At 43.1% G+C, this 288,358-nt stretch overlaps 1 protein-coding gene across 7 annotated transcripts; it reads right to left on the minus strand.

Annotated features, from left to right (window-relative positions):
• Positions 1-31,114: 31,114 nt before the first annotated feature.
• On the minus strand, positions 31,115-207,537 carry LOC124043777 (double-stranded RNA-specific editase 1-like). Of its 7 annotated transcripts, none has more exons than XM_046362726.1 (13): positions 207,329-207,537; positions 161,178-161,253; positions 132,865-132,919; positions 89,918-89,979; positions 69,011-69,079; positions 65,040-65,965; positions 62,268-62,382; positions 55,073-55,241; positions 54,592-54,743; positions 43,464-43,632; positions 41,145-41,326; positions 31,876-32,054; positions 31,115-31,707 (listed from the first exon to the last, which is right to left on the minus strand). In XM_046362726.1, exons 5-13 carry the CDS (start codon positions 69,036-69,038, stop codon positions 31,531-31,533), a joined length of 2,097 nt encoding a protein of 698 aa, XP_046218682.1. In that variant the 5' UTR covers positions 69,039-69,079; positions 89,918-89,979; positions 132,865-132,919; positions 161,178-161,253; positions 207,329-207,537; the 3' UTR covers positions 31,115-31,530. The 7 variants fall into 7 exon arrangements, with proteins under 7 accessions (XP_046218682.1, XP_046218683.1, XP_046218685.1 ...); XM_046362727.1 differs by lacking the exon at positions 207,329-207,537 and adding an exon at positions 163,378-163,507; XM_046362729.1 differs by lacking the exon at positions 161,178-161,253.
• Positions 207,538-288,358: the final 80,821 nt, after the last annotated feature.

Genomic DNA, 288,358 nt, shown 5'->3' on the forward strand with positions numbered 1-288,358 from the left:
TTGGATGCAACTCAGCTTTCTTTGTCCTCCAAACACGACGAGTTTAGTTTTTACCAAAAAGTTATATTTTGGTTTCATTTGACCATATGACATTCTCCCAATCTTATTCTGGATCATCCAAATGCTCTCTAGCAAACTTTATTCTAAACCATCTCAATTTGGTTGAGGTAGATGATGCAGCACTCCATCACTCTCCTTCTTGGTAAAACAGCCCTTACACAGCCTGGAGGTGTGTTGGGTCATTGTCCCGTTGAAAACAAATGATAGTCCCATTAAGCGCAAACCAGATGGGATGGTGTATCGCTGCAGAATGCTGTGGTAGCCATGCTGGTTATGTGTGCCTTGAATTCCACTGGCACAGCACCCCCACACTATAACACCTCATCCTCCATGCTTTACGGTGGGAAATACACATACAGAGATCATCTGTTCACCCACAACGCATCTCACCTAGACATGGTAGTGGGAACCAAATATCTCCAATTTGGACTCCAGACCAAAGGACACATTTCCACCGGTCTAATGTCCATTGCTCATATTTCTCTTTTCTTATTGGTGTCCTTTAGTACTGGTTTCTTTGCAGCAATTCGACCATGAAGGCCTGATTCACAAAGTCTCCTCAGTTGATGTTGAGATGTGTCTGTTTCTTTAACTCTGTGAAGAATTTATTGGGGCAGCAATTTCTGAGGCTGGTAACTAATAAACGTATCCTCTGCAGCAGAGATAATTCTGGGTCTTCCATTCCTGTCCTTATGAGAGCCAGTTTCATCAAAGCGTTTGATGGTTTTTGCGACTGCAAGAAACTTTCAAAGTCCTTGAAATTGTCCATATTGACTGACCTTCATGTCTTAAAGTAATGATGAACTGTCATTTCTCTTTGCTTATTTGAGCTGTTCTTGCCATAATATGAGTCACGCCCTGACCTACTCTACCATAGAAAATAATGGCTTTCTATGGTCAGGACGTGACATAAATAGATTTGAATTGAACATTGAGCTTCAGTCAATGCCTACCCATAGTAATGTATGAGTGCCTTTTAATCATGTGTGCTGTGTGTAGTTTACAACGATTTCCTTTCATTTAACTCCTTACATTCTCACGAGTGAATTCGAATTGAAACGCATGGACTATTTTCCATGCTTGTATGGTGTGCTGTGATTCCACAGATTGGCATAGACTAAAGTGACGTTTAGACAACTATTGAGAATTCCCTATTACCTCTTCCTTCTCCAAACTAATTGCTAAACACGCCCAAGAACTAGTCTAGAGTATAAAAGACCTGGAATTTACCTTCAGGGTGACTACATACAAAGGGGACCCGCATGACTAAGCTGTGAGAGGCTACACCCAACGCTACAACCCAGCAGGCCCAATGCATTGCAAGAGACATCCCAGCAAGCTGCCATCGACAACCAAGCCATGCTACCAAGAGCTCAACTCATACTACGCTATCTATATCTATAACTCCAATGAGTGTGACTCCAATTGTTGGCCAGTACATCAAATCAAATCTAACTTTGTCACATGCGCTAAATACATGTGTAGACCTTACCTTGAAATGCTTAGTCACAAGCCCTTAAACCAACAGTGCACTTCCAGAAAGAGTTAAGAAAATATTTACCAAATAAACTAAAGTAAAAAAATATAAAAAATAACAATGAAATAACAATAACGAGGTTATATACAGGGGGAACCAGTACTGAGTCAATATGCGATTGTACAGGTTAGACCAGGTAATTTGTACATGTAGGTAGGGGTGAAGTGACTATGCATGAATAATAAACAGCGTAGCAGCAGTGTAACAAACAAATGAGGGAAAGGGGGGGGTGTCAATGTAAATAGTAAGGTGGCCATTTGATTCATTGTTCAGTAGTCTTATGGCTTGGGGGTAGAAGCTGTTATTAAGGAGCCTTTTGATCCTAGACTTGGCGCTCCGGTACCACTTGCCGTGCGGTAGCAGAGAAAACATTCCATGACTTGGGCGACTTTTTAAACTCTGTTTTAAAGCCACCATTGTTTAAAGCCACCGTGGTGAACTCCCTGAGAGGATTCCTTCCTCTCCGGCAACTGAGTTAGGAAGGACGCCTGTATCTTTATAGTGATTGGGTGTATTGATACACCATCCAAAGTGTAATTAATAACTTCACCATGATGAAAGGGATATTCAGTTTCTGCTTTTTTATCTTTACCCATGTACCAATAGTTGCATTTCTTTGCAAAGCATTGGAAAACCTCCCTGGTCTTTGTGGTTGAGTCTGTGTTTGAAATTCACTGCTCGGCTGAAGGACTTTACAGAGAATTGTATGTGTGGGGTACAGAGATGAGGTAGCCAGTGACACAACCTCAATTTAATCAATTTGATACTTTCTGAAGGCACTTTAACTGCAGGATCTGTTTTGTTTGTGTTTGGTTGCCAGGTCACGGGCGGTGTGACTGCAACTGCTGTGCTTTTGAGGAGGGGTTTATGGGTACTGAATGCGAATGCTCTTCAGAGATGGACCGTTGCCGGGATCTAACCGGAAACCTCGGTAACCATGGAAACTGCCTGTGTGACGGGGGGCGCGAGTGTGAGGAGATGTACTCCGGACTTTTGTGTGAGCGAAGTGCCATGGCCGAGGGTTAATCCCAACATCAACATGAAGAAAAATGCAGTGCTTCCCTATAAGAATCACGTTTCTAGGATTTGATACTTAGAACCAATTGATTCAAAATACAGTGCAAGTCTAAGAATATACCTGTCCAAAAGGTTTTTGACCACTCTAACATCTGTGATTCTCAGAAATGTAATGACCTGTACATTTCAACCAATAAACGCTGATGTTCAGTGGGTTGGGATGGTTAAAGATTGAATACCCAGTGGAGGAAAGCGCCACTGTCCGCCCCATCGCTGTTGATGAATTGTTTTGACAAAGGGGGAGCTAAGGAGCATCACAATGTGGTCAAATAAAATAGCAGTGCATATTCAAATCAAAGTTTGTTGGTCGCGTACACAGTTTAGCAGATCTTATAGTAGGTGCAGTGAAATGCTTATGTTACTAACTCCTAACAATGCATTAGAAATGTCAAACAAGTACACAACAGGCCTCCCAAGTGGTCTAAGGCACTGCATCGCCGTGCCACTAGACATCCTGGTTCGAGTCCAGGCTCTGTTGCAGGCGGCCTCAACCGGGAGACCCCATGGTGCGTCGTCCAGGTTAGGGAAGGGTTTGGAAGGCAGGGTTGCCCTTGTCCCATCGCGCTCTAGCAACTCCTGTGGCGGGACATGGTCGCCAGGTGTACGGTGTTTCCTCCGACACATTGGTGCGGCTGGCTTCCGGGTTAAGTGAGCATTGTGTCAAGAAATATTGCGGCTTTGCTGGGTTGTGTTTCAGTGGACGCACGTCTCTCCCGAGTCCGTATGGGAGTTACAGCAATGGGACAAGACTGTAATGACCAATTGGGGAGAAAAAAATAAACATTTAATAAAAGTTAACACATCTTAAAACAGAAATCATCATTGTCCAGACGAAATGCAATGTAGTCGTAGAGATTAGATATTATAATGAGCTTTGTGAATACAGTATGTGAACTGTGTTCATTGTTTGCGATAACTCTTTGTTGTTGTAATATTGCAAACGGATGTGATAGTTTTCACCATTAACGATTCAAGTTTTAATCTCATACAAAACCTCGTTCGATGTAATTATCTGTTTTATCCGCTAGATGGCAATGTGATACAAAAGAAGAGGCTCAAGTGATAGTACTCTCCACGGCTACTTTTATTGTTGCGGTTGAATTAGGTGTATTCACATAGATACCTCAGTATATGGGGATTATTTGCAAGATATATCATATTGAAAAATAATATAATGCACTTTGAAATTATTATTTTACCATTTAAAGTGGTATCTTACTTTTGTAAACCCTTAAGGACTTTAATGTTACACTAAGCACTCTTCTGCCTTTTGTGAAAACTGTTTGTAGTACATGTATCGCTCTCCCTAACCACAGTATTGTAACACAGTACATATACTATACCATACAAGACTCAGCCTTGTCACAAATTCTAATTTACAGATCTACAAATATATTATATATATATATATATATCTACAAGTAAATTAGCTATATTTGATTAACATAACCACTTAATCTTCTGCACATCTACCATTCCAGTGTTTAATTGCTATATTGTAATTACTTCGCCACCATGGTCTATTTATTGTCTTAACTCCCTTATCTTACCTCAACTGCACTCACTGTATATAGACTTTTTGTTTTCTTTTTTCTACTGTATTATTGACTATGTTTTGTTTATTCCATGTGTAACTGTCATGTTTTGTCTTATATTGTCTTGTCATTTTGCTTTCCCTTCTGTTCGTTTTCCCCCTGCTGGTCTTTTTAGGTTCGTTCCCTTTTTTCTCTCTCCCTCCCTCTCTCTCTTCTCTCTATCGTTCCGTTCCTGCTCCCAGCTGTTCCTATTCCCCTAATCAATCATTTAGTCTTTCCACACCTGTTCCCTATCTTTTCCTCTGATTAGAGTCCCTATTTCTCCCCTTGTTTTCCGTTTCTGTCCTGTCGGATCCTTGTATATTGTTCACCGTGCTGTGTCTTTGTCTCGCCCTGTCGTGTCGTGTTTCCCTCAGATGCTGCGTGGTGAGCAGGTGTCTGAGTCTGCTACGGTCTGTGCCTTCCCGAGGCAACCTACAGTTTATGGTCGAGTCTCCAGTCTGTCCTCGTCATTACGAGTGGAATTGTTTTTTATGCTTTGTTTACCGCTCCGATTTGTCTAGGAGTATTGCATATTTCCTTTACTGGAATAAAGACTCTGTTTTCGCCAAGTCGCTTTTGGGTCCTCATTCACCTGCATAACAGTAACTCTGTGTTGTTGTATGTGTCAAATTGCTATGCTTTATCTTGGCCAGGTCACAGTTGCAAATGAGAACTTGTTCTCAACTAGCCTACCTGGTTAAATAAAGGTGAAATAAAAAATAAAAAATAAATGTAGAAAACCACTAAAGGTAGCCAAAAAATGTGTTTAATAAGGAAATGTGCCTTCCAGATCACGTTCATTTGGTGGGTCTCCCTGGAATAGGAAAATAACATTTCATACTGTGGAGATCCCCCCCCCAAAATGTACCATCAATGACATTGATTGAATTATTAAGTCTCTCCATCTCTCTAGCTCTGCTTTTAAGTCCTTTGCTTTCCCTACCTTATCGCTCATTTTCTTTCTCGCCTTTGAGCTGGGCAGAGTTGCACTCAATGCTTCTAGTGTTGTTCCCAAGATGTTTATATAATCTTTATTTTATCCGTTGTACAGGTTCACTCTCTGCTGCAACTAGCAGATTGCTATTGTTACAAAATGTTCTTCCTGGTAACCAGATAGACATATTACTTAGCATCCTGTTATAGATTCAGACAGACATATGTAACATGTGCAAACAAATGAAAAGAAACTCTGTAGACCACCTTTACGCCACACAGAGACATGTACCAAGCTCTCTCCCGCCCTCCATTTGGCAAATCTGACCATAATTCTATCTTCCTGATTCCGGCTTACAAGAAAAAACTAAAGCAGGATGTACCAGTGACTCACACAATACGGAAGTGGTCAGATGACCCGGATGCTACAGAATTGTTTTGCTAACACAGACTGGAATATTCCGGAATTCATCCAATGGCATTGAGAAGTATAGTCACCGGATTTATCAATAAGTGCATTGACGACGTTGTCCCCACATTGACCATACGTACATATCCCAACCAGAAGCCATGGATTACAGGCAACATCCACACAGAGCTAAAGGCTAGAGCTGCCGCTTTCAAGGAGCGGGACACTAATCCAGAAGCTTATAAGAAATCTTGCTATGCCCTCAGACAAACCATCAAAGAGGAAAAGCGTCAATACAGGACTAAGAATGAATCCTACTTCACCGGCTCGGATGCTCGTCGGATGTGGCAGTTGCTTGCAAACTATTATGGACTACAAAGGGAAACCCAGCTGCGAGTTGCCCAGTGACGCAAGCCTACCAGATGGGCTAAATGCCTTTAATGCTCACTTTGAGGCAAGCAACACTGAAGCATGCATGAGAGAATCAGCTGTTCCAGACCACTGTGTGATCACACACTACATAGCAGATGTGAGCAAGACCAACGTTTTTATTTCACCAGGTTGGCCAGTTGGGAACAAGTTCTCATTTACAACTGCGACCTGGCCAAGATAGAGCAAAGCAGTGCGACAAAAACAACAGAGTTACACATGGGATAAACAACCGTACAGTGAATAACACAATACATTTTTTTACAGTGTGTGCAAATGAAGTAAGGAGGTAAGGCAATAAATAGGCCAATAGTGATGAAGTAATTACAATTTAGCAATTTAGCCTGGAGTGATATATATGCAGATGAGGATGTGCAAGTACAAATACTGGTGTGCAAAAGAGCAGAAAAACAAAAACAAATATGGAGATGAGGTAGGTAGTTGGTTGGATGGGCTATTTATTGATGGGCTGCAGCGATCGGAAAGCTGCTCTGACAGTTGAAGCTGAAGGGTAGTGAGGAAGATATGTCTCCAACTTCAGCGATTTTTGCAGTTCGTTCCAGTCATTGGCAGCAGAGAACTAGAAGGAAAGGCAGCCAAGGCAGGTGTTGGCTTTGGGGATGACTAGTGAAAAATACCTGCTGGAGCGCGTGCTATGGGTGGGTGTTCCGATGGTGACCAGTGAGCTGAGATAAGGCGGGGCATTACCTAGCAAAGACTTGTAGATTATCTGGAGCCAGTGGGTTTGGCGACGAATATGTAGCGAGGACCAGCCAACGAGAGCATACAGGTCGCAGTGGTGGGTAGTATATTGGGCATTGGTGACAAAACAGAGGGCACTGTGATAGACTGCATCCAATTTGCTGAGTAGAATGTTGGAGGCTATTTTGTAAATGACATCGCCAAGTAAAGGATCGGTAGGATGGTCAGTTTTACAAGGGTATATTTGGGAGCATGAAGGAGGCTTTGTGGAGATGCTTAATGTGAGTCTGGAAGGAGAGTTTACAGTCTAACCTGACACCTAGGTATTTGTAGTAGTCCACATATTCTAAGTCAGAACCGTCCAGAGTAGTGATGCTAGTCGGGCTGGAGGGTGTGGGCAGCAATCGGTTGAAGAGCAAGCATTTAGTTTTATTAGCATTTAAGAGCAGTTGGAGGCCACAGAAGGAGTATTGTATGGCGTTGAAGCTTGTTTGGAGGTTTGTTAACATAGTGTCCAAAAAGGGCAAGATGTATACAGAATGGTGTTGTCTGCGTAGAGGTGGACCAAAGAATCACCCACAGCAAGAGTGACATCACTGATATATACAGAGAAAAGAGTCGACCCGAGAATTGAACCCTGTGGCACCCCCATAGAGACTGCCAGAGGTCCTGACAACAGGCCCACCGATTTGACACACTGAACTCTAGCTGATGAGTAGTTTGGGAACCAGGCAAGGCAGTCATTAGAGAACCCAAGGCTGTTGAGTCTTCCGATAAGAATATGCTGATTGACAGAGTCAAAAGCCTTGGCCAGGTCGATGAAAACGGCTGCACAGTACAGTGTTTTATCGATGGTGGTTATGATATCGTTTAGGACCTTGAGCGTAGAGGAGGTGCACCCATGATCAGCTCAGAAACCAGATTGCATAGTGGAGAAGGTACGGTGTGATTCAAAATGGTCGGTGATCTGTTTGTTCACTTGGCTTTCAAAGAGTTTAGAAAGGCAGGGCAGGATGGATATAGGTCTGTAACAATTTGGGTCTAAAGGGTCTCCCTCTTTGAAGAGGAGGATTACCGCTGATGCTTTCCAATCTTAAGGAATCTCAGACGATATGAAAGAGAGTTTGAACAGACTAGTAATAGGGGTTGCAACAATTTTGGCGGACCATTTTAGGAAGATTCTCTAGTCCAGCGGATGTGTAGGGATTCAGATTTTGCAGCTCTCTCAGAACATCAGCTGTCTGGACTTGGGTGAAGGAGAATCGGGGGGGGGGCTTGGGCCAGTTGCTGCGGGGGGTGCAGAGCTGTTGGCCAGGGTTGGGGTAGCAAGTTGGAAAGCATGGCCATTCGTAGTTCGTAGAAAAATGCTTTTTGAAATGACCGATTATTGTAGATTTATCGGTGATGACAGTGTTTGCTATCCTCAGTGCAGTGGGCAGCTGGGAGGAGGTTATTTTATTCTCCATGAACTTTACAGTGTCCCAGACCCTTTTGGAATTAGTGCTACAGGAAGCACATTTCTGTTTGAAAAAGCTAGCCTTAGCTTTCCTAACTGACTGAGTATATTGGTTCCTGACTTCCCTGAAAAGTTGCATATCGTGGGGACTATTCAATGCTAGTGCAGTACGCCACAGGGTGTTTTTGTGCTGGTCGAGGGCAGAACCAAGGGCTATATCTGTTCTTAGTTCTACATTTTTTGAACGGGGCATGCTTATTTAAGATGGAGAGGAAAACACTTTTAAAGAACAACCAGTTATCCTCTACTGACGGGATGAGGTCAATATCCTTCCATGATACCCAGGCCAGTTCGATTAGAAAGGACTGCTCGCAGAAATGTTTTAGGGAGCATTTGACAGTGATGAGTGGTGGTCGTTTGACCACGGACCCATAACGGATGCAGGCAATGAGGCAGTGATCACTGAGATCCTGGTTGAAAACAGCAGAGGTGTATTTAGAGGGCAAGTTGGTCAGGATGATATCTATGAGGGGGCCCATGTTTTTACGGATTTGGGTTGTACCTGGTAGGTTCTTTGATAACTTGTGTGAGATTGAGGACATCTAGTTTAGATTGTAAGATATATATAATATAAATATAATAATAATATAATAATATATGCCATTTCTTTGACTTACAGTCATGTGTGTGAGATTGAGGACATCTAGTTTACCAACTGAGCTACAGAAGGACCACAAGATGGCCAGGGTGTTAAGCAAATCCCAATTTTGGTCACCTAGCAGTATGAACTCTGATAGATGGGGGGCGATCAATTCACATATGGTGTCCACGACACAGCTGGGAGCTGAGGGTGGTCTATAACAAGCGGCAACAGTGAGGGACTTATTTCTGGAGAGATGGATCTTTAAAAGTAGAAGCTTGAACTGTTTGGGCATAGACCTGGATAGTATGACATAACTCTGCAGTCTATCTCTACAGTAGATTGTAATTCCGCCCCCTTTAGCAGTTCTGTCTTGACGGAAATTTCAGAATTTTTGGTGGCCTTCCTAAGCCAGGATTCAGATACAGCTAGGACATCAGGGTTGGCGGGGTGTGCTAAAGCAGTGAATAAAGCAAACTTAGGGATGAGGCTGCTGATGTTAACATGCATGAACCCAAGGCTTTTACAGTTGCAGAAGTCAACAAATGAGAGGGCCTAGGGACACACAGGGCCTGGGTTAAACTCTACATCACCAGAGGAACAAAGGAGGAGTAGGATGAGGGTGCGGCTATAGGAACTAGTCGTCTAGTGCTTTGGGAACAGAGAATAACAGGAGCAGATTTCTGGGCATGGTAGGATAGATTCAGGGCATAGTGTACAGACAAGGGTATGGTAGGGTACAAGTACAGTGGGGGTAAACCTAGGCGTTGAGTGACAATGAGAGAGTTTGTAGCTCTGGAGGCGATAGTTAAGATAGGTGCGGTCTCCGCGTGTATATGGGGTGGGACAAGGGGGCTATCTGAGGCATGTTAAGCAGGGCTAGGAGCTCCACAGTTAAATAAAACAATGAGAGCTGCCCTAAACAACAGTATACAAGGCATATTGACATTTGAGAGAGGCATAAAACAATCACAGGTGTGGATTGGGAGAGCTAAGACAACAACGGGTGAGACAACAATGGGTAAACAGCTAGGACAACAACAACAACGGGTAAATGGCGATAAATGGCCAGAGAGAGTCAGTTAGCTACACACAGTTCGAGGCTAGCTCGAGGCTAACTAGTCCATGCTTCTGGACAAGGGTGTTAGCCACAATAGTCACTCAGTAGCAGCTAGGTAGATACGGTGTAATGATCCAGAGCTTGTGGCAGGAATCCGGTGATGTAGTGGAAAAAAGAAGCAGTCCGATATGCTCAGGGCAGATATCATGCTGTGCCGACTGACAGGTATTATCAGGGCTATCCAGGCTAAAGCGGCTGGTGTCCGTGCTAAAGTTAAATACCGCTAGCAGTGGCTAACAATGACTAAATAGCTAGTAGCTAATTAGCTGGCTAGATACTGATGGCTAGCTCCTGATGGAGGTTCCAGTTATAAGGTCTTAACAATTGCAGAACCGTACCACATTGGGTTAAGCGGGTTGCAGGAAGGTATATTTAATTCGAAAATTCGAAAAAGAGATTGAAATATAATGAAATGTATACAAAGAAAATGAAAACACAATATTTACATGGGACAAAAACAAAATATGTCTTACTGCTGCGCCATCTTGGGAAAAAAAAGCTGATCCTCAACACAGGAGCCCCTCAGGGGTGCGTGCTTAGTCCGCTTCTATACATTCTGGTCATCGACGACTGCGTGGCCAAGCACTACTCAAACACCATCATTAAGTTTGCTGACGACACAATGGTGGAAGGCCTGATCACAGGCAACAGTAAGACAGCCTGTAGGGAGGAGGTCAGACACCTGGCAGTGTGGTGCCAGGACAATAACCTCTCCCTCAATGTGAGAAAGACAAAGGTGATGATCGCGTACTACAGGAAAAGGTGGGCCGAATGCCCCCATTCACATGAATGGGGCTGTCGTGGAGCGGGTTGAGAGTTTCAATTCCTTGGTGTCCACATCACCAACAAACTATCATGGTCCAAACACATCAAGAAAGTTGGGAAGAGGGCATAACAAAACCTGCTCCCCCTCAGGAGATGGAAAAGATTTGTCATGGGGCCCCAGATCCTCAAAAAGTAATATAGCTGCACCATCGAGAGCAGCCTGACCGGTTGCATCACCATCTGGTATGGCAATTGCTCAGCATCCGACCGTAAGGAGCTACAGAGGGTAGTGTGTACGGCCCAGTACATCACTGGGGCCAAGCATCCTGCCATCCAGAACCTATATATTAGGCGGTGACAGAGGAATGCCCCAAAAATGTGTTAAAGACTACGGTCACCCAAGTCAAAGACTGTTTTCTCTGCTACTGCATGGCAAGCGGTACTGGAACCCCAAGTCTAGGTCCAAAAGGCTCCTTAACAGCTTTTACCCACAAGCCATAAGACTGCTGAACAATTAATCAAATTGGTCATCTGACCACTTCCGTATTGAGAGTGTTACTGGTACTGCCTGATTTAGTTTTTGCTTGTAAGCAGGAATCAGGAAGATAGAATTATGGTCATATTTGCCAAATGGAGGGCGGGAGAGAGCTTTGTATGGATATCTGTGTGTGGAGTAAAGGAGATCCAGAGCTTTTTTTCCTCTGGTTGCACGTGAAATGCTGGTAAAAATTTGGTAAATCTGATTTAATTTGCTTGCATTAATGTCCCCGGCCACTTGGAGCGCCACTTCTGGATGAGCATTTTCTTGTTTGCTTATGGCCTTTTCGAGTTTGTTGAGTGCGGTCGTAGTGCCAGCATTGGTCTGTGGTGGTAAATAGACGGCTCCGAATAATATAGATGAGAACTCCCTTGGTAGATAGTATGGTTTACAGCTTATCATAAGGTACTCTACCTCAGGCGATCTATACCTCAAGACTTCTTAAATATTAAGTTCCCATTTGTAGGATAATAGTAATCGTAGGTCAATTTTATTTTCCCATGCTTTTCCAATTGCATGTTCACAAGTAGAAATGATGTCAGTGGGAGTTTACTCACCCTCCTATGGATTCTCAAAAGGCAGCCCGATCTGCATCCTCCGTCTTTTCTTCACTCTAATGACGGCCATCCGGGCCTGTTCCCGGGAGAGCAGTTTATCATTCTCGTCGGACTCGTTAAATGAAAAAGCTTCTTCCAGTTTGTGGTGAGTAATCCCAGGTCTGATGTCCAGAAATTATTTTCTGTCATAACAGACAATAGCAGCAACATGTTATACAAAATAAGTTATAAACAACACAATTTGTTTTTTACAAAATAGCACAATTGGTTAACATGTAAAATTGGTTCAGCGCCAGGGCATGACAAATACAATTTGAAACATTCAGCTCATCTTTGCCCTTCAGCGCCATCTGTACTTGGCGCACCTATATTTGGGGAGTTTCTCCTATTCTTCGCTGCAGATCTTCTCAAGCTCTGTCAGGTTGGATGGGGAGCGTTGCTGCACAGCTATTTTCAGGTCTCCAGAGATGTTTGATCGGGTTAAAATCCGGGCTCTGACTGAGCCACAGAAGGACATTCAGAGACTTGTCCCGAAGCCACTACTGTATTGTCTTGGCTGTGTGTTTAGGGTCGTTGTCCTGTCGGAAGGTGAACCCTTGCCCCAGTCTGAGGTCCTTAGTGCTCTGGAGCAGGTTTTCATCAAGGATCTCTCTGTACTTTGCTCCTTTCATCTTTCCCTCAATCCTGACCAGTCTCCCAGTCTCTGCCGTTGAAAACACACCCATAGCATGATGCTACCACCACCATGCTTCACTGTAGGGATGGTGCCAGGTTTCCTCCAGAAAACACACCCATAGCATGATGCTACCACCACCATGCTTCACTGTAGGGATGGTGCCAGGTTTCCTCCAGACGTGACACTTTGGAATTCAGGCCAAAGAGTTCAATCTTAATTTCATCATGCCATAGAATCTTGTTTCTCATGGTCTGAGAGTCTTTAGGTGCCCTTTGGCAAACTCCAAGCGGGCTGTCATGTGCCTTTTACTGAGGAGTGGCTTCCGTCTGGCCACTCTACCATAAAGTCCTAATTGGTGGAGTGCTGCAGAGATTGTTGTCCTTCTGAAAGGTACTCCCATCTCCAATGATGAACTCTGGAGCTCTGTCAGAGTGACTATCGGGTTCTTGGTTAGCTCCCTGACCAAGGCCCTTCTCCCCCGATTGTTCAGCTTGTCCGAGCGGCCAGGTTTAGGAAGAGTCTTGGTGGGTCCAAACTTCTATCCATTTAAGAATAATGGAGGCCACTGTGTTCTTGGGGGCCTTCAATGCTGCAGACATTTTTTAGAACCCTTCCCCAGATCTGTACCTCGAAACAATCCTGTCTTGGGCTTGGTTTTTGTTATGTAGATACGATTTCTGTTTTACATTTTTTTAAATAAATTGGCAAACATTTCTAAAAACGTGTTTTCGCCTTGTTATTATGGGGTATCGTTTGTAGATTGATGAGGATTTTTTATATTTGATCAATTTTATAATAAGGCTGTAAACATAACAAAATATGGAAAAGGTGAAGGGGTCAGAATACTTTCCGAATGCACCTTTACATTTATACCACACTGTTCATGGCATTCCTTGTGGCTTTTCAATATTCTGACTTAAGCTCAGTTGCGAAGCACAAAATTACGTTGTGAGAGGACAGAGCACACCCTTAAATCCCTCAAGTCAATATGTTGTCTTAACAAATCTCTTTTTGGAAATGCAATCACTCTGAAGGACAACGGGGTGAAGTCACGGAGGAGAGTTGGAGAGTTATATTGTCTCACAAGAGAGACATTTTGTAAAGTGCTGCCTGTTAATCGCAAAAATGTCAGAGACGGTGTCGAAAAGGAGAGAGACAGTGAGGGGAAGACATGTACCATGTGATCCACAGGAGGGAATGTTCACGTCCAGATCGATCCAGGTTGCAGACACCAGGAATGGGCAACTCCTGTCCAGTGTCCAGAGACCTTCTCAATTGAAGACCAAGACTAGATGACTGTTATTACCAGGTGTGTTAGTGCTGTGCTAGAACAAAAGCTTGCACACATTGCAGCACTATACTGTTGGACCAGGGTTGCCTTCCCCGGCTGCACATAGCTCTGCATAGAACTAGAAGGTCCAATGAACAGAGGATAATCAGTCACCAACAAGCAATTCCTTTACTTCATGATGCCAACACACAGCACATTCAGAATACAGAGACCGGAAATGGGCAAATCTCTATCAATCTACAACCACACAATTTGGCTCCCTGTTGAACTGTGTCTTGCCCCGACAATAGCTGACTGTGCCCCAGATCTTCAGTTTGACTTTGACAGTGGGCCATCAGTGACAAGGACACAGGACCATTAGCCCTCGTTTCTGCAGCGCTTGGACAATTTAGCTATTCAAATCGCCCTACGCTCCAAGGAAACTGTTTGTAATGAAGAGATGAATGGGTAATATGCCATTAATCTTCTGTCACAGACACCCCACACACACACACCTGTGCCACCTTGATGTCCTGGAGTGGCCTGGAGGAATAAAAGGACAGCCATTCTCGCGTATCAATTAAATATCAGCTCTTTCGATCCCTTCATCAACCTTCCCCTCACCCCACCTACCTCACAGATAGAAAAGAAAGGGTTGACATTTTAATTATTGTGTCAGGTTGAAAGAATCCTCGACTGAGCGGTGCTGAGCCATAAGATAAACGATATCAGGGTTATTTCTTCACACAACAGTCCCTCTAATCTTCCTACTCTTCTCTCCCTTTCTGCCACTTCCCTCCAACTCAATACAGTACCGGTAAAAAGTTTTATTTGACTCATTCAAGGGATTTTCTTTATTTTTACTATTTTCTACATTGTAGAATAATAGTGAAGACATAAAAACTATTAAATAACACATATGGAATCATGTAGTAACCAAAAAAATTGTTTAATCAAAATATATTTTATATTTGAGATTCAAAAAGCCACCCTTTGCCTTGATGACAGCTTTGCACGCTCTTGGCATTCTCTTAACCAGGTTCACCTGGAATGCTTTTCCAACAGTCTTGGAGGAGTTCCCACATATGCTCAGCACTTGTTGGCTGCATTTCCTTCAATCTGCGGTCCAACTCATCCCAAACCATCTCAATTTAGTTGAGGTCAGGTGATTGTGGAGGCTAGGTCATCTGATACAGCACTCCATCACTCTCCTTCTTGGTAAAATAGCCCTTACAAAGCCTGGAGTCGTGTTGGGTCATTGTCCTGTTGAAAACAAATGATAGTCCCACTAAGCGCAAACCAGATGGGATGGCGTATTGTTGCAGAATGCTGTGGTAGCCATGCTGTTTAAGTGTGCCTTTAATTTGAAATAAATCACAGACAGTGACAAATTTCCACCAGCCTAATGTCCATTGCTCGGGTTTCTTGGCCCAAGCAAGTCTCTTCTTATTGGTGTCCTTTAATAGTGGTTTCTTTGCAGCAATTCGACCATGAAGGCCTTATTCACGCAGTCTCCTCTGAATGCTGAGATGTGTCTGTTACTTGAACTCTGTGAAGCATTTATTTGGGCTGCAATTTCTGAGGCTGGTAACTATATTGAACTTCTCCTCTGCAGCAGAGGTAACTCTGGGTCTTTCATTCCTTTTTGGTCCTCATGAAAGACAGTGTCATCATAGCGCTTGATGGTTTTTGCGACTGCACCTGAAAAAACTTTGAAATCTTCCACATTGACTGACCTTGTCGTATTAAAGTAACGATGGACTATCATTTCTCTTTGCTTATTTGAGCTGTTCTTGCCATAATATGGACTTGGTCTTTAACCAAATAGGGCTATTTTGTGTACACCCCCTACTTTGTCACAACACAGCTGAATGGCTGAAACACATTGAGGAAAGAAATTCCACAAATTAACTTTTAACAAGGCACACCAGGTGACTACCTCATGAAGCTGGTTGAGAGAATGCCAAGAGTGTGCAAAGCTGTCATCAAGGCTAAGGTTGCCTACTTTGAATCTCAAATTTAAAATATATTTGGATTTCTTTAACACTTTTTTTGGTTACTACATGATTCCATATATGTTATTTCATAGTTTTGATGTCTTAACTATTATTCTACAATGTATAAAATAATTAAAAGAAAGAAAAACATTTCCAATGTTTATATTTCTGTGTCCACTTTTCGCCCATGGGAATCTATCACTCCCTTTAAACAAGTGTTCTACTAAGATCGCTATAGTTCTAATCGTTCATGCTTTTATACTTTGGTCTTCCTCTGGTTGTCCACCAGTTTCCCACCTTAAACCAGCTTTCTAAAACCCCATTACCAGTCCTCCATCGAGACAATGGTGGAGCAGTATAACAGCTTCATTTGACTTTTAAAAAGTCAACAACATCACATCTCCAGCTCTACTACTCTGAACTCTGAATCCTCCCATCCTAGACACTCTGCCAATGCCACCTCAGCCTCTCTCCTGTTTCCTAGAAGTTACCCAGTGAGGTATTGAGGAAACCATGTCTGAAACCAGGTGCCCTGGATCCTGTTCCAACTGCCCTGGTCAAATCATCCACCAGGCACTCACAAAACACAGGTTGTAAACCACTCCCTTCAAAGCACTCCCTTCAAACCACTCCTTGGCAGTGTCCCACCCACACTAAAGAAAGCTATCATCCCCCTTCTTAACCTTTCTGTGAAGGGGGGTTCCGCTAGCGGAGCACCTGGCCTACAGCCAGTGAAATTGCAGGGCGCCAAATTCAAACAACAGAAATCTCATAATTAAAATTACTCAAACATATACACCATTTTAAAGATAAACTTCTTGTTAATCCAACCACAGTGTCCGATTTCAAAAAGGCTTTACGGCGAAAGCACACCATGCGATTATGTTAGGAATTGGAGCATTGTGTTCAGTAAATGCATTGTCTCAAACAAACATCCAGTGAAATTGCAGAGAGCCAAATTCAATTATAGAAATACTCATCATAAACATTGATGAAAGATACAAGTGTTATACATAGGCATAAAGATAAACTTGTTAATCCAGCTGCTGTGTCAGATTTCAAAAAGGCTTTATGGTGAAAGCACACCATGCGATTATGTTAAGACAGCGCCTAGCCACACAGACATTTTCCAGCCAAGGAGAGGTGTCAGAAAAGAGTTAAAAAGAGTTAAATATATGCCAATTATGTGATGATCCGACCGCATTCTGTCCCCTACCAACACTAACTTTTGGTGCCAGAGAGAGTGGCATAAGAAAGTAGTCAACACGACGAGCTTGATTAAGCCTCCGCCATGTATATATCACTAGGTCAGGGTATTTAAGTCTCCATATATCCACTCATTCCAATATATCCATGACATTCATGATTTCCTTAAGTGCCTGAGGGTGATAGTTTGTAGTGTGATTTCCTTTTTCCGGACCATATTAAAATCTCCCACCATAATAATAGAGTCTAGTGTTGCTTGTAGAGTTGATAAATTCTTATATATATTTTCAAAGAAGCTTGGATCAGCATTATGTGGACCGTATAGGTTAATAAGCCATATCTGTTTATTGTCCAATAACATATTTTAAATAATCCATCTACCTTGATGATCTGTTTGGACAATTTTCACATTTGAATCAAAATGACTGTTAATTAAAACCATCCTCCCTTTTGAATTTCTTTGCCCATGTATCTAATTAGCTGGCAAGCTTCTGAACGGGGTTCGGGTTCAAAAGTGTAAAAATAGCAGATCCATACCACATTGGGTGAGGCGGGTTGCAGGATACTATGTCCGGGATACTATACTTCAGTCCGTAGATGGAAAATGAGACTAAAAAATATATACAAATATATTCTAAATATATACGAAGAAAAAACAATATATACAAGGGACAAGACAATCAATACAGACGTCCCCACTGCTACGCCATCTTGGAAGTGTCAGGTTAGCAGAATCCAATTAGCTTTTGGAGAAGTCATTAGCCTAGGGGTTCACATATATTTTCCAACATACACTGTGAATGTTTAAATGATTGAATATAGACAAGAAGAATTCAATATAAACATTGAGAGAGCAAACCACACACAAGTCAGAGTTATATTATAAAGTCCATCTTTAATCATAAGAGCTTCACCATAGCCCTGTGACTCTCAGATCAATTCAGTGTCTATAAATGAATTCTCTGAGAGTGCTTACAAAACAATTCAACACACCCCTATCAACTCACATGACGAATAACAGATCTTAGGAACATTACAAAGGAAGACTTTTAATTGAGAGAGGAGTATCCCATAGCCAGACAGCATTAGCTATACATTTTCGTTCAGTTTGCTCTCTTAGACAAGATTCTACTTCTCGATCTTGGTACTTCATATTACCAAACCATTACCGCATCCAATAGCATATATCAATTGTCAATTCTAGATACTCCCATCTCAAATACAACTCTTCCTGGACAAGCTCACGGACACAGTGAGCCTCTTAGGTCATATACTAGGTCAAGATAAGGGCAACCTCAGAGGGGACATACAATAGTTACAGACACATTCCCATAAGAAGACAAGCCTCCATTTTGTCCTCCTCCCTTTCTGATATTCTTCATATTCTTCATAGCATCACATGGTTTAAAAGATACATTGACATATGAATACAAGCCTGACCTCTCCCCTCTCTGGGCCCCAAGTGACTAAGCCCTAGCCGAGAAGGGATAACTGCAACTGCCAACAGCATAGTCCAAGAATAAGATAAAACATCTTATTTATCTATGTTACCTAATTCTGATTCAGCCACGACAGCACGCTGTGTTTGTCTGTTGTTGTGACTTAGATGAAGATCAGATAAAAACATTTGACCAATTTATATAGAAATCCAGGTAATTCCAAAGGGTTCACATACTTTTTCTTGCCACTGTAGGTCTCAACAGTACCGTCCTAAACTAGTTCACTTCATACCTTTCAAACCACAGGAAATGTCAAGTCAGAACCCACCACGATCACCTGCGGTGTCCCACAAAGCTCTGTCTCAGGACCCATCCCATTCATAATCAACATGCTCCCCCTTGATCTACTAATCAGGAAACACGGCATCCAATTCCACTGCTACGCTGACGACACAGAGAACTACATACAGTAAAAACAAACCCAGACTCCCTCTCTTCCGATGAGATCAATGCCAGGATGTCAAACTACCTCCTAAATTTCTACAATACTAAAACAGAACAAATCCTCATCGGCACTCCCCATTACACCAAAACCAGTCCCATCACCATACTTAACCTTGGCAGCCAATCCATCCCACTATCTTCCTCGGTCTCCAATCTTGGAGTGTTACTGGACCCCTCCCTCACTTTCACCGACCACATAAATCATGTTTCAAAAACTCGCCCTGCTTCGTCCTGTTCTCTCCAAACCTGATCTGGAAAAACTGGTCAACTCCCTCGTCACCTTCCGGCTTGATTAGTGCAATGCCCTCCTTGGTGGTCTCCTCTCAAAAACCAGCCACAGGTTGCAGCTTGTGCAGAACAGTGCAGGCTAGGGTCCTCATAGGAACCTGGAGCTCTGCCCACAACACCTGCATTCTAGCCTCTCTCCCACTGGCTACCCATCCAATTCAGAATCAACTTCAAAATAATCCTGTTAGTCTTGAAAACCCTCAATGCCTCTGGTCCCCAATACCTCCAGTGAACTCCTCAGCTCCAAAAAAAGACTTTACGGACACTCCGGTCAAATGATCAAAGTCTCCTTGCAGTCCCAAAGACAAGCTTAAAAACAATGGTGACCGAGCATTCGGTTGTCTCGGCCCCCAGCTCTGGAACAAGCTCCCCTCCCACCTCCACATGCCCCAGAACACCACTGACTAAGTCTGAGCTCAATAATCACTTCTTCAAACTGTCTTTCAATTAATTTGATCTGTTGTCTGTCTCATGCATTATTTTCGAGTTCTATTGGTCTGTCCTTGTTACCTCCTGTATAATGTTGTATAGTATCTTGTATAGTACTAGACCGCTAGCTATCTTTTAATGTCTTAAGCTTTTTTATTTTAAATGGTTTCTCTCAATGTAAACAGCTTTGTGATTTACATCTAAATTAAAAGTGCTCTATGAATGTACCTTATTATTATTATAGCTGTGTTCATTGTTGTACTTGTCGTGTCAGCTGTGTTTTTTTGTGAGGGGCCTTGTCTAGATGTCTCGTTATTTTGTCGATTTTTGAACCACTCACTGTAGCACTTTAGGCTCGTTCACACTGCACCTTAGCCCAGGGTTAAGAGTCTCCTTAGCCCTGGGCTAAGGGAGTGGTCACAGTTGCACATTCTAAAGTAGGCTAGCATCAACCTTAGCCCAGGACTAGTTGCTCCAGAGCAGGGTTAGCACCGACTTTTTGGGGTTAGCCGCAAAAACAAGGTGCCAAAATAGCCAGCATGAAATGTGGTTAAGAATAACACCTAGATTGCTCACTGTCCAATCACAAAAGCAGCAATGTCACTTAATTTACATATACTGGTGACTCCTGTAATAAGTTCTGCGTGTTATTTTGATAAGTAAATTCATAATGTCCTTCCATCTGAGGAAAAAACCCAAGATGCTTTCATGCAAAAACATTGGTTGCTATGCATAACAAAAATGATTGCTATGGAAGCTGGCTAACGGCTTCTCACTTTAAAGGATCATAGCTTTCACCTGAATTCACCTGGTCAGTCTATATCCTGAAAGATGTTTTGTACACTCAGTGTAATGCACTGAGTCTCAGGAAAGACTGTCTGGGTTGGCAATACTCGGTATAGAGAACAGTTGGGCCCACAACCTGGACCTACAGGCCGTGGTGAAAACATTTGCACCCAAAAAAAGGACTTCAGGAGAGTCTCTCAAGTTGGATTTAATTTACCTTGAAAATTGCAGCCCATTTGTGTAGGCTATTAGCCAGACAAAACCCGCTGAGTTCAAAATTAAAATTAAATTTATCCTCAAGCCAACTTTTCCTCATTGTAAAGCTATTTGATGTGTAATTTTTTTATTGAAAAGTTTATAAACCAGCAGCTAAATACGGTATATGGCTATAGATTGTACACTGCATAATGAAACAATCCTTAGTACGTTAGTGTTTTGAGGGTGAACTGTCTGTCTTATTTGGCATTACTGGTTTTACGCACAACTTTCTGTCCAAGTTTGGAGAGAGTGCGAGGACAGCTCCTGTTATGCAGGTTCAGAGACAACTGTACAGGACAGTTGTCTATTCCTATCGGAAGCTGATTCTATCGGTAGCTGATTAATATGACGTTGTATTTGTAACTTTATTTATTTTTACAATTTGCAACGTTTGAATATCCAACTTAAATGACTGAACACAAAAATGACATTGCCGCCAGCCAGCAGTCTAAAAATGGCAGCAACGTGGATAGCTTCATGAAATGTTAGGCTTAACATGAGAAAATGACAACCAAATAGGCCTACAAATAAACATTTAGCCATTAGCTAAGGCAAAGCGATACATGCCCTGGAACCGCAGAAAGCCTTTTATCGAGGCGATAGGCATGCATCCACATAGATGTAGCAATTTCAGCTCCATGGACAGAGATCAGTTGTCTACACTTTGTGAGCGGCTGACACATTCCATTTTTTTTATTATTAGGGGAGGGGCTCCGACCTCGCAGGGGTCCAGAGAAACTGCATTATGCCAGCAAAAGCATACCCGGAGCTAAACCATTTAACCTTTCTTACACCTAGCTTATGCATTTCCCACCGTCTCCTGTTGGTGGAATTATGCAGAAGAAATTACGGCTCTCTCGTGTTGACAAGACAATTCTACAAGGTAAGATGTGTCAATGACAGGACTACACACGTGAATGTCGTCCCTCATACAGTTCAGGAAGGGTTTATTAAACTAACAACTTTCCAACAACAAAACAAACATGTAAACGTAAAAATCTATTTGTGAACTATCATGTTATAAACGCAAGCATAAGTAGTCAACTTCAATGTTATCAAAGGAAGCATAGGGTTTAGGTGAACCTAAATCAGCTCCTAGCTAATGCTACGTTGGAAAGAGTAAAAACGACTCGGCCTTCAGTCCTAAATAACGGAGGACAGTAGGAAAGTGTTTCCTCAAGGTTCCGTTTTAGGACCACTATTGTTTTCACTATATATTTTACCTCTTGGGGATGTCAATCGAAAAACATAATGTCAACTTTCACTGCTATGCGGATGACACACAGCTGTACATTTCAATGAAACATGGTGAAGCCCCAAAATTGCCCTCGCTAGAAGCCTGTGTTTCAGACATAAGAAAGTGGATGGCTGTAAACTTTCTACTTTTAAACTCGGACAAAACAGAGATGCTTGTTCTAGGTCCCAAGAAACAAAGAGATCTTCTGTTGAATCTGACAATTAATCTTGATTGTTGTACAGTCGTTAAAGTAAAACTGTGACGGACCTCGGCGTTACTCTGGATCCTGATCTCTCTTTTGACGAACATATCAAGACTGTTTCAAGGACAGCTTGTTTCCATCTACATAACATTGCAAAAATCTAAAACTTTCTGTACAAAAATAATGCAGAAAAATGTCATCCATGCTTTTGCAACTTCTAGGTTAGACTACTGCAATGCTCTACTTTCTGGCTACCCGGATAAAGCACGAAGTAAACTTCAGTTAGTGCTAAATAACGGCTGCTAGAATCCTGACTAGAACAAAAAAATGTGATCATATTACTCCAGTGCTAGCCTCCCTACACTGGATTCCTGTTAAGGCAAGGGCTTATTTCAAGGTTTTACTGCTAACCTACAAAGCATTACATGGGCTTGCTCCTACCCATCTCTCGGATTTGGTCCTGCCATACATACCTACTCATACGCTACAGTCACAAGACGCAGGCCTCCTAATTGTCCCTAGAATTTCTAAGCAAACAGCTGGAGGCAGGGCTTTCTCCTATAGAGCTCAATTTTTATGGAATGGTCTGCCTACCCATGTGAGAGACGCAGACTCGGTCTCAACCTTTAAGTCTTTACTGAAGACTCATCTGGTCAGGATTTGGCCACGGTTGTTCCGGTTTTTGGTCACTAGATGCCCCCATTGTGCCTTTTGACCTTTTGTTTTCCCTTGATCCCCATTATTATTTGCACCTGTGTCTCGTTTCCCCTGATTGTATTTAAACCCTTTGTTTTCCTCTGTTCTTTGCTCTGTGTTTGTATGTTAGCACCCAGCCTTAGTACTCTGAGAACTCTTGTTGATCCCGGTGGACTCTCTTGTGGAATTCTGTTTTTGTTCTTGTTTGTTTGTTTTTTTGAGTATCTTTTGAGGCTTTACCTTCCACCTTGTGGATTTACCTTTTTTGTCTTGGAGGATTACCTTTGTTCTTGTAGGATTCCTTTTGAGGTTGTGGAGTTACATGTTTTCCTGAAGAACTTCATTTTTTACTTCATTAAATACACAGTCTCAAGTACTGCTGTGTCTGCCTCATCTTCTGGGTTCTGCTGACTATTCGTGGCTCAGTTGGTTAAGTGACTGTTTCTCACTCCGGAGACCCGGGTTTGTAACCGGGTCCTGACACATCTCTTCAGTGGGTCATATGATTGAGTGTAGTCTGGCCCAGGAGTGTGAAGGTGAATGGAAAGGCTCTGGAGCAACAAACCGCCCTTGCTGTCTCTGCCTGGCTGGTTCCCCGCTCTCCACTGAGGTTCTCTGCCTCTAACCCTATTACAGGGGCTGAGTCACTGGCTTACTGGTGCTCTTTCATGCTGTCCCTAGGAGGGGTGGTTCACTTGAGTGGGTTGAGTCACTGACGTGATCTTCCTGTCTGGGTTGGCGCCCCCCCTTGGGTTGTGCCGTGGCGGAGATCTTTGTGGGCTATACTCGGGCTTGTCTCAGGATGGTAAGTTGGTGGTTGGGGGCTGTGCTTTGGCAAAGTGGGTGGGGTTATATACTTCCTGTTTGGCCCTGTCCGGGGGTACCATCGGATGGGGCCAGAGTGTCTCCTGACCCCTCCTGTCTCAGCCTCCAGTATTTATGCTGCAGTAGTTTGTGTCGGGGGGCTAGGGTCAGTTTGTTATATCTGGAGTACTTCTCCTGTCTTATCCGGTGTCCTGTGTGAATTTAAGTATGCTCTCTCTAATTCTCTCTCTCTCAGAGGACCTGAGCCCTAGGACCATGCCTCAGGACTACCTGGCATGAAGACTCCTTGTTGTCTCCAGTCCACCTGGCTGTGCTGCTGCTCCAGTTTCAACTGTTCTGCCTGCAGCTATGGAACCCTGAGCTGTTCACCGGACGTGCTACCTGTCCCAGACCTGCTGTTTTCAACTCTCTAGAGACAGCAGCAGCGGTAGAGATACTCTTAATGATCGGCTATGAAAAGCCAACTGACATTTACTCCTGAGGTGCTGACTTGCTGCACCCTCGACAACTACTGTGAATATTATTATTTGACCATGCTGGTCATTTTATGAACATTTGAACATCTTGGCCATGTTCTGTATAATCTCCACCCGGCACAGCCAGAAGAGGACTGGCCACCCCTCATAGCCTGGTTCCTCTCTAGGTTTCTTCCTAGGTTTTGGCCTATCTAAGGATTTTCTTCCCTAGCCACGGTGATTCGACACCTGCATTGCTTGCAGTTTGGGGTTTTAGGCTGGGTTTCTGAGAGAGACACACACACAGAGAACTGTCACAGCATCACCTTTTGATGGTCTTACCTGATCTCCATGGCTATTTGGAGATAAAACATGTGGAAGGAATGCCCTTGTCCACTAATCATGCTTCACTTTGATTGACTCAGGCTTGACTGACTGACTACAGAGTAACTATTTCAATGTTCTCTTAAGAAATATAGCACTTCTATGTTCCATGAACAAAAAATATAAACGCAACATGTAAAGTGTTGGTCCCATGTCTCATGAGCTGAAATAAAAGATCACAGAAATGTTCCACATGCACAAAAAGCTTATTTCGCACAATCCCTGTTAGTGAGCATTTCTCCTTTGACAAGATAATCCATCCACCTGACAGGTGTGGCATATCAAGAAGCTGATTCAACCACACAATCATTACACAGGTGCACCTTGTGCTGGGGACAATAAAAGGCCACTCTAAAATGTGCAGTTGTGTCACACAACACAATGCCACAGACGTCTCAAGTTTTGAGGTAGTGTGGAATTGGCATGCTGACTGCAGGAATGTCCACCAGAGTTATTGCCAGAGAATGTAACATACATTTCTCTACCATAAGCTGCCTCCAATGTCATTTTAGAGAATTTGGCAATACATCCAACCGGCCTCACAACCGCAGACCCCGTGTATAGCGTTGTGTGGGCAAGTGTGGTTTGCATTGTGAACAAAGTGCCCCATGGTGGCGGTGGGGTTATCATATGCTTATGGAATAAGCTACGGACAACGAACACAAATGCATTTTATCGTTGGCAATTTGAATGCACAGAAATACCGTTATGAGATCCTGAGGCGAATATCTTTTAACCTCTTGCTCCTACCTGACACGCAGGCGTCCCATCTAGACATCTGGAAATGCAAATGCGTCCCAGTTGCTAATATATGCATATTATTATTAGTATTGGATAGAAAACACTCAAGTTTCTAAAACTGTTTGAATGATGTCTGTGAGTATAACATAACTCATATGGCAGGCAAAAACCTGAGAAGAAATCCAAACAGGAAGTGGGAAATTTGAGGTTGGTCAATTTTCAACCCAGCCCCTATTGAATACACAGTGGGATATTGATATGTTGCACTTCTTAACCTCTTGCTCCTACCTGGCACGCAGGCGTCCCATCTAGAGCTCTGGAAATGCAAATGTGCTACGCTAAATGCTAATAGTATTAGTTAAAACGTTCATTAAAATACACATGCAGGGTATTGAACTAAAGCTACACTCGTTGTGCTTTCGGCGAAAGCATGAGAAGCTATTATCTGATAGCATGTAACACCCCAAAAGACCCGCAGGGGACGTAAACAAAATCATTAGCATAGTCGTCGCTACACAAACCGCAAAAATAAAATATATAACATTCATTACCTTTGACCATCTTCTTTGTTGGCACTCCTAGATGTCCCATAATCACTATTGGGTCTTTTTTCGATTAAATCGGTCCATATATAGCCTAGATATCGATCTATGAAGACTGTGTGATAAACGAAAAAAATAGCATCTTATAACGTAACGTCATTTTTTTAAATTAAAAAAGTCGACGATAAACTTTCACAAAACACTTCGAATACTTTTGTAATGCAACTTTAGGTATTAGTACACGTTAATAAGCGATCAAATTGATCACGAGGCGATGTATATTCTATATGGGGTACGTCTGGAAATAATGTCCGGGTAAATCTCAACCAAAATATCAGGTCGGAGACCTGAACAATTGGCTTGTCTCTTCTTCGTTTGACCAAGAAACAAAGCGTAGGCAAATGGCAAGACTGTTGACATCGTGTGGAAGCTGTAGGTATTGCAACCTCAGCCCCATTTAATGTGGTTTGCCTTTATCAATGGGTTGAAGTGGCGGATGGATATATTTTTAAATTTTCAGTGATCAGATTTTCCTGCGCTTTTCGATGAAACGCACGTTCTGTTATAGTCACAGCCGTGATTTAACCAGTTTTATAAACGTCTGAGTGTTTTCTATCCACACATACTAATCATATGCATATACTATATTCCTGGCATGAGCAGCAGGGCGCTGAAATGTTGCGCGATTTTTAACAGAATGTTCGAAAAAGTAGGGGGTAGGAGTAACAGGTTTTAAGGTAACAGTGACCATACATTAGGGCCTAATGAATTTATTTAAATTGACTGATTTCCTCATGAACTGTAACTCAGTCAAATCTTTGAAATTGTTGCATGTTGCGTTAATTTTTTTGGTTCATTATATATATCACTTTAATTTAGATCTGGTGTAGTTTCAACTCTGTGGGCTGGTGGAGAAAGTTTAAGGTTAGATGAGATGCTGCTTGCTGATAAGGATTCTGTGTGTTTCATGTGCTCAATACTTTTTGCACAACAACAGTAATACAACTTTACACACTTTACACACACACACAAAGAATGACAACCTCTGCAAAAGTAAACTAAGGTCTCCTTTATTATTATTTTTCTTCATTTTATATATCTATTTATCAGGGTTTCTTTCTACATAAGAGTACTTTAAAAGTATGTCTTCATGCTTTAGGTGCAGCTTCAGTGTGGGAGCACATGCAAGATGGTGGTCCAGGTGGAGATTGCACAGCGGATGTGGGGTGAGAGGAGAGTAGAGGAGTCCTCTGACCACCCCGAGTTGACCACACCGGGACCACTGAACAGTCACCAAATCACCACAAGGCGGTCAGGACGGCCGACCGAACGGGGATTATAGACCGCTGGGAGCACTCGGTCATTGGGAAGCAGTTCAGTTTCTTGCAAATAGTTCCGACCTGTCCATTTTGGGGGACGGTTTGTGTCATGACATCATCAATTGACATCTTTAGTGCAGTCCAAAAAATAAGAACCATACTATGGAGAAGCAGGCAGGCTTTAAAAAAAGAAGTTTCAAACAGTCAGTTTTAAAAGAGAGCACGACGAAGGGGGGAACAGAGGGGGAGGGGAACCATTCTTTCTGGTCCCGTTCCTCCTGGGGCCTCATTAAAGGGGGCGTTGGGGGACATATTGCTCATGACCTGGATCTTTTCGGGGGGGGGGGGGTGTCACAATGTGACTGCAGAGGTATGAGGTAAAGAGGCCTTTCAGAGACAATTCAAAACATACGTGTATCACAAGGACACAGCGACACAGGACATTTGCTCAACAATTAGTAGCACATCTCTGGCCGCTGCAGTGAAGGAACAGGAACTAGCTTTTTTTTTAAAGGCCCAGTACAGTCAAAAACAAGATTTTCTGTGTTTTATATATATATTTCCACACCGAGGTTGGAATAATACTGTGAAATTGTGAAAATGCTGATAATGCCCTTTAAGTATTAGAGCGGTTTAATTGATTAAATTAATTCAAAAGACTCCCTACAATGTCTGCCTGTTTTGGTGCGATGGAGTTTTGGCCTGCCTGGTGATGTCAACGGGCGGCAAGTTAGTTAATAGACCAATAAGAGTTCCAAACCCCTCTGCCAATAACAGCGAGTTTTCCCCGCACCACTCAGACCACTCCCAGACAGTCCTAGCAAGATTCTTGCTTAAAAAAAAACCTCTTTTGCAAATACTCTATTTTTGTTTATTTTTTGAAAACTAGCTGGTGGTTGAAAAATAACCACAAAAAGGTACTTAAATTGTTACCCAGAAATTATTTGATTTTGAGATAAAAAAAGGCTGCATTGGCCCTTTAAGAGTTCAAATGAAAGACTAAAAACAAATCAAATACATCCCAGCAGTTTCATGGAGGGAGAACAAGAACTAGACAGTGAAGGAAGAAGAGTTGCACAGGCATCACATTTTTAACCAGTATATCGCATCATTTCCATAGCAATAGAACAGAGGTTCACAATAATAACACCTTGAAAATCGACAGCTACAGAAATACCAAAAGAGCCCGACAAGAAAGATTCCACAACAAAGCTGGAATACATTGATAAAATGAAAGTACAAAAACATTGCAATATTATACCCAGCAATTGGTGTGTGCGAAACACGTTAAAAAAAATGTTTCCCCCTTTTCCTTTGTTGTTGCTCAAAGACATTTGTGAGAAAAACACACAAGGACATCATCTTTGGTGCAGATTCCACAGCAATCTCATTTATGACATTTATCGAGCAGTGTCACACAATCTCCTTACTCTAGACATCCACTATATACACACAAAAGTATGTGAACATCACTTCAAATTAGTGGATTCGGGCTATTTCAGCCAAACCAGTTCCATACAGGCATATAAAATCGAACACACAGCCATGCATTCTCAATAGACAAAATCATTGACAGTAGAATGGCCTTACTCGAGAGCTCAGTGACTTTCAACGTGGCACCGTCATAGCATGCCACCTTTCAAACATGTCAGTACGTCAAATTTCTTCCCTGCTAGAGCTTCCCCGGTCAACTGTAAGTGCTGTCATTGTGAAGTGGGAATATCTGAGCAACAACAACTGCGAACACAAGCTCACAGAACGGGACTGTCCTCGGTTACAACACTCACTACCACGTTCCAAACTGCCCCGAGAAGCAACGTCAACACAATAACTTTGTTGGGGGGTTTCCATGGCCGAGCAGCCGCATACAAGACTAACATCACCATGCGCAACACCAAGCGTCAGATGGAGTGGAGTAACGCTCGCCGCCATTGGACTGGAGCAGTGGAAACTCGTTCTCTGGAGTGATGAATCACGATTCACCATCTGCCAGTCCAATGAACAAATCTGGGTATGGTGGATGCCAGGAGTACGCTACCTGCCCCAATGCATAGTGCCAACTGTAAAGTTTGATGGAGGAGGAATAATGGTCTGGGGCTGTTTTTCATGGTTCAAGCTAGGTCCCTTAGTTCCAGACTTCCAGTGAAGGGAAATCTTCACTACAGCATACAATGACAATATAGACCAGTCTGTGTTTCCAACTTTGTGGCAACAGTTTGAGGAAGGACCTTTCATGTTTCAGCATCACCATACCCCCATGCACAAAGCGAGGTCCATACAGAAATGGTTTGAAGAGATCGGTATGGAAGAACTTGACCGGCCTGCACAGATCCTTGACCTCAACCTCATCAAACACCTTTGGGCTGAATTGGAATGCCGACTGCGAGCCAGGCCTAATCGCCCAACATCAGTGCCCAACCTCACTAATGCTCTTGTGGCTGAATGCAGCAATGTTCCAACATCTAGTTGAAAGCCTTCCCAAAAGAGTGGAGACTGTTATAGCAGCAAAGGGGGGACCAACTCCATATTAATGCCCATGATTTTGAAATGAGATGTTCGCTGAGCAGTTGTCCACATACTTTTGGCCATGTAGTGTACATACAACACACACACTGCTGGGACTCCAAGCACCTTCCCCTGCTGTTTTGAACCAAATATATCAGATATAAAAATACACCAACTTAAAGAATACCTCATAATAATCATTCCTTTGCAGTGTGTCCGTTTACATTGTGGTTTGTCACTGGCCATGTACAATGCTGATATTAGAGGTATATGACCAGCCTATAAGGGAGAGCACACAGATAATACATTAGAAAGTTGTCATTACTGGAATCCAGAGTTTATCATGTTGTAGAAATAGTTGAAATAGAAAAGATGAACACATGGGAGAGGGTGGGGAAGAGGGCTTACAGAACACCCAGGGAATCGGACCAATAGGACTTGGATTGAGAAAACACGGATTGGTCATTGAGTGGGTGGGTGGTACCAAACTCAACTTTGTAAAATCTCTCATGCGTTTCTTTGTGTTCCCTTGGAAGTTTACTCACACAATGAGCAATCAACAATAGTGTTGCTTACAAGAGTTGTTTAAATGACAACATAAGCTCTTGGAGACATGCATTTCCCAGCTCTCTATGAATTACATGACATATGGCCTACTTTACACCTTCATAACAACCCCAGATTGACATAAATGTGTTATGTCACCAGACTTGTATTGTGTGGCATGACCATGACCTATCGATCCGAGGTTGTTGACATAAGCATTTATAAATGCCCAGGGCATGGATGCATAATGTCCATGAGGATCATGCTTATTAAGGAGGTGTAATGTAGCCCCTATGCAGTGTCATTGATAGAAATAGTGAATTCCTGTCATTATTCAGTTGCAGTATAATCCATCTCTCAAACACAAAAAAGTCCAAAGTTGCAATACTAAAAAAAACAAGCCCCCTCCAGGAAACAAAACAAACACATTAAAGAGAGAAACATGATTCAAAGCTCCATGTGCAAGGGGGAAGAAAAAACGAAATCGCTCGAGCAGATCCCTGGTGGTTCTCTACCGAATCAACTCGCCGAACTCTGACACCATTCCCATGCAAAGCCATGGCTTACTTCAACAAGACAAAACGTGCAGCACATCCACAACTCTCCTCAACCCCCCCCCAGGTCAAAGGACTCGAGGGGAATCGTCGACAGCCTCCGCCAGGGCCCAATGTTCGAGTACGGAATGAGAATGTAATTGAATGACCAAAAATGCCAACAAATAAATAAACAAGATGTAACGGGACCAAAAGGAGAGATTTCAAATGAATAATGATTGAATGACTGTAACCAACATTTTGGATTTGCATTTAGCATAATATCATACGTGCTTATAATAAAGGGTCTATATTGTAATGAAATAAGACATTAAAAAGATAAAATTCTACAATAGGTTAAAAAGTCACATGGCATTTGGGTTTATACTAGTGTAATTACATTTAACTGAATAGTAGAAATAGAATCGTTGTACATTCTACATTCTGGTTACAGACATAAGTATATAGTAACTACATGGTGTTTGGACAACTTCATGTAAAGTCTTGCAAATAAAACAACAATGACTAAAAACGATTCCAGTTAAAAATGGCAAGACTTCGTGATTAGAAGGGCAGATTGAACATCGAGTACCATCGAAAAAAAAAAAAAAAAAGAACAGAGTGATGACATCACAGCCATGAGGAACGAGAGCAGAGTGATTGGGATGGAGGGAGGTGGCCAGAACCACATGCGTTATTTCTCACAAACACTCAAGACAGACATACACACACACACACACGCATGCACGAGGTACACACGCACGCAGACACACACACACACGCACGCAGACAAAGTCTCAGTGGCTGGTAATTTTGAAGAGCCTCTTTCTCAGGCCTAGAGAGGGCGTTGGGGTGCAGTGGGTTGGGTTATGAGGTTCCCCTAACCCCCTAATCAGGAGTTGAGGGAGAACTGGTCCTGCTCGATGGGCTTCTTCACCCAGGCCCCCAGGCCCGACTTGTGGAAGACCTTGATGAGAGTCTGCTTGGCGTTGTGGTACTCCACCGCCGCCTGCTTGGCGTCGTGGTACGAGCTGGGCTTGGACACCTTGATCCTCAGTGTGGATGACAGCTGGGGTGGGGAAGGGAAGCAAACAGATTTTGAGATAAGAATACTACTTTGAATCAAATATTGAGGAGTGACTTGATCTGTGTTTCAGCTGGTGTTAATGTGTTGTGCTGCTCACACAGTCTGTGTGCAGTGCTGATGTGATGTGGTGTGTGTCGGACCGTTCTGTACCTTGGAATGCAGGCGAACCCAGCGGCTGTAGAGGGCGTGCTTGCAGAGGCGCGAGGCGCGCCCCATGTCGTCTTTCCCCGTGGTAGCATTGATGACCTCCAGCGCCAGGTCGCCCACCGCCCAGTTCACGCTGAAATTGGGTGCCTTGCCCGGCTGCCTCGCCTCCGCGTTGCTGATGCCTGGAATCACAAATAGAACCATAGAGTGAGTGGCCAATTCCACTTTATAACAGTAAAGCATACGAGTCGGAGCCACTGGGAATTGAATACAGGACATGATGAGCTGTGAAAGCGGTAGCTAATTCCCTTTCTAAAGACAAGCAGGTCTGACCAAGTGGGAATCATACATAGGACTGGACATGCGACTCATGCCCATGTTATCCCTCTGATCTCAAGCTTTAGGCATTAGCGCTAAAGGAAACATGAGTCTTCAGGTTTCAGTGAAAGCTTCTCATCATGTGAGTGTGGTGAACTCAAGCATTTACTACACAAGCGAGGGCATGAAGGGTCAGAGACGTATACATCTTTGCCCTAGCAGCATCTGTCAGAGATGGTAGTCAAAAAACAGGATGAAGCTTCTTCAACTCTACCACAGGACATGTGCTTCTCCAAGCAGGGGCCTAGATGGATGGGAGGCATAAATACGTATTCCAGTGGACCTCTAGTAACTCCCCATCCCAGGTGCGGGAGCGTAATCATCGACTGACACTAATTAGCATAACGCAACGGACATAAATATTCCTAGAACATATTCCTATTTATGAAAATCACAAGTGAAATATATTGAGACACAGCTTAGCCTTTTGTTAATCACCCTGTCATCTCATATTTTCAAAATATGCTTTACAGCCAATGCTAGACAAGCATTTGTGTAAGTTTATCGATAGCCTAGCATAGCATTTTGTCCAGCTAGCAACAGGTAACTTGGTCACGGAAATCAGAAAAGCAATCAAATTAAATTGTTAACCTTTGATGAGCTTTGGATATTTTCACTCACGAGACTCCCAGTTAGATAGCCAATGTTCCTTTTCTCCCAAAATATTATTTTTGTAGGCAAAATCGCTCCGCTAGTTCTTCACGTTTGGCTGAAAAATCACCCGGAAATTGCAGTCACGAAAACGCCGAAAAATATTCCCGAATTAGCTCCATAATATCGACAGAAACATGGCAAACGTTGTTTATAATCAATCCTCAAGGTGTTTTTCAAATATCTATTCGATAATATATCCACCGGGACAATTGGTTTTTCAGTAGGACCGATTGGAATAATGGCTACCTCTGTATTTTACGTGAGAATCACTCTGGGAGCCATCAGGTGACCAGTTGCGCAATGTAGCCGCTTACGGGTATTCTTCAACATAAATGCGTAAAACTACGTCACAATGCTGTAGACACCTTGGGGAATACGGAGAAGAAGTAATCTGGTTGATAGCCCATTTACTGCTCAATAGGGATAGGGATAAAATAAAGTGGTGATCTTAACTGACCTAAGACAGGGAATTTTTACTTGGATTTTTTTACTTGGATCAAATGTCAGGAATTGTGAAAAACTGAGTTGAAATGTATTTGGCTAAAGTGTATGTAAACTTCCGACTTCAACTGTATCTATTGATTAGATAATCTCCTACATGTAATTTATCTTTCTCTACTGGGTCTGCATTGGTTCTTATGGGCAAATCAGTTATAATTACACATACCCGAGACTAGCGGCGTAGCCACTGATCTCAGGCCTACCCAATAATTGTCCCAGAAATTATTCAATACAAATTGTTTTATTTTATTAAATTTTTAAAAGAAAAGCATGTGAGATTTATTTTCTATGGATAATTTTATAATGTAACAAAGAAATAGTCCGCGACAATCAAGTTGGCTTCCGACTGTTGGTCACATGTTTTTTTCCCATACCGTGGTTTACTTCAACAACCTGGCAATGTCAAATCAAATCAAATCTAATTTTATTTGTCACATACACATGGTTAGCAGATGTTAATGCGAGTGTAGCGAAATGCTTGTGCTTCTAGTTCCGACAATGCAGTGATAACCAACAAGTAATCTAACTAACAATTCCAAAACTACAGTCTTATACACAGTGTAAGGGGATAAGGAACATGTACATAAGGATATATGAATGAGTGATGGTACAGAGCAGCATACAGTAGATGGTATTGAGTACAGTATTACATATGAGATGAGTGTGTAGACAAAGTAAACAAAGTGGCATAGTTAAAGTGGCTAGTGATACATGTGTTACATAAGGATGCAGTCAAAGATGTTGCAAGAGTACAGTATATACATATGTATATGAGATGAATAATGTAGGGTAAGTAACATTATATAAGGTAGCATTGTTTAAAGTGGCTAGTGATATATTTACATCATTTCCCATCAATTCCCATTATTAAAATGGCTGGAGTTGGGTCAGTGTCAATGACAGTGTGTTGGCAGCAGCCACTCAATGTTAGTGGTGGCTATTTAACAGTCTGATGGCCTTGAGATAGAAGCTGTTTTTCAGTCTCTCGGTCCCAGCTTTGATGCACCTGTACTGACCTCGCCTTCTGGATGATAGCGTTGCAACCCCTGGGTGAACAGGCAGTGGTTGGAGTTGGATCCCACTCAGTGTGGTGGTTGATGTCCTTGATGATCTTTATGGCCTTCCTGTAACAACGGGTGGTGTAGGTGTCCTGGAGGGCAGGTAGTTTGCAACCCCGGTGATGGTTGTGCAGTCCTCACTACCCTCTGGAGAGCATTTTACGGTTGAGAGGCGGAGCAGTGGACAAACCAGGCGGTGATACAGCCCAGCCAGGATGCTCTCGATTCCTGTTTGCATCTGTAGAAGTTTGTAGTGCTTTTGGTGACAAGGAATTTCTTCAGCCTCCTGAGGTTGAATCAGGCTTTTCTGCTGAGATAGCTTGAGAACTTTTCAAAATCTCGCTGTCAGTGTGAGTGGACCAATTCAGTTTGTCTGTGATGTGTATCACGAGGAACTTAAAACTAGCTACCCTCTCCACTACTGTTCCATCGATGTGGATAGGGGGGTGTTCCCTCTGCTGTGTCATATGGCTAAACGTTGTAACGCTAGCCTACTCAAATTGACCCACCAGCTAAGGTAATTTAGTTGTTCTAGCAATGGCGCACCAAATGTCGATTGCTACTGTAGTTTTTGTTTTTAATGTCTGGAGGAATAGGAGTGTGTGCCATAAAATAATTTGGATCAATCCACCGATAGCATCCAGAATGAGACAGTAACAGGTGGTGTCACGATAGAAACAACTGCAATCGCCATCACAACTGCCAATGCCACGTTGAGCCAGGCATGCTTGCCTACCCCACTGTCTCCTATCGTTCTTGATGCTGCGGGCGGGGGTGAACCTGCAGTCGGTCCAACGACAGTTTTGTCTGCCGTTGATGAACCAGCCTGTCAACCTGGGGCAAATGTTGAATTCAGATTCATACAAGATGGATTTAAAAACTGGAAACTCACAAGAAATGCTTGCTGGAATCACGAGACTAGCAAATGACATGCTAGAGCCCTTGCAAAAAATTTGAATCCTACAAAGCATGGTGATGCAAACATAGATTTTATAGAAAGAAACCGTGCACGTGTTACAGCAGGATATTCCACTCAGAGAGCATAGAGAAACCGAAGAGACAATCAACAAAGGTAACTTGTTTGAATTTCATCTCAAAGTATGACTCAGAAATACAAAAACAGGCTTAAATGAGCTACCGCGCAATGCCACGCTTATTAGCCCCGAAATTCCGAACGAGTTGCTGGAGTGTGCAGCATCGTTGTTCACCTTGGAGGATAAACGATTAAGTTCATTCTGTGCCTTCCACGTATTTTGCCATACGAGCAGATGAATATAAAGATCAATCTAAATGAGAACTTATTCCTGTGCGAATCCGATACAATCATGCTGGATTGATTAAAGAAATAGATGTTGGGTTTATGGAAACCGCTGATTTGTTTGCACAAGGAGTTTCTCGGAAAATACTTGGAAGTGTTGCAACCCCTGGAGTTGGATCCCACTCAGTGTGAGGGTTTTTGTTTCGATGGCGCTTCAGTCATGTCACGGAAACAAGGAGGCGTACATGTCCTACTAAAGCAAACATTTAAGCAATCGGTATGTGCGCATTGCAACTCCGACCGTCCCGTTTGGTTCTGTGCACCGCGGCAAAAGTGTCGGGACTGCTAGATGTCATTTTAGAGGTTCTTGCAGAGTTTTCAGATACTTGTGGACAAACCAAATTAGAAGTCGATGCCCTCTTACAACAAATCCAGAACAATACGTTTTTATTCCTGTTTGTCACGTTTAGTAAATAGTTTGACACCTAGTGGTTTTGCTACGAAGGGATTACAAAGCTCTCTACGTTATCTGTGAAGGACTGTATTGTTTTTTTTTTAAATCAGCTTTTCTACATTCAGAGATAGCTTGAGAACTTTATCAAAATCTCCCCGTGTTAACTGAAGAGATGACGGTTAAGCATGATATTAGTAATTGGGATGTGAGCGCATCACAGCAGCGAAAACTGCCTGTATAATTGGCAGCCAGTGTAGTCACAACTTCATTAGGGAAAACATCCAGCATCAAGAGGGACAGTGACCTGCGGCAACTTTGGAACAATATTCTAGACAGACAGATTACGGAGTTGAACTCAAGATTTCAAGAAGACACATACGGGACCCTGCAAGCGGCAGCCTCCTTTTCCAAAGAATCCCAAACCTGCGTCCTTAAAGAGCAGCTGAAGACCACATGCGATCATTATGCAAAATCAATTGAGGATGCTGAATCCACTGTTTTAATTCGGCAGTTGATGTCGCAAAATGAATGTGGGAAAGAGAGACTTTTCCTCCATAATGAGTGTACTTGACAGCTGCCCTGATGATATTTTCCTTAATATACCATCTCGGTTAAGGATCATTGTCACACTTCCAATGGCATCATGCAGTGTGGAGAGACTTTTCTCAACAACAACTAGCATAAAGAAATTGTCTTCGCACATCAATGACAAGTGCCCGGCTGAACCACTTCAGTTTGCTGTCTTTTGAGCGTGAATTGACAGATACATTGGATTATAATGAAATCATCACCATATTCAACTCAAAGCCTCGCCGTCTGCGACTTGGGATATAGGTCACGCCTTATGATACGTCTACTAAAGGTAAGGTACCATGTTATAGTACTACTGCCCGCCGTGGTAGAAACTGTAACATCAAATATAGGCTTGTTTGCCCATCGAGATTAAAGTACGTCTGAGGATGAGGGTTATGCTGGCAAGTTGGCAACTGGTCTAAAGTTACTGTCTTATTTTAATATGCTGGGATAGGTAATTATTTGTATATGTAATGAGGTTGCTCCAAGTACAATGTACTAGTATAAAATGATTGTATTACGAAATAATATGTGGTGCATGTCGCAAAATAAATTAAGTAGAAAAAATGCCTATCCAAATTTGTCTAGGCCTATCCCCCCCCAAAAATACTGGCTACGTCCCTGCCCGAGACCATCATATCAGATACAATTTTTTTTCCTAAACTTTTTTCAGGGCAGTCTTCATGCTTCCGAGTTAAGCGAGCAGTTTGTCAAGAAGCAATTGTTTTTTTCTCCCCAATTTCGTGATATCCAATTGGTAGTTAGTCTTTGTCCATCGTCTTTGTCCATCGCTGCAACTCCCATACGGAGAGAGCCATCCGTACGGAGAGAGCCATTCTTGACACACTGCTCGCTTAACCCGGAAACAAGCCGCACCCAATGTGTCAGAGTACAACTGTACAACTGCCGATCAAACTCAGCGTGCATGCGCCTTGCCCGCCACAAGGAGTCGCTTGAGCGCGATGGGACAAGGACATGCCACCCAAACCCTCCCCTAACCTGGCCGACACTGGGCCAATTGTGCGCAACCTCATGGGTCTCCCGGACATTGCCCCGATCCCTCCCACTAATTGGGCAGCTTTTGCAAATTTGCTGTTGTCCGAGTGAGGGAAATGCTGTAAATTAAGAGGACTATGTATTTTGAAATATGAGACATTGAGCATTATACTAAATACCGCTGATGTCATACAAGCAAGCCAAACAATGTGCACTTCACATTTCCACATCATAAAACTCATGTCATATACAGTGTCCAAGTTTATGATCACTATGTTTGATGTATAGTTACAAGATGACATGTAGTCATACCCCGGGTTGTTCTGAACAGAATGAGCCTGTCACCTGAATGCACTCATGACAGCATTCTATGTGCACCAAAATTATACAAAACAAAAATATAAAAGCAACATGTAAAGTGTTGGTCCCATGTTTCATGAGCTGAAATAAAAGATCCCAGAAATGCTTCAAATGCACAAAAAGAGTATTTCTCTCAAATGTTTTGCACAAATGTGTTTACAACTCTGTTAGTGAACATTTGTCCTTTGCCAAGATAATCCATCTACTTGACAGGTGTGGCATATCAAGAAGCTGATTATTACACAGGTGCACCTTGTGTTCGGGACAATAAAAGACCACTCTGTGCAGTTTTGTCACACAGCACAATGTCACAGATGTCTCAAGTTGAGGGAGCGTGCAATTGGCATGCTGACTGCAGGAATGTCCACCAGAGCAGTTTCCAGATAATTTAATGTTAATTTCTCTACCATAAGCCGCCTCCAATGTCGTTTTACAGAATTTGACAGTACGCCCAACCGGCCTCACAACCGCAGACCAGATGTAACCACACCAGCCCAGAACCTCCACATCCAGCAGATGAAGAAGCCGGATCATCTGAGATCAGCCACCCAGACAGCTGATGAAACTGGAGGAGTATTTTTGTCTGTAATAAAGTCCTTTTGTGGGGAAAAACTCATTCTGATTGGCTAGGCCTTGCTCGACACTAGGTGGGCCAGTCTCCCAAGTGGGTGGGCATATGCCCACCAATGCCTGCGCCCCTGCCAAGTCATGTGAAATCCATAGATTAGGGCCTAATGAACAAAAATATATATGCAATGTGCAACAATTTAAACTATTTTACTGTGTTACCGTTCATATAAGGAAATATAAGGCCTTGCTCGACACTGGGTGGGCCTGTCCCCCAAGTGGGTGGTCATATGCCCACCTAATATTCATTAGGCCCTAATCTATGGATTTCTCATGACTTGGCAGGGGCGCAGGCATTGGTGGGCATATGCCCACCCACTTGGGAGACAAGCCCACCCAGTGTCGAGCAAGGCCTTATATTTCCTTATATATATTTATGTTCAATATGTGATCGACATTCCTGAATTGCATTGTGAAAGCTAACACTGTAATATCGTATTTTATAACTTAGCTGATCATGTTGGCAATTGAAGAAGCTGTCAAATGATGCCCACCTGACCCAGATTGTGATTTCTAATTTATACTGGGTAAACAACAACAGTACGTGTGTTATGGCGGGGATGCAGGGTCTTGTTTAAATAAATTATAATACACATCTACTTACTCCATTTCCTCAACGAGAGCAAGTACCTTATAGTTGGAAGACTGTCCTTTGAGTCAAGAAGTCATTCAAATAACTTCGGAACTACACACACTTTTGAGAAGTGTGTGGCTATTTGGAGACACCAGTTTGTCCTTCACTCAAACCCTTGTCATTTTAATGTAATATGTTGCAACTACCGCAGATTCTCCCGGAATATTCCTATCATGTTACTGAATGTATCCAGAGTGTTTTCAGATTTCGTTATCAACAAATGTGGCAAAAAGTACAGTAAATTTAAAATGCACATAAAATTAACAGAGTAATGTTTTGATTCAGTCTTCTGTCAGATAGACTGTTGTTCTCACCTTTGGTCTAATTTTTATTTATTTATCTTTTTTTTTTACCAGGTAAGTTGACTGAGAACACGTTCTCATTTACAGCAACGACCTGGGGAATAGTTACAGGGGAGAGGATGGGATGAATGAGCCAATTGTAAACTGGATATTATTAGGTGACCGTGATGGTTTGAGGGCCAGATTGGGAATTTAGCCAATTTAGACACCGGGGTTAACACCCCTACTCTTATGATAAGTGCCATGGGATTTTTAATGACCTCAGAGAGTCAGGACACCCGTTTAACGTCCCATCCGAAAGACGGCACCCTACACAAGGCAGTGCCCAATCACTGCCCTGGGGCATTGGGATATTTTTTAGACCAGAGGAAAGAGTGCCTCCTACTGGCCCTCCAACACCACTTCCAGCAGCATCTGGTCTCCCATCCAGGGACTGACCAGGACCAACCCTGCTTAGCTTCAGAAGCAAGCCAGCAGTGATATAATAATTTCCCCATCGTCTCCAAACTGTTCCCTTTCAATTGCTACCATGGTTATGCACACGCCTAACGGAAACATTTCCATTTAGCCCTATCCATGTAGGCCAATTCCCATGAGTGTAAAGGGTTAACTAGTCGACCTAAAAGATGTCAAGAGTCTTGTTAAATTAAATAGCAATGAGCTTCAAAACAGAACATTTCCTATTTCCCTTAATTTGAACAAAATCAAGCTGGTGGGGTATTTAATATAGGCTCTCTCAATATGGAAGCTCTGAGGAAAAAAGGTTGGGAACCTCTAATCATATCTGATTACCCATGGTCCTGCTGGGTCGAAACGTTGGAAATAAATATCACCTGGGAGCATGAACAGTAGTGTGCGGCATTTTCCATTCTGTTTTCCTGCTGGGTATTTTCCATAGACATTTATACATAATTGGTGTTTACCCTTGTGCCTACTGTGTGGCTAGCACACAGAGTCACAGTGTCCGGTTTTATTAGGATTCACAGGGAAAGTGTGAGGGAAAAAGACAGAGGACAGAGGACAGAGGACAACTAGTCTGCTCCAAGCCACCTAAAAACAGTGTTGAAAGTATTGGAGTGTTTGAAGGTGTTTGCATGCGGTGCCACATGAGTTGGTGTAGTGTGTGTGTGTGTGTGTGTGTGTGTGTGTGTGTGTGTGTGTGTGTGTGTGTGTGTGTGTGTGTGTGTGTGTGTGTGTGTGTGTGTGTGTGTGTGTGTGTGTGTGTGTGTGTGTTCCTTGGCACGAGAGTCCACGCACATGTCGTGTTCATTCGACCCCGAAGAGATGAAAACAGGGGGGGAGACTGAAACAGGGAGCGACTACCTGGACAAAATGTTGTTTTCTGTTGCAAAATGTGTTTTTCTTTTTTAATTCCTTTGTGTGCCCCGTATTAACAATGTCCTGAGTGTAAGAGAGTCTAGACATTACAGTATTAGGGGTGCAAAAGAGTCCAGGTGTAAAGGTGAAGGGTACTGACCGCTCAGTAGAGGCCTGTTGAGGCTGAACTGTTGGGGCAGGTCCTCGATGTCGGCTATGCGCTGGTACATAGCCCGGGAGAGGTGGTCGGCGTGGTACAGGCTGCCCAAGATGATGCTGGAGAAGTAGATGGGCTCCGTGAAGTAGCTCATCAGAGAGCCCTGGATGCCCACCACGTTCCACCTGCAACAGAGGAGCGCACATGTTTAGTATACACATTTCCACAAACATGCATGCATACAAGTGCACACACACACACACGCACAAAGACACAGAAACACACAAATTCGTGCACACGTGCAAATGCATGCACACAACTTAGGAATGGGCACTGACTCTGAAATATCCAATTTGATTTATTTCACTCTACATTCGCTGTTGTTACATTAGCAGTGCAGTCTTTCCCATCAATTTCCTTCCACACTCTATAAAGTGTTTATGCCAATTGCCTTGGAGAGAGACGACTTCAAAAAGGACACACAGGCAGACGGGAGTAAAAATACCATTACCAGACGTCAGAAACGAGACTCTGACAAACAGCTCTGATAACTGCTGCTCCGGTCTCCTCCTGACCCGAGGCAGTGTGTGTGAGAGTGTGTGAAATTAAGACACAGACTGGAGTCGCAGTCAGACAACGCTAGGAGACCTTCAGTTTTCCATTAGCCCGCAGCAGGGACATCTTCCATATGCAATGGGGGTTGATTGTTGGACTGTATCATTGCTGTTGTTCAGTCCTTCCTCCCACCCACCTTACTTGTTGAACGTGATTTAACCCTTTATGGATAGTAGCTAGCGCCAGTGGCCACGGAGGTTCTGGGGTGCACAATCAAAGAACCTAATCAGACAAAAATAGTGCTCTGCTCTTTGCACACACACACACACACACACACACACACACACACACACACACACACACACACACACACACACACACACACACACACACACACACACACACACACACACACACACACACACACACACACACACACACACACACACACACACACACACACACACACACACACACTTGAGCTTGATCACTACTCTCCCTTAGCACACTGAAGTGATTGGGGCTTTGAAGGCCTTCAGTTGCTTTTTGAAATAAAAAAAATAATTTGGAGAGTAGCACTTCTAATGAGGCCCTTTAACTAGCCGGGAAAAGGAAGAACTAGGCCTCCATATTGTGCATTAGTGCCGCGGGCAGGCCATGTAATCAGAGGAGAATGGTGTATAAAAAAAACCACAAACCACAGGGAAAGAACACTGAGGGCTAGGTGAAACAACGCTAGTTCATTTAGCTAAATGGCCATTGCCAAGTCATTAATCATTAGTTTCCGGAAGAAATAGTAGGAAGTGCATTTTTTTAACCTTTTTGTTGCCATGGTCATGTTGGGAGAGAACGTGTTGTGTAGAGAACTGGAGGGTAGTCTGTTCTGTAAAGTGGTGACACTTTCTATGCCTTGCTCTAAATCACGCTATAAGCTAGGCTAGCTTAGTGCACATGCTATTTGTCATCGTGTTCTGTTTTGACTTAGATTTTTGAGTTACATAGTAAAATAGCAGAGCCATTATTGCATGCTCAAAATCATTAGGTGTGTGAATCTCCTGTTGGCATTGCCTTGACTGTGGACAGTAAGCAGGGCTGTGTGGGGTGTCTGCGAAAATACCTGGGCTGGACCCATCGATGCAGCTGTCCCTGACATTGCCTGAATCAAATGAGACTGGGCTTGACTGAAGTGGAATATACAGCATAACGCCTAGCAACTAAGTGCTATCACATATAAAGCAAAGACTAACTGCTCTAGAAAACCAGCCCACTAGGGAACATTGCAATCCTCCATTATTTTCATTTTAACAAGATTATTTTTGTTCTTATTTATTGGATTAAATTTCTGCATTGTATCATAGGCCAATCTAAACAGAATTAGCCCAAAACACATCAAATAATTGCAAGTCAAGACCAAACCTGTATTAATCATGGATGAATCTATTCCTATGCATTAAAGGCAACGCAGAATCTGCTAAATGGGTGTAACGGACACCTTTACACAGATACTAGTAACCTAACAGGCGGGCCATAAAATAAAGCTGTATCGACCATAAGAGCAGCTTACTGACTAAGGATTAAGTAAGTAATGGGCAAGAATTGGAGTCAAATTCATATCCACTCTGTTTAATGTCCAATTCAATTCCTAAATTGAAACAACCTGGACCATACCACTTACCAATGCCACATGGTGTCTCACAATCTTGTTGACTTTGGGACAGAATATGTGGTGAAAGAGATCGCAAAAGGGACCCACGACGGCCAGGTTACCTTGCGATCTTGTCACTGCAGGACATGGTCAGCAGCCTTTCTCCCTGCAGCACCCCGTCCCATGTCTGGATGGTGTTGCTGGTCCTCACGGGAATGGTCCCCTCCCCAGACTCTATTTTAGTCCTCAGCTGGCCCCGCGCCTTCCGGTTAGGGTGTCGGTCTCCTTGGTCTGTGGGAGGGGGGGGGGGGACAAGGACAAAACCGAAAGATGAATCCTTCACCTGCGGCTGTGCAGAGAATCTCCAGTTTTCTAACAGTATTATTCTAACTGTTTTATCACGCCCAACACAGCTCTGAGAGGCTACATAGAACGCTAAGTGTGTAGCAAGGAACAGCTGACAACCGACCCAAACATCACCCCCCCCCTGCGCTTCTCTTTCGCTCTTCACATTCAACGGGACAGACAACACAGTTGCGGGGGGCTGGTGAGGGTGTCCGAGGCCATAGAGGGAGCATCTAAGTATCCGGGGGGGGTCAAAACTGATTTGAATCTACTGGGGGGACTTGCGTGCTAAATGTATAAAATGGGGAAAGGTCCGATGGATACCTTCATTTGTGAAAAATGTAGAGAACTTGATGCAGCTAAAGAAATTATTTATTACTCTTCGTGAAGACATTTTTGTTTTTCTTCGCCAAGCTGCTTGAACTGAATAAGGATTCTATGAGGCTATCGCATCTTTATATGCTTCCTATCAAAACATCCAAGAGGATCATTTGTGTTTTCCTGGGGCAAAAGTTCAGGATATCACCAGGTTGCTTCCCGAGGCTGTGAGTCAGTCACCGGGGGCTTGTATTGTCATGGTTCATGTGGGGTCAAATTACATTATGAAGGGCAGCTCAGAACGTCTCAAGTTGGATTTGAAGAACTGATTGGGTCTCTACTTGACACCAACAAACGCCCCATAATATCTGGCCCTCTGCCCTCCCTAAATCATGGCATTGAACAGCTCAGCAGACTTTCAGCCCTCCATAACTGGCTACGAGACTATTGCAGCTGGGTGGGTGTAACATTTATTGACAATTTTGATACCTTCCAGAAACAAAGCTCGTATTTACAAGGATGATGAAATCCACCCAAATCATTTCGGTTACTGGATCCTTTTACAGCATTATAAGGCTGTGTTAAGACAATTCCAGCGCGTTTAATCCTCCTCATTGGGTTGCTGAGTTGTCACAATGCTTCAGCAAATCTACATTATCCCAGGGGCATTGGAAGTCACAATGTAAGTAACCTAATTTATATCCCTCTTACTGCCCTGAATGCCTCTGTTCATCCCACAGGTATTGTATGCAGTAATCATATGCCTATGAACCAGAGTAATACTGTTAGCACTGAGGTGGTGTGCCCTAGTCGGAAGTCCACTGTGTGCAGCTCATCCTGCACTAATAAAAATAACCCAAGCATGGTCTACCTCTGCTAAGCTTCCCAGTAAAGCAATCAAGCATCCCAGAAAAGAGAAAATTATCCTACGTTAACATATGTAGCTTAAGAAACAAGGTTCAGGAAATCAATAATTAGCAAGTAACAGATTACATTTATATTCTGGCAATCTCTGAAACTCACTTAGATAATACCTTTGATGATAGTGGTGACAATACATGGTTATAAGATCTACATAAAATACAAATGCCAATGGTGGAGGTGTGGCTGTTAATATTCAGAACCACATTCCTGTAAAGCTTAGAGAGGATCTCGTTAAATACTGTTGAAGTAATATGGCTACAGGTTCATCTGCCTCACCTGAAGCCCATTCTGGTGGGAAGCTGCTATAGACCAAGTGAAAACAGTCAGTATCAGGATAACATGTGTGAAATGCTTGATAATGTATGTAATATCAATAGAGGTATACTTTCTGGGTGATTTAAATATTGACTGGCTTTCCTCAGGCTGCCCACTCAAGAGAAAGCTTCAAACTGTAACTAGTGCCTGCAACCTGGTTCAGGTTATCAATCAACCTACCAGGGTAGTTACAAACAGTACAGGAATGAAATCATCAACATGTACTGATCATATCTTTACTAATTTTGCAGAAATGAGTTTGAAAGCAGAATCCAAATTCATCGGATGTAGTGATCACAATATAGTAGCCATATCTAGGAAAACCAAAGTACCAAATGCTGGGCCTACTATTGTGTATAAGAGGTCATACAATAAGTTATGTAGTGATTGCTATGTTGATGTGAAGAATATTGGTTGGACCGTGGTGTGTAATGGCGAGCAACCAGACGCTGCACATCCCAATGCACCCATTAAGAAAATGACTGCAAAAACTGTCAAATCCCGGAGAATTGATGAGGAATTGAAAAATTGTATGTTTGAGAGGGATGAGCCAAAAGATATGGCAAATAGGTCTGGCTGTACAATCGATTGGCAAAGGTACTGCAACTTGAGAAATAATGTGACTAAACTGAATAAAAAGAAGAAACTACACTATGAAACAAAGAATGATCAAATAAAAAGCTTGGGATCACCTTCATTAAAATACATTTTGGGCAAAAAGGCAAACGCCGCGCCATCATTCATTGGATCAGATGGCTCATTCATCACAAAACCCACTGATATTGCAAACTACATTAATTATTTTTTTAATTGGCAAGATCAGCAAACGGGTATGACATGGCAGCAACAAATACTGACACTACATATCTGACCAAATTATGAAAGACAAGCATTGTAATTTTCAATTCCGTAAAGTAAGTGTGGAAGAGGTGAAAAAAATAATTGTCTATCAACAATGACAAGCCACCAGAGTCTGACAACTTGAATGGAAAATCACTGAGGATAATAGCGGACGATATCACCACTCCTATTTGCCATATCTTCAAATTTAAGCCTACTAAAAACCGTGCCCTCAGCCCTGGAGGGAAGCAAATGTTATTCCCCTACCTAACAAAAGTAAAGCCCCATTAACTGGCCAAATAGCCGACCAATCAGCCTGTAAACAACCCTTAGAATACTTTCAGAAAAAAATGGTGTTTGACCATATAGAAAGCTACAGTAAACAAATTGACAGACTTTCAGCACGCTTGTAGCGTAGGACATTCAACAAGGACAGCACTTACACAAATGACTGATTGGCTGAGAGAAATTAATGATAAAAAGATTGTGGGGGCTGTTTTGTTAAGACTTCAGTGCGGCTTTTGACATTATCGATCATAGTTTGTTGCTGGAAAAACTTGTTATGGCTTTACACCCGCTGCTATATTGTGGATAAAGAGTTACCACTCTAACAGAACACAAGAGGGTGTTCTTTAATGGAAGCCTATCCAACAAAATCCAGGTAAAATCATGCAATTCCCCAGGGCAGCTGTCTATGCCCCGATTCTTTTTTCAATCTTAACTAACGGCATGCCTCTGGCTTTGAGTAAAACCAGTTTATCTATGTCTGCGGATGACTCAACACTATACACATCAGTTACCACAGCAACACTTAAAGAGCTGCAGTTAGTTTCAGAATGGGTGGCAAGGAATATGTTAGTCCGGAATATTTCAAAAACTAAAAGCATTGTATTTTTATCACTAAACCCTAAACCTAAGTAAATATTGTAATGAATAATGTGGAAATTGAGCAAGTTGAGGAGACTAAACTGCTTGTAGTAACTCTGGATTGTAAACTGTCATGGTCAAAACATATTGATACAATAACTAGGTTGGGGAGAAGTCTGTCCATCATAAAGCACTGCTCTGCATTCTCAACAGCACTATCAACGAGGCAGGTCCTACAGGCCCTAGTTTTGTTGTACCTGGACTACTGTTCAGTCTTACGGTTAGGTGCCACAAAGAGGGACTTAGGAAAATTGCAATTGGCTCAGAACAGGGAAGCATGGCTGGCCCTTGGATGTACAAAGAAAGCTAACAATACCAGTCTCTCCTGGCTCAAAGTGGAAGAGAGATCGACTTCATAACTACTTGTTTTTTTTGAGAGGTAATGACATGTTGAATGCGCCGAGCTGCAGCGTAGCCTAGTGGTTAGAGTGTTGGACTAGTAACCGGAAGGTTACGAGTTCAAACCCCCGAGCTGACAAGGTACAAATCTGTCATTCTGCCCCTGAACAGGCAGTTAACCCACTGTTCCCAGGCCGTAATTGAAAATAAGAATGTGTTCTTAACTGACTTGCCTGGTTAAATAAAGGTAAAAAAAATAATAATAATAAATAAATACCCCACAAGACCAGAACAGACTATGGGAGGCGCACAGTGCTACATAGAGCCATGACTACATGGAACTCTATTCCACATCAAGTAACTCATGCCAGCATTAAAATTAGATAAAGAAAACAGATTTAAAAAAATAAACCTTATGGAACAGCGGGAACTGTGAAGCAACACAAACATACATATGCATACAAACATATGATAACGTGCACTATACACGCACGTACACATGGATTTTGTGTTATAGATATGTGGTAGTAGACTAGAGGCCTGAGGGCACACACTAAATATGTTGCGAAATATGTTATGAATGTATTGTAATGTTTTTTAAATGTATAACTGCCTTAATTTTGCTGGACCCAGGACGAGTAGCTGCTTTCTTGGTAGAAGCTAATGGGGATCCATAATAAAATACAAATAAGCTTCTTTCAGACCATGAATTAATGTATCTGATGTATTAATGTAGCCGATTTTGTCACTCAAAAACTAAATTGTATTGGTGCAGTCAATAAGCCATTAAGGGTCTGTACCACCAATATCTAAGCAATCCTGGCCACCTGTACAATTACACAGTAGATTTGATAATTGAAAATATATGTTACACCAGGCAACAGATACAACTGTCGAGGATACATACACAAAAAAAGAGAGAGACTTGTTTCTATTGTGGTCCTCTAGGGCATGACACCAAATCACCTCAACAGTGAAAAGGATACGAAAGACAACTTTAAATACAACTTCATTGTATTAATCACAACATTTCTAGATGTTGGAATCTAATTCAAAAGGCCAACGGGCCTAATCAATTCACTGACTAATTGTACAAGGATATTTCCTTTTTGTCTTTCTCTGTATGTAGGCAAACAATGACAAAATCATGTATATGTGACATATAAAGAGGGTGAGTAATCAGACAAAAGGGTAGAAGTAGAGAGAGATGAGAGTGAGAGAAAGGAGAGAGCGCGAAAAATATTGAGAAAGGAGAGCGAGACAAAGGAGAGCGAGAGAAAGAAACGAGAGAAAGGAACGAGAGAGTGCGAGAGAGAGATGCAAAGAGAAAAAGGGGGAGAAGAAGACTCACTAATTAAGAGACTTGTTGAAATGTGTTTATTGCACATTTGGACATCCAAAGTGAAATTATAATTCAACGAAACCAAGCATAAAAAGGAAAACATACAAAAGTTAATAGAACAAAATAAAAAAGCTCTGATATTGAATTCTCAACAAGTGTAAAATTCAATTTAAAAAGGTGTCAGCCAGCTAAGTGAGGGGAATGGAGACTGACCCGAAGCTGGGGTTGATTGACTGTGGCTGTCAAAGGTCACTAAAGATGTGATGTCACCAAAGTGGACAGCCATATATGTGCAGTACTAGTCAAAAGTTTGGGCACACCTACTCATTCAAGGCTTTTGTTTTGATTTTTTAATACTATTTTCTACATTGTAGAATACTAGTGAAGACATCAAAACTATTAAATAATACACATGGAATCATAAACTAACCAAAAAAGTGTTAAACAAATCAATATATATATTTGACTCGTCAAAGGAGCTAAACCTTGCATTCTCTCAACCAGCTTCACCTGGAATGTTTTTCCAACAGTATTGAAGTAGTTCCCACATATGCTGAGCACTTGTTAGCTGCTTTTTCTTCACTCTGCGGTCCAACTACTCCCAAACCATATACATTAAGTTGAGGTTGGTTGACTGTGGAGGCCAGGTCATCTGGTGCAGAACTCCATCACTCCCCTTCTTGATCAAATAGCCCTTACACAGCCTGGAGGTGTGTTTTGGGTCAATGTCCTGTTGAAAAACAAATGATAGTCCCACTAAGCGCAAACCAGATGTGATGGCATATCACTGCAGAGCGTGGTGGTAGCCATGCTGGTTATGCATGCCTTGAATTCTAAATAAATAATTGACAGTGTAACCAGCAAAGCACCCCCATACCATCACACCTCTTCCTCCATGCTTCATGGTGGGAACCACACATGCGGAGATCATCTGTTCACCTATTTTGCATCTCACAAAGACACTGCAGTTGGAACCAAAAATAAAAAAAATAAAGGACAGATTTCCACCGGTCTAATGTCCATTGCTCATGTTTCTTGGCCCAAGCAAGTCTCTTCTTATTGGTGTCCTTTAGTAGTGATTTATCTGCAGCAATTCAACCATGAAGGCTTGATTCATGCAGTCTCCTCTGAACAGTTGATGTTGAGATGTGTCTATTAATTGAACTCTGAAGCATATATTTTGGCAGCAATGGCTGAGTCTAGTAACTCCAATGAACTTATCCTCTGCAGCAGAGGTACAGTTGAAGTCGGAAGTTTACATACACTTAGGTTGGAGTCATTGAAACTTGTTTTCAACCACTCCACAAATTTCTTGAAAACAAACTATAGTTTTGGTAAGTCGGTTAGGACATCTACATTGTGCATGACACAAGTCATTTTTCCAACAATTGTTTACAGACAGATTATTTCAAGTATAACTCACTGTATCATAATTCCAGTGGGTCAGAAGTTTACATACACTAAGTTGACTGTGCCTTTAAACAGCTTGGAAAATTCCCCCAAATTATGTCACGGCTTTAGAAGCTTTTGATAGGCTAATTGACATAATTTGAGTCAATTGGAGGTGTACCTGTGGATGTATTTCAAGGTCTACCTTCAAACTCAGTGGGAAAATTGAAAAATCTAAAGAATTCAGCCAAGACCTCATCCTTGGGAGCAATTTCCAATCACCTGAATGTACCACGTTCATATGTACAAACAATAGTACGCAAGTATAAACACCATTGGACCAAGCAGCCGTCATACTGCTCAGGAGGAGACGTGTTCTGCCTCCTAGAGATGAACGTACTTTGGTGCCAAAAATGCAAATCAATCCCAGTACAACAGCAAAGGACCTTGTGAAGATGCTTTAGGAAACAGATACAAAAGTATCTATATCCACAGTAAAACAAGTCCTATATTGACATAACCTGAAAGGCAACTCAGCAAGGGAGAAGCCACTGCTCCAAAACCGCCATAAAAAAACAGACTACGGTTTGCAACTGCATATAGGGACGAAGATCGCACTTTTTGGAGAAATATCCTCTGGTCTGATGACCAGAGGATATTAGAACTGTCTGGCCATGATGACCATCGTTATGTTTGGAGGAAAAATGGGGAAGCTTGCAAGCCGAAGAAACACCATCCCAACCGTGAAGCAAGGGGGTGGCAGCATCATGTTGTTGGGGTGCTTTGCTGCAGGAGGGACTGGTGCACTTCACAAATAGATGGCATCATGAGGGAAGGAAAATTAGGTGGATATACTGAAGCAACATCTCAAGACATCAGTCAGAAAGTTAAAACTTGGTCGCAAATGTGTCTTCCAAATGGACAATGACCCCAAGCATACTTCCAAAGTTGTGGCAAAATGGCTTAAGAACAAAAAAGTCAAGGTATTGGAGTGGCCATCACAAAGCACTGACCTCAATCCCATAGAAAAGTTGTGGGCAGAACTGAAAAAAGCGTGCGCGAGCAAGGAGGCCTACAAACCTGACTCAGTTACACCAGCTCTGTTAGGAGGAATGGGCCAACATTCACCCAACTTATTGTGGAAAGCTTGTGGAAGGCTACCCGAAACATTTGACCCAAGTTAAACAATTTAAAAGGCAATGCTACCAAATACTATTTGAGTGTATGTAAACTTCTGGCCCACTGGGAATGTGATGAAAGAAATAAAAGCTGAAATAAATCATTCTCTCTACTATTATTCTGACATTTCACATTCTTAAAATAAAGTGATGATCCTAACTGACCTAAAACAGGAAATTTGTATTCAGATTAAATGTCAGGAATTGTGAAAAACTGAGTTTATATGTATTTGGCGAAGGTGTATGTAAACTTCTGAGATCAACTGCAACTCTGGGACTTCCTTTCCTGTGGTTGTCCTCATGAGAGCCAGTTCCACCATAGCACTTGGTTTTATTGAGTGCACTTGAAGTAACTTTTTCCGGATTGACTGACCTTCATGTATTAAAGTAATGATGGATTGTCATTTCTCTTTGCCTATTTGAGCTGTTCTTGTCATAATATGGACTTGGTATTTTACCAAATATATCTATCTTCTTTATACCACCCCTACCTTGTCACAACACAACCGATTGGTTCAAACGCTTTGAGGAAAGACATTCCACAAATCATCTTTTAACAAAGAATACCTGTTAATTTAAATGCATTCCAGGTGACTACCTCATGAAGCTGGTTGAGAGAATGCCAAGAGTGTGCAAAGTTTCCATCAAGGCAAAGGGTGGCTACTTGAAAGAATCTCAAATATAAAATATATACACTTTCGGTGACTACATGATTCCATGTGTTATTTCATAGTTTTGGATGTCTTTACTATTATTCTACAATGTAGAAAATAGTAGAAATGAAGAAAAACCCTTGAATGAGCAGGTGTGTCCAAACTTTTGACGGGGCACTGTATATGTTGTGGTATCCCGGGAGGTCTACCCTGGGTGTTGGTGATGGAGGGGAGGTCGTTGTCGCGACGTTGGTTCCCTCTGCTGGGAGGACCCGGACTGGGCACCCCGAAGCTCGTGACACCAATTAGGGGTAATTAGGGGAGAGTGCCAACCAGCTGTGCAGACCACAAATGGAGCACCGTGGCACACCGCGGGAGAGTAAAAGGGAGAGGCAAGGAGTGTACTGACAGAGGGGAACGAAGCTCCCGGAGACTAATGAGAAGGACCAAGCCATCCAAGTTATTTTGTTACGTTTATTATTTTTTGCTTAGTAAGTCGCGTTTTCTGACTTGAACCACCCTGTCTCTGTGTCCATCCCTGTGCGCTCAACCCAACGGTTTACCACAATATATGAAACATTTTCCTTCATAGAAAATACATTAGTGCAACACATTCGGCAGAAAATAACTTAATTTTCATTAGATGAAAATGTGCAACACACAGAAGTGAAACTATTTGACTGGCAGCCACACTTACAATGAAAAAGCAAGGTATTTTTTTGTAAATATGAACCATGGCTATCATATCTCTAATGTTTAGGCCTATCATAGAAAGAATGGAGCCAGCTACATTTCCTAATATTTTGCTTAAAGGTAATCTTGGACTTCATGAAGAAAAATAGGCTGGCTACACGGAGAAATGTACCGGAGAAAAGTAGCTACTTGTTCGTAAATTCTCATCCGAGTTTAGAAGTGCAACTTGAAGCACAAAATGAGTCTGATGCAGAGCAGAAGTTACAATAAGAAGCATTTTAGATCGGCGTTTATAAAACGTGCCTCGATATTTCTTACGCGTTCTTTTTTCCCCCGCATGCAAAATTCTGCGTTAGCAAGTTCATTTATCCCCGGGACCATCCATACGTAGAATGTATGCACACATGACTGTAAGTCGCTTTGGATAAAAGCGTCTGCTAAATGGCATATATTATTTAGGGGTCGTGTTATCTAAGTGGATGAATTAATAAGGTAACGAGGCATCATATTGTGTTAGCTTCCTTCCGTGTTTGAGAAGTCAAAAGTCCTTTGGATAAGTTATTTGTACAGCTGTCCCCCCTCCCCAACCGGCAGGCCCGTTGCTAGAGCCTCCAGAAAGGCCTACCCACACATGTATAACTTCATGAGCTGGATTGACTGTTTTTGCAATTAGTTTATTTTCATTTGCACTCATTAGCATATTTAGCTAGCACCTTCCATGGAAATTCACTTTTACTTGAGCCAATTTTGTTAGCATTCTGGTAATAGACCTTCAAAGGGATTTTGTTTTATTGGGGGCACCCCCTTGTGTATCCCGGGGTGAGAGAAGGATGGTATGATGAAATGAAAATCTGGATACCGCCCAACCCTATAACGCATTGTAACTCTGGATCAAACATATTGATCATAAATGTTGATACTGTAAATGACAAGATTTTTTAAATATGGAAATGTGTAGTGCACATTTGGACTCACGGCTGTGTCGTTTGCTTGTATGACATCAAAGCAGTATTTTTTAAATAATCCTTAACATCTCATCATTCAGAACATCTCATCTTTCAACTCCTCTCGATTTGCAGCTTCCCCCTCACAGACAACAACAAATGCTGAAAAGTAGCCCATTGAACGGGACAGATGGGGGTATCTTCTTGTCGCGCGCAGTCCTGAAGTTTGGAACGGCTGTCAGTCAAAACCCAATCAGTACTGTGAAGTGGAGAACTTGGAGGTCTGACGTCATGTATAGCATATTACTGTACAGCCACCGCGTTCCAAGTTAGGTGCTTGTCAATGGCCAAATCTGACATTTGACGATTTATTTTTTTATTTATTTTACCTTTATTTAACTAGGCAAGTCAGTTAACAACAAATTCTTACTTTCAATGACTGCCTAGGAACAGTGGGTTAACTGCCTCTTCAGGGGCAGTTAACCCACTGTTCCTAGGCTGTCATTGTACCATTTTCAGCTCGGGGATTAGTCGGTTACTAGTCGGTTACTAGTCCAACGCTCTAACCACTAGGCTACCCTGCCGCCCCGATTTGCGGGCAATCGGTTCAGAAAAACAAATCACAAATGTATATATATATATATATTTTTTTTAAAGCAAACCGGCACCTCTTTCGGAGCCTAACACCAATTGGTGGTTGTCTTTTTCACTTGCATTAAAGGGATAGTTCAGTGAATTGCATTAGGTTAAAAACAATACGTTTATGATCGGAAATGCTCTTCTAGGTTTATATGACGGAGCGTCACACATTAACAGTCTGACTAGTAACCAAGAACTAGGCTTCATATAAACTTAAGGGCAGAACGCATTCACAGCCTGATTCACATCTAAAAGCATTACGCAGGTGGTGGATAGCCAGACATATGCATCTGATGAAAAAGACAGGTATCATGCCACCGTGGTACATGGTGGCACAGAAGGGTCAGCAAGCGGTTTGGTCACATCTCTTACTGTCATATGGTAAGGAGTGGGGTGCCTCATACCTTCCATGCCGGCCTCATGCGGTGAGAAGATGCGTGCGTCTCCACAGGGCGAGGTGCTGATGTAGAGGTGGAACAGAACGTTGTCCCTTAGCCGGTAGCCACGCTTGTCACAGCGCGTGAATATGGACTTCTGCTGCTCCTCCTTGTTGCTGCTAATTACAGAGGGTGGAAAAAGGGGGACAGTGTGGTCAAAGGGACCTAATTTCATATCAACAAAAATGACTAAAAGAATCAGCTGAAGCAAGAGCAAAAAGGAATGCCATGTTGCAATTGAAGAAACAATTTGCAACAATTGCTGCATTTAGAAAAAGATAACTTATGCAACAGTCGACTTGATTTTACAACTAAATACAAATCAAGGACGATGACTTCATGACCCACGAAAGGTAAGCTACAACCAAACAAACTCCAATCAAAATGAGAGTCATTGTTTGTATTTTCAAATGGCTTCTGCCATTGCTTCCACCCCTTGACTTCTCACCTTAGGAAGTGCTCCAGCTGGGCGTAGAGGTACCGGATGAGCGAGCGGCGGGCGATAATCTCTGCATGGCAGTCGTTGAGCGCCAAGCCGCGGTCACTCATGTACTCGCCGTTGATGCACTTGGTGCCCGTGGAGACACAGATCACCTGGGCCTCTTTCACGTCCGTGCCTGGGGGTAGGGAACAGACAGGCTCAAAATTCACCTTTACATTCAATAAAAGCATTCGTGTTTATGGTTTTTACTTTTCTATTATTCCATTTCATTTACATTTTATTGTATTTTAGATGTACAGTGCGCCTTCATAAAGTATTCATACCCATTGACTTAATTCACATTTGGTTGCGTTTCAGCCTGAATTCAAAATGGATGAAATAGATTTCTCTCACCCATCTACACACAATAATCCATAATGACAAAGTGAAAACATCTTTTTAGAAATTTCTGCAAATTTATTGAAAATGTAATACAGAAATCTAATTTACTTAGTGGTTCTTCCTTTAAAAAGTTGCGTCATACTGCAGCACACCGTGCGGGCTGCCACTGCAACGAGTGCGCTGAGAGTCGGGAAGCAAGTACAGAGAGTGAGTGTTTTATAAATAAACAAAACATTAAACACGAAACACAAACAATGCACCGACATGAAACAAAGTCAATAACACCTGAGGAAAGAACCAAGGGGAGTGACAGATATAGAGAAGATAATCAAGGAGGTGATGGATTCCAGGTGAGTGTCATGAGGCGCTGGTGCACTTGACGATGGTGACAGGTGTGCGGGATAATGAGCAACCTGATGACCTAGAGACCGGAGAGGGAGTATACTTAACAGCCACAGAATTCTATGGCACATTATTTAAGTGTCAGCCATTGTTGTCATTAATGCTAGTTAGTGCTAGTTTGACCACCAGAGGGCATCTTTGAGAAGCATTTGACAGTTTTTAATATTGGCTGTACTAGAGAATTTAAAACCTTTTTTTGTAAGAACATAGTATATGGGATTAATTTTAAGAAATTAAGAAATGTATCTTAATACATTTGATTAATATTATGGTGTTTCTATTCCAAGAAATAGAAAACTCTCAGGGTTTCCGTCGGGAAAATATGGCGCTGTACAATGTGACCGGTCGAGAGTAGGCGCAATATAGGAGCAAAATAATTCTAACATTTCCACAACCTAATTGTAGGCTAACCAATACCGAAACGGAGATAAAGTACAAATAAAAATCTCATTGATTTATCAAGACCAGTCACCATGCTTGTTTCAGAGCAGCGCGAAATGACTTTGGGTGTAATTCATTTTTCTTTAACGAGTCCAACAGGAAGGATGTACTGCTCTCCCGGAAACAGTCCCAAATCCCCGTCATTTGCGTGAAGAAAAGAGAGAAGAAGGGGAAGAAGAGAAGAAGGGGGCAGAGGTCAGGCTGCCTTCAAGAATTCGTAGGCGAATTCTCCATCTGTTCTATTGGCCAACTTGCAATCATTGGAAAATGAAATCGATGACCTAAGATCAAGATTATCCTACCAACGGGACATTAAAAACTGTAATATCTTATCTTTCACCGTTGTGGCTGAACGACAACACAGATAATATAGAGCTGGTGGGATTTTCCATGCACCGGCAGAACAGAGAAGCTGCGAGGGGTGAGTGTGAGTCTATTTGTCAATAACAGCTGGTGCGCGATGTCGAATATTAAAGAAGTCTCGAGGCATTGTTTGCCTGAAGTAGACTACCGTACGATAAGCTGTTGACCACACTATCTACCAAGAGAGTTCTCATCTATATTATTCTTAGCCATCTATTTACCACCACAGACCGATGCTGGCACTAAGACCACACTCAGCCAACCCTATAAGGCCATAAGCAAACAGGAAAATGCTCAGAACCCAGAAGCGGCGCTCCTCGTGGCCGGGGACTTTAATCCATTTTACTTCATTTCTACCAGCATTTCACATATGCAACCATAGGGAAAAAACTCCTCACACTGAGATGCATACAAAGCACCCCCACATTCCATTTGGCAAATCCATAATTCTATCCTCCTGATTCCTGCTTACAAGCAAAAACTAAAGCAGGAAGTACCAGTGACTCGCTCAAGACGGAAGTGGTCAAATAACGTGGATGCTACACTACAGGACTGTTTTGCTAGCACAGACTGGAATATGTTCCGGGATTCATCCAAAAGCATTGAGGAGTATACACCTCAGTCATCGGCTTCATCATTAAGTGCATTGATGACATCTTCCCCACAGTGTACATATCCCAACCAGAAGTCATGAATTACAGGCAACATCCGCATCGAGCTAAAGGCTAGAGCTGCCGCTTTCAAGGAGCAGGACACTAATCTGGACGCTTAAAAGAAATCCCGCTATGCCCGCAGACAAACCATCAAACAAGCAAAGCGTCAATACAGGATTAAGACTGAATCCTACTTACCGGCTCTGACGCTCGTCGGATGTGGCAGGGATTGAAAACTTTTACGGACTACAAAGGGAAACCCAGACGCGAGCTGACCAGTGACACAAGCCTACCAGACGAGCTAAATCCCTTTTATGCTCGCTTCGTTAGATATTCTCACAGACCAGATTTGCCCTAACGGGCTTTTATATAATTATAATGCAGGGTTAATAATAATAATAATAATAATAATAGCTCTGTAAATAAGGATGCATTATGAATGTAAAATGACATGCGCAAGAGACGGTGGTACATATTCTTTATCACAATTGTCTTTGACCAATTTTGGTCTTTAATGCAGGGCCAACAGACAAGTTCCTTACTTTTATAACAACAAAAAATTGTAACTGAAATTGCAACCAAATTTCTATGGCTTGTTTAAAAAATAATAATATTTTAGAGATTTAGTTTCAAATAACCAAAAGTGAGCGATTGTAATCTGAAAAGTGAAAAAGGCCATTTTTGAACATGGGGTGAGAAAAGCCAAAAGCCCACCATGCCTATTTAAAAAAAATCGTCAGTCCACATGTCAAGTGAAATTCCCCCTTTGTATTTACCCAAGTTCTCTCTTAACTTCAGAACCACCGACAGTTTGTTGTTGTTGCCTAATGCCTGATGCAGCCTGATGCAGCACTAGTGCCAGAGGAGAGACGCCTCCATTAAGTGCCACAGTTTAGACTACCGATAGATCAGCGTTTTAACTCCCCCTGGTGATAGTGTGGTGCAATGACAGAATGCCACCATCTACCACAAACGGTCGCGGCATAAGCTCATCACTTTTAAAGGAAGAACCACTAAGTATTTACCAGTGCTTAATTTGAACAGGATCTGGCACCTCTCAGATTTGACTTTCTTTTGTTCCGGCATCAATCCTATAATAGTATAATAGCGTGGTGATCCTTCTGTGTAATCATCCTATCCTGCCACACTGATTCCAGTCCTGCTCTTTATTTGTACTTAGAGGTTATGGGGAGGGCCTGTTTTGTAAGGAACTGATCTTGACACAGGTCTAGGTAGAAGTGGTCAGCTCGTGAAGAGGTCGTCCTTACGTTATCACGTCACGTGTCGTCATCCTACTGAATTTTAATTGTGGGGAAAGTCAAATAAAAAATGTATAAGAAAAGGCAATTAAATTAGATTTTTGAAGTCCAAAAACCCTGAGAAAGATGGCGAATTGAACGAGCCAGAGAACTGTCATTGCCGGAGGAGAGAAGTGATGGGCAAACTGTTGGCGATGCCTTAGCTGGCAGTGCTGCTAATCCCACCAGTTCAGCATTACCACCGGCAACTCCACTATCTAGTAAGCCTTCTAGCGAGTCAGACTCGGCGGGAGACGGGGAGCTGGTGGGGGAGGGGGGCAGTGCATTCACCGATGAAGTGCTCGGAGCAGGTGCAATTTGCAGTACAAGAACAAGCAAACGTATAAGCCCTGGCTTGTCATGCAGAATTTAAAGTTGGGCTGTACAACACGCAAAAAGGTAGGGGGCTTGGGTCTAGAAACGACTGGAGGGATTAAACTAGCATAAGAGTGGGTGGAATGTACAGTAAATTAACATCCTATGACTCAGATGTAAAAAAAACCCCCAGAAGAATAGAGAACCCCCAGAAAAACGGTTTTTGAACATGCCCGAACCAAGGCGCATTTGGTGGCAGAAAGCCTTGTAGACAAGGTTAGAGAGGACACCCAGGTTATAGTTAACACTCAAAATGAAAAAATACGCCACAGCTAGAGTGTTCAGAACAGACTTAGGAAGCTAAATTTCACAGCCCCAGGACTCTCAGAGAGTTAAATGGACTTGACATGGGGAGAGTCATTGTGGGAGGTTTCGAAAACTAGGGTAGGACTGTTTTTCCTCTTTACCTTCACAGTACATAAGAAGTTTGTAACATTGGGTGCTCTTCCAGCCTACCATACATTGATTTATTTTATTTTAAGTTATATTCCAATATTGTGACATTTGTTCTACTGCTAAATGTCTTGAAAATGATATGAAATTCGGGTCTTATAAGCCCCCCAGCTGAGAATTTACAATACCAAATACCAAAGGTTGACACACAAACACATTCAAGGTTTTTTTATTTTTTTATTTTTAAACTATTTTCTACATTGTAGAATAATAGTGAAGACATCAAAATAATGAAGTAACACATGGAATCATGTAGTAACCAAAAAAGTGTTAGGTCAAAATATATTCTATATTTGAGATTCTTCAAAGTAGCCACCCTTTGCCTTGACAGCTTTGCACACTCTTGGAATTCTCTCAACCAAATTCATGACATAGTAGTACCTGCAATGAATTTCAATTAACAGGTGTGCCTTGTTAAAAGTTCATTTGTGGAATTTCTTTCCTTCTTAATGCGTTTGAGCCAATCAGTTGTGTTGTGACAAGGTAGGGGTCGTATACAGAAGATCGCCCTATTTGGCAAAAGACCAAGTCCATATTATGGCAAGAACAGCTCAAATAAGCAAAGGGAAACGACAGTCCATCATTACTTTAAGACATGAAGGTCAGGCAATCCGCAAAATGTCAACGCTGAAAGTTTCTTCAAGCGCACTTGCAAAAACCAAGCGCTATGATGAAACTGGCTGTCATGAGGACTGCCAAAGGAAAATAAATCCCACAGTCATTAGAGTTAACTGAACCTCAGATTGCAGCCTAAATAAATGCTTCACAGAGTTCAAGTAACAGACATCTCAACATCAACTGTTCAGAGGAGACTGTGTGAATCAGGCCTTCATGGTCGAATTGCTGCAAAGAAACCACTACCAATAAGAAGAAGAGACTTGCTTTGGCCAAGAAACATGAGCAATGGACATTAGACCTTTGGTCTGATGAGTCCCAATTAGAGATTTTTGGTTCCAACTGCCATGTAGGTGAACGGATGATGTCCGCATGTGTGGTTCCCACCGTGAAGCATGGAGGAGGTGGTGTGATGGTGCTTTGCTGGTGACACAGTCTGTGATTTATTTAGAATTAAGACACACTTAACCAGCATGGCTACTGTAGCATTCTGCCACGATACGCCATCCCATCTGGTTTTTGCACTGACTGGGACTATCAGGACAATGACCTAAAACACATCTCCAGGCTGTGTAAGGGCTATTTAACCAAGGAGAGTGATGGAGTATCTGGATTTGTGGATTTTCTTCCATTCTTCTTTGCAGATTTTCTCAACCTCTTAAATTAGATGTCAAGCGGCGGTAATCCGCAATCTTCAAGTTTTTTTTAATGGGATTCAAGTCTGGGGTTTGGGCTGGGCCACTCAAGGACTTTCACATTTTTGTTCTGAAACCATTCCAGCATTGCTTTGGTTGTATGTTTGGGGTCTTTGTCCTGTTGGAATGGAAATCTTCGCCCTCAGTTTAAGGTCGTTTGCACTCTGAAGCAGGTTCTCATCAAGGATTTGCCTGTATTTGGCTTCATTCATTGTTCCCTCTTTCCTTACCAGTCCCACAGCATCCCAATAGCATGATGCTGCCACCACCATGCTTCACTTTAGGAATGGTGTTAAGACGGGTGATGAGCTGTGCCTGGTTTTCTCCAGACAGCGCTTTGCATTCAGGCCAAAGAGTTTCATTTTTGTCTCATCAGATGACAGAATCGTTTGCCTTAGGCTATCAGTCTTCCACGTGCCTTTTTGCAAACTCCAGGTGTGCTGTCATGTGGCTTTTTCTCAGGAGTGGCTTCCGTCTGGCCACTTTCCCATAAAGTCCAGATTAGTGAAGTGCTGTAGAGACTGTTATCCTTCTGGCAGGTTCTTCCATCTCAGCCAAGGAACTGTGCAGTTCTGTCAGAGTGGGCATTGGGTTCTTGGTCACCTCCATGACCAATGTCCTTCTTGCCCGGTTGCTCAATTGGTCTGGTAGTTCCAAATTTGTATTTATTTTTTATTTCCCAATAATGGAGATCACAGTGCTCTTGGAAAGGTTCAACATGCTAGAAATGGTTTAATATCCTTCTCCAAATATATGCCTCATCATAATTATTTTTGGGAGATCTATGGACAGTTCCTTGGACTTCATGGTAAAGTCTCTGCTCTGACATGCACTGTCAACTGTGGGACATTATATAGACAACTGTGTTTCTTTCTAAATCATGTCCAGGTAGACTTCAAATCAAGTTGTCGTGACATCAAGGATTATCAAAGGAAATGAGATGCACCTGAGCTCCTAGGCGTGTGAATACTTATATATGAATGCATTTCATTATAAATACGACTTTTTAAAATGTTATACTAAAAACATGTTCTCACTTTGTCATTATGGGGTATTGTGTGTAAATGGGTAAGAACAAAATGTATTAAATCTTTTCAATTCAGGATGTAACAACAAAATGTGGATTAAGTCAAGGGTTATGAATACTTTCTGAAGACACTGTAGTTTCTTATGTAGGCATACAAATATGCGCATGTGTATTTTTGTAAAAAAAAAAAAAATATGAATAGGAAAAGAGGCTTACAAAGCCAATGATGAACAGCAACATCGTGCACTATCAATCATGGACCCACGAACTCAAACGGAAAACTGATGTGCACATTGATTGAGAGGTGGTGCTAATCCCACCCATCATGTGGTTAAGGAAGCTTAATTTCCTCCCATCTATACACGTCAGCCACTTGCAGACAGTATGGCTGTGTTTTTATGGTCTGTACAAATCTAGTGGTGTACCGTTTGGCAGCGGTATTGCTCCCGAGAGTGGAGAACGCAGTGTTTTCCCATTAGGCCTAGTAACAAAGCGTACCTGTTGTCATGACGACGCCTGCCAGGACTTTCCGCCGCGCGTGGGGGGAGGTGAAGTTGTCCGTCAGCTCGCTGAACTTGTCCACAACCAGGCGAGAGACCGCGTCGGCGAGGACCTGGGACCGCACACAGACAGGCAGAGATGTGACACGCAACACAACAACCACAGGCTTCAGGTAGTAGGTTGCCTGTTTCGGATGAGTTTATCCTGCTCATTTCATCCTGCTCAATCAAGTGGGGGAGCAGATGACATCACGGATCAACAGTAAAAGTAAAAAACATTTTTGCTGGAGGACGATTTGAAGCGTTCCACCCTCAAGAAAAGAGGGAGAAGACAACTAGAGCACAGCCTTTGCAACGCAAGCAAGGAACCAACAGAAGAGCAACAAGCATAAGGACACCAACTCAGGACCAAAGGAGCAACCTGAAGGAGGAACCCCAAATTAATCATAAAGTACTCACAGCCATCTCCTCCTCCATGCGGCCTGAACAATCAAAAAGCCACAACAGACTTTGATCACAGACGGAGTACCACATCACTTAATGTTCAGGATCTCCAGGTCTTCACTTCTTGTCTTACATTCTATGTCCTACCTAAGCATGATCATTTTCATTATGTTTGCAAATATTTTGATGTGTTATTGAATGCTGTGCTGATTGCATAAAGAAACTGGGTGTCTATTCTGGTAAAGAACCCTGTGTAAATATTTCGATTCGTGTTCTTAAATGCTGAAAATGATTACAACCAAGGAGAGGCGACAGCTGGATGGGCACAAATGAACGAGATTAGTTCAAATATCACTTCCCCCTGATACTTCAGAGTCATTTCATTTGACTTTGGAATTCTGCAGGTTGGTTGCGGGTTGGTTGCAGGCAGTGCAGAAACGTGTGGACTCTCTGTCTCTGTTAACCTCCGGGGGAACAAAGCAGCCTGCCAAAAAAAAAAGTCAGGCAATTCCAGTCTGGCAATAACTAACAGGGCATTCTATCACTCATGTTCTCCTGACTTTCCTAATTAGCCCCGTCCATATGGAGCGCTCGGTTGATGGTACATTTAATAAATATTAACCGACAGAGAATTAATAGACCAATTAGCAGGTGCAGAATCATTGACACGAGCTGCCTGTTTTGAAGGAACCAGACCGATGACAAGTGGAGGAGAGAGTAAAGAAAGAAAGAAAGAGAAAACAAGCGGGAAATGTTCCTGGGGAGAAAAGACAATTGAAGCCATTGACAGTTTAGCCCCACTAGCTGCTTACTCGTGCAGACTGCACTCTCTCTGCACACACCGGCAGGACTGACAGTCACTTCTGTGATGACCCAATTCTTATCAAAACAAACCCAGCTATATTGAGTCTTCGAAAAGAGCAGGCTTTAGAAAGGGGATACCTTCTTTGAGCACCTGCAATGCTGGGTTTACACTCCGAGCATTCCCAGTAGCATTCCCAGTAGCATTCCCAGTAGCAAAACGTATGTATGTGGTAAAGTCACAAAGCAGTTACGGAGCACGAGTAGTGGAGTGCAAATCCAGAGATGAAGTCGAGCTAGATACAGTCTGACTCCCAGCTACAACACCCCAGTAAACGTTTACTAAAACCTAGCCCTAACCACAACCACGGACTCAAGCTCTAGACACAACTCTGTCCCACGACAATGTGTGAGCAGCACTGTACCATCGTATTACATTTGAAGAAAAATCACATTCAATTTTGAAGGTGTTTAAAAACAACATCTTAACAAAGGGTGATTTTATTCAGGCTAACAAGTGAAGTAAACAAGACTTAAGTAAAATAATTGCATTTCAGATTTCCTACAAAATTAACCCAAACTCTAAACCCCTTTGAGTGCCTCAATTGAATAGGTCTCAGATCTAGGTAGGAAAGAGCCTGGACAGTCAATTGTGGTTGTTTCAACAAGACTAAAAAAAGGAGGCATGCTATTTCCTGGTGTTCTCAGCTGGCGATTAGGGGAGCCTGATTGGGAGATGTGTAAATAGATGTCTCGCATGCATACACATCATCTCGGTACTAAAGCACCTTACATTTTCAACTCCTGTCTCATCTTCTATCATCCTTCGGGCTTGATCATTTCATCTTCAATTAATGTCTCAAACCCAGCGATGATTGGCAAGAGCACCCAATGTTCCCGTTGGGAACTTTCATAAAGAAAATACTTTAAAATATGAGGTAGTAGAGGCATGTGACAGACACTAAAGCTCTTTAGATAAGCTCAAAGACATTATGATTAAGAGGGGGGAGATTTAGCTAATTCCAGTTGTGAAAATACCTTTGTGTCCTAAGCTTTAAAACCCACATCAGCCAATAGAAAGTTTCCAATATAACAAAGACCTATTCTCAAACTCTCATTCTCAGCAGATGGGTTTCTTTGACCAAAACATCCGGATATTTATAAATAGTTAATGCACTCCTGTATTAATAATTTAAAAAATCACAACAGTTTGAGAAAGCCTTGCACAAGTGTTTTGGCTACCCATAATACTTTCTGGGGAAGCTCTGTTTTGGACTCTAGGGTGTTAGACCTTTGTGCTTGAGGGCATAAGTGCCGTGATTCCTTTGTTCAGCGCCTGAAAACATTACATGTAGAGTATAAACCGTGTTACTCATCCCCATTAAAAAAAAACATTTCACCCTGTTTTTTTCCCCCACAGTCAGTGAGTGCAGATACAATATTGGTGCTATGACCTGTTCTAAAAAAGGGTCTTGACTGGGGACAGAGTGGGATAGTTCAGAGGGATCTAGGTTTGGGCTCTTACCTGGGGTAGGTGGAGCTGCAGTCCCTCTCTGGGGATGGGCTGTCGGGAGGGCGTCTGGTCCAGCTGCATGTTGAAGAGGGCTGAGAGGGCTGCCTGGGCGGCACGGGCCTTGGCCAGCTTCTTGTTTCGGCCAGAGCCCTCGAACTGCTGTGAGTCCACCGATACCTGCATGACAAAGTTCTTTGCATGGCTCTCGCCGCTCTCGGACAAAAAGTCATACTTGAGGCCCGGCCTTAGCTCATTGAGGATCATGACAGGGTTCTTGCCGCTCGAGGGCGAGGTGAAGGATGAGGGAGGGGGAAACAGGGCCTGTGCTAAGTTAGCACCTGGGGTGGAAGGCATGGAGTACTCTCCCAGCGAGTTTAAGCAGCCGCTGCCATTGGAGCCCAGGTAAAAGGAGTCCTCGGGCGGTGCGGGCGTCTCAAACCCGTTGAAGAGCATGTCTGGGAAGTCGGCCTGGTCGGATGTGAAGTCTGTATTGACTGTCAGTGTCCGGCCCATAGCCAGGTGCGCTTCGGAGGCGTTGGGGAACTGGACAAAGGAGCGCAGTGCCTTCTCTGCTGCATTCAGCTTGGCCTTCTTCTTGGTGGGACCTGAGCCCTCGAACAGCTGCCCATTGACCTCGACGGTCATGACAAACACGGGAGCGTGGACCGGACCCGTTTGAGATAGCAGCTTATACAGCAGCCCCGGCTTAATTTCATTCAGCTGCATAAGGGCATTCTTGGGTAGAACCGGGCCTGGCGTTTTCTTACGCTTCTTGGCCCGGAACTTGGAGTGCGTGTGGCCATTGTTTCCCTCCTCTAAGGGGCGCTTCCTGCTGCCCCCGCCACTGCCGTTGGGGAGCTGCTCAGCTACAGCCTCCCCCTCTTTGGAGGAGACGTTGTCCAGGTTACGGTTTTCCTTTACGTCGGTGCTGCTCGAACCTGCGGTGCCCAGAAAGAGTAACTTACAACGCCTTCGTTGCAGGATCTTGTAAATGTAAAATTTATAGATTCCTATATCACTCTTTGGAACTGAACTGGTGATGTGTGCTATGTTTATTTGTTAGAGAGGCTTAACTGATATTACATTGACCCTGTCTATCAAACATACATCTCAAGAGGAAAATCCATTTAGCAATTAAGTTTTGGCAAAATAGACAATAATTGTCATAATGATAGGACTGTACTTTCTTGGATATTCAAGGGAATTTGGATTCTATGGCATTGCAAGAAGGATTGAATCTATACAATAACTATGTAAATGGGGAAATAAGTGATAGGAAAATCAGGCCAGCACAACAAAATAAATAGAGTTCCTCCCTCCCTGACCACGGCATTTGCTAGCCGTGGTCAGGCAGGTTTCTGTTGATACGTTAGTTTAGGGAGGGGTCAGGGGGGAAAATATGTGGAGGAGTTGGGGTACGCACACACACGCATACAAACAAACAGATCTTTACTTTACAGGCAGATTTGATCACCTGTTCCTCACCCCACAAGTATCGATACTCTAATCTGTTGTCTTTTTAAATGATAGTTTGGCGTTAGAGTGCTGAGCGAGCCCTCATAACAGTGGAATTGCAGCTCTAGAATATTGCAAGGAGCACACATCACCAGGTCCTGTTGGCAAAGCGGATGGAATGTTGGCAAAATTTTCATTTATAACATCCTCCAGCAAAGGCTTGATAGGTTACTCCTTTCGGTACTCAGGGGAGAGAGAACCCGGCAGTGCAAATTACAGGGTTTATTGGGGAAGATGGGAGGGTGCAGGGAAGAGTGCGAGGAAGAGCAAGGGGAAGAGGACACATTCCGCAAGACCAACAAAGTCTGACAAGGATGAAAGGGTCCAACCTGAGAAATCCTCCGAGACGTTTTTAGATCTTTAGACAAACTAATCGATTTACTTTCTGCTAACGCAGAGCTCTACTTTATAAAAGAAACATATCACACTATGCATTTTCAAACTCGATGAGATCAGAGCTCTTCAGAGGCTCTGTTGGGGGTTTCCAGCGACTTCTGAACACAGAATCCGTAGCTTCAGACAGGCGCCGATGTTCGTAGAGTTTCTGCATACTAAAATAGAGGGCACATCCCACAAGCCAGACAAACAAAAATAATCCTGCTCTCACGTCTTTCCAAATTCTCTTATATACCCAGACTAATATGAAGCCCTACCCCTCCTTATAATGTGCCCATGCCTTTTTTTTTTTTTTTTTTTTTTTTTTAACTAGGCAAGTCAGTGAATAACAAATTCTTATTCACAATGACGGCCTAGGAACAGTGGGTTAAACTGCCTTGTTCAAGGATGTTCTTTAATAGCCTTAAAGGATGTTCCACTCAAACGATAATGTACATGATTTCATTTACTTTGGATGTAGTTTATTCCAAGTGTTCAGATATGTATTTGCCTCGTGTCATCTAAGGTACAGTATGTATACGTTACGCAGCATGGAAGTGTGTGAGTGCTTTTCGGAGGAGGTCTTGAAGTGGGGAGTATCACTGACACATTGAGAATAGGCTGGTGGACTCTGGGGAAGCCATGCACAAGCCAGGCAAGAAGGAGTCTTAACAAGGGGAAGTATGGGAAATAACTACAAAGGAGAAAAACCAAAGGCATGAATACTGTAACAATAAGTGGCTTTTGCCATTATAGACAGTGTAGAACACCTGCTCTTTCCATGATAGACTGACCAGGTGAATCCAGGTGAAAGCTATGATCCCTTATTGATGCCACTTGTTAAATCCACTTCAAATCAGTGTAGATGAAGGGGAGGAGACGTTAAAGAAGGATTTTTAAGCCTTGAGACATGGATTGTAGATGTGTGCCATTCAGATGGTGAATGGGCAAGATAAAAGATTTAAGTGCCTTTGAACGAGGTATGGTAGTAGGTGCCAGGTGCACCGGTTTGTGTCAAGAACTGAAATGCTGCTGGGTTTCTCCACGCTCAACAGTTTCCCGTGTGTTTCAAGAATTGAGGCTGTTTTGAGGGCAAAGGGACACTCAATATCAGGAAGGTGTTCTTAATGTTTCGTATGCTCAGTGACAGTTGAATTTTGATGAGCCAATTAATACTTAGGCCAAATTACATTCATTTCAGTACAGCTACAGAACATGTAAATGTCCCGGCGATTTCAGTGGAGCTTAATATTATTGAGGCTATTGCGTATTTTGAATGTCAGTGAGCATATCAGTGGGTATGTTCCCGAACACTGTTTTTCAAACTGGAATCCAGCTGGTATGAATGTGAGCATATCAGTGGGTATGTTCCCGAACACTGTTTTTCAAACTGGAATCCAGCTGGTATGAATGTGAGCATACTTGAGGAACAAACAAATATGATGAACTCCTCCTGGTGTTCAAGTAAATGGCACATTTCCATTGCTCGGAGTAATATGTTTTGTAGCCATCTTTACAGTGGCTAACTAACCTGGAGATAAATGATAACAGTAGTCCCAGTATCAAAACTACATGAAATGTCCCCCTCTGTTTTGAGCCAGTTGCTGGCGTTTTTGAAAAAATGTACAGAAATCGGCCAATTGTAATGAAGGTGACATTGTCAGCAGGCCCTCAGCGTGAAACCGGGATATGAAACTACAATGACAACCATCCATTTCATCCTGGGATAGACCAGGCAGCCATTTCTTCTGTCTGTTCAGAGAGGTGGGGATCTAGAGCAGAGACTCATTCACAGGCACGGCTGGTTGGAGCTCAGGGCTCAGATTCCTCCCAAAATGTCCAATTAAATTTGAATGTGTGATTGAGGATGACATTTCTTTTTTAAAGGGTGTGCATAGAGCAATATAAGTTGAATCCAAGGAATTTATGGAGTTTTGCAGTGAGGTTTCTGTATGTGCGGTGCTTGTAGTTTGTGTATGTCCTTTGTGTATGTGTGTGTGTGCGTGTGTGTGTCTAAGCAGTGGATCCGGTAAGGGAACAAATGGACACAGGCAGACAGACAATTGGACAAAGGGAGAGACGGACACACTCACTCATGTTCTCCTCTTCATCCACGTCCATGGTGAAGAGCTTCTGCCGGGGCTGCCGAGCTCCGGCTCCACCTGAGAACAACACGAGAGGAAGGGATGGTCAAACGCAACCTAGATGTCTCTACTTCAAATAACACACTTGCCCATGTGAAGACACAACCACGTACAACTCTAAGAGGGGACCAAGTGGGTGTGTGATTTTTTTTTCAAATTCTCTCAAAATATTCATATGTACACACACCCATACCCACAACCAGTGCAGTGAGATGAAAATGACACAGCCAGGTTAAGCCTACGGTGAGTGTATAAATATTCAGAGGGGAATACTAATCTGGGCGAGAGAGGAGAGGGGGCCCGGTGCTGACAGGCCGTAATAGTCGGAAGCAGTGTATTGTGACTTTAATATCCGTCCGATTAGACCTCATTTCCAGCTGCCTGCCGGGAGATATACAGCCATTGACATGGACATGCCTTTTAGCCGGGCATGACACAGACAGCCATTTACCTGGCGGTAGAAAATGCACTACAGTGCACGAACAGTTGTACCGTACAGCAAAGCCGATGGATTTCTAGGTGAGCAGATTTGACTCTCTGCAGGTGAATGTGGTGTCTGGCCTGGAATCTAATCCTGAGATTTCTACCGCAATCATACTTGACATTTAAGTCATACATCAAGAACACACAGTTGTACTGGAGGATTGCCTGTGAGCCCTAACTATCTCAAGAGGGAAAGGATCTACTGTTAAAGCACTCAATATGCATTACTCTGGAGACATTGAACAAATATATTGACAGTACCAGTCAAAAGTGTGGTCACACCTACTCATTCAAGGGTTTTTATTTATTTGTTTTACTATTTTATGCATTGTAGAATAGTTTAGGGAACTATAAAATAACACATATGGAATCATGCAGTAACCACAAAAAAAGTGTTAAACAAATTGAAATATATTTTCGATTCTTCACAGTAGTCACCCTTTGCCTTGATGACAGCTTTGCACACTCTTGGCATTCTCCAAAACAGCCTCATGAGGAATGCTTTTCCAACAGTCTTGAAGGAGTTTCCACATATGCTGACCATTTGATGGCTGCTTTTCCTTCACTCTGTGGTCCAACTCATGCCAAACCATCTCAATTGGGTTGAGGTGATTGTGGAGGCCAGATCATCTGATGCAGCACTCCGTCACTATCCTTCTTGGTCAAATAGCCCTTACACAGCCTGGGGATGTGTTTTGGGTCATTGCCCTGTTGAAAAACAAATGACAGTCCAACTAAACAGATGGGATGGAGTATAGCTGTAGAATTCTGTGGTAGCCGCAGCAGAGGTAACTCTGGGTCTTCCTTTCCTGTGGCGGTCCTCATGAGAGCCAGTTTCATAAAAGCGTTTGGTTTTTGCGACTACACTTGAAGAAACTTTCAAAGTTCTTGAAATGTTCTGTATTGACTGACCTTCATGTATTAAAGTAATGATGGACTGGCATTTCTCTTTTCTTATTTGAGCTGTTCTTGCCATATGAACTTGGTCTTCTACCAAATAGGGATATCTTCTGTATACCACCCCTACCAACACAACTGATTGGCTCAAATGCATTTAGGAAATAAATTCCACAACTTCAATTAACAGGCACACCTGTTAATTGAAATGCATTCCAGGTGACTACCTCATGAAGCTGGTTGAGAGAATGCCAAGAGTGTGCAAAGCTGTCATCAAGGCAAAGGGTGGCTACTTTGAAAAATCTAAATATCTCAAATATATTTTGATTTGTTTAACACTTTTTTGGTTGTTACATGATTACATACATGTTATTTCATAGTTTTGACATCTCCACTACTATTTTGCAATGTAGAAAATAGTTTTTATTTAAAGAAGAAAGATACCCTTGAATGAGTAGGTGTCCAAACTTTTAACTGGTACTGTGTGTTTTCAGAACCGGTTACATTTATGTCAAATTTTATATAAGGTTGTTACCAAATGTGATGAATTATTTTAATCTTTTACCAAGAAGTAACAAATAATTCTACTACATATATCAACTTTCCAATTCCAGTCTTAAATAGCAGTGTTGATCATGTTCGTATTGAACATAGCAAAGATCCAGGCCCAGACATGGACGCCCAAGGGAGTGCGTAGTTTGTTTCTGGCCTAGAAAGAAATGCTCTTTGCTAATAATCACATTCTCTTATGGGAATATATTTTCTGTTTTCCCCAGTCTGCACTGGTCTTCATTCGCAGCTGTAGTATGTAACATAAGTAGAAGCTACGATGGCCATGTGTACAATAGTCGCCCTTCCATGAAACCACATAAACTAGAAATTCGACAACTAGAAAAAATCATTGCATAGAACATTTTAGAGAAGTAAGTCGATGAGAATTTCTCTTTTAAAATAAAATCCTAGTAGTCAAGAGATGAATGGAACAGGAGACACACGCAACACACACACACACACACACACACACACACACACACACACACACACACACACACACACACACACACACACACACACACACACACACACACACACACACACACACACACAGGTCTAACAGCTTGGTCCCCCTGCAACTACAGCACATGTGAAGCAGGAGTGCCGAAATCATGATGAATCCAATGAGAGAGAGAGAGAGAGTGGTTATGACGGGGAGCAGATTGTGCTGATTCCAGCTCTCTGCCTTGTTCCCATGCACCATTCCTCATGACCGACACTTTAAGCTAAATTAAATGGCCTAATTAATCTTGGCTAATGGTGGGTGACAGCAAATATGCTAGCAAAATTACGACCCTATTAAAAGACTAATATTCAGTCCTATGATTGAAAATGAAAAGGGGCGGTTGTGAGGGGGCTAGTTGGGTGGGGGTAGGAGGGATTATGTGTTTTAGGTAGCCAAGTCAAACTCCAGCCAGGTGTCCTTCCTTCGTCCAATGATTCCCCACCCCCCCCACCCTGCACCTCCCCACCTTGTACCCTATTTCACCCGTAGGCTTGAACGCTAAATGCCTCTTTGGCGATTAGAGGTTTCGAGATTCGCCCATTTAGGCTGGCTCGTGCGCCCGTCGCTTTCTATTATGAGGTCTCAGAGCCGTTTCACCGCTTCGCTCACGAGCCGCTCATGAATCAGTAAGCAGCCATGAGATCTGTTCCAATCTAAGGCCCGTGCATCTACAGCATTCATAAAAACTAAACTGCAAGGACAAATACAATCCAGTGGTGAGTTAGGGCCAAGGACACAACAAAGGCAGAACCAGAGACCTGTCTGGTCATTCAGCGCAACTAACTAATAAGTTGTCTGTCGATGATCTGAGGGAGAAGTCTTGTTAGGGTATTAGTGGCATCACTTCATGCCTCAGTAGCCAGATGACGGGTGCCAGGCCGGGGTACCAGAGTGCTGGATGGACAGCTCAGCCCTGCTTAGACACAGTGTTAGCACAGCTGCATCTGTTTGGCCTTAGTGTTTGCCCACAGTCAGTCCACAGAGGCCGCATTTAACCGGCTGCTTTTTTTTGCTCCACATGGGTCAGTGGCTGTAAAAAAAGTAATCGATGTAGAGAGGAGCATCCTGACCAGTGGTGTAAAGTACTGAAGTAAAAATACTTTAAAGTACTACTTAAGTAATACCCCCAAAAAACAACTCAACTTTTTTATATTTTTCGACAACTTTTACTCCACTACATTCCTGAAGATAATATGTTCCTTTTACTCCATACATTTCTCACTGGCACCCAAAAGTAGTTGTTACATTTTGAATGCTCAGGCAGTACAGCAATATGGTCCAATTCACGTACCTATTCATATAAAGTGTTGTCATACCTAGTGCCTCTGATCTGGAGGACAAATACTGTGTTTGTAAATAATGTCTGACTGTGTCCCTGGCTGTCCGTACATTTTAAAAACAAGAACATCAAGGGCCCTCCCGAGTTGCGCAACGGTCTTAGGCACCACATTGCAGTGCTAGCTGCGTTACTACAGATCCTGGTTCAATACAGCCGGCTGCGACCGGGAGGCCCCTTGATGTTCTTGTTTTTCAAATATACGGACAGCCAGGGACACACTCAGATATGATGCTAAGCACAATTGGCCCAGCGTCGTCCAGGTTACGGGAGGGGTTGGCCGGCCGGGATGTCCTTGTCCCATCGCGTTCTAGTGACTCCTGTGGCGGGCCGGGCGCATGCACGCTGACATGGTCGTCAGGTGTACGACGTTTCCTCCGACACATTGGCGCGGCTGGCTTCCGGGTTAAGTGTGCAGTGTGCCAAGGCGCAGTACGGCTTAGCAGGGTTGTGTTTTGGAGGACGCAAGGCTCTCAACAGTCACCTCTCCCGAGTCCGTACGGGAGTTGCAGCGATGGGACAAGACTAACTACCAATTGGATAGGATGAAAATTGGGTTACAATTTTTGGTGGGGAATAAATTAAAAACTAAGAAGATTATACCATCTGGTGTGCTTAATATATAGAATTTTACTCAAGTATGAAAATTGAGTACTTTTTCCACCTCTGGTCCTGACCAGGTCTCCACTTTCATACCAGCTTTAAGAGAGAGATCCTTCCAAATTCCTATGACTCAATATCTCTTTAGCATTAAAATTGTTGGGCGGAAATTGGTGTCAGCGATCAGCGTGTCATATCAGTGTTCCACTCTAGCTACGGAAAGTAAGAAAGGCGAGTCATTGACAAGATGGCGAAGAAACGACAACTTTTGCCATAACAATTGAAGTAAGGAACGTCGGTGGCATAACGTTCAGTCTCCAAGCTAAAGATGTGTGGCTGAACCAGTAGAATGTGCTTATGATTATTAGATTCCTATTATCGGGTTAGAGGTCTTGTACTGGTAGATGTCTGCTCCTCTTCTTTATTCCTTACGCCAAAACAATACCATATCCCACCAGTTGTGAAAGGGGCTGGTTTCAGATGGTATTTCAATGGATGGTTGGGGCGAGGGAGGGGGAGAGAAAAGATGAGAAAGAAGATTAGAAAACTCCAATTCAATCTCGGCGGCATGAGGGCCCGAGGGAAATACGGTGTTTTGATTCGTCTTTCATCCCTCGCTTTCGCTGCGGTGGAGCGGTAGCACGACGCTTCCGTGGAGGGAGCTGCAGCCGCCGGAACAGGGAAAGGGTGGATGGAGAGAGAGGGAGGGAGAGGAGAGAAACAGAAAATGCAATCCTATTCTAGGTACAAGAGAATCATTATGTCTCCTAAAACAGAGAAATGAGGATAGGCCTGCCCTTGAAAGGCAGTGGGAGGTGAACAGTCAGGCCAAACGCTGGTAGAGGTTGAGTGATGGGGGTGGGGAAGAGAGGAGGAGGAACTTCGGTAATAGAAAGATGGCATGAAGGGCAGAGGTGCATGAAAATAAGTTCATTTCTGTCCAGTGCAAAAGGCAAAGTATTCTGTGAAGTCCAACAGGTCTGCAATGTATACCATCCATAAAGGAAAAAAGGTCAATGTATATATGTCTATGGTCAGGAGCAAAAAATGTCTGCAACCTGTAACCACAATGCAGAAAATTATTAACAGCCTTATGGGAGCATTGGCAGTGCAATGTTTGTAATTGGTCAAATGAAAGTGTGTTGTCTTTTGATTGCGCTTCTGACAGGGCTTGTGGCTTGCGATTGGTCAATTGGTCTACTGACAATTTGATTGTTTTTTTTATTTGTACAGTGACATGAGAGCTCAGGTCAGGGGCTCTCCCTCAGTGAAGCACCACTTCGCAATTCACCCTAAACGGCCAGCTCTTTATTTCGATTGAGCTACGGGGCAACACTTTTACACTCAACATTTGCTGCTGCTACTCTGTTCTTTATTTGACTTTTATCGTTATCTTCCCTGATGCCTAGTCACTTTACCCTGCCTTCGTGTACATATCTACCTCTTTCCGCACATTGATCTGGTACTGGTACTCCCTGTATAGAGCGACATTCTTGTGTATTTGATTATATTATATCCTCGTGTTACTATTACTTTTAAACTCTGCGTGGTTGGGAAGGGCTCTCAGGCGAGCATTTCACGGTAGAAAGTCCACACCAGTTATGTTTGGCGCATGTGACAAATGAAACTTGATTTGACATAGAACTTAGCTAATGCCACGTTTTAATGGGAATCCATAACCTCTCCCTCCAACTAATCCCCCCCCCCCCCCCGCCGTAATATCAAAACAACCCAGCCTTTCTGACGAAAGAAAATGTGTGAGCCTCTCAGCCACTGCTTGTTGTCGGTGGAGCTTTTTATTTAGTTTTCCTTTCGTGCTGCCTTTAAAAGCCTGACAACACTGACTTAAGCCCGAGCACTGAAGGAATCCTCACTGACACAAGCTGCATTAAGAGCACACTTAATACAGAAAAGCCCCTTCTCTGCCATCGATTTTCCAATCCCCAATGGTCAGACATGTCGGTGTGACCGCCCACAGCGTGTAGGAGACACGAGACGAGCAAGGAATTAGGCCTGCTTGGCAGCTCTGCGTCTGTTGTAAACACTCAGACACAGAAAGAAACGTGCAAACAAACACGCTGCACACTAGTGAAACTGAATATATCGACTGCACACCCGGATAGGCAAACAAAACTGACTATTTCGGGACCGTAGACAGGGAAACGCCAATACAGACTGCTCCATACAAATATACCACGACCACATGAGCAAACCAGAAGACACTGTTCGATCCAAATCTCTATCCAGAAGTTTTCGGAATTTGGGAAAACAGCTTTCTTCCCCCAAGAAATACATCCACATGTGTATTCTAACAGCACAATAAGGGTCATCTTACACCAAAAACTGAGAGTCAGAGAGAAAAGAGAATCAATATGAATTTTGTTATTTGATGGTTTTATGTGAGATTGCCATTCACAGGTCCCATGGAGCGACTGGTCAGGAGAGAGAGCAGATTATAATGGGAGCAAGTCAAGGTAGAATATATGTCGCAGGTACTCACACACACACACACACACACACACACACACACACACACACACACACACACACACACACACACACACACACACACACACACACACACACACACACACACACACACACACACACACACACACACACACACACACACACACACACACACACACACACACACCTCTCAAAACACTTGGGGTTTGTCTTATTAACACCACACCCACTCTCTCTCTAAGTTTGACAAAACACAGTCCTCACTACAACACATGGATCAGATTAGCTCTGGAGTGAAGTCTGGGTCAAAAGCAAAATACTTGAAATAATTTTGAAAACCTCTGGAGACACACAGACAGAATTAATTTCTTAAAATGAACCAACAGTTAAAATAAATGAATGACACTGTTCTAAAGCACATCCATCCTTCAGGTCTGGCACTAGGACCACTCTCAACCAACTCTTTAAGGCCATAAGCAAAGATGAAAATGCCGAGCTGTAGTCGATGAACAGCATTCTCACATAGGTATTCCTCTTGTCCAGATGGGTTAGGGCAGTGTGCAGTGTGGTTGAGATTGCATCGTCTGTGGACCTATTTGGGCGGTAAGCAAATTGGAGTGGGTCTAGGGTGTCAGGAAGGGTGGAGGTGATATGGTCCTTGACTAGTCTCTCAAAGCACTTCATGATGACGGAAGTGAGTGCTACGGGGCGGTAGTCGTTTAGCTCAATTACCTTAGCTTTCTTGGGAACAGGAACAATGGTGGCCCTCTTGAAGCATGTGGGAACAGCAGACTGGGATAAGGATTTATTGAATATGTCCGTAAACACACCAGCCAGCTGGTCTGCGCATGCTCTGAGGGCGCGGCTGGGGATGCCGTCTGGGCCTGCTGCCTTGTGAGGGTTAACACGTTTAAATGTTTTACTCACGTCGGCTGCAGTGAAGGAGAGGCCGCATGTTTTGGTTGCAGGCCGTGTCAGTGGCACTGTATTGTCCTCAAAGCGGGCAAAAAAGTTAGTTAGTCTGCCTGGGAGACAGACATCCTGGTCCATGACGGGCCTGGTTTTCTTTTTGTATTCCGTGATTGACTGTAGACCCTGCCACATACCTCTTGTGTCTGAGCCGTTGAATTGAGATTCTACTTTGTCTCTATACTGACGCTTAGCTTGTTTGATTGCCTTGCGGAGGGAATAGCTGCACTGTTTGTATTCGGTCATGTTTCCGGTCACCTTGCCCTGATTAAAAGCAGTGGTTCGCGCTTTCAGTTTCACGCGAATGCTGCCATCAATCCACGGTTTGGGAATGTTTTAATCGTTGCTCTGGGAATGACATCTTCAACGCACGTTCTAATGAACTCGCACACCGAATCAGCGTATTCGTCAATGTTGTTGTCTGACGCAATATGAAACATATCCCAGTCCACGTGATGGAAGCAGTCTTGGAGTGTGGAATCAGATTGGTCGGACCAGCGTTGAACAAACCTCAGTGTAGGAGCTTCTTGTTTTAGTTTCTGTCTGTAGGCAGGGATCAACAAAATGGAGTCGTGGTCAGCTTTTCCGAAAGGAGGGCGGAGCAGGGCCTTATATGCGTCACGGAAATTAGAATAGCAGTGATCCAAAGTTTTGCCAGCCCTGGTTGCACAATCGATATGCTGATATGCTGATATGCTGATACAATTTAGGGAGTCTTGTTTTCAGATTAGCCTTGTTAAAATCCCCAGCTACAATGAATGCAGCCTCAGGATGTATGGATTCCAGTTTGCAAAGAGTCAAAGTTCGTTCAGAGCCATCGATGTGTCTGCTTGGTGGGGAATATATACGGCCGTGATTATAATCGAAGAGAATTCCCTTGGTAGATAATGCGGTCAACATTTGATTGTGAGGAATTCTAAATCAGGTGAACAGAAGGACTTGAGTTCCTGTATGCTTTTGTGACCACACCACGTCTCGTTAGCCATAAGGCATACACCCCCGCCCCTCTTCTTACCAGAAAGATGTTTGTTTCTGTCGGCGCGATGCGTGGAGAAACCAGCTGGCTGCACCGACTCCGAAAGCGTCTCTCCAATGAGCCATGTTTCCGTGAAGCAAAGAACGTTACAGTCTCTGATGTCCCTCTGGAATGCTACCCTTGCTCGGATTTCATCGACCTTGTTGACAAGAGACTGGACATTGGCGAGAAGTATACTGGGGAGTGGTGCACGATGTGCCCGTCTCCGGAGTCTGACCAGAAGACCGCTACGTTTCCCTCTTTTACGAAGTCGTTTTTTTGGGTCGCCGGCTGGGATCCATTCCGTTGTCCTGGGTGAAAGGCAGAACACAGGATCCGCTTCGCGAAAGTCAAATTCTTGGTCGTACTGATGGTGAGTTGACGCTGCTCTTATATTCAGTAGTTCTTCTCGACTGTATGTAATGAAACCTAAGATGACCTGGGGTACTAATGTAAGAAATATAACACGTTAAAAAAAAATGCATAGTTTCCTAGGAACGCGAAGCTGGTGCCCCTCAGGTGTGAGTACTTAGTCCCCTCCTGTATTCCCTGTTCACCCACGACTGCGTGGCCAGACACGACTCCAACATACCATCATTAAGTTTGCTGATGACACAACAGTGGTAGACCTGATCACTGACAACGATGAGAGCCTATAGGGAGGAGGTCAGAGAACTGGAGGTGTGGTGTCAGGATAACAACCTCTCCCTCAATGTGAGCAAGACAAAGGAGCTGATCGTGGATTACAGGCAAAAAGGCGGGCCGAACAGGCCCCCTATTATCGACGGGGCTGTAGTGGAGTGGGTCGAGTGTTTCAAGTTCCTTGGTGTCCACATCACCAATTAACTATCATGGTCCAAACATACCAAGACAGTCATGAAGAGGGCAAAACAAAACCCTTTTCCCCCTCAGGAGACTGAAAAGATTTGGCATGGGTCCTACAGCTGCACCATCGAGAGCATCCTGACCGGTTGCATCAATGCCTGGTATGGTAATTGCTCGGCATCTGACCGTAATATGGTACAGAGGGTAGTGCGAACGGCCCAGTACATCACTGAGGCCAAGCTTCCTGCCGTCCAAGATCTATATAATAGGCGGTGTCAGAGGAAAGCCCATAGAATTGTCAGAGACTCCAGTCACCCAAGTTATAGACTGTTTTCTCTGCTACTGCACGGCAAACCGACCCGGAGCGCCAAGTCTTGGACCAAAAGGCTCCTCAACAGCTTTTACCCCCAAGCCATTAGACTGCTGAACAATTCATAAAACTCGGCACCGGACGATTTACATTGACCCCCCATCCCGTTTGTACACTGCTTCTACTCGCTGTTTGTTTGTTACCTATGCATTATCACTTCATCCCCACCTACATGTACAGATTACCTCAACTAGCCTGTACCCCTGCACACTGACTTTGTACCGGTGCCCCCTGTATATAGCCTCGTTATTCTTATGGTGTTACTTTTTATTTTAGTCTACTTGGTAAGTCATTTCTTCTTCTTGAACTGCACTGTTGGTTAAGGGCTTGTAAGTATTCATTTCACATTAAAGTCTAAACTTGTTGTATTCGGCACATGTGGCAAATAAAGTTTGATTTGATTTGATCATGGACTTGTGCTATTTGATAGGCAACGGCAATTTTTCTAGATTCTATCCAATATCTTTTTGTCAATCAAACCATGGAAGATCAGTGATTTACTTTAAGAATGGAGGGAATTGTAAAATAATTTGAAAGTGAACCAGTCAGAGATTTTGTAATGTTCAAGCCAATCGCTCTTCCTCGCTGTCCAGTTTCTATCTCGGTCCAGTTGGCCAGGGTGGTGACCAGCTAATGCACCATAATGGGGTACACGTGTGGGGCCACCGGGGGCCTAATGAACTGGGGTTCTCGTGGGGGGGGGGGGTTGAAACTGATGGGCCGGGGTATGGGGGAGAGGAGCGTGGCCGCCTAACATCGCCACTATCGTGCCCCCTTCACACACACACACAACCTCACGCTGACAGCTCAACCGTATCCCCCACACAAACCTCCATCTCGGACTCCATTATTCAATTTGGTTTGACTAATGACCAATATCCTGTTTGAATTAGCCTGCCAACACCAATTTGACTTCAATAAGAGCAGATCTCCCAATGCGTTTAGGAGGTCCTGCTACAAACTGCAGGTGCCAGCTGGACATTCGGACCTGACCTAGGTGTTCCATAGAGCAGGAAGGGATTGCTCTCATCCTTCTCAGTGATGTAAAGCTTTAAAAGAGGGTGACAATACAACACTAACCCTGCATTTTCAATTTTGCAAAATGAGAAAATAGGAGATGAATAGAAGACTTGATGCATGGGATAGAATTAGTACTGCATGACACCCCCATAGGATGGTGAGTAATCTGGCAAAACCAACATGGTTGAAATGTTGTCAGGTACCTCGCTCAAAAGGGGAGTAATGTAGTAGCCATCATTTCACCATATTAGTCGACTGTTTATCTCTTCAAGACCACACACCTGCGCTTCTGCCGATTCAATGAAAATCTAAAAAATATATCTTTCACCCTCTCTCTCATTCGCTCTCCCTCCCTCTTCAAGGGCGCTGGGTGGCTGCCGCCATCCTCCATTTCCCCTTTTCAGAGGGAGCTGTAAAACCTGTGACAGCTATGATTTATGATATACGCACTGTGCCTGTGGGGCAGATGTGTGTGTGTGTGTGTGTGTGTGTGTGTGTGTGTGTGTGTGTGTGTGTGTGTGTGTGTGTGTGTGTGTGTGTGTGTGTGTGTGTGTGTGTGTGTGTGTGTGTGTGTGTGTGTGTGTGTGTGTGTGTGTGTGTGTGTGTGTGTGTGTGTGGCTAAGGAGAGGGGCTAAGTTATGAGTTCTTCTGAGCTCTCCACGGGCTATCGCCAGATGTATCGGTGCTCACTGTTCAGTCACAAAAGTCACACACAGGAGAGAGCGCAAGCGAGTGTGTTTGTCTGTCTAGGAGTGCGAATTGGGCTGTATGACCTGAAGCAAGAATAAAAACATTGTGAAAAAGTAAGTTTACAAAGATGAAATAAGGCATGCACTGACAGCTATTTAGAGGCACGGGGCCAGCTGCTGAGTGTGTGTGCGTGCAAATGACACGAGTGTGTATGAATGTGTGCGCGAGTGTGTGTACGAGTGTGTGTATGGCCTCATTCTCTGAAATCATATTTTGAAGTGCTGCAGGCTGACCAGACAAAAACTGCTGGTATCAGCATAGTCTCCCTCCCCCTAACTATCTATTTCCATTGCTCTCTATCTATTTCTCCCTCTCCCTTCCCATTTTCCTTGCCTCAATGCTCCTGCTGTGCACTGTATTTCATATTCAAGGCCAGGTCAGGTGATCCAGTATCCTCACGTGCGTGACACTGCGTAAATCTACAATGAACAAAAGTATCACGCAACATGCAACAATTTCAAAGTTACAGTTCATACAAGGAAATCAGTCAATTGAAATAAATTCACTAGGCCCTAATCTATGGATTTCACATGACTGGGAATACAATACAGATATGCATCAGTAGGTCACAGATACCTTAAAAAATGGTAGGGGCATGGATCAGAAAACCAGTCAGTATCTGGTGTGACCACCATTTGCCTCATGCAGCAACCTCCTTTGCACAGAGTTGATCAGGCTGTTGATTGTAGGCTGTGGAATGTTGTCCCACTCCTCTTCAATGGCTGTGCAAAGTTGCTGGATATTGGCGGAAACCGGAACACACTGTCGTACACGTTGATCCAGAGCATCCCAAACGTGGTCAATGGGTGCCATCTGCCTGGTACAGTTGAAAGCGGGATTCATCCGTGAAGAGCACACTCCACCAGCGTGCTCTTCACGGATGAAGGCGAGTATTTGCCCGCTGAAGTCGGTTACGATGACAAACTGCAGTCAGGTCAAGACCTTTGTGAGGACGAAGAGCATGCAATGAGCTTGCCTGAGACGGTTAATTACAGTTTGTGCAGACATTTTTCGGTTGAAATAACACATATGGAATCATGTGGTAACCAAAAAGTGTGAAACAGATCAAAATATATTTTATATTTGAGATTCTTCAAACAGCCACCCTTTGCCTTAATGATAGCTTGCAAACTCAAAAAGTTAAAGTAACAGACATCTCAACATCAGCTGTTCAGAGGAGACTGCATGAATCAGGCCTTCATGGTTGAATTGCTGCAAAGAAACCAATACCAAAGAACACCAGAAGAGATTTGCTTGGGCCAAGAAACACGAGCAATGGACATTAGATCGGTGGACATCTCTCCAAATTTGATTTTTTTTGGTTCCAACCCCCGTGTCTTTGTTTAGATGTAGAGTGGGTGAACGTATGATCTCCAAATGTGAGGTTCCCACCGTGAAGAATTGGGGTGGTGGTGCTTTGCTGGTGACACTGTTGGTGATTTATTTAGAATTCAAGGCACACTTAACCAGCATGGTTACCACAGCATTCTGCAGCAATATGCCATCCCATCTGGTTTGCGCTTAGTGGGACGATCATTTAACATTTCAACAGGACAATGGCCCAACACACATCCCCAGGCTATGTAAGGCCTAGTTGACCAAGAAGGAGAGGGATGGCGTGCTGCATCAGATGACCTGGCCTCCACAATCACCCAACCTCAACCCAATTGAGATGGCTTGGGATGAGTAGAGCTGCAGACTGAAGGAAAAGCAGCCAACAAGTGCTCAGCATATGTGGGAACTCCTTGAAGACTGTTGGAAAAGCATTCCAGGTGAATCTGGTTGAGAGAATGCCAAGAGTGTGCAAAGCTGTCATTAAGGCAAAGGGTGGTTTCTTTGAAGAATCTAAAATATATTTTGATTTGTTTAAAACTTTTTGGGGTTAATACATGATTCCATGTGTTATCTCATAGGTTTGATGCCTTCACTATTATTCTACAATGTAGAAAAAAAGTAAAAATAAAGAAAAACCCTTGAATGACTCAGTGTGTCCAAACTTTTGAGTGGTACTGTATGTCCATTTGCAAGAGAATCTATGCATTTGAGTGTGTGTGTGTGTGCCTGTACTTTCTATTTGCACGGTTTGGGTGAGTGAGCATGTGTGAGAGAGGGGCTAAACTCTTGCCTCGGGTTATTACCAGGTTCTGAGGTAATGTCGACGGACAATTGGGAGCAGTGAGGGTCTGAAAGGTCAGACAGGAGAGAGGGAACAAGAGGGTGGGAGAGAGAGAATGTCTGCAGTATGGTGAGGAGAAGTGATGGGTGAAGGGTTAGAGGGAGGGAGAGAGAGAAGGAGAAAAATGAAGGTGGGAACCTACGGAGGGAACAGAGAGAGACAGAACAGTTGTTGAGATGAGACAAGTGAGGGAGAAGGAATGACGGGAGCAAGTTAGAAATGTTAGAGGGAGGCAGCCAGACAAGTTAAGAGTACAGTTTCAGCTTCCCCTTGCACTTTGGTGCTTGTCCTCAAATTGTCACTAGGTGTTGTTAGCGCGCATATAGGAATGAATGCAACACATTAGCCATAGCTTCATTAGCCCTAGCAGCCATACATTGCTTGATAAGGAGTTATTAAACCATCCACACATATAAGCGCCTAGGGATGTGATGAATCTAACAGTTGTCTTAACATTTAAAACATTATTTTTTTAATTGTTTAAATGATAAGAAAAAAAAAATCATAAAATTACGTGAATTGACAATTCAGATATGGTCCTGGGTATGACCACCAGAGGGCAGTTTAATCTACCGCAATCCTGGAGACCTACCAGAAGGCGCTCGCTCATCTTACTGAGTCTCCCACCCCCTCAGCAACGAAGGTAGTTTTGCTCTGTGCCTCTATGCTATCAGTACATGGGACTTCATGTCCCACTTCTCATTGATGTGATGGCTTATTGAAGTGATGCATGACATTGTGTTCATAGATGTCTAACAATCCGTCAACGCCACGTATGGTGTTTGAGAGCTCGCGCTCTGTACCTGCAGAGTAACCGTCCGGCCGGTCACCGTTTTGGACGTGGCATCTTGTGGTCTGGTTCTAGATATGCCATTAAGGCAATGAAGCCAACAGTCTCTACCATTGACAATGGCTGCATCTCAACTGCCATCACTTGTGTAACTTGCGTTGTCAAATCAAATCACATTTTATTGGTCACATACACATGGTGATTCTCTCCCTCCGTCACTTATCGCACTGCTGCCAGCAACAGGTTGGGTCTCACGCGGTGCCTCCCGTTCAGCATTGCACTTGCACTGCCGCTACTACAGTTCAATTCCACCTCGCAAAATGTGCATTTCAACACCACCTCATTTAACTTCGAAGTATTGCCATACAGGACTTCAATGCTGTTGCTTCCCTCTTATCACTCTGCCATTTTCCCAACTGTTAACCACGATGACGTGAGGAGTGATTTATATCCGTGGCAAATCATTTGAAACGGTGCATATCTCCTCCTACTAACGTTACAGCATTGTTGCGTCAGGTATTTATTTCATTCGATTTTGTTTTCCTTTATGATGATCGGGACCTGTTAGTGCTAGTTTTGTGATAAAATTAAAATCACAGTGCAGTTATGAGACAGAAAAAAAAAGTTCTTTGTTTAAGGATTTTTTTTTCCGAGCACAAATCCATTGGAAATGAGGCACACTGTAGGTAGCAGCGTTGACTTAAGGGCCGTCCAACCCTCCTCAGTCCCAGTCACTGCATCCTCCCTGGCTGAACACACATAAGCATCGTTCTGCTACAGTGGCTTCCCCATCCGTCACTCGCCGAGACAGCCATTTAGTCAAATGTTAAATCGAGGCTAATTACACACTGTTCACTCGGAGACGCCGCGACCCAGCTCGTTTCTTATCATGACAAGAGTGCCGTTTTGCATTGTGGGGGCCCCAGCAACTAAATTACGACCTACCAGAATAAGGCAGTCATCGACTTGGTGTCGTCTTAATCGAGCACTTTGGCGTTAGTTTTTCAGTGATGAATGCGACGAGGTCTCTTTTCTGACTGTTGTTGTTGGAAGCCGTTTGATGTGGTCTGCCGAGGCTAGAGCAGACTTTTTCTGCAGCAGCCAATTTGTTAATGCTTTTGTGGGGTGGCTGTATCGAGGTAGTTGCTGTCATTAGTGATTTTCAGTCGGAAAATTATACACTTTCCTGAATGCCTTTTAATTCTAATCTGCTGTCAATGGGCGCAGAGTGCCTTGGAAATCTGCAACCCTGTTAATCTAGCATGTAAGCACTTTGGATATAAAGTGTGTTTGCTTAGTTCAATTCTAATGTCTTAATAGCATTTCTAAAGCATTGGATTTCTCTGACAGCTAACCTCATAGCGAGTCGCTCTTGGAATGTGTGAGGTGTTGTAAGAGAACTCCTAGAGAAAAGGCTGAACAGTTTCTGGCTAACAGAACTGACTGAAACAGCCCCTCTTCCTCCTAAGCAATGGATCCACTGAGTGAAGACAGGGCGTATCTCACTCAGTCTCCAAAAGCTTAATTCTAGACATTCTGCTTGCTTCGCACAAAACCTTGGGTCCCGTTTTCCATATTACAAATATGGCCCATTGGAGAGACATTTCCTTTTGAGTGTCCTCCTCGCCACAATGTATTGTGGGGGCGATACATTGAAGCTTCCTCTGTTGGAAAACATGCTGTTGCATATAGTATCCTGAGACTCATACCGTTCACACTTCTGGTACAGAGTCAATGATATTGGAGCACAGCAATCAGCCAAAAATATGAGAAAAGGGTACTGTGGATGTTTTCAATACAGCACCTTTACTTGTGTTTGGGAAATGTGAACGAACCTCCCAGGAGAGCGCAAACACCCGTCTCTTGCCTGAACTACAATGCTATAAACCTCTGGCAGAGCTAGCATTAGCCACTAACTGACAGGCTAGCTGGTCTGACAGACAGAGGCTGGGAACAGCCCAGCCCAGCCCGTGCCATCAGTTTGTGTTAGTCTCGCTGGCGATTAGTGGCGACACTAACACACTCTGGGGACTCATCAGGGCTTCCGCTTGCTGAGGGAATTACTGCTGCTGTAGCTCGGACAGGTTGGCGGAATAACATGACCTAAACTTAACGATGAAGTTATTCTTCCTCCAGGTTCATGCAAAGTGGTGCCTTCATTTCCATGGCAACAGCGAGCGGAGACTGACGGCCCGGCGACGCTGACAGACAAAAGCCTGTCATACGTTTTTGGGGTGTGAGAGAGTCACGTGGCTAAAAACGCAACTTCAGCTGCGGGCGGATTTATACGGATGAAGGGGCTTGGGATTGACGGTTCGCGGTGGGGGAGCTGGGGAGTAGGGGGATTTATCAAAGCAAATGGCTGACACATCACCAATGCCGCCACAGAGGGAGCACCTCAATAATTACTACTTCCCTTGTTGGGCTAATCCCCAGAGCACTGGAGCAAAACAGGAGGGAGAAGCTTAAGAGTTTCAGAGGAGCCCGTCAGATCATTTACAGAGACAGTCTCTCCCTCGCTCGCTCACAGAGAGGTCAGTCTCGCTCACAGAGAGGTCAGTCTCGCTCACAGAGAGGTCAGTCTCGCTCACAGAGAGGTCAGTCTCGCTCACAGAGAGGTCAGTCTCGCTCACAGAGAGGTCTCAGAACCAGATCTCATTCACTTAATAGAAACAAGCACTGTAAAACACTAAAGATGCTTCAAAACTAACCTGTCACAGAACTCACACTAAGACATTCAGAGACGCAAACCTCGTGCAGTGCCAAAATCAGCAGTACCAGTGTCACACTGACATTTGGGTTCAATTTCTACACCCCGAACAGTACTCAATATTTACATCATACTCCCTCACACAGACAAGTCGATGGTAGATTCAATTTTCACCATCTTACCAAGTGACACGTATCATTTAAATGAACAGGTTGCGTATTTCAACGACATTACTTCCCTATATTGAATCATTGTACTAGAAGTAACCACTTCTAGACCAAGATAAACTACCACAGAATCTTTCAAAGCAGAACAAAACAGCCGGTGCGAGAAACACACACACACACACAAGCAAACAACTCACATCACACACACCACGGGTAGGCGAATCGGAGGGAGTACCTTTACGCTCGCAGCGTTTCTTGCGCCTCCTCTTGAACTTCCGGCGGATGAGGCAGTAGTAGGAGCCCAGGCTCTGGGGCCCGGTGCTGAACAGGGCCATGCTGTCCGCCACCGGCTAACACACTGCTCTGCTGTCCCGGAGACACTCACTACTGGCACTCAAGACACTGGCTAGCGCTTACTCTTAACACACACAGCCATGTGGTGGAACACTCACAACTCTCCCTCTCTCGGACTCCTTTTCTCTCTTGGTTTCTGTCTCCCTCTACCTAGTTGGAGGGGGAGCATGTAGTGTGTGTGTGTGTGTCAAGGGAAGTGGCATACCCTCAAAGGAGAGGCTGTTCCTCAGATAACTGTAGAACGTCACATGGATTTGGTTCTATATTTCTCTCTCTCAGTCTTTCATTATCCACTTCTCCCTCTCCTCCAGCACAGAAGGCAGCTTGCTCCCACCAGCTCAGTGCTTCTATAGCATCTCACTGAAACGTCACACTGGCCCTCAGCCTATCACAGACGGCCTCTGGCTCATCGCCTGGCCTCCACCTGTTCACACACACAATCAGACAAAACACACGCACACTCACACACACACATACATACAGCCACATACAGTGCCTTGCAAAATTATTCATACCCCTTGGATTTCTTCACCTGTTATTGTGTTAACAAAGTGGGATTCAAATCCATTTTTATGTCAACAATCTTAAGATAGTTCATTTGAAATAAAAAATGAGACAAACTAAAATAGTCATTGCATAAGTATTCAGCTCCCTGGGTCAATACATGTCAGAAACACCTTTGGCATCAAATACAGCCGTGTCATCTTAGGTACGTCTATAAGAGCTTTGTACACCTGGATTGTGCATTATTTGTCCATTATTCTTTTCAAAATTATTCAAGCTCTGCCAAGATGCTGTTTTTCAAGTCATATCATAGATTTTCAAGCCGATTTAAGTCAAAACTGTAACGTGTCCAATCAGGAATGTTTACGGTCTTCTTGGAAAGCAACTCCAGTGCAGATTTGGCCTTGTGTTGTAGGTGATTGTCCTGCTGAAAGGTACATTCTTCTCCCAGTCTCTGGTGTAAAGCAGACAGAAGCAGGTTTTCCTCTAGGATTTAGCCTGTGCTTCGCTCCATCCCATTTATTTTTATCCTTTAAAAACTCCTCAATATTTGCCAATGGCAAGCATACCCATACCATGATGCAGCCACCACCATGCTTGAAAAAAGTGTATTCCTTTGCTGTGTTTTTTTTCTCCAGTATTACTTTAGTACCTTGTTCCATACAAGATGCATGTTTTGGAATATTTTCATTCTGTATATTTGTACTCTCCTTTTCACTCTGTCATTTAGGTCATTATTGTGTAGTCACTACAATGTTGTTGATCCATCATCCTCAGTTTTCTCCAATCCCAAAAAGGCTACAGAGTTCAATGGTTATCACCACCAATGGCCTCTTGGTCTGGGAGGTTTAATAAATAATCCACAGCATAAATGTTAACTTGACCATGTTTAAAGAGACATTCAATGTCTGATTTGTTATTATTGTTACTCATCTACCGGTCACTCCCCTTCTTTATGAGGCTTTCCAAAAGCTCCCTGGTCTTTGTAGTTGCATCTGTGCTTGCAATACTTGAATCTTCGTAAAACAGATGTTATATGTATGGGGGACAGAGGAAGGGTTATTTATTAAAAAACCATGTCAACACCTATTATTTCACACAGAGGGAGTCCATGTAACTTATGTGCTTTGTTTAAGCCACATTTTACTCCTGAACTAATTTAGGCTTGCCTAAACAAAGGGGCTGAATACTTATGCAGTGACTATATTTTAGTTAACTTTTTTCTTAGATTTTGACAGAAGATTTTGTGTAGACTGCAGAGTTTCAGCATCACTCCGTTACCTCGGAATTACCAAACTTCAAGTGCTTTCATCCCTCAATAGACAAACTCATACACTACAACAGTCCAGCTAAAGGTACTGCAATGTCCTGCAATGTTTAACATGAGGTGAAATCTCACTTCCCAGAAGGAGTACACCATTCACTAATAGGTTCAGGCATGGGAACAAAAGAGCTGAAGAATTCAGTGTAAACGTCACAATACCACAGCACAGAACTCTACCGCCCTCTAGTGTGCATATTCTGTCATTACTCTATCATTCCAGTGACAGCAAAGGCAATGTCAATGATGCAGAAACCACCATAACACTGCACAGCAAACACACAAACAGGCTTTACCATAAGAAACCCTTTGCACATAAATATGATTTTAGCCATCTGTGTCAGCCATACTAACGGATATGAAACCGAAAGACAACAACAGTGCCTTTACCTTGGTGAACACTGCCCCTCTGTGGAGTGGAATAGAACAGCACTTCATATGAACCACAGTGCAGCACAGGACACCAAAGGCTGTATGGTGCAGTATAGAACAGGACATTCTTATTTTAAAAAATGTTTTCATTTACCTCGTGGTATCCAATTGGTAGTTACAGTCTTGTCTCATCACTGCAACTCCCGTATGGCCTCGGGAGAGGTGAATGTTGAGAGCTGTGCGTCCTCCGAAATACAACCCAACCAAGCCGCACTGCTTCTTGACACAATGCCCACTTAACCCGGAAGCCAGCCGCACCAATGTGTCGGAGGAAACACAATATACCTGGCGACCGTGTCAGCGTTCACTGCGCCCGTACCGCCACAGGAGTCGCTAGTGCACGATGGGACAAGGACATCCCCTGCCGGCCAAACCCTCCCCTAAATCAGATGATGCTGGGCCAATTGTGCGCCGCCCCATGGGTCTCCCGGTCGCGGCCGGCTGCGACAGAGCCTGGACTCAAACCCAGAATCTCTAAGAAGGACTACTGATTTTCTGTCATAGTTATGAGTATTCCTAACCGTGTGACATGCGAGTGAGGGAAGGTGTCATAATGGAGAATATATATATATATATATATATATATAGACGATTAGTTAGTTACACACCTGTTTTCCCTTTGTTGTCCGTTGTGTAGTATTGGCGCACTCTGTGGCTCTTCTTCAGTGGCCTGGAAGAGAAAGGAGAGCACTGGTCAGCTAACAGCTATAGTATCTGTCATCACAAACAGGAACAACACACAGAGGCAGAACAAAAAAAGGAGAGGAAGAGTTACTAGGATAATGGTAGAATGAAGGTGCTCATTGGTAATGGGTAATTGGTGTTCGTATAATTAAAATCTTTATGTATACACTGCTCAAAAAAATAAAGGGAACACTAAAATAACACATCCTAGATCTGAATGAATGAAATATTCTAATTAAATACTTTTTTCTTTTACATAGTTGAATGTGCTGACAACAAAATTACACAAAAAGTAAATCAAATGAATCAACCCATGGAGGTCTGGATTTGGAATCACACTCAAAATTCAAGTGGAAAACCACACTACAGGCTGATCCAACTTTGATGTAATGTCCTTAAAACAAGTCAAAATTAGGCCCAGTAGCGTGTGTGGGCTCCACGTGCCTGTATGACCTCCCTACAATGCCTGGGCATGCTCCTCATGAGGTGCCGGATGGTCTCCTGAGGGATCTCCTCCCAGACCTGGACTAAAACATCCGCCAACTCCTGGACAGTCTGTGGTGCAACGTGGCGTTGGTGGATGGAGCGAGACGATGTCCCAGATGTGCTCAATTGGATTCAGGTCTGGGGACCAGCGGGCCAGTCCATAGCATCAATGCTTTCCTCTTGCAGGAACTGCTGACACTCCATCCACATGAGGTCTAGCATTGTCTTGCATTAGGAGGAACCCAGGGCCAACCGTACCAGCATATGGTCTCACAAGGGGTCTGAGGATCTCATCTTGGTACCTAATGGCAGTCAGGCTACCTCTGGCGAGCACATGGAGAGCTGTGCTACCCCCAAAGAAATGCCACCCCACACCATGACTGACCCACCGCCAAACCGGTCATGCCGGAGGATGTTGCAGGCAGCAGAACGTTCTCCACGGCGTCTCCAGACTCTGGCATGTCTGTCACATGTGTTCAGTGTGAACCTGCTTTCATCTGTGAAGAGCACAGGGCGCCAGTGGCGAATTTGCTAATGTTGGTGTTCTCTGGCAAATGCCAAACGTCCTGCACGGTGTTGGGCTGTAAGCACAACCCCCACCTGTGGACGTCGGGCCCTCACTACCACCCTTATGGAGTCTGTTTCTGACCGTTTGAGCAGACACATGCACATTTGTGGCCTGCTGGAGGTCATTTTGCAGGGCTCTGGCAGTGCTCCTCCTGCTCCTTCTTGCACAAAGGTGGAGGTAGCGGTCCTGCTGCTGGGTTGTTCCCTCCTACGGCCTCCTCCACGTCTCCTGGTAGCGCCTCCATGCTCTGGACACTACGCTGACAGACACAGCAAACCTTCTTGCCACAGCTCGCATTGATGTGCCATCCTGGGTGAGCTGCACTACCTGAGCCACTTGTGTGGGTTGTAGACTCTGTCTCATGCTACCACTAGAGTGAAAGCACCGCCAGCATTCAAAAGTGACCAAAACATCAGCCAGGAAGCATAAGGAACTGAGAAGTGGTCTGTGGTCACCACCTGCAGAACCACTCCTTTATTGGGGGTGTCTTGCTAATTGCCTATAATTTCCACCTGTTGTCTATTCCATTTGCACAACAGCATGTGAAATGTATTGTCAATCAGTGTTGCTTCTTAAGTGGACAGTTTTATTTCACAGAAGTGTGATTGACAAACTTAAGTGTTCCCTTTATTTTTTTGAGCAGTGTATTTAACATTTAATTATGGAGTTGTCGCACATACAGCTAACAAATGGAAATGTCTGCTCTACTCAAAATTACAACCAACTACAGTGCCTTGCGAAAGTATTCGGCCCCCTTGAACTTTGTGACCTTTTGCCACATTTCAGGCTTCAAACGTAAAGATATAAAACTGTATTTTTTTGTGAAGAATCAACAACAAGTGGGACACAATCATGAAGTGGAACGACATTTATTGGATATTTCAAACTTTTTTAACAAATCAAAAACTGAAAAATTGGGCATCCCATCAACTTTAATGTGGCAAAAGGTCGCAAAGTTCAAGGGGGCCGAATACTTTCGCAAGGCACTGTAATTGCAGGACTACCGTAAAAATGGAAAGTGAGGAAAGTGAAAGGGGGAGAAAGTAAGGAAATTGTCTGTTGGCACTGCATTATAGACCAACATTTATTAAAGAAAAATGTGAAAAATAAAAAAAGTTTCATTTCAGGACCAAAAATGGACAGCTGTGGAATATAGATTGCAAAACAGTTTTACGAAGATTAACGATGTACCGATTCCATGGCACATGACTAATGAACTGATACACAAAACAAAGCTGGATTCAAAACCGTTGTTAAACTTAAATTATACCAAATTCTTGCAACCAATAGAATGATACATATACTGTACAGTACATTCTGAAAATATTCAGACCTGACTTTTTACACATTTTGTTACTTTACAGCCTTATTCTAAAATTGATTAAATTGTCCACCCCTTCCCCCAATCTACCCTACAATATTCTGACAAAGCAAAAACCAGAATTGTCAGCAAATTTATGAAATATACATTTACGTAAGTATTCAGACCCTTGACTGGCAGCGATTACAGCCTTGAGTCTACTTGGGTATGAAGCTGTAGGCTTGGCACACCTGTATTTGGAGAGTTTCTCCCATTCTTCTCTGCAGATCCTCTCAAGCCCTGTCAGTTTGGATGGGGAGTGTCGCTGCACAGCTATTTTCAGGTCACTCCAGAGATGTTCAATCGGGTTCAAGTCGGGGCTCTGGCTGGGCCAATCAAGGACTTTCAGAGACTTGACCCGAAGCCACAGCCACTCCCGCGTTGCCTTGGCTGTGTGCTTAGGTTCGTTGTCCTGTTGGAAGGTGAACCTTCGCACCCCAGGCGGAGGTCCTGAGTGCTCTTGGGCAGGTTTTCATCAAGGATCTCTCTGTACTTTTTCTTTCTCTCAATCCTGACTAATCTCCCTGTGCTTAAAAAAGAATCCCCACCGCATGATGCTGCCACCACCACGCTTCACCGTAGGGATTGGTGCCAGGTTTCCTCCAGACGTGATGCTTGGCATTCAGGCCAAAGAGTTCAATCTTGGTTCAGAGACCAGGGAAGACCAGAAAACCTTGCTTCTCATGGTCAGAGTCCTTTAGGTGCCTTTTGGCAAACTCCAAGTGGGCTGTCATGTGCCTTTTACTGAATTGGCTTCTGTCTGGCCACTCTACCATAAAGGCCTGATTGGTGGAGTGCTGCAGAGATGGTTGTCCTTCAGGAAGGCTCTCCCATCTCAACAGAGGAACTCTGGAGCTCAGTCAGAGTGACCATCAGGTTCTTGGTAACCTCTTTATGGCAAATAAAAATCTAAACTGGATGGTTTTCAGAGATCCATGGGAGGGGTTGAGTGGAGCTTAAGGTTGGGACTAAAAACAAACAAAAGATAACTATTTAAAAAATATACTGTGTCCATAAAATGTATATACAGTTGAAGTCGGAAGTTTACACACACTTAGTTTGGAGTCATTAAAACTCGTTTTTCAACCACTCCACACATTTCTTGTTAACAATCTATAGTTTTGGCAAGTCGGTTAGGACATCTACCTTGTGCATGACACACGTAATTTTTCTAGCAATTGTTTACAGACAGATTATTTCACTTATAATTCACTGTATCACAATTCCAGTGGGTCAGAAGTTTACATACACTAAGTTAACTGTGCCTTTAAACAGCTTGGAAAATGATGTCCGGCTTTAGAAGCTTCTGATAGGCTAATTGACATCATTTGAGTCAATTGGAGGTCTACCTGTGGATGTATTTCAAAGCCTACCTTCAAACTCAGTGCCTCTTTGCTTGACATCATGGGAAAATAAAAAGAAATCAGCCAAGACCTCAGTAAATAAATTGTAGACTTCCACAAGTCTGGTTCATCCTTAGGAGCAATTTCCAAAACGCCAGAAGGTACCACGTTCATCTGTACAAACAATAGTATGCAAGTATATACACCATGGGACCTAGCATCCGTCATACCACTCAGTAAGGAGACGCGTTCTGTCTCCTAGAGATGAACGTACTTTGGTGCGAAAAGTGCAAATCAATCCCAGAACAACAGCAAAGGACCATGTAAAGATGCTGGAGGAAACAGGTACAAAAGTATCTATATCAACATAACCTGAAAGGCCGCTCAGCAAGGAAGAAGCCACTGCTCCAAACCGCCACAAAAAGCCAGACTACGGTTTGCAACTGCACATGGGGACAAAGATCGTTCTTTTTGGAGAAATGTCCTTTGGTCTGATGAAACACAAATAGAACTGTTTGGCCATAATGACCATCGTTATGTTTGGAGTAAAAAGAGGGAGGCTTGCAATCAGAAGAACACCATCTCAACCGTGAAGCACGGGGGGTGGCAGCATCATGTTGTGGGGGTGCTTTGCTGCAGGAGGGACTGGTGCACTTCACAAAATGGCATCACGAGGAAAAGAAAATGATGGACAGAAGCATGTGAGAAATCACTTTAGCCCCAAAGGGAAAGCAGGCTGAAAACAACAGCAGTTAAAATCTGCAGTAAAAGCCCACAGGCGTGTGAAATATAATGTTATACTAGGTACAGCCAAAGCCATAAAGCTTTAAACCCTCCAGCTGCGACAGAGTGGGGAAAAGAGAGAATACCATAGTGAGGAAATGTAGAGGCGGAGAGTAAAGGGGAGGGAGAAGGGGTGAAAGCCAGGGAGATCGAGAGATGAATGAAAAACAGTCATAAACAGAGGAACAGCAGTAAGTAGGGATGGCCAGTCCATCCCTTTAACCTGAGGAGTCATTTGGGGACACCACAGCAGTCCCCATCAATGCCCACTTCTAATTCCCATGGCTGCCCAGGGTACTGTGGCTCAAACCAACAGGCATGTGTTTAGACAGCTCTTCTCTAAGAAGACAAGCATGTGCCTGACAGGCCAGAGAGAAAAATGGAGATGGAGAGAGTGCCAAAACGCACACTAGCCCACAGCATTTCCATCACACTACTGACAGTATATAGGCCAAGCACAACCACAGCTGGCCAAGTCTGACCACGGCCGGTTTGGAGCGCCACCCCTGTGATCGCTCTGAAGGCTGACCACGAAGGAGAAGGAATTGGTCGTGGTTGAGAAACAGTAGGGCGTCTCAGACTTAGGATAAGGCATGAACTTCATACGGCTCTACAGCGGCTCCTGAAGAATTTTTTTTTTTAAATACTGCTTTTTCCCCCCATTTTTTTGTTTTGTTTTACAGGCCAACACCAGTCAAAGGCCAAACAACTGTCATAACAATGTCTTAAACTCATATCTGTTTACAGACAGTTAACTGAAAAATAAAAATGGCCATTGTGGTAGTGGTGGCAATTGCTAAAGACAGTCAGTATGCAGATGTGTCTGGACCAAATTAACGGCCACAAATATGATCCAAACAAGACTGCACATTCAAAAGTAAAAACTTAGTTATAGTACAAATATTGTATGCATGTGGTCACATGGTCAGGTTAACAAGTGTTATTGTTAGGGGGGCAAAACTCAAATGGAACTATTAGCCATGCTGTGGTGCACAGTCAGGTCCAGCCAAAGGGAGTTTGTGGAAGGCGTGCTCAACAAAAATACATGGGCGAGGGAAAGAATTGAAATCAGGACACTCACAGTAAACTGTAAATAACACAGCCAGCCTTAGAATCAGAAGTAAGAGCTGAGAATATATCAACCCTAATATTACAAAACACCAGTAGGTGGTAGCATTGTTCTTCATTCGAGCTCGAGAGCGACGTGTGAGAGTCTGGGTCAGCATCATTAGCGTCATCATTCTGGACAGGTCATTGAGGCTAGGGACCGGGGAAGACCCGACTGCCGTGCCACATGGCTCAGGCAAGGGCACTCACCCACTGTGGGGGCAGGGGAATGAGAGACGTGGAGGTGGTGTGTACATTATGATTGGGCAAGACCCAAAACAGCGATGCAAAATCACACTACCGCCCGCAGAGAATGAGTGACATGGAGAGAGATGGAGAGAGAGAGAGGAGGGGGGCTAGAGACCAAACTTTGAGAAAATATGCTATTGTGCTATTGACTACATGCTAATCTGTGTTTGAGAGGGAGAAAGAAGATGGAGATGCGAGAGACAAACAGTCAGACAGAACCTTGAAACAGATGAGGATAGGGAGACATCTCAATTGCATAGTCCTCGGGTCCTCTCTTCTTCGTAAAACCTATTGGCAGAAAAGGTCAGAGGGGAGGGAACTCTTGCTTTCTCATCAAATAAGCATGAGAAGGAGACGAGGAGAGAGGACGTGAGGAGTATGCAATTGAGATCTGCCCAGAGAGAGAGAGAGAGATCAAGAGACTGCTGAACTGGGTAGGCAGGGCAGTTTAACCGAGTCAGTCCCATCTTGGCAGAGAGTTAGGCCACAGGCGCCACATCAGACATGCTTGAGGGGGGTCCTGACAAGCCCTCTCGAAAACTGGGGAATAATAACAAACAGGGAGAACTTGAAGCACGCACTACTTTTCAATTGTATATACACAGTGGCAAGAAACAATGTGTGAACCCTTTGGAATTACCTGGACTTCTGCATAAAGTGGTCCAACAAAATGTATCTGACAAACACAGTCTGCTCAAACTCAAACTAATAACACACAAACAATTACACGTTTTCAGGTCTTTATTGAACACACTGTGTAAACATTCAGTGTAGGGTGGGAAAAGTAAGTGAACCCTTGGATTTAATAGTTGTTTGACCTTTCTTTGGCAGCAATAAACTCAACCGAACGTTTTCTGTAGCTGTGGATCAGACCTACACAATTATCTGGAGGAATTTTGGACCATTCATCCTTACAAAACTGTTTGAGTTCAGCAATATTCCTAGGATGCCTGGTGTGAACCGCGTTCGAGGTCATACCACAGCATTTTAAATCGGGGTGAGGTCAGGACTCTGACTGGGCCACTCCACAACACATATTTTATTTTGTTGAAATCATTCTGTTGATTTACTTCTGTGTTTTGGGTCGTTGTCCTGTTGCATCACCCCATCTTCTGTTGAGCTTCAATTGCGGACAGATAGCCTTACATTCTCCTGCAAAATGTCTTGATAAACTTAATTTTTATGTCTGATAGCAAGCTGTCCAGGCCCTGAGGCAGCCCCAAACCATGATGCTCCCTCCACCATACTTTACAGTTGGGATGAGATTTGATTTTGGTGTACTTTTTTTCCTCCACACAGAGTTGTGTGTTCCTTCCAGACAACTCAACTTTAGTTTAATCTGAATATTTTGCCAGAAGCGCTGTGGAACATCCAGGTGCTCTTTTGAATTCTTTGAACATACAGCAATGTTTTTGGTGGACAGCAGTGGCTTCTTCCGTGGTGCCCTCCCATGATCACTATTCTTGTTCAGTGTTTTACGGATCGTAGACTAGTCAACAGAGATGTTAGCATGTTCCAGAGATTTCTGTAAGTCTTTAGCTGACACTCTAGGATTCTTCTTAACCTCATTGAGCATTCTGCACTGTGCTCTTGCAGTCATCTTTGCAGGATGGCCACTCCTAGGGAGAGTAGCAATAGTGCTGAACTTTCTCCATTTATAGACCATTTGTCTTAACCGTGGACTGATGAACATCAAGTATCAAGAGATACTTTTGTAATCCATTCCAGCTTTATGCAAGTCAATAATTCTTAACCTTAGGTATTCTGATAACTATTTTGTTCCGAGGCATGGTTCACATCAGGCAATGCTTCTTGTGAACACCAAACTCAAACGTGAGTGTTTTTTTATAGGGCAGGGTAGCTCTAACCAACATCTCCAATCTCATAGATAGGACTCCAGGTTAGCAGACTCCTGATTCCAATTAGCTTTTGGAAAAGTCATTAGCCTAGGGGTTCACATACTTTTTCCCAACCTACAATGTGAGTGTTTAAATGATGTATTCAATATAGACAAGAAAAATACAATAATGTGTGTTATTAGTTTGAGCAGACTGTTTGTCTATTGTTGTGACTAAGATGCAGATCAGATAAAATTGACACATTTATGCAGATATCCAGGTAATTCCAAAGGGTTCACGATACAGTGCCTTCGGAAAGCATTCAGACCTTTGACTGTTTCCACAATGTTACATTACAGCCTTATTCTAAAATGGATTCAATTGTTATTTTTCCTAAATCAATCGACACACAATACCCCATAACGACAAAGCAAAAACAGGTTCAGAAATGTTTGCAAATGTACAGTATTATTCTACCTTTATTTCAACAAGGCAGACAGACTGAGACCAAGGTCTCTTTTACAGCTGGGCCCTGCGTATACATGTTTACACATACAGCTGAGGTACATTGATTAAGAAACTACACAAGACAAACAAAACCATCACAGATAACACAACAACAACAAAAGATAGAAATATATATATACACAACAACAGATTTAATTTAAACATAGTAGAATAACCTAACAGCACAAGAACTTGTACTACCCGAAACAGTTACAAGCAATAAAAAAAATTAAAATGCTCCAATAAATATTTAAAATGAGCCAAGGGGGACAAGAGTCTCAAGTTTAAGTTTAGTTTGTAGGCTATTCCATAGGCAAGGAGCGTAACAGGAAAAGGCAGCCATACCCAACTCTGTGGAAATCGCATGGGCCTCAAGTGTAATCCATGTTTTAGGAATTCTAATTCTAATATTGATGAGTGATGGTAAGTAAGAAGGTAGCTTATTCAGAAGTGATTTATAGTCAAACGTTTGGACACACCGATTCTTTCAAGGGGTTTTCTTCATTTGTGACCTAATTCTAGGCGTATGTCGCAAGTCACGACTTCACAGGAGAGCCTTTTGAACGTAAAAAAATATTTATCCAAATGTTTTTTTGTTTGTTGCAGAACTGCCTTCTCGAACATGACAACTTTCATGTGCCATGATATCAAATGTGTATGTCATCTGTAAATATGAATGCAATTGTTAAATTACGAGCCTAGTTGGTTTAGCCACAGACAAAGCCAGCAACCTCGCTAGTCATGATTGGCTGAGATAATGAGTGGGCTGGACATGCCGAGAGATGAATTTGGATTGGTCTGTGGTGTTGCATCTTGGGTCTATAAAATGAGATGCTCGTTATGCGTAAATAATCCTTTCTACTGCAGTTCTTTTCTAAAGATATTATGTTAGCCATGGAGAAGTGCAAATATGTTGCTACTGCTCTCAATAACATTCCTGCCCTGAATTTATCAGGCCCTATCAACAAAGGTCAGTGGGAAAAAGTTGGAGGACTACTTTCTGGAGGACGGTCAGAATCCAGCCACCCTAGTCATAGACTGTTCTCTCTGCTACCGCACGGCAGGCTCTCTGAATATAGATTCCCTTGTTCATGGTTTGGATGGACCAGTCATCAGCACTATCTGCAGTGCCTCTATTCACATGACCCTCTCCTAACACACACGCCATATGCTGCTGATATTTTTTTGTTGTCCTGCTGCTCAACCATTGACAGGGCTGCAGTGGAGCAGGTTGAGAGCTTCAAGTGCCTTGGTGTCCACATCACCAAAAAAAACTAGCATTTAGGCCAAGCACACCAAAACAGTCATTAAGTAGGCACAACAAAACCTATTCCCCCTCAGGAGACTGAAAAGATTTGGCATGGGCCCTCAGATCCTTAAGGTTCTACAGCTGCACCATTGAGAGCAACACAACCTGGTATGGCAACTGCTCGACCTCCGACCTCTGAACATCTAGTCAAATGGCTACCCAGCACCCGTATATATATATATATATATTTTTTATTACTGCTGCTCTTTAATTACTTGTTACTTCTTATCTGTATTTATTATTAAATTTTTTAAAACTGCACTGTTGGTTAGAGGCTTGTAAGTAAGAATTTCACTAAGGTCTAGCTGTTGTATTTGGTGCATGTGACGAATACAATTCAAATTTGATGCATAACTACCTCGTCTATCACTGATATTGTTCTTGTACATACTGTATATATCTTATATTGACACTATTTCTGATATTGCTACTCTGCAAGTAACCATTTGGCTGTACCGTTTACACCTTCTGTAGAGACCATCCACTTAGCAAGACTTAACATGCTTTTGTGACATACCACGACAATATCATGTGACTGTATCAAGTGTCCACCACTTAAATATGGCACATGCCATCTGTTTATGTGAACCTCACATGGCCTTATGTATGAAATACTATGATAAGTGCCTGTTTAACAGCATATAAAGTATGCTAATGTCCCGGTTATGAAGGCATTTAAGTAAATAAAAATTACAGTACTACTTAAGTAGTTTTTGTGGCATCTGTACTTTACTATTTATATTTTTGGCAACTTACTTCACTACATTAGTAATGTACTTTTCACTCTATACATTTTCCTTGACAGCAAAATTGTCCAACTAACACTAAAAATAGAACATTCCTGGTCATCCATACATACTGCCTACGATCTGGCAGACTCACTAAACACATGCTTCATTTGTAAATGATGTCAGTGTTGGAGTGTGCCCTGACTGTCCATCAATAAAATTGTGCTGTCTAGTTAACATAAGGAAGTGAAATGGTTTATATTTTAACTTTTGATACCTAAAAACATTGTGCCCCTGGCTATCTGTCATTTTCTTTTAGAAGGAATTTGAAACTATTTATTATTTTACTCAAGTATGACCATTTTGTACTTTTTCCACCACTGGATGTGGCTGGGGGTTGTAGTATTTCTTTCACATCTATCTGGACACTGTTTACCCAGAATTGTTCCTTATTGTAGGCTACTACCACTTAGTCTTTAGCACATGACCTCATGAGATGGGTGGGGCTGGGTTTAGACAAAGGAGAACTCTCAGTAGGTACCATTCAAAGGCCCTTTTCTCAAGTGAGTTTACAAATGTTTCAACTTTCAAAGGAGAAACACTTTCCCATTGCTCCTCAAAAATGTTGTGTATGATCTACCATTCTATAGCGCCGAGTCATTTTATCGAATGTAAAAAAAAACAAATTCTAAATGTTGCTACAAAAGTCAGAATCCAGGTGGTTAGTCACATTGTAGAATAATAGTGAAGACATTAAAATGATGAAATAACACATGTAGGAACCAAAAAAAGGGTTAAACAAATCAAAATATATTTTATATTCTTCAAAGTAGCCACCCTTTGCCTTGCCAGCTTTGCAATCTCTCAACCAGCTTCATGAGGTCGTCACCTGGAATGCATTTCAATTAACAGGTGTGCCTTTTTAAAAGTCAATTTGTGGAATTTCTTTCCTTAATGCATTTGAGCCAATCAGTTGTGTTGTGACAAGATGGGGTTGGTGTGTCCAAACTTTTGACTGGTAGTGTACATCTGCAAAAATGTTGGAAAAACTGTTTTTGCTTTGTCATTATTGGGGCAGCAGCGTAGCCTAGTGGTTAGAGCGTTGGACTAGTAACCGGAAGGTTGCGAGTTCAAACCCCCGAGCTGACAAGGTACAAATCTGTCGTTCTGCCCCTGAACAGGCAGTTAACCCACTGTTCCCAGGCAGTCATTGAAAATAAGAATATGTTCTTAACTGACTTGCCTGGTTAAATGAAGGTAAAAAAAAATAAAAAAAATTAAGAGTATTGTGTGTAGGTGTGTCCAAATACTGGTACTGTAGAAAAAAACCTGAAATATCACATTTACGTAAGTATTCAGACCCTTTACTCAGTACTTTGTTTAAGCACCTTTGGCAGTGATTACAGCCTTGAGTCTTCTTGGGTATGATGCTTCAAGCTTGGCATATGTATCTGGGGAGTTTCTCCCATTCTTCTCTGCAGATCCTCTCAAGCTCTGTCAGGGTGGATGGGGAGTGTTGCTGCACAGCTATTTTCAGATCTCTCCAGAGATGTGCAGGCTTTGCTTTGGCCACTCAAGGACATTGAGACTTGTCCCGAAGCTACTCCTGCGTTGTCTTGGCTGTGTGTTTAAGGTCGTTGTCCTGTTGGAAGGTGAACCTTCGCCCCAATCCGAGGTCCTGAGCACTCTGGAGCAGGTTTTCATCAAGTATCTCTGGTACCGCTTTTATTTTGCTCTGTTCATCTTTCCCTTGATCCTGACAGGTCTCCCAGTCCCTGCCGCAGAAAAACATCCCCACAGCATGATGCTGCCACCAACATGCTTCACCATAGGTGTGGTGTCAAGTTACCTCCAGACCTAACGCTTGGCATTCAGGCCAATGAGTTCAATCTTGGTTTCATCAGACCAGAGAATCTTGTTTCTCATGGTCTTGGGTACCTTTCGGCAAACTCCAAGTGGGCTGTCATGTGCCTTTTACTGAGGAGTGGCTTCTGTCTGACCACTCTACCACAAAGGTCTGATTGATGGAATGTTGCAGAGATGGTTGTACTGAAAGATTCTATCATCTCCACAGAGGAACTGTGGAGCTCTATCAGAGTGACCAAGGGCTTTCTCCCCCTAGCGCTCAGTTTGGCCAGGTGGCCAGCTCTAAGAAGAATCTTGGTGATTCCAAACTTCTTCCATTTCAGAATGATGGCGGCCACTGTGTTCTTGGAGACATTCAATACTGCAGTAATGTTTTGGTACCCTTCCCTAGATCTGTGCCGAGACACAACCCTGTCTCGGAGCTCTACGTACAATTCCTTCGACCTCATGGCTTAGTTTTTCCTCTGACATGCACTATCAACTGTGGGACCTTATATAGACAAGTGTGTTCCTTTCTAAATCATGTCCAATCAGTTGAATTTACCACAGGTGGACTCTAACCAAGTTGTAGAAACATCAAGGAAGATCAATGGAAACAGGATGCACAGACACTCATTTTCGAGTCTCATAGCAAAGGGTTTAAATACTTATGCAAATAAGGTATTTCTGTTTGAGTGAATGGGAGAAACTCCCCAAATACAGGTGTGCCAAGCATGAAGCGTCAGACCCAAGAAGACTTGAGGCTGTAATCGCTGCCAAAGGTGCTTCAACAAAATGCTAAGTAAAGGTTCTGAATACTTATGTAAATGTGATTTCAGTTTTTTGAAAATGTAAAAAAATACATGGTTTTTTCGCTTTGTCATTATGGGGGATTGTGTGTAGATTGAGAGGATACAATTATTTAATCTATTTTAGAATAAGGCCATAAGGTAACAAAATTTGGGAAAGGTCAAGTGGTGTGAATACTTTCCAAATGCACTGTATACATACACACACAAAAACCTTCAAATTAGTGGATTCAGCTGACAGGTGTGTAAAATGGAGCACACAACCATGCAATCTCCATAGACAAATATTGGCAGTGACTTTCAACGTGGCACTGTCATAGGATGCCACTTTTGTAACAAATCAGTTCGTAAAAATGTCTGCCTTGCTAGAGCTGCCCCGGTCAACTGTAAATGCTGTTGTGAAATGGAAACATCGAGGAAGAATATTTCCTGCCTGTGTGTGTTTGTGTGTGTTAAGGCGTCCGCATGCATAGATTCAGTTTGCTCCTATCAGAACTCGGTAGGGCGACTGTCTGTGCTCTCATACTCCCTAAAGACCATAGATTGGAAAACAAGCCACCTTAGCCAGAAACACTTCCTCAAAATAGTCCGAATGAATCTTATTACAGATAAATCAAGTAATCCGACACATTTTTGCCAAGGTCCTTTTTTATATATATATCTTTTAACATCTAGCTAAGATGTTTGCTGTATTTCAAGTGAAAAAATGTGAATGAAAACTAGTTGTTCCTGGTTTAATGACAACAAACATGTTCCCATTCCTACTAGGGGTAGTACTGTTGACCAATCACCGACGACGGGGCGTAGACTGTCTACTGAACTTCAACTTGCCTCAAGAACAAATTGGTGCACGAACAGCCAAAATAAAAAAATTGCCAAAGACTAAGATGTCAGAAAACGGTCATAATAATTACACAGTATAAGCAAACTGTTTAGAATGGGCAGCATACAGTAAGCTTTAGGAAGTAATTCATCTTCGGGGGATTTATCTGCTGTTCTAAGGTATGCCTGCCCAGAAGGGGCAGCCTTGCTCTTATATTAAACACACTGACCTGGATTCCATGTACCCCTGTCTAGAGCGCGCGGGCGTATGTGTACATATTCCTGTGTACATATTCCTTGTGTACATATTCCTGTGTAAGTATTCCTTTGTACATATTTTTCCATCTCATGACTACAGAAATCCAGTCAGAGTAGACTCACTGTAGACTCACTAATTTCCTCTGTAGCGTTAGATCCCCGTACTCACGGGCCAGTTAGCGCTCAGTGCTAGTGCTGCCCAATGCAGTGTGAAGGCAGACCTTTAAATATTTAACACTGCAGAGAGGTGAGGGGAAATAAGTACACTCATTTGGCTGTGGTGATGCAAAATCATTGCCGCCGTGCCCGAAATATATGGAACATGAAAAGGTATTTCTGCCCGAGACTCACTTTATAGATGCTAGAACAGTCCACATTCTTTTCCTCTGCAAACAAAAATGAGTAATGAATAGAACAACCAGACACCCCATAGCAGAATGGTTGATCTATTTGCCCAGTCCGATGTCGTTGTGTGTTCTATGCAACAAATATTCCTCTCAAAGTGCATTCAAGTTGAGTGCCAAATGGAGAGAAACATGCTTTCTTACAACCTGTCAACGCACAACAATTTATAATGCAATCGTGGGGCAAACAGCCATTTTAAACGGCCTTTGTAATTAAAAGGCTTTCCATTCCTATTCCTAAATATGCACGAACTGCACCTTTTCAAACCTGGAGTTTCCAGCTGCGCCACGTCTAAGCATGTTACCGCTCCGCAGTTTGCAGTGAACGCATAGGTGAGAGAGGGGCTGAACTTAACACGGGTCGATATTAAGGGAAAGTTGGGGTAAAACGTCACCCTACCTTAAAATATTTTTTTTTTTTTTGGGGGGGGGTGACTTTAAAAAGAATGCGATGAGACGGATTACATGGTTTGTTGAGCAAGAGTAGTGGCAACTAGGGAAAGTGTTTGGGGGGGGGGGTGGACATTAAGTTGTTTCTTTGGGAAGTACAGGCTGGAGGCGTATCTCTTACTCTTTCTACGTAACAATTCTGATACTCCGGTACTCCGTGCAAACACACACATGTACACGCAAGTGCATATACGCACATACAAGCATGCAGGCGTATAGTATACACCTGTGAAGGAAAATGTGATGTTTGTGCTTTTCTAATAACCAATTCAACTGGGTTCATGCAAGTGACTGATTGATCGTGCCTGGGAAGAATCCTCACATCGGTATAAGGAATTTGTGCAGTACGCCCAGAACATTGCTCTGAGATCCGAAAGGGGCATCTCAGTTTCGTGGTCTCAGCTTGGAGAGAAGAAGCCTTGTGAGTTATTGGTCGGTCACATAATAATGTAAATCATGCAAATATAACTTGTCTGTGTAAGCAGTATATAAGAAACCTAACGGAACTGCACCGGCAGGGCTCCCGACCAACGTGTACTACCGTGCATTAAGTGTGTTGGAACCTCTCCAGCTTGCTGATAATAAAGAATGATTCATTTAATATTGACTTCAGGTGTCCCTGGTGGTAATTTTCCACGACACACCTCATTTGAACTCCTTTAAAATCCTGGGGAAAATGTCTGCAAATACACAGCAATAGCTTCCATCAGCATCTTAGAACTAAAGTCAGAGGACAGCAGTCCTAATTCCATGTAGACAATGAATGGAAGGATGTGGACTCCTTTTTGTTCATCTGCCAGGGACCATTGCACAATCTATACATTGCACCAAATGTAGCTAAAACGCACATTTCCATCAGCCATTGACTAGCATAACAGTTCTATTCTACCATCAAATGTAAACTAAATGGGTGGGCACTGCAGAGTGATACCAATTATGTACTATATACGCACTCAATTGAATATTCAAGGTTGTGCGTATGAATATGCATGTCTATGAATGATGGTAGCACATTCTCCTGTGGTCAGCGCTTTCTTCTGTTGATATGACTCATTGCTTTGTCCTTGCGCTCAGCCCGACCTCTAGGCAGGCAGGCCCATATGCGAGCCACCCTGGTGTTGTTCTACTTTGCTACCAGGGCCTTTGAGGCTGTGAGGCCGTTGTATCCACCGCTACAGGGCAACACAACAGAACAATAGCCGCCTCGGTCTGCCCTCTGGCAGCCCACACGCACCACAGCACACAAGCCTGGGGGGCTCTGGCAGACACACCAATAAGGAAGGGAGGGAAGGAGGCCCAAATACATCAGGCGCCTCTGGGGCTACATCCACTGGTGAAGAGGTGTCAGAAGGTCAAATCTGGACGAGCAAAGGAGGGAGGGAGTAGGTTGACGTGGCTTGTTCAATCGATCAGAGATAATAGCACTAGACCACCTTTGATATACAGGATTTGCATTCTGTAAAACCTCTTCAGCACAGAGGAGCAGAGTGCAGAGTAGGAGAAATAAAGTAGCCCACAGTAGAACCAAGTCAGCACTTCCTCACTTTAACAATGTTCTCACAAGCTTTGTAATATTCTCTTCCACCGGTGTCCTCATTAAGAGCTCTCCTGGTCTTGTCTTAATGAATGGGGCACACAGAAAGAGATGGCCTATATGGAAGTGACACATAAACTTAGTCATTATACTCCTCTGTCTGCGGAGATTCGCTTTGCTGAACACACCCCGGGTCACCCAGGCGGTAACCACCTCTGGAGTGTCTGATTGAAAGTCAGGGGGGTAAACAAATTGCTAAACACTGAGTGAGAATTTAAGCTGTGCACCTCTGACACGGCCTAGTATCAATTAGCACCAGGGTTGGGGTCAATTCCTTACCAATTCAGACGATTAGAAAAAAAAATGAGTTGGAATTGGAATTTCATTTTCCTTCTTGAATTGGAATTGACCACAAACAATTATGATTAGCACCCGGCTGGAAATGTGTTTCTCCCCGAAACATCCTTATTATTTGCTTAGGCACACCTGCTGGGGTGGCGTCACCCTCTCCTCTGACAATGCTGGATATATTTGTGTCAGGCGTCAGGGGAGATGCCAGGCCAAGGAGGCGCGGTGGATAGCTGGGCATTACAGCTGCAGGGCGCACCCCCTACCCCCCACAAACACACACACACACATACACACACACACCCTTGGAGCCACCAGCCAGAGCAGGCACCGGGTACAGCCACCTGATTAGAGTGATGAGGGCTGTCTGTTTACTGTATGTGTGTACGATAGTATTGTGCGGGTTGATTCATAACCCACAGTTCCCACCAATGTTCCCTCAAAGTTTTATGCCAATGAGCAAATTTCAGATCTGCTGAGCGCAAACTTCTGTGTAACTTCCAACATGCGTTTACTGGGGAACACTAAAGCTGGGTTAGTGTTACACAACTTGATTGTAGTCCACCTGTGGTAAATTCAATTGATTTGACACGGAGAGATCCTTGATGAAAACATCCTCTCAGAGTGCTCAGGACCTCAGACTGGGGGCGATAGTTCACTTTCCAACAGGACAAAGACCCTAAGCACATAGCCAAGACAAAGCAGGAGTGGCTTCTGGACAAGTCTCTGAATGTCCTTGAGTAGCCAAGCCAGAGACATCTCTGGAGAGCCCTGAAAATAGCTATGCAGTGACGCTCCCAATTCAACCGGACAGAGCTTGAGAGGATCTGCAGAGAAGAATGGGAGAAACTCTCCAAATACAGGTGTGACATCTTGTAGCGTCATACTCAAAAAGACTCGAGGCTGTAATCGCTGCCAAAGATACTTCAAAAAAATACTGATTATCTGACAGTGCCTAAGCTTTAGGGCCTAGCTGTACACTCACCAAATACACGCCAATCGCCAAATACTTTTGGGAACTCAAGTAGAAAATGTTTATGCTGATCCACTAAGGCTAAAAGGACAATATCAGTTAAAGACAAGCTGAGACATGGAGAATTGAAAATAAAGAGAGAGGAAGGAAGGAAAAGTAACGTTTGGGAAAGATTTGGTGAAGTGGTAAAAGAGGATGATAGCAGTGCCGACTATATTACGTGTGGTGATTGTGAGGTGCAATACAAATTTGACACTGTACAGCGCAGGACTACGGGGAAAAGGGGGGCTGCAGTGGAGAGGGTCAAGAGTTTCAAGTTCCTCGGCGTGCCACATCACTGAGGACTTAACATGGTCCTCCCACCACCACAGTTTTGAAGATGGCACGGCATCCCCTCTTCTCCCTCGGGAGGCTGAAACGATTTGGAATGGCCCCTTTCACAGCTGCACCATCGAGAGCATCCTGCCTGACTGGTTCTATCACCGTCTTGGATGGCAACTGCACCGCCCTCAACCAGGAGGTCCAACAGAGGGTGGTGCGGACAGCCCAGCGAATCACTGGGGGTGCGAGCTCCCAGCCATCCAAGGCCCAAAATATTTATTGACGACTCCAGACACATGGACTGTTCTCAATGCTCAGGCGGTACATCAAGGCTCAGACCAGACTCATAAACAGCTTCTATCCCCAGGCCATAAACATTCAAATGGCTACCAACTACTGCTCTCCCACAGACTATCCACACTGACTATGCCTATCCAAAGGTTTGTACCCACTCAGACACACACCTTCACAGTCACCCTTACACACACAGCTTCTAAATGATTTGATTAGATGTATTACTACCATGTAGGGTGCTGTTCATTGATTATTGATTGCTATTACCATTAGTAGCCATCTACACTATATGACCAAAAATATAAGTTGGACACCAGCTCGTCGAACATCTCATTTCAAAATGATGGGCATTAATATGGAGTTGGTCCCTGCTTTGCTGCTATAACTGCCTCCACTCTCCTGGGAAGGTTTTCCACTATATGTTGGAACATTGCTGTGGGGATTTGCAACCATTCAGCCACAAGATCATTAGTGAGGTCGGGCACAAACTACTTCTGTATGGACCTCACTTTGTGCACAGTGGCATTGTCATGGTGAAACAGGAAAGGGCCTTCCCCAACTGTTGCCACAAAGTTGGAAGCACAGAATCGTCAAGAAAGTCACTGTGTTGTAGCATTAAGATTACCCTTCACTGGAACGAAGGTGTCTAGCCCGAACCATGAAAAACAGCCCCAGACCATTATTTCTCATCCACCATACTTTACAGTTGGCACTATGCATTGGGGCAAGAAGCATTCTCCTGTCATCCACCAAACCCAGAATCATCCGTCGGACTGCCAGATGGTGAAGTGTGATTCATCACTCCAGAGAATGCATTTCCACTGCTCCAGAGTCCAATGGCGACGAGCTTTGCAACCAAGGACAGATGCTTCAGCACTCGGTGGTCCCGTTATGCGAGTTTGTGTGGCCTACCACTTTGCAGCTGAGCTGTTGTTGCTACTAGACAGTTGAAGCACTTACAGGGGCAGCTCTAGCAGGGCAGAAATTTGACGAACTAACTTGGTGGAAAGATGACATTCTAGGACGGTGCCACGTTTAAAGTATCTGAGCTCTTCAGGAAGGCCAATCTAATGCAAATGTTTGTCTATGGAGATTGCATGGCTGTGTGCTCAATTTTATACACCTGTCAGCAACGGGTGTGGCTGAAAGAGCCAAATCCACTAATTTGAAGGGGAATCCACATACTTTTTGTATATATTGTGTATTTATCCAGCTACTGGTCACTATAACACATGTTTACATGTACATATGAACATCAGTATATCACTATAAGTATTTATATATTCCTGCTACCAGTCACTTATCAGCCCTGTTTACATGTATATCCTTCTCCCAGTCACTTTTATGTACGTATAAACCTACCTCAACCACTCCAGTGATCTTGGGTCAGTTATGCATTTCCCCCACTAATGGTTAAGGTTAGGATTGGGGAGGGGAAGCTGATCCTACATACACAGTATGTACCTAGAGGATACGTCACCCTGGAGCCCAGCCCCTTAAAACCTCCCATACCTTGGGTAACAATACAAACACGTGTTTATCCCACACTGGCTTTATTCAAAAGCTAGAACTAATGTTACACAAACTGTGTTTTAAAATTAGTTCACCAGTGTGTGAGTGAGTGAAAAAAATGGGGAGTTCGAATTGAAAGTCATCTGTGACTGAACATTGACTCGGTCAAGCTTGAAGTTAGAGCACGGTCAAATCCTTTCAAATACGAAACACAAACATGCATACGCCCCCGCACACAAACACACTTATTTGGGTAAGAGTGGCTGCAAGACCGAAGTGATCAGAGGCTAAGGAAATGGAAGGCTATAATAGCTTGTCATTCATACGACATAGAGGCTGCTCAAAATGTAGCCTAACGTACCACATCAAATGTCCAGAAACCGTAGCAATGAGAGTCTAGGCATAAAGCTTTCCGTTCTGCCATGCCTCCCATTTCTCTCTTTTTCCCCCTCCCTCTCTCCTGCTTTCAGTCTACCCGCACAGTGCCGAGCCAAACACTGTTTCCACTTGGCAGTGTGTGTGAGTGACTGGTGCTGGAGTAAAAAGGTTATGGTGGTGGAATGACAGCGAGGTTGTGAATCTCAAGTCTCAGTCTGTCTCCATTCCTCTACTTCTCTCGCACTCGCTTCTTAAGACTGCTCTGCTGTTCACATTCATTCACACTTGCATATCCCAACTCGCTGAGACACCTGCAGGGAGTGGGGTCACAGCCAGGGTCATCATTGTCCAGCACCCCTGGAGCAATTGGGGTTAAGTGCCTCACCTTGTCAGCTTCGGGATTCGAACCAGCAATCTTTCAGTTACTACCGGCCCGCCCCATATCACTTATTGCAATGCACTCGCCATGATATTGGAAAAAGTGAAAAACTCTCTCTTTCTCAATCTCCTAAAATATTTACAGCTGCTGTGCTGCAGGGGCAAGAAAACGTCTTTTCTCTTGTAATATTTGTTTTGTGCTAAACCTATCAAATGGCTTGGATCTACTCGGCGAGGCCGGGTGCTATTCTATTCTGCCATCTCACTCCTCTCAAAAAAAGGAAACACTTATATAACAACCAGTTATACAGCGCCTTCAGAAAGTATTAATACCCCTTGACTTATTCCACATTTTGTTGTGTTACAGCCGGAATTCAAAATGGATTAAATATATATATTTTTCCCCCTCACCCATCTACACACCACACCCCATAACAACAAAGTGAAAACATGTTTTTTTAGAAAAATGTAGCAAATGTATTGAAACTGAAATATGTGAGTCTTTCGGGGGAAATCTCAAAGAGCTTAGCTGACCTGGATTGTACAATATTTGCAAATTATTATTTTTTAAATTGTTCAAGCTCTCAAGTTGGTTGGTGATCCTTGCTAGACAGCCATTTAAGTCTTGTAATAGATCTTCAAGACGATTTAAGTCAAAACTGTAACTAGGCCACTCATGACATTGAATGTTTCTCTTGGTAAACTACTCTAGTGTATTTTTGGCCTTGTGTTTTAGGTTCTTGTCCTGCTGAAAGGTGAATTTGTCTCCCAGTGTCTGTTGGAAAGCAGACTGAACCAGGTTCTCTCAAGGATTTTGACCGGGCTTAGCTCAATTCAGTTTCTTTTTATCCTAAAATCACCCTAATCCTTGCAAATGACAAGCATAGTATCCATAAAATGATGCATCCATCACGATTCTTGAAACTATGAAGAGTGGTACTCAATGTGTTTGCTCCAAATATAACACTTACACTTAAGTACTCATGACAAAGTAAATTTCTTCACCACATTTTTTGCAATTTATTTTAGTGGCTAAGGACAAATGCTCACAAACATAGATGTAAAGAATTGTGTGCGTACATTGAGAGAAATAAGGTTTTTGTGCATATGGAAAATGTGTGGGATCTTTTATTTGACCCCAAACGAACATTACATGTTGCGTTTATATGTTTTAATTAGTATACAATGTTGACCCATCCTTAGTTCTCAGATCACAACCATTAAACGATAACTCTTAAAGTCACCTTTGGCCTCATAGTGAAATACCTGAGCGGTTTCTTTCCTCTAAGGCAACTGTGTTAGGAAGGACACCTGTATCTTTGTAGTGACTGGTTTTATTGATCCACCATCCAAAGTGTAATTAATAACCACTCTAAAAACAGATATTCAATGTCTGCTTTTCATTTACCAATAGGTGCCTTTCTTTGGAAAAACTGAAAAACGTCCCGTCCCATTGGAAAAACGTCCCTGGTCTTTCTGGTTGAATCTGTGATTGAAACTCAATGCTTGACTGAGGGACCTTACAGATACATATATGTGTGGGGTACAGATGAGGTAGTCATCCAATAATAATGTTAAAGACTATTACGGCACACAGAGCGAGTCCGTTTTTAAATACTTATTGACTAAAGGCATTTCAGCTTTTCATTTTTTATTAATTTGTACAAATTTCCATACAAATAATTCCCCTTTGACATTATGAGGTGTTGTGTGTAGTCCAGTGACACATAATCTCAATTAAATCAATTTTAGATTCAGGCTGTAACACAACGTATGGAAAAGGCAAGATGTGTGAATACTTAGAAGGCACTTATGAAAGTAGTCAGACCCCTTAACTTTATTCACATTTAGTTAGGTTACAGCCTTGATCTTTTTTCTTCATCAATCAACACACAATACCCCATAATGATTATTTTTGCAAATGTATAAAAAAATAAAAATAAACTACTGAAAGTATTCAGACCCTTTACTACGAGACTCGAAATTGAGCTCAGGTGCATCCTGTTTCCATTGATTATCCTTAAGATGTTTCTACCTGTGGTTAATTCAATTGATTGGATATGATTTGAAAAGGCACACACCAGTAGTATAAAGGTCCAACAGTTGATAGTGCATGTCAGAGCAAAAACCAAGCCACGATGTCGAAGCAATTGTCCATAGAGCTCCGAGACAGGATTGCGTCGAGGCACAGATCTGAGGAACACAGTGGCCTCCATCATTCTTAAATGGAAAAAGTTTGGAACCACCACTTGCCGCCAGGCCAAATTGAGCAATCGGTGGAGAAGGGCCTTGGTCAGGGAGGTGACCAAGAACACGACAATAACAGATAGAGTGAACCTTCCAGAAGGACAACCATCTCTGCAGCACTCCACCAATCAGGCTTTTATGTGTGGCCAGACAAAAGCTACTCCTGAGTAAAAGGCACCACAGCCCACTTGGAGTTCACCAAAAGGCAACTAAAGACTTTCAGACCATGAGAAACCAGATTATCAGGTCTGATTTAAACAAGATTGAACTCCTTGGCCTGAATGCCAAGTGTGGCGCCTTGAAAAACCTGGCACCATCCATACGGTGAAGCACAGAGGGTGGCAGCATCATGCTGTGGGAATGTTTTCCACGGCAGAGACTGGGAGATGAACAGAGTGAAGTACAGAGATCCTTGATGAAAACCTCCTCCAGAGCGCTCAGGACCTCAGACTGAGGCGAAGGTTCACCTTCCAACAATACAAGCACACAGCCAAGACTATGCAGGAGTGGCTTTGGAACAAGTCTCTGAATATCCTTGAGTGGCCCAACCAGAGCCCGGACTTGACCCAGAATAAACATCTCTGGAGAGACCTGAAAATAGCTGTGCAGCGACACTCCCCTTCCAACCTGACAGTGCTTGAGATGATCTGCAGAGAACAATGGGAGAAACTCCCTAAATACGGGTGTGCCAAGCTTGTAGCATCGTACCAGAGGCTGTAATCACTGCCAAAGTTGCTTCAAAAAGTACTCAGTAAAGGGTCTGTATTGTAGTTATATGAAATGTGATCAATTTTTTTTGTAATAAATTTGCAAAACTTTCAAAACCTATTTTTGCTTTGTCATTCCGGGGTATTGTGTGTAGATTGAGGTAAAAAAAAAACAATTGAATCCATTGTAGAATAAGGCTGTAACGTAACAAAATGTGGAATAAGTTAAGGGGACTGAACATCTTCCGAATGCACTGTATAGTATGATTACGTACAGTTGAAGTCGGAAGTTTACATACACCTTAGCCAAATACATTTAATCTCAGTTTTTCACAATTGCTGACATTTAATCCAAGTAAAAATTATATGTTTTAGGCCAGTTGGGATCACCACTTTATTTTAAGAATGTAAAATGTCAGAAAAATGGTAGACTGAATGATTTATTTCAGTTTTTATTTCTAACATCACATTCCCAGTGGGTCAGAAAATTACACACACTGAATTAGTGTTTGGTAGCATTGCCTTTAAATTGTTTAACTTGGGTGGAACTTTTCAGGTAGCCTTCCACAAGCTTCCCACAATAAGTTGGGTGAATTTTGGCCCATTCCTCCTGACAGAGCTGGTGTAACTGAGTCAGGTTTGTAGGTCTTCTTGCTCACACACGCTTTTTCAGCTCTGCCCATAAATTTCCTATAGGATTGAGGTCAGGGCTTTGTGATGGCCACTCCAATACCCTGACTTGGTTGTCCTTAAGCCATTTTGCCACAACTTTGGAAGTATGCTTGGGGTCATTGTCCATTTGGAAGACCCATTTGCAACCAATCTTTAACTTCCTGACTGATGTCTTGAGATGTTGTTTAAAAATATCCACATAATTTTCTTCCTTCAGATGCCATCTATTTTGTGAAGTGCACCAGTCCCTCCTACAGCAAAGCACCCCCACGCTTCATGGTTGGGATGGTGTTCTTAGGCTTGCAAGCCTCCCCCTTTTCCCTCCAAACATAATGGTGATTATGGCCAAACTGTTCTATTTTTCTTTCACCAGACCAGAGGACATTTCTCCAAAAAGTACAATCTTTGTCCCCATGTGTAGTTGCAAAAAGTAGTCTGGCTTTTTATGGTGGTTTAGGAGCAGTGGCTCCTTCCTTGCTGAGATGCCTTTCAGGTTGTCGATTTTGGACTCATTTGACTGTGGAAATAGATACTTGTTTTACCAGTTTCCTCCAGCATCTTCACAAGGTCCTTTGCTGTTGTTCTGGGACTGATTTGCACTTTTCGAACCAAAGTAAGTCCATCTCTAGGACATAGAACAAGTCTCCTTCCTGAGCAGTATGACGCCTGTGTGGTCCCATGGTGTTTATACTTGCGTAACACTGTTTGTACAGATGAACGTGGTACCTTCAGGCGTTTGAAAATTGCTCCCAAGGATGAACCAGACTTGTGGAGGTCTACAATGTTTTGTTTCTGAGGTCTTGGCTGATTTCTTTTGATTTTCCTATGATGTCAAGCAAAGTGGCACGGAGTTTGGAGGTAGGCCTTGAAATACATCCACAGGTACACCTCCAGTTGATTCAAATGATGTCAATTAGCCTATCAGAAGCTTCTAAAGCCATGACATCATTTTCTGGAATTTTCCAAGCTGTTTAAAGGCACAGTTATTTTAGTGTATGTAAACTGCTGACCCACTGGAATTGTGATACAGTGAATTATAAGTGAAATAACCTGTCTGTAAACATTGTTGGAAGAATTACTTGTGTCATGCAAAAAGTAGATGTCCTAACCGACTTGACAAAACTTCAAAACTTGTTTGTTAACAATACATTTATGGAGTGGTTGAAAAAAAGAGTTTTTCCAACCTAAGTTTATGTAAACTTCCAACTTCAACTGTATACGACTCCACTGAGGACAATAAGTTTTGCTACAATACTGTTTCCGTGTTAGCCAGTGCTAGAGGATGTAATGGTGAAATGTGTGTTTTGATAGAGCGCCCAAATGAGAGCAGGGCCCATTAATTCACAGTGGCAGGGACACATTGACTCAGAATATTTTGAATGTCAACCTACATATACTACATGGCCAAAAGAATGTGGACATCATTGAAATTAGTGGATTCGGCTGTTTCATACCCACCCATTGCTGACAGGTGTATAAACTCTAGCACACAGCCATGCAATCTCAATAGACATACATTGGCCTTACTAAAGTGCTTTGTGAATTTCAACGTGGCACCGTCATAGAATGCCACCTTTCCAACAAGTCTGTTTGGCAAATTTCTGCCCTGCTAAAGCTTCCCCGGTCAACAGTGAAGTGTTAGGCCACAGAAGCTCACAGAGCTGGACCGCAGTGTGCTGAAGAACGTACCGCGCCTGTCCATGGTCGCAACACTCACTACAGAGTTCCAAAAGGCCTCTGGAAGCAACGTCACCACAATAACTGTTTGTCAGTAGCTTCATGAAATGGGTTTCCATGGACGAGCTGCCACACACAAGCCTAAGATCACCATGCGCAATTCCAAGCGTCGGTTGGAGTGGTGTAAAGCCATGTAGTGCATCGTCACAAAAGGAAGGCCCGAGAGAGGCAGAGAACGAGACAGATTGTCGGAAAAAATAAACTCCAATTACAGTTGATGGAGGAGAGGTTTATTCTTTCATCCTCAAATCACCAAGTAGGATACGGTTCTCTCTAGAGACTATTCTAAGGTAAGATTGGCTAGGATTTGTGGAGGGTCAACTGACCCTAAATCTGTGTGTCTAAAAGAAACCTAGACCATTGCTTCCCTTCCAAATTATGTTTTACCTTTAAGAGTGTCTGGCCATTATTGTCCAAATGACAGCACCCACTATCTCTCTGTATGTTCTCAGATATGCATTTTAAGATTAACATGCAAGTCATTACCAATGGATTGGCAGCACGATCAATTAGAGAGACGCTCTCTATAATTTCCCTTTAAGCATCTCATCAGTTTGCCTAAGAAGGTATAATCGATCCATGTGGAACCTCTGCAGGCTGTCTGGGGTGTGCACGTGTGCATGTGAGAGAGACTCACCATCATTGAAGGCCACTAAAACCGACAGCGACAAATAATCTACCCACAACGCCTTGGCTTGTGTCAGATCAGAGGTTGTCGTCACAGGCTCCAAATTACCTCCTCACATTTGCTCCTGTTCTGCACAGATATGCCCCTGACACACAGTTGTGTATTATACTTGTGAGGACTTTTTGGGGACCAACAATGGATTCCCATTAAAAATCATATTTTCAAAAACCCTAAACCTAACCCTAACTCCTAAACCGAACGTCTAACGTGACACCTAAGCTTAAAATAGCCTTTTTCCTTTTAAGGACTGGCCAAATTCTCCTTGGTTTACTATTCTTGTGAAGACTTCTGGTCCTCACAAGTATAGTAAAACAAAAAAACACACACACACACACACCACCGTTTCCATTCCAGACACGATGGTTGCAGTGACAAAAAAGCCACGCAGCGCCACGTCAAAGAACTGCGCAAATCCATAGCCCTCACTACACAGCCTTTCAGATCAAAGCAGGATTTCCAGTCACCCCACAGTGGCTTTGAAGCCTCCCTCTCACACACACACTACATACATGTAACGGACAAAATGAAATAAATACCAACATAGTGTCTTAATGGGCCATGTGCCACCACGAGCAAGAACAGCTTCACTGCACCTTGGCTAAGATTCTACACGTGTCAAGAACTCTATTGAAGGGATGTGACACTATTCTTCCACAAGAAATGACATAATTTGGTGTTTTGTTGGTGGGCTCATGCAATGCTCTAGAATGGTTTAGATCTGGTGACAGACGGCAGCCATGGCATGTGGTTTACATTGTTTTCATGCTGATCAAACCATTCAGTGACCTCACAGTACTCCGTGGATGGGGTCATCCGATCTCAGCATGGCCAAAATAATGACCCTAAGCATGATGGGATGTTAATTGCTTAATTACCTCAGGAACCACACGCGTGGAAACACCTGCTGTCAATATACTTTGTATTCCTCATTTACTCGTGTTTATTATTTTGGCAGTTACCTGTATCTACACAAACCAGGGTTTTCATTAGGCAAATGTAAAGCTGGAAAAAATGGTGACTGGGAAGATTTTAATGGATTGGGTGCATAACCCATTAGGGCATCAACCCAAGGTGTGCATAATGACAGAAATCAAATTTAGCTTAAGGTAATTCTTCTTGAAGATGCAATATTCAGAAATCACTCCCCCATTTCCTGGTTGCTAAAATTATAATAGTTCGCCTAATTTAAAAGTATAGCGTAGAGAATCATTGTACCATCTAAACTAAACTTAAGAACGGCAGTCAGAAATAGCACACATAGAACTGATGTATTGCTTCTTAGACTTGCTTTCAATGACAGATTTATAACATACCATTCTATGTGAATTTGGTCGGGTCGCCCAAAAAGCTCAATATTGGAGCTTTAACAGAACATGCATCTGATGTAATGAAGCAGCCAATACAACGTATTTTTCAAACATTATCTAAAATGCAATACGTGGGAAAACACCATTCTAAACAGTGTACCTGATAGTGGTTCCATGTGTGAATATGACAATCTCGTGTTAGAAAGAGAGGGTATCTAAAGTTGCAACAGTTCAGATGGGTTGCTAATTTGACTAGGATTGTGCATTTGGCTTTTGGACAACGGAAGAAAGTTGATATGAAAAGCAATAGAAGAGGAGAGAAATAGCGGTGGGCCAATAGGGAAGTAAAATGGAAATACATTGACCAAAATTATATAATTACTCAGGTCTATAAATAAATAAAATAATGAAAAATACTTCACCAGAAAGAATGATTTAGCCAGATAGGAATTGAGGATCATTAGCTTCTTTAAAAAAAAAAATAAACAGCTGTGGATTGTTCCAAATCACAAGCTATTAGGAAGGACTATGCCCTTTTGGGAAGCCCGCAATTTGGGCAGCGAGCGTTGAAATAGACCTGGCTGATTATTGAGTTGTGGCTGTGAGTGAAAGGCATCTAAAATATGTGTGAAGTTAATGTGTCTTGGGTATAATTTAAAATGTTGAGACAGGGAAGGGGTGTGTGGCGAAGATATAGGCGAGTCTCTCCAGAATGGCTTCCCCCAATTCTTGCGCATTCATTGTGTGAATGTTGTTTTCCCTTTGAATTTTTATTTTTAACAATCCCCATTACATATGTTACCAATAGTAAATGTATCGTTAATCACAGTCATTTGGTTACATTAATACATGTATTAATTAGTTATTTACAGTTTTAATTCTCGGAGTGTTAACGTTGTGAACTCCGCTTATAAACGGCTCTTATATTCATTGTTAGGTCTCTTTTCTGGTTCCGGAGCTGCTGTGGTGAGAATCTCTTACGCTCTCCACTCCATGGACTTTTGGGACATGACCTTTCAGGTATGATCTCTTTCGCTCTGTGATCATGCTTAGAATAATACTCGATTAAAATGTCAGTATTGCCTGGTAACTTAAGCTTTATGCCTTGTATGATAATCTATTCATTTGACAAAGTTAAAAACACATTTACAACTCCATTCTCAAACCATTTCTTCATTGCCTATTACTGTAACTCAACTATGGTGTTCTTGCACATGGCGGAATAATCTTTATGGAGTCAAATAAAAGTAGGCTCATTTCTTATTGTTATTACGAGTTGCATGTGATGTATTTCTAATATCATATACTGTATATTTCAGCCAGCAGCATACCACCATGCATCCCGCTGCTGGCTTGATTCTGAAGCTAAGCAGAGTTGGTCCTGGTTGATCCCTGGGTGGGTGACCAGATGCTGCTGGAAGTGGTGCAATGATTGGTCACATTGCCCTGTGTAGGGTGCCGTCTTTCCGATTGGACGTTGAAAGGTGTCCTGACTCTGTGGTCACTAAAGAGCTCATGGCACTTATCGTAAGATTAGTTGTGTTAACCCCAGTGTCCTGGCTAAATTCCCAATCTGCCCCTCATACCATCATGGGCACGCAATCACTCCCATCATCCAATTGGCTCATTCATCCCCCATCTGTCACTATTCCCCAGGTCGTTGCTGTAAATGAGCGTGTTCTCAGTCAATTTACCTGGTAAAATAAGGGTTAATAAAATATACACGATAAATATTACTACCTGTGCATGCATTTATGTACCTGGCCTGCCGCGTGGGAATGTAAAAAATTAAAACACCTTCCTACACCTATTGCAAATAATATATTACAACTATTTGTTTGTCACAGTAAGCTACTTGAAAGATCTTAACAATCTCCCCCTCGAAAATCACCAATGTTCGATGTGAAAGCAAAGTAAGTTCTTGGCCTACTGCTGCATTGGCCTATGCGCTCATGTCTTTAGCCTCAAATGGAATATCAATGTGTCCATATGGCAGAGGCTGGTGATCTTGCATTCGTTGACTTAACATTTCGATAAAATCTTAATTACAATGAATGACTCACCACATGACAATGACTTTGAGAAAAAACGTTATTGCAATGAAACTATTTCATTAAAATGCGGATATGAAAATCATAACTGGCATGCAGAACGGTAGAATAAATTGTAAGGATCCCCAAATCTTGACACTCACACGACCCCTACAAAGTCTTTAAAAGTAATTGCCTCCAAGTTGCCATGGTCGGATTTTGCCTGAAGCAAGGTAAGCCTCGTAATATGAAATAAAACATTCAGGTTTTAAACAATTAAGTATGTTTCCCAAATGTATACTGCCTCCAGCACACATTCTAAGGTGGGGGATGACGCACTAATAGCCTGTCGCCTGCACTTGAATGGTGAACTGGAGGCATGTTTCAATTACCAGTTGCACCAAAACACACAAAACACGTACTTAGAATTGTTGCGCAATGAATTGGTTTATACTCCAGCAGCAAACAGCTGACAGGCTGCTAGAGAAATACCGCTTAAAAAAATAGGCTCTATACGCATGTGATAGTTGTAAATAAGATACCAGACTAAAGAAAATACACACAGGGCAATTTCATTCCACTAAATTAAGCAAATTGACCTATAGACCGATAAGCACGACGGTCAAATGTATCTACATAGACCGGTATGTCCATCAATGTTTTAAAAACATTGCACACTGCGGTTTGTTTTCTCCCAGTCATTTTGGCAGCCATTTTTAATTTTTAATTTCATTTTATAAGTAAAAAGCCAACATAAACCCTGAAATACACACGGGACACACTCACATCAGAAGCATCTACGCAATGCTCCATAATGGGGAAAAAAACACGTCTAGAAATGTTTGCAAATTTACACAAAATAAAAAAAATGCAATAAACATTTACATAAGTATTCAGACCCTTTACTCAGTATTTTGTTGAAGCCCATTTGGCAGTGGATTACAGCCTCGAGTCTTCTCGGGTATGACACTAGATGCTTGTCACACCTGTTTTTGTGGAATTTCTCCCATTTCTCCCATCTTCTCTGCAGATCCTTTCAAGCACTGTCAGGTTGGAAGGGGAGCGTCGCTGCACAGCTATTTTCAGGTCTCTCCAAAGATGTTCGATTAGGGTTCAAGTCCTTGAGTGTCTCAGCCAGAGCCCGGACAGAGACTTGTCTCGAAGTCTGAGGTCCTCAGCTCTCTGGAGCAGGTTTTCATCAAGGATATCTGTACCTTGCTTTATTCAGCTTTCCCTCGATCCTGACTAGTCTCCCAGCCTATTGATGAAAAACATCCCCACAGCACGATGCTGTCACCACACTTCACTGTAGGAATGGTGCCAAGTTTCATCCAGACGTGACGCTTGGCATTCAGGCCAAAGTGTTCAATCTTGGTTTCATCAGACCAGAGAATCTTGTTTCTCGTGGTATGAGAATCCTTTAGGTGCATTTTGGCAAAGTCCAAGTGGCATAAAGGCCTGATTGGTGGAGTGCTGCAGAGATGGTTGTCAGTCTGGAAGGTTCTCCCATCTCCACATATGAACTCTAGAGCTCTGTCAGAGTGACCATTGGGTTCTTGGTTACCTCCTTGACAAAGGCCCTTCTCCAAAGATTGCTCAGTGTGGCCGGGCAGCCAACTCTAGCAAAAGTCTTTGGTTTTTGCACTTTCCAAATCATGTCCAATCCATTGAATTTACCACAGGTGGACTCCATGTTGGGAAAAAACATCTTAAGGATGATCAATGGAAACATGACAAAGCGTAAACAGGTTTTTAGAATTTTTTTCAAATTTGTAAAAAATAAACATACCTTATGTATTCAGACTGAATACATAAGGTATGTTTATATTTTTACAAATATGGAAAAAAAATCTAAAAACCTGTTTTTGCTTTGTCATTATGGGGTATTGTGTAGATTAATGAGGAAGAAAAGTACATTCATCCATTTTAGAATGAGGCTATAACTTAACAAAAATATGGAAAAAGTCAAGGGATCTGAATACGTTGAACGTTTTCATGCCTTGAAATCACTAGTGCTCCTGGTAGAAGTTACCCTGATGATCTAGAATCAGTTTACCCACCTAAAGCATTCACTCCCAACATGCAATACTGACCTTACATCGGGGAAACTTCATCATTCTTTGGAACAAGCACACACACTAGAATAAGCGCAGAGTGTGAAAGCTTGGCAGGTGTCTGTCAGTCACGTGCAAGTATGCACACACACGACTAAGAGCCTGGCATTTATACGAAATCAGTGCATAGTTGTAGTGTGGTCCCCAGGGATCACGATCCACCAGTGCAGTGCCAACAGCCTAGGAGATGTGCATCCTGAGCCATCCCATATATCAATGAGTGATCTATTATCATGGTACATGTTTTCACATTCACAGACTAAGTGCATGCATGAGTGTGTATGCGTGTGCTTGTACTCATGCGTGTTGCAGCACAACCACACAAAGATCGATACATCAACATGAGTAGCCCTGGAAGGTGGCTTACATTATCCCGGTGTTCACTTCAAGAGCCTAAATACTCCCACTTCATTATCAATACAAATTCATACACACCTATCTCATGGATAATGTATGAAGAGTGCTCTTTCCAATACAGTGAACTCCTCTTACAAGGAGTCAGCAGAGTGCACAGTACTGCCTAATAGAGCAGAGGCAGGCTTGCAGATGCTAAAGGGACTGTTCGCTTCCCCAAGGCTGTGTGGTCAGTCAGAAGTGACTTCACCCACTGCAGTCAACTGTTCCAAGCATTTCCCCCTACCGCAACAGAGCTAGGGAGATGCATAGAGTGAGAGAGAGAACAGAGTGAGAGATGAGAAAATGAGAAACAATCCCCTGAATAGGCGGTGGCGACGGAAACAACAATAGCTTGATTGCGGAGGCACTGCTTTGACGTAAACAGAAAATGAGGTCATGTTGCTGGGGCTCTTCTTGTATTAGTCACCAGTGCCTTTTTTTTTAGCCTAGCGGGCAGCTATGGCGTCTGGCCATCCACTGGGACCAGGGCTTGGGTTAGCGGATAATGTGCTTCGCGGAAGCTCCGGGCCGTGTGGTGCATCACCTGGGGCACGCTCTCTCGCTTTCAACCTCCCCGCTCTTCGTGTATTGCTCCTGGATACTCTGTGGCAGGGTTGTCAGGCATACGGCCCCGAGGGCAGTTTGAGGTTTTTTTTTAAACAACTTTTTAATAAACATAAAATAAAAAGCTAAACAGTCAGTGAGCATCGGAATATCAAGGACCATTTTTGGAAAATGAAAAATTGAGACATTAAATACGCTGCCTTCGGAAACAATTCATACCCCTTAACTGAAACCAAACTTTGTTGTGTTACAGCCTGAATTTAAAATGGATTACATATATATTTGTTCTTACCCATCTACAAACAATATCACATAATGACAAAGTGAAAAACGTATAGACATCTTTTCAAATGTATTGAAAATTAAAAATAGATATGTTTTTTTTTACATAACATCACTGAGTACCTCATATTTTCAAGCATGGTGGTGACTGGATCATTTTATGAGTAGGCTGGTCATCGGCAAGGACTAGGAAGTTGTTTTTGGGTAGAAAGAAACGGAATAGAGCTAAGCACACAAAATCCAACAGGAAAACCTGGTTCAGTCTGCTTTCCAACAGACACTGGGAGACAAATTCACCTTTCAGCAGGACAATAACCTAAACACAAGGCCAAATATACACTGGAATTGCTTTACCAAGATAACCTGAGTGGCCTAGTTACAGTTTGGACTTAAATCAGCTTGAAAATGTAACGGCAAAAATGGAAAATGTCTGTCTAGCAATGATCAACAACCAACTTAACAGAGCTTGAAGAATTTTAAAAAGAATAATGTGCAAATATTGCACAATCCAGGCTTTTAGAGACTTACCCAGAAAGAGTCACAGCTGTAGTCGCTGCCAAATGTGATTCTAACATGTATTGACTAAGGGGGGTGAAAATAATGTAAGAGAGATTTCATTTTCAATAAATGTGCAAAAATGTCTAAAAACATGTTTTCACCTTGGCATTATGGGATATTGGGTGTAGATTTTTTTATTTGATTTATTTTATCCATTTTGAATTCAGGCTGTAACAAGTCAAGGGGTATGAATACTTTCTGAAGGCACAATTGGCCATCTAAAACAAAAGGGGCTGAATACTTGACTCAAGACATTTCAGCATTGTGGCTAATCCTTATTGTGGCTAGCTTAATGGTCTGAACACCATTAAACAAATAAGAACAGTTTTATAAATTAGGGTTATTTTAGATGACAGCTAGCTATATAGTTAGCAAGCTAAGTATAGCTACTGAAACAGATTGTCGTTTTGCCATGTTTTTGGGGAAGAACTACATTGTTTGCGTCTATGAGCTAGCTAGCTTTTTTTTAATGACCAGCACTGTAGGTGTGTGAGACAACTTTACCAGCATCATAGCATACATAGATGAATCATTGTGACATATGAAATATGAGTGACAGTGTAATGAATGTGTAATAACTACGTTAAAAAATCATAGTCATATTCAGGGCCCGATAGGTCAACAAGCTTATTTGACGTGCATCTTTTTTGACACGCAAAGACCCAAACAGCGTTCCATAGAAAACCTGGTTGAGAATGAAACGACTGAACAAATGAAGGAAACAGCACAGCAAGTAAGTGAAAGAAATAGGTTTTGATTATGTTTCACTGGTAATGGGGACATATGTAAATGCCAACAAAATAACTTTTGGGCAGTGTGGTGTGTGTGTAACCTTTATTTAACTAAGCAAGTCAGTTAAGAACAAATTCTTATTTACAATGATGGCCCGGACAATGCTGGGCCAATTGTGCGCCGCCCTATGGGACCCCCAATTACGACCGGATGTGATACAGTCTGGATTCGAATCAGGGACTGTAGTGACGCCTCTTGCACTGAGATGCAGTGCCTTAGACTGCTGCGTCCATGTGTGTGTGTTAACTATTTAACTGTACTAGAATGCTTAAAAAGGCCGCAACATTTTTATATCAGTATAATTTTCTGGGGCAAGGAAAATATTGGATATTGGTATCCGCCAAAAATGTAATATCGGTGCATCACTAATATACACGGATCTCTCATCTTTTTAAGTGGGAGAACTTGCACAATTGTTGGCTGACTAAATACTTTTTTGCCCCACTGTATAAATGTTTCTTTGTCATTATGGGGTATTGTGTGTAGATTGATGAGGGGGGGAAAAACAAACAATTGAATACATTTTAGAATAAGGCTGTAACCTAACAAAATGTGGATAAAGTCAAGGGGTCTGAATACTTTCCGAAGGCACTGTATACTTCGTAGGCTAATAAATGCTCAAGCTGCTTGGAAATTAGTGTCGGGTGTGTGCGTTTCTATTTTTACTCGCACAACAGACGCAAGGTCCTCATAGGGGACTTCAGCAAAGTGTACTCTGACTGGGTAAAACGGGGAAGATTGTGTTGATTATCTCCATTTCCAGTGTGCCTGCCGAGAGGTGATTCTTTCTCCAAAACAGAGCAGTCAAGCCTCAAGACATCTTCCGTTTCTTGAGGACAAAGTAACAAAGCTGATGCGCATTGCAAGCTGCTCCAAGGAGTTGGACAGTTTTAACTACCCAACAGCAGCGGCTCACTTTGAGCAGGCCAAGATCCTCCTCAAACACAAGTCACTTCACCCCTACCTCAACTAACCTGTACCCCTAACACATTGGTACTGGTACCGAGTCACCTGTATATAGCCTCGTTATTGTTATTTTGTGTTATTTTTATTAATTCTTTTTTTGTGGGGGGTAAATATTTTCTTAACTCTTTCTTGTTGGTTAAGGGCTTGTAAGTAAGCATTTCACGGTATGGTCTACACAAAGTTCGAGTTTTTAAAGTTTCAATTGAAATTAGAGGATCATTTTTGTGTTTGTTAGGCCTGGTCCTAGCAGTTCTGCTGCCGCCCTAGGAAACATCAACATAGTGTCATGAATAATATAACCTGCTGCATAAATTCTCCGAACCTGCAACAAAGTCAAATCTGACATTCATTTTACAAAAGCTGGATCCCTTCTAGCCATAACCCGCCAGTCCTTGTGTTAGACAGTCTAATTAAAATGTTCATGCCTAGGCTAAATTTAAATTAGAGGCCTAGATAGTGTTTGAAAACAGCTGTGTTTTGTTATTTATTAAAAATGTTCATACAAATAGTCTAGAGGACAGATCTGTAGCAAATTATATTACACAAGTATAATATTTTTTAGTTGTGTTTTACCGCGGCTGTTCTTCTAGGCTAAATGTAAAAAATAAAAATAAATGATTAATAGCTGGGATGACCCTGCAAACGGTAATGTTTTGCGTCTCAATAAAACCAGTCACGTTGGTCTAAGAACATTCAACTTTACTTTATTCAACTTCACAGGCTAATTTCTATTCTGGTAAAATGCATTACAATAATCTAAAATGGATTTTGAGCACCTTGGGTGGACACCATAATGCATTACGCATCTAATGCATATGCATGTCGGGTAAATTTGTCAAATGTCCGGTAAATTAAAATCTTACCGGTCACGTTGTCCAGTGCCAAATTTTCTAAATGGCAACACTGGCCCGTGCGTGCATGCATTTGTCCATGTGTAATCATCTCCTGTAGGGAACAATCTGTTGCAGTGTTTAATTTTGATCCCGTTAAACGTTAAAATCACCTGTTAAAAGCTGCAATCCCTTTCTAGTTTGAGGTTAGTACTATCAAACAACACAACACAGTGTTGCCAACTTAGAGACTTTGTTTCAGACCCTCCAGCGACTTGTATTGGTAAAAGAGTATAGCAACAAACGTAGCTACTTTTTAAGGCTGCCTCTGCGACTTTTGGTTGATTTAGCAACTTCCCTGTTTGAGTGACTGCTAGGCTGAGCTCAGCTGTGCTGCTCTGCAGTCTGCTCCCTCTCCACGGCTCAGCTTCCTCCGGCTGCTGCCTGTGTGTGCACCCGTCATTTGCATCCCTCCCCTGCCCCTCTCCGCTCTAGCCTCTAGGTCCTCTCCGCTCCCTCCCCTCCGCCCCTCTCCGCTCCCTCCCCCGCCTCTCCCTCCCCTCCCCTCCCTCCCCCTCCCGCCTCCCTCCCTCCCTCCCCTCCCTCCCTCCCTCCCCCTCTCCCCCCCTCCCTCCCGCCCCCTCCCTCCCTCCCGCCTCTCCGCTCCCTCCCCTGCCGTTCTCCGCCTCTCCGCTCCCTCCCCTGCCTCTCTCTCCTCCGCCTCCCTACCCTGCACCCTACCCTGCCCTCTCCGCACCTCTCCCTCCCCCGCCCCTCTCCCTCCCCTGCACCTCTCCCTCCCTTCCCTGCACCCTCCTCCTCCCTCCCCCGCCTCTCTCTCCCCTGCACCTCTCCCTCCCCTGCCCCTCTCCGCCTCTCCCTCCCCCGCCCCCCCCCCCCTCCCTCCCCTGCCCCTCCCTCCCCTGCCCCTCCCCCGCACCTCCCTCCCCTGCCCCTCCCCCGCCCCTCCCTCCCCTGCCCCCCTCCCTCCCCTGCCCCGCTCTCCGCACCTCCCTCCCCCGCACCTCCCCTGCCCCTCTCCCCTCCCCTGCCCCGCTCCCTCCCCTGCCCCTCTCCCTCCCCCTGCCCCTCTCCGCCGCTCCCTCCCCTGCCCCTCTCCGCCGCTCCCTCCCCTGCCCCTCTCCGCCGCTCCCTCCCCTGCCCCTCTCCGCTCTAGCCTCTAGGTCCTCTCCCCAATGCTGCAGCAAGTGAAGTTATTACATTGGTTGGTTCCTTGTTAAATGACACCACAGCTCTCCAATAAATAACAATACATAAATAAAATATTTTCTAAAACATGATACGTTTTTTGTATGCTGCTTAATTATTTAATATCGGTTCTTCCTTCAAACATTCTATTTAGTTTTGTTTTGGAGAATTGCTCATTGCAGGAGCGTGAGGGACAGCATACGCATAAATTATATATTAACATTATGACGAAATGATTTTGTAATGACGTCATCGAGCGACGAATGGAGCAACCAAAAGCAACTTTCCTTGAAAAATATTTTGCAACACTAACGTATTTTTAATTCTCTCACACACACACACACACCCACACCCACACCCACACCCACACCCACACCCACACGACCGCACCGTCTGGCCCCAAGTCATGCTGTCACCATCTCCCCCAGTGCACGGCAATCTTTCGTCTGAACTCTCCTTCTGTCTTTTTCATCCCCTCACTCTTTTTCTTTTCCCCTCAATGTCTGTCTAAAACACACATTCTTTCACAAAAATGATTTTCTTCCAAATAGCACTGCCAATATCTCACTCATGACAAAAACCTGTGGATGTAATGATAAAAAAAATTATTGACATACTAACCCTTGGTTTTGATTAATATCTAAAATGGCAAAAACCATAATGTCACAACAACCCTGTCCTACACGATGTGTACTCTGTTGTGCCACTGCCAACATATGACAGGTTTGGGATCATTGTGAGACTTGAACACCAGGTTGAGAGAGAGCCGGCTGTGATTTGTATTGGCCTGACATGGGTTCCGGCAGGGACAGATTGCATTGGGCTATCCCTGCTGTGCTTGACATTCTGCTAGCCTGGCTAGCGGTGAGCGCGTCCTTGGCTGCCTTTTCTGGTGACTGGTGATGTAGTGACAGGACACGGTGACTGGATCTGGAGACGAGAGGGTGTGGTAGGGTTTAGGGAGTGGGCTGAAAAGCTCCATAAGGCAGCGGTTCCCAACCTTTTCTGTTCTGGGGACCACCAAAAGCTTGAGGACAGGTTGGAAACCACTGCTCCAGGGGAGAGATACCTGGAGTAGGAGAGGACAAGCCAAGCTTAAAAGACACATTGTTTATGTAAAGTGCCTTCGGAAAGTATTCAGACCCCTGGACGTTTGCAACATTGTTAGGTTACAGACATCCTAAAAATGTATTGAGTTTTTTTTACTCAATCCATAATAACAAAGCAGAAACCGGTTTAGAAGTTTGGGCAAATTTTAAAATCGGGAAAAAAACATTTGCATAAGTATTCAGATTATTTACTCAGTACTTTGTTGAAGCACCTTCAGCAGTGATTATAGCCCCATGTCTTCTTGGGTGTGATGCTACAAATCTTGGCACACCTGTATTTGGGGAGTTTCTTCCCGTCTTCTCTGCAGATCCTCTCAAGCTCTGTCAGGTTGGATGGGGAGCGTTGCTGCACAACTATTTTCTGGTCTCTCCAGAGATGTTCGATCGGGATCAATTCCGGGATCTGGCTGGGCTACTCAAGGACATTCAGAGACATGTCCCCACCTGCGTTGTCTTGGCTGTGTGCTTAGGGTCATTGTCCTGTTGGATGGTTGAACCTTCGCCCCAGTCTGAGGTCTTGAGCGCTATGGAGTAGGTTTTCATCATGGATCTATCCCTCGATCCTGACTAGTCTCCCAGTCCCTGCCGCTGAAAAACATCCCCAAAGCATGATGCTGCCACCACCATGCTTCACCATAGGGATGGTGCCAGGCTTCCTCCAGACATTGAGGCGAAAGTGTTCAATCTTGGTTTCATCAGACCAGAGAAACTTGTTTCTCATGATCTGAGAGGCTGTAGGTGCCTTTTGGCAAACTCCAAGCGGGCTGTCATTTGCCTTTTACTGAGGAATGGCTTCTGTCTGGCCACTCCACCATAAAAGCCTAATTGGTGGAGTGCTGCAGAAATCGTTGTCCTTCTGGAAGGTTCTCATCTCCACAGAGGAACTCTAGAGCTCTGTCAGAGTGACCATCGGGTTCTTGGTCACCTCCCTGACCAAGGCCCTTCTCCCCCGATTGCACAGTTTGGGTGGGTGTCCAGCTCTAGGAAGACTCTTGGTGGTTCCAAACTTCTTATATTTAAGAATGATGGAGGCCACTGTGTTCTTGGCGACCTTCAATGCTGCAGAAATGTTCTAGTACCCTTCCCCAGATCTTTGCCTCAACACAATGGGGCAGCAGGGTAGCCTAGTGATTAGAGCATTGGACTAGTAACCGGAAGGTTGCAAGTTCAAACCCCCGAGCTTACTAGGTACAAATCTGTTGTTCTGCCCTTGAACAGGCAGTTAACCCACTGTTCCTAGGCCGTCATTGAAAATAAGAATTTGTTCTTAACTGACTTGCCTAGTTAAATAAAGGTAAAAAAAATCAAATTAAAATAAACAATCATGTCTCGGAGTTCTATGGACAATTCCTTTGACTTCATGGCTTGGTTTTTGCTCTGACGTGAACTGTGGGATCTTATATAGACAGGTGTGCCTTTCCAAATCATGTCCAAATCAATTGAATTTACCACAGGTGGACTCCAATCAAGTTGTAGAAACATCTTAAGGATGATCAATGGAAACAGGATGCAGCTGAGCTCAATTAAGAGTCTCATAGCATATTTAAGGTATGTTTTTTATTTGTAATTTGTAATAAATCTGCAAAAATGTTTTTCCTTTGTCATTAGGGGTATTGTGTTTAAATTGACGATTTGTTATTTTTTATAAATACATTTTAGAATGAGGCCGTAACGTAACAAAATGTGGAAAAAGTCAAGGGGTCTGAATACATTCCGAAGTCACCATCTACTGTACATCAGAGCAAATTCCAGTCCGGAAGGGCTTGAGCAGTCTTTGGTTTCTACCTCGTAGATAATTGCAATAAGGAGTGTTCTGGACTAGATCCACCGATTCATCAGCAGGGCCGATTTCAAGTTGTCATAACAATCGGTAATCGTCATTTTTGGAAGACGATTACGGCCGATTACATTGCACTCCATGAAGAGACTACGTGGCAGGTTGACTATCTGTTATGAGAGTACAGCAAGGAGCCAAGGTAAGTTGCTAGCTAGCATTAAACTGATCTTATAAAAATCGATCTTAACATAATCACTAGTTAACTACACATGGTTGATGAAATTACTAGTTTATCTAGCTTGTCCTGCGTTGCATATAATCAGTGCGGTGTCTTAATTTATCATCGAATCACAGCCTACTTCGACAAACGGGTGATGATTTAAAAAGCATCGTTGCACCAATGTGTACCTAACCATAAACATCAATGCCTTTAATAAAATCAATACAGAAGTATATATTTTTAAACCTGAATATTTAGTTAATATTGCCTGTTAACAATTTCTTTAATTAGGGAAATTGTGTCACTTCTCTTGCGTTCTGTGCAAGCAGAGTCAGGGTATATGCAGCAGTTTGGTCCGCCTGGCTCGTTGCGAACTGTGTGAAGACCATTTCTTCCTAACAAAGACCGTAAATAACTGGCCAGAATTGTACATAATTATGACATAACATTGAAGGTTGTGCAATGTAACAGCAATATTTAGACTTAGGGATGCCACCCGTTCTATAAAATATGGAACGGTTCCGTATTTCACTGAAAGAATAAACATTTTGTTTTTGAAATGATAGAAATATGAGCCTTAGGTCATTAATATGGTCAAATCCGGAAACTGTGTGATATTATATTATAATTAAGTATGACTTGATAGAGCAGTCTGATTGAGCGGTGGTAGGCAGCAGCAGGCTCGTAGCATTCATTCAAACAGCACTTTCCTGCATTTGCCAGAAGCTCTTCGCTGTGCTTCAAGCATTGCACTGTTTATGGCTGCAAGCCTATCAAGATTAGGTTGGCAATACTATAGTGCCTATAAGAACATCCAATAGTCAAAGGTATATGAAATACAAATGGTATAGAGATAAATAGTTCTATAATTCCTATAAACCTAAAACGTCTTACCTGGGAATAAAAGGAACCACCATCTTTCATATGTTCTCAGCAAGGAACTTAAACGTTAGCTTTTTTAGAGCAAATATTGCACTTTTACTTCCTTTTCCAACACTTTGTTTTTGCATTAATTCAACCAAACCTAACCCTATTGTTGTAATTGTCATTATTACAAATACATATATAAAAATAGGCATCTGCTTTTTTTTGGTCCTCTGACATCATTTAAGTAATTTGTGGTGACGAGGTGCACAAAGGGCATGGTATTCTCAAACCGCCACTTTATCCAAATGTGTTCTGGCCCAACCCGTCAGTCTCTGGTCCAATCAGACAGTCCCGAGTGGGTTCGAATTCGGAGAAGAGTCAGGGTCATTGCGGATAAGATCCAGCCCCATTGCGGATTAGAAAGTAACGTCCATGGCCAGAGAAAGGAGTCTGGGTAGCCAGACAAATGATGTGTGTAGTTTCTGCCATAGGTCGGGACACACTCCAGACTTCTATTCTCTCACACCGGAGAGCCTCCGACATAAAAAAAAAAAAACACACTGAGCTTTTAAGGCCTACGAGTCACACTCGGGTGCATATCCACACATGTGAGCGTAAAACACACACACACAAATGGAGAGGAAACCCAAGAATGTCATGTTATCATAACACGATCTGTTCTGGTACACACAGGGTGAGAAGTAGCTCGATTGCACTTGACGCAATGGAGCAATTGAGTGCAGGGTGGACGTCACAAACGCTGAGAGCCAGGGATGTACCACACACACACACACACACCACCGTGGTCAGCCATGATCGATCGATGGTGTGATGGTGCATCGGCAGTGGAAACTATCACAGGGTGCAGTGGGGAAAACATGACCCAATCACAACCCCCTAAGGAAATTTATGGGGGGGGGGGCAGAGGATGTTTTGCAAAGTTGTTACTAGTTCTGTCCCAATAAACAGCAGGCACAACATGACATCCAAAGCACTTAACATTATTCTGGGCTCTATGATAGGAATACAAAAGTCTGTCGGTTTTTGCAATAGAGACATTATCTTGATGACACCACACTCTGTAAATAAAGGAGAGATAAAGATACTTCTAGGCAAGCCAACCCTTAAGCAGAGTGCGGTAAACACTGCCTACCCTAATCAGTGGTAGGATAAAATTATAAAAAAGTGGACCTACCGGGCGAAAGGGGTGAGAGCTGGAAGCTACTTCCCTGTAGTTCTCTCTGCTTTTACTGAGAGAAAGAGAGCGAGAGAGGGGAGGAGAGAGCGAGAGAGGGGAGGAGAGAGCGAGAGAGGGGAGGAGAGAGCGAGAGAGGGGAAACAGTGCCAGTTAGGATGAGCAAGCCTTGTATAACACCATTGTACATTCAGTGCATACATAACACTGCCTCATTGGAAAACACAGAAGCCCGTATTCCAACAGACCATGATGATGGTGTTATTGTAACAGCTCCAAATTCAATGAATGTGCCGTTAAGACCGCATATTAAACTTTAATTTTTCCACTATATTTAACCATGTAGGCCAGTTGGGAACAAGTTCATTTACAACGGACGCAGGCAATGATCGCTGAGATCCTGGTTGAAGACAGCAGAGGTGTATTTAGAGCGCAAGTTGGTCAGGATGATACAGTGAGGGAAAAAAGTATTTGATCCCCTACTGAAAATCTGTGGAGGGAGCTGAAGGTTCGAGTTGCCAAACGTCAGCCTCGAAAGCTTAATGACTTAGAGAAGATCTGCAACGAGGAGTGGGACAAAATCACTTCTGAGATGTGTGCAAACCTGGTGGCCAACTACAAGAAAAGTCTGACCTCTGAATGCCAACAAGGGTTTTGCCACCAAGTACTAAGCCATGTTTTACAGAGGGGTCAAATACTTATTTCACTCATTAAAATGCAAATAAATGTATAACATTTTTGGATGTTTTTGTTGTTATTCTGTCACTTACTGTTCAAATAAACCTAGCATTAAAATTATAGACTGATAATTTCTTTGTCAGTGGGCAAGCGTACAAAATCAGCAGGGGATCAAATACTTTTTTCCCTCACTGCATCTATGGAGGGTGCCCATGGTTATGGGTTTAGGGTTGTGCCTGGTAGGTTCCTCGAGTTTGCACATCACTGGTTTCTCAGAGACATAAGTTGCATCCCAAATGTCACCCTATTTCCTACATAGTGCTCCACTTTTGGCCAGAGACGTCCAAAGTATGGCACTTTATATGGAATCCGGTGTCATTTGGGACACAGCTATATTGTACTGTAGCAAAAAGGTGTTTTTCCACCCAGCGCGGTCAACATGACAAAATGGGGTATAGTCCCCTCCATTCGCATCACCAAGCTGGAGACTGACAGAACACCTTCTGCAACTGGATCCTGGACTTCCTGACGGGGCACCCCCAGGTGGTGAGGGTAGGCAACAACACCACCACGTTGACCCCTCAAGGGTGTGTACCTCGTCCCCTCCTGCACTACCTGTTTAACCATGACTGTGGCCATGCATGACATACAACACAGTCATCAAGTTTGCTGACGACATGACGGGGGAAGCGCAAATCACCTATGGAGAGGAAATCAGAGACTTGGCGTTGTGGTACCGTGATAACAACAACCTCTCCCTCAACGTCAGTAAGACCAAGGAGCTGATGATGGACTACAGGAGAAAGAGGGGAGAGCACGCCCTCATCCACGGGTTGTAGAGGAGCGGGTTGAGAGCTTCAACTTTCTTGGAGTCCACATCACTAAGGACTTAACATGGTCCATATACAGTCATGAAGAGATTTGGCATGGGCCTTCGGATCCTCAAAAGTTCCACAGGTGCACCATCGAGAGCACCCTGCCATCCAGGACCTCATATACACACAAACACAACAGTTCAGGGTCACTTTGAAAGTCTTTGTTTTAAAAAAAGCAAAAAAAATTATATTAAAATATCAAATTGATCAGAACTACAGCATAGACATTGTTAATGTTGTAAATTACTATTGTAGCTGGAAACGGCTGATTTAATGGAATACAAAGACCCATTATCAGCAACCATCACGCGTGTGTTCCAATGGCACGTTGTGTTAGCCTTTTAAAATTATAAACTTGGAATAACTAATTGATAATTAGAAAACCCTTTTGCCATTATGTTAGCACAGCTGAAAACTGTTCTGATTAAAGAAGCAATAAAACTGTCTTTTAGACTAGTTGAGTATCTAGAGCATCAGCATTTGTGGGTTCGATTACAGGCTCAAAATGGCCAGAAACAAGAGACTTTCTTCTGAAACTCGTCAGTCTATTCTTGTTCTGAGAAATTAAGGCTATTCCATGTGAGAAATTGCCAAGATCGAATCCTCGAGCTGACAAGGTAAAAATTGTTCTGCCGCTGAACAAGGCAGTTAACCCACTGTTCCTAGGCCGTCATTGTAAGTAAGAATTTGTTCTTAACTGACTTGTCTAATTAAATAAAGGTTAAATAAAACAATTTAAAAAATAAGAAACTGAAGATCTCGTACAACACTGAACTACTGGCTCTAACCAGACTAGAAAGAGTGGTGTTGGAGGGCTAGTATGAGGCCCTCTTTCCTCTGGTCTAAGAAAATATCCCAATACCCCAGGGCAGTGATTGGGGACACTGCCCTGTGTAGGGTGCAGTCTTTTGGATGGGACGTTAAACAGTTGTCCTGACTCTCTGAGGTCATTAAAGATCCCATGGCACTTATCGTAAGAGCAGGGGTGTTAACTCTGGTGTCCTGGCTAAATTCCCAATCTGTCCCTCAAATCATCACGGTCACCTAATAATCACCAGTTTACAATTGGCTCATTCATCTCCCCCTCCCCCCTGTAACTATTCCCCAGGTCGTTGCTGCAAATGAGAACGTGTTCTCAGTCAACTTACCTGGTAAAATAACGGATTAAAAAAAAAAAAAAAAAAAGAGGAGTGGGAGGCCGTGGTGCACAACTGAGAAAAAGGACAAGCACATTAGTGTGTCTAGTTTGAGAATCATACGCCTTACAGGTCCTCAACTGGAAGCTTCATTAAATAGTACCCACAAAACACCAGTCTCAACGTCAACATTGAAGAGGCGATTCAGGGATGCTGGCCTTCTAGGCAGAGTTGCAAAGAAAAATCCATATCTCAGACTGGCCAATAAAAATAAAAGATTAAGATGGGCAAAAGAACACAGACACTGGACAAAGGAAGATTGGAAAAAAGTGTTATGGACAGACAAATCTAAGTTTGAGGGGTTTGGATCACAAAGAAGAACATTTGCCAAAATGAAAATGCTGGAAGAGTGCTTAACACCATCTGTAAAGCATGGTGGGGGCAATGTGATGGTCTGGGGGTGCTTTGGTGGTAGTAAAGTGGGAGATTTGTACAGGGTAAAAGGGATCTTGAAGAAGGAAGGATATCACTCCATTTTGCAACGCCATGCCTAACCCTGTGGGCAGCACTTAATTTGTGCCCATTTCCTCCTACAAGGACATTTATAAGTGACCCCAAACTTTTTAACGATACACACACACACACACACACACACACACACACACACACACACACACACACACACACACACACACACACACACACACACACACACACACACACACACACACACACACACACACACACACACACACACACACAGTGGGGCAAAAAAGTATTTAGTCAGCCACCAATTGTGCAAGTTCTCCCACTTAAGATGAGGCCTGTCATTTTCATCATAGGTACACTTCAACTATGACGGACAAAATGAGAGGGAAAAAATCCAGAAAATCATATTGTATGATTTTTTATGAATTTATTGGCAAATTATGGTGGAAATTAAGTATTTAGTCACCTGCAAACAAGCAAGATTTCTGGCTCTCACAGACCTGTAACTTCGTCTTTAAGAGGCTCCTCGGTCATCCTCCACTCATTACCTGTATTAATGGCACCTGTTGAAATTGTTATCAGTATAAAAGACACCTGTCCACAACCTCAAACAGTCACACTCCAAACTCCACTATGGCCAAGACCAAAGAGCTGTCAAAGGACACCAGAAACAAAATTGGAGACCTGCACCAGGCTGGGAAGACTGAATCTGCAATAGGTAAGCAGCTTGGTTTGAAGAAATCAACTGTGGGAGCAATTATTAGGAAATAGAAGACATACAAGACCACTGATAATCTCCCTCGATCTGGGGCTCCACGCAAGATCTCACCCCGTGGGGTCAAAATGATCACAAGAACGGTGAGCAAAAATCCCAGAACCACACAGGGGACCTAGTGAATGACCTGCAGAGAGCTGGGACCAAAGTAACAAAGCATACCATCAGTAACACACTACGCCGCCAGGGACTCAAATCCTGCAGTGCCAGACGTGTCCCCCTGCTTAAGCCAGTACATGTCCAGGCCCGTCTGAAGTTTGCTAGAGAGCATTTGGATGATCCGGAAGAAGATTGGGAGAATGTCATATGGTCAGATGAAACCAAAATATAACTTTTTGGTAAAAACTCAACTCGTCATGTTTGGAGGACAAAGAATGCTGAGTTGCATCCAAAGAACACCATACCTACTGTGAAGCATGGGGGTGGAAACATCATGCTTTGGGGCTGGTTTTCTGCAAAGGGACCAGGACAACTGATCCTCCATGTAAAGGAAAGAATGAATGGGGCCATGTATCGTGAGATTGAGTGAAAACCTCCTTCCATCAGCAAGGGCATTGAAGATGAAACGTGGCTTGGTCATTCAACGTGACAATGATCCCAAACACAGCGCCCGGGCAACGAAGGAGTGGCTTCGTAAGAAGCATTTCAAGGTCCTGGAGTGGCCTAGCCAGTCTCCAGATCTCAACCCCAGAGAAAATATTTGGAGAGAGTTGAAAGTCTGTTGCCCAGCAACAGCCCCAAAACATCACTGCTCTAGAGGATATCTGCATGGAGGAATGGGCCAAAATACCAGCAACAGTGTGTGAAAACCTTGTGAAGACTTACAGAAAACGTTTGACCTCTGTCATTACCAACAAAGGGTATATAATAAAGTATTGAGAAACTTTTGTTTTTGACGAAATACTTATTTTCCACCATAATTTGCAAATAAATTCATAAAAAATCCTACAATGTGATTTTCTGGATTTTTTTTCTAATTTTGTCTGTCATAGTTGAAGTGTACCTATGATGAGAATTACAGGCCTCTCATCTTTTTAAGTGGGAGAACTTGCACAATTGGTGGCTGACTAAATACTTTTCTGCCCCACTGTATAGATATATATATATATAGATATATATAAAAAAAAAAAAACAAAAAAAACACAACACACACACACACACACACACACACACACACACACACACACACACACACACACACACACACACACACACACACACACATCTGCTACACTTCTTTATTTTATCTATCCTGATGCAGAGTCAACTTACCCTGCCTTCATGTACATTTCTACCTAAAATACCTTATCCACCTGCACATTGATCTGGTACTAGTAATCCCTGTATATTGCTAAATGGTGAGTTTTATATTTGTGTTAATATTTTTCTTTTTACTATTATGTTTTAACTTTGCATCGTTGGGATGGGCCCACACACATACACACAGTACACGCCCAACATTAACATGCACACATCTACACAAGCATACACTAGGCTTGGGCGGTATACCGGGGTATTTGGAAAATGCCATCGGTTGCTTTTTCCAAATACCATCAACTATTTCGTTGAAGTTTTTTTTTTATACATTCGAATATTTGTAGTTATTTTAAGTAAATACCTGCAGTCAACTTGTGCAATATATCAGGTGAAATGCAGAACGCCATCTTTATCTCCCAATTTTTCATTTTGAAGCTTATCGGTAGTCCCAAGTCATGTGGTGTTTGTTTAGAAGCACACAAAGAAGAGACCGGAACCTTGTGTGTCACTATTGTGCAGCATGCGCCAGGTGTTCTAATTACAGTATGGAATTCACAACTTAAATGTTTGTCGGCTAGATACAATAAATTACCTAAAGTACGTGGACACCTGCTCGGAGAACATCTCATTCCAAAATCATGGGCATTAATATGGAGTTGCCCCCCCCCCCCTTTGCTGCTATAACAGCCTCCACTAGATAATATATGCCATTTAGCAGACGCTTTTATCCAAAGCGACTTACAGTCATGTGTGCATACATTCTACGTATGGGTGGTCCCGGGGATCGAACCCACTACCCTGGCGTTACAAGCGCCATGCTCTACCAACTGAGCTACACAGGACCTAGATGTTGGAACATTGCTGCGTGGACTTGCTTCCATACAGCCACAAGAGAATTGGTGAAGTCGGGCACTGATGTTGGGCGATTAGGCCTGACTCGCAGTCCGTGTTCCAATTCATCCCAAAGGTGTTCGATTGGGTTGAGGTCAAGGTTCTGTGCAGGCCAGTCGAGTTCTTTCACACCGATCTTGACAAACCATTTCTGTATGGTCCTTGCTTTGTGCACAAGGTATTGTCACTTGGCTCTGTCATAACCTCACATGGTCTCTCCTATCATTGCTATGCAGACGACACACAATTAATCTTCTCCTTTCCCCCTTCTGATGACCAGGTGGCGAATCGCATCTCTGCATGTCTGGCAGACATATCAGTGTGGATGACGGATCACCACCTCAAGCTGAACCTCGGCAAGACTGAGCTGCTCTTCCTCCCGGGGAAGGACTGCCCGTTCCATGATCTCGCCATCACGGTTGACAACTCCATTGTGTCCTCCTCCCAGAGCGCTAAGAACCTTGGCGTGATCCTGGACAACACCCTGTCGTTCTCAACTAACATCAAGGCGGTGGCCTGTTCCTGTAGGTTCATGCTCTACAACATCCGCAGAGTACGACCCTGCCTCACACAGGAAGCGGCGCAGGTCCTAATCCAGGCACTTGTCATCTCCCGTCTGGATTACTGCAACTCGCTGTTGGCTGGGCTCCCTGCCTGTGCCATTAAACCCCTACAACTCATCCAGAACGCCGCAGCCCATCTGGTGTTCAACCTTCCCAAGTTCTCTCACGTCACCCCCGCTCCTCTGCTCTCTCCACTGGCTTCCAGTTGAAGCTCGCATCCGCTACAAGACCATGGTGCTTGCCTACGGAGCTGTGAGGGGAACGGCACCTCAGTACCTCCAGGCTCTGATCAGGCCCTACACCCAAACAAGGGCACTGCGTTCATCCACCTCTGGCCTGTTCGCCTCCCTACCACTGAGGAAGTACAGTTCCCGCTCAGCCCAGTCAAAACTGTTCGCTGCTCTGGCCCCCCCAATGGTGGAACAAACTCCCTCACGACGCCAGGACAGCGGAGTCAATCACCACCTTCCGGAGACACCTGAAACCCCACCTCTTTAAGGAATACCTAGTATAGGATAAAGTAATCCTTCTCACCCCCCCCCCCCCCGCCCCCCTTAAAAGATTTAGATGCACTATTGTAAAGTGGCTGTTCCACTGGATGTCATAAGGTGAATGCACCAATTTGTAAGTCGCTCTGGATAAGAGCGTCTGCTAAATGACTTAAATGTAAATGTAATGCTGAAACAGGAAAAGGACCTTCCCCCCCCAACTGTTGCCACAAAGTTGGAAGCACAGAATCTAGAATGTCATTGTATGCTGTAACGTTAAAATTACCCTTCAATTGAACGGCCTAGTTCAAACCATGAAAAACAGCCCCAGACCATTATTCCGTCTCCACTGAACTTTACAGCTGGTCCTACGCATTTGTGCAGGTAGTGTTCTCCGGGCATCCGCCAAACCCAGATTTGTGAAGCGTGATTCATCACTCCAGAGAACATGTTTCCGCTGCTCCAGAGTCCAATGGCAGCGAGCTTTACACCACGCAATATTACACTGCAGAGGAGCAAACACACACACACCTGCTCTTATACATATATAGGCATACTCTCACACCACGCTCATCCGGTCTCTCTCGCCGTATCCCGTCCTAATTATAGGTTGCCCGTTAATCAGCTCAAGCTGTAATTATACCATCTTCAACATGTAATCTGATTGTGAAGAAAGATAAATATCACACCGCATCCCCCTGGTTCAGGAGCAAGGGGTGTTGGGGGTGTGAAACTAGGCACCGGTGCCGGGGGAAGGTAAGTGAGCGCAATTTAGGGCAGTTATGGATAAAGACCGTGAAAATAAGTCACTTTGGGGGGGCCGGGGGTCATAAGTGTTTTTTATTATTGGAGAACAAAACCGCTGACTGAAAATGGGACGGCTGGGAATTCATGCTGTTGAGTCTGTTTCTGCGGTAACATGGACTCTTACTGTGATAGAAATTTGTTGCTCCTTTGTGAAACAAGCAATGTGTTGTAACAAACAGGCATAAGCTTTCTTGCCCGTGGCAGCCAAGGGGCACATGACCAAACCATTTGGGGTTTTTTGGAACACAGTCAGGGTATCAACTTAAACCACTGTACTATAAAGAGTAGGAACAGTAGAATACATAAGGTGGTGCAATTTTGAAATCGGTTTGTGCATGACATTTTTTTCTCTCGCAATGTCAGTCACTGACATTCACTCCGTTAGCCACGTCAGCTAACAATTTTTTGTTTGGTAGTTAGTCTATCCAGCTATCGAGACTTGCAGTAATCATAGCCGAATACCGACCGGGCACGCAGGGCATGTGCCTTGACCTCCAGGGGCCTCATTCTCACTCAGCTATCATATTAACATGACATAAGTCATCGCATGATCTCAAGCTGCAGTCAATTTTATGCAGTTCCAGACAGACTCTTAGGATGTCTTGGCTACACCTGACCCCCTTTTCCCCAACAGTCAACTATAGAGTACACAATTATATTTATAACCATATTAGTGATTGCTGTTGGGTTTAATAAAAGGGAGGCCTGCAAGAATCTGTGTCAATATGTTGGAAGCAAAACATAAAAACAGTGTTTGGAAGGTAACTAGGAATAAAAAAGAAATTTGTGTTCATTATCTGTTAAATGTAATTTTTTCTATTTTTACAATTGTTGCAATGAGACATAAGACATGGAGCCCCTATGTTAGGTATACAATACAAATGGAGATGATAGTTGTAACCATTAAGGCAGAATCATGGGTCTGAAAGTCATCTCCTACAATGTGAAAGACATCCATGGGCCAATTAAAGTTCAAATATGAAATAAAAATCTATTGCACAAGTGGGCACCTCAAGCTCAATAAAAACCTGGGTTAAATCAGGTGTTTTTCTCATCACATAGTTCTGGGAGGAGAAGGGGAGCAGCTATTCTAATACACAGACCTTCCAAATGTGTTTTACATGGAGTAAAAGATAAGGAAGGGAGATCAATATTATTGAACGGTTCCATTGCAGGAGCGAAAGTCTCAAGGATCAATGTACAGCACATGCTCCTAATGAAGAGAAGAAGAATTTTCATAAACCCGAGTTGGATTTGATTTCTGATAACGTAAAAAGGGGTTGTTTTTGATAGGAGAGTATAACTACATTTTATCCGGTACTGATTAGGCTCACACCTCTAGAGCCCCCATATCCAGATTGACCCGTGCTTTAAGAAATGGTTTCATGGTACTGGGTCTAGTAGAGTGTGTGTGGAGACATTTGAACCCTAAAAGAAGAGATGTTGCATTTTACTCCCACTAACATAAAATGTTCTTCTTGTATGGACTACTTCTTTATGCCAAAAAACAGAAGCATATAGAAATGTAGAATGCAAGATCTTGAACATTACTCTCTGATCATGGGCCAGTGTCGGCTGTATGGGACCTGGGGAGAAATTCACACCCCACATTGTGGAAGGTGAACACCTTACAACTTCATGAAGCTGAATTTGGGCAGTTTATTCATTCAGAATTTGATCAGTGCTTAGAGTTTAACCAAATACCTGATGGTTCACCTTCTGTTCTAAGGGAAGGCGATCTTGAGAGGGTGTACTATTTCATATGCATCAGCAAAGGAAAAAATGTTAAATTACACAGGAAATGTGAAGATGACATTGAGAGATTGGAAACCATGCATAAACAACGATCCTCATACAATTAAAAGGAGGCCCTTAATGTCCTTTGAGATATCTAAAGCAACTCTATGATAAGAACGGGAACAGAGCATCGTCCTTTACTTTCTTTCTGGTAAAGGAAACAACAGGCATCTACTATCTTTCAAACGGTTAAATCAAATGATGTCAATACACCCTTTATCACAAGACCCCAGGATATATCAGCAACCAAATACTTATTTTCCACCATAATTTGCCAATAAATTCATTAAAAATCCTACAATGTGATTTTATGGATTTTTTTTCTTCTCATTTTTGTCTGTCATAGTTGAAGTGTACCTATGATGAAAATTACAGGCCTCATCTTTAAGTGGGAGAACATGCACAATTGGTGGCTGACTAAATACTTTTTTGCCCCACTGTATTTGTTATATAACAGTTTATCTCAGAAGACCAGAACCTTAATATCTATCATACTTCAAACACGAATTATACTAGTTGACGAAACATAGCACAGACGCATAGTACTGACACTCACTACGCAGTGGTTGGGAAAGGGTATGGGTGCTGGACATGTGGCGACCCAGACCCCACTGCTGTCAGAGATCACACGTACTGTAGTTTAGGTAATGGGTAAGGGATGCGGACAACAATAAATAATAAAGCAGCCACTGCTGTCGGATGTCTTCATTCTTCGGGAAATAGTGTAAAGGTTCATTTTACACTACGACATCCAGTCACAACACAGTGCTCTTTTTCCAGCATGCTGGTAAGTAGCTTGCCAACGAACATTCACACCACAGACGAAAGGATACCAGTATCTACTAGTAGCTAGCTTATGGTTTGTAAACCAAGCCAAAGCAAGGAGTTGGCGCATATGTGATGCCAGGTTTTTAAAAAGGTGGTACATATTTAAATGAGTTTGTTATAAGCAACCATTGGTGCATACAAAGGCCTACTTCGTGTGACATTGCATAAAGCCAGAGGTAAGTCTTTGGTAATGCCTGCCTCCTTAATTCATGTGTTCACAGGGGGATGGGAGCAGTAACTTTATGATCAAACTTAGCAATGTACCAGCTAGTCATTTTTCATACTTGGGTCACCCTACTTTGAACTGGCTTCATCCAAATTGATGCTTCGTAAACTAACTGTGAAATGTTTACAACAATGTAAAAATTAAAAGATTGACAAATAATAACGAGGAATAAATACGACAACTTGGACACACACACACACACACACACACACACACACACACACACACACACACACACACACACACACACACACACACACACACACACACACACACACACACACACACACACACACACACACACACACACACACACACGAGGTACCAGTGCTGAGTCGATGTGCAGGGGTACGAGGTAATTGAGGTAGATATTCTATATGACCAAAGGTATGTGTACACCTGTTCTCATTCCAAAATAGTTGGTCCCCCCTTTGCTGCTATAATAGCCTCCATTTTCCTGGGAAGGCTTTCCACTAGATGTTGGAACATGACTGCGGCGACTTGCTTCCATTCAGCCACAATTAGCGAGGTCAGGCACTGATGTTAGGCGATTAGGCCTGGCTTGCAGACGCCGTTCCAATTCATCCCAACGGTGTTTGATGGTGTTGAGGTCAGGGCTCTGTGTCGGCCAGTCAAGTTCTTCCACACCGATCTCAACAAGCCATTTCTGTATTGACGGGGGCATTGTCATTATGACACAGGAAAGGGCCTTCCCCAAACTTCTGCCACAGTTGGAAGCACAGAATTGTATAGTATGCTGTAGCATTTAGATTACCAGTCCCTGGAAGTAAGGCGCCTAGTCCGTACCATGAAAAACAGCCCCAGACCATTATTCCCCATCCACCAAATTTTACAGTTGGCACCCTGCATTCAGGCAGGTAGTTTTCTCCTGGCATCAACCAAACCCAGATTGGTCCGTCGACTGCCAGATGGTGAAGCGTGACTCATCCCTCCAGAGAACGCATTTTCCACTACTCCAGAGTCCAGCTGGAGCCAGCTTTATACCACTCCAGCCGACGCTTGGCTTCGCACATGATCTTAGGCTTTTGTGTGGCTGCTCGGCCATGTTAACACATTTCATTTAGCTCCCGATTAACAATTCTTGTGCTGACGTTGCACCAGAGGCACTTCAGCACTCGGCGGTCCCGTTCTGTGCGCTTGTGTGACCTACCACTTTGCGGCTGAGCCATTGTTGCTCCTAGATGTTTCCACTTGAGAGTAACAGCACTTACAGTGGACCAGGGCAGCTCTAGCAAGGCAGAAATTACACTAACTGACTTGTTGGAAAAGGTGCCATCCTGTGAAGTTGCCACATTGAAAGGCACTGTGCTATTCAGTAAGGCCATTCTACAGTGGAGATTGCATGGGTATGTGCACCATTTTATACGCCTGTCAGCAACAGATATCAGCAATTTACACACAATACCCCTTAATTACAAAGTGAAAATAGGTTAAGAAATGTTTGCAAATGGATTAAAAACAAAAAACAGAAATACCTTATGTACCTAAGTATTCAGACCCTTTGCTATGAGACTAGAAATTGAGTTCAGGTGCATCCTGTTTCCATTGATCATCCTTGAGATGTTTCTTCAACTTCATTGAAGTTCACCTGTGGTAAATTCAATTGATTGGAAATATGGAAAGGGACACACCTGTCTATATAAGGTCCAACAGTTGACAGTGCACGTCAGAGCAAAAACCAAGCCATTTGTTCGAAGGAATTGTCCGTAGCGCTCAAAGACTGGATTCTGTCGGGGGAGAAGGGTCTTGGTCAGGGAGGTGACCAAGAACCCAATGGTCACTGACAGAGCTCTAGAGTTCCTCTGTGGAGATGGGAGAACCTTCCAGAAGGACAACCCATCTCTGCAGCACCACCAATTAGGCCTTTATGATAGAGTGCCCAGACGGAAACCACTCCTCAGTAAAAAGGTACATGACAGCCCGCTTGGAGTTTGCAAAAAGGCACTTACAGCGTCACAGACCATGAGAACAATGATTATCTGGTCTGATGAAACCAAGATTGAACTCTACGGCCGGAATGCCAAGCGTCACGTTTGGATGAAACCTTGCACCATCCTTACAGTGAAGCATGACTGGCAGCATCATCACTATCATCACTAGTCAGGATCGAGGCAAAGATGACCGGAGCAAAGTACAGAGAAAACCTGCTCCAGAGCTCTCAGGACCTCAGACCAGGACAATGACCCAAAGCACACAGCAGAAGTGGCTTTGGGACAAGTCTCAATGTGCTTGAGTGGCCCAGCCAGAACCCGGACTTGAACCCAATCGAATATCACTGGAGAGACCAGAAAATAGCTGTGCAGCAACGCTCCCCATCCAACCTGAAAGAGCTTGAGAGGATCTGCAGAGAACAAATGGGAGAAACTCCCAAAACATGGGTGTGGCAAACTTTTAGGGTCATACCCAAGAAGACTTCAAGGCTGTAAATTTTATTTTTAATAAAATTAGTCAAAATGTCTAAAAAAACATTTTTTGCTTTGTTATTACGGGATATTGTGTGTAGATTTCATTCAAATTTAGAATAAGGCTGTAACCTAACAAAATGTGGATGAAGTCAAGGGGTCTGAATACTTTCCGAAGGCACTGTATATAGAGAAAGCATGTCAGGGCAGTAAAAATTATGTTCGGGCAAGTGAGAAAAAGAAATGGTCTCTCGCCATCTGTGTGCATGGAGAGAGACCATGATTGATAAACAGATCTAGAAAAAACACTCAATCTATTCTGAGCTAAATAAAAACCTAAATCGCAATCACTACTTATGAAAAGGGCTTTGTGGAGATTTCATGAGCAAAACATCACAGAAATCTCCCATTCGATTTACTGGAGCCTCCATGGATAACCGGTGTAATGAGTAAACAAGTTAAGTGGATTTGACGAGCAAAGGAGGAAAAAAAACAGTCCTCTAGGGCTTAACACAAAGGGCTAAATTATTTTGTTGTGCCTATTGATATTCGCGTCAGCTCTCCGATAATATACTCTAGCACCAACGTTATTGACGCCTGGTTTCACAGCAATAAACAGAGAGCATAAAGACAGAGGGAGGGGGAGGAGAGAAAGTGTGAGGGGAAAAAGCTGGGGTTGAATGGTCAGCAATTGTCATTCCATATCTTTTGATGTGTATGACCTTGGCATCCATCTAAGCATACGGGCTATGATCAAATCATTATGAACAACTACAGGCTATAGAGGAGTGTGCAAGAAGTGGCAAATCAGAAGCATTTCTATGCTAAACTATAGGACTGTTTTGCTATCACAGTCCGGTACATGTTCCGGGATACTTCCGGTGGCATTGAGGAGTACACCACATCAGTCACTGGCTTTATCAATAAGTGCGTCGAGGACATCAACCCCCACAGTTACTGTACATACATACCCCAACCAGAAGCCATGGATTACAGGCAACATTCGCACGGAGCTAAAATAGTAGGGCTGCTGTTTTCAAGGTGCGGGACTCCAACCGGGAAGCTAATAAGAAATCCTGCCATGCCCTTTGACGAACCATTAAACAGTCAAAGCATCAATATGGGGCTAAGATTGAATCATACTACACCGGCTCCAACGCTCTTATGTGGCAGGGCTTGCAAACTATTACAGACTACAAAAGGGAAGCACAGCCGTGAGCTGCCCAGTAACACGAGCCTACCAGACGAGCTAAAATCACTTCTAAGCTCGCTTCAAAACGAGCAACACAGGCATGCATGAGAGCATCAGTTGTTCCGGACGACTGTGTGATCAAGGTCTCCGTAGCCGACGTGAGTAAGACCTTTAAACAGGTGGGGCCAGACGGATTACCAGGACGTGTGCTCCGGGCATGTGCTGACCAACTGGCAGGTGTTTTCACTGACATTTTCAACATGAGTCTGTAATACCAACATGTTGGACTAAACACATCCCTCTGCAACTGGATCCTGGACTTCCTGACAGGCCACCCCCGGGTGGTGAGGGTAGATAGCAACACATCAGCCACGCTGATCCTCAACACTGGAGCCCCTCAGGGGTGCGTGCTCAGTCCCCTCCGGTACTCCCTTTTCAGCCACGACTGCATGGCTAGGCACGACTCCAACACCATCATTAAGTTTGCAGACGACAACAGTGGTAGGCCTGATCACCGACAACAATGAGACAGCCAACAGGGAGGAGGTCAGAGACCTGGCCCGGTGGTGCCAGAATAATAACCTATCCCTCAACGTAACCAGGACTAAGGGGACGATTGTGGACTACAGGAAAATGACTGAGCATGCCCCCATTCTCATCAACGGGGCTGTAGTGGAGCAGGTTGAGGAGCTTCAAGTTCCTTGGTGTCCACATCTCCCACAACCTAGAATGGTCCAAACACACCATGACAATCAAAGAGGGCATGACAAAGCCTATTCCCCCTCAGGAGACGAAAAAGATTTGGCATTGGTCCTCAGATCCTCAAAAGGTTCTACACCTGCAACATCGAGAGGATACTGACTGGTTGCATCACTGCCTGGTACGGCAACTCCTCGGCCTCCGACCGCAAAGCACTAGAGGGTAGTGCGTACGGCCCAATACATCACTGGGACTAAGCTGCCTGCCATCCAGGACCTCTACACCAGGCGGTGTCAGAGGAAGGCACTAACAATTGTCAAAGACCCCAGCCACCCAAGTCATAGACGGTTCTCTCTACTACCGCATGGCAAGCGATACCGGAGTGCCAAGTCTAGGACGAAAAGGCTTCAATAGTTTTTACCCCCATGCCATAAGACTCCTGAACAACCTAATTTAATGGCTACCAGGACTATTTGCATTGTGCCCCCCCCCTCTTTTACACTACTGCTACACTGTTCATTATATATGCAGTCACTAACTATACGTTCATGTACATACTACCTCAATTAGCCCGACTAACCAGTGCCCCCGCACATTGGCTAACCGGGCTATCTGCATTGTGTCCCGCCACCCACCACCCCTCTTTTACGCTATTGCTACTCCTTTTATCATATATGCATAGTCACTTTAACCATATCTACATGTACATACTAACCTCAATCAGCCTGACTACCCGGCTACTGTATACAGCCTCGCTACTGTTATTTCTCTCTGTAGTTTTTATTTCTTTACTTACCTTTTTTTCACCGAATACCTTTATTTATTTTTCTTTGAAATTGCACTGTTGGTTAGAGCCTGTAAGTAAGCATTTCAGTGTAAGGGTCTACACCTGTTGTATTCGGCGCATGTGAGAAATAAACTTTGATTTGATTTGTTGTGCTTTGCCCATTTCAGTCTGTGTGTGCGCGTGAAGGGCATCCACATGCTTCCCAACCGAAACGGTTCGGAAGAGTTTGTGCATACATTGTAGTATGACAACATTGATGTTTTTGTTGGTTTTGTAGTTAGGTGAGGTTTTTTTTGGCTGTTCGGGCAGACATTAGTTTCTAAAGGCAAGCTGAAGTTTGGAGCCAAAGTCAACCCTTTTGTCGGTGATGGATTCCTCAAAATATTTGTCGTCATTCAACGAGAGATGACTTGTTTTCATGCCCATTTTGTAATTGAGAAATATTGCACCAAACATAGTTAGATTCAGAATTGTGCGACTAAGATGTTCTCTGCAAAAACATCAACGTTAATGACAGATTTCTCGAGTTACCTTACATTAAGTCTGCCTATTTTGAGGAAGTGTATACTGGCTACGGTGTCTCAAATTGGACAAACAGTGCGATTGCCGCTTTTTATTGTTTTTCAAGTATGCGAGCACACTTGTTCGGTTTGCCAAGTCGCCCGACGAACTGAAGCATGCTGCTGCCTTTAGATCACAGTCACAACCAGAGTGGGGAAAGAAGAGTGAGGAGGTGCAGCAGAAGAGAATGAACAAGGGTTTGGATGGAAGGAGAAAGGAGGATTGCAGGGATAAAGGAGGATGGGAAGAGGGGATTGAGGAGGGAGAGGACGAGAGAAAGAGCGGGACGGAGTTGACAAAGTGGTCTGGAGCTGCCAGTCTGAGTGGCAGGCTGGCTAGCCGTATCCTCAGACCCCCAGGCAAGAGAAATACTGTTTCACACAGATCTGGCTAGACACACACACTTGCCCCTAAAGATGAACACAGGCAGCATGACACACACACATAAAGGCAGTATACTGTAGGCCTACAGACACGAGGCGCGTATGTGAACATACACAGACAAACACACACGTTACTAGCTAGGCTGTGATCTGTGATCAGCCAAAGAGCATTAAACCGGTCAGCCAGCTCCACTGACAGCCACCTGAGGTTCTTGAAAAGCACATCTGTGTGTGTTTTTGGGTACGCGCATGCTTGCTTATTTGTGTGTGCGCGCATGTTACAAATCAGCCTTTTCCCCTGCAATGCTTTCCAAGGGTACATATATGATAAAGCCTTTACACGCTCGAAGCACATGTGCTCCGATAATGAATAGCGATACGCTCTGGCGTTCTTTTGTTTGGTATAAATATTTAATGAATGTGTGCGTCACTTTCGACAAGTCAATCTGCCCTGAGGCTTTGACAAAATAAAATAAAAATCAATCACTCTGTTCTACTGCTCTTTTCTTCCACGCTTCCCTCTGCCCGTCTGTCTCTCAAAGAGAAATCTCATGATGATGCAAGCGATGCAGATATCTGTGCCCAAAAAGCTGATCTGGCACTTTCCTGTACTCGATCCGAGCCAAGCTTCTAAACAACTGTGTCGACTGGACTGTACATTCAGTAAGTGTTCAGACCCCTTCCCCGTTTCCACATTTTGTTGTTACACTACAGCCTTATTTACAAAATGTATTAAATAAAAATTTTCCTCAATCTACACACAATACTGCATAATGAGAAGGCAAAAGCAGTTTGAGATTTTTGCAAATGTATAAAAAAAATCCTAAATATAAATATTTCTTTACATAAAAGTATTCAGACCCTTTGCTATGAGACTCGAAATTGAGCTCAGGTGCATCCTGTTTTCATTGATCATCCTTGAGATGCTTCCACAACTTGGAGTCCACCTGTGGTAAATTCAATTGATTGGACATGATATGGAAATGAACACACCTGTCTATATAAAAAGGTCCCATATAAGACAATGCATGTCAGAGCAAACACCAAGCCATGAGGTCAAAGGAATTGTCCGTAGAGCTCCGAGACTGGATTGTGTTGAGGCACAGATCTAGGGTAGGGTACCAGAAAATGTCTGCAGCATTAAAAGTCCCCAAGAAAGGCCTCCGGTCTAAAGCACTGTATTGCAGCACTAGCTGTGCCACTAGAGATCCTGGTTGGAGTCCAGGCTCTGTCGCAGCCGGCCACGACTGGGAGACCCATGGGGCGGCACACAATTGGCTTCGCATCGTCCGGGTTAGGGGAGGTGTTGGCCAGCAGGGATGTTCTTGTCCTATTTCGCACAAGTGACTTCTGTGGCGGGCCGGGCGCAATGCACACTGACACGGTCGCCATGTGTACTGTGTTTCCCTCTGACACGCTGGTTCAGCTGGATTCCAGGTTAAGCGGGCATTGTGTCAAGAAACTGTCCTGCTTCGATGGGTTGTGTTTCGGAGATTGCACAGCTCTCAACTGTCGCCTCTCCAATGTCCGTATTGGACAGGACTATAACTACCAACTGCATTCCACGAAATTGGGGAGAAAAAAAAAATAAGTCCAAGACAGTGGCCTCCATCATTCTTAAATGGAAGAAGCTTGGAACCACCAAGACTCCTCCTAGAGCTGGCCACCCGGCCAAACTTAGCAATCTGAGAAGGGCCTTGGACAGGGAGGTGTCCAAGAACCCAATGGGTCACTGACAGAGCTCCTCTGTGGAGATGGGAGAACCTTCCAGAAGGACAACCATCTCTGCAGCACTCCACCAATCAGGTCTTTATGGTGGCCAGACAGAATCCACTCAGTAAAAAGGCACATGACAGCCCGCTTGGAGTTTGCCAAAGGGCACCTAAAGGACTCTGACCATGAGAAAAGAGATTCTCTGATCTAATGAAACCATGACTGAACTCTTTGGCCTGAATGCCAAGCGTCACGTCTGGAGGAAAGCTGGCACCATCCCTACGGTGAAACATGGTGGCGGCAGCATCATGCTCTGAGGATATTTTTCAGCGACAGGGACTGGGAGACTTGTCAGGTTCGAGGGAAAGATGAACGGAGCAATGTACAGAGATGCTTGATGAAAACCTCCTCCAGAGCGCTCAGGGCCTCTGGAGACCTGAAAATAGCTGTTCCGCAACGCTACCCATCCAACCTGACAGATCGGCAGAGAAGAATTGGATAAGCTCCCCACATATACAGGTGTGCCAAGATTGTAGCGTCATACTGAGGGCTGTAAACGCTGCAGAAGGTGCTTCAACAAAGTAATCATTAAAAGGTTCTGAATACGTACCATACCAGTCAAAGGTTTGGACACACCTAGTCATTCACAGGTTTTCCTTTACTTTTATACATTGTAGAATAATAGTGAAGACATCAAAACTATGAAAGAACACATATGGAATCATGTAGTAACCAAAAAGGTGTTACACAAATCAACATATATTTTATATTTGAGATTCGTCAAAGCAGCCACACTTTGCCTTGATGACAGTGTTGCACAATCTTGGCATTCTCTCAACCCGCTTCATGAGGTCATCCCCTGGAATGCATTTCAAATAAACAGGTGTGCCTTCTTAAAAGCTAATTTGTGGAATTTCTTTCTGAATGCATTTGAGCTAGTCAGTTGTGTTGGGAAAGTGTGAGGCAGGGTCGTACTCTGCGGATGTTGTAGAGCATGAACCTACAGGAACGGGCCACCGCCTTGATGTTGGTTGAGAACGACAGGGTGTTGTCCAGGATCACACCAAGGTTCTTAGCGATCTGGGAGGAGGACACAATGGAGTTGTCAACCGTGATGGCGAGATCATGGAACGGGCAGTCCTTCCCCGGGAGGAAGAGCAGCTCCGTCTTGCCGAGGTTCAGCTTGAGGTGGTGATCCGTCATCCACACTGATATGTCTGCCAGACATGCAGAGATGTGATTCGCCACCTGGTCATCAGAAGGGGGAAAGATCTTTGAAAGTTTCAGTTGCAAAAACCATCAAGAACTATGATGAAACTGGCTCTCATGAGGATCGCCACAGGAAAGGAAGACCCAGAGTTACCTCTGCTGCAGAGGACAAGTTCATTAGAGTTACCAGCCTCAGAAATTGCAGCCCGAATAAATGCTTCAGAGTTCAAGTAACAGACACATCAACCGTTCAGAGGGGACTGCAGCAATTCGACCATGAAGGCCTGATTTCACGCAAAGAAACCACTTCTAAAAGGACACCAATAGGAAGAAGAGAGTTGGCCCAAGAAACACGAGCAATGGACATTAGACCTGTGGGAATCTGTACTTTGATCTCCAAATTGGAGATCAATGACATTGAGTGGCAGTGTTTTTTCAACTAATGCCATTTTGCCTGAGGCTGATGTGGTGCAGGTGTCTGTACACGTGCACACACACGTGCACACACACGTGCACACACACGTGCGCACACACGTGCACACGCACGCGCACACACACGCGCACACACACGCGCACACACACGCGCACACACACGTGCACACACACACGTGCACACACACACACGTGCACACACACACACGCGCACACACACACACACGTGCACACACACACACACACACACACACACACACACACACACACCCACACACACACACGTGCACACACACACACGCGCACACACACACACACACGCACACACACACACACACACACACCCACACACACACACACCCACACTCTCTCTCTCTCTCTCTCTCTCTCATTCAAATAAAAGCATACATGAACACACACATACATGTAATAGTGCCAGACATGCACTCAAACATATACAGTTGGCATCGCCATTGTGATTTTTGTTGTCCTTTGATTTTATTTTATTTTTCTCTTTATTTTTAATTAATATATTTTTTTTTTTAATTGCATTGTTGTTTGCTGTTTTCTTCAGTCTTTCTATTTGTTCTCTTTAGTTCATTCTCTTGGTTGTTGGTGCATTGGAGGAATGGAATGAATTTTTTCAGATGGTTGAGGGACAGCTATTGGGTTACTGTGGGGGGGGGATCTTGGAAGGGTTCGGGTTAACTTTTTTTGGCCTGGTGGGAAATCTGTCAACGTGCACTTGAGCAGGGTATTGACCCTGGATGCTTCGAAGTGTCGCTCTGAATGAGAGTCTGCTGGATGACTGATATGATGTAATTGTTGAGTGGCTTCACTGCAAGTATATTGTATGTTCCGGATAATCCTTTTTTTTTACTATAATAAAAAAGGCAACAACACATGACAACACAGCATGGTAGCAACACAACATAACATGGTAGCAGCACCAAACATGTAAACATTATTGGTCACAGTCAACAACAGAAAGGTCAAGAAGATAGAGACAATAATACATCACACGAAGCAGCCACAACTTTGAATGAAGAGATTGAAATAAAAACGGTCTAGTTTGAGTGTTTCCTGCAGCTCGTTGTAGCCGCTGTCTGCAGCAAACTGAAAAGAGGAGCGACTCGGGGATGTGTGTGCTTTGGGGACCTTTAACAGAATGTGACTGGCAGAACGGGTGGTGCATGTGTAGGATGAGGGCTGCAGTAGATATCTCAGATAGGGAGAGTGAGGCCTAAGAGGGTTTTATAAATAAACATCAACCAGTGGGTCTTGCGACAGGTATACAGAGATGACCAGTTTACAGAGGAGTAGAGTGCAGTGATGTGTCCTATAAGGAACATTGGTGGCACATCTGATGGCCAAATGGTAAAGAACATCTAGCCACACAAGAGAACTCTTACCTGCCGATCTATAAATTATGTCTCCGTAATCTAGCATGGGTAGGATGGTCATCTGAATCAGGGTTAGTTTGGCAGCTGGGGTGAAAGAGGAGCGATTTCAATAGAGGAAACCAAGTCCAGATTTAACATTAGCCTGCAGCTTTCATATGTGCTGAGAGAAGGACAGTGCACCATCTAGCCATACTCCCAAGTACTTGTATGAGGTGACTACCTGAAGCTCTGAACCCTCAGAGGTAGTAATAACATCTGTGGGAAGAGGGCCATTCTTCTTACCAAACCACATGACCTTTGTTTTGGAGGTGTTCAGAACAAGGTTAAGGGCATAGAAAGCTTGTCTGTAGACCATTTAACACAAAATCCGGGGAGGGGCCAGCTGAGTATAAGACTGTATCATCTGCACATAAACAGATGAGAGCTTCCTACTTCCTCCAAGCTATGTTGTTGATGTAAATTGAGAAGAGCGTGAGGCCTAGGATTGAGCCTTGGGGTACTCCCTTGGTGACAGGCAAAGGCTGACAGCAGATTCTGACATTATACACTGCACTCTTTTGAGAGAGTTAGTTAGCAAACCAGGCCAAAGACTCCTAAGAGACACCAATACTCCTTAGCTGGCCCACAAGAATGGAATGGTCTACAGTATCAAAAGCTTTGGCCAAGTCAATAAAAATAGCAGCACAATACTGCTTAGAATCAAAGGCAATGATGGCATCATTGAGGGCCTTTAAGGTTGCAGTGACACATCCATAACCTGAGCAGAAACCAGATTGCATACCAGAGAGAATACTTTAGACATCAAGAAAGTCAGTCCAGTCAGTTGATTATTGACAAGTTTTTCCAACACTTTTGTTAAACAGGGCAAAATAGAAATTGGCCTGTAACAGCTAGGATCAGCTTGATCTCCCCCTTTAAATAAAGGACGAACTGTGGATGCCTTCCAAGCAATGGGAACCTCCCCAAAAAGAAGAGACCGGTTAAAAAGGTTGACCTGGCCTCCACAATCACCCGACATCAACCCAATTGAGATGGTTTGAGATGTGTTGGACCGCAGAGAGCAGCAAAAGCAGCCAACAAGTGCTCAGCATATGTGGGAACTCCTTCAAGAAGGTTGGAAAATCATTCCCCATGAAGCTGGTTGAGAGAATGCCAAGAGTGTGCAAAGCTGTAATCAATGCATAGGGTGGCTACTTTGAAGAATCTAAAATGTATTTAGACTTTTTCAACACTTGTTGGGTTTCTACATGACTCCATATGTGATATTTCATAGTTCTGATGTCTTCACTATTATTCTACAATGTAGAAAATAGTAAAAATAAAGAAAAATCCTTGAATAAGTAGGTGTCCAAACTTTTGACTGTTACTGAATGTAAATGTGAAGTTTTTATTTTTATACATTTGCAAACATTTCTAAAACCTGTTTTTGCTTTGTCATTGTGGGTTATTGTGTGTAGATTGAGGACTTTAAAAATATATCTATTTTTAGAATAAGGCTGTAACAGAATGTGCAAAAAAGGGGTCTGAATATTTTCTGAACGCACTGTATATAAATCTAAGGTTAAGTAGAAATTCCAAAAACAAGGCAAGATTGTCCAATCCAAAATAGTGCATACTTAATTACCATTTAAACATACACCTGCAAGTAGTGAGTGCAGCACTCATTTATAAACAAGTAAAAGCTAGGGTGGCTTAGGCTTTGCACGTATTGGGCTTTTGCCATCACTGGTATTACATCACTGCTCAAGGCAGACAAGCAAGACCATATATTTGCTGTTGACTGAGGGGCTTTTGACACTGAGCCATACCGAGCCAAGGCACACTAGCTGTACCGAGCTGGCCTGGTTACGCATCCACCGTAAATGCCGGAACAGTGTGCCCGGAACAGTGTGCCCGGAACAGTGTGCCCGGAACAGTGTGCCCGGAACAGTGTGCCCGGAACAGTGTGCCCGGAACAGTGTGCCCGGAACAGTGTGCCCGGAACAGTGTGCCCGGAACAGTGTGCCCGGAACAGTGTGCCCGGAACAGTGTGCCCGGAACAGTGCAGTTTGGTTCAGGTCGATAGCGTGAAAAGTGTACTAATGACATTGAACAAAACCATTCCAATGGGTCATGTTCGGCACTAACAGTGATAGATATGAGCCTCTATTTGGGTTCCAGCAGAATGAGTGTGTTGTTATTTCAAATCGCTGGCCATACAGTCGCTGATCCAAAACCTACAGCACTTTGATATGAGATCCATCTGTTTTTTGACTAGGTCTGGACATGTTGGACAAAGAGGCAGGTAGAGAGAAAGAGAGAATACACGTATAGAGGGTGCTATTCTGAAGTGATCTGAACATCAACATTCAGGTCAATTCCTATTTAAATAGGCTTTTTGTCCTAGTCGATGTGAATCATTGGGGCCAACGATGCATGGCTAAAACAGGTCAACCCAACTATGGGTTGGGCAAAAAAATTACGCTAATCCTACATTCGGAACATTAATGCTGTGACATCACTCCATAAGAGAGAAGGCATTGCATTGTACACGGCATCAGTCCCACATACTACTGTAAGGCTGGGCGTGTCTTAAGATTCATATCAGGCACTGCAATAAAAATCTAAACAAACGTCTCGGAAGCAAAGAGCAAAAACATGGTATCCAATCACTATTTCCCATTGAAATGGATTCCCCCACAAGTCCCCTCATGCGGGACACAAGTCTTGCTAGTCACCATAGCGTCTGTAGTTGATCAAGCCAAATATGAAGAGGCCTGAAGTGTAAAAAGTATATCCTTTTTCACAGTGCCTTCAGAAAGCATTCATACCCCTGAATACTTTCTGAAGGCACAGTACACGAGTCAGAGTCACTAGGGCTTATCCTGCTCTTCCTCTACTTAAGTAGAGCGCCTGAAAACCTATTTAGTGGGAATTGGCTCCATTTGGGCTGATAAAATGGCTCGCTGGAAGAGAGAGTGTTCAGCTGAAGTCGGAAGTTAACATACACTTAGGTTGGAGTCATTAAAACACGTTTTTCAACCACTCCACAAATTTCTTGTTCACAAACTATAGTTTTGGCAAATCGGTTAGGACATCTACTTTGTACATGACATAAGTCACTTTTCCAACAATTGTTTACAGACAGATTATTTCACTTATAATTCACTGCATCACATTTCCAGTGGGTCAGAAGTTAACAAACACTAAGTTGACTGTGCTTGGAAAATTCCAGAAAATTAGTTCATGGCTTTAGAAGCTTCTGATAGGCTAACTTGACATCATTTGACTCAATTGGATGAGTACCTGTGGATGTATTTCAAGGCCTACCTTCAAACCCAGTGCCTCTTCGCTTGACATCATGGGAAAATCTAAAGAAATCAGCCAAGACCTCAAAGTACATTGAGACCTACACACGTCTGGTTCATCATTGGGCGCAATTTCCAAAACGCCTGAAAGTACAACATTCATCTGTACAAACAATAGTACGCAAGAATAAACACCATGGGACCACGCAGCCGACATGCCACTCAGCAAGGAGACACGTTCTGTCTCCTAGAGATGAACGTACTTTGGTGCGAAAAGTACAAATCAATCCCAGAACAGCAGAGGACCTTGTGAAGATGCTGGAGGAAACAGGTGCAAAAGTATCTATATTCACAGTAAAAACAGGTCCTATATCGACATGACTTGAAAGGCCGTTCAGCAAGGAAATACCAATGCTACAAAACTGCCATAAAAAAAGCCAGACCACGGTTTGCAACTGCACACGGGTAAAAATATTGTACTTTTTGAAGCAATGTCCTCATCTGATGAAACAAAAATAGAACTGTTTGGCCATAATGACCATTGTTATGTTTGGAGGAAAAAGGGGGAGAGGCTTGCAAGCCGAAGAACACCATCCCAACTGTGAAGCAAGGAGGTGGCAGCATCATGTTGTAGGGGTGGCTTTGCTGCAGGAGGGACTGGTGCACTTCACAAAACAGATGGCATCATGAGGAAGAAAATTACATGGATATATTGAAGCAACGTCTCAAGACATCAGTCAGGAAGTTAAAGTTGTGGCAAAATGGCTTAAGAACAAAAAAGTCAAGGTATTGGAGTGGCCATCACAAAGCCCTGACCTCAATCCCATAGAACATTTGTGGGCAGAACTGAAAAAGCTTGTGTGAGCAAGGAGGCCTACAAACCTGACTCAGTTACACAAGCTCTGTCAGGAGGAATGGGCCAAAATTCACACAACTTATTGTGGGAAGCTTGTGGAAGGCTACCCGAAACATTTGACCCAAGTTTAAATTGTTTAAGGCAATGCTACCAAATACTAATTGAGTGTATGTAAACTTCTGACCCACTGGGAATGTGACAAAATAAATAAAATCACTCTACTATTATTCTGACACTTAAAATAAAGTGGGGGTCCTAACTGACCAAAGACAGGGAATTTTTACTAAGATTAAATGTCAGGAATTGTGAAACTGAGTTTAAATGTATTTGGCTAACATGTATGTAAACTTCCAACAAACTGTATGTATGTGGGCATGTGTGTCTGGGCAGTGAACGTTCAAGTGTCATATGAAAGCATGGAGACACACACACACACGAGCCCAAGGTGAGATGGTCTATGTCTTAACGATTCTCCCTGCAGGCTGCCTACAGATTAACACATCTTTTCCACTGTCATAACTGAAATATCACTGCAAGACATCTTAGACTATAGTGAAGATTCAGTAAATAATAAAAAAACAAGAACTCATTTAAATAGAAGCGGTCCCATCAAGAATAGCCTTGCATTTTTACATCTTCCTGGCATCGGTCAGTGCACACCTGGGCAGAGCAGTATGCCCAGGCAGACAGCACACTGTGGGTGGATGCATGTTCCAAAATGGCTAGACCGTGACTCAATCCTGTAAGTGTGTCTCAGTTTGTCAACAAACAATGCTTGTCGGTTTGCCTGCCTATACGACGGCTTCATCGGTCTGTCTACTATGACTGCTCTCAACAATAGTATCTCCGTCAGCATTTGCCGGTATCCTGTAACCCAGTCTGCTGTGCTTGCCTGTGGCGGCACTCATTGACTCACTGTGTTGACTGGTTCAGTGTGTTGACACTATTTTGCCTACGCTGCAGTAAATAATCCTTACTGTAACGGAGGTGAAGAGGGGGAGACAGAGGACATCACATGCAATTTGCCTGCCAGGATGAACATCAGCATTGTAACCGTCACACCCCCCTCCCTGGCAATTTCCCTAAAAACCATGCGTCGCCACTAGTGGAATTCAGCATGACCGGTGCTGGCACTGACGTGTGTGTGTGTGTGTGTGTGTGTGTGTGTGTGTGTGTGTGTGTGTGTGTGTGTGTGTGTGTGTGTGTGTGTGTGTGTGTGTGTGTGTGTGTGTGTGTGTGTGTGTGTGTGTGTGTGTGTGTGTGTCCAGTACACTGCCAATTATATGTGTGGATCAGGCTCCCCTGGAGGTCTATATTAGCGTGTGCAGATCGAATGGGAGAGGCAACGTCAAGAGAGGAGAGCGCCCAGGTTTCCAGCCAGCAGAGCTCCTGAGGGAGTACATTAGCCTGCACAACAGAACGACAGTCTCAGCGCGTCAAATCTGCCAGCTTAACGCAGTCACTTCAACACCACCAGGCACTGCTGCCCGTGCCACAGCCTCAGGGAGCTGCTGAACAGACCGGGCATTCAGTCAGTGCTCCACTCCGCCGTACTGCATGGCATCCCCCAGAGAGCGCTCAGACAGCTCAGGACCAAGTTGGGTGGGCCTTACACAATGCAAAAAAAAAACGGAAAAAAAAAACAGAATTTCCAAAAAGGGAATCGGATCCTTTAGGAGCCAGCATAGTGCACAACAAATCAGCCTTAAATCACCCGAACTTGGTTTGGATTTCCACCAGGGGGGAGAAAAATAAGAATCCCAGATCCCCTGCTATTTGGGCTGTTCAAAAATAGAAACTGGGTAGAATTGTTATATTCTAAAATCTGAGAGAATACATCCAAAAGTCTCTGTGTGCCAGATAACGCAGGTTACAACCATTTGGTGTAACGCACACTGCCGTTTTATGATACGGAGCTCGTAGTTGCGGAGGTCATATGGGCAACCTTAATTATTAATGTGTCGGGCATCGGAATCACAACCCGGGTTGGTTGTAGTGTCACTTTCAATAAGGCAGCCTTAAAGCTATTGGGTTACCAATCACAGGGATATGATATTCATATGGTCTGCCTTTTTACATATTCATGGATTTAACTGTTGAAGGGACTGGGTCTTGTTGCCGAGTTGAAGATTGATGATTGTGTCCTCTTGGTGCCAATGTCAAGCCATGTCACTCAAAGGCCCGGACAGAGCCACACCTACCCAGGTCTCATACTGAACAAACCCTAGCACCTAGTCATACTTTATTTGAAAACAAATAAACTGCAGCTGCTCCAATTGATCTACAAGCTTAAAGTCGTGTCTGTCAGGCACAAGTTGGGTAAGGACGAACAATCTGAAAAGTCAGAGAAATCTAAATCCCACACTGTCGGAAGTCGGACTCCACAGGTCAGCCTTAGAGTAGTGACAGCGACCTTAACCAATGAACAGTCCAAAAAGCCTGAATTGTCTGTGGAGTATTCTAGAATACCAGTGTGCTAGAGTTTCTTTTTCAAATGCTGATTATAGAGAGTCACGAATCACGTAAAGGTCTGGTGAACTACACTCTTTTCAACTTACTGAGTCTCTGGGTGGTCAGTGGCGTGATGCAGCTCTTTGCCAAAGTTTCAATGTCCTACGAGCAGGTGTTAGAGCTCTGAAAAGAGAGAGAATATCAGTATTATAATAATATTGTTCTTTGTGTAAAACAGAGAAGTCAGCCAAGCTACACTGAACAAAATTATAAAAACGCAACATGTAAAGTTTATTTTCGGTCTGTAATAAAAAACCTTTTGTGGGGAAAAACTCATTCTGATTGGCTGGGCCTGGCTGCACCCCTGCAGTCATGCGAAATCCATAGATTAGGGCCCAATTTATTTATTTTGACTGACTGATTTCCTTATATGAACTGTAACTCAGTAAAACTCATTGGAATTGTTGCAGATTGCGTTTATATTTTTGTTCAGTATAGATAACAATACTAAACCAAAATGGAAAGTGTCTGAATTTCCCAGACACCCATGCCAGGTGGAGAAGTATCCACTTACCCAGATGCTCCGACCCTCAGCCCAGCGGTGTGAAACACATGACCGCCAACAAATCAAAAGTCAAAAGACATCACAAAGTGTGTCTGCCAAACATCAAACTTTGTGGTAGTCCATATTTGTAAGGCTCAAGGAAACTGGCAGAGGGGTCAGACGCCCCCCCCCAACCAATTGCATTAGGCGATCCAATTATAGGAGCATTAAGTAGAAGTCTCACCCAGGACAGGTGAGAGGCAACAAAAAAAAGGGGGGAAAAAGTGGCAAGATGACTCCTTTTGACACGGGCTACCTTAGCTACGGAGTAGATTCGATCCCTGGCATCTGAGCAAATCGCAATCAATTAGGGACTTGACCTGAAAGCTATCTGTGTAATAAGTGCCCAGTGCAGGTGGCAAGACTGGCATAGGTGATGGGCTTTGGCATGCCAGCCGGAATGTCAGTCTGCACGATGATACAGGTCAGGACCATTACAGTAACAACTGCAAGAAAGCAAATCAGATATCATATGGCCATTTGTCCTTGAGTGACAACATTATTTATTTTATTTTACCTTTATTTAACTAGGCAAGTCAGTTATGAACAAATACTTATTTTCAATGACGGCCTAGGAACAGTGGGTTAACTGCCTGTTCAGGGGCAGAACGACAGATGTCCTTGAGTGACAACTTTTTTATTTTTTTTAAAATCTGCCTAGTTAAATAAAGGTAAAATTTAATTTAATTAAAAAAAATTCAATGTTGTCACTCAAGGACAAATGGCCATATGATATCTGATTTGCTTACTTGCAGTTGTTACTGTAATGGTCCTGACCTGTATCATCGTGCAGACTGACATTCCGGCTGGCATGCCAAAGCCCATCACCTATGCCAGTCTTTGTCAGCTCAGGGGTTTGAACTTGCAACCTTCCGGTTACTAGACCAACGCTCTAACCACTAGGCTACCCTGCCACCCCAACATTGACCCGATACTGGTTGGTCGTGTCAAAGGAAACCCGACGGCCATTCGACACTTAGAAAATGAAGATGGCTGGACAAAGCATTCCAAACAATATTTGAGCAGATGGATTCAACTCAAAGTATGCAATATAGGTGGATGTAACATTGGTACGAAGGGAAAGAGGAAAATTACTTCATTAGTGTTCATTAAATTTGAATGAAATCAAAAACTGCTTGTTAGCAATGATGGGGAGTGACAATTATTATTTTTTTTACAGAGCGAAGCGATTTCCACTTAGCTTGAAGTAAAAAAATAATCAAATTAAAAGCACTGTGCCGCCCTTAAGTGAGCTGTTCAGCCAACCAAAAGAGGCTAGTGTGGGGTGAGTGGTGCAATCCATACGGCTGCTGCACGTGGCATATGGTCAAGTTGGGTCTGAAGCAGCCACTCTCCATGCATCACGTCTTATCACGGCCCATATGTGCGGAAGAGATGGAGAAGGGCATCAGTATTTCAGGCCCTCACCAAAGTGCTCTTCCTCTCCCTGAGCCCCCATAATCACAGCCAAGACAGGGGGGGGGGCCTATCTGCTAGTTCAGGCTGGGGTACTTTTTTCTCAATTTCCACCTGACTGACATGCCCAAAGTAAACTGCCTGTTACTAAGGCCCTGAAGCCAGGATATGCATATAATTGGTATCATTAGATAGAAAACACTTTGAAGTTTGTAGAAATGTTAAAATAATGTATGAGACTATAACACAATACAAATAGTAGGAGAAAATCCAAAAGAAAAACTAACCAGAATGTTTTTTGGTTTTTGTGAGAGCCCATGCTCTTACAATTGAAAGTTTTGGGGCATATCCAAATCCAAATCCAGCTCCCAGATTGCAATTCCTATGGCTTCCACTAGATGTCAACAGTCTTTGTTCAAGGTTTCAGGCTGGTTTCTTCCAAAGCCTATTGTAAAAACAGACGGTGCAATTATATTAACAAGAATTTAAGCTTTTAACCGATGTAAGACACTTGTATGTTCCTAAATGATTAATATCCATAACTTTTATGATTATTTATTTGAATTGCGTGCCCTCCAGTTCCACCGGCAGTCACTAGAGGGACGCCTAGCCTTGAGATTGGTGGTGAACAAACTTTTGTCCTCCGTGTAATGCTGGCACACCAAAACCTACTCCAGATGTTGACAACTCGATGTGATACCACAGGGGTCGTCATCAGGCCACTGGGGTCCTAAAAATCGTGACGAGCTTAAAAAGTTTGTCAGGGGGACGTTGTTGCATAATTAAAAAGGTTGCGACATTGGTTTCATGATAAATCGCAACAATCCGACACGACATGGTATGACAGGTATCATGTAGTTAACCGTAAATGTCATTCAAGCGGAATTTTAAAACAAAATTAAACACTGCATGGTTATGGATCTGTTATGACATAGGACGGGTTTTTATTTCTGGCATGGTAAGCGCAGCCCTGTGCTACGTATCTCCATTCATAATAAGAGGGAAATGGGGAGCAAAAGCTACAGAAGTTGGCAAACACATAGGATGGCATCATCCTGGCTTTAAAACACAGCCTAGAAAATAGAGCAGCACATCCTGTCAAACACTGAGACCAGGCAGCCAGTGAAGTGACAGTTAAATTGAGCAAGTCCCCAGATGCATCCACATCACACAAGCGAAAACAGATGCAAGACAGTGACTGAAGCTAAATTAGGCATCTTAGCCCACTGTTGATTATGACATAAATATCCACTCAAGCACTCACACAAACCCACTGCGCGCACGCGCACTACAATGCCAGAATTTAACTCCCTAATGGATAGGGTAATTAGGGCCGGGATGATACCGGCGTCGCGATACTTGTTAGTATCGCAAGGAAACAAAACAGATTTAACTTCTTTAGGAAAAACAGCCGTAATGTTGGAAACAAATATTATGTTGTCGTCCTGAGTCACATTTAGTTTCAGAGCTATAGCACACAATATTTTACAACTGTTTTTTTTTTTTTTAATGGACCAAAGAGTTAGGTCTGCTTTGTGTTTTCATTTTTGCCCATGGAAAACAAAAATAAATTGTGATACTGGTATCGTCACAACCCTAATGATAATGCTTATCTGCATTACCACAATGCAAGATGTATAGGTAGGCCTATACAACCGTACCCACTTTCACAGCCACAAACCGTCTCCACCCCTCGATTAAAGCCTTCATCTTCTCAGCATGTTTCCAAGCTATTGTCAAGGGGGCAAAAAGGTGCCCTGATGAAGATTAGGGGCATGTTACAAGGGGGGGTGGATTAAAGAACAGAGAAACTCTAGTGGGGTGTTTTTGGACACCAGAGGTCAACTATGGCAACAACACTTAGTGACAGTGAAGAATCTCCCACAGACTGCACAGCAATGTCAAAAATTGAGATGCTATGGGATGCAAGCACTTCTGTAGCCTGGGTGACAATCCTGTTTCTGATCGCCAAGTTGGTATGGTTTTGCAAATGCAACAATGTAGCGTTGTGAAATCCAGAAACAGACAGGAAAACCAACCGGGCTAGCTATCTTGTGACCAAGTTTAAAATGACCCCTTGATGCAGTCGGAGGGAGAGACTGCTGCCAACATCCCTACTGATTGGACTTTCTGTAACAAAGGATAGCCTACCATTAATGCTCTAAAGAACATCTAGGAAACAAAATATTACGCTTCCAGCAAAATGATCTCCGTGCATTTGACTAGGCATAAGCAAGAAGGCAGAAAACCAATGACCACCCCCCCACAGTTTTCCAACACTTGAACCCACCGTAGCAGCATAGGTCATGTGTTTTGTGGTTAGTGGCGACACCATTTTCACCTGTCCGCTAAAAAAAACATATCTGCAGACCCCATAAAAACAGACACTCAAACAGCGAGTGGTTTTCCCCTACGCCTACAGCGCTGGCTTTGCGTTCTTGCGAACTTCATCCACCAAGTCCATTTTGTGAAGGCAAACGGTGAAATACGCCCATCTAGATGGTGAAATACGCCCATCTAGATAGAGGAAAACTGCAAGCAGACAGTTTGGGCCTGTAAATGTTCACGTGAAAACTGCTTAGATTGGAAAGCATCTGATGAAATTTCCACTTTTCCGAACTGCTTGGATTCAGAAGAGGAACAAGGGGTGTTGGAGTGCCAAGTGTATTTGTTAGTGGAGCGGATCCGAAACTGATCAGAACAGTTTCGACACAGACGTAATTATCCCCATTCCCTTGAGTCTGCCAAAAATGTAGGCTGGATGGATTCCCATCGTTGGATTTCCCTACGACTCAGACAAACTCTTAAAATGCTCTCGCTTGCTTGCAATGAGACGGTTGCTGCATAGGACGCCGGAAAAAAATTACCACTATTTGCTCATCCTCCGGCCTCGAAAGAACCCCATTAAATATACATTAGACGACACAAAAAAAGGTTGATTATCTCCCTCCGTGTGGCTTCATCTCCCTGGGCCATGGGCCAGGAGGCACTGTATGCAATAAGCAGACTGTTGCCTCGTCAAGCAAGAAACACAGTTAAAACATCACAGGTCTAATGAGGGTAGAGCAGCAGCGTCAGCAGTACTCAACGAGACTGCAGCAACCTCTTGCTAGAGCCAAGAAGCCCTCATTCCTCCACTGTTCATATGGGCAGTATAAAGAAAAAAGAAAAAAAAGAGGCTGTTATAGCTCTGCAAAGCAGCAATATGCTCTAAGTGCTAGAGACACGCAACACAAGTATTTAGTTGCTTCGATTGCTGCAGAGAGCTGGACAATAACGAATCACATGAACGTCCCTGGCCCATTTCAAACCCAGTTGAGCAGCGCTTTGCACACCAAAGTCAACTGTTCATATTTCGCAAGACTGAAAATGTGTTGGGCCAGTAACCGAAAGGTTGCTAGATCGAATCCCTGAGCTGACAAGGTAAAAAACCTGTCATTCTGCCCCTGCCCCTGAACAAACTGACTTGCCTAGTTGAATTAAGGTTAAAAAAAAAAAAAAAAAAAATACTACTGCAAATAAACCAAAAGGGGCATATAAAGGACGCAAAACGGTCAATCTCACCCAATGAAACCGCTTGGCTCCCCACATCAAAGAGCTCCTATTGGCTTGAATGACAGTGTGTGATAGTCTCCCCAGGACACCAATCTCCCATCGCTACCATTATTATCTCGCAAACAGACCCAACATCATTCATTATGAATGACGAGCCAGGGGCAACGCAGGTCAGGGCTCTTTGCTCATTCAACGAGTGCTGGGAAACGGTCAGAAAGGCCAAGGAGGAAAAGGGCAAAGGAGGGTGAGAGAATGGGCGTCGCTAGTCGCTAGGGCTTCATAATATGGCCACTTAGAACGTTTTAACCTCTGGCAGTTCACTGCTTACCTTTGTACCATTGGCCATTTGAACTGCTTAAATTTCAATAAAAACTGGGGGGGGGGGTGAAATTGGGGGAGTCCTAAAACTTTTGACCGGTAGAGCGTGTGCGCACCCATCCACCAACAACAACAAAAAAAGACCAAAACTATATGCTCTCTGACAACAGGTTGATTCAGTTATCCCACATCCTCTCAGGCCTCAGGGTTGTTCTCGCTCTTCCTGCCCTGGATCCCAGGTGTAAACAAAGCTACGGTCTAAAACCTGGGACCAATCTATTTGTTCCAATAGGGCTAACGTAGCGATTGAGGGGGAACTGTCAGTGCAGGGTTTGAACCAGACACCTTGTGGTTACGGGGAACGTGCACTACCACCTGTGCCATAAAAAGGTCAGGCCTCTTGGCAGATGCAGCAGTACACTCTCATAAAAAAGGGAGGGACAGGCTACAGTGAGGTAACCAGGAAAAACAACAAGCAAATTCGAACAGTGATTATAAGATTATGATAAAAACGCAGTTGTCACCGTTTATATAACGATGACGATAAAGATAAGCGTGAGAGTCAAATCAAAAGACACTGACACCAATTAGACAAAATCTAAGTGATGATAACATTGAAAGGATAAGATGCTGTCGTGTAATCCTTTAATCATCATCATTCACTTTGAATCATGATACTGAGGACAACCATGACTCTGATGCAACAGGCTGTGTAAGCTGATGATATTTGGCCCGCGCTAACAACGTTCAGAAGCTCAAACTCGGTTATGAAATTCCACACGCAATTGTCATTCTTCTACCATAATGCTGTTGAGCCATCTCGTTCTGTACACACACACGCACACGTAACTGATGTGAAACGCTAGCTTAGTTAGCGGTAGTGCGCTAAATAGCGTTTCAAATCGGTGACGTCACTTGCTCGGAGACCTTGAAGTAGTGGTTCCCCTTGATGTGTGCAGAGGGTCCCTGGTTTGAGCCCGGGTATGGGCGAGGGGACGGTTTAAAGTTATACTGTTACACACACACACACATACACGCATGCACGCACACGAAGGGAGGAGAGCACCACAAATCACCATACATCAAAAATAAAAAGCCCTCTTCCTGGAGAGTTGTGTTTCATGTCATCTTCTTGGCGGTGAATCACAAGGCTATCAAGCCGGGGCAGGTGCATCAGTCTCTGGTGCAGAGAGAGAGAGAGGGAGGGAGGAAGTCGTGACTTAAGATTCACTCGAACCAGATTAACCAGATTAACACTGACGGGAAAAAAGAACAGCTTCTACCGTGACCTGTGACAGACAGCAGGTGAGATATACCCTCAAATTACAAACGAGAGAGATATGAAATATATAGGGAGTGAGAGCGAGGGAGAGACGCAGAGAGCAGTAGAATTTTTATTGCAGAGAGATTAGGTTCTGTGTGGTCTCGCAACACAAAACACGTTTCTTTAGATTCCAGTCAAACAATAGTAACAAAATGACATAGAACAAAAGATTTTTAAAAAAGATAAGAAAATGATCATAAAGGAGAATGACTATGACAGGGTGGTTTAGAAAGGGGGGGGGTGTGGGACAGCTAGGGGGAGGAGAGTCAGAACGCAGCAGGCCACTGCGGAGGAAAACAGTGCTTGTGTAATGCATTCAAAATTGTCCCACCTTCCAACTGGGATTGGAGGCTGCTACTGCAGTGGAAGTGGCCGGGAGAGAGAGAGAGAGAGAGAGAGAGAGTCTTTGACAGCACAAGCGGCTATGACCCACAGAGAGAGAGGGGGGAACAACAGAGAGAGAGCTGGAGAGAGGAATAGGGAAAGAGATTAAGCAAGCGAGACCGTGAGAGCACAAGGGAAAGATGACCCTCACAGATGTAACATCCAACTCCCTTTGCGCACACACAAAAAACACCCAGCCAAGGTGGTCCCGTATGCCTCATCAGGATAATGCAGTGTGTGTGTGCGTGTTGGGGGGAGGGAGCGACTCTAGAGCAGGGAGCACCAGCTCCCTCGCTGAGAGATTGTCCAGCCAGGGAGGATTCATTCCCCAGCAGGGTCAGTGAGTACCAAGCAGCATGGCATCCACTCACTCGCTGACCTACTATACTCCATATCACTGCATGTGCGTGCACATTTTCTGTCCGAATAATTGGACTTAAGGGTCAATATATTTGTATAGGGTCTATACATTTAAAAAGCTTACAAAAAGGGTTTGGTGTGGAACCAAAGAAAGTGCACATTGTGTGTGTGTGTGTGTGTGTGTGTGTGTGTGTGTGTGTGTGTGTGTGTGTGTGTGTGTGTGTGTGTGTGTGTGTGTGTGTGTGTGTGTGTGTGTGTGTGTGTGTGTGTGTGTGTGTGTGTGTGTGTGTGTGTGTGTGTGTGTGTCATTATGTTATGCATAATGTGGGTGTGTGTGTGTCATTATGTTATGCATAATGTGGGTGTGTGTGTGTGGCACAAATTAGATTGCGTCCATTTTAGTTTGTGCGGCTGTCTTTCTTGGACACACGGTTATTGCTCCACACACTTATAATAGACTTCATTTAGCTTCTGTTCAAGCCCTCCAAAAACAGTTCCACTTGTTTAACTCAGCCAAACCCATCCAGCTGTCCATCAAATAGTCGAGAGCTGTCCAACGGCTCAGCCCCGTTTAAAAAGCCCCGTCTGCTCCAGGAACACCATCTCTTTTTCACACGTCAACATGACCGGATTGATCGCTATAAAAACACGGAATAAAACGTTGATCTACTGCCCCTGGGGTAAAAATTAAATAATGTGACCACTGTAAAATACTCTCAGGTGGCTGTGGAGTGGACACGGACCTCTCACTGTTAACTGATCATAGAGTGGAAGGTGAGGTCATTGCAAAATCGATTAGAAGAACGTTTTTAATAAATACCCTGGGTAGAGTGCAGATTTATGCTCCTGCCCAGCACAAACACCCGACTCACCTAATCAAGTGCTCGACCGTTTGCAGATCATTTGTGCTACGATTAGTGCTGGGTTGGAACAAAAACAGAAATGCCTGATTTAGATAAGAATTCAGTCCCTTTACTGTGAGACTCAAAATTGAGCTCAGGTGCATCCTGTTTCCATTGGTCATTATGAGATGTTTCTACAACTTGACTCGAGTCCACCTGTGGTAAATTCAATTGATTGGATTTGGAAAGGCACGCACCTGTCTACATAAGGTCTTACAGTTGACAGAGCATGTCAGAGCAAAAACCAAGCCATGGGGTGAAAAGGAATTGTCCGTAGAGCTCCGAGACAGGAATGTGTGGAGCCACAGATCTGAGGAAAGGTACCAAAAAAAATGCCTGCTGCATTGAAGGTCCCCAAAAAACAGTGGCCTCCGTCATTCTTAAATGGAAGAAGGTTAGAACCTCCTATTAACTTCCAGTGTCGTGAGAAGGAGTTTTATCACGGTGCTACGCCATACCGGACAGATTTCGGCCTGCTTGAACGCCAATTACTCAGATACACATGAAATGACCCAGGAAATTGATAGAACATCACTCAGGTGTATAAAAACAATTACAACATACAAAAAGGGTGAACCTTTCCTTTCAGAACAGAACCAGGCAAAGAGAAGGGAAACTCCAATGTGGTGCAGGGTATGCAGAGGAGCCTAGTGCTTTTAAAACTCGTTACTTTTATTTTTATGTACCAACGTGGCCCCACCCTGGCATTTGCTTGTAAACCAAAACCCATAAACAACGCCCAATGTCCTTAAAAACAGACCTCCATCAAACAGGCAATGTTGTACAGCACGGCTCCCCCATAGCACAACTCCAATTAGACGAAAGGAGGCGGATCGGAGAGTCGGAGGAGAGAAAAAAGGCACAAGACAGAAAAAAAGAGCACGCACGAGTGACCAAGAGAGGAGATAGTGAGAAGATGGTACTGGAATACCTGAGGACAGATGTATCTGCGTGTGTGTATGCGTGTATTCGCAGTTAGACAAAGGGATAAGTCTCAAAGCGAGTGTAATGCGGTGGCCGGCCATTCCTGAGGTGTCACCCCCCTTCCCAACTCTCTCTTCTCCATTGGATGTGCCTCCATCTTAATCTTCCCCTGGCCGTCTACCTCATCCCTGCGCATCGAAGGAGGAAGGCAGCCGAGAGGACACACTTAGCCATTCATCCACATCCATTAATTCATTCAGTCGGAGGACAAAGAATTCCCCTTTTCATTGGGTCTCTACAGCTATCAGAACCTATTACATTTCAGTGTAGGTCTTCTTCACTAGTTGATATCGATGCGGGGTTGACGTCAGAATACAAGGGACCATTGTGCTGTACAACAACGAGGCAGAAATTTGTTAATGGTCCAGCCCCACTCCAAGCCATTCAGGAGACAAATTGTCATTCTATTTGAGCATGGGGGGGGTTCTTAACGTGAATTGAGTAGATTCCATTTTTGTGATCTAATTCCAACGGTCAGTGATCAAGTGATTAATGTGGGTTGTGTGTCCATTTCCGTTACTATTTTATGAACTATCCACACCTAACAGGTCAAGTGATTGTTATAACACATTCACTTTCTCATACACAAACAAAGACAGTGAACATTCATGAAACCACCCTGTTGCAACAACAAAACCAAGTGAGGCAATATATTGGGCAATAAAGAATATTTAAGATGGGAAAACAGAAGTTTGAGACACACTTGCCATGTTTATTCAACAAACCTTTTGGCCCAAGTTAATTGTTCAACTTAATAAGCAATAAATCCTTTTGGGATAACTAAACAAAATGTTAATGTAGTGGGCAAAGACCGAAACCTGACATGTTTCTTGGCAATATGTGGTTATCTACATTGAATCGAATGGCAGAGAGGTATGGCTAGGACTACAGCCCAGAACATATATAGTCCCCATGTAAACGATATATTTCAAACCCCATAAATACTCAAACCCTGCCTTTAATAAACTAATATGTGATAGTGTGTACATGTCTGACAGACATATCAGTGTGGATGACGGATCACCACCTCAAGCTGAACTTTGGCAAGACGGAGCTGCTCTTCCTCCCGGGGAAGGACTGCCCGTTCCATGATCTCGCCATCACGGTTGACAACTCCATTGTGTCCTCCTCCCAGAGCGCTAAGAACCTTGGCGTGATCCTGGACAACACCCTGTCGTTCTCAACTAACATCAAGGCGGTGGCCCGTTCCTGTAGGTTCATGCTCTACAACATCCGCAGATTACGACCCTGCCTCACACAGGAAGCGGCGCAGGTCCTAATCCAGGCACTTGTCATCTCCCGTCTGGATTACTGCAACTCGCTGTTGGCTGGGCTCCCTGCCTGTGCCATTAAACCCCTACAACTCATCCAGAACGCCGCAGACCGTCTAGTGTTCAACCTTCCCAAGTTCTCTCACGTCACCCCGCTCCTCCGCTCTCTCCACTGGCTTCCAGTTGAAGCTCGCATCCGCTACAAGACCATGGTGCTTGCCTACGGAGCTGTGAGGGGAACGGCACCTCAGTACCTCCAGGCTCTGATCAGAACCCTACACCCAAATAAGGGCACTGCGTTCATCCACCTCTGGCCTGCTCGTCTCCCTACCACTGAGGAAGTACAGTTCCCGCTCAGCCCAGTCAAAACTGTTCGCTGCTCTGGCTCCCCAATGGTGGAACAAACTCCCTCACGACGCCAGGACAGCGGAGTCAATCACCACCTTCCGGAGACACCTGAAACCCCACCTCTTTAAGGAATACTTAGGATAGGATAAAGTAATCCTTCTCACCCCCTCCCCCCTTAAAATATTTAGATGCACTATTGTAAAGTGGCTGTTCCACTGGATGTCATAAGGTGAATGCACCAATTTGTAAGTCGCTCTGGATAAGAGCGTCTGCTAAATGACTTAAATGTAATGTAAATGTAATTACCCCTCGTTGGAATACCTAGGATAGGATAAAGTAATCCTTCTCACCCCCCTTAAAAGATTTAGATGCACTATTGTAAAGTGGCTGTTCCACTGGATGTCATAAGGTGAATGCACCAATTTGTAAGTCGCTCTGGATAAGAGCGTCTGCTAAATGACTTAAATGTAAATGTAAATGTGCATCACATACATGCAGTAAGTGTGAGTGAGTTGGTTTACCAGCAACCAAATCTTGTGGGGAGATTAGAGTGATTAGATATGGCTTAAGCAGATTTGTTATCGCGTGACTGATCAACTCATTATTGGTCGAGAGAGAAGAAAAAAAAAATCATGACTCCTTCTCATACATATTGATAGAGCGAGAGCTAGATATTGAGTGAGAGAGCAAGAGCGACACACAGATACCAATTAATATCAATTAGCAAACGTGCAGAGACCTGAAGGAGGCAGCCAACATGACACAATTAGATGGTTTGACGGCGGCAGACAAAGAATTGCTACGGAGCCAACAATCAAAGGCCGCATCAGTTTGTGTGACAGCGTCATCATCGTCATCACACACACACACACACTAACCATGAGTCTTCGCTCATTGGGTAGCTAACTGGCCTCCAAGTCACTTCCTCTCTGCCACAAAGTCACGGAACGTTAGCGGAAATGAACCGTGTGCTTTCATGGCCTGCGTTCGACTTGGCCATCCACTAACAACATGAAAGTGACAGGAAAGGACCTGGCTTTAAAACAAAAGTGATCACTACTTTATAAAATATAAAGTTGAAGTACCGAAGTTGACATACACTTTAGGTTGGGAGTCATTAAAACTCATTTTTCAACCACTCCGCATATTCCTTGTTAACAAACTATAGGTTTTGTATGACCACAAGATTCAACAACAGACAAACTGTACAAGTTCCACGGACATGTGACTAACAGAAATGGGATAATGTGTCCCTGAACAAAGGGGAGGGGCGTCAAAATCTAAAGTAACAGTATCTGCAGTGCATCTCCTCCTCAGGGACCGCAACAGATTTGTCAGTTATTGCGGTGAGAGGTTACCCCACTCTTCCACCAAGGCACCTGAAAGTTCCCGGACATTTCTGGGGTGTGGTCCTAGCCCTCATCCTCCAATCCAAGCGGTCTCAGATGTGCTCAATGGGATTGAGAGCCGGGCTCGTCGATGGCCATGGCAGAACACTGACATTCCGGTCTTGAAAGGAAATCAGCCATACTGCTTATCTCTGCATGGTGGCTTTGTCATGTCAGGATGAGCCTACAAAAAGGGTACCGCATGAGGGAGGAGGATGTCTTCCCTGTAACACACAGTGTTGAAATTGTCTGCAATGACAACAAGCTCAGTTCAATGATGCTGTGACACACCACCCCAGACCATGATGGACCCTCCACCTCCAAATCGATCCCACTCCAGAGTACAGGCCTCGGTGTAACGCTGTTCCTGCGACGATAAACGAGAATCCAACCCCCCCCCCGGTGAGACAAAACTCGTCAGTGAAGAGCACTTTTTTCCAGTCCTGTCTGGTCCAGCGATGGTGGTTTTGTGCCCATAAGCGACGTTGTTGTCTGGTGAGGACCTGCCTTACAACAGGCCTACAATGCCTCAGTCCAGCCTCTCTCAGCCTATTGCAGACAGACAGTCTGAGCACTGATGGATGGATTGTGCATTCCTGGTGTAACTCAGGCAGTTGTTGCCATCCTGTGATGTTCAGTACCAATCCTGTGCAGGTGTTGTTACACGTGGTCTGCTACTGCGAGGAACATCAGCTGTGCGTCCCGTCTCCCTGTCTTAGGAGTCTCACAATATTGCTCTGGCCACATCTGCAGTCCTCATGCCTCCTTGCAGCATGCCTAAGGCACTTTCACTCAGATAAGCAGGGACCCTGGGCATCTTTCTTTTGGTGTTTTTCAGAGTCAGTAGAAAGGCCTCTTTAGTGTCCTAAGTTCTCATAACTGTGACCTTCATTGCCTACCATCTGAACTGTTAGTGTCTTAATGACCGTTCCACAGGTGCATGTTCATTAATTGAGCATGGGAAAACAGTGTTAAACCTTTACAATGACGATCTGTAAAGTTATTTGGATTTTTACTAATTATCTTTGAAAGACAGGGTCCTGAAAAGGGGATGTTTCTTTTTTTTGCTTAGTTTATATCCACAGTAAAACGAGTCCTATATTGACATAACCTGAAACGCCTAACCTGAAATGCCGCTCAGCAAGGAAGAAGCCAATGATCCAAAACAGCCATAAAAAAGCAAGACCATGGTTTGCAACTGCACATGGGGACAAAGATCATACTTTTTGGAGAAATGTCCTCTGGTCTGATGAAACAAAATTAGAACCATTTGGCCATAATGACCATCATATGTTTGGAGGAAAAAGGAGGAGGTTTGCAAGCCGAAGAACACCATCCCAACCGTGAAAAAAGGAGGTGCCAGCATTATGTTGTGGGGGTGCTTTGCTGCAGGAAAGACTGGTGCACTTCACAAAATAGATGGCATCATGACTGAAGGAAAATTACGTGGATATATTGAAGCAACAGCTCAAGACATCAGTCAGCAAGTTAAAGCTTGGTCGCAAATGGGTCTTCCAAACGGACAATGACCCCAAGCATACTCCCAAAGTTGTGGCAAAATGGCTTAAGGACAACAAAGTCAAGATATTGGAGTGTCCATCGCAAAGCCCTGACCTCAGTCCTATAGAAAATTTGTGGGCAGAACTGAAAAAGCGTGTGCGAGCAAAGAGGCCTACAAACCTGACTCAGTTACACCAGCTATGTCAGGAGAAATGGGCCAAAATTCACAACGTATTGTGGGAAGCTTGTGGAAGGCTAAATTAAACATTTGACCCAAGTTAAACCATTTAAAAGGCAATGCTACCAAATACTAATAGAGTGTATGTAAACTTCTGATCCACTGGGAATGTGATGAAAAAAGGAAAAGCTGAAATAAATTATTCTCTCTACTATTATGCTGACATTTCACATTCTTAAAATAAAGTGGTGATCCTAACTGACCTAAAACAGGGAATTTTTACTTGGATTAAATGTCAGGAATTGTGAAAAACTGAGTTTATATGTATTTGGCTAAGGTGTATGTAAACTTCAGACTTCAACTGTAGATGTTCACATGTTTGACTTACAAATAGATTTATGCATTTGTCTACTGACAAAACTTAGAGCTACTTTACCGTGATGACTACATCTGATAAGAGTGACTACTTTAATCAACAAAGAATCAGAGTTCATATGCTTTATTTAAAATTGCCTCGATTTAAGCAACAACTCTTGACTACTGTAATTGTGTTAAGTCATCATTCTGAACTTTCAAAAGCTGTGGCACAGTGAAGTTGGGAGATGACAAAGTGGGAGCAGGATGACTAGGCCCACCTGGAGAGCCAGTTTGAGAGGGGCATTGGGGGTTGTTGAAAGGACATTTAAATCACCACTGTGTCTCAGGCGTCCTCCTCTGTGTGAAGCCTTCTTTCCTCTGACTACTCAGCCAACAGGGTTAGAAAATGAAGCAAAGGACAAACATTTTGCAATAGAAAAATAAAGAAGTCAACTTAATTGCGGCATGCCACCTCCAGTTAGCGAGAGGCCCCTAAAAGCGTGATCACTCATCAACTTTAATGATTCTGGGAGTTGTGATTCAAAGTGAAACCCCTTTCCATCAAAATGTCAGACCAGGTGAAGCATTGGGGTGCAGATAGTCAGCCGTGATTTTGGGAGTTGGGTACATCTGGGTATTTTACTCTAAGCAGCCAAATATCGGTGAGGGGACACAACACCCCCCCGCAAAAAGACATGGGATATTTATTTTTGCTTGAACATAAAAGCATCCAGAGGCTTTTCTGGCTGGTAATCAGTTTGTTGGACCTCAGCAGTGACAGCAGTAGAAGAGGGGGGGGGGGATCACAAGCATTGTACCCTTCTTGCATATGGACCCTTTCCACTAGTGTTGCTAAACACATTCAGTTTCTTTCAGATCTGCCAAGACACATGAGATTAGTTTGATGTATGTGCTTGAGAGTCCCCCCCCCCTTCTCAAAGTGACTTGAATTGATCTGACAATAGTCAGAGAGAGGCTCTCTGGAGAGGTCAGTGTTCTCAGTCGTGGAACTCAACCCCAAGAGGAATAATTTGGACCATGTGCATACACAAAAACACACAGATAAACCCCCCCCAAAATACCAAAATATACCTACACACACTAAACTGTTACACAAGTTTGCCACAGGCCAGATTACGACCTATCATCTCCTACATCTCAGTACTGAACCATGGGTGAAATGTGTCACTCCATCACTGACTGAAATAGAGAATTAAAACAAAAACACAGCCCAGCAGTGACCTGGCAATCCACAACATCCCTGCAGTGGAGAGGAAACAAAAGCGGAATTAGGGTTTGCACTGGGAGCAAAAACAACAGTGGAATTTGCCTCTCTTCAATTTGCATCGTTCCACTTTTTAATGCATATGGTTTTTCATTGCTATTACGTTTATGGGGGGGGAAACAAAATCACTTCTCAATAAAAAATCTTTCTAAATGCGCCAAAAGCCACAGCTAGCTAATTAGATATTAACTCTGTGGTGACACGGAAAGCAAAGCAGGGAGACTAAAGCAAAATAAAAACATTTAGTAATGGAGTTGTACAGCTGTACTACAAACATTATCCTTCTTTAGATAGGATAATATGCCAGTGTGTTCAAAATGTAAGTATTACTGTAATGCATAATGCTGTATTGTAATGTTCTGTTTGTCTGTAGCATTAATCCCATGTAAAAAGGTATGATGATGCATTTAATGCAGCACAACAATGGGACACATACAGCACCTTCAGAAAGTATTCACACGCCTGGACTTTCTCCACATTTTGTTGTGTTTACAGCTGGAATTTAAAAGGTATTCAATGGAGATTGTGTCACTGGCCTACACACACTGTAAAAGTGGAATAATGTCTCTAGAAATGTTAAATGTAATTAAAATTGTCTTGAGTCATGAAACAGCTTTGTTATGTCAAGCCTAAATCATTTCAGAAGTACAAATGTGCTTTATCAGGTCACACAAGTGCATAACACGATTGCTGGATCACTACCTCAGCTCTGTACCCCACACATACAGATAATTGTAAGGTCCCTCAGTCGAGCAGTGAATTTCAAAAACACAAGATGCAACCACAAAGACCAGGGAGGTTTCCCAAGGCCTCACAAATAAGGGCACGTATTGGTAGATGGAGGGGTTAAAAGCAGACATTGAATATCCCTTTGAACATGGTGAAGTCATTACACTTTGGATGGTGTATCAATCGCCTAGTTACAAAAAAAAGCTAGGCTTTCTCCCCTAATTTATTTGCCGGAGAGGAAGGGAAGTGCTCAGGGATTTCACCGTGAAGCGAATGGTGAAAAAAACAGTTACATGGCTGTGATAGGAGGAAACTGAGGACGGATCAACGTTTTAGTTACTAACCTAAATTACAGTGAAAAGAAGTAAGTCCGCACAGAATTAAAAAATATCTGAAAACATAAAATGACAACAACAAAAAATTGTCCTGAATAGAAAGCGTTATGTTTGGGGCAAATAAAACAGAGTACCACTTCCTATTGTCAAGCACAGTGGTGGCTGCATCATGTTAGGGTATGCTTGTCATCGGCAAGGACTAGGGAGTTTTTTGGGGATGAAAAGAATAACGGAATAAAGCTAAGTCCAGGCAAAACCCTAAAGGAAAACCTGGTATAGTCTGCATTCCAACAGACACTGGGAGACAAATGCACCTTTCAGCAGGACAATAACCTAAAAACACAAGGCCAAATCTATACTGGAGTTGCTTAACAAGACGACGTTGAATGTCCCCGAGTGGCCTAGTTACAGTTTGACTTAAAAGCGACTTGAAAATATGTGGAAAGACTTGAAAATGTCTGTTGTGAAATCTGCAAATGTATTGTAAATGTTTGAAAATAGTACAAACTGCCTTAATTTTGCTGTACCCCAGGAAGAGTAGCTGCTGCCAAAGGAAAGCCATAATAAATACAAATAAGTCGAGGGGTATGAATACTTTGAAGGCACTGTACATGCTATGTAGTATGATACTTTCAGAGCTTTCAGAGCTGCAGGGTGTGGGCCATGTACAGCAGTCGGAGGCTGTTGGTGGCCTGTGCCATTGCTGCAGCAGGTCTCCGATCGAGAAGTGCAAGGCTCATGATCTCCTTCCAGACACTGTCGTTCCCCATTATCCTCAGCGTGGGCATCACCAACAGGTCAGATGCCCTGCAGGCCAGAACGGATGAGCTCCATTATAAGCATGTCTCAAGTCATATTAAATTTACATTCTAACATCTACTATAGGAGGTTCCGTTCAGGTTCGCCATATGAGTTATTCAAACAAAGCAGGCAACTGGCAATATCACATTCACAACTGCACAATACTCAAAGCACATCTTTGATCTGTGTGTAAGCATATCTGTGCAGTGCACTGTATGGCCCAGCGGGGCGAGCTCGACTGTGTACGGCACATAAAGAGGCCTGCAGCTGGTTTCCGACAAGGAAAGTGCTTCCAGGTGGAAACAGAGCCTCACGAATAGCAGGTGTTGCAGGTCAGAATCGCAGCTCGCTGATAAAATAACCTCCACAAGATGAGGGCTGAGAGAGTCAGACAAGTTCAAGTAATCCATTTTGAAAAGGTAATGGCCCCAGACTTTTCTGTTCCTTAACCCCCAAAACTCCAGAGAGTTTAGATGTGTGCATATCGAGTGCCTTCAGAAATCTACACACAATACCGCAGAATGACAAAGTGAAGAGGTTTGCAAATGTATTACAAATAAAAATCATAAATACCTTATCCATGAGACCTCGAAATTGAGCTCAGGTGCATCCCGTTCTCATTGATCATCCTTGACATATTTCTTCAACTTGATTGGAGTCCATCTGTGGTTAATTCAATTGATTGGACATAATTTGGTAAGGCACACCTGTCCATATAAAAAAGGTCCCACAGTTGACTGTGCATGGTCAGAGCAAAAACCAAGCCATGAGGTTGAAGGAATTGTCCATAGAGCTCCGAGACAGGATTGTGTCGAGGCACAGATCTGGGGAAGGGGACCAAAACAAAAAAAATGTCTGCAGCATTGAAGGTCCCAAAGAACAGAGTGGCCTCCAGCACTCTTAAATGGAATAGGTTTGGAACCACCAAGACTCTTCCTAGAGCTGGCCGCCCAGCCAAACTGATCAATCGGAGAAGGGGCTTGGTCAGGGAGGTGACCAAGAACCCGATGGTCACTCTGACAGAGCTCTAGAGTTCCTCTGTGGAGATGGGATAACCTTCCAGAAGGACAACCATCTCTACAGCACTCCACCAATCAGGTCTGTATGGTAGAGTGGCCAGACAGAAGCCAATCCTCAGTATAAAAAGGCACATGGCAGCCCACTTGGAGTGTGCCAAAAGCCACCTAAAGACTCTCAGACCATGAGAAACAAGATTCTCTGGTCTGATGAAACCAATAATGAACTCTGATCTGAATGCCATGCATCACAGCTGGAGGAAATCTGACACCATCCCTACGGTGAAGCATTGTGGTGACAGCATCATTCTGTGGGTATGTTTTACAGCAGCATGTACTGGGAGACTAGTCAGGATCAAGGCAAAGATTAACAGAGCAACGTACAGAGAGACCCTTGATGAAAACCTGCTCCAAGTGCTCAGGACCTCAGACTGGGGTGAATATTCACCTTCCAACAGGACAACGACCCTACGCACACAGCCAAGACAACGCAGGAGTGCCTTCGGGACAAGTCTCTGAATGGCCTTGATTGGCCCAGCCAGAACCCGGACTTGAACCCAATCGAATGTCTCCGGAGAGACCTGAAAATAGCTCTGCAGTGACGCTCCCCATCCAACCTGACAGGGCTTGAGTTCATCTGCAGAGAAGAATGAGAGAAACTCCCCAAATGCAGGTGTGCTTGTACCGTCAATTGTTATAAATTATTTAAAAGAAACTGTTTTTGCCTTGTCATTATGGGGGTATTGTGTTTAGATTGAGGGGGGGGGGGAATGTAAATTCATACTTTTTAGAATAAGGCTGTAACCTAACAAAATGTGGAAAAAGTCAACGGGTCTGAATGCTTTCCAAAGGCACGCTAGATGGATAATAAAATTGACCAAATCTGTCCATATGTAAGAGCCTACTCCCAAAGTCTTTCAAAAAATTATAAACCGGCAAAGTTTCACTTCGCAACAGTTTTAGCTAGGACCTCAAGTAGGAGCAATGTCAAAAAAGATAAGACCGATAACTGTAAGCGATGCACACTGAAGTCAGCCCCCTTCAGTTGCCAGGGTTTTAGTTTAAGCCTGGCTAATGGCCCAAGCAGCCTGAGCGAGTCACAGCCCTGGACAAAAGGAGAGGATCGGCTTGGTATCAGCTCCATTCTCTTAAACCCAAGGAAACAAGAGTCGTCAGGGATTACACCGGCTAAATCACTCCACCGGAACAACCAGCCACGGCCCAGTAACACTGCTTCTGTGCTAATGCCAAATTGATCATGAGGGAATGGAACAGCAGAGAATCCGCTCAGAGGTTAATTGAAGACTTTGTGTGGGAGAGATGGGATTGGGTGTCTGAGTAACACTTGGATAGTATAAGGCAAATACTGTTATTCTTGTCTGCCTGTAAGTCTTAAAATAGGAAATCAAAATGCAGTTTTGTCGTAATAGTGATGTAACAACGTATGTGGTGCCAGCTATGCCTGTGGTATGCCTGCTTCTAGTCCGAGGAGCAGTCGTCAAGGCTAAGTACGTAGTGTTGGAATCGGCTAAACTTTGATCATTGAGATAGTAAACGAATGATAGAAAATTAAAGGGACTGGGTGTTATGTTAATGGTTCTCAGAAGTTAATGGTTCTCTGAAGACAGATGGCTTCGGAATGTGTTGGGGAGGGTGAGAGGAGAGCAATGTGTGAAACAGGGGAGACTGACGGACATCTGTAGATTAGATGGAGGGGTTGAGGTCAGGATGTGAGGACAGATTATTTTAAAGGTGTAATAAAAGTTTGTTATCCGGTTATCCTCTCTATTAGCTTCCTGTGGAGCCATAAACTGTAAGGCTTAGAGAAGGAGGAGTGTTTTAAGTAGGAGGTATATAACTGATGTGAGAAATGTTGTGCTGTCTGATTACAGCTGTACAGAACCTTTGGGAAGAATTCAACTTGGTTAAAGCTTCTCTAGTGTCCGTGGGTTATTTACTCTGAAAAATAAGAACCTAACAGTAGTCAGTGGCAAACGACCCAAACAGCTCTCGGTGTGTGCACACAAACACACTCGGCGTTCGTATGACACCAGGGAGAGCTCATTTCTAGGCTAACTATTAGCACTTTCGCTGCATCTTTGTCTCGAGCTTGGGGACTAACGCGTCACCCTTTTATTTACCCACCACGGTGAGCACTGAATTATAACGCCGTAGCCAGCGCCACGGTAAGCAGCCTTGCCTTTCGAGACCGCTGCAGATGAGAGGCAGCGTGTATGCTGTAGCTCACCCAGAGAGGAGAGATGCAATCTACCTGTGTGGAAAAAGAGAATGCTTCATCAAAGCAATGGACCTTCTCACTTGCTGGTTGGCTGACCCAGTCTAGTGTTTAGATGGACTAGGTCAATGTCCACGAGGGAGAATCCTGTTTTTCACTCGCCGTCCTATACATCACTTTTTGTGTACTGACGCATGTTGCAAGTGTGCATCTTCTCAAAAGGACACGAGACTATATGAAATGACACTAGCCAGTTTAAACTGCATAAGTGTGGAGAGACATAATTACGAGGGTGGGGGAGCAAGTGTGAGATGGAGTGCCATGGTGAGGCGGCATGTAAAAGTTGGAGAAAAGAGCGAGCGCTCGGCTTTAGCAAAGCACCAGCACTGCGCATCTGTCATCAAGATCAAAAAGGCTCATATTTTTTACTTGCAGGGCCTTTTGTGCTGCCTTCTCTCTGCTGAGGAGTCACAGCAACAACAAAAAAAAGAAAAAATCCCTCTGCTCTCCCTTAGCCAGAGAAATCAATCACTTCAAAACTCTGGGAGGCCTAAATTTGGTACGAGATTAAAAACGAGCTTTCGAGTGAACTGTTCATCTGTTATGGAAGCGAGTTGGATACCTGTACAGTCCAGCAACAATCACAACAATACTGGTTGAATCAATATGGTGTGTGGGCTATTGGATAACAATCCCATGCGGAGAAAGGGTACCTCGTTCACGTTAAATCTTTGGGGTTGCATCGGTGTGCAGCGAGAAAGAAAAACAGCCTTTGAAAGTGTAGCTTTCTATTCCGCTAACCAATACCTCCAGGAGACACTTTACAGTCCAGTCGGAAAGTATGGAGAACCTGCCCTTTTCCCACGTTGTTATGTTGCAGCCTTACAAAAAGATAATAATTAAAATACCCGTTTTCCCCTCATCAATCTACACACAATACCCTATAATGACAAAGCGGAAAAACACGTTTTTTGAAACATCTGAAAATGGTATTAAATACAAAGAACATATAACTTATTTGCATAACTATTCAGACCCTTTCCTATGAAAATCTAAATTGAGCTCGGATGCATGCCATTTCCATTAATCATCCTAGAGTTTTTTCTAAAATTTGGAGTCCACCGGTTGTGCATTCAATTGATTGGACATTATTTGGAAGGGGCAAAAAAGTATTTAGTCAGCCACCAATTGTGCAAGTTCTCCAACTTAAAAAGATGAGAGGCCTGTAATTTTCATCATAGGTACACTTCAACTATGACAGACAAAATTAGAAATAAAATCCAGAAAATCACATTGTAGGATTTTTAATGAATTTATTTGCAAATTATTCTCTGGCCAGCCAGAGCCAGCCAGAGCCAGCCAGAGCCCGGACTTGAACCCGATCGGACGTCTCTGGAGAGACCTGAGAATAGCTGTGCCGCAACGCTCCCCATCCAACCTGACAGCGCTTGAGAGGATCTACGGAGAAGAATGGGAGAAACTGGCTAAATACAAAAGTGTGCCAAGCTTGTACCGTCATAACCAAGAAGACTCGTGGCTCAAATCGATACAAAAAGGTGATTCAACAAAGAACTTAGTAAAGGGTTTGAATACTTGTGTAAATGTGATGTTTTTTAAAGTGCATTTGGAAATATTGCCATACGGTCAGTGTGGTGTTGGAGAATGACTGATATTCCCTTTTGACATTGCCATTTCCTTTGAGTGTTTGCTGAGGCATTCGTGTTCTTCCCATGGCGAGTTGGCCTTCTCTTGACCTGAAACTAAGCCATGTGATGGACACATGGAGAAAGGACTTCAAGCCTAAGGTAATAGTAATTCCTCAAAGCACCGATCTCACATTTACTGTGAAATGCTGGTCATCCGAAACAGAATAGTTCAAGAGAAGAAACATTCACCCAAAGTCACAATGAGAGCTGTCCGTAAATCTCGCTCACCACACAGTGCCAATGTAATGTCACCGTGGCTCTAGGCCTTTCCGAAGAGCAGGGAGGGGGGGCAACGCAGACGTCAGATGAGACATGCACTTAGCCATCGGGGCGAGGTCGGAGTTTGCAAGTGTGCACACTAAGCCATTGTGCGTCAGACAGACAACTTTCTTTTTTTTTTTTAAAAGGTCAACTGCCCCTTCAAACCAACTTCTCTGGTTTTAAACGTCCTATGTGGCACCGATGAGAGTCAGAAACATTCATTCTAGTGTCAAAATTGGACGACAAAGTGTAAATAGGAAGAGGTTTGTCATAAATTCATAAAGTCTCGTCCATTCATGAAGTGACCACTTGCAGATGTGTTTGACAGTGTCAATCGCATGAGCCTGCCACTTTTTGGGGTAAAAACAGAATTGAGACGATAAGAACACACTTGTATCCCAACCAACTGCAACTTGTAAATATTCCTAAACCCATTTATGAGCATCTTGTGAACCCTGCAGCCTATTTTTAATAGGATTCCTTATGAAATACTGCCAGACAGCTGGTAATAGATGTTGAGAAAGTTGTAATAAAACTACAATGGCACCGAATCACAAGTGTTGCCACTCGCCAGTGACTTGATAAGTTGATTGTGGCCTGGCTGCTCAATGTGCATGCTAGCTACTACTTGTTAGATTTATTGACAGAGAACTTGGCTAGGTAGGTAGCGATTTTGGGCACTGATATACAGCATGTAGCTTTGTGCTTTATTTATGATAGTTTGCCAGCTTGCCGATGAAGTTGTAGACATATTATTGTTCTCAGAAAATCAGTCCTGAGCGCACAGCCAGACTTTGACTCGATAGACTGCATGTAGTGCACTGACTAGTTGAATGCACTTTTTTTTTAGTGCACCAAACACTTTAGCTGGATGTAAATTTGTGCGACTAAGAACTCATCTGTAAAAATGACAGATTTCATGATTCATCTTACATTAATTCTGATCATTTTAATGGAGTGGCCATGTTGTTGCGCCGGTGACAAAGGATTAAACATATTTTAAAATTAACTTCAATGTCATTGAATATAGCTATGATTCCCCCCCCCCCCCCCCCCCTTATATATATTAGTGTAATGAAGTGAAAGAAGTTGGCAGATTATCATCAATGATTTACCAACATCTGTAACAAGCTGTCCAGTGTAGGAAATCCTCATTGGTACCCTAGTTTATAGAAAGAGCCATAAGCAGTAGTAGTACTGACCCTGAGAGACCCCCAGTAGGTCTTCATCCCTACTGATGCTGCTGTATTACACCACAGTCTATTTCGTGTGGAGTCTGATATCCTGTTTGAAGTCACTGGCATTAAAAAAAATAATAATAATAATAATAATAAAAAATTAGGACAACGTCCAGCTACAATAAACAGAGTTAGTCTGCACTCTACATTATTAGTTGTTGCATTTCATCAACAAGAAAATAAATAAAACTAAGTGAATTGGTGGATATATTCACATATTTCAGTCTCTGCATTGTTTGTTTATTCACTCTCGATTCTAGATTCTTATTTTTTTAAAGGCTCGGAGTTGGATTACATATATTCTTTTTTTTAAGAAACAGTGGGGGTCTGAAGCTGTATGGTCAGCCTAGCAATGAGCAAAGCTCTCGCTGCGCTACGACAGTGAATCATAAGAGGAGCCATTTGGCTTTAGATCATGATTCGCTAATCCCAAACAGCTAACTGTTACTGAAACTGAGGCACCTGGACGGTCAAAACCCTGGCAAAGTGCGTTATCCTGTCATTTGAAGGCAATCACACCTTCCTCGGCTTAACCAAGTATTAGATATACTCATTTACCAGGGGTTTCCCTTTACATTGAGGGATGTGGTGCGTGTATGTCCAATGTGAAGGTTACTGTGGAAGCCTCGTCGTCTCCACCTTTACTCCCCAATGCCCTTTCTGTTCAATTGTGACACCGTCTATCTAGGCCATCGGGTTCTGTTGGGGTAGAGCGGTATCAACTCTCCTCATTAAGTGCCTTTTGTAGGATGTGCTTTGTATTCTGACACAAATCCTTAAAAACATGCACACGGTACCTTGCCCTTTAACTGGACAGAGCACAGAGAGCTGAAAGAAAGGGCTAATAATGCTCTGATCAACTGTCCTTGTCAAGAGTGATGAGGAACCTAACGGAAGCATTCAGTTTGCATCTGTAAAATGCTGTAGGCCTAATTCAGAGAGCGATTCATTTCGTTGTGACAAAACTGCATAATGTTAAAACCGTATTACACTTAGTAGAATGAACTGTAATATAGAACTACATCAGGTTGTGTGAATGGCACATGGACGATAAGTAACGGCGTGCTTGTGACAAAGCCGTCTAAGTTGCCCTCGAGGAGATTTAATAGAGTCGTATTGTACTGTATTCAAACACACATTGCTGGCTGAAACAAAATGCAAAACAACCATACCTACAAGCGAAAAAAACATTATCGCCTTTGGTTGGAAACTATCAGCTCTTCAATTCTAAAAACAAATGTCCTAATAGAAAGCCCAGCACTGCAGATCACACGTTAGAAAGTTTAAGATCAGTGAAAGGTGCTAAAATATTGCATTCTCCTCCAGTGCTGCAAAGTAGTAACTTTAAAACACCACTAGATCTGCGACAAAGAAGCCGTTGTCCAGAGAGTCAAGCTTCGAGGCCCCGGTGGTGAAAATGGAGGGGATGGGTTGTTTGGTCTCCATGAATTTGACGCTCATTTAGAACCTTTCAACGATCTCTAGCTACGGCCAGCGCCGAATCGCCATCGCGTTAGGCTTGTTCAAATAAAAGCCAATTGTGCCTCCCGAGAGGCGCAGTGGTCTAAGGCAATGCGGTGCTTGAGGCGTCACTACAGATCCGGTCCAGATCCGGCTATGTCGCAGCCGGCCGGCGACCCGGGAGACCCATGAGGCGACGCACAATTGGCCCAGTGTCGTCCTTGTCTCATCGCGCTCTAGCGACTCATGTGGCGGGCCGGGCACATGCACGCTGACATGGGTTGCCAGTTGTACAGTGTTTCCTCTGACACATTGGTGCGGCTGACTTTCCGGGTTAAGCGAGTAGTGTGTCAAGAAGCAGTGTGGCATGGCAGGGTCGTGTTTCGGGGGATGTACGGCTCTCACCCTTTGCCTCTCCCGAGTCCGTACGGGAGTTCCAGCGTTGGGACAAGACTAACTGCCAATTGGATATGACGAAATTGGAGAGAACAAGGGGGTAAAAAACAAAATTAAAATAATAATGAAAATAGAGCCAACTGTGTGTGAAGATGTCAGAGACCAGGGGGAAGGGAATGAAGGCGACACCATAGGCCTATAGGTTGACTATGTCAGCAAGGTCCATGCCTGGAATAAGACCTTCATATAGCCTTCATATAGTGCAATACTTTTGTCCAGAAACGTATGTTTTCATGGTTCCGGGCAAAGGTAGTGTACTGTAGAGTATTGTCTGTCATTTGATATGTGTTTACGGAAAGGTTATTTATTTGGGCCCAATTCCTTCTCTCCGATGGGCTCCGATCATTGCTAAAAAGGACAAACAAAAAAAGGTGCTTGGAGCCATCTTCCTTTCAACTAGACATGATACCTTTTAACATTTTACTTTACTATAGTTAACCGCTGGAGAAGAGAATTTGAGGCCGGTGCAGCTCAAGCTGAGAAAGCAACAATGGCATTTGTGAACCAAACTGGGCTCAGATATTGACATAACCTAGAAAACAAAGCCTCTTTCTGCAACAAACTACAGAGCGTACATGAAAGACCTGGGGAAAGAGGGGGGGGGGGGCACTGTCAAACCCTTGAAACCAAAGCATAAATAAACTCGGAGCTATAAAATCGATAAACGTTCTAAATCAGGCGGACAAGATATATCGGTAACGAAACAGGAGCCGGCTGCTCGTCCGCAACGCACTTCTCATTCTTCTGACAAGGTTTATTCTCCCCATTACATTATCACAGCCGATTCAGAAACAGTCTCTCCTCATTGTGACATGACCCTGAAAACACACAGACTGAGGGAGAGCAGCTGGCGAGCACCAAATAAACTGAAATGACACAGAGAAGCATCAGGATTGACCATCACAATAATATCCTTAAGACAGACAGACGTTATGGTATTTTGCCTGAAAGAAGCCAATTCATTACAGTCCCATTTTTAACACAAATAAACCTTGCCGACATGTGCACGAACGAGAGTTGGTGTGAACACACACCATCGAAGAAATCCATTATTAATTAGTTTAGGCATGTCCTAAGCAACATCATAAGACTAATAAACATGTATTTTCAAAAGAACAGCCTATTTTGCACATGAAATCAATAGCTAGTGTTCAGAAAGTATTCATGCCCCTTGGCTTCTTCTACATTTTGTGGCATTACAGCCTGAATTCAAAATCATTTTATTCTCATTCATCCTCACACAGTTGTACATTTTTTGGCTCATACAGAAAATCTCATTTACGTACTGTAAGCATTCACACCACCGAGTCAATACTTTGTAGAAGCACCTTTGGCAGTGATTACAGCGGTGTGTCTTTCTGGGTAAGTCTCTAATAGCTTTCCACACATGGATTGTGCAACATTTGCCCATTATTATTATTATTCTTCATTATTGATCATTGCTAGACAATCATTTTCAGGTTTTGCCATAGATTTTTTACATAGATTTCATTCAAAACTAACTGTGTTTTCGGTAAGCAACGCCATTGTAGATGTGGCTTTGTGTTTTAGGATATTGTCCTGCAGAAAGGTCAAGTCATCTCCCAGTGTCTGGTGGAAAGCAGACAACCTGGATTTCCTCTAGGATTTGGACTGAGCTTAGCTCCATTACATTTATTTTTTATGCTGAAAAACCCAGAGTCCTTAACAAATACAAGCATACACAGAAAAATCTAAAATCAAAAGCTTTAGGTCGGGGTAGGTCTCGGCTACTATGTAACTGCGAGTGAAAAACAGTCTTGTTACGATGCCTATCATGTTGGCAAAAATGTTCTGATCAGTGCTAATACATTAACCAACTAGACAATGTGATCATAAGCAGCACTCACCTCAACTTAGCTAACACGTCCACAGCATGTTTGTAGCATAACCAATATCCAAACAGAAGATTCTGTGAAAAGACTAAATCCGACATTAAATTGATTTTATCAAGACAACTCGCCCACGCTTCTCTCAAAGCGGCACTAAATTGTTGACCAAACGCAGGTAAGCTATTGCTTCAAATGCATTATGACAAATCGGATGACTTTGGGAGTATCAATGAGCAACAATTTGATGTCTTCAGTTGCATTAGCCAACTTTGTTCCAATATTTTCTGTGATATTTATTCCCACAGTAATTCTTTATGGATCTGAGAAAATGTTTGTTGACATTATGTAGGCTACTGATCCTTTTAGATAAATAAAAGCAATAAAGCATACCTAGGGTGTATTTAAAAAGAGAGTACACATTGTTATTCCGTTTATGTACTGGAAAATGTTTTAGTCTCCATCAACCATCTCCCTGACCAACTTCCTCTGATCAAGCCATTACAAAACGTTCCCTCTCCATCTTCGGGGGACACTCAAAGACTGCACATCTAGGGAAGGGAAAGAGGATACCTAGTCAGTTGTACAACTGAATGCATTCAACCGAAATGTGTCTTCCGCTTTTAACCCAACCCCTCTGAATCAGAGAGGCGAGGGGGGGCTGCCTTAAAGCAACGTTCATTTCAAAACAAATATTCCAGGCCAAAATCTACAAGCCTCTTTATGACTATAAATGGCATAGACTTGAAAAGCACCCAAAAACATTGAGAACATTACATTATCTGATGGCATGGCTGGTTTTGATTTTTAAAAATGCCTGCAATTCCAACCACTTAAAGTCATATGTTTGTAATTGTCCATTCAAAAACACAGGCAGTACATCCTTTTGCATATCACCTCAGGAATTGCAAACGGATGTGAGCCGACACGTGCTTTGGAATGTCTTGCACCGATAACGGAACATTTAAACTACCGAATCCCAGATTCCTCTTCTCTGACACAATTTTACCGGTTTAGGATCACCTACTATGTATGACGAGCACTCTGCCCTATCAGCAATAGAACAAGTAAATAAAAATATATCTACACATGCCCCACAAGGAAATTGAATGAGTTATTGAGATACATAGTCCCGTCTATCATGTCAGCAATACGAGTTTGTCCTGGAATGCGTCAAATTAGACGGAGGCCTTCTCCGCATTTTGATGGGTTTTTCCGGAAACATTTTCAAGACCTTTCTATCTAAAAAAAGGACCGATGAGCACCACCATGTACAGTTCATAGGAGCATGCAGTATTTACACTACCGTCATTTTGCTGTGGCGCTGCTCCACAGCGAAATCATTGCCGCTAGAACAGTCCACATTTACTTTTCCTCTGCAAACAAAAATGAGCAATGAATTTAAAAATAATAATAATAATCTGACAACCCCATAATAGTTTCAATTTATCTTGTCGGTTTGTTGTGTGTTCCACGCGAGATAAATATTCCTCGAGGCACATTCAAGTTATGGGTGCCATAGGGATGGAATCATGCATTCTGACAAGCAGTCAATGCACAACAATTCATGCAATTGCGAAAACAGCCGTTTTAATGGCCTTTATTTTTTTAAAGAGGGGGCTACAAGCATTCCATTCCTAATGTATGCATTTCTCAACTCATAAATATGGGTGAACTGCACCATTTTAAACCCAGAGCTTTTAGCAGAAGCAAGTTACAGCTCTGTAATTCACCATTAGTGCATAGGGGAGAAACAAGGGTCAATTGTAGGGTACCTTGGGGCAAAATGGGGTGGGGGAATGGTTGTTTTGGTTTCTGTCAGAAGAACAGGCGTGTTACCACAGGTAATACTGTAGCACACACACACACACACACACACACACACACACACACACACACACACACACACACACACACACACACACACACACACACACACACACACACACACACACACACACACACACACACACACACACACACACACACACACACACACACACACACACACACACGTCCGTTAAAAGCGCAGAGAGCATCATGAAGAACAAGGAACACACGAGGCAGGTCCGAGATACTGTTGTGAAGAAGTTTAAAGCCGGATTTGGATACAAAAAGATTTCCCAAGCTTTAAACATCCCAAGGAGCACTGTGCAAGCGATAATATTGAAATGGAAGGAGTATCAGACCACTGCAAATCTACCAAGACCTGGCCGTCCCTCTAAACTTTCAGCTCATACAAGGAGAAGACTGATCAGAGATGCAGCCAAGAGGCCCATGATCACTCTGGATGAACTGCAGAGATCTACAGCTGAGGTCGTACATTGCACAGTCGTACATTGCACAAATCTGGCCTTTATGGAAGACTGGCAAGAAGAAAGCCATTTCTTAAAGATATCCAGACCAGCATGTACCTGCCACTCATTTTACAGAGAATGCTGCCATTCCCCCCCCATCCAGTCGGTGCAGCTTTGGAGTGAATTAGAGAGACACACCTGACCCTGGGATCGCTCAGCGTTATGAATGCATGGTGCCAGCGTTCCCGACCAGGTGGAATAACAACTATTCCCGGACACAGCAGTCTTCCTACTTTTGAGGGGAGGGATGTGAGCAATCCCCACGGCAACCTCGAAATTCAACGTCCTGGATTTGGTTCCAAAGCAGAGGAATACGAGTCAATAATATTATGGATAAGCTTCTGTTCATTCCTACTTAGTTTACCATTGTCCTCACTAATAGGCCAGGAATGGACGTACAGCAGGAAGCATAACAGTTGACAAGGTAGAATGTGGATGTAGGTAGAAGTTGCTTCTAACCACTGATACAGGGTCAGATTTTTCTCATCACTCTAATTACGCGTTACAATTAGGGAAAGGGTCAACTGATCCTAGATCTAATCTGTGTATTACAGCAAACGTACCTCAGTCGAGCCTTGCACACCCCCCACTTGAGAAGCCACAAACATAACCAGTCATTCGCATACATTCACCCCTCTCCTAAACCCTTACATCGGGGGCATTCCAACAGTCAGCCATACAGCACCAAAAGATTGTTTTCGTCTTTGTCTTGCTTCTTCTCTCCCCTCTATATATAGCCATATCACCAAGGGCTTTACACAAGAGCCATGCAAGAGCACCGGAAGAGCACCGCCTTTTCATGTGACACAGTGAGTCATGACACCCGGCTGTGCATTCAGCCTGACACGAGCGGTGTTGGGAGAGCGATTCAGAGCACTCCTGGGCTCGGCTACATTCGAAGGAGGCTGCAGTGGCTTATTGGCGACTCAACAGAGGGTCTCCTTTTCCCTCTCTCCCTCCATCTCCTTTCCTCTCTGCTCTCCCTACTCTCAATTTCCATCCCCATCCTCTTCCCCTCCCTCCTATCCTGCCGCAGTCAAGAAATTAGGGCGCCATGACTTATGCAAGAACTGCGCTAAAGATGACGAGATGCCATGTTTACAACAGCATTACAAGGAAAAATTGCAGGAAAACATGCTTTTGACGCACAGTACCAAAAGACATAGCTGAGGCTCACAGAAGGACCTTGAAGGCCATCCTTGCGCTGAGTGACATCTTAAGAGGGCTGACCTTTATTCCTAAGCGTAACGTGACACGCGTCAGAGATGGAACCAAGATGGACTTGAGTGGATAGACATTGGGAGGATTTTGTAGGGAGTGAGAGAGGCATATATTATACACCACGTGTATAATAAAGACATATGCGAGTACAGGACGAGTCAACAACATTATGTGGGTACGCGTTAACAGAATCTGAGCTTTTTTTTTTAAAGAGGGAGATTTTCACTGGATAGTTGCTTTAACAGAGTCAAATAGTGCACTGTTTAGAGTGGACAGAAGCCGACTTGAGAATTGACCAGCAGGCTGTGGGATTGTGGCTTGGCCTGTTTGTGTACAGATTGAGATAATAACTCAATTACATACCGAGCCCCAGACCGGCGGCAGATTACTGGCCAGAGATGACTGCTCTGTGGTGGTTATGTTGGGGAGATGAGATTGATTGATTGATTTGAACTGTATTACTCACCGAGTAGAGCTGTGACTGTCTTGGAATTTAAGGTTAAGGTAATTGGCCAGGCCAATGTACAAGGGGTGAGGGGTGGGGGTCCAAAAAGGAGAGGTCACAATTCTGTTTGTACACTTGTTTACATGGATATGTTTCTTGATTTTTTTAAATAATCTTTGAAACAAGCCATTACACTTCGTTATTATCATAGCATTCCATTGTTGTTCAGGTTATTACTTATAATTATGTACCAACAAATGTAGCAAAAGCCAGGTTGGAAAGGATCTGTTTTCGTATTGACAACATTAACAGAGTCAAAATAAAGATATGCCTACCTTTTCCTTTGCCTGTTGGCTTTTCTACATTTAAAAACATTAAACAAAAGAGGGGATTTTTTTTTAAGACTAAAAAAATGTAACCTAAGCACTTGACAGTAGGCCTTCTACAAGATTAAATCATGACAGGAGCGTTTGATTCTTAAAGAGACGGAGTCCAGACAGGCTACTTTAGGAAACGTTCTAAATGAACGTAGGCCTTTTGAGAGAATCAGGAGACTCACACACGCATACAGGTAAAAGCACCTGTCAAACAAAGCCACCAGCGTATGTCAGACACGAGCAAATGTGTCTCCGTTCCTTAATTAACCTTGTTTTAAAAAAATTAAAAAAATGTTTCCGAAAGTAGGCTATAAGATGACTTGACAAGGAAAGTATGAAGGGGACAGCTATGCTATAGTATGAATATGAGATGCACAAATCCATATCGAATTTATCAGTGACGCTGATTATCGAGGGGGGAGAGTTTTGGAAAGATTTTTCAAACACTGAGGAACTATTATAATTTTAAATTAATGTATATAAAAAATAAAACATCTAAAAAAAAGGACTTTGTTAGCTTACATTGAGGTGAGGGGGGGGGGTGACAGAAACACGACTGCGCACTTTCCTACATTTGACATTTGCAAGAAGGCTGGGTACTTGTTCAGTCGCGTGTGCGCACACTCAGTCAACATAAACAGAAAAAACAAATATGCTCATTGCTCACATGACCGCGTAAATGGCATAAAATAAACCAGAACTTGCTTTTCATAAGTGTAGCATGTTTTGAACTCTGCAAACAATGTTTCCAGTCCTAGAATGAGAAGGTAAATTGTTCTAATTAAAGCTGCAATATGTAACTTCTGGGGCCAAATTCACATAGATCTGTAACACATTTCTGTCATTGAAAGCAGGTCTAAGAAGAGGTAGATCTGTTTTATGTGCACTATATCTATGCTTAAGATTCATTTTTGCGTCTTTACTTTCAGTTTGGTACACCAGCTTCAAAACATCTGAAAATAAAATCATCTCCTCATGGATTGCAATGTAATCGGCCATAATCGGCATCCAAAAAGGCCAATTATCAATTGAAAATCGCCCCTAATTAAAATCGGTCAAGCTCTAAATTGAACCGAATATCGGTCAATTAGTGGCTGACATTTTGTTTAATTGCTTCGCACTACCAGTCTCAAGAGTGGAGGAAATGGCCAGATGCTTAGTACAGCCTGCAGTGTGGCCAGCAAAGCCCGGTGCGGGACGGTGAGAAAAGCAGACTCCGTAGAAGCATGTTGGTATGAAGGAGAGAGGAAAAATAAGCACAAGTCTCAGATAACTTGGAGGAGCACTGTGTGTGGGCAGGCAGGGATCCTTTGAAACCGAATGCCCAGACATGACATGAACAGCATGTTTTCACAGCTTCTCTATGAATCCTGCATTATTCATGGATCTGGCTCCTCATCCATCGAGCATACATGTACCGCCACATCACGACAGGAGCGGTGTTAGCAGGGTGACATGCACACACACGATGGTGACAAGGTGTGTGTGGTTATTTCAGTCTGCTCAGAACTGCCCGGGAAGCGGCGCAGAAGCTAGTCTTAACCTGGCATGATGTAGCTTTCCACACAGCGTGCCTGAAATCCACTGAGAGTGCTGTACAGGGTATGACAGGTAGTCATATCGAGAGAGGGGAGTATATGCTTTGCTCTCCATGTATACAATAAGTTCGTATTTGAGGGCTGTACTACAATGTAAAGGTTTGACAGGTAAAGACTGTCGTATGACTCAGACGCACCCCGGGATGGAAGTTGTCCTTTGGCACAGATCTGGGATCAGCTTATCATCCCTATACCATTAGAAGGGAAAAGTTCAAAATTGACTTTAGATCTAGGGGGCAATTTCATACTACACCACCGACCAACAGGGACAAAAACATAGGACAGAATAGGAAGGCCTATGTCATAGCCAAGAAAGTATGAACTAATAGCCTACCGTAAAACTTCAATTAAAACAGTCTCAAATAGCCGCGGGTCCCTTAATACCCGGGCAAACTGCACACATTTCAGCAAATAAAACATCAGTTTTAAATAAACACCAGTCTAATTGAATTGTTTATGTGGTTACCATGAATTGTTTGAGGTTTAATAGTTTGATTTGTTACTTTAATAGTTTGATTTGTTACATTAAATAATTTAGTAATGCCTCCAAAAATGGCAATCATCCGTTTTTAATCGCCATTAAGAAACCTCTAGCAATTGGCTGCTAACAGCTGAGAAATCATTGGGTCGCCTTTTGGTGGCAAAGGTAAGAACTGCCGAAAATGCACTGTCAAAGAGAATAAGTATTTTGTCAAGGATGATAATACATTAGTGCAGGAAATGAAAAAAAATGTATTAAAAAAATGCTGTAAACTTATGTTTGAAATTTGAAAAAGTATTATGCAAATCAGCAAAAGCGGTGTGCATTAACCTGTTGATACAAGGGGGCAGTATATTGATGTTTGGATGAAAAACATACCCAAATGAAACTGCCTATTTCTCAGGCCCAGAAACTAGAATATGCATATAATTGTCAGATTATGATAGAAAACACTAAAGTTTCCCAAAAATATTGTCCGTGAGTATAACATAACTGATATTGCAGGCGAAAACCTGAGGAAAATCCAAAGAGGAAGTGCCTTCTATTTTGAAAGCTCCCTGTTCCATTGCATGCCATCCCTCCATTTAAAGGGATATCAACCAGATTCCTTTCCCTATGGCTTCCACATGGTCTGAACAGTCTTTAGACCGAGTTTCAGGCTTTTGAGAAAAAAAAGGCTTTCTGAAAAATTAGCGAGAAAGATCACATCGCGTCAGTGGATGGCTGGGTGCCAGCAGCGTTTTGCATACGCGAGCAGCTTGGAGTAGACATTTTCTCTCCTATTGAAAATGCTACGGTCCGGTTGAAATATTATTTATTGTAAAAACAACCTGAGGATTGATTATAAAAAATGTTTGACATGTTTCTACCAACTTTACGGATACTATTTGGAATTTGTCTGCCCCGTCGTGACCGCTCGAGCCTGTGGATTTCTGAACATAACGCGCCAACTAAATAGAGGTATTTTGGATATAAAAATAATCTTTATGGAACAAAAGGAACATTTATTGTGTAACTGGGAGTCTCGTGAGTGCAAACATCCGAAGATCAAAGGGAAGCAATTAATTTTATTGCTTTTCTGATTTGTGATCAATCTAATTTGCTGCTAGCTGTTTGTAATGTTTTGTCTGCTGAGAGAGATGTCCTTAAATAAACGCTTGGTTTGCTTTCGCCGAAAAGCTTTTTTGAAATCTGACACGCCAGGTGGATTAACAACAAGCTAAGCTGGGTTTTGCTATATTGCACTTGTGATGAAACTGATAAAATACTTTTAGTAATTAATTTGGCGCTCTGCAATTCAGCGGATGTTGATGAAAATGGTCCCGCTAATGGGATGGGTGCGCCCAGAAGTTTATGTAATAAACGCCTGGCTCAAATAGAAGCCTCTAAGAGCGTGTTGTGTTCAGTGATATCAAATAAACGCCTGGGCTATTAATTGAAGTTCGACGGTATATATCATTATGATTTTTTTTAAAGAGGGACCAGAGGGGTGGGGGAGAGAGGAAGGGTGAGGACTTGCCTACCATACCCTCAGATGTTTCCCTATGGCGGTTGGTATTGATCGCCTAACCACCTGGCTCCGAGTTGTGGTGACCTGGGTGTCACAGCCATTAACTGCTGACCGCATCATTTGGCAGTGACGATGGACGTCGCCGGGTTGAGCCAACAATCCTAAGCATATTAGCTCTGCGTGTGCGCGTCAGGGGGCTCGTTCATGTGGAAGGAGTGGTGAACAGCAAAGGCGCGGACCAATCAAATCTTATTGGTTACATATACATATTTAGCAGATGTTATTGCGGGTGCAGCGAAATGCAAGGCAAGCCAGGAGAGTCGAAGTTAAAAGGCATCCATGAAGCCCCGGTTCAGTCCAACTAAAAATGGACCATCTAGCAACAAAAAAACACATCCTTCTGTGAAATTCCATCTGGGAGACAACAGGTTGATTTACAAGACATAAAGAGCACCTTTTTTGTGTGTGTGGTGGTAGATCAGCTTTAATATTGCAGATAGATTGTGGCTTCTATCAATGTAATTGTCTGCATAATTTCCAATCCCACATTAGGTTTTTTTTTTTATGGGGGGGGGATATATATATTACTTGAAATATATATGTTTACTGGTTGCTCAGGAGGGAAAGGAGAAGTCAGATCAATGGAAGACATTTGACTTTGTAGAAACTACTGGAGATCCAGATAAAGGAGGGTATTAATAGCAAGTGTTGCCTGAGGATTGTGTGCCAAATAGTTGCTGCTAGACTACAATTTATTTTCTGGTCATTTGGAACAGTGTAAACACTAAATACGTGTACCAGAGAGTCTGTTCTAATGGAATATTTTTTTTTCTTCCATATATATATATATTAGAGGTCGACCGATTAATCGGAATGGCCGATTTCAAGTTTTCACAACAATCGGAAATCTCTCTCGTTGCACTCCACGAGGGGACTGCCTGTTACGCAAATGCAGTAAGCCAAGGTAAGATGCTAGCTAGCATTAAACTTATTGTCACGCCTTGGTCATTGTATTTTGTATTTTTGTTATATGTTTGGGTAGGCCAGGGTGTGACATGGGTTTATATGTTGTATTCGTATTGGGGTTTGTATTATTTGGGATCGCGGCTGATTAGGGGTGTTGTTAGGCTTGGCTGCCTGAGGAGATTCTCAATCAGAGTCAGGTGCTTGTTGTTGTCTCTGATTGGGAACCGTATTTAGGCAGCCTGACTTTCGCTTTGTATTTTGTGGGTGTTTGTTCCTGTCTCTGTGTTGTAGTCACCAGATAGGCTGTAATTAGTTTCACGTTTCGTTTGTTGTTTTCGTATTTCAGTTATTTCATGTACCGTCATATCATTCATTAAAGGCATGAGTAACCAACACGCTGCATTTCGGTCCGACTCTCTTCATTCAACAGACGAACGCCATTACACTTATCTTGTAAAACACAATCAATCATAATCTCTAGTTAACTAGACATGGTTGATGATATTACTAGATATTATCTAGCGTGTCCTGCGTTGCATATAATCTGACTGAGCATACAAGCCTACAAGTATCTAAGTATCTGACTGGGTGGTGGTAGGCAGAAGCAGGCGCGTAAACATTCTTTCAAACAACACTTTCGTGCATTTTGCCAGCAGCTCTTCATTGTGCGTCAAGCATTGCGCTGTTTATGAATTCAAGCCTATCAACTCCCCAGATGAGGCTGGTGTAACCGAAGTGAAATGGCTAGCTAGTTAGCGCGTGCTAATAGCATTTGAAACATCACTCGCTCTGAGCCGTCTAGTAGTTGTTCCCCTTGCTCTGCATGGGTAACGCTGCTTCGATGGTGGCTGCTGTCGTGGTGTTGCTGGTTTGAGCCCAGGGAGGAGCGAGGAGAGAGACGGAAGCTATACTGTTACACTGGCAATACTAAAGTGCCTATAAGAACATCCAATAGTCAAAGGTTAATGAAATACGGTATAGAGGGAAATAGTCCTATAATTCCTATAACTACAACCTAAAACTTCTTACCTGGGAATATTGAAGACTCATGTTAAAAAGGAACCACCAGCTTTCATATGTTCTCATGTTCTGAGCAAGGAACTGAAACGTTAGCTTTCTTACATAGCACATATTGCACTTTTACTTTCTTCTCCAACACTTTGTTGTTGCATTATTTAAACCAAATTGAACACGTTTCATTATTTACTTGAAGCTAAATTGATTTTATTGATGTATTATATTAAGTTAAAATAAGTGTTCATTCAGTATTGTTGTAATTGTCATTATTACAAATAAAAATCGGCATCTGCTTTTTTTGGTCCTCCAATAATCAGTGTTGAAAAATCCTAATCGGTCGACCTCTAATATATATTTATAATCCCTTTATTACAGCAGACTAGAAACAGTTGCATGCATTCGTGAATTGCAGTGGATTCATTGTTTAGGCTAATTATTCAAAGCTTTCTTTGTTACTTAATTTTAAAAACAAAAATCCTTGATTGCATTTCGAAAGCATGAATGTCTCGTATGTTGTGCGATGGCATGGACGAATTAACAGTAGCCTACATATTGAAATATAGGCCTAGCTAAGTTACGCTATTAAGACGAAACAGGACGCGCTCTTAAGCCTACAGCGCAATGGTGGTTATACTAGGCTACTAATGTTGACATTACTTATTATTATAATGATCATTCTAACTGTAATAATGAGAGTATAGGAGCAAGCGCTGTGCATATTGTGTGTGACAAACAGGTGCTGTTAGATTACTATATCATTTTTACTGCCTGTTCAGAACAGTGTAAACACTAAATAAAATTAAAGTATTAAGTATGTTCTAATGAGAATTAAAATAACAGTAAGACCTTTATTACAGCATGTGAAATTAATGTATACGACATTTTGCCGTTGCATGAGGCTCGGTGCTCACAGAATCAGTAGGCTATTGAGTGTTTGTTTAAAACCGGCAACAGAAGCAAGACCTGTCTTAATTCTGTAAATATAAACAGATGATTTATAAAGCCAGACACATTTAACAGTTAGGCTATTGATTATAGACCTAATTAAAGTTGGTTTCCACTCTACTCAAATTTCTTAGACAATTAGGCAAAGGCAGGAAAAGGCTGTTCCCTTGTCTCTGCTGCCTGACACCACATTGTTCTCAATATGCTGGTTAACTTTGCTGTTATGCACATTGCAACATGGAGGGGAAAAGCGCCAATTCTATGGCGCACTGAAGATTATGTTTCAGAACCGCGGACAGCAACTGTATCCAACACAGGATTAAATCACATTTGTTTGAAAATATTAGATTACATAGTGTTGCACCATTATTTTTGCATAATATAACCATATAAAATGTCTGTATCAAATGTCTTAAGAGTGATGGACTGTGTTATCCCAGTGGCCTCCGCAATGTCCACTGAGAAAGGCGCATCAGACTGGTGTCTTGAGCACCATGACTCCTAGCTTCCACATACAATTTTCTATTGTGCCATTTCACAAAAGCTCCGAACCCATCTATTCTCATAGTTTCTACAGATAAAGATAAACACGTCACAATTATTCTACTATTGATCAATTGACTACGACTTTTCAGAATCACCCAGAAGTGCCAGCTGCATAGTTAGCTACAGGTAAATGTTGCAATTATTCAGCCATTCCTGAACCTGTGACCAAAGACGAGCCACATATGGACAGTACCAACAAACAAAAAAGTTATCTATTGATTTTGTCTCTTCACAGCAAAAATCTGCAGAGTTGGAATGGTTGTATCCCCCACACATACATACACACATATACATATATATATGACATTCTATTGGTTGCAAGAATGTTGAATAATAATCTATATTGAAAAACACTACGTTTTGAATCCGTCGTCGTTTTGTGTATCAGTTCATAAAACATGTGCCATGGAATCAGTACATCGAAAATTTCCTCCCAACTATTTTGCAATCTGTATGGAAACCTGCATTGTCAGTAAATTTAACAAACAAAATTAATGTTTGGCAATACCAAAATGTTTTTTTTATTTTTATATATGGGTAACTTGGGTGGAAAACTAGGTCTATTAAAGTGAAAGCCATCCCACGCCATGTTAGCCCCTAACCTTTGGTGATGATTGTGTATGGGTAAAAGACTGATATTAGCCAGCCGCAACTGGCCTGGCTGTGGACTGGAAGGGTCTGGGTGGCAGTGGAACAGAGGGCTCTCGATGGCGGTGGAGTGACCCTGTGTGCGTGTGCCCATGCACTTTGATGTTGCAGTGAGTAGCTGACGCTAACCACGTCTGTCGTGTGCGTTAGCCCTTTCCCCCTTGTCCTCTGAACATCCATCTTCAGTGGACGTTAGAGGTTACGAAACCGCTTGCATAAGAAAGGACATGTCAAGAAGGGCCCTTGCTATACCACAGGGACCACACACACACACACACACACACACACACACACACACACACACACACACACACACACACACACACACAGAGTTATTTGTTCTAATCTCTGGAGGGCTTTCTCTTGTCTCATGCTTAAAAATAATGATGCAACTAAGTCTCAACATCCAAATGTATTCAGCATGAATGGCTACAACCTGCAGCTTCCTGCCCTGCAAAATTTGGCGACGGGGGAGATGGGACGGCACTAACGCGCCCTCCGGGGAGCGCAGCATGGGGTCCCGTCGAGCCCAGCCTAACCCCAACTGCAACTACCCCCCTCCGCACTGACAACGGGCCTTTAAAACATGTTCCTCCCTCCCCGGGACACACACTGCAGCGCAATTAGACTACCTCTACACACACAAATGCCCCCAGACCCACCGAAAATCCAATACTTCCAGCCCAGTAAATTCTCTCTTCAAACCAAACCACTGCATTTAATTTCCGTTTGAGTCACCCCTTTACCCAAACAAAACACACCACCAATGAGCAATCCAAGAGTCAATGGCTTCAGCTTAATTGACATGTGAGGCAACTGTAGCTGTACACAAACGGTGACTTGTTTGTGTGGTCTGCTTAAAGTTGGATGGTTCTGGTTGTCGGACACATGGTAATGTTAACCAGCAACCAGATTTACTTATTGAACTGTTCAGATCCTGTGCCATATTTGAGCATACACACTCCCTTTACCTATTAACCAGCTTTTTCCCCAGAAGGGCAGATTTTCTTTTAGGGCCACTTACCGCCATGTGACCCAATTAGGTTTCAGTCATATGAGAGGTTATTGCTCCGTTATGAATTCCCCTCAGTCACCCCTGCAGGAGATGAAAAAAACAGCCACCCCCGGCAGCATTCAGATCCAGCTGAAACCAGCCCCTGAGAGAATGAAACTGATCCCCTCGATCACGTGAAGAGATTTCATTAAGCCTCAATGCTTATTTTCCTCATTAGAAACTCAAAGGAAACATTTATCTTGTTATTTGTCGAGATCGAGAGATCTATATTTGTTTTATTTTAAAAAATATTTTTTTTTTTTTTTTACACTCGGTGAAATGAAGAGTGCAAATTCAAACTGAAGTGCAGTGGGGACGAGTGCTTTAATCAATGTTCTCCCAGAACCTTTAAAAATACATATATACATATATATATACACAAAAGGCATAATACGTCATCTGAGATTTCTTACGACTGAAGCAAGGCGATTCATTTTGGCTCCTTCTTCCCCGCTCCAGAGGAATTTCCTTCGAGATGTCCTTTTTCCAAACCCAGTTCACTTCAATCGACTTGGAATAGTACGGGGTTTCTTCTAACAAATGGATATGCCACACTAGAACTGATAAACCCATACCAGAGCAGAGGCTTGCAGATATAAAGAAAACCAAAACAGACAGCCTTGCAAGTGTGACAATGAGGCCCTGCCTTGCTTCATTCTAAGGCTCATTATTTCTGTGCTTCAATACCATTAAATCAAATTATTTTGTTGGGCAGGGCCTCTTAATAAGGGTGCATTGCCCCACGCACATTTTATGTCATTCAAATTAGTGCTGGTAGCTTTCACTACACCAAAAAGTAATTTGAAGTCTCTGCAGGCCGATTTGCCTCGAGGCCATCGTTGTGTCCCTGCACTGGCTCTCCTGATGTACCAAATAAAGCATATGCTAGTCATAGATATCCCGAACACTGAAATGACGTTATGTTAAGCCGAAGGCCTAAGTCATGTTATGAAAACAGATCTTCAGAGGCATTTCTGTGTCGTGAAAGTGTTCCAATATGTCTTATTCGCATAGAACGGTTACATGGAAATGGTCTCGCTGTATAGCCAGGGTGAAAGAATAATAAAAAGATACCCGCACCACAAGGGGGGTTTGGCACTGGTGGACACATGCGAGACAGGAAGGTCATCCATACCCTAAACACCAGATCGATTGACAGGCCCCCTGTCATTATGGTTACGGAAACATTGGCCAACCTAATGAACAAAAACAAACTAATCAAAAGCACTGCTCGTTATGGGTTCAAAACAAACGACACCTTCAAAATGAGAAAATAGCAGAACTTTAGACTAAATGAAACACCTGATACTTGATTCTGGTCCTTCTGTAGCTCAGTTGGTAGAGCATGGCGCTTGTAACGCCAGGGTAGTGGGTTCGATTCCCGGGACCACCCATACGTAGAATGTATGCACACATGACTGTAAGTTGCTTTGGATAAAAGCGTCTGCTAAATGGCATATATATTATTATTATATTCTGGGGGGGGGGGGGTCAAAGGCGAACCATTCCACCAATCGCTGAAACTCTATGGCAAAGCTCATTTTCCAGGATGTTTGTCGAAAGTCATCATTGACGGCACGTTCGTGTATGAACGTTCTGCCTTTTTGCGGCTGAGCCATGTGGCTGCAGCATCAGTAACTTTGTGCTTGCCATGAACTTCTCACTTCTGGTGTTGTAGATGAACAATGAGCCATGTCATGCCTTCAACAGATCTCAAAATAAAACAGTGTGGCTTTCCGAGGTCATGTGGTGATCAACTTCAACTCGAAATGACTACCAATAAGAGAAAAACCGGCCACATTCCAGTAGAGGAATGATATTCATCCACAGTTTGGATGAAAGATCACTGGTGGAAGTGTAAAGGGTTATTGGAAAGAACGTGAAAAGGTTTGTCAACAGTCAGTAAGAAATCAGGGTTCTCGTCTCTCTGGCTTTCTTGAAAGTACAGCCTGACTGTAACCCGAAAATAACAAGGACAAGGCCAGTGACCTTTTATGGTTGAAATGAGCGTAGCCAGGCCACCATAATGCCCCGTTTACATCGTGATGCATTTCATTAGTCTGCACGTCATCTTTGCGGTATATCGTTCCGCTACTGGATGGAGAGCCTTAAGGTTTCACACTGCAAGACAAGATGGAGGAGAGGCTAATCTCTCATCAGCGATAGCATTCATGACCTTTTCATTAAATAATATGAACTTTGCATTCAAGACGAAGAAACATTGTTTCAGGTGAAAAAACATGTTTTGTTTAGTTACTTTTTTCAACAGAGGTAGGTGCTTATTATCTAATGTATTAGGTAACGAAATCCAACTTCTTGGATATAATGTATAAAAATTGTGTTTGTCATGGTAAAATGTATTTTATAACACAAGGAAGTGAAATTGAATCACCAAAGTGCATTTTCACCCACTCTGGGCGGTGGGTGGACACCCTATACAGTGTACAAAACATGAACACCTGACCAGTTGAATCCAGGAAAAATCTATGATCCCTTGTTGATGTCATTTGTTAAATCCATTTCAAATCAGCATAGATGAAGGGGAGGAGACAGGTTAAATAAGGATTTTAAAGCCGTGAGACAATTGAGACGGATTGTGTGTGTGCCATTTAGAGGGTGAATGGGCAGGACAAAAGATTTAACTGCCTTTGAACGGGGTAGGTCCCGGGCACACCGGTTTGTGTCAAGAACTGCAACGCTGCTGGGTTATTCCACACTCAACAGTTTCCTGTGTGTATCAAGAATGGTCCATCACCCAAAGACCATCCAGGCAACTTGATACAATTGTAGGAAGCATTGGAGTCAACATGGGCCAGCATTCCTGTGGAATGCTTGACACTTTGTAGAGTCCATGCCAGACAAATTGAGGCTGTTCTGAGGAGAATAGGGGGGTGATACTCAATATCAGGAAGGTGTTCTTAATGTTTTGTACACACAGTCTAATATAAATTGACTTAACTGCCAATGTGTATTATTTAACATTACTATTGAAAATAGTACTCACTTGTAGGAATGGGTAATTGTTTACAAGTTGCTAGCTATTCCATAAAGCCTTTGCCAAAAACATAATATGTTAATCTTGTTCTGTGGTAGGGTAACTTCCTGTTCTATTGGCTGACTCTGGCTACACTAAAGATGACGCAAAGTTTGAAAAGATTCAAAGTGTGCGGCATGGCTGCTAAACCACGCTGTTGTGGATGTAACCATTGAAACGAATGGCATCTGGCACAGACGGACTGCTCAGATGTAACGTGAATAGGGCATAAGGCTACTAATGTAGCAATCATTTAATGCATCTGAAATCACATCATAGTCCTGGGGAGTACGGAGTGCTGACTGAAAGCGCCAGGGTCCGGAGCGGGCGAGTGAATGAGTGACAGCTGATGTAATGTGCTTGAGCAGCGGAGGCGGCTGCTGCCTGCTTCCTATCAGCCACTACGGGGTTAACGGAGGGCCTCGCTCTTGGTGGTGACGCTGAGCAGCCATTCGTTTGCCTCCGGGAGCTCCCCCTCCGCTGCAACACGCCAATAAAAGAGGTAGAGCGGAAGCCAAATGAAATGGTCCAGCAAAAGTGTCCTGGGCACCGGTTTGGCAAGGTATCCATGGCTCAGAGCCTATGCACCCTCTAAGCATGGAAAACTGTCACAACAGCAATTAGTACCTGGCTACAGCAAATGTAATGAGATGAAGTGTAGGTCGATGAGGACCAGCCCACCTAAGAGTGTTTAGTAGAACAACACTGTTTGGACATGATGATTGACTCTTGTGCTGAATATGGCATCGGTGGTGTGTTTGCTGACACCCCATCAACTGATATTGATAGTGTTTGTGATTGCAGTAGGCAGCCCTCGTGGATTACTTAATATAATATAATATATGCCATTTAGCAGACGCTTTTATCCAAAGCGACTTACAGTCATGTGTGCATACATTCTACGTATGGGTGGTCCCGGGAATCAAACCCACTACCCTGGCGTTACAAGCGCCATGCTCTACCAACTGAGCTACAGAAGGACCACTTACTTACAGCATCATCTTTCCAACTTCAATTTGGCAGACTACTCATTCTGTGGGATTAGGGGTTGCCTACATCTACTTTTCCCCCCATTGCCCCAATAAATTGGTTAACTATTCAATGTCTACTTCAAACACCCATTTGTCCCAAGCAGTCAACAAGCCTATTGAATTCAAAAAGAAAACCTAACATTTCTTGAACCAACACAGGAGCATAAATCGTAGGCTATACATGATTCAGTTACATCACATGGTTAAGCACAACGATCGATGCACAACTATGATTTGTAATGCAATGTAACCAACCACAATTCAATTTGGTGCTTTCGTTTTATTCATAGATTAGACATTTCAAAATGTAACCAATGTTGTTCAAAGGCCATGACTGTGGCTTTTGAAAAGCTCTATTATACAGGTCATCATATTCTGATGGCTTGGTACTTTACTTCTTAGACGAAATCTAGAGACAATCAACATTTTTCATCAATTCTCACCAAGCGAACTGTCCAAATGACTAACATAATGCTGAACTGAACAACCATGCATTCTGTCAACTAATCGTGCCCCCTCCTCCCAAAACGTTACAATGCATCCCTTTCATCAAACTCCGGCTCGCACATGCGGTCTGCCTACTATATTCGCAACTGGCTAGCAGCAGTCGAAAATGACACTGCCGTTGACTCGGGAAAGATAACTCAAGAGCCATGTTTGCACGCGATCTAGAAGAAAATATTACATAAACACACCCGGCACCCAAGCAAAATAGCCTGTGTTTTCATCCATAACATCCGTCAAAACTGAGACGCCGTCAATACTCACAGTATGTGTCGCAATTTAAAAGGGAAGCTTGCAGAGCCGTAGAAAGAGGTGGTCGTCCTCCGTTCAATGTAAAAGCGCAGACCGCCTCCTGTCATCTGTTTTATGGGTTGCTGGAGTTGAATGAATTGGCGAGAAGGCGCCGCTCGTACAGTTGCACTCACCGCAATACAGACGAACTGCGGCCTAGCCTACTCTCGCGGTAACCGTCCGGGGAAGCAAGCAACGTGGAAGGATATTGGATTTTCATTGGATGCCCAGGCTACCGAGACTGGATACTAAATTTGACAGGTCTGATTGGACAAACTCTTGAAGGAGGCTGAAAATATATGAGCACCGATTGGGTGATACACTTCATTGAGGAGGTTCGATTAAGCTGAACCGCGGTGCACCGTGTTGTGGCCCGTAACTGTGAATGTGTAAAAGCGGCGCCCTTTTCAAATCAAACAGTAATCTGCGCCGCTCGTTCATGTCGTCGACAAGGCAGCGTGATTCATCGTTCATAAACATAACATAACATAAACAACATCTCTTTTGCATAATATACAGTATATGTTCGAAAACTAGTTTTCATTGTGAAGCCAGATCCCTTTGTCATGCGAAAACACAGAATCCTACTCGTTACTCAACATGCTTAACCTACATTACTTTTGTTTTCAGTCAACTTCGCCATCAGAATTATTATTTATTTATTAATTTTATTTTGGGGGGAGGGGGGGGGATTCCAGGCCACTCATCTATATCAAATCAAAGTTTATTGGTCTTGTACACAGATTGGCAGATGTTATCGCAGGTGCAGCAAAAAGTTTGTGTTTTTACCTCCAACAGTGCTGTAATAATAACTAGCAATACAAAACAACATTTACACATTCCACCAAGTATAAAGGCAGAAATTCAAAAATATATCAGAGCTTTGGGGGCCCATACCCCAATTTTTTTAAATTGTACAAATCATTTCGACAGTAACCCTCCATAAGTGATCAATGAACCTTTTTCGTTTCTTGTGCTTCAGGAATGTGACTGAAAAGGTGAAAAAGAAAAAAAGAAACTGATTGAAAGTGTAAGGGGATATCAGTGAACAAATGCCGTGGTCAAGGCTAAGACGGGGCCAGTGCTGTGAGGGGAGCTTACTCAGGTGTTCAAAAGCGCATATCAGACTGAGAGACTAATGCTTCTTTAGGTAGTTTTTAATGAGTTTTCGTTTAGAAAATGATCTCTCCGCAAAAATGACAGTTACAGAGATGTTAACCCTAAGGGCAGGGGGGTTCTACTAAGCTAACATATGGAATTGTTTTAAGATGGCCAAACCAAGGATCATTAAGATATTTGACTTTGAGTTTTAAGGACCCTTTAAGGTATCAAAAAAAATATGTGTAAAAATTATTTGATGAAATATTGAATTTGATCTGACTGCTTTCAGCCCATAGAAACCCATTGGATAACAGCTTCATACATGGATAAACAGATCGTCAAAACAAATTGAAAGGAAGTTTGTTCTGAAGTGTCTGTCCTATATCTGAGAGATATAAGAAAGAAACTATACATTTAGATGTATTTAACCCCATATTTTAGGCACTAAACTATCTCCATACTGTACTTCCATATATTTTCTTAACTGGTCCCTGACTACCTTCAGACTAGTCTTGTGAGGCTTGTGGATGTATAGAGGGAAACTGAGATAATTGTCACGCCCTGGCCATAGAGAGGCTTTTTATTCTATATTTTGGTTAGGCCAGGGTGTGACTAAGGTGGGCGTTCTATGTTGTTTTTTTCTATGTTTTGTATTTCTGGTTTTGGCCTGGTATGGTCCCAATCAGAGGCAGCTGTCAATCGTTGTCTCTGATTGAGAACCATACTTAGGCAGCCTGTTTTCCCAATATGGGTTGTGGGTAGTTATTTTCTGTTTAGTGTGTTTTGCACCTGACGCAGCTGTTTCGGTTGTTTCTTTTGTTCCTTGTTGTATTTAGTGTTCAGTTTATTAAAATAATGATGAACACTTACCACGCTGCATCTTGGTCCTCACCTTCTTCATACGACGACTGTTACAATAATCCATCGTGTTCATGAGAATATCAAAAGCCCCTTATCTCTGGTATACAGTGTCATGTTTTGTCATTTATTATCTTGTCTTGTCCCTGTGCTTCCCATTCTATTCGTTTCCCTCTGCTGGTCTTATTAGGTTCTTTCCCTCTTTCTATCCCTCTCTCTCCCCCTCCCTCTCTCACTCTCTCACTCTCTCTTCTCTCTATCGTTCCGTTCCTGCTCCCAGCTGTTCCTATTCCCCTAATCAATCATTTAGTCTTCCCACACCTGTTCCCGATCCTTTCCCCTGATTAGAGTCCCTATTTCTTCCTTTGTGTTCCGTTCCTGTCCTGTCGGTTCCTTGTCTAGAATTCACCGTGCTGTGTTTGTGTATCGCCCTGTCGTGTCGTGTTTTCCTCAGATGCTGCGTGGTGAGCAGGTGTCTGAGTCTGTCTGGTTCAAGTGCCTTCCCGAGGCAACCTGCTGTTCACCTGCTGTTCAAGATCGAGTCTCCAGTTTGTCCTCGTCATTTCGAGTGAAAGTTGTGTTTTTTGTTTGTATTTACTTTACTGGATTAAAGACTCTGTTTTCGCCAAGTCGCTTTTGGGTCCTCTTTCACCTGCATGACAGAAGGAACCGACCAAGGAATGGACCCAGCGACTTCAGACGCTCGTTACACTGCCGTCGAGATCCAAGGAGCCATGCTCGGCAGACACGAGCAGGAATTGTCTGCTGCTCGCCATGCCGTGGAGAACCTGGCCGCTCAGGTTTCCGACCTCTCTGGACAGTTCCAGAGTCTACGTCTCGTGCCACCTGTTACTTCCTGGCCTGCCGAGCCTCCAGAACCTAGGGTTAATAACCCACCTTGCTACTCCGGGCAGCCCACTGAGTGCCGCTCCTTTCTCACGCAGTGTGAGATTGTGTTCTCTCTCCAACCCAACACATACTCTAGAGAGAGAGCTCGGGTTGCTTACGTCATTTCACTCCTTACTGGCCGGGCTCGAGAATGGGGCACAGCTATCTGGGAGGCAAGGGCTGATTGCTCTAACAAGTTCCAGAACTTTAAAGAGCAGATGATTCGGGTTTTTGACCGTTCAGTTTTTGGTAGGGAGGCTTCTAGGGCCCTGGCTTCCTTATGCCAAGGTGAACGGTCCATAACGGATTATTCTATTGAGTTTCGCACTCTTGCTGCCTCTAGTGAGTGGAACGAGCCGGCGCTGCTCGCTCGTTTTCTGGAGGGACTCCACGCAGTGGTTAAGGATGAGATTCTCTCCCGGGAGGTTCCTTCAGATGTGGACTCTTTGATTGCTCTCGCCATCCGCATAGAACGACGGGTAGATCTTCGTCACCGGGCTCGTGGAAGAGAGCTCGCATCAACGGTGTTTCCCTGCTCCGCATCGCAACCATCTCCCTCCTCTGGCTCAGAGTCTGAGCCCATGCAGCTGGGAGGGATTCGCATCTCGACTAAGGAGAGGGAACGGAGGATCACCAACCGCCTGTGCCTCTATTGCGGAGTTGCTGGACATTTTGTTAATTCATGTCCAGTAAAGCCAGAGCTCATCTGTAAGCGGAGGGCTACAGGTGAGCGCAACTACTCAAGTCTCTCCATCAAAATCCTGTACTACTTTGTCGGTCCATCTACGCTGGACCGGTTCGGGTGCTACATGTAGTGCCTTGATAGACTCTGGGGCTGAGGGTTGTTTCATGGACGAAGCATGGGTTCGGAAACATGACATTCCTTTCAGAGAGTTAGAGAAGCCTACGCCCATGTTCGCCTTAGATGGTAGTCATCTTCCCAGTATCAGATTTGAGACACTACCTTTAACCCTCACAGTATCTGGTAACCACAGTGAGACTATTTCTTTTTTGATTTTTCGTTCACCGTTTACACCTGTTGTTTTGGGTCATCCCTGGCTAGTATGTCATAATCCTTCTATTAATTGGTCTAGTAATTCTATCCTATCCTGGAACGTTTCTTGTCATGTGAAGTGTTTAATGTCTGCCATCCCTCCCGTTTCTTCTGTCCCTACTTCTCAGGAGGAACCTGGCGATTTGACAGGAGTGCCGGAGGAATATCATGATCTGCGCACGGTCTTCAGTCGGTCCCGAGCCAACTCCCTTCCTCCTCACCGGTCGTATGATTGTAGTATTGATCTCCTTCCGGGGACCACTCCTCCTCGGGGTAGACTATACTCTCTGTCGGCTCCCGAACGTAAGGCTCTCGAGGATTATTTGTCTGTGTCTCTTGACGCCGGTACCATAGTGCCTTCTTCCTCTCCGGCCGGGGCGGGGTTCTTTTTGTTAAGAAGAAGGACGGTACTCTGCGCCCCTGCGTGGATTATCGAGGGCTGAATGACATAACGGTTAAGAATCGTTATCCGCTTCCCCTTATGTCATCAGCCTTCGAGATTCTGCAGGGAGCCAGGTGCTTTACTAAGTTGGACCTTCGTAACGCTTACCATCTCGTGCGCATCAGAGAGGGGGACGAGTGGAAAACGGCGTTTAACACTCCGTTAGGGCATTTTGAGTACCGGGTTCTGCCGTTTGGTCTCGCCAATGCGCCAGCTGTTTTTCAGGCATTAGTTAATGATGTTCTGAGAGACATGCTGAACATCTTTGTTTTTGTCTATCTTGACGATATCCTGATTTTTTCTCCGTCACTCGAGATTCATGTTCAGCACGTTCGACGTGTTCTACAGCGCCTTTTAGAGAATTGTCTCTACGTAAAGTCTGAGAAGTGCTCTTTTCATGTCTCCTCCGTTACTTTTCTCGGTTCCGTTATTTCCGCTGAAGGCATTCAGATGGATTCCGCTAAGGTCCAAGCTGTCAGTGATTGGCCCGTTCCAAGGTCACGTGTCGAGTTGCAGCGCTTTTTAGGTTTCGCTAATTTCTATCGGCGTTTCATTCGTAATTTCGGTCAAGTTGCTGCCCCTCTCACAGCTCTTACTTCTGTCAAGACGTGTTTTAAGTGGTCCGGTTCCGCCCAGGGAGCTTTTGATCTTCTAAAAGAACGTTTTACGTCCGCTCCTATCCTCGTTACTCCTGACGTCACTAGACAATTCATTGTCGAGGTTGACGCTTCAGAGGTAGGCGTGGGAGCCATTCTATCCCAGCGCTTCCAGTCTGACGATAAGGTTCATCCTTGCGCTTATTTTTCTCATCGCCTGTCGCCATCTGAGCGCAACTATGATGTGGGTAACCGTGAACTGCTCGCCATCCGCTTAGCCCTAGGCGAATGGCGACAGTGGTTGGAGGGGGCGACCGTTCCTTTTGTCGTTTGGACAGACCATAAGAACCTTGAGTACATCCGTTCTGCCAAACGACTTAATGCCCGTCAAGCTCGTTGGGCGTTGTTTTTCGCTCGTTTCGAGTTTGTGATTTCTTACCGTCCGGGTAGCAAGAACACCAAGCCTGATGCCTTATCCCGTCTGTTTAGTTCTTCTGTGGCTTCTACTGATCCCGAGGGGATTCTTCCTTATGGGCGTGTTGTCGGGTTAACAGTCTGGGGAATTGAAAGACAGGTTAAGCAAGCACTCACGCACACTGCGTCGCCGCGCGCTTGTCCTAGTAACCTCCTTTTCGTTCCTGTTTCCACTCGTCTGCCTGTTCTTCAGTGGGCTCACTCTGCCAAGTTAGCTGGTCATCCCGGTGTTCGAGGCACTCTTGCGTCTATTCGCCAGCGCTTTTGGTGGCCGACTCAGGAGCGTGACACGCGCCGTTTCGTGGCTGCTTGTTCGGACTGCGCGCAGACTAAGTCGGGTAACTCTCCTCCTGCCGGTCGTCTCAGACCGCTCCCCATTCCTTCTCGACCATGGTCTCACATCGCCCTAGACTTCATTACCGGTCTGCCTTTGTCTGCGGGGAAGACTGTGATTCTTACGGTTGTCGATAGGTTCTCTAAGGCGGCACATTTCATTCCCCTCGCTAAACTTCCTTCCGCTAAGGAGACGGCACAAATCATTATCGAGAATGTATTCAGAATTCATGGCCTCCCGTTAGACGCCGTTTCAGACAGAGGCCCGCAATTCACGTCACAGTTTTGGAGGGAGTTCTGTCGTTTGATTGGTGCGTCCGTCAGTCTCTCTTCCGGGTTTCATCCCCAGTCTAACGGTCAAGCAGAGAGGGCCAATCAGACGATTGGTCGCATACTACGCAGCCTTTCTTTCAGAAACCCTGCGTCTTGGGCAGAACAGCTCCCCTGGGCAGAATACGCTCACAATTCGCTTCCTTCGTCTGCTACCGGGTTATCTCCGTTTCAGAGTAGTCTGGGTTACCAGCCTCCTCTGTTCTCATCCCAGCTTGCCGAGTCCAGCGTTCCCTCCGCTCAAGCGTTTGTCCAACGTTGTGAGCGCACCTGGAGGAGGGTGAGGTCTGCACTTTGCCGTTACAGGGCACAGACTGTGAGAGCCGCCAATAAACGCAGGATTAAGAGTCCAAGGTATTGTTGCGGCCAGAGAGTGTGGCTTTCCACTCGCAACCTTCCTCTTACGACAGCTTCTCGTAAGTTGACTCCGCGGTTCATTGGTCCGTTCCGTGTCTCCCAGGTCGTCAATCCTGTCGCTGTGCGACTGCTTCTTCCGCGACATCTTCGTCGCGTCCATCCTGTCTTCCATGTCTCCTGTGTCAAGCCCTTTCTTCGCACCCCCGTTCGTCTTCCCTCCCCCTCCCGTCCTTGTCGAGAGCGCACCTATTTACAAGGTACATAAGATCATGGACATGCGTTCTCGGGACGGGGTCACCAATACTTAGTGGATTGGGAGGGTTACGGTCCTGAGGAGAGGAGTTGGGTTCCGTCTCGGGACGTGCTGGACCGTTCACTCATTGATGATTTCCTCCGTTGCCGCCAGGATTCCTCCTCGAGTGCGCCAGGAGGCGCTCGGTGAGTGGGGGGGTACTGTCATGTTTTGTCATGTATTATCTTGTCTTGTCCCTGTGCTTCCCATTCTATTCGTTTCCCTCTGCTGGTCTTATTAGGTTCTTTCCCTCTTTCTATCCCTCTCTCTCCCCCTCCCTCTCTCACTCTCTCGCTCTCTCTTCTCTCTATCGTTCCGTTCCTGCTCCCAGCTGTTCCTATTCCCCTAATCAATCATTTAGTCTTCCCACACCTGTTCCCGATCCTTTCCCCTGATTAGAGTCCCTATTTCTTCCTTTGTGTTCCGTTCCTGTCCTGTCGGTTCCTTGTCTAGAATTCACCGTGCTGTGTTTGTGTATCGCCCTGTCGTGTCTTGTTTTCCTCAGATGCTGCGTGGTGAGCAGGTGTCTGAGTCTGTCTGGTTCAAGTGCCTTCCCGAGGCAACCTGCTGTTCACCTGCTGTTCAAGATCGAGTCTCCAGTTTGTCCTCGTCATTTCGAGTGAAAGTTGTGTTTTTTGTTTGTATTTACTTTACTGGATTAAAGACTCTGTTTTCGCCAAGTCGCTTTTGGGTCCTCTTTCACCTGCATGACAATACAGTATCTTGGCATGCATCATTCAACACTAAGTTTAAATTGTGTGATGTGCAATGGACATATAATGCACAAAGTCTCAGGAAAGACTGTCTGGGTTGGCAATACTTAGTATAGAAAACAGTCGGGCCTGCGATCTGGACCCACAGGCCGTGCTGAAACCATTTACACACAAAAAAGGAGGACCTCAGGATGAGAGGTCGACCGATTCTGATTTTTCAACTCCGATACCGATTAGTGAAGGACCAAAAAAAAGCCCATACAGATTAATCGGGCAAATAAAAAAATAAATAAAAATAATAATAATAATAAATAAATAAATAAAATATATATATATATTTGTAATAATGACAATTACAACAATACTGAATGAACAATGAACACCAACTTTAACTTAAAATAATACATAAATAAAATCTATTTAGTCTCAAATAAATTATGAAACATATTAAATTTGGTTTAAATAATGCAAAAAACACAGTGTTGGGGAAGAAAGTAAAAGTGAAATATGTGCCGTACAAAAAAAGCTAATGTTTAAGTTCCTTGCTCAGAACATGAGAACATATGAAAGCTTGTGGTTCAATATTCCCAGTTAAGAAATTTTAGGTTGTAGTTATAAGAATTATGAAGCGTTGACTATTTCTCTCTATATCATTTCTATTTCATGTACATTTGACAATTGGATGTACTTATAGGCACTTTATTGCCAGCCTAATCTCGGGAGGCTTGAAGTCCTAAACAGCGCTGTAAAGTGCTGTGTTTGAATAAATGCTTACGAGCCTGCTGCTGCCTACCACTGCTCAGTCAGACTGCTCTGTCAAATCATAGACTTAATTATAATACAATAAACTCAGAAATACGAGCCTTTGGTCATTAACATGGTAAAATCCGTAAACTATCATTTCGAAAACAAAACTTTTATTCTTTCAGTGAAATATGGAACCGTTCCTGTAAGACGTCTGTGTGTAGCGGGTGAGATGAGTCAGGCGCAGGACAGCAGATATGAGTAATGAAAGCAATTTTACTCAAATATATCAAAATACACGTCGTACAAGGCCACAAATACAGACCGCAATACAATAAACAATTACTCCCAAACACACATGGGGGAACAGAGGGTTAAATAATGAACAAGTAATTGGGGGATTGAAACCAGGTGTGTAAAACAAAGACAAAACAAATGGAAAATGAAAAGTGGATCGGCGATGGCTAGAAGGCCGGTGACGTCGACCGCCGAACGCCCCCCTACAACGGTAGGGGCCGTGACAGTTCTGTATTTTATCGAACGGGTGGCAACCCTAAGTCTAAATATTGCTGTTACATTGCACAACCTTTAATGTCATGTCATAATTATATAAAAGTCTGGAAAATTAATTACGGTCTTCACACAGTTTGCAATGAGCCAGGTGGCCCAAACTGTTGCATATACCCTGACTCTGCTTGCACTGAACGCAAGAGAAGTGACACAATTTCCCTAGGTAATATTACCTGCTAACATTCATTACTTTTAACTAAATATGCAGGTTTGATTTTAAGAAAATCATTGATGTTAATGATTAGGTACATTTGTACAAGGATTGTGTTTTTTTTGCGAATGCGCTTTTGTTAAATCATCACCTGTTTGGCGAAGTTCAAGTAGGCTATGATTCGATGATAAATTAACAGGGACCGCATTGATTATATGCAACGCAGGACAAGCTAGTTAACCTAGTAATATCATCAACCACGTGTAGTTAACCAGGGATTATGTGAAGATTGATTGTTTTTTATAAAATAAGTTTAATGCTAGCTGGCAATTTACCTTGGCTCCTTGCAGCCACAAGGTCCTTTTGACGCTTCACTCGCATAACAGGTGGTCAGCCTGCTACGCAGTTTCCTTGTGGATTGGAATGTAATCGGCCATAATCGTCATCCAAAAAGGCCTGTTAACGATTCTTATGAAAACTTTAAATCGGCCCTAAATAATCAGCCGACCTCTATTCAGGACACCAGGGGAGTCTTTCAAGTTGGATGATTTAATTTAATTGACTTTGACTTTTGCAGCCCGTTTGTGTAGGCTATCAGCCAGACAAAACCCATACATGACAATTGTATATTAAAAAACATCTATTGGTAGCTGATTAGCAGGCTGTTGCACTTGTTTAATTTCTAACTTTAATTTCTGAACAAGTAATTACATTAGTGCCACCAGACAGCAGTATAAAAATGGAAAATTTGTGAAATGTTAGGCTTAACATGAGAAAATTATGTCATGTTTTGTCTTATATTGTCTTGTCATTATGCTTTCCCTTCTGTTCGTTTCCCCCTGCTGGTCTTTTTAGGTTCGTTCCCTTTTTTCTCTCTCCCTCCCTCTCTCTCTTCTCTCTATCGTTCCGTCCCTGCTCCCAGCTGTTCCTATTCCCCTACTCAATCATCTAATCTTTTCACACCTGTTCCGTATCTTGCCCTCTGATTAGAGTCCCTATTTCTTCCCTTGTCTTCCGTTTCTGTCCTGTCAGATCCTTGTATATTGTTCGCCGTGCTGTGTCTTGTCTCCCTCAGATGCTGCGTGTGAGCAGGTGTCTGAGTCTGCTACGGTCGGTGCCTTCCCGAGGCAACCTACAGTTTATGGTCGAGTCTCCAGTCTGTCCTCGTCACTACGAGTGGAATTAGTTTTTTATGTTTTGTTTTCTGCTCCGATTTGTCTAGGAGTATTGCCTATTTTCCTTTACTGGAATAAAGACTCTGTTTTCGCCAAGTCGCTTTTGGGTCCTCATTCACCTGCATAACACATTAGCTAAAGAAAAGCTCTGGCACCACAGATATCCTATTATCGATTAGATAGGCATGTAGCTGCATAGACATGTTGCAATTTCAGCACCATGGACAGCAATTGGTTGTCAATACTTCATTATTATTTTTTAGGGAGGGGGGTGAACGCCGACCTTGCGGGGGTCTTAGGGGCCAGGCTAAATTTCTTCAGCCTCCTAAGGTTGAAGAGGTGCCGTCTGTGTGAAGGCACCATTTCAGGTCATCAGTGATGTGCACGCAGAGGAACTTGAAGCTTTTGACCCTCTCCACTGTGGCCCGTCGATATGGATGGGGGCGTGCTCTCGCCTGTAGTCCATGATCAGCTCCTTCGTTTTGTTGACGTTGACGGAGAGGTTATTTTCCTGTCACCACTCCGCCAGGGTTCTCACCTCCCCCTGTAGACTGTCTCGTCATTGTTGTTAATTAGGCCTACCACTGTTGTGTCGTCAGCAAACTTGATGATTGAGTTGGAGCTGTGCGTAGCCACGCGGGGGACCAAGGAGTACAGGGGGAGGCTGAGCACGCTCACCCTTGTGTGGCCACTGTGTTGAGGATCAGCGCAGCGGAGGTGTTGTTGCCTACCTTCACCACTTGGGGTCGGCCCGTCAGGATGTCCAGGACCCAGTTGCACAGGGAGGGGTTCAGACCCAGGACCCTAAGATTAGTGATGAGCTTGGAGGGCACTATGGTGTTGAAAGCTGAGCTGTTGTCAATGAACAGCATTCTTACATAGATATTTCTCTTGTCCAGGTAGTGTAGGGCAGTGTGCAGTCCAATGGCGATTGTGTTGTTGGTAGATCTGTTGGGGCGGTATTCAATTTGTAGTGGGTATAAGTTGTCGGGTTAGGTGGAGGTGATATGGTCCTTAACTAGCCTCTCAAAGCACTTCATGATGACAGAAATGAGTACTACGGGGCGATAGTCATTTATTTCAGTGTCCTTGGGTACAGGAACAATGATGGACATCTTGAAGCAAGTGGGGACAATAGACTGGGATACGGAGAGATTAAATATGTTCATAAACACTTCAGCCAGCTGGTCTGCACATGCTCTGCGGACGCGCTTGGGATGCCATCTGGACCCGCAGTCTTGCAAGGGTTAACAAGCTTAAACGACTCACTCACGTCGGCCACAGCAAACGAGGGAACACAGTCTTCATGAGCGGAGGGCGCCCGATTCTATATAGAATCTAAAACTAGATAGAAAGTATGTAGAAATTATAATGGTCCTACAGTACATACAGTATTTTCAAATTACAGCCCTTTTTCTGGCCCACAAATTGATTTTGACAAACAAATCGGTCCCCAAAATTGTTTTGCGGATCTCCGTTGAATATCGAAATCCCAATGTGACCCTCGAGCCAAAAAGTTTGCCTACCCTCGGGATAGATAAATGAGAACTTGTTCTCAACTTGCCTACCTGGTTAAATAAAGGTGAAATAAAATTAATGTAACAGGCATGGTGATATTGGTATATTAGTTAGGCAACAACGTAACAATGAGATTTGACAAAATGTCAAATGAGGTCTAAGTGTGGACGTTCTAGTTAACAGAAGAAAGGAAGACAAAATAAGGACAAAAGAAGGACAGAAGAAAAAGGAAAAGAAAGAGGACAACAAAGTGAAACAGTCAGCACTTCTATTGCAACTTCGTATTTCGTCGTCCTAACGTAGTCTACACTGCTATCTGCCCAGCAGCTAGCCAGCTAGCAAACGTCCACCGTCTATCGAATAGCAGCACTGTAGAAACTATTACACTCAACTGAACGACTTGATTAGTGTAGTGTTAGCTAGCTACATAGTTGTCTTTGCTGTCTTCGTATCCAAGATAATTGTGTAGTTTAGAGCGTGTAGTCTTAGAGTGATTATCTTAATTTACCGAGGTTAGCTAGCCAGCTATTTGTCGTCCTTAACGTAGGAGACACTGCTAGCTAGCCAACAGCTAGCCAACGTCTACTGAATAGAACTTCCGCACTCAACAACCCGGTCGCATTCCGCTTCGCTCCACAGGTAGTATCACATTTTTCATTTCATTTCATTACAGCACAACGGTTTGATTTGTTTGATCGTAGCTAGCTACATAGCTAGCTACATAGCCGTCTGTGTATCAAAGATAATTGTGTAGTCTAGAGCGATTTTCTAGGTTAGCTAGCCAGCTATTGTCGTTCTTTTAACGCAACGTAACGTAATCAACACTGCTAGCTAGCCAGCTAGCCCCGAATAGCAGCATTGTAGAAACTACTACACTCAACGGAACGACTTGATTAGTGTAGTGTCAACAACGCAGCCACTGTCAGCTAGCCTACAAAGTCAACAACGCAGCCACTGCCAGCTAGCCTACTTCAGCAGTACTGTATCATTTTTAATAATTTTAGTCAATAAGATTCTTGCTACGTAAGCTTAACTTTCTGAACATTCGAGACGTGTAGTCCACTTGTCATTCCAATCTCCTTGCATTAGCGTAGCCTCTTCTGTAGCCTGTCAACTATGTGTCTGTCTATCCCTGTTCTCTCCTCTCTGCACAGACCATACAAACGCTCCACACCGCGTGGCCGCTGCCACCCTAATCTGGTGGTCCCAGCGTGCACGACCCACGTGGAGTTCCAGGTCTCCGGTAGCCTCTGGAACTGCCGATCTGCAGCCAACAAGGCAGAGTTCATCTCAGCCTATGCCTCCCTCCAGTCCCTCGACTTCTTGGCACTGACAGAAACATGGATCACCACAGATAACACTGCTACTCCTACTGCTCTCTCTTCGTCCGCCCACGTGTTCTCGCACACCCCGAGAGCTTCTGGTCAGCGGGGTGGTGGCATAGGGATCCTTATCTCTCCCATGTGGTCATTCTCTCTTTCTCCCCTTACCCATCTGTCTATCGCCTCCTTTGAATTTCATGCTGTCACAGTTACCAGCCCTTTCAAGCTTAACATCCTTATCATTTATCGCCCTCCAGGTCCCCTCGGAGAGTTCATCAATGAGCTTGATGCCTTGATAAGCTCCTTTCCTGAGGACGGCTCACCTCTCACAGTTCTGGGCGACTTTAACCTCCCCACGTCTACCTTTGACTCATTCCTCTCTGCCTCCTTCTTTCCACTCCTCTCCTCTTTTGACCTCACCCTCTCACCTTCCCCCCTACTCACAAGGCAGGCAATACGCTCGACCTCATCTTTACTAGATGCTGTTCTTCCACTAACCTCATTGCAACTCCCCTCCAAGTCTCCGACCACTACCTTGTATCCTTTTCCCTCTCGCTCTCATCCAACACTTCCCACACTGCCCCTACTCGGATGGTATCGCGCCGTCCCAACCTTCGCTCTCTCTCCCCCGCTACTCTCTCCTCTTCCATCCTATCATCTCTTCCCTCTGCTCAAACCTTCTCCAACCTATCTCCTGATTCTGCCTCCTCAACCCTCCTCTCCTCCCTTTCTGCATCCTTTGACTCTCTATGTCCCCTATCTTCCAGGCCGGCTCGGTCCTCCCTCCCGCTCCGTGGCTTGACGACTCAATGCGAGCTCACAGAACAGGGCTCCGGAAGGCCGAGCGGAAATGGAGGAAAACTCGCCTCCCTGCGGACCTGGCATCCTTTCACTCCCTCCTCTCTACATTTTCCTCCTCTGTCTCTGCTGCTAAAGCCACTTTCTACCACTCTAAATTCCAAGCATCTGCCTCTAACCCTAGGAAGCTCTTTGCCACATTCTCCTCCCTCCTGAATCCTCCTCCCCCTCCCCCCCTCCTCCCTCTCTGCAGATGACTTCGTCAACCATTTTGAAAAGAAGATCGACGACATCCGATCCTCGTTTGCTAAGTCAAACAACACCGCTGGTTCTGCTCACACTGCCCTACCCTGTGCTCTGACCTCTTTCTCCCCTCTCTCTCCAGATGAAATCTCGCGTCTTGTGACGGCCGGCCGCCCAACAACCTGCCCGCTCGACCCTATCCCCTCCTCTCTTCTCCAGACCATTTCCGGAGACCTTCTCCCTTACCTCACCTCGCTCATCAACTTATCCCTGACCGCTGGCTACGTCCCTTCCGTCTTCAAGAGAGCGAGAGTTGCACCCCTTCTGAAAAAACCTACACTCGATCCCTCCGATGTCAACAACTACAGACCAGTATCCCTTCTTTCTTTTCTCTCCAAAACTCTTGAACGTGCCGTCCTTGGTCAGCTCTCCCGCTATCTCTCTCAGAATGACCTTCTTGATCCAAATCAGTCAGGTTTCAAGACTAGTCATTCAACTGAGACTGCTCTTCTCTGTATCACGGAGGCGCTCCGCACCGCTAAAGCTAACTCTCTCTCCTCTGCTCTCATCCTTCTAGACCTATCGGCTGCCTTCGATACTGTGAACCATCAGATCCTCCTCTCCACCCTCTCCGAGTTGGGCATCTCCGGTGCGGCCCACGCTTGGATTGCGTCCTACCTGACAGGTCGCTCCTACCAGGTGGCGTGGCGAGAATCTGTCTCCTCACCACGCGCTCTCACCACTGGTGTCCCCCAGGGCTCTGTTCTAGGCCCTCTCCTATTCTCGCTATACACCAAGTCACTTGGCTCTGTCATAACCTCACATGGTCTCTCCTATCATTGCTATGCAGACGACACACAATTAATCTTCTCCTTTCCCCCTTCTGATGACCAGGTGGCGAATCGCATCTCTGCATGTCTGGCAGACATATCAGTGTGGATGACGGATCACCACCTCAAGCTGAACTTCGGCAAGACGGAGCTGCTCTTCCTCCCGGGGAAGGACTGCCCGTTCCATGATCTCGCCATCACGGTTGACAACTCCATTGTGTCCTCCTCCCAGAGCGCTAAGAACCTTGGCGTGATCCTGGACAACAAACTGTCGTTCTCAACTAACATCCAGGCGGTGGCCCGTTCCTGTAGGTTCATGCTCTACAACATCCGCAGAGTACGACCCTGCCTCACACAGGAAGCGGCGCAGGTCCTAATCCAGGCACTTGTCATCTCCCGTCTGGATTACTGCAACTCGCTGTTGGCTGGGCTCCCTGCCTGTGCCATTAAACCCCTACAACTCATCCAGAACGCCGCAGCCCGTCTAGTGTTCAACCTTCCCAAGTTCTCTCACGTCACCCCGCTCCTCCGCTCTCTCCACTGGCTTCCAGTTGAAGCTCGCATCCGCTACAAGACCATGGTGCTTGCCTACGGAGCTGTGAGGGGAACGGCACCTCAGTACCTCCAGGCTCTGATCAGGCCCTACACCCAAATAAGGGCACTGCGTTCATCCACCTCTGGCCTGCTCGCCTCCCTACCACTGAGGAAGTACAGTTCCCGCTCAGCTCAGTCAAAACTGTTCGCTGCTCTGGCTCCCCAATGGTGGAACAAACTCCCTCACGACGCCAGGACAGCGGAGTCAATCACCACCTTCCGGAGACACCTGAAACCCCACCTCTTTAAGGAATACCTAGGATAGGATAAAGTAATCCTTCTCACCCTCCCTCCCCCCCTTAAAATATTTAGATGCACTATTGTAAAGTGGTTGTTCCACTGGATGTCATAAGGTGAATGCACCAATTTGTAAGTCGCTCTGGATAAGAGCGTCTGCTAAATGACTTAAATGTAAATGTAATGTAAATGACGTTTATTCATTTTTGACCAAGGTCAATTTTCATGAAATAGCCTCTGTAGATTTGAAAAGACATGAGGATGGAATTATATTATGAGAGGGGGCGAATGGAGCTGTTAAATTCATTGAATTATAATCAGCTCATGAGCAAACTGAAATGTGTCACTGGGAAATTGTTGGGCAGTGTCATTCAAGACCCCCAATAGTGATCGACTATCGAGGATCGCTATGGGGCGCAATTGGGCGATGTAGACTTGTACAAAATCACACACACACACTGTGTGGTTACAGTAGGCTAACGTATGTCAATGGTTTTAGGAACAGCAGTAAAATCAGGCAGGATTTAGGCTACCAACTGCCTAGTTAGCTGTACCTCAATCTTGAGTGCAATGATCACGTTCCCGCAATGACTGACTGTGTGGAGGCTCATTGATTTAAGGTTACGTTAGCCTACATGATACACTAGCAAAGTAATAAAATATATTGCTGTCTTTTTTTCTTTTTTTTGCATTGTGATGAAAATCTTTTATTTTATTTTTTAAATATATTTTTTAAATTATGAACACAACAAATACAAAAACACATATATACAAACAAGAGTACATAAACCTAACAGACAGGGGTATTACATATCAAGATTCATTTTCAATTTGTTAAATACTTTTATGGTGAGTATTGCTTTTTTGTTTTTACATTTAATGATAATTTCAAAATAATATTTCAATTCTATCTTAAATCATGTGAAAAGGGTTTTGTTCTCTGCCCACTTCATTTTATGGACAAAGAATATTCCATGAAAGATAAACAAATTAACAATGAAAGTTAAATCAGGGTCCATATAATTTGGTTCAAAATATAACATCTTTCAAATTAACATTAATAGTTGTTTCTTTGAAATTAAAATCTTCTAACTCACACCAAAATCTTCTGACATAAGAGCAGTCCCAAAATAAATGGTCAAGAGTCACAAAATACACATTTGTTGTCAATAGCTATTTTAAATCTGTGTATAATAAAGGTCGTTACAGGGTAGATTCCATGAATGAGTTTGTATGATACTTCTTTCACCTAATTAAATATACAATATTTACCAGATAACAATGAAACTTTGTTCCAGTTCACTTATCCGAGGGCTGCATTCCAGTACATTTTAGCAGAGGGAATAGTAACATATTGACATAGTTTCCGTATATATACATGTTATTACATTTATAGTTTAAAATGTACATTTCTTCTAATTGTATTGAGGCTACAAAATCCTCAACAGTTGCACTTGGAGTACTGTTATATTCTCCTAAAAGAAGAATAGCATCTTTAGGGACAGCTCTAACAACAATTTGATTCTCCTCAGGACTGAATGTAACATTGTGTGTTCTAATAAATTCTGGATAATCATATAGTTGTCCATCATTATTCAATCATTTTTTAACCCAAATAATGTTGTTGTCAAACCAGTTCTGGAAAAACAAAGACTTGTTTTTGTATTTTATGTCTTTATTATTCCAGATTGTATACCTATGAGGGGAAGTGTTGTGTTTGTACATGAGGTTCCAAGTTAGAAGTACTTGTTTATGAAAGTTTGCAAGCTTAATAAGGATTTTACCCATATCAAAGTTGCATTTGAGTAAGATTTCTAGACCACCAATTTGTTGGAATATTAATTTAGGGATGATATTCCAGATGCAATCCTTATTTCTTAAATAGTTTTGTATCCATTTAATCTTAAATATTACATTAGAGTTTTTAATATCCAGAGCACTCACCTTGGGTGCTACATATTACCGCTTTTCTTAACTCTTGGGGATAGGGCTGTCTACTGCCCCCGCTGGAGTAATTGCATGCCCATAGTAAACATAATATTTTTTTGTCAAAAGTTGCTAATATATGCAAATAAAAAATATTATTGAATAGAAAACACTCTAAAGCTTCTAAAACCGTTTAAATTATGTCTGTATGTAAAGCAGAACTCTCAGGGCAGTCATTCTCCCAAACTCTCTCTTGTCATCATAAAAGTTGGCCCAACTTTGACGTCATCGCCCCCACCCTCCCAAGCAGTTACAGGTCTGGGAACAGTCTCTCTGTCTTCAGCGCGATCTCAGCTTTCAATGGGGCTTCTCATTGTGAGAATCGTGCGCTCACGAGAGTTTTGGCAGGCCGAAACCTTTCGGTCACACGAAAAAACAGGTCACTTTTATGCGCGCTCTGCTCAGGTCCTGTCTTTTTTCCAAGATCGATTATACAATGCATGCGTTTCTGTTCGTCCTCACGATTGCTGTACACCTTTATAACATGTTAAAGCTTGATTATGAAGTTAGTTTGACAAGTTTAATCGACATATAATATGTAAGTTCGACGTTTTGGTGCGCATCAACTTGACTTTTGGCTACATTTCAACCGAAATGTGTCGTGTTTGAGAACCGAAAGACACAGACTGCAAAACTAAATGCTATTTTTGGTAAGTATAATTCCTTCCAGGTCTTCTGATGGAAGAACAGCAAAGGGAATATTTATGTGGTAAATTTGGGTTTATGTGGACTCCAAGATAGAGGAGCCATAATGCTACTTTTTGAGCGCCGACTCATAGTATAGCCTAGTGAACGAAACCTGTAACGTTAAAAATAAATGTAACACAGCGATTGCATTCAGAAGAAGTGTATCTAACTATATATATGTAGAACATGCATATTTAGTCAAAGTTTATGATGTGTATTCCTTGTTAGCTGACGTTATCTGCCGGAGCTATCGTCATTTCTCAGGACATTTGAGTAGCATTTTTTGAACGATGCATCATTGTAAACAGAGATTTATGGATATATATAGCATATTATTGAAAAAAACATAAATGTACTGTGTAACATGTTATATTACTGTCGTCTGATGAAGATTTCAAAAGGTTAGTGCATTATTTTTCTTTTAATCCTGCGTTTGTTGATTGCATATTTTTTTCAACTTGGCTATGCAAATTAGCCGTGTCTTCGGTGGTGGTTTGACATAAATATGTGCTATGTTTTCGCTGTAAAACATTTTAGAAATCTGACTTGCTGGGTAGATAAACAAGGTGTTTATCTTTCATTTGAGCCATTGGACTTGTTAATGTGTGGAGGTTAAATATTTTTAGGAATATTTTTGCGTTCCAGCTGAACGTGGAGGGGGGGTGTTCCAAAATTGGAACCCTAGTCCCCTTCTGGTTAAATAATGAGGTTTATTCCTCCATATGAAGTTAAATAATTTAGTATCAATCATTTTACTTACTGACAGAGGAACATCCAAGGCAAGTGGAGGTATAAACTAATCTGGACAGACCTTCAGATTGTGATAAAAGTACACGTCCAGATAAAGAAAGATCTCTTAATAACCAGGAGTTAAATCTCTTTCCAATTTTCTCTACAATAGGAGAGACATTTAAGTTGGCAGTTTCTTTCTGATCTTTGTTGTAATACCAAGATATGTGATCACATCTTTTACAGGGATATTGCATACTGAGTTTAAGTCACATTTTTTCAACACAATTAATTAACATTTCCTAATATTCAGAGATAAACCTGATACATGTGTGAAGGCATTAACACACTCAATAGGTTTCTTGACTTCATTATAATCATTGTTTTAAATGGTGGTGTCGTCAGCCAATTGTGAACATTTTATCTCTTTGTCTTGTATCTGAATTCCCTTAAAACTATCCTTATTTATATGAAGTGCCATAACTTGTGTGACCAATAAAAATAAGAAAGGAGAAATTGGGCACCCTTGTTTAATTCCACATCTAATGTCAAATATTTGTGAAGTTCCATGGGATAATTTAACAGAGCTGTTACTATTATTGTAAAGTGTCTTAATTACACATTGAAAATATTGACAAAAAAACAAAAAATCGAAGTCTCAAAAATAAAATTATGTTCAACTGTATCAAATGCCTTGTAAAACTCTACAAATAAAATAAAGCTATCTTCTATAATGTGCTCATTGTAGTCTAGCAAGTCCAATACTAGTCGAATATTATTACATATATGTCTGCCCTTCATAAAACCAGACTGGGTATCATCAATGATTTGGTCAAGACCTTTTTTAAGTCTTTCTGCAAAGATGAATGTAAGTATCTTGAACAGGCGGTGGCCCGTTCCTGTAGTTTCATGCTCTACAACATCCGCAGAGTACGACCCTGCATCACACAGGAAGCGGCGCAGGTCCTAATCCAGGCACTTGTCATCTCCCGTCTGGATTACTGCAACTCGCTGTTGGCTGGGCTCCCTGCCTGTGCCATTAAACCCCTACAACTCATCCAGAACGCCGCAGCCCGTCTAGTGTTCAACCTTCCCAAGTTCTCTCACGTCACCCCGCTCCTCCGCTCTCTCCACTGGCTTCCAGTTGAAGCTCGCATCCGCTACAAGACCATGGTGCTTGCCTACGGAGCTGTGAGGGGAACGGCACCTCAGTACCTCCAGGCTCTGATCAGGCCCTACACCCAAATAAGGGCACTGCGTTCATCCACCTCTGGCCTGCTCGCCTCCCTACCACTGAGGAAGTACAGTTCCCGCTCTGCCCAGTCAAAACTGTTCGCTGCTCTGGCTCCCCAATGGTGGAACAAACTCCCTCACGACGCCAGGACAGCGGAGTCAATCACCACCTTCCGGAGACACCTGAAACCCCACCTCTTTAAGGAATACCTAGGATAGGATAAAGTAATTCTTCTCACCCCCCCCCCTTAAAAGATTTAGATGCACTATTGTAAAGTGGCTGTTCCACTGGATGTCATAAGGTGAATGCACCAATTTGTAAGTCGCTCTGGATAAGAGCGTCTGCTAAATGACTTAAATGTAATGTAAATGTAATCTTTCCATCATTGTTCATTAATGTGATTGGTCTCCAATTTTCTAACATTATAGAATCTTTGTTTGGTTTGGGTATTTCAGAAATTAGGCCCTGTGTCATGGAAACAGGCAGGACCCCTAAATAAATTGCCTCCTTAAAAACATGAAATATATAAATTCAACAATATCCTCCTGAAAATATTTATAGAATTCACTGATAATGCCATCATTCGCTGGAGATTTGTTCTCTTTTAACTTGCCGATACATTTTTTAAATTTCATTAATATAAATTATTTCATCACAAGACTTTTGGAAGTCTTCATCTATGAATTTTGCACAGTCTTTGACAGAGTCTAGAAAGGCAGATATGTCACTAGTAGAACAGGCAGCACTGATATAAAGGTTACCATAAAGGTTACCATAGAATTCTGAAACATATTTTGAAATATATTTGGGGTTTTCTTTTTCTTCGCTATCTATATTGAGCTTATGAATATATGTAAATTCAGAATTCTTTCTAAATTGTAAAAGTATTTTGTATTTGTTTCACCTTCCTCCCACCATCTCCTTCTTGATCTTACAAATGCCCCTTTTGCTTTCTCTTCATACATTTGGTCCATTTCTAGTTGTAAAGAGAACAACTGCCCCTTTCCTTCTTCATCAAGGTCCTCCATAGAGATTAGAGAAAGTATTTCCTTAACAAGTTTATCTTCCCTCAATCTTTTAAGGTCAGCAATTTCTTTACCTCTCTTCATGGCTGTTTGTCTTATTTCATACTTCATTAATTCCCTATATATATATATAAAATATATAGCTGTCAGCTATATTAGCCACGACTTACCGTTCTTTGTGCAGCTTCAAATGTCGAACTAAGTTAGAAATTGTTGCGCCTCCTTCTGTCATTTTCTTCCCGCATGTTTTGCAAGTTGCAATCCGTTTTTTATTGATACAGCGTCGTCTTTATATCCAAAAATAATAATGTAGGGTAGCCTAGTGGTTAGAGCATTGGACTAGTAACCAGAAGGTTGGAAGTTCAAACCCCTGAGCTGACAAGGTACAAATCTGTTGTTCTGCCCTGGAACTGGCAGTTAACCCACTGTTCCTAGGCTGTCATTGAAAATAAGAATTTGTTCTTAACTCACTTGCCTAGTTAAATAAAGGTAAAAAAATAAAATAATAATCTTTCCAAGGGCTCTATCTGAATTCACCTGCTGCTGTTCCTCTGCACTGCTACGCACAGCATTTTCTCAGCTGGCACAATTTGATTGGCTGCTGTCCGATTCAAACTGTAATCCGTTAAATGAAGAGTTGAAGCCCTTCACACTTTTCTTAATAGCATCATTTTTATATTTGGACTTGGGGAGGTTATCAAGTCAGGTCGAGTCAAAAGGCTCAAGTCCAAGTCAAGTCACGAGTCATTGGTGTTAAAGTCAAAGTCGATCATATTTGTGACTCGAGTCGGACTCGCGTCTGACTCGAGTCCAAGTCCACATTTAAGTTCACACCTCTGGTTACTCAACCTCAAACTCTGGGCCAAAGCCTCTGGTCCACTTCTTGTCCCCATGGGAAGATCTCTGTAGGTATGCACCTCAAGCAGCATCTCCAAACTCCTGGACTAATGTCACAAAGTTCAGGACTGTGTAAAACAGAAAAATAATTGATTGCATCCCTGACATCTTTGTTGTAGATATTTTTTAAAGTATTCACATTTGCATCTACAATGTAGAAAAAGATCATGATCATTAGAAAGCAAATTATGGACTCCTCTTTAGATCTGCGTATTTCTCCAAAGCTCAGTTTTCCTGAGTCTGCTGTCATGATCATCCTTATGGGAAGATCATAGTCGCCTTTTGGACATGCAGTATAGGGAGAGAGGATTTCACAGTGAGACAAAGGATCTTCTCCTGACAAAACTCCTACATCCCCAAAATTGGAGAATTAAACAATATTTTTGAGTATGTGGACCGGTCCGCGGACACTTAAGGAACAGTCATGTCGAGTTTGTTTCATTTGGTGACCTCATGAAAGACAGGAGACACAGATTAATGTAGCTTTGTTTGTATACACTTCTCAATTATGGGGTTTGCATCTGAATGTTGTATAAAATAGATAATTAAGCATAAGATTACTTTTGGAAAGATAACAATGTGGTCTTTGTCTTCTAAATGAGAATGGCTTTTCCTAGTAACTTATGATCAGACAGTGGCCACACCCCTGTGAGCACAAACATTATACCCATACGTCATGGAATGCCCCTTTCCACAGAGTTAATATAAAGGATTCGTGACAAAATGTACATTAGACCAGAAAGCATGGACCTGTCACTACATGTTGAAATGGTTGGCAATTTAAATAGAGTCAAGAGAACGAAGGGACAACGTCCCCATGATGGAATGGATACCACTCTACATCCCAAGCAGACTAATCAAATCAAATCAAAGTTTATTTGTCACATGCGCCGAATACAACAGGTGTAGACCTTACAGTGAAATGCTTACTTACAGGCTCTAACCAATAGTGCAGAGTAAAAAACGTATGTGTGTGTGGGTAAGTGAAGAAATAAAACAGTAAAAACACATTTGAAAATAAGAGTAGCAAGGCTATATACAGACACCGGTTAGTCAGGCTTATTGAGGTAGTATGTACGTGTGGGTATGGTTAAAGTGACTATGCATATATGATGAACAGGGAGTAGCAGTAGCGTAAAAAGGCATGAGCCGGATGTTACAAAATGGTTTAAACTACAACTCTACCAAAGGACAAGACCAGAGAACATGGAGAGCATCCCCACACTGAAATGGTGGAGAAATCTACAAACTAAAGACCAATTATTCAGTTGCAGCTGTTTAAACACTTTAGTCTGGCAAACGCATCTGATCTAAGAACAATTGTACTCCGAAAGATACATTCTCAAGAACATTTCCGAATGGCACTCTGACGTAACCATTATGAGAAGATACAGCTACGAAATATTTTGATCTCTGGTGGATAAACCAGAGACCTTCTGTCGACTGACTATCCAGCAGACGGACTGGCGATCGCAGAGGGACAACAAAGGCATACACTTGTAAATATGTCAATTGTAATTTCTTTTCAAATTAGTGGTTGTTCATGTTCAAAGTATTAGCATTTTCACAAGTGTAGTTATCGACTGTATGGACGTGGGACCACTCTGAGTTTCCCGCTCTTGAGCTGGCCCCACCCCTGTCCTTTGTCTACCAAGCCCGACAAGCTAGCTGAGGCACCCCCGCTTCCATCGACGACGGCACCAACAAGAAACAAGGCCTCCCTGAAGCTTCCAATTTTGGTGTCTGCATTCTGTGAGGGTTGATGCTGGAGACAGGAAGCAGATACAGGGAGAATATTTAATAAATAACGGATATGAAACAGGAGAGGAACAGCATCTGGACAGGGACAAAGTAACAATGGAGTTCAGGTGGGTCCAATGAGGCACTGGTGCGCTTAACGAAGGGGACAGGTGTGTGTAATGATAGGCGGTCTGGCGCCCTCGAGCGCCAGAGAGAGAGTGGGAGCAGGTGTGACAGTTCTGTACTTAGCAGTGAGTGAATACAACCTGTCTTTCCTCATCTGCCTGAATGAAGTCCTTGGTGTGTTACTTCCTTGTGCCTGTGCTTGTGAACTAGAGCATACGCTCATAAAAAGAAAGACAGAGAAAGAGAGACTTTGCCCGTTCAGAGTTGGAGACTTAGTGTGGCACCAATCATAGTGCAGCACCAATCAAGAAGTTCTGTTAAATCAATGGTCTCTCTCTCTCTTACTCTCTTCTCTTTCTTTCTCTCTTCACTCATTCTCTTTGTCTCTCACTCTCTCTCTCTCCCTTGTTCAAGGTTTAAAGGGTTTCAACTCTAACATTCCCACAGTATGAATCAAAGTCTAATTGGTAGAATTGGACAGACATTTTACAGAGTTTCTTTTCATTGCATCAGAAGGGGTGTTGATTGAGTGTTAATCTTTTAGTCACTCGTGTTATGATTGCCAAGTGGAACTCTTTGAACACTTGTTTCCATTGTCATGATAACTTTGTTTACCTCAATGGGTGTTTAGGCCTACTGGGCAATGTGCAAAAAGCACAGAACGATCCCACTCAAAAGGTAGTTCATACTATGCTTAGCAATGTTAATAACACCTTTAGAAAAGAGAGGATCCTACACCTTGGTAATTTAAAACAAGCCCATTTTTCAGGCATATCAGTGTTTTGGAAACATATCTGGCTGATAATAGCTTACTCAGTACAGTATGAACATGTTTTACAAAACAGTTGTCACGGAGACTGTCATCTATAGACATTACAGACTAAAGATTATAATTTATACATATCCTGTAATTATAAAGTATTGGCCTATTTGTTAATATGTCCAATAAAGAGGCTCACAAATGAGATTGTATGTGTACTGTAATTGGCTGTGCTTAGGGGAAGAATTGTTGTGTATACAGCCTTGATTAGTCTTCCCCTATGCTTTTAGCACTCTCGTGAAGTCACTCTTTTTTACCACGGCACCACATTTGTCATGTATGAGACCCCAGTCCAGCTCCCGCCTTCGTTCATAACAAGACATTGAATCCTGTGGAGGAATAACATAGAACCCTTTCACGTCTCACAGACTTCACATGGCACTGCTAAATAGGTACATGGAAAACATGTACCTATTTAGCAGTCGGGGTGGCGGTAAAAAAAATCAGTTGGCCAGTTACAGTGCAGAACCCGTCCCCTGAAAGCTAGGCTCTGGCCTTCTCTTCAGGAGAATACAGAGGAAAAATAAGTATTTATAATTATACTGTCCTCCCCTCCCTCTCTTGCCTCTGTAATTAAATCTAAAGATGTGATAATGAATACTAGCAGAGGATTACTCCAGGACTGATCGCTAGCTTGGTCCCAAATCTGCTTGTGTTATGTACACTGTGGTCATTGTCATGCCAAACAATAACAACGACCATAGTAGTTGGCTTTGCAGCACATAAACACATCTGGGACCAGGCTAATGTATGCTTGCTTCATCCACCAGTGGAGAGCGGAAAATCATTGCTTTAGGCTGCTGAGTCACAGTCTAAATATATACCCTTGTCCTGAAACCAAAAGGATGCCTTGATAGAGAAGGCTGTGTTGGAAGGTCTGGGCTCCCACTGGAGAGGAACTCCTCCTCTAGCATTGACAGAGAAGGTGGGAGCGTTTCAGAGTGCTTATTGTATCTGTAGCACTCCTAATCAAAAGTTAATGGCTCTGGCATCAGCAACTCATGGGGAAACTGGGATGGGAGGGGTATGAAGAATGTCAGATAGAGACTAATGACATAAAGTAGATCAGTGTTCTTCAATCCAGTTCCTAGGGACCCACATAGTGTGCAGGTTCTTGTTCCAGCCCGGCACTGAGTTAGCAAATCAAGGGCTTAGTCGAAAAGTTGATTGAATCGGGTGAGTTAGTACTGGGTTGCAACAAAATCCTTCATACCCCGTGGGTCCCCAGGACTATGAGTGAACGACTAGGTAGAAGTTGTCTCTAACTGCTAATTCAGGAACCTTAAAAAAAACGTATTGTCCCATATGGGTGATGGATAGGACTGGGGCAGAGGATGCTGATTGTAAAACCTGTAGGTGCCTGAAAGAAACCTGCAGAGAAAGGGAGAAGAGACAGGACGTCACCTCCACAGCAAGAAGAGTTGTAATTGGGTGAAAAGGAAATATGAAATAACCTGAGAGCCCAGACAGTGTGGAGGGTAATTGATTCATAATGGATTAGCAAGGAAGATCGCCGTAGCAAAGGAAAGAGATGTGGGAAAGTGGTTGGGGGGCTAAATGTGTGTGTGTTTCGAGTTTAAAAGTTTATTCGCAACGTGCACAGGATACAACAGGTACAGAGTACAGTGAACAGTACAGTGAAATTCTTACTTTGAGCTCTTTCCCAGCAGTGCAGTGATAATAGGGCTGTGGTGTTCACACACACACACAGACCTTTGGAACATCTACAGTACATTTTTAAAAGTTTAATAATTGTAACAAATCCATTATTTAATTTAGACAGGTCTAAAGAAGCATGACATGAAGAAAATGTAGTCTATTTCAGAAGAACAGAATAGCATACTGAGTCGTCCTTATGTTAGGTCCTGATCTGGCTATGCCAAATGGCTGTGGGTTACACTAGTTCATTTAGCAGGCAAGACTTGCTTTGAATTCCATTAAGAAATGTATTTTATATTATGAAGATGAACAATTGAACAAAGCTGAATTTTTCTCCAAACGATTTGAGGGAATGCACACATGCAGCTATTCTGTGTTAAAAAAGAAATAATTATTCCTATATGCTTCATTTAGAGTTATAAATGTAACTTCAGTTGTTCTACAAACGTTGGGCTATATGTTTTAATACATTGTAAGGTTGCATGATGATTTGAAAAAAAGTCGCGAGAAAGACTTGAGCGGTCCCTCATCCACACTTTGACAAGCACTTGATAATGCCTAGAATTTCACGGTGGCATCCTCTTTGTGTGGCCGTAATGCACCCTAAAGAAATACATGCCTGTGGCGATTGTGCCCTTCCCCCCTGAGTGCTGTACGCTCTAAAGCAGGGGTGTCAAAGTCAAATGGACGGAGGTCCAAATAAAAAATTTAGCTACAAGCCGAGGGCCGGACTGTTCGAATGTTCATTGAAAATTTTTTAAATGACGCATATAGTCTAGTGAACCTAATTGAACCTACTGAAAACCTAACAAATATATTCCAATATGATCAGATAAATAAAGCAATATTTTCTTATGGCTCTGTCAGTAATCTTTAATTTTCAACAGACACAAAAGACAAATTTCCTTTATATAAAAATCCCCATAACATGAACATTAAATGAAAGAAACCGGTATTCAAGGCACCATCAGTAGCCTATATTTTCTATTTTAGCAAAAGTGGGCTACATTTACTTCAAAGAAAAAAACAATAATAGCAATTTTCTATCATCCACTCAACTGAAATATTTTTAAAATATAATTGGATTGAAATACAATAAAATAAAGTGCAAAAATCTATTAATCAAAAACAACACTTTGTTTAAGGAGAAGTAACATGCAGTGAAAACAAATATTAAACTTTAACTTTTAAACTTGAACTGAGTAAAAACTCTAAATATGTGATTGCACAGTAATGTTCACTTGTTTGAGGTTGAGGGTGATACTTGGTGGTGTCCCATCTTTTCCACAAGTTCATCAATGTTCGGGGTAAGGCTCTGAGCTGAGGAAATCCTCAGAATTGAGTGGAGGTGTTCAGCAGTAAGTCGACTTCTGTGTGATGTTTTGTTCAAGTTCATCAAAGAAAACAGTTGTTCACACAGGTATGTGCTGCCAAACATAGACAACGTTTGAGCAGCCTGGATGCGCAGCTGGGGCATTGTGTCGGGGAGGAAACGGGCGAACTCCGCAGCACCCACTGCCGCATATTATTTCCCTCAGTGCATCATTGCATTGGAGGTCAATCAACTCCATTTGGAGGTTTGGTGGTGAGCTTTCCACGTCAACAGCAAATGGGTTACCGAGCAGTTCCAACCTGCTTTTTTGTGCTTCAAAGTCAGCAAATCGGCGTACGAAAGTCAGCGGCAAGCATACCTATTTTATCAGCCAACTGTGCGCTATTTGGGAACGCACTGGTAGAGAGCTTCTCTTTCATGGTCTGGCAGCTGGGAAAGTGGCTCAAATTTTCTTTCCGCATCTAAGAACCCGTCTCCCACAGAGTCAGTTTGGTTTTAAATGCCTTCACTGTACTGTACATATCAGAGATGACACGATCCCGACCCTGCAGCTGCAAGTTCATTGCATTCAGATGACTCGTAATGTCACACAGAAAAGCCATTTCACACTGAAACATTTCGTCTCGGAGTTGTGTTGTGTCTTTCCCTTTGCTGTCCAAGAACAGACAAATCTCCTCACGAAGCTCGAAACATCTTTGAAGCACCTTTCCCTGGCTTAGCCATCGCACCTCTGTGTGATAAGGCAAATCACCATGCTCCGTTTCTAACTCCGTCAGAAATGCCTTGAACTGGCGGTGATTCAAACCTTTGGCTCTGATAAAGTTAACTGTGCGCGTGATGATGCTCATTACATGCTCCATTTTCAAGGCTTTACCGCACAACGCTTCCTGGTGTATGATACAATGATAAGCTGTCAGCTCACCTGTCGCGTTTTTCTCTTGCATCTTTTCCCGTATCTTCGCCAGCCAGTCCGCTCCTGTGTCCACACATCGCAGGTGCTCCGTCGGTTGTCAAACCCACAAGTTTTTCCCAAGGCAGCTCCATCTCATTTACACATCTTGACACCTCTTCATACAAATCATGCCCCGTAGTTGTGCCATGCATAGGACGTAAAGCCAAAAACTCCTCTGTCACGCTTAGGCTGGAGTCCACTCCGCGGATGAAAATTGACAACTGGGCAATGTCAGAAATGTCGGTGCTCTCATCCACAGCCAAGGAATATGCAATGAAATCTTTTCCTCGTTTTAATTCCTCTGCCTTTTGTAGCCTTTGTTCCATGTCCATATTCTTGTTGTTGTCCGCGTGTTTCGTTTCATAATGTCGTCTCAGATTATACTCTTTCAGTACCGCCACACTTTCTCCACACAGAAGACACACAGGTTTTCCAGCTACCTCCGTGAACAAATACTCCGACTCCCACCTTGTTTGAAACCCCCGGTTCTCAGTGTCCACCTTCCGTTTTGCCATTTTTGATGGGTATCTGAAAGTTAATTTTACTGTGATGCTGACAACTGCTGTGCCAATAAATATTGAAATGAAGCAGCCTACTGCTCGGTGCGTCACCGTTGCATTGTGGGAAATGTAGTATTGGTGCGTGTAAAAGATCTGCGGGCTGCCGGCGTGCTGCGGTCTGCGGGCCGGTTCTAATAATAAATCAAGATCATCCCAGGGGCCGTAAAAAACCTTCTCGCGGGCCGGATGTGGCCCGCGGGCCTTGACTCTGACATATGTGCTCTAAAGCATCTCTCACTCACATGGCTCTCCATCACGTGATCGGGTCTTTCTCACAGGCTACTGTAACAATAGTTCTAGTGCCAACTCAAACCTAGGCGCAGAGAAACACAGCAAGCAGAGGTAATGGTAAATCCAGAACTTTTACTTAGAGTCTTAATAACAGAAACAAGGCAACCGCACAAGAGCACACTAATAAAACACGAGTCCTGAGCAAAGATGCAGGCCAACTGAGGAACCTAAATAACAAGGCAACCAGATGAACTGAGAAGGGATTTAAATACAGGTGAATCCAATAAGTAATACTCAGGGTAACCTGGAAGCTAGAAAGCCATCGGTAACCTAAGGAAACATCAATGAAATAACAGAAACTGTGACAACCATCCGTCCATAGCCCTGAGATATGATGTACCCCAGGAAGGAGATCTGAGGAACGTGGAACTCATACTTTTCAGCCTTCATAAACAAGTGGTGAAAGAGGAGTCTTTGAAGAACCTGGCAAACATGTTGGATGTGTTCAGCCAGGGACCTGGAGAAGATGAGTTATGTCATCCAGGTACAACAAACATGAAAGTTGCGCAGCACATCATTAACCAGGGCCTGGAAAATGGCTGGAGCATTATTAAGTCCAAATGCCATGACACGGTACTTATAATGTCCATTTGGGTGTTGAACGCTGTCTTCCACTCGTCTCCCTGTCTGATGCACACCAGATTGTACGCATTCCATAAATCCAATTTTGAGAGAACTATAGCTCCCAGGAATCTCTCAAAGGCTGGTGACATAAGTGGAAGAGGGTAACGGTTCTTGATGGTAATGTTATTTAAACCACTGTAATCGATACAGGGACGCAATGCCTCATCCTTCTTTCCAACAAAGAAAAAAACAGCTCCTGTAGGTGAAGTAGACGGCCGAATAAAACCTGCCACCAAATGTTCCACTGCAGCCTCTGGACCTCAGAGAGAATACAGCCCTCCTCTCAGAGGAGTTTTATTTTACCTTTATTTAACTAGGCAAGTCAGTTAAGAACAAATTCTTATTTTCAATGACAGCCTAGGAACAGTGGGTTAACTGCCTGTTCAGGGGCAGAACAAACTTGTCAGTTTGGGGGTTTGAACTTGCAACCTTCTGGTTACTAGTCCAACACTCTAACCACTAGGCTACCCTGCCGCCCCAGCAGATGCCGGGCAGGAGGTCAATGGTACAATCGTGGGACTCATGAGTAGGCAATTCACTGTCACTTCTTTGCTAAAGACTTGACCCAGATCCCAGTAATCCCGTGGTACACAGGAAAGATCCGGCTTGTCATCTCCAGCCGGGGGAACAGGAGAATCGGAAGCCTCCAGACGAGCAGTGCCGGAAAGATGTGGAGAGAGTTGCTGGCAGGTGGACTGGCATGAAGGATTCCATCCCAGAACTCTTGCAGAGGGCCAGTCAATTTGAGGAATATGGATAGAAAGCCACAGATGTCCAAGAACCAGGGGAAGCACAGGAGAGTCCACCAAATGTAACTGGATAAACTCCACATGCTAATCCATAACTCGTAGCTGAATAGCCATGGTGAGTTGTTTGACCTTCCCAGATCCTAGGGGTTAATCATCCAGTGCAATGACCGACAACAGAATGTCCAGCTTAGTGAGAGGCAGCCCCTGTTGGTAAGCTAATGTGCGATCCAGAAAACAACCGGTAGCCCCAGAGTCTATGAAAGCAGGAATGTCCGACTGCCTATTGTCCCAACGGAGGTTGGCCAGAAGCAAGGTGCGTACCGTGGCGGCAGCTGGAGAATGTATCTGACTCACCAGTATTCTCCCGTCTACAGGTGGCATGGAAATGTCCAGACTGTACACAGTAAAGACAACGTTGCTCGTTAATCCTGCACCTTCTCTCCAGAGTGGAAAGTCTTGTGTGTCTCAATTGCATTGGCGCTTCTGAAGGATATGAAGGAGAACCAGAGCCGAATTGAGAATACTGACGGGGTACAGGACAAGCAGACACAGCGTAAGGAAATATCGACTTCCTTAGCGGAACCCGAAACACTGGAAACAACTCGGAACCCCTCTGTCCTCTCACGACTAAGTCCTGAAGCCGTTTGTCAATCCGGATGGCCAGAACGATAAGCTCATCCAGAGTGTCAGGGTTGTCCCGGGAAGCCAGTTCATCTTTGATAACCTCGCTGAGTCCTTTCAGAAAGGCTGAGTGAAGTGCCTCTGTATTCACAGCGCTCTAATCGGCGAGCGTTGGAAAGTCAATGTCGTAATCAGCTATGCTCTGGCTGCCTTGCTGAAGCGCAATGAGTCTTCAGGCAGCGTTCCTGCCACTAATGGGGTGATCAAAAACCCTCTTCATCTCCTGGGTGAAGCTTTGCCAATTAAAACAAATGTCTGATTGCTGCTCCTATATGGCTGTGAACCAGTCCAGAGCCAGTCCTGAGAGCAAGGGGACGACTTATGCTACACTGGAACTCTCAGTGGGAAACCTTGATGCCTGTAGCTTGAAGGCCAGCGAGCATTGAAGCAGGAACCCACGACACTCCCCAGGATGCCCCTCAAATCGCTCCGGTGCCGGGAGACGAGGCTCCCGAAGGGAGGAAGAACCTGAGCTGGTCGGGAGTGGGGGATTAGGAACAGCCACACGTGCAGCAGCCATTGCTCCCGCCTGTCCTGTCTGCAGACCAGAGTTCTTGAATCATCCGACAATGTCTGCAGCCGCGTCTCATGGCGACCAAACATAGTTCCATGGTAACTGAGAGCCGACCATAAATGGTGGAGTTCCGAATGTTCCTCGGACGACTGAGAAAACTCTGCTGGGTCCATTGTAGGCTTAGGTCTACTGTAACAATAGTGCTAGTACGAACTCGAACACAGGCGCAGAGAAACACAATAAGCAGAGGTAAGGGTAAATCCAAAACTTTAACTTAGTCTTAACAGAAATAAGGCAACCACAAAGAGCACACTAATAAAACATGACACGTAAGCAAAGATACAGGCCAACTGAGGAACCTAAATAACAAGGCAACCAGATGAACAGAGAAGGTAATTAAACATAGGTGAATCCAATAAGTAATAATTAGGGTAACCTGGAAATTAGAAAACAGGATAAGGGTGCCCTCCAGGTGGTACCCTAAGGAAACAACAACAAATAACACAGACATTGTGACAGGCTACAGTTGAAGTTGGAAGTTTACATACACTTAGGTTGGAGTCATTAAAACTCGTTTTTCAACCACTCCACAAATGTCTTGTTAACAAACTATAGTTTTGGGAAGTCGGATAGGACATCTACATTGTGCATGACAAAAGTAATTTTTCCAACAATTGTTTACAGACAGATTATTTCACTTATAATTCATTATATCACAATTCATTGGGTCAGAAGCTTACATACACTAAGTTGACTGTGCCTTTAGACAGCTTGGAAAATTCCAGAAAATGATGTCATGGCTTTAGAAGCTTCTGATAGGCCGATTGACATCATTTGAGTCAATTGGAGGTCTACCTTCAAGGCCTACCTTCAAACCCAGTGCCTCTCTGCTTGACATCATGGGAAAATCTAAAGAAACCAGCCAAGACCTCAGAAAGAAATTGTAGACCTCCACAAGTCTGGTTCATCCTTGAGAGCAATTTCCAAATGCCTGAAGGTACCACGTTCATCTGTACAAACAATAGTATGCAAGAATAAACACCATGGGATCACACAGCTGTCATACAGCTCAGGAAGGAGACGCGTTCTGTCTCCTAGAGATTTGGTGTGTACTTTGATGCAAAAAGTACAAATCAATCCCAGAACAAAAGCAAAGGACCTTGTGAAAATTCTGGAGGAAACGGGTACAAAAGTATCTATATCCACAATAAAACGAGTCCTATATCGACATAACCTGAAAGGCCGCTAAGCAAGGAAGAAGCCACTGCTCCAAAACCGCCATAACAAAACAGACTACAGTTTGCAACTGCACATTGGGAACAAAGATCGTACTTTTTGGAGAAATGTCCTCTGGTCTGATGAAACAAAATTAGAACTGTTTGGCCATAATGACCATCGTTATGTTTGGAGGAAAAGGGGCCGGCTTGCAAGCCTAAGAACACCATCCCAACTGTGAAGAACGGGGGTGGCAGCATTATGTTGTGAGGGTGCTTTGCTGCACGAGGGACTGGTGCGCTTCACAAAATAGATGGCATGATGAGGAAAGAAAATTACATGGATATATTGAAGTCACATCTCAAGACATCAGTCAGGAAGTTAAAGCTTGGTGACAAGTCTTCCAAATGGATATTGACCCCAAGCATGCTTGCAAAGTTGTGTCAAAACGGCTTAAAGACAACAAAGTCAAAGTATTGGAGTGGCCATCACAAAGCCCTGACCTCAGTCCTATAGACAATTTGTGGGCAGAACTGAAAAAGCGTGTTTATTTATTTATTTATTATTATTATTTATTTATTTATTTTTATTTAACCAGGTTGGCTAGTTGAGAACAAGTTCTCATTTACAACTGCGACCTGGCCGAGATTAAGCAAAACAGTTCGACACATACAACAACACAGAGTTACTCACGGAATTAACAAACATACAGTCAATAATATAGTAGAAAAGTCTATATACAGTGTGTGCAAATGAGGTAGGATAAGGGAGGTATGGCAATAAACAGGCCATGGTGGCGAAGTAATTACAATATAGAAATTAAACACTGGAATGGTAGATGTGCAGAAGATGAATGTGCAAGTAGAGATACTGGGGTGCAAAGGAGCAAGATAAATAAATAAATACAGTTTGGGGATGAGGTAGTTGGATGGGCTATTTACAGATAGGCTATGTACAGGTGCAGTGATCTGTGAGCTGCTCTGACAGCTGGTGCTTAAAGCTAGTGAGGGAGATATGGGTCTCCAGCTTCAGTGATTTTTGCAGTTCGTTCCAGTCATTGGCAGCAGAGAACTGGAAGGAGAGGCGGCCAAAGGAAGAATTGGCTTTGGGGGTGACCAGTGAGATATACCTGCTGGAGCGCGTGCTACAGGTGGGTGCTGCTATGGTGACCAGTGAGCTGAGATAAGGCGGGGCTTTACCTAGAAGAGACTTGTAGATGACCTGGAGCCAGTGGGTTTGGCGACGGGTATGAAGCAAGGGCCAGCCAACGAAAGCATACAGGTCGCAGTACTGGGTAGTATATGGGCCTTGGTGACCAAGCAGATGGCTCTGTGATAGACTGCATCCAATTTGTTGAGTAGAGTGTTGGAGGCTATTTTGTAAATGACATCGCCAAAGTCGAGGATCGGTAGGATGGTCAGTTTTACGAAGGTATGTTTGGCACCATGAGTGAAGGATGCTTTGTTGCGATATAGGAAGCCGATTCTAGCTTTAATTTTGGATTGAAGATGCTTAATGTGAGTCTGGTAGGAGAGTTTACAGTCTAACCAGACACCTAGGTATTTGTAGTTGTCCACATATTCTAAGTTAGAACCGTCCAGAGAAGTGATACTGGACGAGTGGGCAGATGTGGGCAGCGATCAGTTGAAGAGCATGCATTTAGTTTTACTTGCATTTAAGAGCAGTTGGAGGCCACAAAAGAAGAGTTGTATGGCATTGAAGCTCGTCTGGAGGTTTGTTAACACAGTGTCCAAAGAGGGCCAGAGGTATGTCGTCTGTGTGTGTGAGCAAGGAGGCCTACAAACCTGACTCAGTTACACCAGCTCTGTCAGAAGGAATGGGCCAAAATTCACCCAAGGCTACTCGAAATGTTTGACCCAAGTAAAACAATTTAAAGGCAATGCTACCAAATACTAAATTGAGTGTATGTCAAATTCTGACCCACTGGGAATGTGATGTTAGAAATAAAAGCTGAAATAAATAATTTTCTCTACTATTATTTTGATATTTCACATTCTTAAAATAAAGTGATGATCCTAACTGACCTAATACAGGGAATTTTCACTTGGATTAAATGTCAGGAATTGTAAAAAAAAACTGAGTTTAAATGTATTTGGCTAAGGTGTATGAAAACCTCTGACTTCTTCTGTACAAGTGAAGATAGACACATCCGCGACACAACTGTGAAGATATTGGAAGAACTGTCCAAATGTACTTTTCATCAGCCAGCTAAATCAAATCAAATTTTATTTGTCACATACACATGGTTAGCAGATGTTAATGTGAGTGTAGCGAAATGCTTGAGTGTTGAGAAATACATACAGTAGGCCTAGTCTATAGAAGGCTGATGGGACTCTTTTTTAGTAGAGGCCATCACTCTGTTTTCTCGTACAATTGCATAGCCTATAGAAATGTTGCGCAACAGGAGCTCATGGGCTCTCATGAAGTGTTTGATTAGATTTTCGATAACATTTGCATTGATGTCAGTGGGATTAGAGGGACAACAAAGTGCTGAGTAGCAGGCAGTTAGCAAGTTTGGCAGGCTACTAATGACCAGCAGCAGCAGCATAAGAGCATGGAGAAGCCTAATTACCGTGACTAAACGGTCATGTGGAATTTGACTGCCTTAATGACTCGTGACCAGCGACGTGGCGGTAATATGCTCACCGCAACAGCCCTAAGTGATACTAATATATATATAGATATAGACTAGAATAGTTACTATTTGCTAAGGTTGGTAGAAAACATCTTGGTTTTAGGTTTGGTGGCATAGTTCTGAACTCCTTGAATGTATGGAACCGGGTGGAAAGGATCACAGATCATCAGACAATATGCCATCAGTTATCTCAAATATGGAATTTCCATTTATTGACGGGTGGACATCCTTTCACACAGGCCTTTTGGTCTTCAAAGGGTGTTTATGTTTTGTAGGACACTTATTGTGAGATTGGCTTGCACACATTTCAGGATATTAAAGACAACTATTCCCTGCCAGGATCCTCGTGCTTTCTGTATCTGCAGTTAAGGTCAGCGATGAAAGCTTACGGTGTACCCTGGAATTTGCTCTTGCCAGAACACCCAATGGCAGGCTGGATAGGTCCAGACAGGAGTTCTAGAGGGCTAGTAGCAAAGATATATGACTCACTTACAGGGAAGACATAAGAAATTACCCATGGAGGTGGTATGGGAGACCGTTGGAGAGGATGGGATTAACACCTGATTGGAATAGGATATGGTCAAATCTGAGCAAGACATATTAAGAATCTTAGCCTTCGGCTCATTCACTTCAAATACACAGAGCATACGCAATTCCATGTAAACGTTTTCAGATGGAAATAATAACTAACCAAACAGCACACTGTACAAATAATGCTGAAGGTACTGTTATGCATACGTTCGGGATTTTTCTGTTTTTACACACATTTTGGAGTAACATATGCTTGGTGCTGTCAAGATTGAGGAGGGTAAACCTTATCCCAGATCCTTACCTGTGCCTGTTGAATGATGACTCATCTTTATCTTTGGCACTCATTCAACGTACGGTTCTACTAGCCAAATTTACTGCAGGAAAGAAAGCAATTTTGCGATTATGGTGGAACCCGGGGCTGGTTCTTGAAATGTACTGGATTAATGTTTTCCAGAATATTGTGAATTAGGAGGCCGTCCACAGCACAGGCGTGGGCAGGGGTATCCTCTGCCTTAAGGGACCAACTGGTAGGGTGACTTATACCTCTTTTTTCTTCCCCTTTTTCGTTTCCTTTTTCTCTAATATTTGAGAAGTTTGCTACGAGCTGTTGGTTGGAGATGTGATTTTTCAGAGGCTGGAGCCGCTTGTTTAACATTGTGTGATGTTGACTCTGCTTGTTATGTCTGTTTTGTTTGTTGATTTATTTACAAAAAAAATATGTTGTGTGAAAACTCAATAAACACTTAATCACAAAAATGATAATCATCTAGATAATAGATAATACAAATAAATAAATAAAAACATACAACTAAGATGTGAGAAACACAAGAATGCAAGTATATACAGGTATGCTGACATTGAGGGAGAGGTTGTTGTCCTGCCACCACACGGCCAGTTATCTGACCTCCTCCTCTCATTGCTGTCAGTGTTCAGGCATAGCACCGTCATGTCGTCAGCAAACTTGATAATGGAGTTGGAGTCATGCAAGGCCACACAGTCATGGGTAAACAGTGAGTATAGGATGGGACGAAGTACTCACCCCTGGGGGGCCCTCGTGTTAAGGTTCAGCATGGCTGAGGTGTTGTTGACTACTCTCACCACCTGGGGTCAGCCCATAAAGGAAGTATTCAGTCCCAGGGTCCCGAGCTGGGGAGCATTATGGTGTTGAATGCTGAGCTGTATTCAATGAACAGCATTCTCACATAGGTATAGGGCAGTGTGGAGTGTAATTGAGATGACATCATCTGTAGAGGAAGAATGCAAATCAGAGTGGGTCTAAGGTGATGGAGGTGATGTGTGCCATGACCAGTCTTTCAAAGTACTTCATGATTACATCAAAATTTGTTTCATTTAGCAGGCGCTCTTGTCCAGAGCAACTAGGGTTACGTGCTTTTCTTAGGGGCACATCGAGAGAGTTTTCACCCAATAGGCTTGGGGATGCGAACTAGCAACCTTTCGGGTACTGGCCCAATGCTCTTAACTGCTAGGCTACCTGCCACCCCAATCACAGCTCTTTGTACTACAGGGCGGTAGACATTGAGTTCTTAAGAACAGTAATGATGGTGGTCAGCTTGAGACGTGGGGATTACAGACTGGGACAAGAAAAGGTTGAAAATAACCTTGAAGATGTCTGCCTGTTTTTGTCGAAACATGCATAAAATGTATTGAGTCCGTCTGGTAGAGAGGCATCGGTGGATTGATCACGGCTAGGTCTAATTTTTTAATTCCTTATGGACCGTAGCCACCGCCAAGTCGAGTGTAATAGGACTCCACCTTGTTCCTATACCGTCCTTTTGCCTGTTTGATGGCTCTGCAGAGGTCGAAGCGAGACTTCTTGTACGTGTTCGTGTCCTGAGCCGTAGCCTCAGGGTTAGCTGTGACATCCCTGTGAGTAATAGCTCTGTCCTTTAGCATACCACATACCTCAATGTGAATCCAGTGCTTTTGATTGGGGAAGCAGTGAACCTTCACTGTGGGGAAAAATCTGATGATGCATTTCCTGATGAAGCCCGAGATGGAGGTGGTTTGCTCACCCCGAAACATATTCCAGTCAGTGCTATCAAAGCAGGCTTGCAACGTAGCCTCTGATTTGGAGGACCATTTCTCTACGTAGCATGTCACAGGTACTTCTTGTTTGAGCATCTGTTTGTAAACAGGAAGCAGGAGTATATAGACATTATCTAATTTGTTGAATTGGGGGATGAGGGAGTATCACCCCTAGTGGCGAAGGAGACATGTTTATGGAAGTTGAGCAGCATGGTTTCCTTCCTTTATGTATTGCCTCGTACATATCGTTAAGTGCCAGCTTGTTGTTGTTATTGTCCTGAGGTGGAATATATACAGCAGTCACGATAGCAGATTTCAACTCTCTCGGGAGGTAGAATGGTCGGCATTTGACCATCAGGGAGCTGCTATCTATAACCTAAAATGGTTCTTCAGCTGTTCCCATGGGAGAACCCTTTAAAGAAACCTATTGGTTCCGGGTAGAACTATTTCCACAAAGTGTTCCACCTGTGACCAAAAAGGATTCTCCTTTGGGGACAGCCAAAGAACCATTTTGGAACCTTTTTTTCTAAGAGTGTAGAATCTGCACACCATCTGTTGTTAATGAAACGACATCCCCTCCCCCTCTGGATTTCCCTGAATCCAATGACCTGTCCGCTCGGAGAACGGAGAATCTATCGAGTTGGATAGCCATGGGAGGTATCTTGTCCGAAAGCCATATTTCAGAAAAACAGAGAATTATTGCAGTTATGAGAGTCCCGTTCTTCGCAAATCCACCAAGTGGTGGCCGGTTTTCTCTTTGCCTTAGTCTCAACAGGACACCCGATCTCTTGCCTATTTTTCGCATGTGCTTCATCTTTTAAATTATTATATATATTTTTGAATTGAATGAATATTCGAAACATACAATTAACTTGCAGTGAAGCCACTCAACAACTACATCATACCAGTCATCCAACAGATTCCCATTCAGAGCGACACGCAGAAATATCCAGGGTCAATGCCCTGCTCAAGGGCATGTTGACCTATCTACCACCAGGCCACAAAAACGTGAACCCGAACCCTCCAGATTCATCTTGATTAGCCCGAAGATTGAATCGGAGGTACATAAAGAGCCCAGGCCGGATGAGTCAAAGTCGTTGAAGCCAAGTAGTAACTGCCGATGTGATGTTCAAAAGTTTTAGTTGATTATTAGAAATTATAGAGGATACCGCAGAAGGTTGGTGGCAACTTAATTGGGGGGACGTGCTTGCGGTTGTGATCGGAGTGGAATAGTACCAATATCAAACACATGGTTTCCATTCACTTCGTTCCAGCCAATATTATGAGCAGTCCTCCCCTCAGCAACCTCCTATGGCAGATACATTTAGGGCAAAGAAAGTACCCAAAAAATGGTGGATGTGTGTGCATGCGAGAGAGAGTGTGTGTCAGTTTGCTGGAGGGTTGAAGGATGGGAGGAATATGTGCATGTGTGGGTAGGAGAGCAGGAAGTGGGGTTGTCTGGAAGAGGAACCGGAGCGGCCTCTTGGGCACATTCATGTTGAATACAAAACCTCCACCAGTAAACAGACACGCATGCACACACAATTTGCTTATCTTGTGCCTACTCTGTGATGTGAAATTAATACAACCATTAGCTAGCTACACCAATGGACGGTAAGGTGAAACCACCTCTGCCTAATGGCTTCTCACTTCTTCATTCAACAAGTCCCTGGTGCGCCCTGAAATATCCTCTGTAAGCATTTCCAAGATTTTTGTAATAGCTGGAATACAAAGTGCCACTGGAATCCCAAAGCAAAACAAACACTAAACCGCATTGCTACATCTTGGTAAACACTTGAATAATTTAGAGTAGGCGGTGAAGTGGGGATCCTTTCTCCACATGGGAGAACCAGAGAATCCACTCTGAATGACAAGTTAACCCCAAGGGCCCAGAGAGAGAGAACTTGTCTAGGAACCTCCATCTGTACCCAGGAACCCCCATTTGTACCCAGGAACCCCCATCTGGAGCTTAACCACGGCTTGGGGCATGGGAGTAAACTAAAATGGGGAAAGGCCTCGCAACTAGCAAACATTCTCCATTCTTATTTGGACTCTCCTATGGAGATGAAAACATTTTAAAATGACATTTCCCTAGCTCTTCAGTCAGACGCCAAATTGTTTTTCTCTCCAATACACAATAGAATGAGAGGGGACAATACCAGTCCCAAGCATGCAGTCTCTGCAATCCAGTCTGTTTCTCTTTGACAGTTTGTGGTGTGTGTGTGTGTGTGTGTGTGTGTGTGTGTGTGTGTGTGTGTGTGTGTGTGTGTGTGTGTGTGTGTGTGTGTGTGTGTGTGTGTGTGTGTGTGTGTGTGTGTGTGTGTGTGTGTGTGTGTGTGTGTGTGTGTGTGTGTGTGTGTGTGTGTGTGTGTGTGTGTGTGTGTGTACGTGTGTGTGTCTGCTTGAATTTGTTTATATATTTGTGTGTGTGATTTTGTATTGGGAAACAGATTCCCCTGCCTGAGGTGAAAGGGACCTGTCTTGGCCAACCTGGATTAGGCGTTGTGCAACCAGCGTTCAAAAGACCTCATCAAATCAAATCAAATCATTTATAAAGCCCTTTTTACATCAGCAGATGTCACAAAGTGCTTGAAAAGAAACCCAGCCTAAAACCCCAAACAGCAAGCAATGCAGATGTAGAAGCATGGTGGCTAGGATAAATTCCCAGAAACCTAGGAAGAAACCTAAAGAGGACCCAGGCTCAGCCGGGTGGTGATGTTCAAACGTTCATAGATGACCTGTAGGGTCAAATAATAATCCCAGTGGTTGTAGAGGGTGCAACAGGTGGAGTAAATGGAGTAAACGTCTGTTGTCTTTTTCACAGTCTAGCATTCAGAGGTCGAGACAGCAGGTGTGGGTAGTGAGAGAGAGTGAGAGTGAGAGAGAGAGAGAGAGGGAGAGAGAGAGTCGAACATTGCAGGCCTGGGACAAGGTAGCACTGGTCCTTCTGTAGCTCAGTTGAAGCAGGTCAAGGTTCCACCCAGCTAGAACAGGCAGAACAGTAAATAAAACTGGAGCAGCAACAGAACAGTTAAAACTGGAGCAGCAGCACGATGAGGTAGCATGCCTGGTGAACAAGTCAGGGTTCCATAGCCGCAGGCGGAACAGTTGAAACAGCAGCATAACCACATATTGATCAACAGGAGAATAGGTGTTCAGTTGGTGGAATAATATGCATCAAAGCAGCAAAGGGACTGGTGTGTATGTGTGTGTGTTCGTGTGTGTGTGTGTGTCAACTAGAAAACACTTATTCACTGGCAAAATTACGGGCTACTGACTTTGCCAATGGCAAGCCACTCTTGGGCCTCCATAAGCTTACTGTGTGTGCATGCTTGTGTGCGTGTCCGTGTGCATATGCGTGTCAGTGGAGACTGCTGAGGGGAGGACGGCACATAATAATGGCTGTCACCGAGCTCACGAAATGGCATCAAACCAAGTGTTTGATGTATTTGATGCCATTCCACTAGTTCTGCTCCAGCCATGACTACGAGCCCGTCCTCCCCAATTAAGGTGCCACCAACCACCCGTGGTGCGTGTGTATGTGGGGTGTAGTGACTCATCCATCTCTCTAGGCGTGGTGTGATGAGGCATAGTCACTCACGATTCAGGACCAAGACCAGAATAACACCAGATAACATGATTGACCTGGTTCTAAAATAAATGCCTCCTCAGCTCCACTTCTCAAGGAGGTGTCAAATGGAGCTCACAATCAGTGCATCACATTTAAGAAAGGGTTTCTCAAAGAGCCTCAGCATTTGAAAAACATTATTAAAGTTAACTTGCCCTGAGAGAATGTCACTAAAATCTTGTTTTCATAAACAGTCCCGCTTCAGCAAAAGCTTACCAGCCAAAAAGCTGACGCATGGGGAATTAGAGCCCTTGTGATGTCTATCTCTGGCAAAGAACAGAGTCGATTGTAAGCCATATTGCCATAAAGTCGCATAAAGACGGTAGGGGAGGTGTGGGGGGGGGCGTTGTGAGCCAGTGGGGGAGACCAGATGGAGGCTTGGCCATTTTGGACGAGGGCCCTCTGGAGCTGTGTCTGACACAGCTTTGGGTTCTGTCGTGCTAATTTAGCCAACTTGCTTAGAATAATTACAGAGGGTACGGGGTCTCATTGCTCTCACTTCCTTTCCTATCTCCTCCTGAACTTGTACTCACTTGTTTCAAGCTCCTTTCTTTATTCATGTTCCTTAGAACAAGTTGCCATTGTTGTCGGTAGGGCGGCAAATCGACAGGGACTTGGGAGGTCACAGTAAGGACAGCTTACTCAATACAGACTGGGAAGAAGAGAAGAAGCACAAAGGTACAACCGTGCACGAGATGTTAAAGAGCATCAACTGTTAGCCCATTTGCATGGATGTAGGACTTTTTTTGTTGCATTGCATTAGCTCAACTTGAAAGATTAACAAGTGTAAGTTGTAAAAAGGTCTGGGAAAATGTATGAAATCACAAACACAAGAACCTAAAGTGCCCTTGATCTATGGAGAAAAAAAAACAGCAGTCATGTGCACAACAGTAGAAGCCATGTATTTTTTGTAGATGCCGATGAATGTCTGCTTTATACCATCATTATTTGACCGTGACTAAGTAACGTCTTCAGCCACAATAACATTGATTGTTGCCTAAGGCTTGTTCTCTTTCTACCTCCATGACAAGTAGTGCAATAACAAGACCCATTTAGTTCAACTCAAAGGAGGGAGAAAACCTACTTTGATATATATTTCTAGATATAGATATTATTTACCCAAAGTGCTTTTCCGCTGGTGTATCCGCAAACTCCAAACCCATTAGGCAAATTACAGTTGGGCCAGAACAGAGCAGCACGGCTGGCCCTTAAATATACACAGAGAGCTAATATCAAGAACATGCATGTTAATCTCTCCTGGCTCAAAGTAGAGGAGAGAATAACTGCATCACTACTTGTCTTTGTGAGACGTATTGAGGTGTTCAACGCAGCGAACTTGTCTGTTCAGACAGCTAACACACAGCTCAGGGACACATACATACCCCATAAGATATGCCACCAGGGGTCTCTTCACAGTCCCCAAGTCCAGAACAGATTGTGGAAAACACACTGTAGTACATAGAGCCATGACTAAATCACATTTTATTAGTCATAATTTGCAAAGAAATTCATTAAAAATCCTACAATGTGATTTTCTGGATTTTTTTCTCTCATTTCGTCTGTCATAGTTGAAGTTTTACCTATGATGAAAATTACAGGACTCTCACATCTTTTTAAGTGGAAGAACATGCACAATTGGTGGCTGACTAAATACTTTTTTGCCCCACTGTATGTGCCCAGTGGGATGGAACTCTTCCACATCAGGTAACTCAAGCGAGCTATCAAAGCCCAGGAGAAGACCCAGATGCAGACAGTTTCAAGTAACAAAAGTTTCTTACAGAAACAAGGGGGCAGGTAAAGGACAGGTCATGAGCAGGCAGAGGTCAGTTGTCCAGAGCAGAGTCCGAAAGGTACAGAATGGCAGGCAGGCTCGGGGTCAAGGTAAGCAGAGGTCAGTAATCCAGGGGGGTGTGACAAGGTACAAAACGGCAGGCAGGCTCAGGGTCAGGGCAGGCAGAATGACAAGCACAAAGACAGGTGAAACAGATCAGGGTGTGACACTAGCAGAAAGGTTAACACAGACGTTTACAGCTTACATATGGTTAAGAGAATTGGGGGGTAGATGGAGTATTACATAACAAATACACGGAAAAACATGTGAAAATACATGCATGAAAATATACTGTGCATAATATACTGAGTGGACAAAACATTAAGAACATCTGCTTTTTCCAGGACACAGACTGACCGGGTGAATCAAGGAGAAAGCTACACTCCTTTATTGATGCCACTTGTTAAATCCACTTCAATCAGTGTAGATGAAGGGGAGGAGACAGGTTAAAGGAGGATAGTTCACAGACAACTGAGACATGGATTGTCTAAGGAGCTGTCAAAGTATGAGGCAACACCAACATACCTACATGCAGACATAAGCCTACCTAAACACACACACACACACACACACACACACACACACACACACACACACACACACACACACACACACACACACACACACACACACACACACACACACACACACACACACACACACACACACACACACACACACACACACACACACACACACACACACACCTACCTTCTGGGACAAGCTGTACCTGTATTTTCTTATGTTGATGAGAACCAACCATTGCTAAACTGACAACACTGACATTATAATATGTTACGATTTAAGATGGTTTCTGATTGTTTAAGATTATGTAATATTGATTGCCATAACCTGTCACGATGCTTTCTGACCGGTTAATACGAGCATACTGACAAGCATTAGTGATGGGAAGTTTAGCTCTTTTTACTGACTCCAATCTTTATGACCCGTTCAGTCAACAGAATGAATCTTTTGACTAATTTCATTCACTTAAGCCAGTAATGCCCAGAGCACCCAGGACCCCCATCCGGCGAACAATGAACAAAAAACTCGAAAGAATCAGGATTTTAACTAGATTGTGAACGACTCTTGGCGGAATGTAATTCTTGCAACATGCAATCAGTTATCAGTTCGAAACATGTATTTTCCCTCTCCATTCTGCCTGCAGCATGATCTCTGTTTCTGAGTGCACACGATTGACAGTTGGTGGTCAAAGCATGTCTGTGGAGCCACTGAACCGGAGGAGGGCATATTAATCCTGCTGTAGAATGCATTGCGGCCCGCATGTCAAGCAAATGACTGAAATGAACGAGTCACTCGAAAGATGTGTCATGACTCTCGAGTCAGTAAAATGAGTCGTTCAAAAAGAACAAATCGTTTGCGAACTGCACATAACCGACCGCACTGTCAAGCCAGGCCCAAACTAAGTCTATTGGAACGGATCCTCTGTTGTGAAGCATCCAAAGACCGACTGGGAAACCTCAGCCAAGACTGTGACAGTTTTCCTGGGTACACTCGTTGCTCCAAGGCATGACCGTAAACTAAAGACTTCACACAACCCTATGGGGGAACAATAAAAGGCTCAGTCTTTCTGGGAAAACACACTAGTTGGCAGGGTGTGTCTGTTTATACCAGGTGCATGACTCAGCAGGCCAAAACTCCCAACTTGGAAAAACAAGCTAGCTGTTAGAATAACATATGTGCAACTTTGTTCTCACGAGTTCCCTCTCCTGCACACCTGAGATTAGGGTTGGGCTCTCTGGGCCGACAGGATGGATATTTGGCGCCTTTATTTAGTCTCAGCCACCAGTATTTATGCTGCAGTAGTTTGTGTCGGGGGGCTGGGTCATTTTGTTATATCTGGAGTACTTCTCCTGTCCTATTCGGTGTCCTGTGTGAATCTAAGTGTGCGTTCTCTAATTCTCTCCTTCTTTCTTTCGCTCTCTCGGAGGACCTGAGCCCTAGGACCATGCCCCAGGACTACCTGACATGATGACTCCTTGCTGTCCCCAGTCCACCTGGCCATGCTGCTGCTCCAGTTTCAACTGACCTGAGCCCTAGGACCATGCCCCAGGACTACCTGACATGATGACTCATTGCTGTCCCCAGTCCACCTGGCCATGCTGCTGCTCCAGTTTCAACTGTTCTGCCTTACTATTATTCGACCATGCTGGTCATTTATGAACATTTGAACATCTTGGCCATGTTCTGTTATAATCTCCACCCGGCACAGCCAGAAGAGGACGGGCCACCACACATATGCTCTCTCTAATTCTCTCTTTCTTTCTCTCTCTCGGAGGACCTGAGGCCTAGGACCGTGCCCCAGGACTACCTGACATGATGACTCCTTGCTGTCCCCGGTCCACCTGACTGTGCTGTTGCTCCAGTTTCAACTGTTCTGCCTTGTTATTATTCGACCATGCTGGTCATTTATGAACATTTGAACATCTTGGCCATGTTCTGTTATAATCTCCACCCGGCACAGCCAGAAGAGGACTGGCCACCCCACATAGCCTGGTTCCTCTCTAGGTTTCTTCCTAGGTTTTGGCCTTTCTAGGGAGTTTTTCCTAGCCACCGTGCTTCTACACCTGCATTGCTTGCTGTTTGGGGTTTTAGGCTGGGTTTCTGTACAGCACTTTGAGATATCAGCTGATGTACGAAGGGCTATATAAATACATTTGATTAGATTTGATTTGATTTATTCCTCATATTATTTATCCATGTTAGTTTCATTGATATAAAATCCCTTTAGCAAGAGAGATAATGGCAATACCGCCATCTCAGTAAAAAATGTCACCAACAATGTTCATTTTAGATAGCATGTTTTGTTATAATACAGACAGGTTGCAGATATCCAAATGTATAATTCGTATAAGAAATGAACATCCCAATACCAGACTATTGAGTGCACTGCATCCTGAACATCATCATGGATTAGGGTTAAGGGTTACTCTCATACCTTTTATAATTGAAACCTGTGAGTGGCTATGATGGAAAAGTAAAGCAACAAAAAAAAAGAAACTGGATTTTCAGCACAGGATTTATGGAAATCCTACTTTGTTGACCTCCAGTGCTATTAGTGCCCTTTTAAGGACTGCACTGCTTAGTAGGTTATGCAATACATACAGCTTAAAAACACCAACAGCAGAAGGCATTGTGGGTAACAGTCGACTGCTCCTTAGCCAGAAATCCACAGATCATGTTCAAAACCACCCTACGACACCCCGGGTCCCTGCGTTTCAGTACTGAGCAGTACAGAGAGCACAAAGACTTCTGTTGAATTAAGGATTATGTAAGTTTACACAAGTTCCGAAAAGCGAATAATAACGTTAGCGCTCATCAACGATTTCAGGGTTCATTTCGCACTCGTTCTCCAGTTTGTTTGCTTAATATGGAGCGCGTGTTAAAGCGGTCTATGGGCAAACAGTAGACCTTGTCATTGGCACACTGGCTCCAGTGATCTTTGTATTCAATTCCATTTGAATAACTTCATTTGGAGCTATAATATGTGGTCTTGGAGGGCTCTGCAGGGGTCTAAGATGGAGGCAACACTACAGCTGCATTGGGCCATATGTCTGTCACTCTGCCCAGGCATCTGTAATTTATATATTAATATATTAATATATATATATATATATATATATATAAATAGTGAATAGCAATGCCTCAATATGGGGAGGCATACAGTACCAGTCAAATGTTTGGACACGGCTTCTCATTCCAGGGTTTTTCTTCTTCATTATAATTATGATCATTTTTTACTATTTTCTACTTTGCAGAATAATAGTGAAGACATCAACCCTATGAAATAACACATATGGAATCATGTAGTAAGCAAAAAAGTGTTGAACAAAATCAAAATATATTTCAGATTTTAGATTCCTCAAAGTAGCCACCCTTTGCCTTGATGACAGCTTCGCACACTCTTGGTATTCTCTCAATTTCTGTCCTTCTTAATGCATTTGAGCCAATCAGTTGTGTTGTGACAAGGTAGGGGGTATAGGGAATTATGGCAAGAACAGCTCAAATAAGCAAAGAGAAACGACAGTCCATCATTACTTTAAGACATGAAGGTCAGTCAATATGGAACGTTTTAAGAACTTAGAAAGTTTCTTCAAGTGCAGTCGCAAAAACCATCAAGCGCTATGATGAAACTGGCTCTCATGAGGACCACCACAGGAAAGGAAGACCCAGAGTTACCTCTGCTGCAGTGGATACGTTCATTAGAGTTACCAGCATCAGAAAAAGCAGTCCAAATAAAGACTTCACAAAGTAACAGACACATCTCAACATCAACTGTTCATAGGAGACTGTGTGAATCAGGCCATTATGGTTGAATTGCTGCAATACCAATACCATAATTTTGTACATTTTTATTTAACCTTTATTTAACTAGACAAGTCAGTTAAGAACAAATTCTTATTGACAATGATGGCCTATTCCGGCCAAATCCAGACGACGCTGGCCCAATTGTAATAATATAATAATATGTGCGCCGCCCTATTGGATTCCCAATCACGGCCGGATGTGATACTGCCTGGAATCAAACCAGGAACTGTGGTGATGCTTCTTGCACTGATATGCAGTGCCTTAGACCGCTACGCCACTTAGGAGCCCAAAAGGACACTAATACTCATACTAAAGGAAATTAATGAGAAGAAGAGACTTGCTTGGGCCAAGAAACACTATCATGGACATTAGACCAGTGGAAATCTGTCCTTTGTTCTGATGAGTTCAAATGTGAGATTTTTGGTTCCAACTGGCGTGTCTTTGTGAGATGCAGAGTAGGTGAACGGATGATTTCCACATGTGTGGTTCTCACCGTGAAGCATGGAGGAGGAGGTGCGATGGTGTGGGGGTGCTTTGCTGGTGACACTGTCAATGATTTGCACACTCAACCAGCATGGCTACTACAGCATTCTGCATCGACGCACCATCCCATCTGGTTTGCGCTTAGTGGGACTATCATTTGTTTTTCAACAAGACGATGACTCAACACATCTCCAGGCTGTCTAAGGCCTATTTGACCAAGAAGGAGAGTGATGGAGTGCTACATAAGATAACCTGGCCCTCACAATCTCCTGACCTCAACCCAATTGAGATGGTTTGGGATGAGTTGGATGGCAGAGTGAAGGAAAAGCAGCCAACAAGTGCTCAGCATACGTGGGAACTCCTTGAAGACTGTTGGAGAAGCATTCCAGGCGAAGCTGGTTGAGAGAATGCCAAGAGTGTGCGAAGCTGTCATCAAGGCAAAAGGTGGCTACTTTGAGGAATCTAAAATATATTTAGATTTTGTTCAACACTGTTTTGGTTACTACATGATTCCATATGTGTTATTTCATAGTTTTGATGTATTCACTATTATACTACAATGTAGAAAATAGTTGTTTTTTTTAAATAAGAAAAACCCTGGAATGAGTAGGTGTGTCCAAACTGTTGACTGGTGCTGTATCTATATGTCCTCTTGTCACATTTTACAAGGGATTGTATATGCATACACACTACACACGTGTATTTGCACATGCTCATACTAAACACACATATTATTGAGACAACAATTGCAAAAGCCAGACATCTTGCACAGACATGGCGTGTACCCAGGAATGTTTGGCCTACTGCAATTCAAGGAATGAGACGAATTCGCTGAACCCAGGTATCTGCTGCGGTCGACAGAATCATACACAGTGCCTTCGCCTTCCAATGATTACAGCTAAGGTTACAGCAACAGGGCTGGCAGGTAATGGGTTTTCCAGTACTATGTCAATGGAGGAGTCTGAATAATGCTAGGGCCATCGCTTTGTCCAGGTCTCTCTTGACAAATAGATTTTTTTTTTATCTCAACGAGACTAACCTGGTGGGAAAAAACATGAAAAAAAGCCCAGGGCAATAGTTAGCCCAGCGCAACACTGCACAGTATGCCTTTTTGACAGCATGCGATGCAAAGCATAGGAACTCCGGGAGGTGATAATCGACACTGAGGCCTCTGCCTGCTCTGGCGTAATGGGACCTGTTGACTCCTAAGCTCAACAGCTGCTCCCGTTCCCTGCCAAAAGAGGCCAAAACACAGCGGTTTTTATAGTTCACATGAAACAACAAGGGTGTTTTGCATTTGTATCCCGGGAGACATAAGTAAACCAGACTACCAGAGTAGGTGCTTGTCATATGGGAGAGCTACTAAGACCCCGGATAAATGTAATCTGGATGCTTTCGGACACCAGGAACTGATTTAGAATCAACTCTATCTATCTAAGATTTGAGATGATAAGAGGTATAGGTTGTATAAAGAAAGAAAGAGAGAGATTGTGTACTGTATATGTGTGAGTTTATGTGCTTGTACGTGTGTGTGTGTGTGTTGTGCATTCATGTGTCATTTCAGTCCGGGACCACAAACAACCAGTTAATTAAGTATAACAACATATTTACAGCAGTCACATGATAAAATACATTCTGTGTCACTTGTGTTCACTGTTTCATAACAAAACAGAGGGTACTTCACTGGGGAGACTTGTATGACTTTTTGGAAACTCGTATCTTCCACATGAGACATGGCATTCATCTTTATGAGAAGCATTTGGTTTTATGTTGTGTGCCTGCTTTTGGGGAAGCTACTGGGTATTAGAAGAGCATTTAGGGGGGTTCCAGAACATTTTACATTACATTTAAGTCATTTAGCAGACGCTCTTATCCAGAGCGACTTACAAATTGGTGCATTCACCTTATGACATCCAGTGGAACAGCCACTTTACAATAGTGCATCTACATATTTTAAGGGGGGTGAGAAGGATTACTTTATCCTATCCTAGGTATTCCTTAAAGAGGTGGGGTTTCAGGTGTCTCCGGAAGGTGGTGATTGACTCCGCTGTCCTGGCGTCGTGAGGGAGTTTGTTCCACCATTGGGGAGCCAGAGCAGCGAACAGTTTTGACTGGGCTGAGCGGGAACTGTACTTCCTCAGTGGTAGGGAGGCGAGCAGGCCAGAGGTGGATGAACGCAGTGCCCTTATTTGGGTGTAGGGCCTGATCAGAGCCTGGAGGTACTGAGGTGCCGTTCCCCTCACAGCTCCGTAGGCAAGCACCATGGTCTTGTAGCGGATGCGAGCTTCAACTGGAAGCCAGTGGAGAGAGCGGAGGAGCGGGGTGACGTGAGAGAACTTGGGAAGGTTGAACACTAGACGGGCTGCGGCGTTCTGGATGAGTTGTAGGGGTTTAATGGCACAGGCAGGGAGCCCAGCCAACAGCGAGTTGCAGTAATCCAGACGGGAGATGACAAGTGCCTGGATTAGGACCTGCGCCGCTTCCTGTGTGAGGCAGGGTCGTACTCTGCGGATGTTGTAGAGCATGAACCTACAGGAACGGGCCACCGCCTTGATGTTAGTTGAGAACGACAGGGTGTTGTCTAGGATCACGCCAAGGTTCTTAGCGCTCTGGGAGGAGGACACAATGGAGTTGTCAACCGTGATGGCGAGATCATGGAACGGGCAGTCCTTCCCCGGGAGGAAGAGCAGCTCCGTCTTGCCGAAGTTCAGCTTGAGGTGGTGATCCGTCATCCACACTGATATGTCTGCCAGACATGCAGAGATGCGATTCGCCACCTGGTCATCAGAAGGGGGAAAATTTTACATGCTCATATCCTCTCGTTCCCTTGATAAAGATGTAGGTAAGTCCACTTTATCCTTCTGATGTCTATTCATCATGTGGAGGGTCAGTGTGATTGCCAGATTAAACTATTCAGTGTGTATGTGTGTGTGTGTTCACATGCATGTGTGCGTGTTCTTTTCTCTATGAGTGTGTATGAGTGTGTTTGTGCCACATACTATACCACTGCATGCCTCCAGTGCAAACACTGTGGGAGGTGTGGTGTGCGTGATGGACTCCCAGCAGAGAGCCTGGGAGCTCCCTGGCTGCCTGTGAAACACACCTCAATGGGGATCCTCGCTGCCAAACAAACCGCCTCTTCGTCCTGTCGGTCAGTGTGTGTCTCCCTGACAACTCAGACTCAGACACCCCTCCTGAGGCAGTGTCGCCCTCACTGCTCTATGTACAGTTCCTCCCTCCTTCATCCCAAGGGATCCGCACAGGGCACCCATTAGGTGAATTTCACTGTTGTGATTGCAGACACAGTTGTTTAGACTGGAAACCAAGACATGTAAAAGGTCAGGTATCGCTGACATTAGTTATCTGCTCCGGCATGCCTGTCAGCAATACCTCTGTTTTACTGCAGTTGAGGAAAAATGTTTCTATTTTCTTATCTTTTACGGGCAGTTTGCCAGGGTTGACTTGGTGATGGATGTGTCAGGTGTAGGTTGTTTTTTATTTGTTTGGCTCGGTTTCAATATAAACCATAACAGTGGTTTTGACGTCCATGCCAACGGAGGGAAACTACGGAAAAATAGATGACATAATTGCACTTTGACAATGGTTGAACGGAATGCAAAGTACCATCAAAGTACCTACCATCACCGTGCCAGCTCTGACCATGTCATTGTTTATGGACTAAATCAGTTTTCTCTGTAATGGACGGACCCTTAAAACTTGGTCAGCTCCAGCTGCCGAGGGAACATTTGAGTGAAAAGTCACGCAAAGTCTCAGAGGAGGGCTTCTATTTCGCATTAAGACTGGAGATCACTCTTCTAGGGCGACGGAGGGCCTAGAGGCCTATAAGACTTTTATTGATTGAACCTGCTGGCGTAAAGCCCTCTGGCCGGTGGTTAAATCTCCCTATCAGTGGCTGGCTGTCGGTCTGGCTGAAGCTCGGGGTAGATGGGGCTTTGAGAGCAGAGCCAAAATGAACAGAATTCATCTCTATAAAGGGGCTGAAGCCCCTGCAGAGAAGGCTCTCAACAGCAAAGAAGTCAACCTCCTATTCCCCACTCCCTACAACCAGATATCCAATAAAAAACTGATTACCTTTCCCTCTTCCCCAATGATGTGATACCACATCCATTGACCCTCAATATCAAGAAACAGGGTCCTTCTTAATCAACAGGCTCTTTTAGGACGTCACCCAACAGAATATAAAAACAACCCTAGAAGAGTTTATCTCCATTGGTTTGTTCTCTATGGGATAGAGAAGGTGGATACAGTTATTTACCAAGGTTTGGTACATTTTTACTACGCATATAGAAGCAGTTTCTTATTCCACAAATCCAATGCTTTGAAATATAACATATGAAGACATTGTAAGATCAACATCATTGCGTGTCCTAATCTTATTTTAAACCTAGTGTATTGCGATGTTCTTTCTAACAGTGATGCTGTCAGGTAAACTATAGAAATAAAAAAAGTAAAGTAGATTAAGTTGTTTTTCCTGACTTAACTCTTTCTTGAACTGCCTTGTCGGTTAAGAGCTTGTAAGTAAGCATTTCACAGTAAGGCCAACACTTGTTGTATTTTGCGCACGTGACAAATAAAGTTTGATTTGATATGGTAGGAAGCTTATGTATCTGATGGGACGCTCTAATTGTCTGCATTTTGAGTGAAGGTTGATCATGGGAGTGATCGGAAGTCTGTCAATCCTCTTTGATGGTCCTCTTTGAACTATGTTCCTCCTGTATCACCCAGAAGTTTTATTTTTGGTCATCTCAGCTACAGCGGCAATTTCATAATAATCATAATTATCATAATCATAATTTCATAATGATTCCCTACCATCGTTTGTGTTTAGGCAGGCAGCCAGAGCAAGTGCAAAGCACTCCATAAAGCGATCATCTGTAAGACCCACTTATAGATACAATACCCAGAACCCCAAGTGTAATTACGTGGCCTAAATTGTCTCTGATTACAGTTCTCCTATGGCACATCATAAAATGTGGAAATCAAAGTGCGCGTGGGGCCGCTCAATTTAAAAAAAAAAAGGGGTCTAGAGTAAGGCAATATTCAGCCAATTAAGTCACCTCAACACGATGCCTAACATGTGGGACCTTTGATTCTGCTCCTTGATCTAGAGAAGGAGGCTTGGCTCATTAAGGCTATAAAAAGACATCTGTGTACTGTAGGTCTCCACCTCTCACCAAGACCCTTACCCTCCATCCCTTCCACACACACACACACACACACACACACACACACACACACACACACACACACACACACACACACACACACACACACACACACACACACACACACACACACACACACACACACACACACACACACACACACACACACACATTATCCCTTCCTACCGGTCCTCACCATCACACAAACATGGTTGTTGTTGTTGTTCCTCTATCGTGACGTATACCTCCCAGGATTAAAACTACAGTTACGGGTTCTCTACTCTGATTGTGAGTCAGACAAAAGAGTGGGGCTGAGCCAAGAATCAAATCAAATCAAATGGTACATGTCACAGGCTTTGTAAAACTACAGGTGTAGACCAACAATTAAATGCTTACGTCCCGACAATGCATAGAAAAAAATGAGGAATAATTACACAATGAGGAATAAATACACAATGAGTACCAAAACAACGAGACAGCCTATAGGGTGGAGGTCAGAGACCTCTCCTGGTGGTCCCAGAATAACAACCTATAAAATATAAATGTAAGAAAAGAACAACCTATCCCTCAACGTAACTAAGACTAAGGAGATGATTGTGGACTACAGGAAAAGGAGGACCGAGCACGCCCCCATTCTCATCGACGGGGCTGCAGTAGAGCAGGTTGAGAGCTTCAAGTTCCTTGGTGTCCACATCACCAACAAACTAGAATGGTCCAAACACACCAAGACAGTCGTGAAGAGGGCATGACAAAGCCTATTCCCCCTAAGGAGACTGAAACTATTTGTAATGGGCCTTCAGATCGTCAAAAGATTCCACAGCTGCACCATTGAGAGCATCTTGTTTAGCTGCATCACCGCTTGGTATTGCAACTTCTTGGTATCTGCCGGCAAGGCACTACAGAGGGTAGTGCGTACAGTCCAGTACATCACTGGGGCCGAGCTGCCTGCCATCCAAGATCTTTATACCAGACGATGTCAGAGGAAGGCACTAACAATTGTCAAAGACTCCAGCCACCTAAGTAATAGACTACTGCACGGCAAGCGGCACTGATGCACCAAGTCTGGACCCAACAAGACCCTGAACAGCATCTACCCTCAAGCCAAAAGACTGCTAAATAGTTGGTGAAATAGTTAACCAATAGCTACCCGGATTATCTGCACTTACCCTTTTTGCAAGAACTATTTTGGCTCATCACATACGCTGCTGCTACTGTTTATTTTCAAGCCTGTTACCTGAGTCAATGTATCCCTACCTACGGTATATGTACATATCTACCTCAGTTACCTCATACCCCTGTCCATCGACTCAGTACTGGTACCCTGTGTATATAGCCAAGTTTCAAATCAAATCAAAGTTTATTTGTCACGTGTGCCGAATACAACAGGTGTAGATCTTACAGTGAAATGCTTACTTACAGGCTCTAACCAACAGTGCAAAAAAAGGTATTAGGTGAACAATAGGTAAGTAAAGAAATAAAAACAACAGTAAAAAGACAGTGAAAAATAACAGTAGCGAGGCCATATAGAGTAGCGAGGCTATAATAGTAGTGAGGTTACATACAGGCACAGGTTAGTCAGGCTGATTTAGGTAGTATGTACATGTAGATATGGTTAAAGTGACTATGCATATATGATGAACAGAGAGTAGCAGTAGCATAAAAGAGGGGTTGGCGGGTGGTGGGTGGCGGGTGGCGGGACACAATGCAAATAGCCCAGTTAGCCAATGTGCGGGGGCACTGGTTGGTTGGGCCAATTGAGGTAGTATGTACATGAATGTATAGTTAATGTGAGTATGCATGTATGATAAACAGAGAGTAGCAGCAGCATAAAAGAGGGTTTGGGGGGAAGGGGGCACACAATGCAAATCGTCCGGGTAGCCATTTGATTATCTGTTCAGGAGTCTTATGGCTTGGGGGTAAAAACTGTTGAGAAGCCTTTTTGTGTTAGACTTGGCACTCCGGTACCGCTTGCTATGCGGTAGTAGAGAGAACAGTCTATGACTGGGATGGCTGGGGTCTTTGACAATTTTTAGGGCCTTCCTTTGACACCGCCTGATGTAGAGGTCCTTGATGGCAGACAGCTTAGCCCCAGTGATGTACTGGGCCATACGCATTACCCTCTGTAGCGCCGGAGGCCGAGCAATTGCCCTACCAGGCAGTGATGCAACCAGTCAGGATGCTCTCGATTTTGCAGCTGTAGAACCTTTTGAGGATCTGAGGACCCATGCCAAATCTTTTTAGCTTCCTGAGGGGGAAAAGGTGTTCTCGTGCCTTCTTCACTACTATGTTGGTGTGTGTGGACAAGGAGGAACTTGAAGCTCTCAACCTACTCCACTACAGCCCTGTGGATGTGGTGTGCTTTGTCCTCTGTTTCCTGTAGTCCACGATCAGCTCCTTCACCTTCGTCTGATGTTGAGGGAGAGGTTGTTGTCCATGCACCACAATGCCAGGCCACTGGCCTCCTCCCTTTAAGCTGTCTCGTCATCTTCGGTGATCAGGCCAACCACCGTTGTGTCGTCAGCAAAACGGTGTTGGAATCGTGCGCGGCCATGCAGTCGTGGCTGAACAGGGAGTAGAGGAGGAGACTTAACGTGCACCCCATAGGGTCAATTTTTAGATTAATGCTATGCATTTTCAGCCAATCCTGAACCTGAGACCAGAAACAGGCTACCTGAGGGCAATACCAAAATAAATGGTCTATTGATTCTGTATCCTCGCAACACAATCTGCAGAGCTTCGATGACTTTATGCCCCTAATATTCAACATTTGTTGGTGGCAAGAATTCTAGATAATAATTTTAGCTGAAAAGCACGAAGTCTTGAATCCTTTGTTGTTTTATATATCAACCCATACACCCAACCATGGAATCGGTACATCGAAAATCTCTTCCCAACTAAAAAGCTAATTATTCTGCAAATTATTTTTGTTAGCGTTCCTGTATTGGAGATTCAGGAAGAATTTTGTGCATTTTTCTCCATATTCTATCCAGTTTGCTTTATTTTTGTAATAGATTACATTAGATTGTTCTTGAATAAGTTCCTCAAGTTCTTTTTGTTTTTCCTCTAACTTATTTTGTATCTCTGTAGTATCGTTTTTATTGCTCTCTACCTGTACTATTAGTTCATGGATTTCCCTTGTTAGTCATGTCTCTAGCCAGAAACGTATTTTTTTAATTATTGATGAATATTGAATTGAATGACTCCTGAAGGTACATTTAAAAGTATCCCAAACAATAAGGGGATTTGCTGAACCTATATTATACTGGAAAAATTCAGTTATAAATTATTTTTGTCTTCGTTAAAAATAAGTTGTCCTCCAGTATACTTTGATTATATTTACAATATCCCTGTCCACATGGAAAATGTATAATATCTGCGTCCATGTGGAAAATGTATAATATCCCTGTCCACGTGGAACATCTATAAGAGTTATGTGAATGCCAATTAGATGATGATCCGATCGCATTCTGTCTCCTATTAAAACGTTTTTAACTTTTGATGTAATAGAGAAAGAGACAAGAAAGTAGTCAAGACGACTAGCTTGATTAAGTCTCCTCCATGGATATCTCACTAGGTCGCGTTTTTTTTGTATCCAAATATCCACTATTTCTAATGTGTCCATAATATTTGTGATTTCTTTAAGGGCACAGTGATGATAGTTTGCAGAATGATTACCTTCAGTCCATTTTTTTTTAAACTAGGCAAGTCAGTTAAGAACAAATTCTTATTTTCAATGACAGCCTGTTCAGGGACAGAACGACAGACTGACTTTGTCAGCTCGGGGGTTTGAACTTGCAACCTTCTGGTTACTAGTCCAACGCTCTAACCACTAGGCTACCCTGCCACCCCATTGAGGTACTTAACATTGTGTTATAGTCTCCTACCACAATGATTAGATCATTTGTTGCCTGTAAATTCAATAAATTGGTATAACTGTTTTCAAAGAGGTGTGTATCATCCTAATTTGGACCATATAGATTAATGAGACTAATAATTAATAGATTAATAATCTCTTTTTCGTCCACTTTCATATTGAAAAGGTTCCACCTTCCTTGCGAATCATTCCTGACTATTTGCACATTCAGACCGAAATGTTTGTTAATTACTATCATCACACCCTTTGAGTTCCTTTTTTCCACGCAACTTCATCTAAGGATGTAGAGTGAGTTTCCTGTAAACAGTATATGTTATATTCCTTTTCATTTAGCCACGTAAAGACTGATTTTATTTTTTTGTAATCTGCTAATCCATTGCTCACAAAGACAAGAAGGAGTACTCTGGTTGGAACTTTAGTGAAGCTATATGTTAAAAACATCCTAATGATTGATTCTGTACTTAGTTTGAAATGTTTCTTCGACCGGTAATATCACTTTTTGCAGTTTTTGTCCTATATAACGCCGACCAGAATTAGCGTTTGGACATGTATACCAAACGCGCTAACAAAAGAAGGTATTTGGACATAAATAACGGACATTTTCAAACAAAACAAACATTTATTGTGGACCTGGGATTCCTGGATTGCTTTCTGATGTAGATCATCAAAGGTAAGGGAATATATATCATGTAATTTCTTGTTTATACTGACGCCATCTTTGCGGCTGTGGTGTTTTTACTTCAGAGTGCCGTTTCAGATTATTGCATGGGTTTCTTTTTCTGTAAAGTCTTTTTGAAATATGACACAGCGGTTGTATTAAGGAGAGTGATGTTGAATGATGTGGCTATGCAAAATCACTGGATGTTTTTGGAACTAGTGAATCTAACACGCCAATGTAAACTCAGAGTTTCTGATATAAATATGAACTTTATCAAACAAAACATGCATGTATTGTGTAACATGAAGTCCTATGAGTGTCATCTGATGAAGATTATCAAAGGTTAGTGATTCAATTTAACTCGACTTGTGCTTTTTCTCTCTCTCTTTGGCTGGTGAAATTGGCTGTGTATTTTAGTGAGTTGTTGGTGACCTAACATAATCGTTTGTGGTGCTTTCCCCGTAAATCCTATTTGAAATCGGACACTGTGGTGGGATTAACAACCAGACTACCTTGAAAACTATATAAATACATGTATGTTTGAGGAATGTTAATTATGACTTTTCTGTTCTTTTGAATATGGCGCCCTGTACTTTCACTGGATGTTGTTATATCGCTCCCGGTAACGGGATCTCAGCCATAAGAAGTTAATATTCATAATGATAATTGTAATCCATATTGTATCACCATCATAGTTGCATCATAATTACCTTTAACAAAATTGAAAAACACATCACAGCAATTCCAAAGCAATTGACGTTTCACATGATCATGATCAGGTTCAACCTGTGCCTGAACTCTGGAGAGTCCAGGCTAAAGTGGTCATCCAGCCTGGAGGAGTGGTGCCAAGGCTGCACACCAGAGCTCCAGTGCTCCGCCACTTCCCGGTCCATCCGGTGCCTCCTCCCTCCAGGTTCTCCCGCCTGTCCGGCGCTTCCAGAGTCTCCCTCCTGTCCGGAGCCGCCAGAGCCGCCCGTCAGTCAGGAGCCGCCAGAGCCGCCCTTCACTCCGGAGCCGCCACAGTTGCCTTCAACTTAGAAGCTGACAGAAACCATTTCGGAGTTGCCAGAAGGTTTTGCGGCCGGAGTCCGCACCTTGGGGGGGGGGGGGGGGGGTACTGTCACGCCCTGGCCATAGAGAGGCTTTTAATTCTCTATTTTGGTTAGTTCAGGGTGTGACTAGGATTGGCGTCCTATGTTCTTTTTTCTATGTTTTTGTATTTCTGTGTTTTTGGCCGGGTATGGTTCTCAATCTGTCATTGTCTCTGATAGAGAACCATACTTAGTCAGCCTGTTTTCCCATTATGAGTTGTGGGTAGTTGTTTTCATACAGAACTGTTTTGATTTTCATTTCGTTGTTTCATTTGGTTATTTAGTATTCAGTTATATTTCATTCAAATGGACACTTACCACCCTGCGTTTTGGTCCGTTCCTCATACTCCTCCACCTCAGAAGAAGATTGTTACACAAACAATAAACACATTAAATTACAAAACAGCTCTCGACAATAGAGAGGGAGAGAAAAGAAAAGAGAGAAAGAGAGAGTGAAAGAAGAGTTCAGGTGTGTGTGTGTATGTATAAGTCTGTATGTGTAAGCAAGCATGTAATTGTGTATTTGTGTGTTAATATCCACTTAATAATGTTCAGATATTTTTTACAGTTCCAATACCTTCTTTTTTTCCGTAACCTGTAGAATTTAGTACAGCCACGGTGTTATGGAGCTGTCTGGGAATAGCTGTCCATCTATAAATCGTTTGTCCACATGATAAAGGCACACTTACCGTTCTCCCTTTGTTGTCTTTGTACCTGATACAGTCTCTTACGACATTCGTTTATCTCCCTTGGAAATGAGTCATTGAGACCGAATTTGGTCCCTTTAAGCTCCCTTCCCCTGCTTTTGATCAGCTCCTTTTGTTGGTAGTGTTCGGTCGGGGACCCTTGGTCTTGTCACTCCGAGCTCCAAGTCTGTGTACTCAGTGGAATGCCACCTTGTTTACAGTCTCCATAGGAAGTTTCAAGGTGGATTGCATGAATTCTCTGATAGCGCCGTCTGGATTATTCGATGAGTCCTCAAGAATCCCAGAAGAAAAATCGATTTTCACACATGCTATGACTTTGTATGTCTAGTAGCGACTCCTTCATCACCCTGTTTTCCCTGAGTAGACAATGTTGGAATCGTGTATTTTTATCTTGGCTGTGAGTGTCTTGTTTTCCACTTGGAGGTTGTGAATTTCACTCTGGCTGAACTCCAAACTCCCCCTCAGTCCTGTTACCTCCTCACACAACCTTTCCACTGTTGCATGGATTCCAGCCAGAGCACTGGCCTCTACCTCAATGGTAAGTAAATCATCCGTGTCTGTAGATTAATCTGTTTTTCTTTTTTTGTCAGGTTAAAGTTATTTTGTGAGGTGGTCAAATCTTTCCATGATGTAGTATGTTGTTCCCCCATAGTGTAAAGCTGTTGATACTCGTCAATTTCCCTCAGGATCTCCTTAATATCCAGATTGGCGCTTTACTGCAACCAGTTGTTTTACGAAAAGATAACAATGAGTCTTTCTCACGACTAACAACAGGTGTCTGTAGTACAGCCAGCTAGCACTCGCGGAATCCACGCCAAGAAAGGAACACAAACTTGCAGTCCCAGCCGTAAAGGCTAACCACGTAACAGAATACTTAACAACAAAACTTTAGTTCAGATTGGTCTCTTTTTTGCTTTATTGATTAAGGCAGCTCCAAAATGCAGGTGTTTCAGCCTAGATCAGTTCTTTCTGTGGTGAAGCTGCTGCCAGCATAAAATACAGAGCGTGGGGGTTGGTAATCTTCTCTAGTTGCACTATGGTGTTGAACACTGAGCTATAGTCAATGAACAGCATTCTCACATAGGTGTCTCTCTTGTCCAGGTGGGAGAGGGCAGTGTGGGGTGAAACAGAGATTGCATCATCTGTGGATCTGTTGGGGTGGTATGATGATGGTGTTGATGTGAGCCATGACCAGCCCTTTAAAGCATTTCATGGCTACAGATTTGAGTGCTACAGGGCAATTTAGACAGGTCACTCTGGGGCTCTTAGGCACAGGGACTATGGTGGTATGTTTGAAACATGTAGGTATTACAGGCTGGGTCACGGAGAGGTTGAAAATGTCAGTGGACACTTGCCAGCTGGTCAGCGCATGCTTGGAGTGTGCGTCCTAGTAAATCTGCGGTCTTGTGAATGTTAACCTGTTAAAAGGTCTTACTCACATTGAATCCTCGAAGCGTCGAGCCAAGAGAAGCACAATGTGTCAGGGAGAGTGACGAGGCAGGGCGAGGCAGCCAAGCATAACCGCTTCCTTGCCCTTGCTCCAGAAAGTGACAACAGCTGTGCACCCTTAGCTTCACCACACCACATACGCTGCTCATTTGGAGACTGGCGATAAAGGCTTATCCACCTGTACAGAGAGGAGACGCTCAGCTCTGACGGTGGGGGTTTTGATGGAGCAGTAAGAGCCGGGGGTGACAATTATGTCACTACACCTTTACAGAAGCATCACCCCCCACACATGTCTTTGTCTGGGTCTCTCCCGGGCTTTGATGGCGGCTGCCTTTCATAACATAACCATGTGCGGGTGGTGTGATGAAAAAGCGAGGCAACCTGTTTTCATCAAGTCTCCTTTTTTTGTCAAAATAATTCCCCAGCCATGACCCCCATGATGAAAGCTGATGAATAACCAACGCCCCATTGTTCCCGTTCATTGCTTCCTCTGCATTTTAAATGCATGACAGACACAGAACACAGGGCTCAGTTATATTGTGAATTGAGCATATTTCTGATTAAGCTATAAGCTCTTTATAAAAGTGTCTAATATCTCCACCTCCAGGCAACCATAGCCATAAGCCCATTAAGTGCAATGTACTAATATGCTAAGCTGGCTGAACAGTGAACTCATAAACAAACATTTGCTTCATAGATGTACATATAAGGCAATGGCTGCTCATTAGTCACCGACTCCGATCACAGATGCCATAGTTAAGTAGGCAGAGACAGCTCACTAGACTAAACAGACTGTTAGGCACTTTCTCTCTAAATAGGGTGGATACCTGTAAGAAAAAAATATATAATAATAATATTTTGTATGTCTGTGTTTCATAATTTTTCTAAACAATTGTAGGCCACCTATCTGATGCTGTCTTGTCCAAAAGAGTATGACATTGTTGCCGCCCGTGGAACTGAATGCAGTGGAAGCCATGATTTAAAAAATAATAATAATAATAGCCAATCAGCTTTGAGCTCAACTAAGTGACTGTTTACTGTATACTTTTGTAAATATGGTATTTCTGATTTTTTACATTTATAAAAACCTGTTTTCTCTTTTTTCATTATGGGGTATAGTGTGTAGATTGATGAGGATTTTTATTTATTTAATCGATTTTAGAATAAGGCGGTAATGTAATGTAATATAACAAAATGTGGAAAAAGTCAAAGGGTCTGAATACTTTGTGAATGCACTGTATATATAGCATTCTGTTGATGGAAAGATTTTTTTAGAATCATTTTAATTTAAAAACTTGAAGTGTTGAATCAAGTGTTGTTTTTTGTACCAGTTCATAAACCATTTGCCATGGAATCGGTACATCAAAAATCTCTTCCCATTTATTTTTCAATTTGTATGGTGCAGCTGTCAACATCGTTTAAAACATTTTTTCTTCTATTTATACCAATTCCTTTCAGCCAATTTGTATCTTTAATATATGGCAGGCAAACAAGTTCCCTACCTTCTCTCTTTTCGACTTGCCTCCTCCATTTTTGTGGTAATGCTGCAATTGAGCAGACATTTCCATATATTTACGATTGCTGCATATGTGACATAATTCATCCGTTTCTATTCATAATATCATTAATAAAAATAATACATTTTTTTTAAAATCCCATAAATAATGTATTTTTTCTTAATCAGTGTATTTGAGTTTAACCATAACATTTGTTGTAATATTTCTTCTATCTTTTCTAGAGTATAAAACTAAATTGTAACCAGCATTGTAAAGCTTGTTTAAGAAAGGGTGATACTTTAAACAAAATGTCATTTTCATGAAATGAGAAGTTTTAATCTGTATAAAGGCAAAAAAGGCTATTTTTGAACAAAGGATGAGCCGTTCTTAATAATCTACTGGAGATCCATTTAGAGTTTAAGTATAATTTATGTATGAGTGAAGCTTTTAGTGAGAGGTTTAAATCTTTAATATTTAACCATTTTAGCCTCCAAACTCATATTCATGATAGAAATAGGCTTGATTTTTAGCCAGGTAGCCTCGGACAACAACGACGAGGGTCGCCGTTCCTAGGATGCTACAAAAACGGACTAAGACTATGGTGGGGTCCACGTCCCGCGCCAGAGCCGCCACCATGGACAGACGCCCACACAGACCCTCCCCTATGGGTTTAGGTGTGTGGCCGGAAGTCCGCACCTTTGGGGGAGAGGGGGGGGTGGGGGGGGGTTACTGTCACGCCCTGGCCTTAGTTATCTTTGTTTTCTTTATTATTTTGGTTAGGCCAGGGTGTGACATGGGTGATTTATGTGTCTTGTCTAGGTTTTTTTTGTAGATTTATGGGGTTGTGTTCTTTTAGGTGTCTAGGTAAGTCTATGGTTGCCTGGATTGGTTCTCAATCAGAGACAGGTGTTTATCATTGTCTCTGATTGGGAGCCATATTTAGGCAGCCATATTCTTTGGGTATTTTGTCGGTTATTGTTTCCTGTCTTTGTGTTTTATGCACCAGTTAGGACTGTTACGGTTTTCACGTTTATTGTTTTGTAGTTTGTTCATGTTTGAGTTTTCTTATTAAAGAACCATGAACTATAACCATGCTGCATTTTGGTCCGCCTCTCCTTCCCAGGAAGAAAACCGTGACACTTCCTCTATCAGGTTGTCCTAGAGTCATTCTAGTAAGCTGACATTCCATTAGAAGTCTGTCCACGCTAATTAACGCCTAATTTGAAAAAGTCCCCCACGTTCTCTCTCTCCCTTAATCTCTTTTTCTCACTTCCTCTCTCTTCTCGCTCCCTCTCTCACTTTCTCTCTCTCTCTCCTTCTCTTCTACCCCACTCCACTGTGGCTTCGTCGTTTGTTACATTTTGCATTTCCATAGAGAGACAGAGGCAGGATATGCCTTGGGACTGAGGGTACGAAACACCACTCGGTGGGCACCCACCTAACTCCCAACCAACATCCTCATCCGTCCGTACGTCAGTAAATAAATCCACCCCGCATTCACATCGCTGCCTTCAACCTTTGAAGTCAGATCATTAGTTGCTTTACACACCTGAATAATCACATGTTAGGAGATGGAAACATCAAATGCACTCGAAACGAACCACAGCAGGGAGAGACACCTGATGAAAAAATAGAAAGGTGCTGGAAGAGTTTCTGAGAGAACCAAATGGCACAAGCAGCGAGGCAGATGATCATACATACACTACCGTTCAAAAGTTTTTTTTGTCAGACTGGGCAATAAAAAGAAAAGATTAAGATGGGCAAAAGAACACAGACACTGGACAGAGGAACTCTGCCTAGAAGGCCAGAATCCCGGAGTCGACTCTTCGCTGTTGACGTTGAGACTGGTCTTTTGAGGGTACTATTTAATGAAGCTGCCAGTTGAGGACTTGTGAGGCATCTGTTCCTCAAACTAGACACTCTCATGTAAGTGTCCTCTTGCTCAGTTGTGCACCGGGGCCTCCCACTCCTCTTTCTATTCTGGTTAGAGACAGTTTTCGCTGTTTTGTGAAGGGAAGTAGAACATAGCATTGTACGAGAGCTTCAGTTTCTTGGCAATTTCTCGCATGGAATTGCCTTAATTTCTCAGAACAAGAATAGACCGACAAGTTTCAGAAGAAAGGTCTTTGTTTCTGGCCATTTTGAGCCTGTAATCGAACCCATAAATGCTGATGCTCCAGATACTCAACTACTCTAATGAAGGCCAGTTTTCAGCTGTGCTAACATAATTGCAAAAGGGTTTTCTAATGATCAATTAGCCTTTTAAATTTATAAACTTGGATTAGCTAACACAACACAGGAGTGATGGTTGCTGATAATGTGCCTCTGTATGCCTATGTAGATATCCCATAAAAAAAATCAGCCGTTTCCAGCTACAATAGTCATTTACAACATTAACAATGTCTACAGTGTATTTCTGATCAATTTGATGTTGTTTTAATAGACAAAAAAATATATTTTCTTTCAAAAACAAGGACATTTCTAAGTGACCCCAAACTTTCGAACGGTAGTGTACGTTTTATCACTCAATTATCAATCCCTAATCAACACAGAGACATTCCCGACAGTAACGTCCTTGGAAATACCCTTCATTATAAACCTAATAAAGAAGGAAGATGATTTGAAAAAACTAATTTTTCGGTATGAATATTCGGTTCTTAGGAGAGAGAGCTGCTACTTCTGAGGTGGAATCTGATTTGTCACTGTTTGTGTACACAATAAAAAATAACAAAATTGTTTGTTTTTTACGGTAACTTAATGGCAGCTAGTTACTGTATAAAAGATACAGTATGTTACTGTAAATTCAAAATCAACTTTTGTTTGACAGTATATTACTGTGAACTTTGTGTGCGCTCCTCCACCCATCCTCCACCCATCCTCCACTCATCCTCCCTGCACTCTCAACTCCACAGTCCCAGCATACATTGCACCCACACCACAGTGAGCTGAGAAAGCTGAATAGAGTCTATGGTTTTTACCATGGAGGGATTAATCATGTTAATGATTATGCACTCTACCAAAATCCTCCACTGGACATTAACTGGGAATTAATTACATTTGAACTTAGGATTGGGGTAATTTATTATCGCCTCGATCAATGATTGCCTGTCTTAACAGCTGTCCTGTAGACATGAAGGACTAAGTTATAATTAGAATATATCTGTTGCATCTTCAAATTACTGTAGGCCCTGGGGTTTCACGGAACCCTGCAGTTATGAAAGGTCCGTAATGACTCCATGTGGTGTAGGAGAGAGAACAAAAAAACATTTGAATCTTAATAAGACTCCACATCTAAAAGTATTAATTCATTCTATAAATTGCTCATTTCCACAACCTAACTTGTTTGCTTGGTTTGATTATCTGATTGCAAAAAATGACAAAAGATAAGCCTAAGTGAGCTAATTGTCTCTTAGAAACCCCACACACCGTAGGCAAAAACAAACCAATGTCGTCATTAGTATTCTCCTATTAAAATCTTTGTCATTGGCCTTCCTCTGGCTGCTCTGTCTGTCCCCTGCTCTATTTTTGTCCCGGTCACTACACACACACACACACACACACACTTCATTGGCAAGGTGAACTCAGCAGGAGGCACTGCATGTAGCTTTGACGATGCAGATGTGAGAGGTCTTCTAAAACTCACTGTGTATGTGAATGTGTGTGTGTATATGTGCGGATGGAGGACATTTATAAAGAAAGGGATGAGTTCAGTCAGGGCCAGGCCTTGCCTTTTGGGGGCCTGTCATGCCAAACAGTGTCCCCCTCTACATCACAATGGGATTCGATGAGTTCTAGCTTCTGTTGCTAGGGCTGTTGCTAGAACTTGCAACATTCTGACCGGATTAGGTAATGAACCAAAGCTTCCGTTGCTGTGCTGGTTGCTTGGCTCTATTTTACCCCGGGAGGAGGATGCGGGCAGTTCTAGTTCTATTTCACCGCATAAACTCTTGCTCAGTCCATGCAAAATAACCTCAGAATTGCTCTCCAATGACAGGGTTTTTGATGGTGAGAACCTGCTGACTACCTGCTGCTTCAAAGGACCCCAAAAAACTGGAAAGAGAACACTTTCGAAATTTTGGAAAGCACAATGGCCTATTTCAGTCATGGACCAAATCATTCTGCTGGTGTTTTGACACTTATTCACAAGTTTAAAGGTGACATTCTAGAATCCACATCTTCACAAGACGGCAGATGGGTCATAGTAACTGTTAAACTTGACAATGCTATTTTCATCATCTGTAATGTATACGGACATAACTCACATGCTCCTAATAAGACCCTTCTTACCCAATTTACCAGGAAAGTACAGGATTTAAACAACAAATACTCTGAGGCTTTTCTAATTATTTCGGGGGATTTTAATGAAACACCTGATGAATCTGCTGATTGTTTTCCTCCTAGAACGAGTCAAAACCCTCAAAATAGTAACATTATCATTACATTCTGCAAGGATCTCTGTGTTGAGGATGTCTGGTGTTATTTCATTCCAGATGCTAAGGGTTATACCTGGACCAACAAAACTATGTGATGTAAATCTAGAATAGATGTATTCCCAATTTCCCCTTTTTTGTTACAATTTGTTATAGATGTAGATCATCAGTTGGCTCCCTTTTCTGATCATCACTTGATTTCCCTGAATTTACAAGCTACTAAAAAATCAAAAGGTACTTGAGGATATTGGAAATTAAACAACACACATCTTAAAGATACTACTCTCATTGAAAACATCAAATCATTAGCTAAAGATATTTCTGCAAGAAAAAACTTGGGTCATGGAAGTAGATGGGAATTTTTCAAATATAAAGTCAGAGTGGTAGCCATTAAACTCGCCAAAGAGCTGATGGAATTAAAGAACCTCAGAGAAAAGGAGGTGATGAGCAAGCTTGACAGGTTATCTTTCTTTAGAAAACTACCTGAAGAAGATGAGTCTGTGTTCAGGTCTTTACAACTAGAATTAGAGCAGCTTTACACGGATCTGGCAAACGGCGCACCCTTGTAAGGTCAAGAACATAATGGATTGAAGAGGGGGAAAGAAACACTAGTTACTTTTTTGCAATTGGAAAGAGAAACTACAAAAGAAAATCTATAACGGCACTCAAAATTAGCAATGTTTTATGCAAAGATCCCATTACAATATCATAATTTGTCAATTCCTTTTATGAAAACCTTTACAGCTCTCAATTTCAGGAAGATGGTTGTGAAAGCTACATTTAGCACATTCTGTCACGTTCTGACCTTTATTTCCTTTGTTTTTGTATTTATTTTAGTATGGTCAGGGCGTGAGTTGGGTGGGCAGTCTGTTTGTTTTTCTATGTTTTGGGGTATTTCTATGTTTCAGCCTAGTATGGTTCTCAATCAGAGGCAGGTGTCATTAGTTGTCTCTAATTGAGAATCATACTTAGGTAGCCTGGGTTTCACTGTGTGTTTGTGTGTGATTGTTCCTGTCTCTGTGTTTTGCATCAGATATGACTGTTTTGGGTTTTCGCACGTTTGTTGTTTTGTTAGTTTATTCGTGTACAGTTTCTTTATTAAAGTACAATGAATAACAACCACGCTGCATTTTGGTCCGCCTCTACTTCACCTAAAGAAAACCGTTACACATTCAGAATTATGTCCCAGCAATTTAGGATGATTTCCACTCAGTTTGCGATTTACCTGTCTCAATTGGCTCTGAATTCAATGAAAAAAAGGGAAATCACCTGGCCCTGGTGGTCTGTCAGTGGAATTCCATAGACAGTTTTGGGAGTTACTAGAAGACCCGATTTTCAATATGTTCCAAGATTGCATTAAAAATGGGGTTAATGGTCTCCACTATGAAACAGGGTCTTATTTCATTGATTCCGAAGCTTGATAAAGACCCTTCTCTCATTGAAAATTGGAGACCAATTACTTTATTAAATGTTGATTACAAATGGATTGCTCTGGTTTATGCCAAAAGATTAAAGAAAGGAATAGATACCATTATAAATGATACTCAAACAGAATTCATGAACGGCCGTCAGATAAGCTCTAACATTAGTTTAGTATTGGACCTTATATATTATTTAGATGCAATTGACTCAGATGCGGTTGTCCTATTTTTGATCTTCTGTAAAGCCTTTGACACAATTGAACATGAATTTCTCTTTAGGTCTCTTAAACATTTTGGATTTGGTGAAAATGTTATTTGAGTAATTTGCATGTTTTACAAAGATATAAATAGCTCTATGCTACTAAACCTCAATACTTCCAAAAGATTCAGTGTAAACAAAAGTGTACGACAGGGATGACCAATTTCGCCATTTTTATTAATTTTGGTAGTGGAACTTCTATCTCTAGATATTCTGAATAATGCAAATTTGTATGGCTTAACCATTTTTAACATATAAATCAAAATTTCCCAACTGGCTGATGATACTACTCTTTTCTTAAGAGACAAAGACCAGGTCTCACATACCCTTAATGCTCTAACTGCATTTTCTATTGCATCAGGATTAATGCTGAATGTTTCTAATTGTGAAATCTTATGTTTATTTGACTCTGATGATAAAGAAATAGAAAATATTCCTGTAAAGGACTGTGTTAAATATTTAGGAATACATCTGTCAAAAAAACACTTAGTCTGGTTAAAGGTTAAAGGTAGTGTTTCACATAATATACTGGGGAGAGGACTACCATCCAAGGCGAACATGGCCATGGGCTCCCCTAACTGTCTGAGAGGAATGTCATGTTCCCGAGCCCAGGCTTCGTCCATAAAACAGCCCTCAGCCCCAGAGTCTATCAAGGCACTGCAGGAAGCTGCCGAACCGGTCCAGCGTAGATGGACCGACAAGGTAGTACAGGATCTTGACGGAGAGACCAGAGTAGTAGCGCTCACCAGTAGCCCTCCGCTTACTGATGAGCTCTGGCTTTTACTGGACATGAAATGACAAAATGTCCAGCGGAACCGCAATAGAGACAGAGGCGGTTGGTGATTCTCCGTTCTCTCTCCTTAGTCGAGATGCGAATACCCCCCAGCTGCATGTGCTCAACACCTGAGCCAGTGGGAGGAGATGGTAGTGATGCGGAGAGTGGAGACACTGTTAACGCGAGCTCTCTTCCACGAGCTCGGTGACGAAGATCTACCCGTCGTTCTATGCGGATGGCGAGTTCAATCAAAGAATCCACACTGGAAGGAACCTCCCGGGAGAGAATCTCATCCTTAACCTCAGCGTGGAGACCCTTCAGAAAACGAGCGAGCAACGCCGGCTCGTTCCAGTCACTGGAGGCAGCAAGAGTGCGAAACTCTATAGAGTAATCCGTTATGGATCGATCACCTTGACATAGGGAAGCCAGGGCCCTGGAAGCCTCTTTCCCAAAAACTGAACGATCAAAAACCCGTATCATCTCCTCTTTAAAGTTCTGATACTCGTTAGTACACTCAGCCCTTGCCTCCCAGATTGCCGTGCCCCACTCACGAGCCCGTCCAGTAAGGAGAGATATGACGTAGGCGATACGAGCTCTTCCCCTTGAGTATGTGTTGGGCTGGAGAGAGAACACAATATCACACTGGGTGAGAAACGAGCGGCATTCAGTGGGCTGCCCAGAGTAACACGGTGGGTTATTAATTCTGGGTTCCGGAGACTCGGAAGCCCAGGAAGTAGCTGGTGGATCGAGACGGAGATTGTGAAACTGTTTTGAGAGGTCGGAGACCTGAGCGGCCAGGGTCTCAACGACATGCCGAGCAGCAGACAATTCCTGCTTGTGTCTGCCGAGCATCGCTCCCTGGATCTCGACGGCTGAGTAGCGAGGATCCGTAGTTACTGGGTCCATTCTTGGTCGGATTCTTCTGTTGTGCAGGTGAGTGAGGACCCAAACGCGACTTAACAGAAACTGAGTTTATTAAAGTCCAAACAGAGATAACATAATCCTCAATCCTTTACAGGAAATGTCCAAACGGGGAAAACTTAAATCCTCTAGTTGTTGAGGGGAATTGCAGGATAAGCGGCAACGGACTGCAGGTCCCTTCGGGTAGGCGCGGGCCGTAGCGGACAGAGACACCTGCTCACACGCAGCATCTGATGATAAGGCAAAACACGACAGGACGGAACAAGGACACAGCAAACAGCAAACAGCAAACAAGAATCCGACAAGGACAGAGGCAGAAACCGAGAGAGAAATAGAGACCTAATCAGAGGGCAAAATAGGGGACAGGTGTGAGAGAGTAAACGAGGTCGTTAGGAGAATGAGGAACAGCTGGGAGCAGGAACGGAACGATAGAGAGAGAGAGAGTGATAGAGAGAGGGAAATAAACCTAATAAGACCAGCAGGGGGAAACGAATAGAAGAGAAAGCACAGGGACAAGACATGACAATATATGACAATACATGACATAGTCAGACAACATTTGAATTTCTCTCCTAAAATTTAAGAGAACTAAAAATATATTTAATAATTGGCTACAAAGAGATCTTTCTATACTTGGGAGAGTACTTCTGTCCAAGGCAGAGGGACTGTCTCGTTTCGTGTATACCTCATTATCGTTATGTGTAAATCCAGCTACTTGTAAAGAGATTAATAAGACTAGAAAAATAAGTCTCAAACTAAAAAAAATCTGTCCTTTCTTACAAAAAAGCTGAAGGCGGTCTAGAAGTGTTGGATTTTGTTCACATAAATAACATTTTTAAGATAAACTGGTTGAAAAAATGTTTGATCAATACTGATTCAATATGGTATTTAATTCCAAATAATGTGTTTAATGAATTGGGAGGTCTTCAATTTTTACTGAAATGTAATTATATTCCTGAAAAATTACCTGAATTGGCTAGGTTTCACCAGCAAGCTTTAATGGCCTGGAAAATATGTTTCTTGTACAATTTTTCCCCACATAAAGCTCTTTTGTGGAATAATTCAGACATAACTGTAAGGAACAAGTCATTGTTCTACCCCAGCTGGCATGAGAGGAATAATGACTTTGTTCTTGATATTTTCGACAACAATGGTAATATTCTTACATATGAACAATTTCTAACATTGAAAGAGCTTCAAATACCATTCAGAGAGTTTATTTATGTGATCAAAGCCATTACCAGTGGTCTAACTACACTTATGAAAACTCATCTTAATTTTGGGAATGATCACAAAGTTTATTCAGAACTCAGATCGGAAGACGTGGGCTTACTTGAGAGATCTTGTTGTAATAAATATATAAGACAAATTCTTCATTCACAAAACCAGCTTACGCCAAGAGGAAACATTTTCTGCAACACGCTTATTCCTGACATTGTCTGGAAAAAGTTAAGGAAGTGCACTCCAAAATTTTACACAAGATATATCCATGTAATTCTATGATTTCGAAATTTGTGGCTATTGATGATATCTGCGTTTTCTGTGAAAAAAGGTGAGAATCTGTCTCACTTGTTCTTTGAATATAAATTTGTGTCAGAATTTTGAGAAAACCTTGCAAAATACTTATTTACCATTATGAACACTGCCTATGTTTTTGGCATGAAAGATATAATAGGTTACTATTGCAATGGTACATTAATAAACATTAACCCTAGTGAACAATAACAACAAAAACATTTTCCTAAATCATTTACAATAAGATTTTTTCAGAGTGATTACAATTGCATTATTATTTTATTTATCTTTTTGTTTTTCCCCAGTATTTTCTCATTAATACCTGCGTTCTGTATTGTATGATGTAAGAATGATGTAAATTGTTGATCCTTATTTGATTTTTTTTTATAATAAAAAAGAACACTTTCTTTACCATGTATTACCATGTATTGTCTAACTACATATTGTTAAATAGGAATATGTCATTTAAGCTGTTTTTATAGATTGACACTTCTAGCTACTGTACTTATGTACCTCAGCCTGTCTGTAGACAGTTTTATTTAGCTAACGTTAGCTAGCTAGCAAGCAAGCTACTGTAACTTTCATTGCAGCTTTCTGTTTGTATGTAGCTTGCACTTCAATGCCATCCCTCGAGGAGATTTTCTTATATCTTTTCAACCAGGTGAACCACTGATCTCGACAAGAGGCGCAAAATTCAGATAAATTCACAATTCAGGGTAACGTTAAGCAGTTCACTTCAATTAGATAACTGGACGGATTTAGTTATGAACAACCCTTTCCCATCTAACGTTAGCTAGACTCAAGCTATACACATAGTTCATTGGAGGCTGCTGAGGGGAGGATGGCTCATAATAATGTCTGGAATGGAGTAAATTTAATGGTATCAAACACATGGTTTCCATGTTTGATACCATTCAAATGAATTCATTCCAGACATTATTATGAGCCATCCTCCCCTCAGCAGCCTCCACTGATATAGTTATATGTCTGTCATATTGAGGTGTCTAGCTATAAGTTCAACCTGATCAATCAAATGGACAGGTGTAAACTAGGTTTCTTTGTGAGAAATACACAGAGGGGGGGGGGGGAGTGAGAAAGAAAGGATGAAAGTAAGAGAGGGAGAGAGGTGGGAAGAGCGTGGAAGACATACTGTACAGGGAGAGAGATGGAGAGAGAGAAACACAGCAGTGTAAATAGACTTGAGTATTTCAACAACTCTTCTCTCCCAACTTGTTAGGCAATGATATATACCTACGGGGGAAGGATTGCTAGTGATGTTTTACTTTGGATGGGAAGGAGGCCGTGCTGACCGAAATGTATGCTGGCCATTTCGGAGTGAACCCCATGAATGCTAAAATCAACATAAGCGTCTTCTGACGGGGAATTGTCAAGGAGGTGGACAGTTGTGTAAGGGAAATAACATTTTGTTTATCAATCACATTACATCATATCTGAAATGATTATGATTTCAATTAATGTCATATCAGAGAGCACACAATGTTTCAATTTGTCACTTTTTGCTTAAAGGTCAGTACCCTTTCTAGCCTGACAGAAGTTTGAGAGGGCGAAGACTGTGGCCTGTCAAGCAGATTACACGTTTCTTTGAAGAGGTAGAAAGGATGCTGCTGTCTCTTTTGGATGACAAGTCACCTGGTACCGATAATCTTGGCGCCAACTTGCTTAGAGTTACAGCCTACCAAATATCTACCCCAATCTCTCATATCTTTAATAAGTACTTGATGTATGGGGAGCACGTGATGCCGCGGAGCTGAGCAGACGTTGACAAACCGAGCTCTTCAAAGTTATTCTATTTTTACCTAAATAACAACATTGAAACAATATTCTAACACCGGCTGATAAATTGTCAAGTACTTACCTTCCCAAAGAGCCATGGACCTCCGACTGAGAGGCAAGAAGGACGACTAAAACGTTGTTGATTCCCAAGATAACGATAACGCTACAGCTAGCAAGATTAGCATTAGCCCTCATAACTCAGACGACAGTTCCAGACTGTTGCTCTCAGCAGCCTCTTGCGAGCCTGCCGACATGCTGGCTTTACTCTCCTCCGGGAAATTCAGGATGGTAACAGAGGTCTTTCTATGAAAATTGATAAGAAATCGGCTGAAATCCATTCTTCCATTGACGACCTGAAATCCTCCATGAATGATCTCCTTTTGAGAACGACTGAGGCAGAGTTGCGCATTAGCACAGTTGAAGATACCATTGCTCGACATGACCAGGTCTTGATACAACTACAAAAGGACAATGCCTACCTCAAAAACAAGACAGAATGAAGATACTGCAACTCGCAAGAGCCAAAGGGGACATCACCATCGATGGAAAGAGGGTCAGCCTTTCCCAGATATGAGCGCGGATCTCGCCAGACGTCTCAAGCAGTTCAGACCTGCCGCCAAAGCACTGAAGGAGAAGAACATCACCGGCTACCTCATCCACCCTGTGCGGATGAAAGTTCAGTACAAAGGCCGAAGCCATCTCTTCAACACACTTTCTTCAACACACCGGGAGAAGTGCACACTTTTCTCAAAGAACTGAGCCATGTCTGAGCCAGGACGGTCTTTCTGGGGGATAAAATGCAGATTGTTTGTTTTCTCTTATCCGGTACTGAACTGCTGGTATCTCCCGGTCACTATAATTGATTTGTTCATTTTCAACTAACCGTATCTTTCCGGGGTGAGTTCTATTACATTTACAGGAGAGTATATTTTGGTTTAGTCCATATCCACTGGGCGAAGCAATAAGTGGGCTCAGGCCCACTGCTTTCCCCCTCATTTATGTTAATCTTTTGAAAAGAGACTCAAGCAGCCCTTACCATGGGCAGTAAATATTCAGCCATAAATATCTATTCACAACGTTTGTTTTCAACTTAGAGAGCTCGCATGTTTTAGTTTACGCCAAGGTAAGAGCAAGATGGAAAGCGAGCAGCAACTTATCTCTACAATTGTATTCATGTTTGATTGTTGGGATTGTTGTTTTAGTCTGACAATCGGGGTGGGTGGAATTTTTATTATTTTCTTCTTCCTTTTTTCTATGTTTATTGTTTCCTTCCTAAAGAGACACATAGGTCACTTTTGTGCTCAAACCAAAGTTGAATCATTTCCTAATTATCTGCATATGATAGATTTCCATTCAGTTACATAGTTGAAACCCAACCTATGCTTAATCCACTAAAATATGTCACATTCAACGTAAAAGGTCTTAACAGCCCGATTAAAAGGAAAAGAGTCTATACATACCTTAAGAAATTACAGGCTGACATTGTGTTTTTACAAGAAACACATCTTACAGCCAGTGAACAAAATAAATTGAAGAGGGAATGGGTAGGACAAGTACAAAGCAAGAGGAACTGCAATTTTGATAAGTAGACACATCCCCCCTTCTGCGTCAACAACACCATCTCTGATCAATCCGGCACGTTTGTTTTGGTGCAGGGGCATATATTTTCAGAGTCTTGGATCCTATTGAATATTTATGCTCCTAACTTCGATGATCATATGTTTATTCAGAATGTCTTCCTTCAGGTCGCTCAAGCACCACCAGGATGGCTACTGGTTGGAGGAGATTTTAATTTCTGATAAACCCTCACTTCTTATCAAAAGCCGGCAAGCTCACCATGTCATTCATGAAAGATCTTAATTTACTAGACATCTGGAGACAGTTGCACCCACAGGATAGGGACTACTCTTTTTATTCACACCCACACAAGACACACACACGCATAGATAACTTTTTACTTTCGACACAACTGTTTCATAGAGTGTTAGATGTCGAGTATCTCCCCAGATTGCTTAGTGACCATTCTCCTCTGGTATTATCAATCTCCATTCCTACCAAGGTAAATGGAGCATATAGATGGTGACTAAATTCTACACTCCGAAAGCAACCTGAATTTTGTGCATTCATCAAAGAGCAGATCAATATTTTTACTTTGACAAACAAACCCTCTGCTCCTGACAGCTTCATTCTTTGGGACACATTGAAGGCCTATCTGAGGGGACAGATTATTTCCTATACTAAAGGGCTGAAGAGAACACATGGTGCGGAACTGAGTGCCCTTGAATCTGAAATCTCCGAGCTAGAGAAAACCTACCAAAGAGGCCCGACTAAAGATCTATACAGGCTTTTGGTAAATAAAAAACTTAAATATAACATTCTGAACAAATATCAAGCTGAGAGGGCCATCACTAAATCAAAACAGCGTTATTACGAGCTTGGAGAGAAAGATCACAAAGTATTGGCATGGCAACTGAAAGCCGAGGAAAGTAAGAGGACAATTATTGCCATAAAACTCTTACTAATGAGATATCTTTCGACCCTACTAAAATTAATAATACTTTTAAGAAATACCATGAAGACCTCTACACTTCCCAATCAAGACTCCTTTCTCTCCTCTCTCAACCTCCAATGCCTGTCAGTGGAAGACAGCGAGCGCCTGAGTGAACACTTCTCAGTTCCTGAATTGTTGGAGGCCATTAAATCCTTACCTTCTAATAAATCTCCTGGGGAGGATGGCTTTCCTCCAGAGTTCAATAAAGAATTTAGGGAGCTGTTGGTCCCCTACCTTATGGAGGTACTTAAAAAAACAGAGAAGACAACTGCTTTCCATAGTCCTTCTCTCAAGCAGTGATTACTGTAATCCACAAGAAAGGGAAAAACCCGCTAAAGTGTGCCTCCTATAGACCAATCTCTCTCCTTAACACAGATTGTAAACTGGTCACCAAGATGCTATCTAAGAGACTGGAGTCATGTCTTCCCCTGTTGGTCAACCCAGATCAGACTGGCTTCATAATTAATAGATTGTCCTCCAATAATCTCAGAAGGTTCTTTGATATAATTCACCTTGCTAACAAAAACAAAATACCTAGTGTCGCAGTCTCCCTCGACGCTGAAAAGGCCCTTGATAGGGTTGAATGGACATACCTCTTTCGCGTCTTGGAAAAGTTCGGTTTAGTTACTGTGTTTGTACATTTGATAAAATCACTCTACAAATCTCCTAAAGCTAGGATTGCTACCAATGGGATTACTTCCTCCTCTTTCCCTCTTTATAGGGGGAACAGACAAGGTTGCCCAATTAGCCCCCACCTCTTTGCCCTCATCATCGAACCGTTGGCTGAGGCTATTAGAACATGCCCTGACATACATGGCTTTGAGGTGGGCCCCCATACCCATAAATTATCACTCTTTGCGGACAACCTTATCTTATTACTAACAAACCCAGAACACTCCCTCTCTCACTTGCAGATCCTACTACAGTGTTATAGTTCTTTCTCTGGATATAAGGTCAATTTTGAAAAAAGTGAAATCTTACCATTGTCTGTCTTTGACCATCATACCATCAAGCACAAGTTTCCTTTTAGATGGTCTCCTGTGGGCTTCACATATTTGGGCATAATGGTGGATGGTAATCTGAACAACCTCTATAAACTCAATCTGGCCAGTTTGTTTCAAAAGGTGAAGGTTGACCTTTGTAATAGGATGGACTTACCTCTCACTCTACTGGGTAGAATCAATGTAATTAAAATGAATGCCCTGCCCAGATTTCTATATCTGTTTCAATCTCTCCCTATCCCTGTTCCTGCAGCATTTTCTTACTCTCTCGACAAGCTGACCAGACGGTTTATCTGGCACGGCAAAACCCCTAGGGTTTGCCTGGATAAACTGACCCTTGATTACAGTCAAGGGGGCTTAAACCTCCCCAATTTTAGAATGTACTACTGGGCTGCACAGTCTAGGTTTCTGGCTCAGAGGTTTGACAATGGTCCCTCTCCCTCATGGTTGAACATTGAAAAGCTCGAGGTAAATGATGACACTGGGGCAGAATTGTTTTACAAATGGGACAGAAAATCTATAAAAACCACCACAGACAACCCTTTAATCATACATTCTGTCCTAGCATGGTGCAAACTGCATGAGCTGTTTGGACGAGAGGGATTCCTTTCCCCTAAAATCCCTTTATGGAACAATAGATTGATCCCTATGTTTTTCCAGAATAGTAACTTTGGACCATGGTCAGATAAGGGGGATCACTCTTCTGGAACATTGTTACGAGGAGGGAGTTCTTATGTCTTTTGATCAGCTGAAACAGAAATACCACTTGCCTAACAGGGACTTCTTTAGCTACCTACAACTATGAAACTTTATTAGGGTGACTCTCAAGGGGCAATGGAACCTACCTAAGATGACACCTATTGAACACGCAGACCAACCACTGTTCAAGATGCTCTTATGCCAGGACTTAGATGGGAAAAATGAGGATGAGGATCTATGGAGTGACCTATGCAGGGATGGTGTTATATCCACATTGAACGCCAGATACAGACTGATCCAGTTTAATTTCCTCCATCAGCTCTATATCAACCCATCTAGACTGCACAAGTTTAACCCAGATATCTCCTCCCTGTGTTTTAGATGTGGCTCAGATGAAGGAACATTCCTCCATTCCAAACTACACGGTTTCTGGCAGGGGGTATGCAATACCATATCCTCAATTCACAGGGTTGCATTCCCTTTAGACCCGAAGGTCTGTCTACTGGGTAACTTTACTAACACCAATCTTAGGCAAAGCCATACTATAAAGCTAACAGAAATATTGCTAGCGATTGCCAAGAAATGTATTGCCTTGAAATGGAAATTGGATTCCTCCCTGCCAGTTGCAATGTGGCTATCGGAAGTTAATAGTTGTATCCCTTTGGAGAAAATCACTTACTGCTTGAGGAATAAGTTAAAGACATTTTACAGAATTTGGCAACTTTTATTGACTATATGGAGAATCTCCCCCCACATCTCATTGATTGACTCTATATATAATCCTCACATAATGTTTCACACGTAATGTATAATATGTAGCCAACGGCAGGTGATCCAATGTCTCGTTATTATTATTTTTCTTATTGTATGTTTGTATATATAATTATTATTATTATTTTGTTACGCTCGTCTGTTACTGTCACTTTGTCCTATCGTTGTCTAATATCTTTTCACTTTTGTTTTGAATGTTCTTAATTGAAAAGTGCAAAAATAAGATATTCAACAAAAAACAGTACTTGATGTATGTATAGGGTGTGCCCAGAAGTCTGGAAAGAGTCAAAGGTTATTAGCACAAATTAAAAATCCTACAATATAATTTCCTGGATTTTTTCCCTCATTTTGTCTGACATAGTTTAAGTGTACCAATGATGAAAATTACAGGCCTCTCTCATCTTTTTAAGTGGGAGAACTTGCACAATTGGTGGCTGACTAAATACTTTTTTGCCCCACTGTACATGTATCTTATACCATTTTAAAGGTAATCTTGTTGTTAATCCCACCACAGTGTCCGATTTCAAATAGGCTTTACAGCAAAAGCACCACAAATGTTTATGTTAGGTCACCACCAAGCCACAGAAAAACACAGCCATTTTTCCAGCCAAAGATAGGAGTCACAAAAATCACAAATAGAGATAAAATTAATAACTAATCTTTGATGATCTTCATCAGATGACACTCATGGGACTTCATGTTACACAATACATGTATGTTTTGTTTGATAAAGTTCATATTTATATCAAGAAATCTGAGTTTACATTGGTGCGTTACGTTCAGTAGTTCCATAAACATCCAGTGATTTTGCATAGCCAAATCAATTTTAAAGAAATACTCATCATAAATGTTGATGAAAATACAAGTGTTACACATGGAATTATAGCTATCCCTCTCCTTAATGCAACCGCTGTGTCAGATTTCAAAAAAGCTTTACGGAAAAAGCAAACTATGCAATAATCTGAGAACGGCGCTCAGATTATGTTGACTCCATGTTGGAGTCAACAGAAATCAGAAATAACATTATAAATATTCCCTTACATTTGACGATCTTCATCAGAATGTACTACCAGGAATCCTAGTTCCACAATAAATGTTTGATTTGTTCGATAATGTCCATTATTTATGTCCAAGTAGCTACTTTTGTTCCAAACGCTTGTGCAGGTCAAGCCGAACGTCGGGCGAAAAGTTCAAAACGTTATATTACAGGTCGTAGAAACATTTCAAACTAAGTATAGAATCAATCTTTAGGATGTTTTTATCATAAATCTTCAATAACGTTCCAACCGGACAATTTCATTGTCTGTAGAGAAGCCATGGAACGCAGGTCACTCTCATGTGAAATGCACATGACCAGGACCTGGCTCTCTGCCAGACCACTGACTCAAAGAGCTCTCAACGGACCCACAATGCAGTAGAAGCCTCATTCAAGTTTCTAAAGACGGTTGACATCTAGTGT

The sequence above is a fragment of the Oncorhynchus gorbuscha genome, linkage group LG09 (genome assembly GCF_021184085.1).
Source record: "Oncorhynchus gorbuscha isolate QuinsamMale2020 ecotype Even-year linkage group LG09, OgorEven_v1.0, whole genome shotgun sequence".
Classification (NCBI taxonomy): Eukaryota; Metazoa; Chordata; class Actinopteri; order Salmoniformes; family Salmonidae; genus Oncorhynchus; species Oncorhynchus gorbuscha.

Excerpts from the sequence above, each read along its gene's own strand:
- LOC124043777 (XM_046362723.1), bottom strand. The coding sequence starts at position 87,033 with ATGGCCCTGTTCAGCACCGGGCCCCAGAGCCTGGGCTCCTACTACTGC. Across the intron at positions 55,242-62,267 it reads AGGCGTCGTCATGACAACAG|GCACGGACGTGAAAGAGGCC; the intron begins GTACGCTTTGTT and ends CCCTACCCCCAG. Across the intron at positions 54,744-55,072 it reads CAGCTGGAGCACTTCCTAAG|CAGCAACAAGGAGGAGCAGC; the intron begins GTGAGAAGTCAA and ends CTCTGTAATTAG.